General features: G+C 39.9%; 2 protein-coding genes across 6 annotated transcripts; both read right to left on the bottom strand.

The window, feature by feature from the left end:
• Nucleotides 1-123,020: 123,020 nt before the first annotated feature.
• Nucleotides 123,021-146,420, bottom strand: ALDH8A1 (aldehyde dehydrogenase 8 family member A1). 3 transcript variants are annotated; one of them, XM_039242053.1, is made up of 7 exons: nt 146,283-146,420; nt 142,209-142,356; nt 140,911-141,066; nt 138,849-138,998; nt 133,544-133,800; nt 129,581-129,742; nt 123,021-123,850 (listed from the first exon to the last, which is right to left on the bottom strand). In XM_039242053.1, the coding sequence occupies exons 1-7, from the start codon at nt 146,418-146,420 to the stop codon at nt 123,398-123,400; spliced, it is 1,464 nt and encodes a 487-aa protein (XP_039097984.1). In that variant the 3' UTR covers nt 123,021-123,397. The 3 variants fall into 3 exon arrangements, with proteins under 3 accessions (XP_039097984.1, XP_039097987.1, XP_039097985.1); XM_039242056.1 differs by lacking the exon at nt 129,581-129,742; XM_039242054.1 differs by lacking the exon at nt 138,849-138,998.
• A 10,292-nt stretch (nt 146,421-156,712) lies between these two features.
• HBS1L (HBS1 like translational GTPase) lies at nt 156,713-243,165 on the bottom strand. Of its 3 annotated transcripts, XM_039242057.1 has the most exons (18): nt 242,871-243,053; nt 239,059-239,124; nt 230,390-230,518; nt 229,477-229,671; nt 191,789-191,897; nt 187,007-187,266; nt 186,315-186,480; nt 183,749-183,866; nt 178,542-178,688; nt 176,411-176,485; nt 175,504-175,621; nt 175,040-175,108; nt 172,168-172,272; nt 168,666-168,756; nt 168,107-168,215; nt 161,307-161,407; nt 158,698-158,842; nt 156,713-157,380 (listed from the first exon to the last, which is right to left on the bottom strand). In XM_039242057.1, exons 1-18 carry the CDS (start codon nt 242,911-242,913, stop codon nt 157,369-157,371), a joined length of 2,058 nt encoding a protein of 685 aa, XP_039097988.1. In that variant the 5' UTR covers nt 242,914-243,053; the 3' UTR covers nt 156,713-157,368. The 3 variants fall into 3 exon arrangements, 2 of the variants coding, with proteins under 2 accessions (XP_039097988.1, XP_039097989.1); XM_039242058.1 differs by lacking the exons at nt 229,477-229,671; nt 230,390-230,518; nt 239,059-239,124; nt 242,871-243,053 and adding an exon at nt 224,366-226,696; XR_005530194.1 differs by lacking the exons at nt 156,713-157,380; nt 158,698-158,842; nt 161,307-161,407; ... (8 more) ...; nt 186,315-186,480; nt 187,007-187,266 and adding an exon at nt 224,366-228,185 and having other exon boundaries at nt 191,821-191,897; nt 242,871-243,165.
• Between the last annotated feature and the right edge of the window lie 13,623 nt (nt 243,166-256,788).

Here is a 256,788-nt window from a genome sequence, read left to right as displayed (position 1 = left end):
CATGGCAATGAGAAACAATGAAATCTGGCCATGTGTAGCAACATGGATGGACCTTGAGGGTGTTATGCTGAGCGAAATAAGTCAGGCAGAGAAGGACAAATATCATATGTTTGCACGTATAGGAGGATTAGGAGGAACTTGACGGAGGAACAAGGGGGAGAAGAAGGACGGAAATGGTGGGGGAAAGGGAGAGAGGCAAACCATGGGAGACTCTTGAATGCTGACAAAAACTGAGGACTGATGGATGTGGGGGGGTGGGGGGGATGGGCATGGAGGAGGGCACTTTGGGGATGAGCACTGAGTGTTATGTAGAAACTAATTTGACAATAAACTATTTGTAAAAAAAAAAAAAAAAAAAAAAAGAATCATTTGCCCTAAAATGATTAGAAAACAATAATTTCTGCCATTGATGACTTGATAGCATGATGGGTCATACATTTAAAAAAAAATTGGGGGGCACCTGGGTGACTCAGTCAGTAAAGCATCTGACTTCAGCTCAGGTCATGATCTTACAGTCCATGGGTTTGAGCCCCACATCAGGCTCTGTGCTGACAGCTAGCTCAGTGCCTGGAGCCTGTTTCGGATTCTGTGTCTCCCTCTCTCTCTGACCCTCCCCGGTTCACACTGTCTCTATTTCTCTCTCAAAAATAAATAAAACATTAAAAAATTTTTTTGAAAAAAAAATTGGTACATGAGTTCATTCAGCAAATGTCTATTGAACACCACAGAATATCAGGTACTGTTCTAAGCATTTGGCACATTTCAGAAAGCAAAATAGATAAAAAGCCCTTCCCTGAAAGAGCATACATTTCTGCCAATGATCAAATTATCTTAAATCAACTCTTTTAAAACCAACTTGACAATAAACTATTTGTAAATAAATAAATAAATAAATAAATAAAAATAAAATGTTTCTCTTGATTAAATATTTTAATAAAGAAGCTTTTCCTCCAACAGTTCAAATTTTATGCTCAGTATAATCTTTATCAAATGGCACTATCCACCACATTTCAACCTTCAAAGAGAAAACTTGCAAAATATGCATGCCTCTTGATTTTCTATAAAATCAGAGCTTTGGCTTAGGGTGGTAATAACCACTTATACTTCATAACCAAAAGGTCTTTAAAAGTGAGTGCTATTGTTGGCTCCCATAGGTGTTCTTTCCCATGACGATGCACCAGCGGCAAAAGCTGTCAAAGACATTGAAACAAGTTAGGAGTTTGGGAGATTAGTTATGTGTTTTCCTTATGGGCATTTCAAGAAGGAAGAAGATATTTCCCATTGTAACACTACTTTGCATATTACTATCAAACCTGCCAGGTCACATTTTAATGTGCTTAATTATTTCCTCATGTTCTCAATCATAAGAGGTAACATCCTGTACCAAGCTTGAGTATCTGTTCTCTTTCATATGGAAGGATTCAGATGAATGGTGGGTGAGTTCACTCACATGAAATTGGCTGTCTGGGAAGACTGGAATTTATAAAATTGCTCTTAACCTCAAACGCTATGTCCTCAGAGATATTTTGCCCTACTGCAAAGATCAAGAAAATGGTAGTCATTAACATGACAAATACCTTTGAATTGTGTACATGCTCTGCTGAAGCAAATTACTACTTAACTTTATTTTTATAAGTTAATACTAAGACTCATAAGCAATTGAATTTAGACAATGCATGTATATGTGTGTGTATACGTGCTTTCCTGGGGATTGTGGCAGAAAGTAGATACTGGAGGAAATAATGGTCAGAAGCAAAGGTTGAATAAAAATGCTATAATGTTAATAATACACACCAGTTATGAGGTCTACTGTATGGCAGGTACTTATTTATGCTATCTTGTTCAACCCTAAACATTTTTCTCACTTTTTAGATGAATAGACAGGAGAAAAGTTAAACCTCAGAGAAACTAAACAAGTCCTAGACTCTAGAGCATCTAGCTAATCATAGACAGGGCTGACATTTGAATCTTGCTCTGACACGATAGCCAATATACTTTGAAATATGCCACAAACACTCACATTGCAAGCTCATCTGAGCCAAGGTAAGTCCCATAGAAGAGAACACAAAGCTGGGCAATGGGCCATGGTTGCCTGAAGATACAGACTTTCGGTCAGACAAGGGGTACAGGGTAACGTCACTCTGTAAGACTGAGTAACAGGCAAACTTGCAAGCTGGTGGAGGAGGAATTGGATACTACCAAGTGTCCAAAGAGGAGACCCAGTGGGATAGAATAAACTAAAACTTGAGTCACTACTGCTATGGCATAACTCTTGGAACCTCTAACCTCCTTAAAAGAACATCCAACTCTCCCTTAGGAGGAAGCCACACACCTGCACTGCTCTGAACTTTAGGGGTTTCCCAGGGAGTCCACAGGTAAAACAGACCTTTCTTTTCATCTGAATTCCAACATTGTATGGGGAAACTAAACCTGCCAAACAGGTTCAGAACATGTAAAACGCCCAGCAACAAACAGCAAGGCAGTTGACCCCATTTTAAAAACCCTATTCAAAATAACCCTCATCCCTACCTCCCCCTTGACACTCAAGGTAAAAGGTAGCTGCAGAGCCTATACACGAGATAACTACCCTCAGATACCCAAGAGGACCAGATGAGCTCCCATATTGGAAGGCCAAGTTTTCTACAGATTCAGTAGAATTTAAAAGACCAATTAACCACCCTCCTCTCTCCACTAGGTTCGTAACAAACTGAGAAACATACACAAGATTTAAATGAAGGATCAGAAGGTCAGTCTTATTGCTGGTGGAGCTGGATTGAGAACAGTATTTGGACCCAATGCTGAAGGGGCTTACTCATACACAGCCTCACCATGTGCAATGACTTTCCAGACCTGGCTGTCATAGCACCCTGCCTTGACCAGCAGAAACCTCCCAGGAACTTTGACAGATGGAGAAGAAAACTTCCATCCTTTGGCAAGGTACCTGCAAGGGGAGAGGGTAAAAGAGGCAGCCACGTGCAATAAGTAGCCTCTGCCCCTGTAAGTTCTTTTGCAGGAGGATCATGGGTGAATAATCGCCAGATTCTTGCTACTTCACCAATTTGATAAATCCCTCTTCCTCCCAAAGGTGAAGTAAGTAGTACAGAAAAAGGCCAAAGGTTAGTACCTGGCTACTCAAAGTATATCCTTGGGCTAACATGATCACCTGAAAGCTTCTTGGAAATATAGAATCTCAGTCCCATCCCTACCAAATTACAATCTGTGTTTTAACAATTCCCTGGGGTGATTAATATACATACACATGACCCTTTGAGAACTAGTGCTTAACCGAAGTACTGTAACAAAAATCCCAGGACAGGGCAAGAGAATTTCTCAAATAATCTAAAGAGAGGTGGCCAGGGGACCAAAACCATCTCCAACATTTCATAGTGAGGCTTGGAATTTTAAACTAGAGCCATAGTTTCCATTGTCTCAAACTAAATGAATTGAATAAATTCCTGGTCTGCTGTTAGTTAGCCTATATTTAGCCAGAGACAAGGAAGCAATCAACAGAATATAATGATTACATTTCTTCACTTAAAAGGCCTCAGGTTCAAGGATTTCAAAGCCTGAAAATCACCATCAAATGGAAGGATCTAAATGACAAATCTTGCTTGGTGGCTTATAATGTGGAGAGTTCTCCTGGACAACTCCTGGCTTCAAGGAATCCATATCATGTCATCTTTATTTTAGAGGCATCTTAGAATTGGAAACACAAGTCGAAAAGTCTCTTAATGGCAAGTTTAGTGGTTAGCAGCAGATTTTGCCATATATATGTATATATTACATATATACATATACATATGTATATATATGTATACATATATTCATATACATATATATGAACCCCAATTATTTACTCAATTCTTCAATAATCCAAATAGTGCATTTAATTTTCTATCCCACAGCATGGTCAGAAATGCAATCTGTCTTGCAACTTTCACATCTAACATAACCAAAGTGTAATTTTAACCATGTTTATGGGTCTCTCCCTCAAATGCCAATGGAAAATTATTGCCAGCAAGAGGCTCACCCTTTGGTCATGATCTTCCCTGTTTGAAATATTTCAATCTAGGGGCGCCTGGGTGGCTTAGTCCTTTAAGCATCCGACTTTTGCTTAGGTCATGATCTTGCGGTTCGTGGGTTCGAGCCCCGCGTCGGGCTCTGTGCTGACTGCCAGCTCAGAGCCTGGAGCCTGTTTCAGAGTCTGTGATTCCCTCTCTCTCTGACCCTCCCCTGCTCATGCTGTCTCTCTCTCTCTCTCCCTCCTAGAAATAAAAAAAAAAAAAAACATTAAAAAAATTTGAAATATTTCAATCTAGGGTTGTGGGTTTTTTTTTTTATAACTCCTTTCAGGGCTTTTTGGAAGACACTCTGCTTTGCCAACAGCATGCTCCCCTCTCTTTCTTGAAGTCTGTACTACTGTGAGCTGTTAGTATTTCTTCAGGGCCATTGATAGCACAGGGTGATAGACAAGAGTATTAAATCTTCAGGCCTGGTATTGCCTGTTCAAGAGAGAGAGGTTGGAAAGAGTGTTTAGTTGATTAAAAGGAAATCTCTCTCTTGCTACCCAGAGCAGAACTGGTATAAACTGACACATGCAAAGAAGCTGCTTCGTTTATTTAACATTCTACTTGGTTCCCTGTTAAGTGTTCAAAACATTCTGATACTGCTTATGGCTCTTTCCTACACAGTCCAGTGAAAACTAGTAAATAGCAGGGTGTCAAATATTGTATGATATATAGCTTGTTTTGTAATAGTGTGTATTTACACAGAACCTGTCAGCATATTACCACAAGGCATTTTCACAATAAACTATTTTAGAAGCATACAGGAAAAAGAAGATGAATATGTAATTTTGATTTATTAAATGCTTTTTCTTCTTGATATGAAAATGTCAAAGGCCCAGATTCTTTGGGGGGGGATCATTTTCCATACTTACTATTCTCTCTCTATGAATTTTTCTCACTTCTGAAACAAATTTCACCTTTGAAGCTGTACCAGCAAAGCACAAAGAAAATTTTGTTATTTACTCACTAATTATCTGATTTATTAAATCAATACAGTCTGTTTGGATAACCCAAAGAGCCTTTTGAATGGTGATTTGAGTCAGTTACTCAGGAAACTCAAAGAATTCCATGAACTTGAGTAGGTAGGAATATGACATTAAATTATTTATATTAGTTGTCTGGCTTTCTCTGGGGAATGTATCCTTTTCCATTTCATCTCACATTGTATGAGGGAAGCAAACTCACCTGTGCCAGGTTTTTTAAAAGTTTGAAATGATTGCTTATAATATTGAGGTAATTTCATATACAGAGAAAACTATTTTTAGCAATAATAACCAAGCAGCTAATGGTCCATCTTCAAATACTTTGAGATAATGCATTTCACTTCCCTTTGAGCAGCTATTAGACTAAAGCTGCTACATAGTTTAGTGCCATTTCTTGCTGGCCTTTGTAAGCAAACGTCGTTATAATGGTTTAATTTAACTGCACATTGGCAAAAATACCCCACAAATAAAAAGCTATTCTTATTTTAGTCAAGTCCATTTACAATATACCAAACTATCATTGGTAATGTCAGAGGAATAATGCAGAATGGTAGATTTGAGCAGAATTTTATTATAGCTTCCTAAGTGGTCTACGTCCATTTTCTCACTGCTTTGCACAATAATTCTGTGAGAAAAGAAAGATGGGTAGCACTAATCCTATTTTTTTACTGTTTGAGAAAGAAGCTCAGAGAGGTGATAGAATCTGCCAGAAGTCATGCAGTTAATGAAGGATGTGGACACAAACCCAGGTCTTCTGGCTTCTTGTCCAAGCCTGTGGGCAAATCACAAAATGATTGCAAAAGCCCTTGATTAATTAAAACATTCTAGTCCTGCTTTGGAAAGCTCCTAACCAGATTACCACGGAATCTTCTTTAAGATAAAGTAAATGTGTCAAAAAAAAAAAAAAGAGGAAATTTAGTAAAAAAAAAAAAATAACTTATGTAAGCTTTTAACATATACACAAGATTCACTGTAACTTAGAAAAATAATACCTTAGACTTATGCAAGCTTTTTTATTTCACCAAGTAATTGCAGGCATGTTACCTCATTTCACGTTTATGGTAATCCTATTGTTTGATAGAGCAGATGGAGAAACTGAGTCTCAGCATGTTGAAGTCATTTGCCCAAGGTTTCCAGGTGGCCAGAGGTAAAGGCAGAACCCTGGTACTCTAATTTCCAAGATGATGTTATTTTTATTGTCACCTAACTTATCACCTTATGTAAGGTGAAGTCTAATAGAATTAATTAAGCTTACAGCCCTGTTCTGTGATTTTACTTATCCTCTCTACTCACATCTTTCTTGGGCCACCAGGCAACAATCAATAAACACTATGTAACAATTTGATGACATAAAAAGTTCACCAAGGGAAGATAATCTAGAGGTATCACTCCTATGGGAGTGGGCTACCAGCCCGATTTTTAGACCTCTTCTCTGAATAGTCATGACTTTCTACTCAAAGAAGTTCTTTCTTGAATCATACCACAACTCATTGTGCTGTACTGTGTTTGGAGACAGCCCAAATCTCATACTTCTCTGGTGGGGAGATTCAGAATCCTTAGAAATGTATTAAGAATTAATTTTCCCCTTTAAAAATGCCTGATTTGAAAAAAAATATATAGTAACTGAGAAAAATTATCCACTTCCAAGCTTCATTTCCTCATTTGTTTTTCTTTAGTCCTGAAATATGGACTGTGACAATGTAACAGTCTACAAAGTGACTGAGGACAATAACGGATTCAAAGTAGCTTGTACTTTTCTGGAAAAAAAAAATAACTTGTAATAACGCTGATTTAGACCATAAGGAAAAAATATTTGTATCTCAAGATATAGAAGGGAAAGTTTTCAGACATTATCTTATCCATATATAAGGATTTGAGGCAAACAAGGCATAACCAAAGAATGTGAAAGAGAATATGTTTCAAATGTCTTTTGTGGCACGTTTTCCAGTAGTCTCGGCATACAGAAAGAACTTCTACTCTACAGATCATAAATTTGTTACTCAGGTTCTTGCAGTAAAGCTTATCTGCATGCGTGCATTACTCATTCAAAAGGTTCTAATGTAGTAAACTTACATGCAAGTTTTACTTTCCCAATAATCTTAATTATCAATTAACTGCTATGTTTTTAACTGTCAGTATATAGTGCGGAAAAAAAAACTTTAAAAAAAATTGTAACTTTCTTGAGTTTTAAAGAATCAATAAACTTGAGAAAAATCTTGAATTTTATTATTAAATTTTCTCGAAATATTTCCCCCTTCTGAATGCTACCCATTAGCTTGGTCTCATGGTATTCACAATCAGCTTCAGATCACATTCAGAAGCAATTTGGTTACCAGATGACCTGGTGTGGTATGCTGCGGGCAGCTACCAGCCATACCTACACCAACAAAAGACCAAATTTGTGTATTTGGGGGAAAATTGTTAAAAGAAAGCATGTTGCTTCTTTTCATTTCTAGAACAGGTATTTTCAATTCCCTCAAAAGGTTCTTCCTTCAGTCATCTATTCAGTTATTAATCAAGCATTCTTTGAGCACCTCTGATGTGCCAGATTGGCCTCGGCTCAGGAGACACAATACTGAATTAACTGCAATTTTGCCTTCTAGACACTTCTTCCGATCTCACACAGATACACCATTTATGAAGAGCTCTCAGTTAAATGGAAGAGAAAACAATGAATTACAATGACATTTCATGAGCACAAATGGGGATATGAGTAGTAATAGGACTAGAGCAAATTTAAGTTGAATTTGCAATATGATCCTAGAATAACAGGCATATTCTATACCCAGAACATATAGAAACTTTATTTATATAATTTACAATATATATAGAATTCTAAATATATTCTAATATTCTAAATTACTCTAAATATAGAATATCTACATATATGTGTGTAGATATATGTAAATATATATACACACACATACCCCTCAGGAGTCCCAAAATGAAAGTTAAATTTTGTTCTATAACTCCCTCCAATTATCAGTTTCTCTACCACCACTATGAAGCTAATGTCTTTAAGGACTTCTCAGAAAAAGATGCTAGCAGAAATCATCTCGAATGATGCATAACAATATTTTTGTAACATTCTACCTGCAAAAATGTTTATTAATTTTATTTTTGATGCAGAAAATAGCCAAAAGCTAAAATCATCAGTTATTTTATTACATTTTCGGGTTTTTTAGAATGTTCAAAATTTCCTACATACAGTAAATTCTCTCCTTTTCCTAAAAAGTGAAGAAATTCTAATTTAAAATTAAAATTATGTCATCTAAATGTGTTTTGTAATAACTCGATCTTGTTTGAAGACTGGCATTCTTTGTTTTTATGGATTTTAATATGTGGTTAGAAATGACACCAAGTCTGTGTGTGGGAAATCTTATAAAAACAAGAAGGTTCGGGGCTCCTGGGTGGCTCAATCAGTTAAGAATCCACCTCTTGATTTCAGCTTAGATCATGATCTCAGATTTGTGGGTTGCAGCCCTGCCTGGGGCTCTGTGCTGACAGTGGATCCTACTTGGGATCCTTCTCTCTCCCTCTCTCTCTGCCCCTCCCCCATTCACACGTGTGTGTGTGTGTGTGTGTGTGTGTGTGTGTGTGTGTGTGTATCTGTGCTCACTCTCTCTCTCTCCCTCTCTTGCTCTTTCAGAATAAATAAATAAACATTAAAAAAAAAAACCCAAGAAGATGCATGGTGCCTTGTAATGCCTGGTCTAACCCAGTGCCATGAAGAACATACTTTCATTTGGGTAATAATCTGGGTTCATCCAAAGCTTAGGTAAAAGCCAGCCTTAGGCAATGCTTGGCTCTTTCAATCATCATCTTCTTCCTCATCTTTATTCTCTCCCTCGTCCTCTTCCTCATCACCTCCAGCAACAGCATTAACGTTTATCAAAACTTTGCTAAGTCCAGGCACTGTGCTGGATACCTGATACCTAATCTTCACATTAATCCTTCTAGGGAATTGATACTTAGAGAGAGGAAGTAGATTGCCTATGTATCTAGCTAGATGGACAGAGCTAGAATTGGAATGAAGCACATCTAAGTGCCAAGCCCTTCCTACTAGTTTCTTAGGGGAGGCCACGCTGCCCCCCATCTCAGCCCAGCTGCAGGACAGTCCACATGCAGGGCTACATCACAGCTTCCATTAATGCATTGGGCCAGCCAGCTCCACCCCACACCCCAGCACTCACAGAACCTCGGCCCTGTGACTGGCTTCTGCATCTGCTGAAACGATGTGAGAGAAGTCTGGGAGAGGAGGAGCGTGTCCTCAGAGAAGGTCATCTTTAATCCTTCAATGGCTTCTCTGTGCTTCTCTGCTGCAAAGACTGATTTTGCTTGAGCCCACACTTTCCCTCTAACTGATTCTTTCTTCCTCTTAACTCACTTTTTAAAAGGAAACTTAATTTTGCAGATCAGATGCTGTAATTTAATAGGAATCTAAGAGGTAACTGCAGATGGTCAGAAGGTGCCAAGAGTAGTTTCTACTGGCTCCTTTCCCTCCAATCCTGTAACAAACATTGCCACCTGTTATCAGGGGGTAGCTCAATAACAAATTCCATGATTGGAATTAAATTGCTTTAGCTTCAGGACAATTACTTCTTTTGTTGGGAAAAGTATATTCAAGTCATGCAGTTTATTGGATTTTTACCAATCTCTTCAACTCTTAGGTACTTTGGTAGAATGTGTGCTAGATAGAGGTAGGAGCTAGAGGGGAAAATGTGCTGTTTTTCAGTCCAGATTTTAACTCAGAAATTATTAGCAATGTATCTGTATGAAGAGTCTGTAAAATTTCATTAAGTATAAATCCAAGAAAAAAGAAACTTTGTAAGTTTCTTGATCAAGTCTTACATCCATTTTCAGATATACTGCCTAACTAGAATTAGACAACACATTCTAAATATTTACCATGGGCAAGATGATTCAATACTAATAAATATTCCTATAACCCAAAAAGTTACCAATTAGATGTATCTGCTGTGGAAAACAACTTCTACATTTAGCATACTGGCACTTTTTCCCAAAGGAAAATATTTAAGCTTTATAGATATTTAAACTTTATAAATTCTTTTTATTGCTACATAATTTTACATAGATTACTATATTTCTCAAAAATTGCTCTCAGGGAGGAAATGGGGATATTCAGTCTGATGGCTCACAGACATTTTAATCAAATTGTCTTTGTAACACTATTCCATGAAAGCTTGAAGCCAATCAACTGTGAGCTTTAATGCCCTTGAAAATATCAGCCACACCAGTGATTTCCAAATCAGTGATGGTTTCATCAATATGTAGAGCGTCACCGGCCATCTGTATTTTAAAGAATTCTGGCAATAAATTTCACCAGTTTAATCTCTAAACTGAAGAAAAATTACAACTTTTGTTAGAACTACCAGGCAGATCAGAAAAGTAAAGTATTAGGAAACTTAAAAAGTAAAATGTATTTGTTGTAGAAATAAGCAAAGGATAATAATAAAAATAATAATACTGGTAATAAATATGCAAAATTGAAATAAAGTTGTCAATGCTTTGTATTACTAGAAATTTCATGGAAGAATGTAAGAAACAAGATCTTTTCATTGATAATACTGTTATTTCCTTCCTCCTGAAATCCATTTATGCAAACATTTGTCAAGTACTTGGCAACATGTAAGTTTAGGTTCTAGGTATAAATAGAAAAAAAAAAACCATAGCACACGTCAGACCTATTCTACAATTATTTGGTTGTATCATGCTGAAGTTTCAGGGAAGGGGAGATATTTTTTTTTTAAAAGGAGGACAATTGGGGCACCTGGGTGATGCAGTCAGTTGAGCGTCTGACTTCAGCTCAGGTCATGATTTCACAGTTGTGAGTTTGAGCCCTGCATCAGGCTCACTGCTTGTATCCTTGGCCCCTCCTCACTCTCTGTCCCTACCCCACTCGTGCACGCTGTCTCTCAAATATAAAACATTTTTAAAAAGCAGGACAACAATAAATATTCTTAATATGTAACATCCACTGGATAATCTTAATGAGCTCTCAAGTAGGTTTCTGGATTACTTCCATTTTTCACATTCTCAAAAATAACTAACATACGGGATGTCTTGATGAAAATGAATTCTAGCCATCATCTCATGTTTGCCACACTTACTCAGGATTCCATATCACCCCAGAAGCTTCTGACTAGTTGAGCCCAGTGACGCTCTTGTACACCACCTTTCATGGGTAGACCTCTCAGCATGCTTAATAAGAAGTAGGGCATTGCCCCCACCAAGATTAATCCAATATAAAATATCGCCCAAATAGGGAGGGAGCTCCATTATCTAGACAGCCAAAAATGCAACAAATGATCGCCTCACTTTCTCACCTCTGGTTGTCCAATATCCTTATAGCTTTTATGCTTAAACCATTCCTTCAAAAATAATAAGTAAATAATAAATGCTTGTACTTAATATAATGCAACTTAGCCTCAGTGAATTTGCAGGATACAAAATCAGTATACAAAAGTAGTTGCATTTCTATACACTAAAATTGAGGTATCTGAAAAAGAAATAAAGAAAAGAACCCCATTCATAATAGCATCAAAACCAATAAAATACTTAGCAATACATTTATCAAAGGAGGTGAAATGTCTATACACTGAAAATATAAGACATTGATGAAAGAAGTGGAAAAGACATAAATAAATGAAAAGATAGCCTATGTTCATGGATTAGAAGAATTAATATTGTTAAAATATTGTTAAAATATCCATACTATCCAAAACCATCTATGGATTCCATGCAATTTCTATAAAAATCCCAATGAAATTTTTTACAGAAATAGGAAAAAAATTGTAAAATCTGTGTGGAACCACAAGAGACCCCAAACAACCAAACCAATCCTGAGAAAAAGAATGAAGCTGGATTTAATCACATGTTCTAATTTCAGACAGTACTACCTAGCTATAATAATCAAAAAAGTATGGTATTGGCATAAAAAAGACACATAGACCAATGGAATAGGACCCAGAGCCCAGAAATAAATGATGCACATGATCAACTAACATGTGATAAGCGAGCCAAAAATACTAAAATGGAACAAAGATGATCTCTTAAATAAATAGTGCTGGGAAAACTAGATATACACTTGCAAAAGAACCTTACACCACTCACAAAAATTAACTTGAAATGAATTAAAGACTTAAATATAAGACTCCAAGTCACAAAACTTGTAGAAAAAAAACATAAGGAAAATGCGTCTTGACATTGGTTTTTGCCAATGATCATTTGGATATGACACCTAAAGCACGAGCAACAAACACAAAGTTAAATAAGTAAGTGGGACTACATCAAACTAAAAATCTATGCAGCTACAAAACACTCAACAAAATGAAAAAGCAATCTACAGAATGAGACAAAATATTTGCAAATCAAAAATCTGATAATGGAGTCATATCCAAAATATATTAGAAGACCTGTACAACTCAGAAACAAAACAAACATTCTGATTAAAAAATGAGCAGAGAACCTGAATAGATATTTTTCCTAAGAAAATATACAAATGGTCCACAGCTAAATGCAAAGATGATCAATATCATTAATCATCAAGAAAATGCAAATCAAAACCACAATGAGATATGACCTCACACCTGTTAGATCAGCTATTCTCAAAAAAGACAAGAGACAACTAGTGTTGCTGCGAATGTAAAGAAAAGGAAAACTTTTTGCACTTTGGTGAATGTAAATTGGGCAGCCACTGTGGAAAACAGTAGTATGGAGGTCTCCAAAAAATTAAAAATAGAACTACCATATTATCCTGCAAACCCACTTCCGGGTATATAGCCAAAAGTAATGAAATCACTATTCTGAAGAAATAGCTGCACTTATGTTTATTAAAACATTATTTACAATAGCTGAGACATGAAAACAATCTAAATGTCTGTTGACAGATGACTGGATAAAGAAAATGTGATACACACACAGAGGAATATTATTCATCCATAAAAAAGAAATTCTGCTATTTGGACAACATGGGTGAACTTTGAGAACTTTATGCTAAGTGAAATATGTAAGACAAAGAACAACAAATAGAGTATGCTCTCACTTACATGTGGAATCTAAAAAGCTGAACTCATAGAAACAGAGAGTAGGTTGACAGTTGCCAGCGGTGGACGTGAGGGGAATATGGATGAAAGTGGTCAAAAGGTACCAACTTCCAATTACAAGAGAAGTTCTGGGGATTTAATGTAAAGTACAGTGACTATAGTTGCTAAGAAGTTAAATCTTTTTTTTTTTTAATGTTTTATTTATTTCTAGGAGAGAGAGAGAGACAGCGTGAGCAGGGGAGGGTCAGAGAGAGAGGGAGTGACAGACTGAAGCAGGCTCCAGGCTCTGAGCTGGCAGTCAGCACAGAGCCCGACGCGGGGCTCGAACCCACGAACCACGAGATCATGACCTAAGTGAAAGTCGGCCGCTTAACCAACTAAGCCACCCAGGTGCCCCTAAGAAGTTAAATCTTAAAAGTTCTCACTACAAACACACACACACAGAGACACACACACACACACACAAATAGTAGCTATATGAGGTGATAAAGGTGTTAACGAAACTTATTGAGGTAATCATTTTACAACATATAATCACTACATTGTACACCTTAAACTTACATAATGGTATATGTCAATTATAACTCAATAAAAGTGAAAAAAAACATGAAAAAAAAAAAAAGCCCAGATAGGCAGATGATACCCTCAGTTTTCAATTCAGTGGAAATACTATTGTGTTTCTGAATAGACACATACATCACTTAGGATTTGAAATCTCTAAATCAGGTGAGCCCAGAGTTACAGAGATTAGATGAAAGACCTTGTAGGTAGTATATCATTAAGAATATAATGTAAGGAACCACTTCAATTTACATCCCTATACATACATCTGTGTCTTCTGTTTCTAGAAGAATAATGTCATAGACTATTCACTGATTCATAGTATATGCTATATCAGGCAGGACAAATACTAACTCTGTGAGATAATATCTTCTATATGGTGTTTTAAGGTTTCAGTAAGCTTTTCCATAGTTCTCTGAGGCCAGGTTCCTCTGAAAGAATGGTACATGGAACTATGATCCTGATGGACATCTGCCTTCTATCTTTTCCTATCTAGTGAGGTCCTAGATCAAAAGCAATGAGTATGGGACACTAGGGATATATAGAAAACTTTTGGCAAATATATGGCAGAACTCTAAAAGGCAAAAAGGCAACACTAAATCCAGCATAGTTACCTATAAAAGTGAGGATAAATTGAAGGAGGATTCATCACAGCTGGTTAAGGAATGAAAAGAGAACTAAAAGTTAGTGGGCTGATAGCTAAGGGACAAATAAAACAGCTAGACTTGCTCTATTGCTAGGAAGTAAGCCTACCATCCACATCCATGTCCAAGAAAGTTGGCAACCTATGGATGATATACCAGTGCCAATTCTCAGGGGGCCGTTGGCCTGGCAGTTGGGCTACAGGAGGAGAGTCTCTTGCCAGAAACACATGCAGAAATGAAGCAGGAAGAAACATGGGAGTTCCAGGAACTTCCCCATTTGTTATGGAGCCTAGACTATAACTGAGAATTGGAGAAACATGACCATATCCTCAGGAAAGAGACTAGACCCTAACAAGGACTCAGGAGCTCAGAACAGAGCTCGGAGCCAGAATTATCTATGTACTCTGAAGAAATGTACCCCAATCTACTCAGCAAGTGACTGCAAATGACAAGACTTTTCCAGACCACACCTGTTGGTGAGGCCAGGGCTATTAAGGCAGAGCAGACCTGGGAAAAGCAAGGATTAACACCACTTTTATTTATAGCTCACTCCTGCTTATTAAATTCTCCCCCGTTGTGCCTTTTTCTTCCATTTCCTCCCCACTCTGTCCCACAGCATTTTCTGTAAGAGCACCCCACCCCTCTGTGCTCAAGCATGGATTAGGTCCTTAGCATTCATTTCCCAGCCTTGGTCATTTCTGCATCCGCAAAAGAGTTTAACGATGTAATTTGTCCATAAACTTACTGGACTATTCATTGAACAGTGTTTTTTTCATGGCAGTAAGAAAAAGTAACAAGGATTCACTTTCTAGAGCCACATGTAATCACTCTGATATAAAGTACTTTTGTAAAGGTTGACCATTTTGACATAAATATAACAGTGTGGACTCACTTGGATAGCATTTTATACATGGAGTGGTGTTACAATTGCTAAGGCAGCTGTATTCTTTCTGGAGAATAGCAAAGATTCTTTGAAGCATTCAAAAACATATAGTCACTGTTCATGTTAGCGTTGCCCTTGAAATAACAAAAGGCCTTTTGATAAGAGTTCTAAGCTACAAGTGTTTCTATGGATGCTTGAGGATAATGGGCACAGATTCACACTCCTGCATTTACTGTTGACTCATCTCTTTTGTGATCCTTCCCAGTGAACAAAGAAGAATGAAAGTAGACATGAAATGAACATATACTGAGTCACATGGGGGACATTTTTGCCTAGTTTTCAAAGAAGTGGTTTAGCGCACTAAGCTCTAATACAAGGAATAGTGGGAGTTGAGTGGGTTCAGAAAGTACCCATGGATGTATTCAGACCAAATTTGAGTCATGGAATCCAACAAAGCTCACGTTACACTTTTGCTTTCATTCAAAGAGAATCAAATTATAGCTTTGTAAATTTCTGATTAATTTACAAATTAAATGACCTACAAAAAAAAAGAGAGTTGAATAAATGCCAAAGTAAAATCTTTAAAAAAATGTTAACAGCAAGCAAACAAAAAAACTATTTCTGAGTCCCTACTAATCGCTTGTTAATCAAACCCTTTACCATGGCCTTTAAGTCTGTAGGATCTGGGCTTTGACCCACAACACCCCAGTCCCTTTCCTTCTGCCACACAGGCCACCTTCAGTTTCTCAACTTTGCTAAGTTTTTTTTATACTTTGAACCTTTGCACGTTGTTTTCTTTGCCCTAGAAAATTCTTTCTCCCCTCCCCTCCTTATATAACTGACTCCTTTTAATCCCTTAAGCCTCAGTTTAGCCATGACTTCCTAAGAGAGATCTTCCAAAAATTGTGATCCAAAGCAATCCCAACACCAGCAGCCGTTTTATGGAAATTGACAAGCTGACTGTGAAATGTATGTGGAGATGTAAAGACCCAAGAATAATCAAGAAAGAATCTTAAAGATGTTCAAAGCACTTAGCAATAAAAGAAAAGAGTGGTAGATTGAAATCTAATAAAAAAGATTTCCCTTCTTTTTTTTTTTTTATAAATTTATTTCTAGGAGAGAGAGAGAGACACAGCGCGAGCAGGGGAGGGTCAGAGAGAGAGGGAGTGACAGACTCTGAAACAGGCTCCAGGCTCTGAGCTGGCAGTCAGCACAGAGCCCGACGCGGGGGCCCGAACCCACGAACCGAGAGATCATGACCTAAGCGAAAGTCAGACGCTCAACCGACTAAGCCACCCAGGCGCCCCAAGATTTCCCTTCATTTAATGGTATCTGTGGAAAAGATTATGAAAAAGTATGAAAAAAGACTGTGAAAAAATAAGCCACGAATATGAATATGTGTTTGGGTAGTCTTTTGTCCAGAATTTACAAAAAAATTCTTTAAATCCGTAAGAAAAAGAAAACCCAGTAAAAAATGGGCAAAAGACTTGAACAAGCAGCCCATCGGACAAAATAAACAACGCATGAAAAGATGTTTAACCACATTAGTCATCAGGGAAATGCAAGTTAAAATCACAATAAGCAAAAAAATATGCAAATCTTTGAACATAACTAAAACTTAAAGCTCTGATAATATCAAATGTTAGAAAGTATGTGGAAACAACTGGAATTTTCATTAGTTGTTGGTAGGAGTATAACTGACACAAATCACTTTGAAAAACAAATTTGACACACCTACTAATGCTAAATATATACATATACTATAACCCAGCAATTTTTCTTCTAGGTATAGAAGCAAGAAAAAAGTATACATATGCTTCCCATACAGCATGTAAAAATGTGCCTAGCAACACTTTTCACAGTAGCCCAAAACTGGAAACAACCCAGATATCCATCAACAACAGAATGTTAAATAAAATGTGACATATGCCTACAATGGAATCCAAAGAGTAATTGAAAGGACCAAATCGCACTCAACAACATAGAGAAACGTCACAAGCATAATGCTGAGTGAAGTAAACCAGACACAAAAAGTATATATTGTATTATTTCATTTACATGAATTGAGAAGCAGGCAAACTAATCTATGGTGTTGGAGGTAAGAATGGTGGTTATATTAGGAGGGGGAATGAGCAGTCTTCCTGGGGCTAATGCAATAGTGGAGAAGTGTCTGCCCACATTTAGGAATTTTTGTAAGGCAGGGTTATAGAAACAATTGAAGAATTATTTCTCCCTTTGTACATTGTATTTCCATTTCTCTCTTTATTTCCGTGTGGTTATTAACCAGATTATTTACAGTTCAGAGCTTCCAGAGCAGTGCCAAGGACAAACTCTGGAGACATGCTGAGTTCTGGACATGGGTGAATATGTTTCCTAGTAAAAACTGAATTTTCTTGAAAGAATACGAGCAAATATTTAAAACAAACAAAAAAGGGGTGCCCGGGTGGCTTAGTCGGTTAAGTGTCCAACTGTCGCCCAGGTCATGATCTCGCGGTTCGTGGGTTCGAGCCCCATGTCAGGCTCTGTGCTGACTGCCAGCTCAGAGCCTGGGGCCTGTTTCGGAGTCTGTCACTCCCTCTCTCTCTGACCCTCCCCTGCTCATGCTGTCTCTCTCTCTCCTAGAAATAAATAAAACATTAAAAAATAAATAAATAAAACAAACAAAAAAAATGTGAACACACATAAACACTCATACACTCAAAAACATATGGAAAAATCACTAAACAGATAAGACAAATTTGCCACTAAATTACAGCTTTTTTTAAAAAATTTTTTAAATGTTTATTTTTGTGAGAGAGACAGACAGGGGTGAGCATCTGTTATATCTTGGGAATCTAACCCTCCCCCCCTTTCTTTCGAATAGCAGTACACATTTTTCCTAAAAGGAATATGGTTTATGTGGTTTTAGTGAGGCTGACCCTACCCATTCTTGATCTCCTGTAGGAGAGGCCAGAGTGAGCCTTCCCCTTTCCATTATGATTGATTCAGGAATAGACCTATGGCCCAACCAGGATCATCTAGAGTCTTCTCTGAGATTTCCTACATAGAAGTAGTATGAGAAAGAGTGTCCTCCCGTTAAGGTGGCACATTATAAGAGAAATGAAATCTGGGATGGTCTATAGCCATCTTTCTTAACCATAAAAAAAGAAGCCATCTTATGTATTTAGATCATAGATGAAAATAAAGCCACTATGTAAAAAAGAAGTCAAGAGAAGCAGGATGGAGATGGAGGTCTGAGAACAAACTTGGGACCCTGGATTCCTAACATTTATTTTTCTGCTTTCAAGTGTTTATATTGGGTTTCTATTATTTGCAGCTAAAAGTCTCTGACTATTATAGGCCAGAAAACAAATATACCAAAAATCACTCTGGGAAAATTAAAGATACCTGCCTGTGTATACAAGTTATATAGGTCTTAGGCAGATTTTAAAGATTTTCCAGATAGTTTTAGCAGACTTAACTACTTTCACAAATTATTTACATTAACTAGTTTTGTTGATGTCTGCCAAACGTTTCACACTCACTTCTTTCAGATAAACTCTAAGTTATTTATTAAAAAACAAAAACAAAAACAAAAACCATAGACTCTTTGCATGCCTACTAGAGTTCTTTTAAACATTTTACTGATCAATGGTATCATTAGGGAGCCTGGGTAGCTCAGTCAGTAAGCGGCAGACTTCCGCTCAGGTCATGATCTCGCTGTTCTTGAGTTAGAGCCCCAAGTTGAGCTCTATGCTGACAACCCGGAGCCTGTTTCAAGTTCTGCCCCTCCCCCATTTTCTCTCTCTCTCAAAAATAAATAAACATTTAAAAAGTAGTATCTTCATCAATAGAAATTTAGGGAATGAAGAGAGACAAAATTCAAACCAACCATTTCCATAATTTTTATTAACTTAAAAAATTTTCTTAATGTTTTATTTATTTTTCAGAGAGAGAGAAACACAAAGACAGGGCACAAGCTAGAGTGGAGCAGAGAGAGAGGAAGATACAGATCCTGAAGCAGGTTCCAGGCTCTGAGCTGTCAGCACAGACACCGACACAGGGCTCGAACCCACAAACAGTGAGATCATGACCTGATCCAGAGTCTCAATCAACTGAGCAACCCAAGTGCCCCTTATTAACTTTTTAAAACTATTTAAAATATCTTCAAGAGAAGATATTAAGAGTTAAAATGAGATTTCTGTATTATTTAGGGATGTTACTTATCCATATTAGACATGGTAAATTTTTTTTATTTAAAAATTTTTTTTACACTTATTTATTTTTGAGAGACAGATAGAAGCAGAGCAAAAGTGGGGGAAGGACAGAGAGAGAATGAGACACAGAATCCAAAGCAGGCTCCAGGCTCTGAGCTGTCAGCATAGAGCCCGACACGGGGCTCGAACCCATGAACCTGTGAGATCGTGTCCTGAGCGGAAGTCAGACACCTAACCAACTGAGCAACCCAGGTGCCCCAGACATAGTAAATTTTTTACATAACTTCATTTAGGTTACTTATCTTAGATTCTCAAATCAATGTATTCCTTCTGCATCACTAATATTTGAAAATGTCAGATATATTAAAACATCTTCTATGTTATGGGTTTTCCTAAGGAAAGTACATGTATTTCTGGTCATTTTAAAGGATCCTGCTAAAATTATCAGCATATGACTTCAGTTCCTTTGATATACAAGATTGATTTCTGCAATCCTATAACCTACCATTTGGTTTGTGAAGAGGTATCTCCTCAATGCATTATGAATAACTATCAAGCTAAAAGATAGTAATTGTTCCAGAGAACAGAGCCATGAGCAACACCACATCAGCAGTAAGTGTGCCTGGCTTGAAGTGTAAGTCTGGCCTCTACTAGAAAGAAGGAAAAGCAAGAGTGTGTGATGTTAAATTTAGAACCCAAGAAACATGGAATTCATTTTGTGTATCTAAAAGAGAAGGAAAAAAATCATAAAAATATCCTTAAATATTGAGAACAAACCTCTGTGATCTAAGCTAAAACTCAAGAAATAACTTTAAGAAATCTGAACTAAAAAATACTCACAGCATTAATGCTCACAATCACTGGGAATTTTTACCACTGTTCACTTGGACCAAAAAAGTGGAAACAAATGAGCAATATTTGAACTCATCCAACCTCCTGAGAAGCAACTCAAAATACATAAGCTGGGGGTGGCCATTCATGCACATTAATCATATTTGTCAAAAAAACAAACATATTTCTTATTAATCTACTCAAGACAAATAACCTACTTTACCTTATAACCGTAACCTTGGAAACTACAGCATTTCACCCGCCAAAGTCTTAATGTGTATATACATGTGTAGATATGTGTAATCTTTTACTATTAACCATTTAAAATTCATTTTTATTTTTTATTAAGGGTAAATGAGGGTTTTCAAAAATTAAGAAGAAAATGCAACACTCCCAGGAGCCACAGCGATCCATCTTCAAACAATATAAATTGAATAACACATGAGTCATTCACTGAGTGAGTCAGTCCGATCAGGGTCTAGGCTGAGCTGGTGATTCATCATTAAATTGAATTCATATTCATGTTTTTCTCATCACTTGAAGGCAAACACAAGACATTAAATTATTTCGTAAATGTATCTTCTTGACAAATACGGCAGACTCGCAAATAAAAATGTTAACTTCGTTTGATGCCAAGTTTCCCTGAAGTAAATCAAATGCCTCCGCACAGCACAGACTGAGCCATGTATTTAAGGAGCCATGGAGAGATGCCAGCCACGTAAGGAAACACAAGACAGAAACCTCAAATGCCAAGCCTTGGCCTTCTAACACCTCAGGAGCTTATCGGGGTGTTCCAAGTAAAGAGAAGGAAGCACTGAGTTCTTGTTATGTTCTTGTGCAATGTGGGCAAATCACTGTATTTCCCCAAACTCCGTCTTAAGCGCCATCAGATTAAATTGATGCAAATCAGCCTACATGTCCCATCAGGTTAGGGTGAAGATTGAACATATGCTTTGCTCTCTATCCCCCGCAAAGGGAAAAGAAAAAAGAAAAGCATCTCTACTCTGGCCCTGTCTCAGTGCCTCTAATTCCCACTTATTACTGCTTTTGAATTAAGGCATTCATTCTAAACCCAGCTTTGTGATAGAATCACCTGGGGAACTTTTTAAAATATCATTACCGGGACACCTGCCTAGCTCAGTAAGAAGAGTGTGTGACTCTCAATCTCAGGGTCGTGGGTTTGAGCCTCACATTAGGTGTAAAGATTGCTAAAAATAAATAAATGATTAAATAAATATATAAAAAAATAGCCTAAATAAATAAATAAATATCATTACCTGAGCCCCATCCCAAAACAACTAAATTATAATTTCTGGAGGTGGGGCTTAGGCACTTGTCAGGAAATTTTCAAAAGTTACCCAGGCAATTCTGGCTTGTAGTCAGGGTTGGGAGCCATAAGAACAGTGTGGATTCCACACCAGCAGCTTTTATATCACCTATGAACTTGTTAGTAATGAAATTCTTGGGCCCGACCTCATAAAGACTGAATCAGAGACTTTGGGGGGCCAGATTCAGCACTCTGAATGTCATTTTAACAAGCCCTCTAGGGGATACTAATGTAAGCTAAGCTTATAGAACACTGTAATGGAATAAGGTCCTAAAGATCCCAGTTATAAATCAATGATATCTAGAAAGGGTAACATGTTAAGTTACTGTACTCACACTAGCATTTTAGACGGAATTAACTTAGCATTTTAATATAATACTCATTTAACCTGCTCCTAAAAGAATGTGACAGAGAATATGTAGGCTGAGATGGAAAAGAAAAATAGAAAGGGGGATCTAATCACTACTGTCCAGTACAATATAATATGAGCCACAGATATGAGCCACAAATGCAAACCACTATGCAATGTGCAGTTCTGTAGCTTCTACGTTAAAAAAGAAAAGGAAACAGGTAAAATTGCATTAAATAATGTATTTATTTAACCTAACATCTCCAAAATGTTGTCATATCAGCATTAATCAATATAAAAATTATTGGCATTTTACATTCTGTTTTTATATTAAATCTTCAAAACTTGGTATATTTTTTACACTTACAGCACATCTCACTTTGGACTAGCTATGTTTCAAGGGTTTACTAACCACATGTGGCCAGTGACTATCAAATTGGATAGCACACCTCTAGATCAGTGCTTCTCAAATTTTTGTGTGTAGGTGAATTACCTAGAAATCTTGGAAGTCCACATTCTGATTTATATCTAGGATGGGACTGGAGATTCTATTTTCTTATAGTTCCCAGGCCCAGCCAACTACATAATTTATTGGGCCAACTGCAGAATGAAAATGACGAGCACCTTGCTATTATCAAAAACCAAAAGAATAACAAGTGTTGGCAAGGATGTAGAGGAAAAGGAACCCTTGTGCACTGCTGGTAAGAATGTAAATTCATGCAGCCACTATGGAAACAGTATGGAATTTCCTCCAAAAATTTAAAATAGAAATACCATGCAATCCAGCAATTCCACTTTCAGGTATTCATCCAAAGAAAATGAAAACACGAACTCAAAAAGGCATGCACCCATATCTTCATCACAGCATTATTTACAACAGCCAAGATACAGAAGCAACCTAAGTATCCAATGATAGATGAATGGATAAAGATTTGGTATATCTACCCAATGGAATATTACTTGGCCATAAAAAGAGTGAAATATTGTCATTTGCATTAATATGGATGGACCTAGAAGGTTTTGTGCTAAGGGAAATAAGTCAAACAGAGAAAGACAAATACCACATGACTTCACTTACAGGTAGAATCTAAAGAGCAAAACAAACAAAACAAAACAGGAACACACTCAAAGACACAGAGAACAAACTGGTACCCATTAGGGAGAAGCATGGGTATATAAATGACATAGGTGACTAGGATTAAGAGGTTCAGTCTTTCAGTCATAAAATAAATAAGACACAGGGACACAATGTACATCAAGGGAATATAGTCAATAATATTATAACAACTTTGTATGTTGACAGATGGTAACTAGACTTATCCTGGTGACCATTTTGTAATGTATATAAATATCAAGTCATTATGTTGTACGCTTGAAACTACAATATTGTATGCCAATTACTTTTCAATTTAAAAGAAAAAAGAAGAAGAAAATGCAGGGGTTCCTGTTTAAAAGGCAGAGAAAAAGTGCCTTCACAGGGGTTCTAAAATATAGAATTTTCTCCTTTTTCTGTGGTCCTGTTTGTACCTGTCATAGTTTTTTGTTTTGTTTTGTTTTGTTTTTCATTTAGAGTGAGAAAGGGCTGGGGAGAGAGACAGAGGTAAAGAGAGAGAGAATCCCAAACTCAACATGAAGCCCAGTGCAGGGCTCAATCCCACAATCCTGGGATCAGTACTCAAGCCAAAATCAAGAGTCAGATAGCCAACTAAATGAGCCACCCAGGTGCCCCCTGCTGTCATAGTATTTTTTTTTTTTTTTAAGTCACACTCCCTGGGGAATGGATAAAATAGGGCGGCGGGAAGGAATTCTCCAGGACTGAGCACAGACCTCCGCAGGGAAGGAGGGGATGCTGCGCTAGAATCTGTCACATGCAAATGTGCCACTTCATCGGGTACTTTTTGTTGCTGCTCTTTCTGTTGGCAAACCTGGAACTCCATGTACAGAAGTTGTGAAACTATGAAAATAACTCTGATCTTCCCGTCAGACAAAATATGGGTTTTTAATTAGGTTGATTGTAGAAATAGGAAAACAAAATGATTCTAAAACTTCCAACATTTTATGCCACAAAAGTTGGGGTCTTTTTGCTTCCATAGAGGAGATAAAGTGCCTCTTTCAAACCTCAGTCCCTTTACTTCCAAGAGAAGGCAGGACTCTGAGAATGTTGGCAGTTTGGCTCAGAGACAAATGAGCTGCCTTATATAGTGGGAGGGGTCAAGGGAAACCAACGTCAGACAGCTCAGACTTTTTTTCCCCAGCATCCTTTTCCTGACATGATGATCCAAAAATGCACAGGCCCTGACCATTTGTCAGAAATGGTGCAGAAAAGTGACCTATGAGAATGATAGGAACTTCTATTCTAGCTTTTTTGTTAACTGATAATCTTCCTTAAATCACAGAGGTTCTGAGGTGACCTAAAGGTAACATATGCCATAAAAAATTAAAAATAAACAACAAGAAAGATATAAAGCAGATTATATTGTTAGAATCAGAGGAAAACAATAGGACTCCAATTTATAGGCCAAGAGGTCCAACAGAGTAACAATAATTAGTTCTGAAGTGTTTCTGAGTTACTTGCCATTGAAAAGGTAAAGATGGAAATATTGTCAGTTACATCGTTTTCATGCATTGTCCATATGGAGAAAAACACCGATTTCCTAGACAGAGCAAAGCATATTCAGTACTTAAGTCTAAAAGAAATTACTCACTTGGATGCTAAGAATTATGATGGACAATATCCTCAATAATATCAGTCAGAGATGAGGGGAAGATGCCAAAACACTTTACTTTCACTATTCCTTGTGGCTTCTTTCAGTAATGGCAAAAACACAACTGAAAATATTAAAAAAAGATGTAGTATTTCTTACTACATCTAGGGGCACCTGGATGGCTCAGTCAATTAAACATCCTCTTCTTGATTTCTGTTCAAGTCATGATTTCACAGTTAATGAGATGGAGCCCTAGTCAAGCTCTGCACTGACAATGTGGAGTCTGCTTGGGATTCTTACCACCACCCTCTCTGCCTCTCTCAAAGTAAAGAAATAAACATTTTTTAAAAGGAATAATACATCTATACTCCTAGCCAATTTATTTCTCTGATCCAGTTTAATATTTGGTGATTAGCATATAGAACTACAGCGTATAGTAGATGTTTTCCCACAGCTGGGCTTGATAATTGGTAGGGACAGACAGCAGGTAGACACAGAAGTCAAGACATGTAAGTCTTTCTGATAAGCATCGTACAATCTCTTTGAAGAGAAAAGTCTACTCTTGATTGGTTATCTGACACTTTATCAAGCTACAACAGAAACAGAATTCATAGGCACAATCCATGATTAAAGGAACAGGATCTCGTGTGAAGATCAAATCCTTAAAGCTTGCTATTACTACTGATGCAGTTGGAAACCATCTTCACGTCCCACCTTCTAGAAAGAAAGTCATTCTTTTATACAAAGTGGAAGGTGAGTAATAGAGAGGACAGTGGATATTGCCAAATGTGCACCAGTGACAATAGCACTGGTACTCCTGAGAATGCCCAGACCTTCTGGATTTATGTGAATTATTCAGCCTATAAATAAAATATCATCCTGGGGTACCTGGGTGGCTCAGTCAGTTAAGCTTCCAACTTTAGATTTTGACTCAGGTCATGATCTCACAGTTCTTGAGTTCAAGCCCCACATCAGGCTCCACACTACTAGTGTGGAGCCTGCTTGGGATTCTCTCTCTCTCCTTCTCTCTGCCCCTTCCCAGCTGTTCTTTCTCTCTCTCTCTCTCCCTCTCTCTCTCTCTTTCTCTCTCTAAAAGTTAATAAATAAACTCTAAAACTTTATTTTATTTTTTTGTATGCTTTTTTTACACATTTATTTCTTTTTGAGAGACAGAACACAAGTGGGGGAGGGGCAGAGAGAGGAGGAGACACAGAATCTGAAGCAGGCTCCTGGCTCTGAGCTGTCAGCACAGGGCCCGACATGGGGCTGGAACCCACAGACTGAGATCATGATCTGAGCCGAAGTCGGACACTTAACCGACTGAGCCACCCAGGAGCCCCTAAAAATTTATTTTAAGAGATATTAAAAAACTGTCAGCCAGGCCAGCATAAAGTTACTAATGCTAAAGAAGTTATTAAATAGAACCCTGAGACATTACCAAAAACTCACTTTAACGTATGTAGCTATGGCTTAAGCCCTCATTTGAGCACTAAATCAATGCCTCTAATAAACATAATGTTATGAAGAACTAGAGGAAAATATCGGTAAAGGGTCCACCACTAAAATTAATTACAAATTCCTTTATTGTATTATTAGTTTGTAGACCCTTGAAATCAAGTTATACAGATTAGTGTGTAAAGTAACACAAGGACAGGTGAACAGTAGAAGGATGGTGGGCATGGACTTGGATAACAGGAGAAAGGGAAAGTGAAGTTTTTTCAACCTGAAGAGAAAAATTGACATGGGGAATGTACACATGATGAACTTAAAGCTCTAAAATCCTATGAGAATATGATCATAAAGGAAGTAATAGATTTTAGTCCTCAAATCAACTTTCTCATATTTGTTTTGGGGATGAAAATTTCTGCATGACCACTTCAACTTATAATACAGTTTATATATAAACTCTAGAATTTAAACAATATATCATCACTTTTATGTACTAAGAATGTATCCTTTTGCTATAAAATTGGAACTCTAATTTCCTGAGAATTTATGGAAGACGTTTTTAAAATCCCATGGAAGGGTTAAAATATGTGTGTATAGCCACTCATCTTTTAACTAGATTTTTTATAATTTTTTTTATTTGGGCTATTACAGTAGTTATTATTTTAATTAAATTTTTTACTGCTAGTGTTCATTTTAATGCATTGAATGTTATCCCTAATGAAAGGAAGGCAGTTTAATATCATCTGAAACTCAGCGGAGCCTTTGTAAAGTTAATTTTTCTCCAAGGATGGATCTTAAAAATGCCTCAGCCTCACAGACTTGGAGCCAAAGTTAGGTCGGTTTCACTTGGATGCTCAGTGAGCCATAAAGAGGCTTGCCACCAGCTTTATTGGGCAAAACAGTATTGCCCCGAGTCTAATAAAATTCTTACTGCCCATCCAAGTCTTTGGTGATTGAGTTCATCCTCACTCTTCTCTTTCCAACTTCAAACAGAAAGAATAACCTTTAGATGTAGGTTTCCATGGAGCCCACCCTGTCTGATTCAGGGCCTGACATTGCCATGAAATAATTCCCTGTTTCTCTACTCTCCAGGGAAATAGATGAGTGTGACACTTTCCCTCTGTTGCACATATGATGCTGTGTAATCATAGACCAGTCTAATTATTTAATCAATGTTTCCTCCAATCTGACCTATGTGCCAAAAGGGTGAGCAGAGTGTTTTATTTGCACACTGTTGCACCCTATGCTGGCCAAGCACTTACCAAGCACACTTACCAAGCACTTACCAAGCACACTGACTGAATGAATGAAAATTTAAGCTGGGAACCTTAGAGCATGCATCATGATGTCTGCCTTACTCTTAAGCCAAATGGGAGAAACTAAGAGAGAGTTGGTCCTGATACTTATAGTTCACTTAATTTTTTTAAATCATACTTTATATAATATTTTAGTTAAACTCATTTAGTTAGAAAAGTATGCTCTGATTTAGTAAGCACTTAGTGTGTTAACCACTAGTTGGTAAACAATGAATATGAGCAAGCCACTGCAAAGCTCTAAGAAGTATGTAAGCTAAAGATTAAACAAGGGGGGCCTGGGTGGCTCAGTCGGTTAAGTGTCTGACTCTTGATTTCAGCTCAGGTCATGATCTCACCATCGAGAGATCAAGCCCCACATTGGGGTCAGCACTGAGCTTGGAGTCTGCTTGGGATTCTCTCTCTCCCTCTTTCTCTGTCCCACCCCCATTTGTGTGTACACATGCACCTTCTCTCTCTCTCTCTCTCTCTCTCAAAAAAAATAAAAATTTTAAAAATAATAATAAAAACAAGGAAGTAGGACACAGAGCTCTGACCCAGGAGAGCCCAGAGACTTTATAGGACAATAGGCCTTACAACCAAACCCAATATTGGGAGAATGGCATTTTCATTCTGGGATTGTGTCCATCCTGGAGAATGCCACTGACATAGAGTCTCTGGTCTTTCTCATCTCCTCAATCTTCTCTCTCATTTTTTTGCCTCCTTATACCCAAAACTGGGGAGAGCTATGGGATAACAAGGGCTACCCCTTTCGATGAAGAACTCATATTTTCCTATTTCCTGTCTTTATCTCTTGACAGAGAACCTTGACATTTTCCCACTTTGGCTTCTTTTTCCAATACACATAAATGAGAAGAATCCCTCCTTCCTCAATCTTCAGTCACTTAAATGGTAGGTATTTTTTTCATGATTAGGCGGTCAAAGGGCTTTAGAATACTTTTCTCACTATAGGAGAACAAAAAATCCATGTAACTACTCAGACAACAATGTTCATTTAACCTTTCCTTATCTAAAGGAGAAAGGCACTTTGCAAAGGAAATTTCAAAGTACGATCACTCCTTCCTGAAGGGCAGCCATGTCCTCATGGGCCTCAGAAAATTCTCCTTCCCCCACGTTCTCACAGACACACTAGTGAACACAAGCACACTTGGCACATATACAGTCAAACTTGTGGTCTACAGTCAAACTTGTGGTCTACGGGCAAACTTGAAGGACTACGAGGAGGTTGGTGTGGATTCTGCTGAAGGAGAGGGTGAGGAAGAAGGTGACAATACAAAGTGTTGCTTTGCCAGGGAAGCCTGTTCTTTTCTAAACATTGGGAAGCTGTGGTCTGATTGGTTCCTTTGCACCCAGTGCTGTATGTATACTCTCCTATACAATTCCTGACTACGCTTCAAAATCCAACTCTTTGTTAGTGATTCAAAATGGCCCACATCTCTGATGGGTTTGAATACGATATACCTTGTCTTAAATGAGGGGAGGAGAAAAAGAAACAGAAAAAGCTCACTCCCTTCTGCCTGGCCCACATTCCCCTCTCAGTGCTCTTTGGCCAGGCTCCAGGGTACATCTGGCACTCAGTTCTGATGCTGATCACAGCACATTTGGCCTACTTAGCCCTGCACTTTTCATACGAAGAATTCCAGATTCCCAAGTCGCCTTTCCTTTCCCATTCACCCCTGCCCATTCTCTCTGTATCCAGATCTGAGATATCCAGCAAGCTGATGTACAGATGCAATAAGCTGATAAGAGCCAAAGGAGCCATCACTGAAAGTTTCTATTGCAAACCGGATGTCATGCCTTAAGCACAGAGAAACCACCATCCAAAGGTGACGAGTCAAGGAGTCTCAGGTAGGAAGGTGCCCTGAGTCAGTGAAGGTGGGAGGTTATTAGGGGCTGAAAATGGTGACTCTTGGATTGGGGGGGAAGCCACGATCCTTGAAAGACACAAATACATTGCCTCAGGTCAGTTCACTTAGTGGTACAGAAAGAAAGAAAGAAAGAAAGAAAGAAAGAAAGAAAGAAAGAAAGAAAGAAAGAAAGAAAGAAAGAAAGAAAGAAAGAAAGAAGAAAGAAAGANAAAGAAAGAAAGAAAGAAAGAAAGAAAGAAAGAGAGAGAGAGAGAAAGAAAAGAAAAAGAAAGAAAGAAAGAAAGAAAGAAAGAAAGAAAGAAAGAAAGAAAGAAAGAAAGAAAGAAAGAGAAAAGATAGGAAAAGAAAGGAAAAGAAAGAAATAGAAATAAGCATTTGGTAAATGCAGCCAAGGCAAGAAAATGAGAGCTGTGAATGGCTGGTGGCATTCCCTATGCTTCATATCAGGGGGTAAAAGGGTGCAGTCACCCCCAAATGAATACACCTTGTTCACATTCCAACAGCCAAGTACTCAACCCTTCAACCACAGTTCTCTTAAACTCAGTCACTGAAACCTTAAATTCCTCCTCAACTTATGCCTTTTCTGAAGACCCAGATCTCAGTGTAGGTGGTTTGAACTCTGTGCATTAACTTAAGCTACAGAGAAACTCCTTAATTTTCCATCCTCTGAGGACATGGTGACTTATTTTCCTTTTCCCTTTCTTCTATCCTCTGTGAATTTTCCCGGTAATGCTTGGGGAGAGGTAGGGATCACTTTAAAAAGCCTGAGAAGTACTTGAATTTTCATGTCTCAGTGATCTTTAGCCATCAAGTTAATCATTACGATTCAAGAAGGTCACCGTAACTTAGAATTGGCAATAGAACTAAACTTTTTTCTCCAAAGAACCTAAACCCTTCAAACCCAGCCAAGTTTTCAGCAACTGAAAAAGCTTTCCCTGAGTCAGCAGTGACAGGAATGGTCAGGCCCTGGTGAGGTCACAATGAGCTAGTTACAGGCCAAGCAGTATGGGGAAAACTCCGCACCATCATTATTCTAAGACAGTCCTCATTTGGTCTTATGGTGGCCTAGCAGCTTTTTATTCCCCTTTCGCCACAGCACCTCCATCTTACCTCTTCCTCTTCCTCAGCCTTTTCAGAAGAGAACATCAGTGATGAACTGTCACATGTCATCTTATTTTCAACACTTTAGTTTGTCAAACACAGATGCTGAGGCCAGTGTTACTTGTATCATATCCTTTCCCCTCTCTCCAGTTTGGTCTCTCTCCCACCCCAAAACTCTAACCCAGGCTCTCTCTCCATCCCATGCCCCTGTCTTCTCCCCTCCCCACCAGTGAGACTCACTTATGCAGCATCTTACCATCTAACCACCGTTGACCCAACCACCACTGATCCACCTAACCACTCATTTCTGAGAAGATTGGTCTCAGAGCCACATCAAAAAGTCAGTTTTGTTTCTATAACTTTTTTAAGTAGTTATTTATTTTTGAGAGGAGGGGGCATGAGCAGAGGAGGGGCAGATAGAGGAAGACACAGACTCTGAAGCAGGCTCCAGGCTCTGAGCTGTTAGCACAGAGCCCAATGTGAGGCTCGAACCCATGAACCACGAGATCATGACCTAAGCTGAAGTTGGACGCTTAATCAACTGAGCCACCCAGGAGCCCCTCAAAAAGTCAGTTTTTAATAAAGTTGCAGGAAGATTCCAAAATAAGACTGCTTGATGCAAATAGAAAGCAATTTTATATATAAATAGCCTATGGAGACAGAGAAGTCAGAAAGTTCCAGCATTAGGCATCTATGTGGGCAGAGAAATCCATCCCTGTAAGCAAATGGTCACTATAGTATTAATTGTTCACCTGTAGTTGTGATGTGCTCAAGAAAGAAGAAGTTATAGGATGCCTATGTAGCTCAGTGGGTTAAGCATCCAACTCTTAACTTTGGTTCAGGTCATGATCTCACAGTTCGTGAGTTCAAGCCCCGGATTGGGCTCTGTGCTGACAGCACAGAGCCTTGGGATTCTCTCTCCTTATTTGTCCTTTGTCCTTCTCCCCCTTCTCTCTCTTTCTCTCAAAATAAATAAATAAACTTAAAAAGAAAAAAGAAAGAAAGAGCAAGGATAGGAAAAGGGTTACCACCATAGCCACCTGTACACTTGGCTTTAATTCAATTCCATTCTACAAGTATCCAGAGCTGATCTTGTTTCCAACACTATGATGTACATCAAATAAGTAAGATATATCTGTTTCCTGTCCTCACAGAACTTGCTGTTTAAAGGGTAAGAGACACAATGTAATATGGCATGAAAAGCACTATGGCCAAGAAAAGAGTGATATCAGAATCCACAAGAAGATTCCTACCCAGATGCAGGGAAGATTTCTGGAAGACGTGACATCTCAGCTGAGGACTGAAGCCTGGCCAGGACAGTAGTTACTCAAACAGAACTGAGGATTGGGTGGGAAGGGAAGAGTTTAATCTTGACCAGAACCCTATGAAGTATGCGTGACTGGCTCTATGTTCCTAGTTAAGACAACCAAGCCTCACAGGCATTAAGCACTCCAGCTCTCAAGTTTAGTCAGTGGTGGGAGTGGGCTTGGTCCTTAGGACAGTCAAGCCCAAGGCTGGGCTGGTTCCTTGCATGACACCAGGCCTCTTGCCACACCTCACCTCTACCCGTTCCCAGCCCTCAGAGAAGCACCTGACAGGATGGAGAGTTCTGGCCAGATAGCAGGGCAGGACAATGCTGACCTGTGAGGATTTTATCTCTGAGCAGCAAGGGCTCAGCAGGGACATGTGGCCTTCAAATCACCTCAGAGCTCCTGCACAAGGATGACTTCTAGTGTCCAAGCAGCACACCGTGTGTAAACTCCTTCCTGAAAAAGTGCATGCAAAGGATTTTTAAAAGCAAAAGAGGCGCTTTATTTAGAACAGACCTGTCATGAGGACCTTTACAGCGAAGTCTTGTCAACACTCTACCATCTCCTTTCTCTTACAATGAGGCACACTTGGAACACTGGAGCTGGCTTTTCCTGTCACAGCGCATTCAGGAGATCAGAGGCTGTCAGAGGCTGTTGGGAAAAAACGACCTTGATAAAACGGTTGGCTTTCATTTCGGCCCGTTCATACTCCGAAAAGAAAATTAAGTGACTGACGCAAATGTCCATCACTAAGTATATTTATTTAAATGCTGAATGGCAAAAGACAAACACTGTAGATATTAATGAAGAAATAAAACAAACATTTGACTTTTTTTTCTTTACTCAATGATAATAACCTTGTTTGGAAGCCTGCCTTTCCAGATTTGAAGCTAACTTCTTTCAGGCCACACAATGGCTTCTCCACATGACGAAAATTTCCTTTTCACGGAAAAAGGATGCAGATAATATGTTCGAGATGCATCGATGGTGGGGAGACATCTCTACTGGAAGACTGTCTGGCTGTGCGGGTAACAAAAAGTAACACATCTAATGCTGTGCTTTTCCCTCAGAGCCCAGAATGTCGTCTTACTGCCCTGCTAGTCAGACAAGACAGTGGAGACTTCATAAGGTCCTGGCTCTGGTTGCAAAGGCATTCGTGTAAGGTGTGTAATGTGTGCAAGACTCGCACACCTGCTGACTGGCATGGATATTTCTGAAGCCACCAAAAATCTTTATTTTGGGGAGGCCACTTTTCTGTCTCGGATATTGAAGGAATCGTTTCTGGCTATGGTGCCATTAGCCACTAGCTGCTTGCCAAATGGGAGGTTCGCTCCAAACAAATCCCGGTTACCTGCTTGCTCTCCTTCCCAGAAAACACTGAAGGCATTTCTATTCCTACGGAAATGAGGATTACCTCGAGCCTCCCCAATGATTAGGTTCTTTGGAAACTTCTTTCTCAATGTCTTTAGAATCAACATATTCTTTAGTTCTGCAACAGCAATCCCTTCTGGATTCCCTTATGTTTCTGTTCTCAAAGAAATCTCTTCTGAGTTCATCCTGCTGTCAGTTCTCTCTCTTTCTCTCCCCCTGTCTGGCCACCAGCATACCACCCCCACCAGAGTGAATGCCAAGGTCAGAGGCCTCAACCAGTCTTGCTGCTTGTTAAATTGGAGGGCCCACGCGTGTATTATCATACCCCGGGGCTGACATCTGGCCTAAAGAACTTTGTTTTCTGCCTCTACCCTGTCGCCTGCTCCAGCCCCCAACATACTCACGTTAGAGCCTTTGACCAAAGAATAATGAGAATACCAGGTATCATCCTAGCTCTGACATTTTAACTTTAACTCACTTCTCATTTTTAACAAGGCAGCAATGGCCTCTCGAGATAAACCCAGACATGAGTGAAGGAGGATACTAACACATAATAACCACCCATTTTGTCTCTCGCAGCCTAGACTGGCGGTCAAGAGCACCGACTCTAGGTGCCCAAGTTCATACCCCAATAATGCGCTTTCCAGAACTGAGATCTTGGCCGCTTTACCTGGCCTCCGCACCTCTTGGTCCTCATCTATAACAGAGGGAAAGAAGCAGTGCCAATGTCGGAGGGGTGTCAGCAGGATTAAATAACTCAGTCTGTGTCAAGCACTTAGCACATTGTAATCCCCAGTAAACACTGGCTATTGTTACACCGGGGGGACAAGCAGCTAATCTCAGCCAGTACAGGTTGCTGTTTTCCAAATTAAAGAAAAGCAGAATTTAAGCAGTTCACCTTTTTTTAGTATTATTTTACATGCTTTCTTTTAGTTTGATGTTGCACTGAAGGCATGGAAAGCATTTTGAGGTTTGTGCTCTAGAAAAGATATGCATGGTTGAGAGACTTTTACAAAGTAAATATAAAGTTGGCTGGATCTTCCATCCATGGACGTGACGAGACTAGAAACCAGGCGGATTCTCCTGAGATTTCTTTGTGAGAAGATGAGTTATCCAGCCAGATCATAAGCCCTGGTAACCTATAAATAAATCTCTTTCTTCAAATCGCATCGTTGGAAGATAGCCTTTTATGTTGTAGTTTTACACAAAAATTAACTGATGTTGTTACATCTTTAAAATCCTTCATCCTTAGAAGAAAAGGCTTTGTCTACCACTTACCCTATGTTTACATCCTGTCCTGATCTTAATGGTATTACATGTCCACTCACAGGGTAAGAATCTGTGCAAATGCAATCTGCAGGTACAAGAAAGCACCCTGCCTGTTAGACGGTGAATGCTCAGATTAAATGTTGAATGAATTGCTGAATAAATGAGTGAATGAATAAATGAATGAAACAGTTCAACAGTAAAGCAATGAGCTGTTTTAGCAGAAAGCATATTTCACTTGGGAATAATAAGAGATGACTTTACAGACTATGTTTAACCTACGAGTTATTATTTCCACGGGTAAAGCCAGAAAGTAATGGAAACCCCTCCATGCCCCACAGTCACAGTCCAATATCACAGGCATTCACCGGCAATTTTATAGCAGACCCCTGAGCATAAAAGCACCCATGGCATCAATCTGCACTGAAAAGAGTTACATTAGGGACACCGGGGTGGCTCAGTCTGTTACGGATTGATTATGGCTCAGGTCATGATCTGACTACTGTTTGTGGGTTCAAGCCTCACACCCAGCTCCGTGTTGATGGCTCAGAGCCTGGAGCCTGCTTCGAATTCTGTGTCTCCCTCTCTCTCTGCTCCTCCCTTATTCATATTCTATCTCTTTAAAAAATAAATAAACATTAAAAACATTTTAATAAAAAAAAGAGTTACATTTGCAGCATTCCCAGTAGCTGCTCACTACAAGTGGTAGGATAATGACTTGTTTTGTTTTTTTTTAATGTTTGTTTATTTATTTTGAGAGAGCATGAGTGGAAGAGGGGCAGAGAGTGGGGGAGACACAGAATCCCAAGCAGGCTTCAGGCTCTGAGCTGTCAGCACAGAGCACGACACAGGGCTCAAACCCACAAAACGTGAGATCATGACCTGAGTCGAAGTCAGGTGCTTAACCTAGTGAGCCACCGAGGCGCCCTGGACATCCCCTTGTTTAATCAGTAATTCTGTTTTCTTTTTTTTTTTTTAATTAAGGAAATTAGGCCCTGACTTTTGGAAGCAAGTATCTAAAAGCATAACTCTAGGACCTGTTCTTAGATGTGATTTTTTTTCCTATCTCCAACCTATGCTGTCAATCTTTAGGATGTGGATAAGTTGTAAAGGTCCTAGCTTCACTGTATTTTATGTCCAAGCCTGACTTTGAGAAGCTCTCTGCTACTGCTCTTCCAGTTATTGGCCAGGTCAATAGTTCAGCTCAACAAACATTTTATTACTCTGTGATGGGCTCAGGTTTCCTCATGCTCTCTTCTTTGTACCCTCTGACTTTAACTCCTTTCCACCTAAAGACAAATGCCAGGCCTCCAGGTCAACAAAAGAACCCCACTCTTGACTCCACAAGGTCAAAGTCTTCAGTGATAATGCTTCTCTCTTTTGTTGGTGACACCCCAAATACTCTGCCTGAAATATGTACCATATATCTATATACCATACATAGACCCATTTCATCTCAGACCTTGCCTCACATTGATTGTTATCTTATTCTGACCTGAAAATTCCATCTTTGGCACCATCAGTAGCTATTATAATTCTTCTCTAGACTCTGGATCCTCATAACTTGTTTGACTCTTCTTAGAATCTAGAGGTGCTGTTTATCTTGCTTCTGTGGATTTAGAGAGGAAAAAAACTGCTTTAGTTCAGAGTCTTCTTACAAAGATCATATCTTCCTTTCTCTGTGTGTGATTTTCCCCCCATTTCTTTAAACAAAAACTCTCCTTTTACTCTTACATGCCAGCAGGAATGAACGGCCAGGAGATGAACCTGATGACATTTTTAATATCCATCAAAATTATTCTGTCATATCCATTATTACACATCTCATAAAAGATGGAGAAGTAACTTCTGAAATGCACACGAGATCCACTGAATAAAAATGGAAATTTCAAAATTCAAAACTATTTGAATTTTTGCAGCCAAATAATACTTAATTCTTAATCAATAATGAAACAGTATAATAGTCCATGTTCTGAGTATGCTTCTTGTTTGTTTTGTGTGGTCTTATGCACGAATGCATATATCTCAAGAGGCAGAGAAATCGCTTAAGAGAAACTTTGGAGCAGACAGGTGCTAACATTTGCCATTGGTGTGCATTGAAGGAAACTGAAATCAAATAGATTTTCTTGGAGTTTCAGATTCCTCAAGGTGTGCCTGAGATTATTTGGAAAGATACTAGATTCAGCAAATAAAAGACCAATTAAAGACTGATTCCCTGTCTTTAAGACCCAACCAGTTACAAATGAATTTTGTACTTCCCTCCTGTTTTTCACTATTTTCTTTCCAACTTTGAGACCTCTTAATACACAAGGGGCATTGTTGGAAGACCAATCACATGAAGATCCTAAGGAGGAAAGATCGGCCGTTCATTAATAATGGTGACTCATTAAAAGCCAGATGCTTACCTAAAACATTCCACAGAAATGCTATGGAGATCTCTTCTACATGCTACTCAAGGTTTAATACTTAACCACATTATGGTCCAGTGCCTTCAGCTCTGTCCTGCCCTGCGGCATGTACCCAAGCTTCTCATAAATTAATGGGTCATTCATCGCACTGGAGCTCACCCACCTCCCTAGAATTCAGGATTAGCTGCCAACATTCTCACTCTCCCACAAAATTAATACGGCACTGTTAGGACTTGGTGTACTCTGAAAACATCCAGCAATCATAATTCTACATTTAAGCCCTTGAATCCAAGAAATATTAATTAAAAAGGTAAAAGGTAGAACAAAAAGGACCACTCTGTAGAGTTATAATTCATCTATTTTAGCTATTCCTCATTTCCAAAAATATGGAGATAATAACTTAAAATAAATCAAGTATTAGAAGAGTAGGAAAGAAATGACCTTTTAATAAAGACTTGTTTATTCCATCAACCTTTCATAAGCTATCCAATATAATTCTCCCAAAGACCCTCCCAAAGGTAGGCATCATTATCCTTACTTTAGAAGCAATGAAACTTGGGGCACCTGGGTTACTCAGTCAGTTGAGCATCCATCTTTGGCTCAGATCGTGATCTCATGGCTCATGGGTTCAAGGCCCGCATCACACTCTGTTCTGACATCTTGGAACCTGGAGCCTACTTCAGATTCTGTGTCTCTCTCTGCCCCTCCACCACCCTCAAATTAATAAACATTAAAAAAAAATTTTTTTTGAAAGAAGCAATGAGGGGCGCCTGGGTGGCTTAGTCGGTTAAGCGTCCGACTTTCACTTAGGTCATGATCTCGCGGTTCGTGGGTTCAGGCCCCACGTCGGGCTCTGTGCTGACTGCCAGCTCGGAGCCTGGAGCCTGTTTCAGTCTGTGACTCCCTCTCTCTCTGACCCTCCCCTGCTCCTGCTGTCTCTCTCTCTCTCTCCTAGAAATAAATAAAACATTAAAAAAATTAAAAAAAAAAAAAGCAATGAAACAGAAACTCGGGAAAATTACCCAGCATACGTTTACTAAAAGGGTACATAAGCATTAAAAGCTGCATATAGAGTCAAGATTCACACTCAGGAACATCCAACCCCAGAACTTTTCCACTAAACACATATTGCCTTCCTAAAATCAATTGATAGTGCTATTATTAGAAACATCAACCAATATTTTTCCTCTCATGTGAATAATAAAGTTAAATATACATTATTGACAGTGCTCACTCTTAAAGGAGAAATTTTCCAAAACCAGTAGTTCCTCACCTGGCTAATCACCAGAATTACCTGGAAAGCATGTAAAATATTCCTAGGCCTTACCATAGAACTACTGAGTCAGAATTGCTGAAGATGGACCCAGGAGTCTCCCTAAATATAAAACTCTCAAGACAACTTTTATAATTAGCCAATTAGGGAGCCATTGGCTCTTACAACAGTAGAGACAAAAAAAGCAACACTACTACTTGGAGATATGGTGCATTATACATTTTCAGAGTATTATAACATCCTCTGTTTCATCTCATCCTCACAAATGTCTGCTGGGCAGGATGTGGGGCAGATATTTTTATCCTCCTTAGATACAAACAGAAACCAAGATCAATAAGGGAGGGAAACATGAATTCTCTTTTCCCAACTTTCTTAGGTAAAAATGGATCACCCAGGAAAACCAAACTGGGTTTGGATACACAACATTAAGAATGTAAATATCACAAGATTTCCCTTTATCTCCTTTCTCTGGGATAACTGGTTGCATGACATTAGAGGATGAATTGTATCCTCACAATATTCATATGTGGATTTCCTAAGCCCAGTACTTCAGATCATGACCTTGTTTAGATGTAGGGTTGTAGCAGATGTAATTAGTTAGGATGAGGTCATACTGGAGTAGGGTGGGCCCCTAGTCTGATATGACTAGTGCCCTTACAAGAAGGAAAAATTTGGACACACATGCACATACAGAGAATACCATATGAAGATGAAGGTAGAGATTGGGATGACTCTATACACCAAGAAAATGCTAGAGATCACTAGCAAACCAAGAGAACCAGGGGAGATGATGGAACAGATTCTCCTTCACAGCCTCAAAAATAACCAGTCTTGCTGACACCTTGACCTTAGACATCTAGCCTCCAGAACTGTGAGACGGTAAAATTTGTAGTTTAAACCATCCAGTTGCTGGGGTTTTGTTACAGCAGCCTTAGCAAACTAACAGATAGGAGATATGTCCCGTCTCCATGAACGGACTTCTAGTTAATAGGAAAAAAAATTCAATAAATAAGTTTACTTATCAAAGTTTACTTATCAAAGTAATGCTTAGCAAAATATTTCTGAAAGGTGATTGTGATCATCATAGGGATTCAAAGATGTAAGTATCTCTACAATGAATTAACTCAGAGAAATATCTTGCTCAGTGTATTTTTTTTTTTTTTGCTATTTTGAAGAACAATACTGCAAAAGAATGAAAAAGCGGAAAAATATATCCTTACACATCCTACCTTCATCATACTTCTCCCTGCTATTTAGTAGAAAAATGTTAATTTGTAGGTCTCTACTTGTGGTCAAGGAAGTTGTATACTAGAGATAATCATGAACCAAAGCTTCATTCCACGCACTCCCAATGGCACTCCCAGGCCTCTGGGATGAGGGAACTTCATATTTGTTCCCATCCCCCCCTTCTGGGGTGTAGAAGGAGTTACTCTTCGATTATATAGTAAACAGCATATGATGGGTCCCGAAGTCCATGTGGATGTTTCAGAAAAAAATTTACCTCAGGTACAAATTATTTAATGAAATAAACTGAACTTAGCATCTCTTTGTTCAAACAAAAATATTCCAGACTAAGAACTTGAGGTGTGGGTCAGACTTCTGCCAAATTCTTTCTCTCTCTCTCAGATAGCTCTGGATGGCATCTTTACAACCACAAGTTCTTTGGACTGATTTCTCTTCAAATGATAAACATAGGGGAGGCTGGGTGGCTCAATCAGTTAAACCTCCAACTTAGGTTCATGTCATGATCTCACAGTTAGTGGGTTCGAACCCCACGTCAGGCTCTGTGCTGCCAGCTCAGAGCCTGGAGCCTGCTTTGGATTCTGTGTCTCTCTTCTGCGCTCTCTGCCCCTCCCTGGCTTGTGCTCTCTCTCTCTCTCAAAAATAAATAAAATAAACATAAAAAATGATAAACATACTTTCCTAGTGTTTAATAAAATATCTTGTAAAACTGGCATTTTATGCATATTTGAAAATTCACATTATATAGCCTGTTTTGGAGATGCATCTTCTGAATGATTTTTATGATGTAAGTGGTTTTTATGATAAGCTATGTGACCAATTAATAACATCTAAAGTATACAAAGACTATGTTAATATAACTAGTGTTCCTTCAGTCAGTTATGTAACATTTCAAAATACCTGAATGTTTGGCAATAAGTTGACCAAATATACATGTGTATACTCTCTTAGTTTGATATATCATGGTCGTGTTGTATTTTAAAGGAACCCAACATGGATTACCAAATCAAAAACACATGTTTGATCTTAAATGATGGTGCAGCAGGGAGGCTGCATACAAGTCTAAGAACCTGGCTTGAAGTCCAAAGTCATTCCCATAATATCTCTTCAATCCAGAGTACATTAATGGTATTTCATGTCTTATACTTACCTGTATAATAACAGAGCAGGTCTAACCTAGGAGAGCATGTAGAGGAAAAAGCCAAAGAAATAATTTGGAATTTTGCCACAGATTTAACATGCAGTCCACTGAACAAAGTAAAACTTTCCCATGGAGGAACATAGTCTGTGTGTATACAAGTGCAGTTAAATCAAACAGAATTACATTTTTTGGTCCTGACTGATTCACTGCTGCTTATCTACAAAGCCACAGGATGGCAATAGAAAAATTCCTGTTGTGCAACTATTGTCCAAATGGTTTTATGGAAAAAATATTGGGTCCAAATGCTTTGGTTCTAGGCCAATGTGCCTGTAATCTGGTCATATTCAAGTCAAGCTTTGGAGAAGCCGTGCTCATGATGACCACAAGTACAGATAGTGCGGTTTTTCATGATCTGACTCTATTTTTTTAGCTTCCTCTCCCAGTCAGTAACCCTTCCCCACCTCCAATCTATGGTCTTTTTAAAATAAATAATTGGGGATCTACCAGGATACAGGAACTCTTCTATGTCCTGGAATTACATGAGAAATAAACAGCAAAGACGACTTCTCCATAGAGTTTCCATTATAATAAAGCAACACCGAACCTAGACAAGTAAATGTGGAGTGTGTGTGGTAGATGTGGCTTTTTGTCACCAGCATTTCCAGAGTGGAGTTGTCACTGGCAGGCAAAGGCCCTACCTCTACATCTCGCAGCCTCCCTTGGATCCAATAGTGTCCACAGCACTAACTTTTGCCCATGGGAAGTGAACAGAAGTGAAGGTGTGTCATTTCCAGGATTGGGTTTTTAAGAACGTGCTGTGTCTTCTCCATTTATTACTCTTTCCCCTGGCTCCTGCTGCATGCAGGAAACTCTGAGGTCCTGAAGACAGAGCCTCCAGATGGAGGGATCGGAGTGTCTGAATTCCAGGTGAGGGTGAGCCACCCACTAGTTAAAACATTAGTATTGAACTGTCAAGTGAGTCTGTAATCGACCTGAAATGTGTTAAATTATAGAAATGTTGGGATGAATATTTACAGGTTCTATCATTCATCTAACTAATATAGTATATCAGGTGCCATAATGCTATTGAAAATAATGCACATGTGGAGAATGAGGAATGCAGCAGGTAAAGAGTTGCTAATCTATAGAGTAGTTGAGTAAGACCTCAGTGATAAAGGCACATGAGCAGAGACTGGAAGTGAGGGAGTAAGTCAAGGGAAGCTCTTGGGAAAAGTCTTGCAGAAGGAAGGAGTAGTAAGAGCAAGGGTTGTGAGAGCAGAGCATGCCTGCTATGTCTAGGGAACGCCCAGGCCAGGATGCTGGAAGGAGATGGGGTTTCTGGTAGGAGTTGAGGTCCGAAAGTAAACAGGAGGACCAATCACATAAGACTTCACAGGCCATTATAGGATCTTTGGATGCTATTCTGAATGAGATGGAATGTTATTGGGAGATTTTGAGCAGGAGAGTGACAAGATATTATTTACATTGTGTAAGAATCACTCTGGATGTTGAGTTGAGATTATGTTGTATAGAGCTGAAAGAAACAAATGTGGAAGTAGTTAGGACGCTGTTGCAAAAATCCAGGTGAGAGACACTGATGGCTTAAACTTAGGGTCATGGCAGAGGAGGTGACAAGAAATGGTCAGATGTTTGGAGATGTGGACCAATCCGGGCACCTGGGTGGCTCAGTTGGTTGAGTATCTGACTTCAGCTCAGGTCATGATCTCACGGTTTATGAGTTCGATCCTCGTATTGGGCTCTGTGTTGACAGCCCAGAGCCTGGCGCCTGCTTCAGAATCTGTGTCTCCCCCTCTCTCTGCCCCTCCATGGTCATGCTCTGTCTCTGTCTCTCAATGATAAATAAACGTTAAAAATTTAAAGAGAGAGTTAATTTATTTTAAGATGGGAAGATACAATAATTTATTTCATGTTGATGGAGATGATTCAGTAGGGAAGAGGGAAATTAATGATAGAGTAAAGGAATAGAAGCATTGACAGAGCCATATCCCTGAAGAGGTGGAAGGACATGAGCATAGATAAGGGAGCTAGCTTTTGACAGAGCTGAGTTGACATCCATAGCAGTAGGAAGGAAACAAGCCTAGGGGCTCAGATCTCAGCTTGTGAGTAGATGTGATTTGGGAGCACTTGGGAGTCTCTTCTGATTGCTTCTATTTTCTCATTGAAACAAAAGGTCAGCCACTGAGAGTGAAGATAAAGGTGTGGTTATTTTGAAAAGAGAGTAGAAGGTGAACAATGGTCATTTGGGGGAGGGGGGAGGGGGGGAGTGTGGGCCGTGAACAGGCTAAGAAAATGTACAAAGATGGCATCGCTACACTGAGTACTCCCTTTAGTTCACTGACCCTGGATAAGACCAGAGTCCAAGGCCCTGAGGTTTTCTCCAGCCAAGGGCAGCTTCTCAAGCAGAAGACAGAGTAGGCAGAATTGGAGCTAACCAAGATTGAGGCCTGTTGAGTCTTTAAGACAAAGTCAGAGAAGGGCAGGGGAATTGAGTCTTTATACCAGGAAATGATGCTCATGATGGCTCATGGAATTTGGTTCGAGCAATTGAGGACACTGAGGAGTGAGGCACAGTGTGGAGGTTGATGGATTCTTGACCCTGGTATGATAAAAAAATTATTGAAGTCCAGATACTGAGGCAGCAATCTGGAAGCATCTGAGCTGGGCAGGAGGCAGTGTGGTTATTGGCAATAAGGCAGCCATATCAGACTGCTTACCATTCCTTGAAGTTTGGGGCATTTCAAACTGCTTTTAAATTTGCTCTTGTTATGCCTTCTCTTTGGAATAATTCTGAATCTCCTCCTTGGTTCTTATTCATTCTTCAGGGCCCAGATCAGATGTTACCCCCTCATGCAGCATCCTCTGATCCTCCAACTCAAAATTAATTGCCTTGTCCACTGTGTTCACATAATGGATTTTACTCACCTTTCATATGAGGCTCGTCATATTGCATCACTGGTATCTGTCTACAAGTCTGATGCCCACAGCTTGTGATCTCAAAGAGGACGGGATAATATTCTACTCACTCTCACACTCCCAACTGATGGCAGAGAGGCTGGCCTTAATAGTTTAATCACCAGGGGCCGCAGGCATGCTTGCCCTACTCGAGTCCATTTTCCAGATTCCAGTCAAAGTGATTTCCTTAAAAGTGTAAATCAGATCATGTTATCCCCCCTACTTAGAATGCTTAATAGACTTTCCAATTGCTCTTAAGATAAAGACCAAATTCTTTCCATGGTACACAGGGCCCTCCAGGATTCAGCTTGAGCTTACCTCTCCAGCTTCATTGCTCCCCATTTTCCCTCTGCCCTTTACACTCCAGCTACCCTGGCTATTCAGTACTTCCAAGAGACCATGTTTCTTCCTGGAATCAGGGACTTCTCATGCTCCCTTCCCTCCTTCTGGCACCTGAAATATTACCTTTCAAATATGAGTTCTAACATCACCTCTTCAGTCTTTCCTGATCCCTGGCTAGGTGGAGATGACTTTTACAGACTCACAAAATAGCCTCTGCTTTTTTCTAGCACTTGATATCATTTATAATTACATAGTCACATGGATGGTTTTCTCCCATTCTGGTCTGGAAGGCCTCTGAAGACAGTAATCTACCTGGCTTTGCTCTTTACTGTGTTCACAGCACCTACCACAGAGCCTGTCTCATAAAATTACTTCATAAATATTTCTTCACTAAATGAGTTTATTAAATTCCTAAATCAATGGTTCTGAAGTTTTTCTTAATATTCTGTAAAATATAACCAATTTGGTTCCCCAAGCACTTATATTTCCTGTAACAAAAGATACCACAATCAATGCACACATGTGCACGCACACACACACACACACACACACACACAACCAGTGTTAATGAGTTTTCATACAGATCTTTAAAATACATAACCAGGCATGAGAGGTCATAGTTTTAACTTATAAGCTATACATAATTATTAAAATGAAGATGATATGTATGCAGTTAAACCAAGGGCTATTCCCTCTTGAATAAGCTTTTCATGAAATCTTGCTGCACTGAATAGTTCAGAATGTACCCCAGGGTTAGAATCAATGCTTTCTAGAGTTTTCCTGCATGAGATAGCCACATAATGAAAGGCAAGTGTGTGTACTTTTGTGTGTATGTATTCAATTAAGAGCCATTTCCTAAGCCTATCGCATAAAATGGAAAGTGGACTCTAGTTGTTACTTTCCATACCTTAATGGAATTTTTCAGATTATAAGCATTAGTGTGGTAAGAAACAAAACATATAACGTCTTTAGGGAAAATCCTCATTTATTCACTTTCTTTCTCTTACACCCTAGAAATACAAATATAAGGTGCCAAATGGGCAAAATAACAGGCGTCTCTAACTAAATACATTTCTCTTCTTTTTATTTAAAATGTTTTTAATGTTTATTTATTTTTGAGAAAAAGAGACAAGTGTGAGCAGGGGAGGGGCAGAGAGAGAGGGAAACACAGAATTCAAAGCAGGCTCCAGGCTCTGAACCATCAGCACAGAGCCCGGCGCGGGGCTCGAACTCATAAGTTGTGAGATCATGACCTGAGCCAAAGTTGGACACTTAACCAATGGAGTCACCCAGGCACCCCTACATTTCTCTTTTTAAAGCTGATTTTCACTTAAGAAAACCAATGAACTTACAAGAATCCCTTAAATTATTTTTTTATTAAAAAAGTTTTCTAGGAACTACTTTGGAGAGCCATTTTAACTTTTATTATAGGAAAGTTTAAACAGTAAAGATAGTATAATGAACTCCCTTGATCTTCCACCAAGCTTCAATAATTGTCAATATTCTGCCACTATTTTTGTCTCTGAAAAAGTTTAAGGAAGGTGAAATACAGGTAAATTCAAAAAGTTGTTCAGCAGAATTGCCCCAAACATCTCCATGTTCTTCGTCTCCCCCACTAGCCCCTCTCTGACCCACCAGAGATGAGCTTTTTGTGAAGCAGGAAGAAGTGTGTGGCCACCATCATGGCAGATCGAAGAGGATTTTTCAGGGACCTGTTCAAGAGGATCCCCCAGTTAGCACACCTCCAAAATAATCCCACTCTTTAGCACAAGACTTATATCAGAAGCATCTCGAGATGACTCTGACAAGAACACATTCAAATTCAATTATAGGAATTGACGTGCTACTCACAGCCTGACACAGACATGCTCGTGACTCACAATTTCTTTCTGCATAGGCTGCTTCTCAAATCCATGCAAACTGTAGTTCACATGCAGCTGTTGAAATTTACAATTACACTTCCTTTTTATGATGCTGGGTTTGAACGTAAGTTGGTAATGTGACTCGTCTTTATGTTTAAGGAATGGTCTCATAATTTCTATACTCTGTTCTGTATTTTAGAAATTACTCTGAACCCTGGCTATCATACTGATTTTTTAAATAGCTTTTGGCCAAACACATGAACAATTTGGCTTGACTAGAGGAAGACAGACATGAAAACTTCGGCTTTAAAGAATTCAGGGAGTAAATATACTTTCTGCATTATTTCAAGGGAGAAGAGAGGTCATTACGCCTTATCTTAAACTTAGTCTAGTAACCTTGATCAAAATTGGTCCTGCTCTGACCTTGAAGTCCACACCAATGGTTGAGCTGTGCACCCTGAACTTCATCTCCTTAATGACTGAGCTCGCTGGCACGTGCTCAGTTTCTCTGCCACGAAGGCTAAAGGCTGAGACCCAGAACTCCACAGCTCCCTGATGCTTCCTTTAATTAAATGCATCTGTAGGGATGACCTGCACTGATTCTCACTTATATGTACCTCCATTTAGGGCTGTTACAAGCTCCAGCTCAAGGTATTCATGTCTTTACCCATTAGAAATTGCTGATTTGGTACTCACTTTCCTGAGCTGTTATTGAAAATTTCTTCTTATTTAAATCCCTACCACTACACACAACTCAGCCTTCAGCACATCTTGAAGTCTCCCCAGACATTGCAGATATAGCCCCAAGCACCTATGTCTTAGATAACGTGAGGCTCAGAAACTCCCAAGCCCTAGAGAGGGTCCGTCCAACCTCTGCTCATTTACTCATTCAATTCATGGTCATCTGTGCCAGGCACTAGGTGCTAACCATTCTCCATCCGACTTTTTAGCAGTGACATGTCCTCTTTGCCATAGTCCTACTTGTGGCCTTCTGAGGGAGGCCGAGGCAGTGCTACTTTGTCCAGCAGGTAACCTTTTGTACAGCTGGCTGGTCCCATTTCCACACATGTCCACCTAATCAGGTATAAACCTCCAGAAATGACACCTAATGTGACTGGTGAGCCCCCCAAGCATTCCCCAGGAATGTCAACCCTCCACCCACCCTGACTATGCAACCTCTCCTCTCAGAGGATCAAATTGTTCTTGGTCCTACTAGACTTGGCCACATTCTCAATTCCCTGAACCTCTGGAAATGAACGCATTTCTCAACATACACAGGAGGGCAGAGTGGGGTGAACGGGGCAGGCAGCACAGAGTGCCCAGCATTTCTGAGGTGCCATGAAGCTACCTTCCTTACAGTAACCCAGATTCTGGTGGGACAGGGCACAACCAAATATCAAGGGTGGGTTCTGAATATCCCTGGTCTTTATCTTTTCTCAAGACTACAAGGAACACAATAACCACACTAAACTTTGGATCTGGAGTGTGAGCTGAAGACCAGCCACAAAACCTTAGCTCCGTCTCCCTCTCCACCATACAAGTCCCTGTTCCAAAGCCTCTTGGTCTCTGTTGAGGGAAAGAAGCAGGCACTGATGCAGATTGCTGGTTTTCCAGAGCTCCTTGCTCACTGGCTGAAACAATCCTGTCACCTTAAGTGTTCCCTCTAGCTCACACACTTAGAAAAGCATTTGCCAAATACGTATAGATTTCTTGGATCATTTTCAATTACTAAGAGAAGGTACCAATTGTTAAAGAAAACTAAAAAATACCCAGAATGACTGTGAGATCTTTTCATTCCCCACTCTTGAGGTAATTTGTTCTGATTGCCACTATTTCAAAAGGCAAGATTACACACCAGGGATGCAGAAAGATAAAAAAGGGAAATCTGTTCCCTGCTGAGGCCCTATCAGAGCTCGACTAGTGTTTGGAAGCAAAGGCACATTTTTTTCCGCCCTAATGAAACCTTGTTAACTATGAACACTGCGGCTGAACTGATCTACTAAGACTACTTGCTGGGTCATTAGGAGGTCATTAGGGGTCACTGGTGCATTCAGAGGTCACTGCCATTCTTGGCTTTCTTCTTAAAACAAAAGAACTTATGTATTTACTAAAAATTGTCCTCATTGAGGTATAAAAAAGAAAGTGGGAGAACAAAATTGAAGTCCATCATCTTTTTCAGATAAAAATATGTATCACCAACATTTATAAGTTACATTTGTAATATGTGAGCTTTCAAACCTTGATTTTTCTTCCCCCAGTTTTGCCAATTCTCTCTAATAATCAGCAACGGTCTTCTCCATTTGGGAGAGTGTTTTAGCTATCTTTTATAGGTTCAGGATATGCTATTTTGTTTACGATGAATCGTTGTTACTATCACTGTAAGAAACAGCAGACAAATGAACTTCAACTTGCCAGGAAAAGTAGTGAGCCCTTCTGTGTGTTAAATTTATGTGGGCTTGGGGCACCTGGGTGGCTCAGTTGGTTAAGCATCTGACTTCGGTTCAGGCCATGATCTCACGGCTCATGAGTTCGAGCCCCATATTTGGCCTAGAGCCTGCTTCAGATTCTGTGTCTCCCTCTCTCTTTGCCCCTCCCCTTCGAGCTCTGTCTCTCTCTCTCTCAAAAATAAACATTAAAAATTAAAAGAAAAAATATCTGGGCTCCATTAATTGTAAGCAGGAGGCAGAGACATGGAGCTGAATACTTCCTCTGGGTTGGGGTAAGGAATGGACACAATTATAGCATTTGGTTTCCCACCATATTCTTGCCTAGGAGTTGAATTCCCACATAACTGAAAACATCTGAAGCAAACAGAGCAAAGCATGGTTCTATAGACCCCTGTTCCAAGAGTAGGCAAGAAAAATAGCTCAAACACAATAGCTAAGAGTTCCGTGTCATTCATTTATTCAATGACCCAGCACATTTTAACAGAGCTTTCAGAATTCATGTGTCATATATAATAGCCTGCATAAGAAAATGCAGTGCAGAGCTGAGCTGGAGGGTAAGTATGTAGTTCTAGAACTGTAGTCTCCATAAAGGAGTGATAAAAAAGAATAATAAGATTCCCCCTCCCCACCCCCAAGAAGCTTATGCTTAGATATTAAACAGGAAAAGTACAGCCTCTAAGATTCTCTCTAGCTCTACAATTCTTTGAGGACAGAAATAAGATTTAACATGAGATTGTTGTTTAGACCCAGAAAGTATACCAATATACACAAGTGTGCCATTGCACATTTGATATAGCGTGTGATTATCTAAATCCTGTTTGGTGAAATAAAAATTAATATTTTTGTAAAAAGGGTATGCCTACATGGAGAACATCTCTAAGGTTGGAATTTAAAAAATAAAAAACTTAATCCAAAATCCTCGAGGAGGCTTCTGGAATCACCCAGTCATGGATTGGTTTTACAAGTAAAGAGTCCCAGGAAAACCCAGGAGGTCCCTTTCCTCCAGGCCTCCTAGTGAGGGGCAGAGTGGAACCGGATCCCAGACCAAAGCAGGGCACTCTGGCCTCTATGGCCTGGGGCCTCCCGGGTACAAGCTACATTTGCCTACTGAGGAAACAGCGTCATCTAGTGGCCGTTTATCAGAGTCACCTAGATGAGTTTTGATTCAACCCTCACTGACACCACCATCTCACCCAATCATCCATTTCTGCTGTCCCTGACTGCCCAAGACAACACTTCTGGACATTTTTCCTTCCCTAGACTTTGCAAAGCCCAAGCATTTCTCACTGGGACACTCTCCTACAATCCCCTTTCCCATTTGCATTTTTCAGGCTTCTCATGCTAAACTTTGAACAGGCATCAGGAATCCTCCACCTCAGGAACCATACCTGTGGTGGCTGAGGTCCTTTGAGTGTTTCTTGATTCAAGTGTTCAGCAAAATAACACTCTTACCCATGATTTCAGGCCTTCTGTCAATTGATATGTTTTAATCAGAGAAATATCCTCCTTTGTCCTGAAGGTTATACATGTCATTCAGGCGTGCTAATAAAAACACTCGCTTTTCCCTCCTACTGACAGATAAGGACATTTTCCTTTGCCTTTGAAATAATTCTAGGTATTACCCAGGACAGTTCTGTGAATAAGCATGTGGGCTAGTTTCAGTCAGGTACATCTATTCTTTTGTCTTTCATGTTCTCAATGATTTACCCAGCTCGTAACATGTTCCAGAGGCCAGACGTGTACCCTGCTCTCAAGACCCTAACTTTGGAGGTGAAAAACAAAATACATCAACAAATAATTGCCTTATATGACAAATGTCCTGTTTTTAGTAAGCTTAAAGGGAAAGGGGAAATCTTTCTGCTGAGGCTAGCAAGGGGAACAGCAAGAGCAAAAGTGCAGAGTCAGGAAAGTACATGGTATGATAAAGGGTCAGCAAAGAGTCTACTATATTCACAAAAAAAGAGCCCAAGAAGACAAATGGGAAGTGATGTGGCAAAGTAAAGAATCAGAACAGAAAGATGCTTAGATGCTATCCTTGGGAACGTGGACTTTTTATGCAATGAGATACTATCACATTATAGGCACACACAGCCCCCAAAAAAGGCTGTGTTTTGATTTCTCCAGGAAAATAAGTACTTTATTTATTGCAGCCATTTTGAAGCTGTTTTCTTCCTAAAATGGTGCCCTCATTTCAGAGCTGGTGTAACTAAGACCCTGGATGTGAATTATTTGTATTAGAGCAAAAATTCAAACCTATTGAATCTCAATCCATTTCTTTATAATAAAGAACTAACCAAGAGCATGAAATACTTATTAGAAAAATAAAGTAATTTTAAATTAGAAAATTTCTGATGGTTTTTTCCTCCAATTTAGTTCTTGTATAAATCCTCTGAAAGTAATTTAAATATTCACGATGGTCCCTTCTAATCATATCAGCCTCATTCAACATGTGCTGGTTTTATAAATGAAAAAAATAATTTGATAGACATTCTTTTTAAAAGCACTCATAAGAGAAATAGAAACTTTTCAGACTAAAAGATGTGATAAAGGAGAATAAGGCAAATGTAAACCACCATGAGCTAAAGAATAAAGGAGCAAGAAAGGTCATCTTAAGCATCAGAAAAGCACTGCTGTGTAAAGATTTCTAGAAAAGTCTATTTCTCTTGGCTTTGTGAAGACATTAGTCCCATTGGTGTCAGAGGAAAAGATAGCTTGCTAGTAAGTGTCATTAAAAGACAATGGTGGCAATCAATTCTAAGGAGATGGAATTTTTTTCAAAGTCTATTTAATTATTTTGAGAGAGAGAACAAATGCATGCATAGAGGAGAGGCAGAGAGAGAGGGAGAGAGAGAGAATCCTAAGCAGGCTCGGCACTGTTGGCACACAGCCCAACGCAGGGCTAACACAAACCTAACCATGAGATCATGACTTGAGCTGAAATCAAGAGGACTATACTTAACCAACTGAGCCACCCAGGTGCCCCAGCAACCACGTCTAAATTGGTAATTAAGAGGTCATTTCTTTTCAAGAACTTTGTTTCTGAATGTGGGCCAGTGTTTTCTTTTTCTCTTTTGCTTATACAAATAGTCAGTCTATCTACTAAAATCTTGATTCAACCTGCTATTGTTTCTCTTAGTAACTATGCTCATTGAAGTGTCAGGTCTTACAAATCTCTACTTCATTTTCCATGGTTTTGCAATAGATAATAGGAGATATGTGTCTAAGCTGACATTTTTCTCCAAATGAATGCCAGACATTTCACAAAGAACTAAAAGCTAAAATCATATGATATAGTGCATTGGCCAACGCTGTTACCATAGTATTTTATGTTGAGGCTGACATTCCATTCATCAAGTGAACACCCAATGGGAAAGGGGACAAGATGGACTGTCATGCTTCCGAAGCTGCCAGACCACAAAGAGTAACTGGACTTACATAGCCCCTCCTCGGCCCAGCTCAAGAGTCAACTTGTAGATTTGGGTGTGTCATTTCTAAATTCTCCTCTCCAAAAAGTAGTAGCCAAGTGGACCAAAGGGAGGTGAGACTAGCCTGCAGCCAGGCTGCCTCCCTGTTTCCCATTTTACTAGAACCAGATCCCTTGGCACTCTGCCCCTCATAGAGTTGCCTCAGAGGCCTCAAGCCCAGAGCATGAAGACGCCGGCCTGTGGCCATGTTGGCTCACTTCTGTCAGTTTTAAATAGAGCCAGACGACAGAAGCCTCAGCTGGAAAACTTCTTCTCCATACTTGGCCTTCTGAGAGAGGGTGTCTGCTCTGTAGTTTTCACTGCCTAACAATAAGAAATGAAAACTCTAAGCATTCCAAAAAGAAGCTGGGACTGAGTGCAGTGAGATTCCCTGTCTTTTGAGAGCCCTAGATGATAGCACACTACAAGGCAGTGCCCCCAGACCTTAAGGGCAGCAGTAACAAGGTGCTAAGTAGAATAGTTCACATTCATTGGGACTGTCTTTTGTGAGAAGCAAGTGTGGCAAATCAGTTCAACTGGATAACTGTAAAAAAAAAAATTCAAAATGTAAATGGACGTCTACCGTGAACCTGGCACTGTGTTAGACAATGATCAACATCTCATTCTCATTGAACTAACAGGTGATACGTAGCAAAAAGACTTTGGTCTAGAATCTAAATCAGTAAAGGCTTCCCAGAGGGACTGGTATTCAAATGGACTAAGAGAAAGGACAGAAGGACTAAGAGAAAGGGGTGAATTCAGAGAGTATTAGATGTCTTTGACTGACCTAGGCTGGGTGGGCATTCTAGAACAGCTGACATTCTGCCTGTCTGCCATTATATGGCCTGCTTAACTGTACAAAGTATGGCCCCCAAGTTCTACTCAATCAGGTCTGACTGGCACATTTCTCAGGGACAGCCTGGAAGGGGATTGTAATATCTCAACTATCTGCAAATTATGGCTCACCATCCGATTTTGTAAATAAATTTTATAGGAATACAGCCACACCTACCATTTACATATTCTCTATGGCTGCTTTTTTCTTTTTTTTTTTTTAATTTTTTTTTTTAATGTTTTATTTATTTCTAGGAGAGAGAGAGAGAGACAGCGTGAGCAGGGGAGGGTCAGAGAGAGAAAGAGTCACAGACTGAAACAGGATCCAGGCTCTGAGCTGGCAGTCAGCACAGGGCCCGACGTGGGGCTGGAACCCACGAACTGCGAGATCATGACCCAAGCGAAAGTCGGACGCTTAACCGACTAAGCCACCCAGGCGCCCTATGGCTGCTTTTTTTCTACAACCTCAGAACTGAGTAATTGCAAGAAAGAAAGCATGGCCCATAAAGCCTAAGGTATCTATTATCTGGCTCTTTATAGGAAAAGTTTGCCAACCCCTGCAATGGTTAATAGAGACTATGTGAACGAAGTGTGTGTAATGTTAGGAAAGATTTCTCAAGTACATCATCGCCCTTCGGACCAGGAGGTCATATGCCAAGCATTAGGCATTGAAGACACTCAAAGGCAAGCCAGCTCACAAAAGATTGAGGGCATGATGAACCCCTTGTATGAGCTGGTACCCACATATTTGTGGAAGGCATCAATATCAGAGTCAGAGAGTATATCCACTTAGCAGAAAAAATATGCCATAGTACTGGTGTCATCTCATAATAGCACTTGGGACAACAGGTCAGTTTTTCTCCCTCTACTATGGGAAATTCCTTCCAGTGAGGGATGTGCTTGATTGGGCTCCCTGGCATGATGATTTTGGTGAGGGTGGAAGTTTCCTGGAGACAGAAGCATCACTGATGGTAGAGAGCAAGGATATGGTTCTCCACAGGTTAACTGGGTCACTGGAGGGATCAGACAAAAGCATGGGCAGCTTGTGATTAAAGTCTGCAGCAAAGTCTTCCCATAGTCCACTGGCTTCCTCAAGCAGAAGGTAATGGAGTCCATGCCTACCAACAGGTAGGAATAGTCCGACCAGACCTTGGTCAATGATGCCACCCAAGTCTATTACTTCAGCGCAATGGAACACATCTCTTCCTGAGACTAAGAACTGCGTTCTGACCAGAGCAGGAGCCAGGGAAGTGGGAGAACCTCTAAGAGCTAAGCAATGAAACAGGGCCCCTTACCAGTCAGAGACTGGCCATCCAGTATAGCAATGGGTCCCTACTGCAGGTGTCAAAAGGCTGTGGACACTAATAGCCAGAAAAAGAAACAAAAAAACAAAAACAAAAAAAACCTGTGAGAGGGGAAGGAGCAGGGAATCACCACACCAGGAGAGGGACAGGGGGTCAAGGAAAAGGAGTTATCCTGTTCTCATGATGTGAGCTTTGGAAAAGCTGGGAAGATTGGGGCAATGGGCCACTCTCTCCAAAGCTTTCAGTGGGTCTTCCCAGGGCTTTACTTGTGGTCCCAGTTTGCATTCTATCTTTATTTCAAGGCTTCATGCTGTGGTAGTGTATCTACACACCCCTGATGGAGCCTGTGGCTGGTATTCTTGGCCATCTCTTGCCAAGGTGAGCCATGGCGTCCCCTCACAAGAGGGTGGGGATCACAGTCTGGGTTTCTCTGAGCTTAGAGTACTCAGCTATGTACAGAACCAGCCAGGATTGAAGGTCGACCCCAGGCAGGGAATGCTACAGCAGCAGCCACAGCCCCAGGTGGTAAATTATGATAAATTCACACAACTGGTGATTCAGGGATTGATTGTCTAAACACCCTCCTAGACAAGCGAGAGTCCAGCTTGCCAGACACAGGCCATGTAGGGCCAGGAATGACTTGGTGCTAACCCATAAATCATAGAGCTGAGGCAGACCAGGGCCAACAAAAACATCAAGAAGGCAGTCCATGCAAAGCAGCAATTGAAATGGGCAAGGAAGAAATGTGATCCTTAAACATTCAAGGCAAGAGGTTAGAAATCAGATACCAGATGCTGGAAGATGGAGCTAGGAGAGCCTTCCAATCTCTGGGGCTTAACTTGTAGGCTTCTCTGTAGGTGAATGGACAGGCTATTAGAGGCACAGTAAGCCAGATATTTGGATGAACCATAATCTACTAATTCTACCTATTGTCCTGGGTGTTAATGAGTAGTAAACCCAGTTTCCAAGCAAGGCTGTTATGTGACTTCGAAGAAAGTTCTAGACTCTGAATTGGGGTATCTGAAATGTTTGCATACTTAACAGGGACTCTGCATGTCTCACTAAACAAACACCTTCTGAACTCAGTCTTCACGGTCTCTGATATAGAGATTCAGTCTCATGGGGAGGCTTCACAGAAGATGCAGCCAAGAGTATCTAAACGTCACCTGTTGTGAGCTGCTTAGAGACATGCTTTTTATTATTGAGCTGTTAGGTTTTATATATGCATGTAAGGTTCTGATTCTGATGGTGAAAGATTCAACATACTTTGAGTGTAAAAAGCTTTGCAGAAGGAGTCGGAAAACCTGACCGGCTATGCCACCGATTAGGTCCTCCAACTTCCAATCTGTAGTCTTTTCCAGAACTAATATTCTATAATTATTCATAAATCAAACTGTACATTACAATGAAGCATGCTGGCAAAAGACAGGCCCATATGGGCTTGTACAATTCCTCCCAAATCAATTATTAATGAAGTCTTTGGCTTGCAGATGTTGTATACAAGAATTGGTCTGGTGCCCACAATGTAATCTTCTGTTCCCATGAACGAATCAAGGCTATTGTGATCAATAAAGCCTTGTTAAACATTAGTAAGGGAGTGGGAAAATGGTGCAGAGTTAATAACCTATTACCCAGGCTATTGTTTTTCCCTTGATCCAGAATGTCTCTCTCTTCCTCTGCTGGATCATGCTTGCGGCGTATGCTCACACTAAACATACACTTACCTCTAAAATTAGGCACTATTTATTTATTTATTTATTTATGTTAAAATTCAAAGTTATTTCACACCTATTTCCTGAACAGCTTCCAGTTTTGTTATTGGAATAATAATTGGGAGTTTAGTCAGCATGAGAAAACTGGAAAACTTGATGTTTTTGTGGGACCTAGAAATGTTAACTAAACTGTTTATCGGCCCATTGTGAAAGCAATTAACTGAACAAGAGGATCATGCACTGCGGTATTTGTTTAGTCAGAAAAATCATTGTCTACAAATGGCAGAAAAAAAATTCTCTGGTTAGTCAGTCTGTATTCAGTTTCACAGGCTGCTGAGGATTAACTTGGACCAGCCTTCTTAGTAGACTTTCATTCATCAGGACTCTACAGTCTGAATGGGTGGTCCCTTGAATTTGGTTAAGATGCAGGGTAAACTCAGTAGATGCAAGTGCTCAGGTGATAATAAAAGCAGCTAAGCAATAGAGAGAGCTTCCTTGTGTCTGGCTCTGGTCTAACAGCTTTACATGCATCCTTGTTTAATCCTTACAACAACTCTCTGAGATACATGCTACTACCCCACGTTTTATACATGTGAAAATTGAGAAGTTCATGGTCTCATAAATAGTAAACACAGCCGGCCTAGTTCCAGAACCCCAGAACTTAGCCAATACCTTCCTCATGTATGTTTTCACTTTGTTTTTGTAAAGCACCTATTGTAGATGTACCTTCACATATTTATGGACACAGAGAATTTGTGTTACTTACCAGACTCAGACCGTCTTCATGCTGAAAGCTTCTAGAGAGACCATCCAGTCGAACCCCTACTGCAGACCCTCAAAGGGAGTAGCCCCCCTCTCTGCTCACCCCAGGGAAGGAGATTCACAAGGTCCTGTAGCATCCCCACTTCAGAGAGCTTGGACCTTGAGAAATGGCTTCGTTTCTTTAAGCTGAAATATTCTTTCCTTTCCTTAACCTTTCAAAAATTCTACCTGCTAGCCAGAAATCTGCTCTCTGAAGCCGTGGTGAAGACACGTAATCCCTGTCTCATAGTACTTTCCAAATCCTTACAAAAGCAGTTATGCACCATCCTAAATTATAGCCTTCCTGGCTCCCTGCTCATCACCCAAGTGCCCTAGTTTGAGATCCAATTGTCCTGGTCATTCTTCAGTGGGCTGTCTAAGTTTGGGGCAAATCTCATTTGACATGCAGCTCCTACAAACAAAGACAGTTGTCAGAAGGCCTGAGGTGTGCACAGGGATTGTCCACAACTGTAGGACACTTCCCTCAGTGGCCCCTGAGGCCAGCCCTGCAGAACGGATAGCCGCCCATACCGGCTCTCTCACATATGATGGCATATAACCCAACTCTAGTCCAGAGGGAATATTTTTTCATCTTAAACTGTCATCACATCAAACTCCCTCCACAGTATATTTTTTAAGTTGTCTTTTTAAACTCAAGTGTAGGATTTAATACATATCACTAATGAACGGACACTTCAAGCCCCACAGAGAGACAGAGATGGAGAGACAAAGACAGACAGATATTACTCTGTGTTCATTCCACCCCACAAATCTTTTCTAGAAACAGTAAAAAATTCAAATGGCCTGTTAATTAGTTCACAGATATAATGAGTTATTTTAGAAGGGAAAAGTGAAAAAAAAAAAAAGTAGTATTTGCACAGAGCTAAACTGGACCCTAAAGTTAAAATAAATAAATAAACAAACAAATAAATAAACAACCAACCAAAGCAAAGGCTCTGACAGCTTTCAGAGCCTGGGGCTACTTTCCTTTACTGGTTGCCTGGTGGAAAAGTGATCAATTAGATGCTATAATTTTAGACATTTGTTGACCCACGAGTCAGCCCAAATGTCGTAAAGGCCAACCGGAAGTTTGTGGTATATTGGGGTCATAGTTTTGACACATGTGACCCTATTTCTAAGAACAGCTGATTGAATGTGGGGAAACTGACTAACTGGTCTGCCCATTGGAGCCAAAATTCTAACCAAAAAGCGAGGCAGAAAACCAGGGGCATTAAATATTCTTCCAGGACAACAGCACTGATGAATTCACAACTCAAAAGGAAGAAAACAATGATTCTTATTTTAGACAATTGTTCTTTATGTTGCATAAATTTTATTTAAATAATTCATAGCTACATAATCAAGATCCCACACACAAACTACAATGGATTTTATCTGGGTATACCAAAGGGATTTAAAAAATTTGGAGTAGTGGATGCGGAGATGGTTCCCGCCCCCCAAGTCTTTTCATATTTTATTTAAAACAGATTTCAGATTTTAAGTTTAAAAATCAACAAAGAAAAACTGGAACAAAGATTTTAAATAATAATGAATAAACTGCCTAACATATAGAACAACAACCCCTATCCCCTTCCCTCTGGTTTTGTTTTGTTTTGTTTTGTTGTGTGTTTATTTTGCTGCAGGATAGAACTGGCTTGTTGCAAAGCTAAGTGCTAACATTAAATTATGCGGTTAGTGGTTTTTATGAGATATTTTGAACTTTAGTGAAACTGTGAAATGTGAAAGCTACATTATAGAAAAGATCTTACTATCATGTTGACCGTTCTCAGTATCAAAGGCATCTAGGCATCAGGTTAGCTTAGGTGCACTTAATTCCTACCATCCCCTGGCAAGAGGGAAACTGAGTCAAACACAATAGCATTTTCCAAGGACATTTAAGAGGTTTGTGGAGAAATTACAGTGTGAATCTATTATTTTCTGACATTGTCTTTCTTCAAGGGCATTTTGAAAAAGGAGTTAGTAAACCTCACCATTCCCTTGCTGTCATAATGAAAGGAAGGAGATCACAACCACTGCTGAGCTGATAATCAGGAATGAGTGGTGGGGCAGGAGAGAGGCAGCTTTTCCCACATGTCCCACAGTGATATTGACTAAGACATCAATCTCCTTGGCAAAGATGGACAACCTCTGTTTTCTGTGTCCCTGGGGCATGAAGGCATCGGTATCTATGCCATTCCATTTGGCAACAGTAATGAAAGAAAGAAAAACGAGATTAGTACTTAACACACATGATTTATTGTAATCAATTTTAATACAGTGCTCATAAATGTAGGTAGAAAAAAGAAAAACTATCTTGCTATTATCTAGAGAATTTAATGATTGTGACATGGAGAAAAAGGCACACTGAAAATTCATGGTATTTAACAAAAGGATAGAAGCAGAGAGCACTTTTCCCAGGAAAATTCTGTCCATGGGCAGGAAAGAAAGAAAGAAAAGAAGGAAGGAAGGAAGGAAGGAAGGAAGGAAGGAAGGAAGGAAGGAAGGAAGGAAGGAAGGAAGAGAGAGAGAGAGAGAGGCAGGGAAGGAGGAAGGAAGGAAGGGAGAAGGAATAGGGAGGGAGAGAGGGAGAAAGAGAGGAAAGAAGGAAGGAAGGAGGAAAGAAAGACAGGCTATATATACACATATATGTATTTATGTGTATATGTGTGTGTGTGTAGTTGGAATATATGTATAGAAAAGCAACATATAACAGAAAATATGCATACATAAACATAAATAGACACAAACATATATGTTTGTATATATGTTTATATACAGCATATATCATATCAGGAATGTATATATGTTTGTACTTTCTATTTAAGATTATCTAATTTTCTATCCTCTCTTATTCTATCAACCTTCCCTCAGCATCTATACCTACTAACTCCACAGGGGTGTGAGTTTCATGTAGATACATTTTGAGTATCTGAACACTGTCCTAAAGATACAAAACTAGAAGAAGATTAAAAATGCAGTTAGCAAAGTTCTTAATTCTAAAAAAATAAATTTGTGAATCCAAAAGCAGTAAAAAAAAAATATATGTGTATATATATATGTGTATATATATATATATATATACACACACACATATGCATGTGTACTAGTCATCTCCTCATATTTAACAAGCATATCTCCTTAAGATGAATGACCTATGAAAAGTTTTGTTTGCTGTCCAAATAATTTAGGGACCCAGGAAGGAATGCCTTGGGGGAGGTTTTGGCAGGGGTTTCTGAGTACAAAACACAAAAACACACAATGGGAGTTGGAAAATATTTGGAAAACTCAAAACAACAGCTTGTGTTAATTCTCAGCTGACTCGTGGCTAGCTTTTGCGCTTCACCTCATGGAGATGGACAGCAGAGGCCAGCGTGGTCAGTGGCCAGCTCTAGGTACACGTGGTTTCTTTGAATTCCACTGTGAAAAGAAACATGGACCATTGTGGGTGAGATGTCTGTTTATCAGGAAACAGAAATACGTGGCAATTAAAATGATCTTAACTGCAATTAAAAACCATCAAGTACAACATACCGGATTTATGAATGTGTCCCCTGACATGATCTATATTTTCCAAGAAAGAAACAAACAAAACTCAGAAAGAAACCAAACCACACAAAGAAACACCCTGTAATATAGAACTGCAGCCAAACACTTCCACGTAAGGAAACATACTGCATTCATTCCTGATATTTGGATTGGTGATTTCAGAGATACTAAGGCTCCAGAGCTCCTTCTGAAATCCACAGTGTAAGCCCAGTGTTGGAACAAATAAGGGTAGAGGTGCTGTGGCTGCCACAGCCAAGGGCTGGCCCAGAGCTCGGCCTGCTAACGCCTTTCTTGTTCCTAGTGGAGGCACTAGGGCCTTAAGACTGAGGAACGCGTCTTCAAAAAATGAGAACTAGAGCTACCCTACAACCCAGCAATTGCACTGCTAGGTATTTATCCAAAGAATACAAAAATGCTGATTTGAAGGGTTATATGCACCCCAATGTTTATAGCAGCACTATTGATAATAGCCAAAGTATGGGAAGGGCCCAAATGTCCACTGGCTGACAAATGGAGAAAGAAAATGGGATATATATAATTATATATATATATATATAGTAATATTATTCAGTGATGAAAAAGAATGAAATCTTGCCATTCGCAACAATGTGGAAGGAACTAGAGGGTATTACGCTAAGCGAAGTAAGTTAGTCAGAAAGACAAATATCATATGATTTCACTCATATGTGGAATTTAAGAAACAAAACAGATGAACATGGGGAAGGGAAGCAAAAATAAGATAAAAATAGAGAAGGAGTCAAGCCATAAGAGACTCTTAGACAACAGAGTTGCTGGAAGGGTGTTGAAGGGGGCACTTGTCGGGGTGAGTATTGGGTGTTATATGTAAGCAATGAATCACTAAATTCTATTCCTGAAATCATTATTACCCTATATGTTTACTAACTTGGTTTTAATTTAAAAAAATAAATAATTTTTTTTAAAAAACTGAGGGACCTGGGTCAAAGAGCCATTGATTTAGAGAGACTGACTTGGTCAAAAGGATTATTGAAACATATCCCTAATACCAGCGCATGTAAATATTTAAAATACAATATATGCAAAAAAAACCAAACCCTTTCAAATAAAAAAAAGTTTTCAAGGGAATGATTTTATTCAATTCAATGAACACTTTTCGAAAAAAATTATTTAGGGGTGCCTGGGTAGCTCAATCATTTGGGCACTGGACTCTTGATTTTGGCTCAGGTCATGATCCCAGGGTCATGGGAATGAGCCCCATGTGGGGCTTTGCCCTGACAGCATAGAGCCTGCTTGGGATTCTCTCTCTGTCTCTCTCTCTCTGTCTCTCTCTCTCTCAAAATAAATAAACATTTTTTTAAAGAATTCTTCAGCCTACGATTGTATCTGGATCATTATTACTCATAAAGAAATAAAAGCACATGTCTCAAGGTCAGTTAATGGCATCAGCCTTCACTTTTCTTCCTCATCCCTTTTCTGTGCTTGGCCCACATTTAGTCAGTTACCGTGTTCTGCTCACTCCACCCTGGAGCATCTCTAAGACCCATTCCTTCTTCTCCACTCACCCAACAGCTGCCCTCGCTCAGGCCCTCATCAACTCTCCACCTGGACCCTAAGGTGACCATTCTACAAGCCAACAGCCTGGATCACTCACTCACCTGCTCACAACCCACCTCTAGCGCTCCAGTGTTCAGAGTCAAGCCCACACTGCTGGGAGTACCCCTAATCCGTGTGCACCCTGACCCTGGCTGCCTCTCCAGTTCTCCCTCCACCTGGAGAGAACCCTCCCCTGAACTCCAGGAACCCATATACCTCCTGTCTCTGTATTTGTGTTCTTGCTGCCTTAAATGTCCCTTCATTCCAAGCATTTCGATGGCCAGGAAGTCATTTCACTACCTACACATCCTTCAAGACTCAGCTCCTACAGTTATAAATCCCTCCATGGTCTCCTCAAATGTAGTAGAAACTTCCTTCCTTATGTTATTTACACGTTACATAAAAACCCATTTGTTGCCTATACTTCCCCATCTTATAGCCACCTATTGACCAATGTTCTCTCCCCTGCATTGTAGCTCTTGAAGGGTAGGAATTCTTTTTCTTCACCTTTTCATCCAGAGACTTTAGTTGGGACTTAGTAGCAGTCAGTGCATGTTTAAAGGCTAAATGAATGAGGAAACAAATGAATACATATGCCTGAGAAATCCAGGGAGAGAGTTTACCAAGTAAAAGGTAAGACTTACATTAACTCACTTTAGTGAAGGTGATGGGTAAGTTCTGCCCTGAGCCGTTCCCACACTTGGTCTCTTCATTTCCGTACTCACTCACTGATTTAACAAGCATTTAACAAACAGAGCCTGCATGTTTCAGGTACTGTAGCAGACACAGGAGCTCCACAAATAATACAATATGCTTCCTGCTCTCAAGGTATTTATAGTGCAGACGTGGTCTCACTAGTGCAGACCTACAAGACATCAGCACCATAAAGAGCTGTTGGAGCTACAGTGGAGAAGAGGCTGCAAGTCTAAAGTCAAAGGAGGGCACAGTGTACCCCCCCTGGGGAGGCTCCCTTGTGGAAGTGTTGCCGGGGGAACATCCTGAAAAGTAACAAGGGGGCAAGTAGGAAGAAGGCACAGCCAACCAGCCAGACGGCTCGCGCAGCCGCCACGCAGGTGAAGAAGTGCACGACAGTGAAGTGAAATGGACATCATCAAAGACAAATCGTTTCACACCTGCGTTCGAGAAGTCAGGCCTATATTGAAATGTCAGCTCTCTACCCATGTGACCTTGGGAACACAACACCTGCTGTCAAACTGGAGGTAATAAGAGCAGCTCCCTGATAGGACCACTGTGCATGTGAAAGTTAAGTGCAAGTAAGTGAAAAGCAAGTGAAATAGTACTTGGAAGGTCCTTGGCACAATGTCTGGAACATGGGGACAACTGACTGCTGGAACTACAACACAAAAGCGTAGTATAAGACACGTCAAAACCGTCAGGTGTGGTACACCTGGAGGGCCGTCTTCTGCGTCATGTCGCAGAGTGTGGACTTTAATCTGCAGTCATTGATAGAAAGCCATAGAAGAATTTTAAGTAATAAAGTGCAGAATAATCAGATTTGCTCTTTAAGCTCTCATCCTGTGTGAAGGATGCATTTAAAAGTAGCACAGAATAATTGACAAGAGCTGGAGAGAGACAACAGCTGGGAGCTGGTGGGGAGGGGACAGACTACACAGACATTAAAGAAGTGGAACAGCAGGGGCGTCTGGGTGGCTCAGTCAGTTAAGCATCCAACTTCGGCTCAGGTCATGATCTTGCGGTTCTTGGGTTCGAGGCCCACATCAGGCTCTGTGCTGACAGCCCTGAGCCTGGAGCTTGCTTTGGATTCAGTGTCTCCCTCTCTCTCTGCCCCTCCCCCACATGTGCTCTGTCTCTATCTCTCAAAAATAAACAAGAGCTAAAAAGAAAATTTTTTTAAAAAGCAGAACAGCAGGACTAGGTCACCTGCAGCTGGTGGGGAAACGAAGGAGAGGGTTGAAGGTGACCCTTCGATTTCCAGCAGCAGTGACCGAAGAGAGGAAACCCTTAGCAAAGAAAGGAAACACAGGAAGTAGTACATATTGGAGGGGAAATAAGACTTTTGAGATGGAGAGTTTCTCGGGCTCTGGACTACCCAAGTAGCTGATAGCTGAATCTGGTGCAGGCGGCACTCACAGATGTGGGAAGCGACAGCATATTATTTATTATTACTTGAAGCTATAGAAATAGATCTGTTCATCTGGGAAAACAAATAAAGCCTGAAAAGAGGAGTAATGAAGGAAAACAAGAGGAACTTTTAAAGGATGAGCTAAGGAGAAAAGGGACAGAGAAATTAGTAGATCTTTAGGTGACTAAGTCATGGGGACAAATATCTTACAAATAAATCCTCTTATGAAGGGCCTTTGAGTCAATTTCAAAGACGACTAGAAGAAATACATTCTGCAGTTCTATAGCTAGTTCTACTGAGCAAAGACCTTAGAAGGATTATTGTTTTGGGGTCAGTTATAAAATGGTTTTCAAATTGTTGTAATAGCAGAGACTAGATCTGATTAAGGCAACTTTAAACCTTCCTTCTAAGAAGGAAAAGGAAGAAAGGCTTTACCTTTCTGTGTAAAGATTCTGAGCTAATTCTAGAAGGAAACAGAATGCCCTAAACTACATTATTAAGCATATTTCACTTAGCTAGTGATCACAGAAAGTGCTAGAGTATTGAAATCGTTCAAATAGGTAAAGTATATTAAGAATGCTGACCTCTAGAGTATTTTAAACAGATGATAACTATAAATATTCAAGTCATGGGGAACAGTGAAGAGGGGAAGTTGGGTTCATCAGGGGTAGATCAGAAGAAAGAAGGAAGTATACAAAGTATTCCAGAAATTATTTTTCGTATTCTCTCACATAGAAATTAATTATGACTAAGTTTCTATTCACATGTTCTGATATATTAAAGATGTCCAGGGCTAAAAACACACATTATAAGTAATAAGTTATGATATTTATTGCACATTTATGTGTTAGAATTATCTGGAGATTTTAATTCTGCCTTATGCTGGCCACGCACTTCTTCTATCCTACCTCCGCTATCATATTCTTTAATTTTATTATCTATTACCTTTACACATTTATGCTATATGAAGTTATCTTTCTTATTTATTTGTTTATATATTTCTTTTTCCCCTCCCATAAGAGTGAAAGCTCCATGAAATGGAGGGGATTTGTCCAGTTTGTCCACGATTATGTTCTCATCTGTCGACAAACTACCTAACACGAAGTAGGTACTCAATTAAAGATGTATTGAATGAAACACATAAGGTGGTTTTCTTTTAATTCAGTTGTTATGAAAGAGGACTTCTCTGACCACCCTATCTAACATATCACCCTTCAACACTCCTTGTATCTTTACCTACTTAATGTTTCTTTTATCGTTCATCATCTGATATATTTTGTATTTCTTTGATGGTTTTTGTGTGTCTCCCCTCCCTCCATTAGCTCACTGGCAGCAGGCGTTATGCTCACAAAGCAGAAACTCTGCATGTATCCCCAGTTTCAGAGCAGTGCCTAGCTTGGAGCCCACTCTCAAAAGAAATGTATAAATAAACAAATTTAAATTAAAATCTGGTTTATACGTTGTAGCTACGTCACACATCAAGTTCTTTCCATATATGGGACACATTAGTTTTCTCCTGCTTTAATTGTGATTAAAGTAATGTCATTATCATCTCCATTCCACTAATTCTATTACATATATGTCACCTTGGCATTGTAAGTCTGAGGCTTACAGTTGGTGACACTTGCTTTCAGTGAACTTTTCCCCTTGTTACATGTTCTGTCCTCTCCCTCACCCTCTCCGCTCCCTCCTCACACACTCATTCAGGCACCTTGGCCTTTGAGCTATCTTCAAGAGTTTCACATCCGGGTGGGGAGCCCCTACTCTGGATTTTGCATTCTTCTGTCATAATTTGCCTTTTCATTTCTCAGGATAATGACAGCTATTACAGGCAACTATGTGTTCCAGACACGAAAGTCATCACATAATTTAATCCTCATGACAACCCTATAGAGCAGCCTGTTAGCATCCATCCTCATTACAAGTAAGGAAACAAGCCCCAATCCAAGTAACTTGGATAATTTGTAGAGATAGTACAACTGTTTACAGGTCCGGTTTTGGGGACGCCTGGGTGGCTCAATCAGTTAAGCATCCGACTTAGGCCAAGGTCATGATCTCACAGTTGGTGAGTTCAAACCTAGCGTTGGGCTCTGCAGACAGCTCAGAGCCTGGAGCCTGCTTCAGATTCTGTGTCTCCCTCTCTCTGCCCCTTGCCCTCTCACACACTCTGTGTCTCTCACTCTCTCTGTCTCTCAAAAGTAAATAAGCATTAAAAAAAATTTTTTTAAGGTCCAGTTTTAGCCCAGGTAATCTCCGACCTATCTATATCCTTCCCATCAACCCAACTGCCAAGTGTCAAACACAAACTAAGGGGTCTATAGCTAGAGATGGCTTAACGTGTTCTATCTCTAGTGGGGGGGAGGGGTGGGAAATGCTCATTTTCGCAGGGCATTGTTGGTGACGCAATACCTGGATGCAGAGGAGTGTGTCTATAGCGGTGGGATTTGTGGGCACTTCGGCAAATTTGTGAGACACGCAGTCTTGAGCGGGGACACTTTTGAGGCAGCTTCCTTTTCATCTGTCTGTGTGAGAAGCCACCTGACATGCAACTTGATGGGCAGAAAATGGAGTAGACGGCACATGGTGAATGATGTTTGTCTCTACCTCCTCGGCAGAGTCAGAACACCATCCAGGCACAGGCGAGCCTGGTTAGCATAGACTGGCCAGTATGAGCCCTGAGTACTCCTCAAGTTATGAAATATTTCTATTGTGCTTTGTTTCTCTTAACTATTTTTCTCTACTCACCACAAAATGCGGATCTCTAAATATTAGAGCCAGGAAGAGGCATCAATGAGACCTTGCCCCACACTCTAAAGCCATCGATTCTACTTTTACTTTATTCATAGAAGGTCTGTTTTGTTGGAACATTGTTTGTCAATAAGGCCTAGTGAAGACTAAAGAAACAATCCAAATATCAGTGGGTACTGGACCTTGTTTGTTTCCTCTCAAATTAAGGCTCTGTCTGTACCATAATGTCATACCTGAAGTGTCCCTCTTTTTTGTTTTTTAAATTTTTTTAATGTTTATTTATCTTTGAGAGACAGAGCATGAGCAGGGGAGAGGCAGAGAGAGGGAGACAGAATCCAAAGCAGGCTCCAGGTTCCAAACTGTCAGCATAGAGCCTGAGGTGGGCTCGAACTCACAAACCGTGAGATCATGACCTGAGCCAAAGTCAGCCACTTAACCAACTGAGCCACCCAGGTGCTCCTGAAGTGTCCTTCTTAACCAACTCTTTAACATCGAATGGGGGTAAACTGCTTCCAAAAAAAATTAGACGTAACTTCTGGAATTGCATTATGCAAGAGCTGTATGATCGAAAGCTCTGTGAAATATCACGACGCTCTTATGAGATAGACTATTTTTTCTCAGTCCTTCATTTTACAGATGATGAAACTGAGCCCAAGGTCACACAGCTAATGGATGGCAAGGCCAAGATTTGAATCTAGGTAGTCTGATAACATTAAAATTCTAAATCCTAACCACTATACTTAACATTATACACATGTTATTAATGCTAATTGATTAGCAAACATTTTGCCTTCTGTTCATTATTCGTTTTACAGCTTTCATTCATCATTGCCCCATGCATGGGTTTTATTTTTTGGTGAGAATCCTAGGAAGATGGGAAGGGAGGAGACAGAATATGAAGCAACTAAGTAAATTTCCCAACTTGCCAGTTCTTGGATTTCAGATAAGAACTTGCACAATCCTCTGTGTTTCAAAACGCAGAGCATCTTATCACCTGAGCTGCTGGCTAGCCTACTTTTAAAATATGTTTGCTTTAAAGTGGCCACTGAAGAGGAAATCTGAATGAGATCAAGATAAAACTCAAGTTCATTCAGCTCTACAGAGACATAAGGTGGCTACACTGGGAACAGATTCAGAGGAAAATGGTCAGATGAATTCACACACTTTGAACAGGAAACACAGTTTAACGATGAGAGAGAGGATAGTCAGTTTTCTTCCATGGAGAGGCCTTGAATGGCATTCTAGGCTCAGCCCCATCCTGATGGCAAAGAATAAAATGTCCTTGGGAATATAAGAACATGAGCATCTGAAACTGATGGGGCTGGTTGACACTGACATGTGGCTTCAACCAGGCAGTGTCTTGGCACATCCTTCAGACCCCCTTCTAAGCACCCAGTGCTATGCTCAGAGTTGAAGTTTCCATGTTGAACAAAAACAGAAAAAGACTTTTCCTCCTACACTTTACCTTTTTGTGCTGTTAATAGAATTTAATCAAATAATCTCACACATGAATATATCGCTACGTTCCCAATGAGTACTATGAGGCAAAGAAACGGGACTATGAGAAAATGGAACAAAGGCCTTATGGAAAAAGTGATGCTTTACTAGAAACATGAGCAGATGTTGACCCAAGGGGAATGGACTTCCAGGCACAATGAATAGATTGTGCAAATGCCCAATGGTAGCAAGCCCATGACTGGCCCAGAAGCATCTTTGTGCAAATTAGAAAAAAATGTACCACTCTTCAAGACCTTTGGCTTCTTTCAAAAATTGTCCTAATTTGCTGATTTTGCTAGAACGAGATTTTTTAGTGTCACCTTCCAGAAAATCTGTTTATACATTTCTACATTGTCATTGTCCAGATTATCAATAGCACAACTACGCACTGACCAACATTATAGTGACTCATTACATTTGGCATCTGAGTACCTTCAATGTGGCTAGTCTAAGTCAAGACGTGCTCGAAGTTTAAAATACACTCTAGATTTCAAAGATTGAGTGTGAATAAATACAGAATACCTCAGTACATTTTATATTAATTGATTACATGTACCATTTAAATAGATTGGGTTAGGTAAAGTATTTCATTACTTTTGCTTGCTTCTTTTTATGTTCTTAATGGGTGGCAAAAAAATTTAAGTCGTGTTTGTGGCTCACGTGACATTGCTACTGGACAGTGTTGACACACCCCTGGGTGGAATGACCTGTGTGCTACACTACCTGGCAAACCGTATTGTGCACCCTGGGTGGCAGGAAAGGATATGAGAGCACAGGGCAATGAAAGCAGATCAGAGTCATTGTCCCACAGAGGCACAGAGGAAAGCAGTGTGAGATAGGACAGAAGCCAGGTCATACCAAGTCTTGGCTTCTAAGCCTGAAAAGTTCAAGAAGGTTCATCCTTCACTTCATGTTCGCAGATGCCTCCCATGCTTTGAAATTTGTCTGGGCGCACCTGGGTGGCTCAATCAGTTAAGCATCTGACTTCAGGTCAGGTCATGATCTCGTGGTTCATGACTTCTGGCCCCGAGTCAGGCTCTGTGCTGTCAGTACAGAGCCTGCTTCTGATCCTTCGTTTTCCTCCCTTTCTACCCTTCCCCTGCTCTCACATGCTCTCTCTGTCTCTCTCTCTCTCTTTCACTCTCTCTCAAAAACAAACATTTTTAAAATATGTGAAGTTTGCCTAATGAGTGATTTCTTTTAAGAGCATTTATTGAGCATCTACTGTGCGCTGCACACTGTGCTGAGAGCTATAGATGCAAAGGTGAAGAAAATCTCCACTGATAAGGAGTCTACCATCTATGGACATGCAGGCAAGTGAGAAGACCACTCAGTGGGGCATGTAAAGTCCTGACTGCTCTGAGCCCTGAATGCAAAACAATTGCATGCTGTTGATGATGAGCGGGTGGGCGATGGAATGTGGAGTTGTCAGACACCCGCACAGCCCTCCTGTGCCTTCCTGCCGGTGAGGTCTCCCTCCCAAGGGCAGCAGACTGGAGGTGTGTGGCCTGGGAAACAGGAGTATACGCCGGTACAGATCCCAGACGCCGCTCACCATCCTCATGTGGAGATTTTGTTTCAATAGCAGGCAAGCCCAGTTCTCTTCGCCATTCTATATCACTATGGTTTATGGCTCTTGTCACACCTTCTAATCAGGGAAGAAAACACACCAGTAACTTTTGGAATTCGGCAAAAAGGGGCAAGTGCAGTGTTCACTTGAAGCCACTGGGGACTGGTGTTGAGTAAACCAAAGAGGAGGAATCTTGGAGACCCAAACCCGAGAGATGTGGAGCCGGGAGCCAATCTCTTGTCCCACTGCCACTGACGAGTGTTCCCACTCATATTAAAATGAATCCAAAGAGCACTCCTGGATAACAATAATATCAACCACAGCAACTCTATCACAGACGCTGTGCCAAGTCACATACATATATTATCTAATTTTATCTTATGAAATGGGTGGATTCGTACCTGTTTTACAGGCAGGAAAACTGAATCTTATCACCAAATCTGCTAGTGGATGGCAGAAAAGGTGCCACAAGAGTGCCAGATACAGAAGACAAAGGCTCCTTTGTAGCCCTGGGGAGAAGGGTCGTTTATGCACCTGCTGCATGCATATGAACCTCTCAGGCCTTCCACAGCATCACAGGCAGACACCGCGTGCTTCCTGCAGCCCTTCCAGAGAGGCCGTGACAGCCGCAGGGGGAACAGGGAGGATGGGAATGAAGCTATTGCCTCATCCAAGTGAGTTCCCTTACCCACGAGAGGGAATTCGTTAAAATGAGACCAAACTTGGAACTAGAGCAATATGCTGGATTCTCAGGTTTTATACTTCCTTGTTTAGCAGTTTCAGTAAAGTCATACCAGCTCTCTGGAAATGTTTCCTAATCCATAAAATGCACAGTTAACACTGATCATCCTTAATGTCCCTACTACCCTGAACAATGTGTAATCCATGAACACGCATGACCTAACCAGGGCTTTCCCGAGAAGCTGTGATCCTAACAAGCTGTAGTTCTGGACACAGACTCTGTCTCTCAAACAATGCATCTGTTTTTCATCTTTAAATAGTCTTGACTTGGGGCGCCTGGGTAGCTCAGTCGGTTAAGCGTCTAACTTTGGCTTAGATCAGATCTCACGGTCCGTGGGTTCGAGCCTCGCATCGGGCTCTGTGCTGGCAGCACAGCTCAGATTGTTTGTTTCGGATTCTGTGTCTCCCTGTCTTTCTGCCCCTCCCCCATTCATGCTCTGTCTCTCTCTGTCTCAAAAATAAATAAACTATAAAAATAATTTAAATATTCTTGACTCTTTGAACACATCTTCCTTTTGTTAAACTTTCTCACTAAGAAATTAATGATAAATGATACAGAAAGATTCTTTTCAAAAATACACAAAACCGGTGTAAGAATAAGGAATATGGCACTCTGGACCCAGCTAAGACCCCGTGACCTTGAACAGACATTTGTCGCTTTTCCCTGTGTGTCAAATAGGAACCATATTAGAGTCCAATATGATAATGAAGGAAACATATTCTGAAGCACATGAGGGTTACGACAAATACATGAATTACTGTTGGGTTTTAAATGTTAATTCATCAGACTGACATATCCAGATTTAATATGAGAGGCACGGTACATGCCTTGTGCTAGTTCTTCTCTAAGGGCTTTGCACTTTGGATGCCATTTAAACGTCCTACCTCCACTATAGGGTAAGTGCTTTGCTGTCCCATCTGACACTCAGGGAATGGAAGCATAGAAAAGTTCAACAAACCTGTCCAAGGGCACATGGCTGCCAAGTGGTCAGCCAGAACTTCAAGCCCAGACAATGTGTTCCCACTCACTGCTTTATCTCATCTCTCAGCCACATGGCCTAAAGCTCCTGGTGTTACGTATGTAGCTATGTTTCACTTGTTAGGAAAAACAAAAACAAAAACAAGAGAGAGAGATTCTAAAAATAAATAAATTAGGATTCTGGAAATAATTTTAAGTATTCAATAAAATGCAAAATAGCTAGATCATTATTTCTTTTTTTTAATGTTTATTTATTTTTGGCAGAGAGAGAGCAAAGAGGTCAGAGAAAGGGAGAATCCTAAGAAGGCTCTGCTCTGTCAGCACAGAGCCCGACGCGGGCCTCGAGCCCACAAACCATAAGATCAAGACCTGAGCCAAAACCAAGGGTCAGAAGCTCAACTGAGAGACCTAGATGCCCCTAGATCATTATTTCTACGTATTACTGAGGATCGTTTTAAGATCTCCAAGGTGACTCATGTTTCTTTCCGTCAGAGATCAGTATGTCTGATTTTAAAAGCAGAAAGCAGCATGCAAAGTTGCTTTCAAGCTGATTTTTCACCGAAGATCTGAACTGGACAGTGTTGCGTGCACGCATTAACCCTCAAGGTCAAGCACACTGAGATAGCTGCTAGTATTGCATCAGAAATGAGCACCAAGCTACCTCTGTCCCACCCAGTGAAAGATATCAGGAGAGGCAGAGGTGTGTCCACACAGGCCAATCCACAGCCAGGGACGCCTGTGTGCCAGGCTCTGAACAAATAGTGGCCAGAGTGGGCTGATGTTAGCCGCAGAGTTGGCACGTCAGCCAGGTGGGCTAATCTGTTTGGGCAGATAACCTTGGCTGCAGGCCGAGCCTGTGCCAACATTTGAAGTAGGCCACCCTGCTCCTGAACTCACGTAGCCTTTCCAGAGTTTTGGGTTGGGTTGGGTTTTTTTTTTGGATTTTTTTTTTTTTTTTTTTTTTTTTTAGTGTCCTACAGTAACCTTGCTAGAATCCAGACAAACACAGCACGGGAAGCCAGATGTAGACCCTGGGGCCGGACTTCCTTGTAGAGAGCCTGGGTCTTCAATGCCCCAGCTCTGTGACCTTGACTATAGTCCCCAGCTCAGTGGGGTGTAGTGAGGATGGGATGGGGGAAGAACGCTGCCAGGGGCTCAGTAAGCTTTTGTTATCACCCAAAACCCGCTGCCCCCAGTGACACTTTTCAGGAGTCCACATCTTTTTTTTTTTTTTAATGTTTATTTATTTATTTTGAAGGAGAGAAAGTGCTCATGCTTAAGTGGGGGAGGGGCAGAGAGAGGGAGAGACAGAATCCCAAGGAGGCTTCACACTGGCAACGCAGAGCCAGACGCAGGGCTCCATCTCAGGAACTGGGATCACGACCTGAGCCGAGACCAAGAGTCAGACACATAACCACTGGGGCCACCCAGGCGTCCCATTCTGCATCTTAAGATGACACACTGTATATTAATTGTTTTTTATTGAGATAGAGTTTCCATAGCACAAAACTCACCTTTTCAAAGTAGATTTCCTTCTACTGCCTAATCTGCAGCCATTACCACTGCCTAATCCAGGGTGTTTCTATTCCCCCCAAAATCCTCCCCAATACTGGCCACTCTCCATCTCCTTTCCTGTCTTCCAGCACCAACGAATCCACTTGCTGGCTCTGAGGATTTGCCTACTCAGGACATTTCATATAAACAGAATCTTAAAATATGTGGCCTTTGGCAAAGATGATTTTATGAAAGAAGCCCTGATACTTCAGACGCCACCCCCGCCCCCCTCCAAAATACCAGCGTCAGCTGCATCTGCTGCAGGAAAGGCCTCTCGTCCAGCTGCGGCTGCCGGGAGGGCGCTCAGCTTGATCTGGGTTCTGAAATGGTTTAATCTCTAAGCCTATTTTCCCTCTCTCATCTCACAGCAGAGGCACAGGGCAGGAGCCCATCTGATCGCGCCATCCTCCTTCTTCCCTGGTCTGCCTGCACAGATGAACAGAGTTCCCCTGACAACCCCATCTCCTTACCCACCAATTCTCTCCCCTGGTGGGACATCTACTCCTCCAGACCTGACCTGTAGGAGCAGACTCATGATAGCTTCATGAGATGACAAACTGTTCCTCAAGCTCACGGAAGCCCCAGGCTGAGAACCCCTATGTGCTTAAACACACTCAGAGGTTCTTGTTTTAAAAATACACTGAGGCTACAGGGCGCCTGGGTGGCTCAGTCAGTTAAGCATCCAACTTTGGCTCAGGTTATGATCTCACAGTTCATGAGTCCGAGCCCGGAGTTGGGTTTTGTGCTGACAGCTCAGAGCCTGGAGGCTGCTTTGAATTCTGTGTCTCCCTCTCTCTCTGTCCCTCCCTTGCTCGCACTCTTTCTCTCTCTCTTCAAAATAAATAACAATTTTAAAAAAATTTGTAAATACACTGAGGACAAGGGGTACCTCAGTGGTCAGTTGGTTAAACATCTGACTTCAGCTCAGATCATGATCTCACAGGTTAGTGAGTTTGAGTCTCGTGTGCTCAGAGCCTGGAGTCTGCTTTGGATTCTGCGTCTCCCTCTGTCTCTGCCCCTCCCCTGCTCATTCTCTCTCTCTCTCTCTCTCTCAAAAACAAATAAACATTAAAAAAATTTTTTGTTAATATATTGAGGTCATCCGTGGGCCTGACAGGTGTCATTTCATTGCTTATAAGGAAGAAAACGCCAGCACTGCTCTTCAAGGGAAACATAATACAGAATAAAGGACACCCATACTCATTTCCAGTCTGAGAAGAAAACAAAGGTACATTTCATTTGTTTGTCAAATCCTTGAGGCCTTGTGGCAGAGAATCTCAGGACGGAGGGAGGACATGGATGGGCATATCCACCCATGGGTTCAGACAAGAAGCAGCATCAACTCTGGGCTTCCCCAGTCTAGCCAGGCTTGATGGGCTACTTGGGTTTCTTTGTCCTACACTTCTTCATATATAAAACCTGGATGACCCCAAAACCCCTCCAGCTCTAAGAATCAACCAAAGTTTCTCTCACTGACTCTGAAATGGGAGAACGTAACACCCATGTGAAGTCTCTCTGCTAAGCACTCTCACAAGTCAGAGCGAAGTGCAAGGAAGGAAAGGTTAGGTGGTGACCTCTAGTCTGCAGAGCTCCAGCCCATCAGATCGGGGTTTAAGAATTGAATAAAAGATTTCAGAATGCCACTGGCGTTCGGTCAAGTGAGAGTATGATTGAAAGGGAAAGTGTTTTTTAATGTCGACATGGGAATGAAGAACAAAGATGTTGTATCACCCTTGCTCTTTAATTGTTGTCTACGGGGTAGTGTTCTAACATCTCTTTAGGAAAACCAACCTCCTTCTGCAGGCTGTATGCTCCAAGCCCACTAATAGTCAAGCAGCAGAAAGGGGCCTAGAACACAAAGTAAGGAGCTCATCTTGAGTAACAGAGAGCTAATTATAGAATGGACCTAGTATTGGACCCATTGTCACAGGTCACTCACTGCCTTTCACTATTGGCTGACTTGGAACAGGTCGCTGTGTTACCTGAGCGGACTCTGTCTTTCGTGCCAGTGGCTAACAGCCCCACTGCCTGTGTGGTTTCTCTGATTACATGATTCCTCAGGCCGACTGTGATTTCTTTCTTCTGGATCAGCTCTTTTTACCAAAGGACCCAATGATGATCTCTGGACATTCATTCCTTTACAGCACCAAGGCTATCAATAGCAGTGAGGTCACATTACACTCTGGCCCAGGCTGAAAAGGGCTAAGACGCCTACTGTAGCTACTGTACCTCCTTCTAAGGCTGGGATATGCATTGGTTTATAACTTCTCCAGAACTGAGACTCCAAAGCACACTGTAAGAGTTCAGGAACAGATCTGAACTCATGTATATGTTTAAACTACCTTTTGGAATCAAATGTAGCTTGCATTTCCAGTTTATAAATGGTGACCTGTGTCGTTAGAACTCATGAACAAAAACCAACCCTGATCCAGGGCACCTGAATGGCTCAGTTGGTTAAGCGACCAACTCTTGATTTCAGCTCAACTCATGATCTCACAGTTAATGGGTTCAAACCCCGATGCAGAACTTGCTTAGGCTTTTCTCTCTCTTCCTCTCTCTCTGCACCTACCAGACTCGCGCTCCAGCTCTCTCTCCCTCTCAAAAATAGACAAATAAACATTTTTAAAAAAATAAAACAGGAGCACCTAGGCGGCTCAGTCAGTTAAGAATCTGACTCTTGGTTTTGGCTCAGGTCATGATTTTACATTTCATGAGTTCGAGCCCTGTGTCAGGCTTTGCACTGACAATGCAGAGCCTGGTTAGAGTTCTCTCTCTCTTCCTCTCTCTCTGCCCATCCCCAGCTTGTTCGCTCTCCTTCAAAATAAATAAACATTAAAAACAATAAAATAAAATATCCAAATAATCCTTTTGGGTCTCTTTTCTATCCCCAAGATTTTCACCTGGTTTTATTTCCCAATCTATTTGAGCAAAACAAGATAGATCAGCTTTCACTGTAGTCAAAATATTTTTCATGAGCTGACAAAAAATGCTCATCACGAGGCAGATAAGAGGGTATACATGATGTCCAAAACAAGGTCAAACAACCTTGAAGTTTAACAAATGGTTCTCAGTGGGCTGTTTAATTGTAAGACGCACACTTTTTAGCTTGCTAAGAATTGTTTTACCAAAAATGCTCAGATATGAAAATCTCACTCTCTCTGCTTATGTTCATAAGCTTATTTCTATTGGAGGAGCCCAGGTGGACTCCCGGAAAGTGTTGATCATTGCCAGAGTAAAAGGAATTAGAGGCAGAGAAGAATTCACCCCAGGTCTGAAGTCAGTCCGTCAACAATATTTATTGAACACCCACTGACTGACACCCAGTTTGCCATCTGTGGGGAGGCTGCTGCAGCGGCTGCTGGGATAAAAAAAAACAAAAAACAAAAAAAAACCCACAAAGGTTCTCCTTGAACCATGCAAGGACATGCCTTGTGGGTGGTTGTTGCTGTTGACACTGGAGCAGGTGGAGGAATTTTATGTAAACCGGTCTCCTTTTTTCAAGGAATCAGAGTAGTCATTTTTTTTGAGTATCAGATGAGAACTGTCAACAATCCTACAGAAAAGGTCAACAGAGGAAAAGTGTGAAGCTCCTAATTTGCTCTTTTGAAAATTTTGTGGTATTCATGACTCTGCTATTCTCACTAAATAGAAATTCCATAATCAATCTTACCTCTCTTGGGGGGGTGGGGGGGTGGGGGGAAGGGCCTCTGTTAATGTTACTTACAAGTACTGGAGTGATTTAATTTCATTACTTTAAGAGTACTTGCAAGAGGGGCAGCATCTATCATTTGAAGCTAAGCTAGATGCTTGCATGCAGGCTTTTCCGCGGAGAACACCCGTGTTGCCTTTTGTTTTTCAAAGCAAAGAATGCATTGAAAAATGGACAACCAGCCCCAACATCTAACACAAAATGAGACGTGATAGATCCATTTAAGCCAGGCTTTCTCAGCCTTGGAACTATTGTCATTCGGGGCCAGATAGTTCTTTGACAAGAGCTCCCCTGTGAACTGTGGGCTACTTAACATCATCCTGGCCTCTCTCTGCTAGATGCCAGTTGTGACCAACAGAGGTGTCTCCAGACATTGCCAAATATGCCCTGTGTTGACAACCACTGTTTGGGGATTTTCTTGTTGTCTGTTGGGAGGGAGGAGGGATGGTGTGGAAATTAAACCCTGTTAAAGGATCTGAAATCCATTTGTCATCATTAAAACAATGTCTTCACTTCTAGAAACAGAGGAATAGTGGGACTTTTACAGAAAGCTAGGAGCTTCCAACCCAGAGCCTCCGTGAGCCCATCACAGTCTTGCTCTCCTGGCTCCTGGGGCAGCAGTAGATTTCTCTGAAAGAAGGAAATAAATTGTACTTATCCTTTTCTAGGTTTCCTACACTCAACAATCATCTAAATAGTAATTAAAGCCAAATTCTAGACTAAATAATAAAGTTGGTCCAATTGGTATTCTAGAACATATTGCTGACAGAAATGAGAAAGACGAAATCATTAATATCTTGGGTTTCTGCTCTAATCGTCTTTCTCATTTCTGTCTCCTTCTCTCTGATCCTCCCCTGCTCACTCACTCTCTCTCTCTCTCTCTCTTTCTCAAAAATAAACATTAAAAACGTGTTTAAAAAATCAGTATACTAGGTAAAGCCAATTACCCTTCATAATGTGGGTGAGCCTCATCCAATCAGTGGAAAGCTCACTAGAACCAAAGTCTGACCCTCTTCCAAGTATGAGAGAATTCTCCTGCTTGATGGACTTTAAATTTGGACATCAGCTCTGTAGATTTTGAACTTGACATCCTTCATAATAGTGTAAGCCAATTCCCTATAATTAATTAGTTAATTAATTAATTAGAATATGAATATGAACTTGTTGGTCTGTTTCTCTGAGGAACTGTGAGTGATAAAGAGTCCACAATTATCACAGGGCCCCATGTGAGCATGATAGATAGGTCTGTTGCCTTAACCCAGTCCCTGAGAAAAAAGCAACAGAAACCAAACGTATGAGCAGCCTCGGCTTTTTAGCCCAGGAGAGACTGGCTATGTTACAGGAAGGAGATGACACACAAGCCTAGGGGTCACCATAGTCACAGGGGCAGAAATAGACTCAGTTTTGTGGAACTTGAAGCTCAGGCCATAGTGGAGAGCAGGGATACTTTTTTAAGAAAAAGAATATGAAATAACAAAATTCCTTCGAAATATATCAATTCAGGTGAACACATTATTTGGGGACCTTTCACCGTCTTGGAAAGAGTTCATCTAAGGGACAGGCCCTGAAGTTTAAGCTTCCTTTACTTCAAGGTAAATCCACTTCTGTATAGCCTTCATAATAGTGTACGTAGTGTACAGGAACGTTGAGCTGGTTGACCCAGAATCCTCTGCCTAAAGATTCTGGCGCAGTGCTTACCCAGCTTCAAAGTTGGGGAAGATGGAAAAACAGAAGGGAGAATGAGGGCCACTGACAAATTTTGACAACTAACTTTTGAAATTATTTCCAGACTTAAATGAAACAGCAGATGCCCTCCTAAAATAAAAACAAGTCACAAGTAAAAAAAGATATATGCATTTTTACAAAGAAAAAGATCCCCTAAATAAGTAAAATATGGTTAGTAGATACAAATGAAATGACAGCTGCTTACACTCCTGGCAGATTGTCAATTTCCAGTCAAATGAATGCTAGTGGGTATATATATATATATATATATATTTGAGACTTCATCTCAAATCTGAGACAAGGGTACTAAAATTGGCTCACTTCAAAGTTGCTCAAGCAAACATAACCATTCACAAGCTGTATGTGTTGATAAATGCAAGCTGTGGGGGTAAAGAATGCTGTTTTTAATGCTTGCAATTAAAGGAATGATTGGTTTTCTGGAAAGTCCTACAGGCTAATAAATTTTATGTGTATACGAATGAAAGATAGTTTTCAAGTTTGGTTTACCTGAGACTGGGCATTCATCTTGGTTAAAGCTGACCCTCCCTCTTCAAGAAACAGCATGCTTCCATCCAAATTTCTTCCAAATTTAACGCAGGGAAATAGCTATTCTTGTTTTTTACGATGGCCATGTAGCTTCTTGTAGATTCCATTTCTCAGTTTTGATCCTCAGAATCTTAATTTATGAATGAAGGATTCACAACTACCAAAACTAGTTACAGATCTTGCCTTTATTCCTTCCAAAAATAAGGTATTCTGGGGCAAGTAGAAATGACAAGTTGGCTGATTCCAAGGGACCTAGTGGCTAGCACAGAACTGAAGACTCTTTGACCAGCTCATCTGCATTGACCAGCACAACCACAATTACCAAAAGAAGAACAGGCAAGTCCTATGTGTCTCACTATGCTGAGAAAGGAATACTATTGAGGAGTGACATGTTTATCTTTGTTATAAACCTCCCCAGGATAAACCTGAACTATGGAAGCCTGGCCGTGCTTCTGTGCTTATTACACACATCGGGCATTTTTTCAATGTGTTCACCACAGCAGAGCCTAAGGGGAAAGAACAAGCACACAGAGCCAGAGCTTCAGGAGTAGGAAGGAAGGAGTGAAGGGAAATGAAAATGAAATTTATGGCAGTGATTACAAGGCCAATAGAAATGGTGCCACATCTCCCCTTAGAATCTTCCCTCACTTCAGGGTCATTCCAAGCCGCTTGTTTAAACCAGGACTTCCCTGGCCTGAGAATAATGTGCATGGTGGTCTTCGGAGGTAGTGAACTTGTTCCATATGCCCCACAGACTGTGTGTGTGTGTGTGTGTGTATACATGTGTGGATACATACATATGCATTAATGTATAAATACACGTACATACAAGCATATGCCATCGATTCTCATTATTCATGGTAATTATGTTCTATAAAGTCACTGTGACCACTGAATTCATGAACACGGATGCCCTGCTCCTGAGGAGAAATACAGGGTATATACAGGGGTAGGTTCCCGCAAGCCTCTGGCCATATTTTCATTAACCGATCAATAAACAACTTTGTTTTGTGTGTGTTTATCTGTTTAAAAGATATATTTAGGGGCGCCTGGGTGGCTCAGTTGGTTAAGCGTCCGACTTCGGCTCAGATCTCACGGTTCGTGGGTTCGAGCCCTGCTCTGTGCTGACAGCTAGCTCAGAGCCTGGAACCTGCTTCCGATTCTGTGTCTCCCTCTCTCTCTGACCCTCCCCTGCTCACGCTGTCTTTCTCTCTCTCTCTCTCTCTCTCTCCGAAATAAATAAAACATTTAAAAAAAAATTTTAAAGTGCCATATGTAATATGTATTACTTACTCATTAACATTGAACTCACAGGGGCACCTGGGTGGCTCAGTCAGTTGAGCATCCGACTTCGGCTCACGTCAAGATCTCGCGGTTCGTGGGTTCAAGCTTGGCATTGGGCTCTGTGCTGACAGCTAGCTCAGAGCCTGGAGCCTGTTTCCAATTCTATGTCTCTCTCTTTCTCTGACCCTCCCCTGCTCACGCTGTCTCTCTCTCTCAGAAATAAATCAAAAAATTAAAAATTAAAAAAAAAACATGAACTCACAGCCAACAGCAGCATAATTCATATGACTGAATAAAGCTTATTGAACACATGTATCATCTCTGAAAGTCACATCAACCTTCTTTTGCTTAGAAACATTAGACAGCACTTTAGCACGAAGTTTGGGGGCTTTTAAACAGTGAAATCATCCACAAAAAGCACAAAAATGTGGCAATAAGCAGAGCATTCAAAGGACTCTTGTTTATAGTATGAGCTGAAACAGAGGGAGGACACTGCCTTGTTCACCCTCAGCTGGAAGGTAAACAATGGGCAATTCAAAGGTGTCACCCATCCACACCTGTCCATAAATGACAGTCAAAGCACTGTGAGTGTTAATTGCAGGGTAACAAATAAATTTTAGCAAGCAGGTGAATTCACAAATACAGAATCTGCAAACAATGAGAATTACCTGTGTGTGTGTAGTCATAAAATTGGTGTCATTACTTTATAGTTTTATTATGATTCAATCAACATGTATTGATACTTAGTATTGGCTACAGGGTTTTGTGATGGGTGCTCAGAATGCAGAAAAAAATGTGTATTCACAACAGCTTTCTTCAAGGAGTATATAGATTATTGAGAATCAAAGCACTTATATATAAAGTGATAAAACCAAAAGAAAACCAGTGTTGACTGATGGAGATGATACATGTTATAAAATGTTGTACAGACTTTGTTCCTGTTAGGGATATTTCATTAATTATTTTTGATATAGTCTTTGTAAGGAAAAATAAGTTAAGAGTTTAGATCTGTGCTGTTCAATTATGGTAGATACTAACCGCATGTGGCTATTTATAGTAAAATTGAATTTAATTGAAAATTCAATTCTTTAGTCTCACTGGCCACATGTCAAGTGCTTAACAGTGACATGTGGCTAGTGGTCAGTGTACTGGGCTGTGTAGCTCCAGGATATTTTCACTAACACAGAAAGTTCTATTGGAAAGCACTCATTCAGATATTCTAATTTGTTTGTGTGGAAAACCAGTGAGAGAAAATCACCAAACATAGAAAATCTCCCAGCTGGAATTATTAAAACTATAAAAGATATAGAATATTTTAGGTTTTACCCTTACACAGTTTGAAAAGAAGTGTTTGGGATGCTAGGTGGCTCAGTTGGTTAAGTGTCAGACTTCGGCTCAGGTCATAATCTCACAATTCGTTGTTTGAGCTTGCTGAGCCTGCTTCAGATCCTCTGTCTCCCTCTCTGTCCCACCTCATGAGTGCTCTCTCTCTCTCTGTCTCAAAAGTAAATAAACATTAGGAAAGAAATAGAAAAGGAGAGTTGTAAGTTTATCATTTTTTGTACACCAGCAGTATTTTGTGGTAACAACCCAGAAACATCATGAACTTTCTACAAAGCCTTCAGATTAACAGTGACGTATCTATGATAAATAGACAACAATCTCGTGACACTGTGTATTCAATGAGGGCTTATTACATATCAGAAATAAGCATATTCCATTTTTCTGATGGTTTCTCCCTCATTTGCTAAGTAATTGTCTCAGAGAGGCACTGAAAGTTCAAATGTACTGTATGAGCCCTGGAGAATGAAGCAGAAGACACACGTTTAATCACAACTCTGTCACCTCCCCACTATGTAAACTTCATGACACAAGGATCAAGAACTGGGGATAGATCTGTGCTTTCATTCACTTCAAGGAAGCTGCCCAAAATTCTCTGGAAACTTCCCAGTGTTTTCCCGCACCCACACTGGATCTCCAGGAATATTGGTAGTTTCTCCAACACAGATTTCCCGGGCTACCAGCATGATCTCACAGTTTGTGGATTTGGGCCCCATATCTGGCTCAGCGCTAACAAGCATGGAGTCTGCTTGTGATTCTCTCTCTCTCTCTCTCTCTTTCTCTGTCTCTCTCTCTCTCAAAAATAAATAAACTTTGAGGCATCTGGGTGGCTCAGTCAGTTTAGCGTCCAGCTGTGGCTCAGGTCATGATCTCATGGCTCGTGGATTCAAGCTCCATGTCAGGCTCTGCACTGACAGCTCAGAGTCTAAGGCCTACTTCAGATTCTGTGTCTCCTTCTCTCTGTCCCTACCCCTTTTGTGCACGCTCTCTCTCAAAAATAAATAAGTAGACATTAAAAATAAAATACAGTTAAATTAACTTTAAAAAATAATAATAACTTGCTGTCTTTTCTCTCAAGTATAGTCCTGACAACTTCCCCTAATCTCCCAGCCCCAGTAGGGTATGGGTACAAGCAGAAAAGAGCATCCACATTGATTTCTCAAGTTCATTATCCCACCACAGACATCAAGCTGGAGTGTGAATGTTTCTTTTAACAGATTAGTTATCAGGGGCGCCTGGGTGGCTTAGTCGGTTAAGCGTCCGACTTTCACTTAGGTCATGATCTCGCAGTTCGTGGGTTCGAGCCCCGCATCGGGCTCTGTGCTGACTGCCAGCTCAGAGCCTGGAGCCTGTTTCAGTCTGTGACTCCCTCTCTCTCTGACCTTCCCCTGCTCACGCTGTCTCTCTCTCTCTTAGAAATAAAACATTAAAAAAAAAAAAAAAACAGATTAGTTATCAGTCTTACTTGAAGCAGGGTATCAGGTGATCCCATTACCTGAGCAATGTCCTGCCCCATTACCATCAGTAGCCATAAAAGATACAAAGAAGGAACTCATCTAGGGCCAGAAATGCATATTTGATCAGATCAGTATGACAAATATGTCTCGTAGTTCAACCGGGTACTTCTTTCATGCTACAATCTACATTATCTTTCTTTTTTAAAAATGACTTAGTTTAGCCCCAAACATCTAAATTTGCTCTCAGAGACTGCTCGTGGGAAGAAGCTAGAGAAACGAAGTTTATACTCCTGAAACTTACATGAAATATTGTCTTCTGCTTTAAAAAATATTCTGATACACCAAGAAGTTGAATTTTTTCCTTAATCTCCATTATTCAAGAGATGTTGCCAACCTCCAATAGACTTAGTTTTTAGAAAGAAATAATGCAGACTTCGTATGTGATTAAATTAAATCATAATAAGTTAGGGACTCGGGGAACCTGCCTCAACTAGTACTAGGAAGTTAACACACTGCCCTAGAAACAAATGCTCTTTAAAAAAAAGAATAAATAAAAATGTTTAAACTAAACCCCGAGCGTAAACATTCTGAGTATGCAATTTTTTTGTTCTGAAAAAATGCCCTTCAGCACAATTAGCATTTTTCCAGTAACTGAACACAGCTGTATAGTTGTGAGCCCTCACCTAGGACATGAAAAACATTTTTATTCAAAAATAGAAGATAGCAAATTGGGTAAGCAAATTTAAAATACGAAAGTAACAAAATCTTTACTTTACTGTTTTACTGGAAAGAGGATTCATTCCGAGGGTGAATTCTATCTCCAGGTATGATTTTGTGCAGGAAATAACAGATTGAGATGTGATCAGTAGCTTCAGTGATGAGATAGTCTGATTCCTCATAATACTTATTTGTAAATTACAGATGAGCAGAGTTCATTTCAGGTGACAATGCTGGCAAAGGAGGAAAAGATGCCATTTTATCAAATACAATTTTGTGTGTCCGTGGGTCAGTGCGCATGTGCGTGCGTGCATGGGTGCTGTTCAGCAGTTAGGACACTTCCTTTTCCTCTAAGCCGCTGCCCATGTAGCGTTTGGCTTACCATCTCTGAGGGGCTCTCAGGCTCGGAGCCTCAGTGACCCCTGTGTGCAGGAGAAGGAAGTCAGGTGTGCCCTGGTCTCTTCCTCCACAGGCTCCTGGGAACGAATATCATTTCTACTTCTGTGTTACTGGAGCCCATTATGCTTGGCATCCTTTAGCGTAGGATCTTAACGCCTACTATGGATGATTTTTTCTTAAAGAATATATAAACATTAGGGTGACAAGGCAGACATCATCCGGGGTGATTTTAAACAAGCGTCTCATATTTACCTAGCATATCTACCTAGCATAGATGCCTAGTGTATTCAACACCCCGACATAGCATTGCATAGCAGTGTTCACTCTCCTCTTCTGCATGACATTACTTTTAGTACAAATAGGAAATGAAATCAATAATCATTCTACTCAGAAAATAAATGCATTTCTTTTCTTTAACTTTGTATATATAATCATTCCCATATAAATTAGTGATTTTAATAAAGCTGAACCATCCACAGAAGTTAAAAACTTTTGCTTCTAAATCATACCATTAAAGTAATGTTTTATTTTCTTCATTTTCTGCTTGGTTTTAAACAATGAACAATAGGGTCACTGGGGTGGCTCAGTCTGGTTAAGCATCATCTGACTCTTGATTTCAGCTCACATTATGATCTCATGGTTCATGAGTTTGAGCCACAGGTCAGCTCTGCGCTGACAGCACGAAGCCTGCTTGACATTCTCCGTCTCCCCCTCTCTCCGATCCTCCCCTGCTCTCACTTGCTCGCTCTCTCTCAAAATAAATAACCTTTAATAAATAGGTAAGCAGTTAACAATTAAAAAGAAGAAAAAATTCTGTTTTAGAGCTATTAGTCAAATTCAGAAAACCATATCATGTCGGATGAAAATTGTACTAACCAAACAAAAATATTCTATCCTGCAGCCAGCATGGTTCCACTGTTTCTCATTTAAAACGCAAATAGAAATAAAGCTGTGACAAAGAATAATTGAAATAACTCAAGTTCTGTTTCTTCCTCTTTATAATCTCTCTACCACGTTGTTTATTTCAAATCTACTACTTAAATGCAAGGAGTATGTGGTACTGTGGGGTTGAAGGTACAAACTTTGTCAGGAGCGAGCTCCAACAAATTCAGACTATTGTGAACTTGGTTTAGAAAAAGCATGTGTGCTGAATCCACATATGTTGGGGGCCAGTGAGACAGTTGGAAATCCCCCAAATTAATTTCCATGTTCAATATGATGTTTATTAAAGGATGATAATAAATACGTGTAAATTTGGAGCTAATATATATATATATTATTAAAACTTAGTAGTAAGTATAAAAATGGTTTGGAACTTAAACCAACAACAGATTTTTTTCCCCCCAGGGAGCATTTCATCACTGATGTTATTTAGAATTGCTAGCACATGGTGATGATAAAAAGCAGGCTGACCTGTAGTCAGTTTTATCACTGTTTTTAAATTTTCTCTACACAATGCACTTCCGTCTCACTACACAGAGAGTTGACTGCTCCTGGCACCTACTCTCCAAGCACTGCTGGGTCCTACTACTGGATTTAAAATCACACGTGACTGCAGAAACTAGATTCGCACAGAAATTAAAAAATACTGGAGTCAATTCCCAATGGAATAAGCGGAATAAATTCCCATTGGATTTTTGACAGTTTCACTGAATGATGTAATATACACGGGATCATGGCTGGCACTGATTTTACTTCAAGTGGCTTGGAATTAACTTAAAATTTGACTAGTTTTCCATAATAAGTTATGGTACTCCTTTCATCCCAGAATTCCTCTGAAGGCTTTTGAAATTTACTTATATTTTCATCATGGCCCACATTAGGAGGTTATAAGTACTGTATCTTTAATACCTGCCATTTATTTACTATTTCTACTTACTGTTCTCTTCAGCCTGTATCCTCTCAAGCTTTGAGGTCTATCTTGTGGGTTCTGGATTCCATTATTTGGTTATACAGTCTTGGTCATGTTTCAGGAGGGTATTCAGAGAATGTCACGTGAAACCTCAGAGGTCCTTCTATCATTTTTAGATAATTTTTTCACTACACCTCACGTTGCTAGTTAGACATAAAACTGAGTGGAGAAAGGAGAAAGGCAACCCCCCCCAGCTGTAACTGAAGTTTTATTTGCAATAATACAGTAGCAGGTTCAATAGTTTAGAGACTGTGACAATGTACCAGGATCGCAGGGTCACAAGGCTGCCTCCAATTTGCACTTGAAACCTGGAAGGATTGAACAGCAGGTGTACCTTCACTGAAAACACAAACACACCTGTGCTTCCCATTTATGTTCACCTGCTAACTAATTAATACCCCCATTTTGTCACATAATGACTTTCCCAACAAACAACTTTACTATATATATTGTTTTAACGGATTATATTCCCTCTGTAGTACAAATGTGTTCATCCCAATCTGTCTATAGCTGGATCTAAACAGTGGGATGCTGGCGCCGGTGTGGACCAGCTCACAAGGGCTGATGCTTCGGGAGCATCTCTTCCCAATTTATTTTCACTGATGTCACACTGGTGGTTAGAAATTGGCCACGGTGGAAATTACACCACAGAAATGACAAATGCTACGAGTCAGGCTCCTCCCTCACCAAGAAAGCTAATTTTTACACACATGCCAGCATGCCCTTGGATATATATTTGTCTATTTGTTCTTGTTTTGTTTTGTTTTTTACATTTGTTGTTATGTCACGCAGGGAACCTCCTGTCCACTCCTTAGCCCGGATTACATGTGCCTGGTAAAGACCACAAGAACGAATATGTATAACAATTAAAAAGGTACAAGAACTCATTGACACTTGGGTAATGGGAACCTATGCTATATTCCCTTTTCATAAAGTAGCAGAAGGAGAGAGGATCCCAAAGTTTGCCAGAACACACGACAGTGATTTAGTTAGCTAGTATGAGAAAGCCGAGGTCCTCCAAGCCAGGAGTGGATTTAAATGAGGACCCCAGCATTGACATATTCAAAGGTTTAACTGAGAACAGTTCAATGAAAAGACTATTTGCAAAGTAGTGGGTAGCATTGAAGGAAATAACAAGGAATGGTAAAGCAAGAGGACATATGGGAGCAATTACTACTCCTGAGCCTGAGGGGAAAAGGGAAGAGGTATTCTTCCTGGAACCAACCACTAGGAGCTCTAACCATAAGCAGAGAAATTTCCAGAAGTGTGGCAAGGCATGCAGGCATGGGATGGGTAGGGGAAGGGGTAGAGAAATACCCGGACCTCTCTCTGTGCTTCTATCCTTCCCTACTCATGGCTCCTATTGGTCAGACCAACCAGAAAGCAGAGGGCAAGAGCTCAAGTCACAGTGCATTGAAGTCATGTCCCAGGGCCTAGAGCAGGGCTCCAGGAATGGAGGACAGAGCTGGGGAATAGATGCAAAGGCAGATAATCCGCCCAGGCCCCTAGGCTCTCCTTTCCTTCCTGCTGCGTTCCTCTTTCCACCTCCACGTAGCCCCCAAACAAGATTCAGGGAACTGAATCTCTCAGCTATACAGTTACATGTTGTTAAAAAAAAATGTAAAGATTTTTTCTATTATTCTGATGCAAAGGAGGCTCTGAGAGAGAAAGAAGGGGTTTGGAGGAGGCTACTGCTACGGCTGTCATTACAAACAGAGCTCTAATTGCAAGCATCTTCCTTGGTAGAGCCCCATATAGATTTAAAATTGCAGAAGAGGATGGTGTTGACGAAACCTAGAACCACCTTCAACAGGTAAAAGGAAGCTAAGACAGACCTTTCTTTGACACCAGCGGCAGCGTCGTTCCAACAGTTTTGCAGAGCCTGACAAATGAACTATCAAACCAGAATCTGAGTCGCTCTCATGTCCTCCTACCGGCACAGAGAGAAAGAAACTACATTTTAAAATCATAGAAATTGCTCCACTGTGCCAGCCCCAACACTCAATGAATGCTCCCAAGTCTTAACAGCAACCAAGTCTGGCCCTAAGAATCTCTACAGAATTAGCAGCTCTTTCACTCATGCCTTTGGGTAGAGTAGTAGTTCACTAGGACGACACACAAAGTACTACTGACAGTGGCTTCAACAACAGAACCGTATTTCCTCTCATTCCTGGAGGCAGAAAGTCCAAGATCAAGGTGTGAGCATGGGTTCTTCTGAGGCCTCTCTCCTTGGCTTGTAGATGGCTGCCTTCTCTCTGTGTCCTCACATGGTCTTCCCTCTGTGTGTATCTGTGTCCTAATCTCCTCTTCCTGTGAGGACACTACTCAGATTAGGTTAGAACCCACCCTAATAGCCTCCTTTCCACTTAGTCAGCTATTCAAAGACCCTGTCACCAAATACAGTTACGCTCTGAGGTGCTGAGGATTAAGACTTCAGCGTATGAATCTAGAGGGGGACATAATTCAGCCCATAACTATTAGCGTCTATTTCCCTTCTCCACCCATCAATGTCATCGTTTCCTCCATGGAGGACATTTTTGCCCTGGTCTTACTTCACCCACTCAAAATGCATTGTTTTTTTTTTTTTAATATTTTTATTATTTCTAGGAGAGAGAGAGAGACAGCGTGAGCAGGGGAGGGTCAGAGAGAGAGGGAGACACAGACTCCGAAATAGGCTCCAGGCTCTGAGCTGGCTGTCAGCACAGAGCCCGACGTGGGGCTCGAACCCACGAACCGCGAGATCATGACCTAAGTGAAAGTCTGACGCTTAACCGACTAAGCCACCCAGGCGCCCCTCAAAATGCATTGTTCTTGGTCCCTGCCTTTCAGGCCACACTTTCTACTTTCGAGTATTGTAGACAAGTTATCTGACAGGTTGGAAACTGCAATTTGATTTTTTCAGTCTGTAAGTATATTAATCTCCCAAGTAACAGAAACCTAAGGATAATGTCGTATAACTGAAAGAAAGAAAATCAACAACAACAACAACAACAACAACCAGGACTAGCATGGCAAGAATTTCAGGAATCTCTACAGCTGGAAATAGGAATGTGTGAGGGAAGGTGGAGATTTGCACTTGGCTCCAAATAAAGACATGCATGGAAGGTCCCAGTGCAGAGCCTTGTACATGGTGGGGTCTGAATCCTTATCACTTCTCTGCTACCCAGAGGCAGATGTCCATAGACCCAACAGCCACCCCTGTCCAGCCCACCACTGTCCTTCTGGACCACCACCGCCTCTCCATTTTCTTCATGACCCCCCACCCCCACCCCAACACTTGCTCTCCATACAGCCTCCAAAGTAATTTTATAAAATTCTGAATGAATCGATGTCACAAACACCTCTCCACATCCCCTTAAAGTCCTTCAGCAAATTCCAGTTGCTCTTAGGAAAAACGTCTACTTCTCATTATGTTCTTTGAGCAGGGGTCAGCAGACTACAGCCAATGAGCTAAAGTTGGCCCACTACCTGTTTTGCGTAGCCTGCAACAGAGAACGGATTTCCCATTTTTAAATGGTTGGAAAAACTCAAATAGAAGGTTTCATGACACCTGAGAATTACATGAAATTCAAATTACAGGGCTGAGAAATAAATTTATAGAAACATAACCACACTCATTTATTTATCCAGAGTCTTCAGCTGCTCCTCATTCAATAGCAGAGTTGAAGAGTTACCATGAGATAGTATGGCCCACAGAGCCTAAAATATTTAGGATCTCACTCTTCACAGAAAAAGTTTGCCTTAGAAAACCTAGGTCATGTGACACCTTCTACACTCCATCCTCACCCTGGGTGACTCTCCACCACTCACTGTGCATAGCAGCCATCCATCTGTTCCTCAGACGAGTTGAGCACATTTGCAACCCCAGGGCCTTTGAATGTGCTGTTGTCTCTGCCTAGAATGCTCTGGCTCAACTCTTTATTGGCTAGCTTTTATTTCTTAGGAGTCGGCAAAACTATTATTTCTTTCCAGAGGCTTTCCCTGAAGACACTCTTTAAAAGTAGCTCCCCATACCATCTTTTCTGTTTTATATGAAATTAAATAATTTACCCCATTTGCAAGGCATTAAACAAGTCTTAATTAATGTTTAGGTTATTGAATAATAAAATGGATTAGCCCTAATTGTCAGAAAAAATTTAAGCAAAATTAAGTCACAATATTTTAAAACTTGATTATGTCCTAAAAGTGATAGGTGCCTATTGCTGTGATTTTAAAAGCTATAGAAAAGTGTACAGAAGGAAATAAAAAACACTCCAGAATCCTACCACCTTTAGATTATTATCTTTAGTATTTGATATATATATTTCTTTGATTTTTTTTATACAGCTTTGCTTATTTAAACTCAAGTAATATACCCAGCCTGTGACTAGATTTGCCTAAGGCAACTCTAAAATATGCAGGTGTGTTTGGTGCTAATACATAGTAGAGAATAATAATAAATTAATTCATGAATTAAGATTCAGTTTATTCGCATTAGGGAAGGATCGTGGCTGGATGCGTATATGGTATCTAAACTGGATTCTGTATTATGAAATGTAAATGTTAATGCTTCTCCTCATGCTGAGAAATTCCAAAGGGAAATTAAGAGAGGTGGGGGGAAGGGAGAGAGGGAAGAAGGGAAGAAAGGGAGGAAGAAAGAAAGGAAAAGTGGAGGAGGAAGGCAGGATAGAAACAGAGCAGGAACAGAGCAGGAGGGAGGGAGGAGTTTTTTCTTCCTGAGCTTAATTATATCTTTACAGAAAATTGCATGCCCATCTCATTTCTATGTGTTCTCTTTAAAGACTTGTACTAATTAGCCTTTGAGCAAACATTTTGGAAACAATTGCATGCAAATTGCTAAGAGCCTTTGATCTGGCCTGTCAGAGGCCTTCAGATTTGCTTCTTACCAGCGCCAGCCCTGTTTCCTTTTGCTTGGTGGCAATTGCCAAACATGCTGGCAAATTCTCTGACACTCCTTCTACTGAGAGGTGTGGTCCACGCCCCTCTCCTTGATTCTGGGCAGGCCCGTGACTGCTGCAGCCAACCCATTATGGTGGAAATGCTGCTATATGATTTATGAGGTAAGGCCAGGAAAGGCCTGGAAGCTTCTTCTTGGTTCTCGGGATTTTGAGGGGGCAGGGCACAGACAACGATCATGTAAGAAATTTGACTGCTCTCAGACCACCACACTTAGGTTCTGGTCAACAGCCTGGCTGAGCTCCTAGCTGACAGCCAGCCTCAACTGCCAGCATGTGAGTGAACCATCTTAGACATTCAGCCCTGACTAGCTATTATGGGTTGAATAATAGACCCCAAGAAGATCTGTTCAAGTCCTCGAGTCTGGAATCTATGAGTGTGATGTCATTGGGAAATATGGACCCTGCAGGTATAATCAAGTTAAGATGAAGTCATACTATATTCATGTGGTCCCTAATCTAATGACCAGAATCCTTGTAAGAAGAGAGAAATTTGGACACCATGACACACACGAAGGGAAGATGACCCTGTGAAGGACAGAGAGAATGCCATGTGACAACAAGGCAGAGATTGATGGGAGCCATCTACAAGCCAAGAATTGCCAGCATCCACCAGAAGCTGGCAAGAGGCAAGCAATAACCCTACCCTAGAATCTTCAGAGAAAGCACGGACCTGACAACACCTTGATTTTGAACTTAAACCACCCAGTTTGTGGTACTTCATGATGGCAGCCCTAGAAAGTCAATATGCTAGTGCTTGAATCTTCGAATGCCTACAGCTTGGCCATCATCTAGCTGCAAACAGAAGAGACTCCAAATTAGAACAACACACCAACCTCCCCCCCCCCAATTTCCTGACCTCCCAGTTGTGAGCAAAAGGGGTTGGTTATTTTGAGACTCCAAGGTTTGAGATCATTTGTTTCATAGCGACAGTAACTGGAGCACCCAGATACTCCCATTCACCCTTAGAGTTTCCATTTAGCCATTGTCCTAGGGTGCCTTCTCTGACCTACTCAAACCCTCCTCTGAACTCCCACAGTGTCTCTTTTTATTTACTCTGCTTTTCACTCGGTGTTGTATGAACCCATGCTTCTCCAAAACAAGCTTTTCCTTTCACCGTATTCCAGCTATGATGCATGTTCACCTCAAGACATTAGCTTACCCTCTTTACCTCAAAGAATTCTGTGCATTGTTGATTTTACTAAAGCTTCTGCAGAGGAGATAGAAGAGTAAGATGACAATACACACTCACAGAGCAGATCACTAACACACTAGCCAGTAGACATTTTTTTTTTATTAGACCAAAGTCCTCTAGGGGCATCTTTACCACAGATATTCTTGGGACCCTTCATATGTCAATGACAGCTCATAAGGAAGAGGAGGTACTGAGTATTTCCCAAAATTACAAAATCACTGAAGTCTTTTATGGAATAGCTTCAATGGCTTGGGATTTTCCTGAATTTGATTTAACTACCAATACTCATCATCATTATAAATTCCTCTTTTTTATTAAATTTTTTTAATGTTTATTTATTTTTGAGAGAGACAGAGACAGAGCATGAGTGGGGGTGGGGCAGAGAGAGAGAGGGAGATACAGAATCCAAAGCAGACTCCAGGCTCTGAGCTGTCAGCACAGAGCCCAATGTGGGGCTTGAACATATGAACTGTGGGATCATAACCTGAGCAGAAGCCTGACGCTTAACTGACTGAGCCACCCAGGTACCCCTAAATTCCTTCTAAGTAAGAAAATGCAATCTTTCCCCCAAAGACCCTCTGAAAAAAGAGCAGGACCCTGGGCATTTCACCCCGGCCTCTTTATCATCATTAATAAGTCCTAGAAGGAGTTTCCAGACAGACTTAGAGAGTCTTCACTCTGACTCATGTTTATGCTTCTCATCCCAAGCACATCACAGAATAACTGAAAAGTTCCCACAAACTTTCCGACTGCCCAAAGCCAAATACAACACCATTTGGAGTGCACTGAATACTCAATATTTCTGCTCACTAATTCATTGTTTAGTTTCAGGCATAGTACTAGTTGACTATTAAAAAGCTGACAACTCCTATGTATGTGGCACAGAGAAGGTGGAAGCCAGAAGGAGGCCTTGTGGGAGCCGCAGACATCTTCATGCACAGTTCTATCTACCTCATAATGACCACCAGCCCTGAGTGCCTGCTAGGAATGCTGTAGGGTCTGCTAACAAGTTTTGTTTGTAGACGATGAAACAGGGGATGGTCATTTTCTGGCCACTGAGAAGTGTGAGGAAACCACGTGAGCCCGTTTCGGAGCCTTGCTCCAGTGCTGGGCGAAGGCCGCAGCAGCGCCGGGCTCCCAGAGGTCTCCATCACGTTTCCTGTTCCTCCAGGTCTGGGTTCTGTGTGCGCTCAGCTGTCCCATGGTCCTTATCCGTATGGTTTTCCTTACCCATAAGAGCTTCAATTGCAAGAAGCGCATATTTAACCTCCTCTGTGGTGAAGAGAAAAACAAGCATGGCCTTTTAATAATTGAAATTTTATGACTATGATAAAGATTGTGATGTTGTACTGTAATCCTGGTTGGTAACAGTGAGGTCTCCGAAGCTTGTATTTCTTTAGGCTCAAAGTCATTCATCCCTAAACTGAAATATACCATCCCTACTTGCCAACACATTCATATCTTCTTGTATACACACACACACACACACACACACACACACACACACACCATGTGTAACTCTGATTCCCCTTGTGACTACACGTTCTAGTACCCTTTATTCTACCTGCCTGATTTCCAAAATAAAACAGAAGTCACTCTGGATTCATTCCTCCCCCTCTCCATCGGCACTGGGCACCTACCACGTGCTGCATCTACCTCCTTTCCAACCCTGAACTCCATCCACTTCTCTCCCTACCTCCAGCACCCAGCACTATGCAATTTAATCACCAAAACCCCTGCCTGTCTCTTCCTTAAAGGTACCTGCCTTCAATTGACCTGCCTTCAATCGTCTTTGTGCCTTAGGCCCTGACAATATAGCGCCTGGCACCTAGCAGCTCTTCAATCATGTTTGCTAAATGGATGACTTTCTTATACAACCTCTTCGTGCATTTGCTAGAACATATGGCAGCCCAGGTAGTAGGGCTGGCAGGCAACCAAATGGAGTCCAGGAGCGGGTTAGACCCACCTCCCTCCCAACATGACAGAATGCCAGAAATCTCCCCTGGCAGAATAGACGTATCTCCTGAGCTGAAGCATTATGTTTCCAGGAGGCCTGTGCTTAAAAATCAAATGCGGCCCCTAAGACAAGGATTATCAAGTCATATCAACTTATTTGGTCAATTAGCAATTAGCAAGGTTCTGGATGGCACATAAGACAAATGAGTTTTGACAGGTGATTAGGTCAAGTGAGATCTGTGGCATGTTACCCCATGGAGGGACCCGATCTGAAAGAAAGTCACCGAAATAAAGACCAGCGTTTAGGCATTGCCTCTAGAATTAGATCAAAAGAGAGAAAAGCCAATCGTTCGTGTCTGAGTCAGAAATGGGAGAGCTGTACTTCCTGTCTCGGTTCATCGCCTAGATGCTCTGCTTCCACTTACAGCGATAATTCTCATTCTAGACATGAATCTAATAAAACCCTGTGTCTGGATTTCCTGGAATTTTTCTGACTCTGAATATGGGCTTGTTCCCAAAAATGTCCATGTCCCATCTGCCCGCAGGAATGGGGGGTTTCCATGATGTGAGCAGAGGGAAGGCAGGGAGATGCCTGATGCCCGCTCACTGCTGCCAGACTCGACAATAGTGCCCAGTGGACACTTATCCTCACCAAGAGAAGTGAGAGCTGAATTCGCCTTTTAATTTACTGCCTGAATCAAGATAGCCTGAAATGAGAGCTAATAAAATAATCCAGTTGGCTTGAAAGTGTTATCTTATTTCTAAGAGTGCTCTAAACCAGGTTGAAGCATCTCAGGATCTACCAGATGTCACTGGTGATGAGAGTTCCTGCGAGTTCACTGGGCTTCTACCCCCTTCACTCCCCTCCTCTCCTTCCCCTTTTCTTCCCTCTTCTTCTCCCTCCCTCTGCTCCTCCCCCTCCTTCTGCTCTTCCCCCTCCTGACCCTCCCTCCATCTCTACCTCTTTCTCTCTCTCTTCCTCCCTCCCTCTCCTCTTCCCTCTGTTTTCTTTCCCTTCCTTCCTTCCCTTCCTTTTCCCCCTTCCTCCCTTCCTTTGCTTCTGTTCCCCCTTCCCTCTCTTTCTTCATACTTTCTTTTTTTTCTTCATTTCCTTCCATCCTTGATTTAATCAACAAATTCTTGTTGAGAGCTTACCTCAGGTCAGATGCTACAAAGAAAAACGAGATAAGATAATTGTACCAAATCCCTGTTAACACACTCACTCACACTCACTCGCACACTCCTATTTGGGGACCGTCCCTGGCAATTTCTCTGATGGAAACCAGTGTTGGCAGTTAGTGGCCCTGTATGCCTGATGCTAAGACACAAAGCATGCTAAAGACTAGGACAGGACAGGGAGACCAGGTGGATTAGAGGACACCTGGGTTTGCCTCCTGACTCTGCCTGTGACTTCATGAACGACCTTGACCAGGGATTCAGCTATAAGATCCTCACTGAAGAAAGGAACGGTGGACCTAATGCCTATTCAAGTTTTCTCAGTCTCAACCAGCTATAAGATCTGAAAGATCAGCTCAGCATGGGGAGGTCTCAAAGATCATGAGGAACCAGGTCTTTCAAGGTCAGAAATGGGAAATTGAAAGCCATGAGAAAAATAAGTAAACAAAGACTTTGTTCTTCGAAATCCTTGTCTATCAAGGAATATATGACAAATGTAAGCAAGTCTTATTTCCACTAGCATATAATATTCAAGTTGTTTTTCTGGGTCAGGCCTTTGCAGGAGCAATTTGAAGGAAAGCGAAGCTAGTGCGAATCATGAAAAATTTCTGCAGAGAAGCAGCGCCACCTGCTGCCTTCAGTGGTGCTGCACTTAATAAATATACATCAGTACCAGTATCTAGTCTGGGGCTTTCCTGAATATGGAATCAAGAGCATCGGTTTTAGGGGCGCCTGGGTGGCTTAGTCGGTTAAGCGTCCGACTTTCGCTTGGGTCATGATCTCGCGGTTCGTGGGTTGGAGCCCCGCGTCGGGCTCTGTGCTGTCTGCCAGCTCAGAGCCTGGAGCCTGTTTCGGTCTGTGACTCCCTCTCTCTCTGGCCCTCCCCTGCTCACGCTCTCTCTCTCTCTCTCTCTCCTAGAAGTAAATAAAACATTAAAAAAAATTTAAAAAAAAAAAAAGAGCATCGGTTTTAATCAAAAGCTGAGCTTTTCAACTTTGACAAGATCATCAGCCTGTGGAAAGATTTCTCCACAGGTTAATTTTAGCCATGTTTTAGATTTACCTTTGCATCAAACTGTCCAGCCATGCCACATATCTTTCTTTATAAATCAGCTTCAATGATATGTGCTATTAAAAGCCATTTAGTCAAAATCTGTCATTCTGAGTAGGTGGCTAGGCTCAAAGGTCTAAAGTGTCCTTTAGTCCAGACTCCATTAATCAATCAGCCCGCCAATCAGATCTCCAAATCTCCCTCCAACTCTAAAATTCAGCCTCCTGGAGGAAAAGTGTTATCTGTTGAGTTCTATTGAACTTGGACATTTTATACACTGAGGGATAAAGAGAGACATAAAATGCATTCCTGACCTGTTGTGGTAGAGAATTGGTATGAAAATATACAAATAAAAATGGCAGTTATAAAAAGTAAATAAGCATTCTGATCCACAAAGAAAATATGTACCAGAATAGAATGGACCATAACTGCTTTGAGAACCAATGCTTCAGGCAGGCAGCCAGAGGGGCTTTTATAGAGGAAGAGTTTCTCGAGCTGCAGCTGCAGAGTTACTAGGATTTGGAAAACATTCAGGGATGATGGAAAAAAATGGAGCAAGCACAAAACGTGGAGGCAGAAAACATGTTCTAAGTTTTGGGCTAAAAAAAAAAATTGAAATGCACTGTGCTTGAGAAATACCAGGAAGATTAACTGAACCTGAGTAAGTCTTTTTAGAATAGTATGAGATAAGGCAGGAAAGGGAAATTGAGACATGATTAGATATTTCGTAAATGCAAGGATATGGAGTTTGAGTTTGTTCCTGTAAGTAATCTAAAAGTACTGAAGATTTCTGGGAAAGAAAATAAAATGATGAAGAGTATGTGTTAAGAAGACTCACCTGGCAATCAGATACAGAATGAAATGATTTTAAGATGTGGAAAGATGCGCTGAACGTGTAAAAAACACAGAGGTAAAGAAAGGAGGGTTATCAAGATCACAAGTGTATATGTCTAAACGCAGAAAGGGAATCTGGCTTTGTGATACTTTTCTGTATCAAGGAACATATAGTAACTTAAAACTATTCCTAATATCAAACCCAGAGGGTGCCCACTATGCAGTAAGGAACAAAAAAAGAGGGACACACACACACACACACACACACCAGAAAGGAACTACTGTAGACGAAAAAGGATACTGACCGAAGTCTGAGAAAAGCAGTAACAGTATTAAGGCCCCAGAAACATCAAGGAGGCTAAGAAATGGGAAAGCATTGTTTAGACATGTCTACACATTGTAGATAATGCATAAATAATGAATGAATTACCTGATTGGTTAACTGTGTAATACTTTTTCATTATACAGGTTTGGGCAAGAAGGAAACTTAGAAATTATCTCCCTCTTGATGCAGTAACAGTTTGTGCTACAGCCTCCCAAACAGCTTTCCAATGTCAGTGTTGTGTCCAGTGACGTGTGCTCATTCCCGCTCTAGGTGGACCATCTAGAGACTTCTGCCAGCACTCAGAGGCAGGCATCAGATCTTCCTCCCACACCTCCCAACGCCTGTTCTTTTCCCTAGATCACCACAATCATTCCAGACTCTCTATTTTGCCAATGTCTTTCTTGAACACTGAGCACACTGGTATAGAAATACCCCAGAAATCAGAGCTCTGAACAGGACAGTCATGTCACCCAGAGCCTGCAGTATGCTCAGTTTCGATCGGCACTGGACTCACGGCTGGGACTCTTCATTAGCTGCTCCTAGTGAGCAAGTTCACCTCAGTCCTGTATTTGAGTGCTTGATTGTGTTAAACCGTTGGCATATATTATGTTATTTCCTATAAATTTTTTTATTTAAAATTTTTAATGTTAATATATTTTTGAAAGAGAGAGAGCATGTGTGGGGAAGTGGCAGAAAGGGAGGGAGACACAGAATCCGAAACAGCCTCCAAGCTATGAGCTGTCAGCACAGAGCCCAAATGAGGGGCTTGAACTCATGAACCATGAGATCATGACCTGAGCAGAAGTTGGATGCTCAGCTTACTGTGCCACCCAGGCCCCCTCCCTCTTTTTTTCTGAAAACTTTTAATAAAGTTTTTTTTTCTTTTAGATAGCATTTCAGCTCAGATCTAGCACTAGAATTGGTACCTGGTAAATATTTAATAAATATTTAATGTTCCAATTTAGAACTTTAGGTTTCACTCTTTTGATACTCCACCTACAGCTAAACTTTTTCATTTCTTCCCCTTGTGCTCTAGTTCTATCTCCCCATTAAAATCTGAGTATGTGTAGGGCAATGATTATGTCTTATTATGCCCATTTCATCAAAACCTGGCACAACAATTGGCATGAGCTAATGAAATAATTTTAAAAATGATAGTGCAAATTATGGATGGATTAGTGTATTATAAAAATGAATGTTCAATTTTCATTAGAAATATTATATCAGAAAGATATTCTTATGGTGCTACTAAATTTTCAGCAGGTGGATTTTCTTCTTGTTTGTATCATTTATTGAAACTATACATGTACTTAAAAGACAATTTACTTGTACATCGACACAATGGAATATAATTCAGCAGTTAAAGAAAAAAGAAAAACAAACCACAGATATGTGCTGTATCACAGATGAACTCCAAAAATACTGTGCTCACTAAAAAGCCAGACAAAAGAGACCACGTGTTACGTGATTCTATATATACAAAATATGCAGAAAAGGCAAGAAGTAGATTCATTGTGGCTTTGTGGCTGGGAGGTTGGGGGGAGAGGGGTGCTGGACAATGAATATTAGCAGCAATGTACATATTAGAGGTGACAAAAATAGGCTAAAACAGATTGATGGCGAGGGCTACACAACTTGGTAAATTACTAAAAAAAATTTGAAGAGGGAGAATATTTGATATGCAAAATATGCCTTGATAATATTTTTTAAGTCATTTCAGGTCTCCAAAAGCTTTTCAACATTCTTAAGAAGGCTGCATCAAGTTCCAAGCACACATGACCCTCTTTCATGCACAAGGTAGTTTTTGAATACAGAGTGCAGAGAACCCCCTGAATAAATCATCAATGGACCCTCCGTTATACCTAGATTGAAATTTCCAACCAGCATCTGTAAATCTACAAAGGCATTGTCTCCACAAGACCCACTTAAAATGTGCTCTGGGCTTCTGCGTGTGCCACCCCCCCCACTCCATCCCCCACCACAGACCTTTCTGTGAGCACATCAAACGGATTCCCATCGTCAGATTTGCTAGTTAATGCGGTGGGTCCTAAGGAATGAGAGACATAGTGTTCTGACTAATTTTGATTAAAGATAACTGCAACATTTACAAAAAAAAAATAATAAACACTCTAAAAACAGATCTTTTACTCTGCCCAATGTGACTACCTCTTAGCATAATTCTTACTTGTTCCTCGTTAGTATGCTTAAAAGACTCCCTCTTCCCGCTTCGAGCTCCATTTACAAGGACTCCCTTCTATTATGCTTTGTGTGTGTACCACCTCTGGAGGGAAACAGACATGCTTCAGGAAGGGAAAACTGGAGAGGAAAACCCCAAATCATCACGCCACTGATGAAGAAAACGTAGGGTGTTCACGCTGCATTGTTGCTTTTTTCTTGTTTCTCATTACACCACAAACATCTTTCCTTGCTTGGATTAAAACTCATGTTTTGTTTTGCCAGTAGCTCTCCCGTCCAGAATTCACATCATTTTGCTATTCTGGTTGGAGAGGGGTGTGAGGTGCTTGGAGACCCCCACCCTCAGGCTGCCCAAGATCAATGCGTGAGACCCCTGGGCTCTGCGGAACACGGTTGAAAGGGTGAACATCAGGACATCCACATTCGTGGCTCAGGAGCATTCTGTTTATGGACGAACTGTGCCTTTTCAATATATTTCCTCTGTGGAACCTAGAGTTTATGTCCAGTTTTCATTATTTTAAATAAGACTGTAGTAGACAGTGTGTAACTAAATCAGTATGCTTATTTAGGATATTTTCTGAAATAAACTCTTAAAGGTGCTCCTGCTGGTTCAAATAGATGCATCTATGCATGGAGATCAAAAAACCACACTTTAAAAATTTTGTTCTGATGAACTCTTAGCAGAAGAATATGAGAGTGTTTGCTCTCTTAGCCATTGGATAATGCCCTTTTAAAACCTTTGTCAAAAAGTAAAATAAAAATAAAATAAAATCCCCGTCACCTTGAAAGATGGAAAATTATATTCATTGCTCAAATGTACAATTCTTTGAATACTCATGAGGCTGGATAATTTTTCTATATTTAGTGGCCATGTGTGTTGTTATGTTGTTCTGGCTTTCACTCGGGTTTTTAATTTTTTCTTCTCCAAATCTTTGAGAAGGAAGCTTTAGCTCACTTTCTGATCTCCTGGAGTTTGGGCTCAAAGTGGAGTTCAGAACCCAAGGACCAGCCGACAAAGGAGACAGAAGGGTGGTGTTTCAAGTCAGACACGGTTCTAGAACACCATCCATCACTTTCAAGCACTCGATCAACGCTTGAGGCACAATCAAATTTCTTGGATACAGATAGCCCTTGGACACATAATTTAATAGAAAACCTCAAAGAGTTCTCTGTGCCACTTCTGAGGAGAAAGACGGGCTCAGAGGTCTTAGAGGCGGTAATCAGATAAGTACCTCCCTACCAAACTAAGCATCAGGCTTTCAATAAATCTTTGCAAGATAAAGTTAAACCACAAAGAAGTCTTGTGTAAAGTTAAAGAGGAGTCTTGAGAAGGTCACAGCCTGGCTCACCTCTGAGCATCCTCAGGACTCTGTTATCATTGATTAGTCAGTTTCCTTCCTTCCTTCTCTTCCTTCCTTCCTTCCTTCCTTCCTTCCTTCCTTCCTTCCTTCCTTCCTTCCGTCCTTCTTTCCGTCCTTCCTTCCTACTTCCCTTCCTTCCTTCCTTCCTTCTCTTCCTTCCTTCCCTCCTTCTCTTCCTTCCCTCCTTCTCTTCCTTCCTTCCTTCCTTCCTTCCTTCCTTCCTTCCTTCCTTCCTTCCTTCCTTCTCTTCCTTCCTTCTTTACCTCCCTCCTTCCTTCTTTTCCCCTTCCTTTCTGCCTTCAGCCTCCTATTTGGAAATACTTGTACAAGGTATTGTGGGATTTCAAAAAAAGAAAGTAAGATAATAAGCTGTGTCCAAAAGTGTGCACAGGACACACGTTCAGAAAATAATTTGAAAAATAGACCTTTCCTGGAGCATCTGGGTGGCTCAGTGGGTTAAGCGTCCGACTTTGGCTCAAGTCATGATCTCATGGTCTGTGAGTTCAAGCCCTATGTCAGGCTCTGTGCTGACACCTCACAGCCTGGACCCTGCTTCAGATTCTGTGTCTCCCTCTGTCTCTGCCTGTGCTCATGCTCTGTCTCTCTCTCTCTCTCAAAAATAAATAAACATTTCAAAAAGTTAAAAAAAAAATAGATCTTTCCTTTTGAAAGAAAAATCTTTCAATGTTGTAATACCTGTACATTCTACAACCTAGTAAAAAGATGAACAAAGGTGAATGTTTAAATCTTTGTATACACAAAAGTAACAAAAGTTTGTTTTAAAAGCTTAAGCAATGTCAAAAAGTATTAAACAAAGAGTAAAAGTGGCCCCATGCGTGCACAGTAACATGGAAAAACAGTCACAGGTGCTCTATTCCCCCAGAGGAACAGCTGAGAGTGCCCTTGCAGACGTGTTCCCATGCACACACACAACGATAACATGTATGTCATGAAATGCCACATGAGTCTTCTCCTTCAGACTTGAAATCTTGGCTAAAGGTCCAGAGCTAGGATGAATCATAACAGAGACCTTGCAAATAGTGTCAAGCAGCTTCCCCAACTCCCTTCAGCCTCATAGAGTTAACCAAACTGGTCCTTCGACCCTCACCCCACTACTCCATCCACCCCCCAGAAGCACAAGGTCAGGCCCAAGAAAGGAAAAAAGGGAGTCACCCAGTGAGGCGCAAGCCTGGGAAAAGGTGCTTTGGGAGGAACAGGGGTGCTGGGCTCCAGCCCCCAGCCCCATCCATATAGGGAGGGTTCGGTGAGCACCCATCATAAGGAAAGAGAGTGTCAACCTGCATGTATACTCAGCCACAGGATCACATAAAAGAGCCTGCTCAGTGTCCCTCAGCCTATGAGCACACAAAGAAGGGAATCTGCTTTTCACTCTTCACCTACTGTTGCTGAGTGTTCACGGAGCAAGGGGAGAGGGCTGTGCCAGAGAGAGGGGCCCACCCACCGTCAGCTCAGCCGCGGTATGTGATGAGTCTCCAGTGATCAGCAAAGTACACATATTGAAACACCATTGTTGAATGGGTTGGCAAAAAAATTTTTAATTCAGAAAAACTTGTGTTAACAAGAGTAGGTCAGGAAAGGGCACTCTCGGACATCACATCTAGAACTGCAAATGTAAATCTCTTCTCTAGAGAAAAATCAGTAGGATCTATCAAAATGTTAGACTTAGTGCTTTTTCGCCTAGTAATTTCACAAAATTATTCTTCCAAGATTGTCAGGAGACTTTGAACACATCCGGCTAAGGACTTGGAACAAAGTGTGGTGGTGGGGATGAAGAGAAGGATGTGAGCAATAGAATTAACAGGATTTAGAGGCTGCCGTGGATTTAATTCTTTCTCATGTTTATTTATTTATTTTGAGAGTGAGAGAAAGAGAGAGAGAAGCAGGGGAGGGGCAGAGACAGAGAGAGACAATCCCAAGCAGGCTCCACACTGTCAGTACAGAGCCCCACACAGGCCTTGATCTCAAGAACCATGACATCATTGATCTGAGCTGAACTGGAGTCAAATGCTTAACAGACTGAGCCACCTAGGCGTCCAGGAATTTTGTCCCTCAAAAAGATATATTAAAGCCCCCCAGTACCCATGAATGTGACCTTATCTGGAAATAGTCTTACAGTAGATATAGTCATGTTTAGGTAAGGTCACACTAATTAGGGTGAGTCTCCAATCCGATATGACTGGTGTCCTCATAAGAGGAGAAGAGACAGGAAGAGAGGAAAACATCATGTGATGACAGAGACAGAGACTGGAACATTGTATCTACAAGCCAAGAAATGTCAAGATTATCAGAAAGTCAGAGAAGGGCATGGGACTGATTCTTCCCTAGAGCCTTCAGACAGAGCATGGCTCTGGTGACATCTTAATTCTGGACTTCTTCAGATCTGTAAAAGAATAAACTTTGTTGCTTTAAGGCACAAGTCTCTGATAATTTAAGGCAGCTCTAGGAAGCTAATACAGGGATCGATCAGTATAAGGGATCAAGAAGAAGGAGGAATCAAATATTATGATTGGAAAAGATAGGATTCGGTAGGCAGAAAGGGAAAGAGTAGGGCCTGAGGTCCCTGGATGGGGAAAAACACCTATTCTGGAACAATGCCAGGAGTGTCTGACCACAGCAAGCCCCCTCAGGCATAAGGTTCCTCTTAGAAATGTAACAGACCCCACCTACTCCCCCTCAGGTTTCCCCTTGGGAGTTTGACAAAAGACCTAAGTAGGCCATACAATGGCCCTCTGACAATGGAAACGAGCCAATCAGGAATGGACAACCCAGCGCCTAGAGCTACCAAGCCAAAAAGGGTAGACCCTGAGAAGGAACGAGGGGGAAGGGATTGGAGGAGGGCTGACCAGAACCTTGTAAAACTAGGACCCTTGCTTATACCCCTCAGGCATTCACTTTCCAGTGTCCCCTCTCTGTAAAGAGAACTTTCCCACAGTTCTTCCTTTGTGATCTTATATTCTAGTAAGCTTCTGCCTGCTGCTCATTTTGTGTTCACCTCTTCATTCTTCGAATCCCAGGTGTTGTGGTAAAAAAAAAAAAAAATCCTGCAACACTATGATTTAGATGTATCTGGCTTGGGCCACTGGGTAGATGTTAGTGCCATGGACTGTGAGAATAGATCTAGAAAACAGATAAGGAGGAACATCTGGGTCGGGGTGTAGCATGAGTGACGAGATCAGTGTCTGTCATGGCAAATCACAACCCCAAGGCCCACCTACTTGGATATGCCCAGTCTGCATTTATAAAGAGAAGCTAAGGAGATTAAAAATAGCCTGAAGGTCCAGGTGAGTGAATCTTGAGAGATGTCAAATTTGTTTGATAAACATCGGTATTCAGACTGAAAAGACTTCATTCACTCTAAGGTGATTGGGACTTTATTCAATGGCAGAGATAGTAGCGTCTTGGAAGATATACAGCCAAAACCAACATGGGGAGTTCTGGAAAACAGGTCCATTTCCCACCCAGTCTTGAGCTGACTCTCTAGAGCTGATGTGGGTCCACTGCGGCTCTCTGGGCCCACGTGGAAGCCAGACAACAGGCACCCCAGAGCATGTGGAACATCCTGCAGGAAGATCAGGTGGCAGAATGGGAGTGAGCTTATCCTTCATTAGGGAGACAGCCCCCGCCCCCAGGGTGCTTACAACTCAGAGCCTCCATTTCTCACTGTGAAGGAGCAGTGGGATGGTACATAAAGGAATGTGAGAGCCGAACTGATCTCAGTCAGTTCAAGCAGTTTTTATTTTACAGAGAAGGGAAATCAGACACAGAGAAGTTAAGTGATTTATTCCAGGTCATGAACAATTGGGTTTCAGAGCTAAAACTGGAAAGTGCTCTTTTCATTACAGCATTTCTAAGGTCTCTTTCAGCCTTTAGATCCTTTGCTTATAAAAGCAATTTATAAATAGAATGGGGTGATAGAAGTTTCTAAATAGCACCACACAGCAAACATTGCTATTTAAAGAGAGAACTAATTAGAATTTATCAATCTCACAATTCCAAGGTCCCACATTAATTTTGTGCATTGGAGCAAAACCTGTGTGGCAGATAATTTGAAATGCAGGAGGCCGGTCAGTCAGTTAGATTGTTTCTTCAGATCTTCAAGAACATTCAAGAACATGGTCAAAATCTTTTCATTACAAATGTTTTGCATGTTGGATTTTCACTGATGGCCCCTGTCACACAGCAAGTGGGTTGGCTGAAAACTTTCCCCAACATGCCCCCACCCCTGCCCCTGCTCAGAAAAGAAAACAAATGTAGCAATAGCAGCCTTGCCCTAAAGTGAAAGCTTAGAAATTGTGAAAAATAGCAATAGGTTGCTTTCTGTGGTGATGCATTCCCTGAAAATGAGCTGCCCTCAGGTCAAACTAAGGCAGGCTCCAGCATCTGAGCTGGACTTTGTGAGTGCCTGACAAAGAAAGAGAAGGGACTAGAGAGGACATGCCTGAGGGTGACGCACCTGCCAGCTGTCACCTCCAGATGTGATCATGGCTGGGAAGCTTCTGGAAGCTGCCAGCTGTAAGGCAGGAAGTTCATTTTTTCCAGAGAGAACAAGACAGAGGAAGGAAGGATTCTCCCCATCCCCACCCCTACTCCTTTTCCTCTCTTACTGTTTTATTTCTCTTAGACCATCCAATTTCCCCCTCCTTTGCCTTTTCTTGGTCTTCATTTTTATTCTTCCCTCTCTGCTCCTCTTTCCATCTCATTCATAGTTTTCCCTTTACCACACCTCTTTCCCCGAATCTTCAACCCGAGCTCTGGTCTATTATTGGACACATGGAAATGAAGTCACTTAAATCAATATCAGCCAATCATTTCAATGCCTTAAAAAAACTAGTCCCATGGTAATGAGTGGGGTCTGTCCTTTCCTTCTAACAGGCTGTAATGAATCTAAATGGTCATAAGCTGGCTGCTAGGAGATCAACAGAGCAAGGAGACACCAGGTTCCATTAAGGCAGCACCATCTTGGCTCTCCAGTCCATGGATGTCTAAGTATCAAAATCATCAGAGTTTTGTAATAGAAATTTCCAAATCCGTTCTCAGTTGAGATGGAAAACTGGGCATGTATAGGAAGTACCCCTTCTACTTCCAACACATAGTATATATGTATGTATACATATATACACTTATACATATACATATATCTCAACCAAATGCAAAAGAAGGAAATTCTTGAGAATGAGACCTTCAAGGACATAGCTGTGAAAAGGCACTGAAGCCAGCTAACACTCAGGTATGCTGGGAGGAGATATGTTCCTCAGGACTGAAGTTATATAAAGGTAAATCCCCAAGCCCCCTACTCAGCAGGTGGTTAGAACGAGGCTCCTTGCATACAGCCATGGGTGAAAAAGCCTACTGCCTGATAAGTGACCAGAACACTCTGCCCAAAAACTAGAAAAGCTACCACCATGTCTTCTAATAACCTTTAAAGTTGATCAAGTTATAACTCCAATGGATCCCCTCTGAAGGTTTTAATCTAGAGAAATGACAGAACCAGAGGAATCTTGCAAACAAATCTGCTTAATCTTATTTTTTGCATCTCATGGTAGCAAATAAGTAGTTGGCATAGAAATTGACGATTGGCTTCTAAAGCCAAATATTTGGAATTTTGCCTGAAATCATTCTTTCGTTTGCCCAAACCCTGTACCAGACACAGGTCATAAGTATCCAACAGGCACCCTTGCTGGTTCTTACGGACATCAATTAACAGCTCCACTCTTGTTAGGCCATTCAGAGACTCTCCTCTGGAAATACCAGCTGTTTCATTGGTTAAGGATATGTCTGAACCTTTCACTGAGGGCTGTGAAATCTTACTGGAGCAGCAGCACATAAGGGTGATTCAGACCCATTTCGATCCTGTAGCATGGACACGAATAGCTGTCTCCTATCCTGCTCATATTTTTATTCTATCCCTTGCCATCCACCTGGGAACACCATCTCCAGAACACTTACTAACCTAAGAAAGTGGTGGTCGCCACTTCTCATCCAGGCCACTGAAATACGACTTTGCAAAGGGCTTTTCATCCCTTCTGATAGTAATGCTGTCCTCTGTGTAGAGTTTTCTTTCTCAGGCTAACTGGTTCCTGTGTGATAGATAATGGGGCCAGGGTTTTTATCCACCAAAGAGAAAAAGAGGCTCAGGGAGGCTTGGTGACTCGCTCAGGGTTACAGAGAAGAACTGGGACTTGAGTCCAGGCTTCTGGCCCTACACCAGATGCCTCAATGGCCTTTTCTTCCAATGACCATGACCTTCCATTCTCCCTGCCTTGACACCGCTATCTTACACTCTTTTTATGTTATTGTGGCAAAATTTACAAACCATAAAATTGATTATTTTAACCATTTTAAGTGCACCATTCAGTAGCATTAACTATGTTCACATTGTTGTGTACATCACCACCATCCACTTACAGAGCTCTTCCCCATCCAAACTGAAACTGTCCCTATCAAACAAAATGCCATCATTTTCCCTCCCCCCATCCCGGGTCCTGCCAAACATTAATCTACTTTCTGTTTTTATGAATTAGACATAGGTACCTCATATAAGTAGAATCTCACACTATTTGCCCTTCTGCCTCTGGCTTAGGCCACTTAGCATGTTTTCAAGGTTCATCCACATCGTATCAGCATTTTAATCCTTTTAAGGCTGAATAATATTCCATTGTATGTATACACCACATTTTGTTCACTCGTTCATCTGTTGATACTTCTCTGGACTCTTACTTCGTTCTTTGGGGAAATAGCACTTTGATTTTCCTTTGAGAAATTTCCTCTTCCCCTTGAGTAAAGTCTACTAGAAGCTTTAAGATGTTCTGGACTGGGAACAGCCCAAGCACATGATCTCTCCTAGAAGTGAAACCCAAGCAACATGATAAATAGAATAAAAATGGGATGGCTTTTTAAAACACAGCTCTATGGGCACCTAGGTGGCTCAGTCGGTTAAGCATCTGATTCTTGATTTCACTTCAAGTCATGATCTCATGTTTCATAAGATGGAGCCCAGCATTGGGCTCTGCACTGACAGCACTGCTCTGCGTGGGATTCTCTCTCCCTCTCTCTCTTGCTTTCTCTCCCAAAATAAATAAATAAACATTTTAAAAAGTGAAACACCAAGCAAAACTAAGTAGTGATTTTGACTACATAGAAATGTTTCAATTCATACTTATTCCCAAGCCCAGGCTTTCAAGCTTTCTCTTTGGTTATATGACTTACACAACAGCCAATATTAGATTCTGCTACTAGAAATCAAAGACCTCTGACATTCATCAGAACCAAATGAAGGGTACCCCACTTCCACAAACTCCATTCTGGCTATGGGCATGAGTTATTTCCCCCTAAAAGAATGTGTTCAATGTTTATTTTTTAATATTATTTACTTACATAGATTTGTGCAGACAGGATACAGAGTAACGGGTAGGAAGGAAGGAAAACTAGGCTAGGAGTTTGCTGCCATGTATTTGCCCTATAGATGAACTTGAGTTTCCTTAAAGAATCTACTGATCTTCATTTTTGCTAATTTTTATGTCAAACCTGGGTCTATGGTACAAGGACTTAATCGTCAGTATCCAGAGGCTTTGTAACTCCCTCCAATCTGGTATTCCCAGATGCCTTGGGACGCAATGATATATATGTTTAGAGAATGATCTATTTTCATCAGTGCTCGACAATACCAAATATGAAAGTCATGCTCCTGTTTTGCCTACCAAAAAAAATCCTATTTCTCTCAAGATATTCATTCTTTCAACAAATACTCATTCAGTACCTGAAATATACCTGGCACTGGGCTGGGTTCTAGGCATCCAGCAGCAATAGGACATACATATTCTCTGTCCTTGTAAAACTCACCCTCTAGTGGGAGAGGGATCAAAGGTAATTAATTAGTTAAGCAAAACTATGTCAAACTCTCACTCAGCTAAGTGCTCTGAGAAACTTTGAAGGAGGATACCAGCTAGGCAGGGTTGCAGATAAAGTTTTCCTGAGGAAAGGGTGATTGAAAAGAGCTTCAGAAGACAAGTAGAATAAATAGGTGTTGCCTAAGTGGAACAGCAATGGGCTGAGGGTTTGCGCAGAACCAGCTGGAAATATTCTGGCATCTCTGTCCCAGGAAATTTCAGTTCTTTCAATTCTCACGTTACCTAATAGTTGAACACGGATTTCTGTTTCAGTGCTTTGACGAACGATATCTAATGTTGAACTCACAACAGCCATGTCTGACAGCTGTTGGCTGGGTCCCAGCTTCCGTAGCCCATTTCTCCATCCCCTTCCTTCCCTTCTTCCATACACGCACCATCTGCTGGTGCTTCATAAACAGGCCCAGCCAGACTGAGCATCCCCTGAGCTGAAAAATAAGAGATTAAAGGAGCTCCAGGCTCAGGTCCATGTGCCGGCTTCTTTGACCCTGACCTTGTGCCTCAGTTCTGATAACCAGGTCACTGAGATAAGACTATTTTGTTTGCAGGTGTAGTGACAGCTCCTGCTCTCGGTAACCTTCTTGGTGCTCCCAGCACTGTCTAGCAGTAGGGTTCTGTCTTGTTTTTTCCTATCGTCCTTTTGGGAATGAGACCCCACTTGTGAATTCCAGCGGGTGCTCTCTCTCTTTAAGGACATGTCCTGAGGCCACTCCCAGCTTGCCGGAGTTTGGGGAACTTCTATTATTTCCAAGTATAAAGTCTGTCCCTGGTAGGACTGGAGCTCTTTGGCTTCCAGCTGTTTGCAGTGACTGCCCCCTGGTGGTCATTGACACAGTGGGGCTCTCTCTTCTCAGTCCAGCTCTCCTGGGCATGGAGCCCTTCAGCACCTGACCCACTCCTTTTGAGGACATGCAGTGCAGGGACCTGGCTCTTTCTAGTCTTCTACAATTACCCAGGCCATCCCCAGTCATACGAGACCTCAGATTGAACCCCAGCAGGGCCACCATCCTACTGTTTAATCCAGAGGTCTTCCCACTCCATCCACGTCCTATAACTAGTAAATAAAACAAGTTATGTTGACTAGGATTTGTGAACTCTGAAATAACTTGTGATCAGAGAATGATTTTATTTTCATCACTTGAGGAGCTCTATTATCATCAGATGCATTTCCTTGGCTGGCCAAGAAGAATTCGTAATGAAGCCATCTTCAGACTGATGTCATTCACACTCTCTGCAGATTGACGGACACCGTGAACCATAAAGCAAGAGGCCAGGATCTCTGATGATTAGATCAGTGCGTATGAATAGATCCCAAATCTCACACACTTCCCTTCCAGTGGAGAAGGTTATAGATGGCTTCAATTCTCTGCTCAGAACTCAGGACACCTGTCTCCTGCAGTGGGCTCTCTCACCCCATGGCACTTAAGGCAGCAGGGAGGGAAAGAGCATCAATTCTTCCCCGTACAGAGCAGCCCTGTGGAAGGAAACATCTTGCTCAAAAGGAGCCCATATTTCCCCAACCATCGTAACGATCATTGTACCAGGAGAGCATTTCAGTGTTGATTAGCTCATACACCAGGTCAATGCGAAGGGTGACTAGCCAAGCTGGGATTTTCCTCTGTTCCTCTCCATGGCATGGTTTGAAGGGAAGACGAGTGTTTCCTAACATGTCCCCATTCCCCGCCACCTGACCAGAACCAAACCACTCAGCCATTTCTTTGAAAACTGCACAGGTGGTAGAGAAATCAAGCTCTGAAAATACACCAGGGAACATTAGTCGTCACCCCACCTCACATGATGTCTCAGAATCTGTAACCTAATACAAATCCCCATAATCTTAACACTTCATCTTACTTAGCAATACTCAGTGACAGAGATGCCTATACAGATCACCAGGGAGCCCGTGGTATGAACTGAGTACAGGCTGTTCCGACCATATCTGTGAAATACCTACGGGTGGAAGAGGTGGAGGGAAGTGGGGACTGTTTGATGATACAGATACTTAAAAAAAAAAAAAAATCCAGAGTTGGCACGGTAATAATACACACCAAAAAATAAAAAGAAGGAGTGGGGAGGAAAAGGAGGAGGGAAAAGAATGCAAATTTGACAAAGCAAGGAGCCCCCCATCCCTCTTCTGAGGTGAAGTACCCACGTGGGCGCTACATTCACCATGATGGTTGTCACTGCAAGCCATCTGGTTCCAAAGAGTTTAATAATGTTTTCTTTTTAAATAATCAACCCCCACCTGCTCAACTTTGGCAAGCAGATGTCAGCAGGACGGGGAAAGCTCTGGATGCAAAAATGGAGCTGTCTTTTCTGTCCCCCACCCTCATCCCCGATGGTTGCCCAGTGCAGTTCATTGATGTCCTTCTGACGGGGGAGGACTTGGGGCTGGGGAGAGCTAGTCCAACTCAGGATTGCATTTTCCCTTTAGCTTAAAGCCACTTGCCAGTTGCTTCAGCAGTGTCCAAACCTTGGTAAGGGAACTCCCACCACGGGCAGTCCCAGCCTCTCCATGGCAGCGCTTCTCATCGGCCAGAAGGCAACCAACGGGGAGCCCACTGTGTCTGCAAAGCCCGAATAAGACCAAACAGAATTTAGGCACGAAGTGTGTGCCCCCAAATCTGGCCAGTTCAGACATGTGCATCGTTCCACAGCTCGAATCGTGGGTGGTAGCTTTAGAAATATTTGCATTTTAAAATCTCATGCTGACGTTTGTAAAGTAAACTCTGCTGGAAAAATGTAACAGTTTGCAAATGTAGGCAATAAAGGATTTAAGACGTTGTTAATAGAAAGAAAGTTTCTCTTATAAAATATATGCTTTCTGGGATGTGATCATTTCATCCAGGAAAGCTACACTCAATCAAAACAGGTCAGAAATAAATACCTGAACGGGGAAAGTCCCTGCTGTAAAATAAATATCTAATAGGGCATCTAAAGGTTAACAGGAGATCAAAAATTCCTGGAGAAAGAAAATCAGGCTCTGAAATTCATCTGGATCCATAGCTCTATAAGAGAGTGAGTGTTCCAAGTTAAACAGAGACTCGCAGGACTAGATGAATTGCGTCAGTTACCCCATCTCAGTGCACTTGGCTTCTCAATGCTCCCAGCAACCTCGGGCTCCACAAAGAGACACAAGACGTATCTGTTTAGAAGCAGTTCTCTCTTGCAAGTGCCTGGAAAGTCACCTATTCCTGAAGAATGGAATTATGCTCCAGAAAAGGGTAACACAGGGACAATAATGTTTTTATTAGCATTGCTTCCATGCTCAGAAATACATTTCCTTCTCTAGAATCCCAGTCGGCCTCTTTCCCACCAGTCAGCTGAACCCTGTGCTTTTTCAGACCTTCCCGATGATTTCCCATGAGGGAAATACCAACCCATGACAATTCCCACCTCCCTTTCTATGTCATTTATTTATATGAGCTTGTGTTATTTAATTTTGCCTCCTTTCTTCAGTTATTCTTCTCATTCTCCCTCACTTAGAAGTTCTATGAAGCCACACACTCAGATCTGCTTTTTTTGTGCTCCATCGTATGATCCTACTAATGCAACCGGCATTGAAAATGCTCTCTCATTGAATGTTGTGCAGATTACACATTAAAAATGAAATGCTTGAGGGGCGCCTGGGTGGCTCAGTGGGTTAAGCGTCTGACTTGAGCTCAGGTCATGATCTTGAGGTTTGTGAGTTGAGCCCCGCATTGAGCTCTGTGCTGACAGCTCAGAGCCTGGAGCCTGCTTCAGATTCTGTGTCTCCCTGTCTGCCCCTCCCCTCCCCTCAAAAATAAATACACATTAAAAAATGAAAAAAGTGAAATACTTGAGAAGATCTTTGCTCTAAGTTATTATTGTAAAGATTCCTTTCAGATACAGAACCTAGAGGAAGGTATGAAAAATGCCCACTTGCATTCTACACTCATGACCTGAAATTCCTGTCCAGTTAATCCGAGTAAACTAAAAAAAAAGAGCTGGTAGACTCCTGGTGGGTTAGTTCAACTGCTATTCTACAGACCTTCTTAAAATGATAACAACACCCACTGGAACTTACCTTTTTCATTTCTTTTCTAGACTAATTCTGGAGCACCAAAGCGGGGAATTTATCCTAGTACTTGCATTTATCCTCATTCACGCTGCTCTGTGAGGGCAAGGAGTTGAAGATCGTCCCGAGGTTTAGAAACCCCAATTACCCACAGCATCTTATCACTTTTTCACTGGCTGTGTTTTCTCCCAGAAGATACTCACCCAAGCGCAACATCCAAATATTTCCTCACTTAGACTTTAGTGGTTACTGATTTTTTTTCTTCAAGAGGTGGGAAACAGGGCAGTGGAGGACATCAGGCTGTGCCACCCAAAAAACCACCACTCTGGAGGTTATGCAGGGTCCCTTCAGCTGCAGTCACCGGCATGCTTAGATTCAAGAAAGGAAACATAGACCTCCCAGTGGGCAGAGTTCTAAGAGGATCCCACTTATTTAATCAAACAGGAACCTAGGTACTGCTGTGAAGGGATTTTGGAGAAGAAATTAAGGTCTCTAATGTGTTGACCTTAAGATAGGCAGATCATCCATTGATAATCCAGAGTTTTCCCTGGTTGGTCCTAGAAGAGTGAGATCTCAAGCATGAGAAGATTTTGATACACCTTTGCTGGCTTGAAGGTGGAAGAGGGTATGTGACCAGGAATGTGACTGGCCTCTAGTTGCTGAAAGCCACCAAGGAAAGGGCAAAGTCAGTCCTCCAGCTGCAAAGAACTGAATTTTTCCAAGAACAAAAAGGGCTTGGAGACAGTTTCCCTGCCCCGCCCCCCCCGGCCATTCCAGAGTCTCCAGATGAGAGCTCAGCTGGACTGATACCTCGGTTTCAGTCTTGCCATACCTGCCACAGAGGACGCAGTCACACCTGCAGAGCCGGGAGCCCATACAGGGGTGCTGTTTTAAACTTCAAAAAGAATAGCACTTTGCTATAATAATTATTCTGAACTGAAAGCAACTAAGCAAAACCAGACACAGGAAGAACTCTCTGCCCTCCTCCTATCTATCTAAAAGCAGAGCATGAATTCCCCTTTTGAAGGTGTCCCCTGCCCTTTCCCATACCAGGAAGACAGTAGTGCTTATCACCGGAAGCAGACAGCACCTAGGTGAGTCTCCGTAAACAAACTCTACTAAATAACCCTTATCTAACATTCATCTTTCCAGAACGTTTACCTTCCCATAATTTATCACCCCTAGAAGCTCAAAGCACCTTTCCTTCATTTAGACACTTCTCCACAATATATTGCCTTTTATTTGAGTGCCATATAATCTCCCCAACCCCAAGTCTAACTGCTACTTTGGGTTTTCATTTGGGGGAGGGGCACCCCCATGCATGTAAAAGTAAAAATAAAATGTTATGCTTTTTCTCTTCTTAATCTGTCCTTTGTCAGTTTTCTTTACAGGCCCCGTGTACAAAACATGAGAAGGCAGAAGAAACATTTTTCTCCCTTAGAGAAATAAGATGAAAAACGTGTTCACCTAATTTGTATTTCTTGGGCATGGATCAAATTCAAAACTTTATATTTGTCATAATAACAGAATCAATGTAGGAGTAAAGAAAAATAGTGGGGGATGGCTTCAGAGGTTTTAAGAAGGAAAGGTGGAAAGTTGTGGATGACATGTCCAAGCACTGGCCCCAGAGACTTTCTTGGCGCATCATGTCACCTCCTCATTAACTGGCCAGATCATCCTACTAGAAGGCTTCATTTTCTAAGATATGAATTTATTGCTTTGGTGAGTTTAGTCCAAAACACTTGAGTCAGTACATTTCTGATTTTAAATTCCTATTAAAATGTTAGTTCATGTTCCCAGCTGACTTTTTCTTATTAGATTGATTTATTGGTACCTACTGTCTCTTTCAAGTTTTCATTTGCAAAGTGTTTTCTACCCCTTCAGATCCCAGGCATGCACTTTGGAGAGCATTACAGAAATTCTAGAATTTATTCCAGGACTCATAAGGCAGTGACACAGTTGTGGCCTTCCAGTCACACAGTGTGGCCTAGGTTTCCGGGGAGGGATGTTCAAGGGGGTCACATGTAATGGACTCTGAACACACTGGCACAGTGGGCAGCCAGGCCACACCTATCTGAGCAGTGGGCCGAGGACCCTCAGCCAAGAAACAAGAACTTGAAGTTAGACTTTGTACTGTCTGATGAGCCAGGACACCCGTCTTCTGTTTGCCTTTTTTTTTTTTTTAAGTTCTTATTTAAATTCCAGTTCATTAACATACAGTATAATATTAGATTCCGGTATACATTGTCTTCTTGTTTGTGGGCCGAATGTGCCTACTCAGAACTCAGTAGACTCACATAATTAATACCACTTGGTTTCGGCCTCCTCATATACAAGCGTGCTATTTCCCCAGGACACAAGACGGTTCCTATTATCATATAGTGGTTTTTATTTTTCCTAAGCTCAGAAGAGCAAACTTGTATTCAGTCGCCACTCTGTCTAAGGCACTGATCTACCCTAGGGATAAAAGAAATCTTGGCATGACTCATACGAAAAGCCAATCCCTAACTTCAAGGACCCGGAACTCCAAAGAATGGAAGAGCGTTGGAACTTATTTCCATGGCACTTTACGTGAGACATGGAGATAATGCTTATCCACGCTTCAAAGTATGTCAATCACTAAAAAAGAAAAAGAAGATGGGGCCGCCTAATACCCTTCAGAGCTTAAGAAGTAAATGTTGCTTATTGTATGGTTGACCTCTAAGGCAATCAAAATAGGATGTAAAAAGCTATCTATTCCTGCCAAGATTTAAATCATTTTTCCGAAATGGGTTTGCCAAGACAAAGGGAGGTGTTTTCTGCAGCAATGTGCTGAACAGTCCCAAGTAATCATTTTTTTAGGGGTTTTTTTTTTTTTTAGGTTTCTGTAGCTATCTGCCTCTCTGCTATGTAGGAAAGCATAACAAACAGTCAAAAGGCAGAAATAGCAACACTCACCTTATCATGCCAAGGGATGTCACATTCTTTCTATAAACAATACGGTGCAAAGGTTCAGGAAGAGTGAGAGATCTGACCTGCAGTGATTTTTCCACTCCTCATCATTTCGGATAGTTCCAAGAAATCAAGAGAAGGGATTTTCTTGTCTAATTATTTCTAACCTTAAGTTCAGGGAGTTAGTCTCTCTAAAGATTAGAACACACTAAACACATCCTGAGGAAAGGGCGCAGTACATTTTCTGCAAATACTGTTCGGGAGATGTGAACTTTCTCTCTCTTCATTTAGTATATGGGGTGGGGGGTGGGGGTGGGGAGGCAGGGGAGGGAAGCAGGTTTCATGAGCTCAGCTCAGGGGAAATGCTTCAGTAAGCGCTTTACCTTGCTTCCTGGGAAACAGGGCAATATCCACTCTGATGCTGGAAACTTGGTCTGACTGCAGACCGCTACTCACAGCCCAAGTCCGAGCAGCAGCCTCAGGGTCCCAGAGAGTTACAAATAACCCCTCAGAAGCGCTTTCTGGGGAGTTATTACTACAAACTGAGAGAGAGCATTTTCCCGAAGATACCTCACATTAAGGCGAAAAGGACTCAAGAAGCATGTATTGTGGTGCACTTCAGACATCAGAGAAATTGTTCCAACCTGCCCCCCCACCCCCGCAAAGAGATAAATAAGGCTGATCTTCAAGTTTTTACCTATCTTGATGGTTCTCACGTGCTTTCATTTCTCAAGGAGATTACATGAAAATCTGATTTCTCCTATTTAGAAATTTGTACACTCCTGAGGCTTATGTCTCAGTGGCAGACCTTGTGATCTAACACCTTGATGAGATGCCTCAGTGATGGCACTTGATGCGGGCACTAAAATCCCTCTCAGGCAATTGGCATGCGATACAGTGGAGCCCCCAACGAAGGTGACAAGGAATCAGTGGCTGCTCCCCCACACCCCCTCACGGGGGGCACCACCTGGGTTGGGAGTCCTCCAGAAAAGGGGTTTCCACTCGCTTCCACCATTCACTATTTCTGAGCCCAAAACATTAAAATAAAGCACTTCTAATTTTATATATAAAGTCAAATTGTAATTAAGACCCTTATTTTCCCTGTATCTTGTCCTCGGTGGATATAGAGGCCAGCTGCTTACTATCTGTGGGAAGGAAGTCCAAAATAGGTACTAGAATTTGCAATTATCTTTCATTGTCCTCAGAATACCCCTATCTCTTTGATGCTTGTATATTTCTGTACCTCCTGTTCCACTTAGAGGAACTACTTGCTGTAAGATTTTTGGGAAGCCAGTTCATCTCTTTGTGCCTCAGTTGTCCATCGGGAAGCAGGGAGTGACACAGGGTAACCTCAAGAGCCCTGGCAACTCTGATTTGCTATGATTCAGTGACCCCACCAGTCCTTAAGATTCCGAGGAATATTTTTCAGCGCGTTGTTGGAAATTGTTGAGTCACACTGGAATGGCAATTGTAAGATGAGGCTGGAGTAGAATGATACCTCCTGAGGTTAAGATTGGACTGAGGAATGTGGAGGAGGAATGACATGAGGTGTAGCATGGGAAAGTGCAACTGGAAGTGAAGAGATGACCAATTAAGTCTCCGATTACAGGCAAGATGAGGCAAATTCCCCATGCTTGATGAATGGCCAGCCTCAATCGGAAAGACCGCTCTTCCCAGAAAGGCTGCCTATCATTTCTTTGGCAGAACCATCAGAGTACTGACTGTGAGGCTTTGCACAGGCCCTCTGGTGAGTCAGCATTGATTGGAGTGCTGACTAGCATGGTGGCAGAGACTGACGGGGTGAGTGCTCGGACCTGGTAGACTAATGACCACGAAGACACATTGCAGAAGGCTTGTTTTAGACATCTATGAACAAAATGTCTTCCTAGAACTATGCCCTGAAACCCTCATCTGAAAAGCCTGAAGTGACGGTCTTGTCCCTGGGACATCTTAGGGATGTCTCCCCGTAATACGGGTCACAGGCAGCTGAAATAACCTCCAGAGAAAAGGATGTGGGAAATTCCCAGCAGAGAAGCAAATCCAAAGCTAAGAAGGACTGCAGGCTTTGGAGTTTTCTTTTTAAAGTCCCAGCTCAGGCTTAGGGGAACTAGAGTACGGATGGCCGGAGGCTGGTGAGTTATCCTGGACTGTCTCTTACCCTCGCCATGTGCAGGTGGAAGGGAAAGAATAGGTGCAATGGGAAAGAGGTTCTCCTGGCCTCTGACTCTCTGGAGCCCCCTGCTGAACAGACTGGCAAGGTTGGGGCTCCGCACAGGAAGTCTTCCTCCCCTCACCTGACCTGGGGCAGGCTTCCCAGGTTCTCTGCAATCAGGTGGTGTCTCCTAGACCCTGGGGGATCTCAGATCTCCTACGGCTACCAGGGATCAGAGGGCCGGAGGCTTAGAATATCCTGGAACATAGAGTACATTCTTCCCATTTACCACGTGCATAAAAACACATCGCTGGGAGAATTTTTAAATATATATGCTATTATTTATAAAAGACTGTTCATAACATGTCAAAAAAGAATAAACTCAGGGTCACCTGGGTGGCTCAGTCAGTTAATCATCTGACTTTGGCTCAGGTCATGATCTCACAGTTTGTGAGTTCAAGCCCCACATCAGGCTCTGTGCTGACAGCTCAGAGCCTGGAAGCTGCTTCAGATATTCTGTGTCTCCCTCTCTCTCTGCCCACCCTGGCTCACACTCTGTCTCTTTCTCTCTCTCAAATATAAACATCAAAAAAATAATAATAATAAAATAAACTCAAAGAGTACCTAATGATTTAAATGAAACTCTCTCTATTATGCTAAACACCCCCTTGCCTGTCTTTGTTCAACTGAGAAGCAACCATATTTAAACAGTTCTGGTTTTAGTTCTGTCTATACCACAGAACTAATCCCTAAATGTGTGCCTGTGTTTCTGGCCTTATCAACTTTGAACAATACATAATCTGCTTCCTACGGGGAAAGGTGTGTGCACTTAATACACTTTGTACTCTGAGTTCACCTGCATTCCACCTTCCAATTTTTATTAGTTTCATTAACATTTTGAGATCTTGAAAGGTTCCACGCATCTCTTTAAGTAATCTGCTTCAATCCTCATTTCTCAATTCATCAATTTCTGGTATCTTCGAACCACGCCTTGTTCTCTAAGAGGAGGAAAGTAGATCCCTGAGGTCTAGCCTCGGTCCCACCCTTTCCTCTTTGCAACTCGTCAACTGATTAATATCATCATCCAGGCTGGAACCTTTGTACTCTGCTCTGTTTTTAAGTTAGTTTTCTGCTTTGTCTACAGCTTGATTTAAAAATTGAAAACCAATGAGAGATATTTATAATGTTAAGATTATGTAAGCACTAATTGCAGAACCCAGCAGTATGTAAGGCCCATAAAGATGTAAATGCAATTTTACATTTACAAAAATGTCCATCCCCAAAATAAGGGAAAATAGATTCCCTTTCTCTACACCCTTTCTATTTTTCCAAGTCATGTCACACTTCAGGTCAGACCATCTTATCATCATTCCTAAATAGGTTTTATTTCCTTTATTCTAATGAAGAGAAGAGACATACATGGACCTTTGTACATATCTGAGATCTTCCAGCTTGTTACACATTTTGTAATCCGTGTTCATCAATCATCACCTCCTGTCTACTCTCATCTAATTTGGGCCCATTGCTTTCGAGGCCTGTTTTACTGCTGATAATTTGACATTTCTTTTCATTTTGTTCCTCAGCAGTTCTTCTGTTTGTTGGATTTGTTTTTGCTTCTCCTAAATTACCTCCCAGATCACACCCGGAAGAGTAAACAGGAGAAACTTTCTGAGTCATTAGCTTATTTTGCCTGGATTCTTAAGTAACAGGTTAGCTGGCTGAAACATTTAGGTTCAAAATTAATGATTCCTGAGAACTTTGAAATCTTGCTCTACTGTCTTCCAAAATTAAGGTTTTTTGTTTGTTTGTTTGGGGTTTTTTTTTTGTTATTTTTTGGTTTTGGGGTTTTTTTTTTTTTTTTTTTGAGAGACAGAGAGCATGAGTGGGAGAGGGACAGAGAGAGAGAGGGACAAAGGATCTGAAGTGGGCTCTGTGCTGACAGAAGAGAGCCCCATGTGGTACCTGAACTCATGAACTGTGAGATCAGGACCTGAGTCAAAGTCTGACGTTCACTTGACTGAGCCACCCAGGTGAACCCAAAGTCAGTACTATTAATGAAAAGTATATGATGACAATCCTATGCTTGTATTTTTGTTTTTGGGTTTTTTGTTTTTTTTTTCTTTCTGGTAGAGGGAAGTTTGTAGGTATCCTGGTAAGTCTCTCTGCAAACCTTATGCTAAGAATTTTTAAATTTCAAAAGAATAGTTCTTGGCACATGGTGAGTGTGTTTCATTGGAAAGTTATTCTTTCATTGTTTATTTGCTTCTCCACCTTTGTTCTCTCATCTTGGACTAATTGCATTATTAACAGCTTTCTAGATCTATGCTCCATTTCAACATCTTTCTTCTATTTTCCCTTGCTGTCATTCCTGAACTTCTGAGCTATTTTCTCAACTTTATCTTCTAGGTTAGTACGTTAGTTTTCAGCCAAACCAATGAATCAATACTATTGATTTTTCATTTTATTTCATTTTATAGCCAATGTGTAATTCATCAAGGCCTCTTTTGTGTCCGTTGCTTCTAAGCTGCTCCATAGCAGCCCACTACTGTGGACAAACATTCTGTGCTCTCAAATCTCTCTGAGACAAATTCAATGCTTAACATCCTCTTTCTTTTTTCTTTTATCTGTTTCTCCCATGGTTAGTTGCTCTTTTGCACATCTTAGTATTTCTCTTTAACCAAGTATCTGATGATCCTTGATTGACTGGTAATAGCTTTTAATAAATAGCATACTGATCATTATAGGTAGTCGACAAAGTTATTTTTTATGGTGTGGAAGAACAGTTAACCCCTAACACCTGTCACTGAATGGCGTTAACTAATCGGTGTTACTTAACTAACTCTACATTCTGTGTAAGTGGGTCAGAGACAGGCTTCTTTTCAGGCGGCGAAGACAGTTCCTTTGAAGTACTGTACCCGGGTGGTGAAATTCTTCAGTGGATTTCTCTCCCAGGTGTGGCCTTTCCTATACCTCCTCTGAGCTGAATGTGAAGGTCCTGAGTTATCTCAGGCTCCGTGCCAACAGCACGGTGGACGCCTTCCCCAGGAAGCTCTCCTCTGGTGTTTGAGCACCTCCCTTGTGTCCGGGAGGGGACAGGTCCAGGAGGCAGCTGCCCCGAGACCGGGGAGGGACACCTGGGAGGAGGCTTCCGAGCGGGAGCTTTTACGAAGTGCCCTCTGATTCTCTGACACTCAAAGTGCAATCAAAGTGCTACTGATTCTGAAGCTGAACCTGCCTCTAAACGAGGGACCTCAGTGACTCAGAAGCACAGCTAAGCACGCTCAGAAGCGTGGCTCCTCAAAGTCCTTGTTCCTGCCCCCTCATCTCCTGCTGTCGCCCAGGCCACCTCTGAGTGATCTAGGGCTCTACCAGGAGGAGTGGCTCTACGCCCTCCCACCTTCCTCCCTGTGTGCTCCACGCTGTCCTTCACTATGATCCACTTTTCCTTTTTGGTATGTATTTCCTATGTGTGAAATAGTGTAGCAAACACCCAAGCAGTCATCACCCAGCTCAGAAATAAAACTTAACAGATATCATTGAATACCGCCCCCCCCCTATACATCCCCTCTGTGCATCATGATCAGTTCTGAGGACAGCACAGCAGGGGAGCCGGCAGCCACGCAGCTGCGGGGTCACCCCTCTGGTGTGACTCTGCGGTGGTGCCGGCACAGACCCAAAGGGCGCCCCTAGCTAATGTGGGGGCTGAGAAGGTATGGGATGGCCTGGGAGGGGAAAGCCTTGGAGCTACACTCACCCATGGGCTACGCCAGAACGAATGAAAAAAGGCCCATGGGGTGCTAAGACGTCACAGCCTCAGGTGTTCACATCTGGGAACTGGGCTCGTGTTGGGGTGACGGAGAATAGCGTCTGCTCAAATATGCATTAACGAGACTGCCTCGTGAGCCCAGGAGAAGCTTCTACAGATCCAAAGAGACACAGAAACGGGGGGATGACTTCCAAAATGCCTGTCAGCAGGAGCAGTCCCTCCACAATACAGGACCCAGAGCCCTGACAAGATTTGGAATCAAGACAGGAGTTAGGTCTCAGAAATAAGGATGCGCGTGGGCTAGACCAGGTATAAGAACGAAACTGTGGGTTCTTAGAGACTGGAGCTGCTGAAATCCTTCCTGCTGATTCATGGAATTAGTCCTAGACTTAACTAATGGAGACGCCAGGGCCTGAGCTGGAGAACGGGGCAGGGGAGAAAAAGGAAGGGGAGGGGAGGTGGAAGCCAGGAACCAGACATGAACCCACACCATCGCTTGACCTCAAAGAGGCTTATGTTTTTCAGCGTTTGTGAAAAAGCCAACATATCCCAAAATCTACACAAAACTGTAAAGACTATTCTGTCCCCCGACCCTGACCCAACCCCCACTCCCATACACCATGAAACAAATAACCAGAGCACCAGGAAGACCTCACTGTATTCCTGGAAATTGTTTTGAGCACCTTCTGTGTGCCAGGCACTGTGCTGGGAATTGAAACCTCAGTGGGGAGTAGCACCTGCAAGAGCACCTGCCTGGGCTTGCAGCAATTCCTGTTCAGCAGCAGAACTGGGCGGTCAGATATGCAAAACAGATGGTTTCTGTCAGTGTGGGAAGGGCTGCGCTGGAGTTCCTGGATCGTGTGGCTGAGTGGGGGAGGGGCAGAGGGAGGGAGGCATGGAAAGGAGACACAACACGATGTAGTCCATGAGCCATAACTACGTGGCTGCTTCTGGAGCAGAACCCAAGACAAGTGTGAGATGGTCAGAGATCATGGCTTTAGAGACTGACAGCCCTGGGTTCAAATCCTCCCTCTGCCCCATACCATTTGTATGACCTTGAGCATGCTGCTTTAATCTCTGTAAACCTGTTTTCCCCTCTGATCATTAGGGGATCAGGAGAAAAGGCACTAGAAATACCTTGATTACTTTGTATAGAGTAATATAATACCCCTAAGAGGATGGGAAGAATAGAGGCCAAGTCAAGAAGAAAATATATGCCATACTGGCTACTAAAATTGCTTCACATTTATTCTTTCAGGATTAGTAGGTTGTAAGTCTCATGAGATACATACATGAAGAACTGTAATTGATTAGACTCCACAGTAGAAATGGATCGAACTATTTCCTCGTCTTGTTTCAAGCTTCCTCCCAAAGTAGTTGTTATGTTATTTTTCTTTGTCCTTGTATAGATGTATTTAGTGGGACCTCCCATATAGGTCTGCTCAGACAAGTTCCATATTATGTTTATCATCGACGTTGGCATCATCAGTATCAATATTGGTGCCTGGGTGGCTCATTGGCTGAGCATCTGACTTTTGATTTCAGCTCAAGTCATGACCCCAGGGCCATAGGATTGAGACCTGCACAAGGTTGTGGTAAACATGGAACCCGTTTAAGATTCTCTCTTTCTCTCTCTCCCTCTGGCCCTCTCCCCCACTTGTGCTCATTCTCTCTCTCTCTCTCTCTCAAATTAAAAAAAAAAGAAGCGAAAAAAAATGATTGTCTTTAAATTCCCAAGAATCCAATCAAAACAATGAAAAAAAAAATACAGTGAAGATACAACATAGAAGGAACTTGACAATTACTTGTCTCCCTTTTTGTGCCTTCCTGTTCAGAAGTCTTCTCTTCTTTGACTCCACAGTGAAAACAGACAGCATCTCTTCAACAGCAGGTAAAAATACTAACCACTGAGGATAAGGTGGAGAAAACCGACTAAGTCAAGAAGAGGCTAGAACTTATGCTGGTGCATCTGCTCCGCGCCCTTCAGGACTGGTTCCCTGCAGCCGAGCATTGACCCTGACAGCTTCTCCATTGGCCAAGGTCAGTGTTTAATGGTGATTGTTTTTATTTCAGTGAAAAATTCGTAAGAGTCTTTGGCTCCCTCTCTACCTATCCCAGAACTCTTCATCCCGCCGAAAGGGAGGTTCAGCTCTCTGATGAGCCAGCAGTTGGTCCAGACCAAGCCTGACTGCAGCTTCTTAGCCACTCGGTGGACACGGCCCACGTTGCTTGACCACACTGTGGCTGCCAGCCCGTATTTAACGTTATTAGCTCTTTGAATCACTTCCTCCTCACTATCAAAGGGGACGACACATGTCACGGGACCAAATATCTCTTCCTTCATGCAGCAGGATTCATCCTTAATGTCTGTTATCACTGTGGGAAGCATAAAATATCCTGCTTGATTCCTGGCAGGGAGATTCAGTGTATCCACGCCCTCACCACACAGAATCCGGGCCCCTTCAGCACGGGCTTTCTTGATGTAACTTCTGACCTAAGTGGGTAAAAACCATGATTAGCAACACCTTACCATTTGGTGGTACACAAGCAGCTTTGCTACACAAAACAGCAGAAAATCCACTATTTCTGAATCATCTAGGTAATATGTATAAGGTCATTGCTAAGAACTCTAAAGTTTATTATCTTACTGCTCAGCTGCTAAGCCTGAGGGCAAAATTGTTCTGACCATCATCTGGGCATTCAGCCCTCATATGTTAGAGGAGAGGAGTCATTTATTTAATGTCTAAGTGCCAGGCACATGGATAAGTGCTTTTCAGATTCTCACTTAATTCTTTCAAAACTCTATTAGCTATGTATTATTATCTTCTATTTGTTGATGATAAAATTGAGCCTCAGAAAGGGTAGATGGGTCATGCAATTAATAAACAGGAAAGCCAGAATTCATACTCAGGTATATTCAGTAGTTAATTATACAAAATGCTGACTTTGAGGAGGGGCTATGTCCATTACAGAATATGGGAAGTTGAATGGTGTATAAGATTTCATTAAAGGCCAGATGCCTTTCAATAGCTAGGCTTCCAGAACAAATAATTTCTAATTTCTAGTCTCATTACTGATTATATTCTGACAATCTATCTAGGTAATAAAGTATAGCTAACTATAATGGGAAATAGATTATGTAATAAGTAAATCCAGTGACTCGGAGACAATGACAGATGTTTATTAATAATGGTTGTAGAAATGACTCATTATAAAATGATATGTATGTTTATATATGCAAATGTCATTGTGGTCACAACATTATCCTACGCCTGAACGGTATTCTAGGCATAGGGGCAGTAGAGAAGCGATCCCCCAAATTAAAAGTGTAGAACAGCAGTAAGCAATACATCAAAGGCTGGGGACATTGAAATCATACTTTAGATTCTTATTTATCACTTATCTATCTGAGCATTCTGCCCCTGTATTAGATCAGTACTACATTGTCGAACTATACTCAATGTAGTGCTACGTGTTTGCTCTGTAAAGCTAAAAAGGTAATGTTGTTTTATTATTCATTTCGCTCTAGTTTATGGAACACTTATTAAGCTATCAAGTCAAACACTTTCAAAAAAAGAACATTTGGAACAGCTTTCCATTCTAGACTGCTACATAGTTTCCCCAGCCTGAGCAGTGATCTCAATGATCTTCCTGAAAAGCCCTCGGCTAGTTTGCGGGTGGAGACGAAATGAGGTCTGGACTTCTCTTTCCCCTATTCTCTTGTTCCTCTTGAAACAACCCACCCAGATTAATAAAAACATGCCAAAGGCAGCATCCTGTGTGAACAGCAGAAGTTGAGGCAAAGACCTCCAGAGGCCTCTGCTGGTCACAGGACCAGAACTTCCTTCAGTGATTCAAACTCAGAGTGTCCTGGCTTTAGACTGTCTCCTCTACACAGGATTTCATAATTATCTCTTAGAGGCTCTTGGCTAATAAAATGTGAAGGCCAGAGTCAGTTTTCAAATTGTGAACTTTTCAAAATACTTTATGTATAACATGACTCACACTAAACCAAATTTATTTTCTGGAGAGAGTATCACTGGATGATAGACTATCTATACTAGACTCAGGAACTGAGATTTTCAGTAAAATCTGAAAAAAGAGAACAACCTTGTGACTGGTAATAAGCCATAAAATGTAATAAAATATTATTATAAAACTTTTTCGAGAGCAGAGCATAGTTAGTACTTTGTAGCTTTGCACATAAAATCAGAGCACAGAGGTCAGACAGGTGAGCTGGGGAGCCCAAGTGTTCGAATCCCACGGCTTCCACTTACTCGGGGAGAGATTTTAAATGTTCTGTGCCTCGGTTTCCCCTCTGAAAAATAGATTACCATTCCCAGATTAGATCTATGAAATGAAGTATATGAAATATTTAGCATGACGCCTGGTAAGCAGTAAGTCTGATGAATGCCAGCTGCTATGTTGGTGGAGAAGGAGATGGGGTAACACACGATCTGATGCTTACTAGCTAGGAGACTTCACGGATGCTCCCACTCTGCATGTCAGATGCTTTTAAGCTGACAAAAGAAAACAGCAAACTGCCAAAGTGGACCTTTGTTAGCCCTAAAGCCTGGCCCTATTGGGGACGCACCTGCAAACGTCCCCTGCCCTTCCTCCAGCCTCACTGTCAACACCCAAAAAATTCCATCTCCAATTACCTGCATCTTTGGGGAGACTGGCATACAACCAAATTCTCCAGACAGTCAAGTGGAAAAGAATTCGAGGGGGTGAAAAGAAAAACAAAAGTAAAAACAAAAAGCAACCCCGTGCAATAGGCAGAGGGAGCCTTTTCTTCACTCTTCGAGGACAGTGGCCTGCAGTCACCTGTGCATCCCCTGGGTCTCTGGGAACCTGGCAAGTGACACACCCACTCAGGAGCAGGCTGTGTATCTGTGAGTTCTGAGTCCTTTGCTGTTATAGAACAACCTCAACATATTCTAACTGGATTCTTCTGTCCCTGAATCGCCATCTATAGCGACAGCCACCTAGAAATAAGATGGACGTAAAGACCCCAGACGTTGCAGGGCTAATTTGATTCAGAGAAGACATAGACAAGCTACAGAAGAGAAGTGGAATACAAAGATGGGAGCCAGACCATCCTTAGCACACAGCCCCCCCCGCCCCAGGCTTTCTGGTGAGAAGCGAGGATAGATGCCCTTCCCACCCCCAATGGGACATGTCTGCCGCCTCTTCGATCCCAGAGGGTTTGGCATGCTGAACTGAAAAGAGGCCCACTGGAAAGGCCACATTCACACTTCCCTAGCTACTTCCATTAGCTCCCGATCAAGGGCAGAGATTACTCAAGGCCTTCTCACAAGCAATGATGCAAAAGCACCCATCAGGGGTCCACCTGGTAGAGACTCAGAGAGGGATGCTGTGATTCCTTGCATCTGGGCACACTTGCTCTGGGTGGAGCAGCCTTGATGGCAGATGTCTGGGAACTGTCTGAGCCCCCGCAGGATTGCCCTGAGGCTTCGCATGGGGAGGACACGCAAGCCCACCTGAGGGGCGCTCTGTGCTAGGTAGGAGGGGTCTGATATGGAAGACCACAAACAAGAGAGACTCCATAGATAGCAGCAGGTTGATATGTGGTGGGGTAATGGGAATAACATCTTTAGTGTGCTTCCCTAGAAAAATCAAAATAAAATAACTTGGCCAACAATAAAAAGCTATTTAAAAATTTTTTTTAATGTTTACTTTTGAGATAGAGAGAGAGCATGAGCAGAGAAGAGGCAGAGAAAGAGAGGGAGACACAAAATCCCAAGCAGGCTCCAGGCTCTGAGCTGTCAGCACAGTGCCCGATGCGGGGCTCGAACCCATGAACTGAGAGATCATGACCTGAGCCAAAGTTGGATGCTTAACTGAGCCTCCTCAGGCGCCCCTATTTTAAAATTTTTTAACTCTGTGTGCAAAATCTTTCTCCTTAAAAGCAGTAGGGCCATGGAGCTTTCTGAGGTGAGTGCAAAGTAATTACCTGTATTTTATTTTAATACAAAAAGTGGCTGAGAAATTATTTTCTCTAAGGATCGAGGAGAAAATCAAGAGAAGTCGACTGAAAAGTCTGCAGCTTGGTTAACGGTAACGGGCTAATGTTGGCTTCTTGGTGTGGACAGTTGCAGCGTGGTCATGTAGACGGTAACAAAAAAGGAAAGCTGTGTGAGTAGATATAGAAACTATCTGCCCTCACTTCGAGATTTTTCTATAAATCTTAAGTTATTCAAAAAATAGAAAGCTTATTTTTTCCTTAGTTATTGGACTGAGATAGAAAACATTTATGATGGTAAAAATATTCAGGAGTGTTAAAAACATCTGTTTGAAAGATAAATATGTGCTATGTTTGAATGTGGTCAGGGAAAACTGGTAACTATACACTTTGCCATTTTCAGAGTTTCTCATGGAACTTCAGTAACTACGTGGAAATGACAGTAAGAAAATGAAATCTAATTGACATGTTAAATAAATACTTGTCCTTCTGGCATAATTTGGTTTCATAGAAGATAGCATCTCCGGGCAGCCATACTGGGCCTCAAACCTAGCCAGTGTTTCAAGTCTTAAAAAAAAATTAGACATCCCATATGGTTTAGATTAGGATTCTTGGCCTTGGTCCACAGCTTCTGTGGCTACAATGTTAGAGACCATTGGCATCTCTCCCAATGTCCTGTGGGACCATTTCATACCCTCTCCTCTCCTCACCCTACTTCCTTTTTCACTAGAGAAAATAGAAGAAGAGACGCTCAAGCTACTACACCTTCCACTATGAGCATCTCTGTTTCACAATACTGCAAAAAGTCAAAGTTAAAAACGGCAGTACAGGGGCGCCTGGGTGGCTTAGTCGGTTAAGCGTCCGACTTTCGCTTAGGTCATGATCTCGCGGTTCGTGGGTTCGAGCCCCGCGTCGGGCTCTGTGCTGACTGCCAGCTTGGAGCCTGGAGCCTGTTTCAGTCTGTGATTCCCTCTCTCTCTGACCCTCCCCTGCTCACGCTGTCTCTCTCTCTCTACTAGAAATAAATAAAAAAAACATAAAAAAAATAAAAAAATAAAAAAAAAAAAAACAAAAAAAAAAAACGGCAGTACATCAGCCACATCTGTGCAATGTCAAAGATTTCTAGAAACTCAAGTAAAGGCCCTGTCCCTCACAGGCTAACTGATGGGGGCATATTTTCCTTGGTGGGCCTCAGTCACCACAGCTGAAAAGAAGTCCTCTAGCTCCAAAATTCTATGACTTCTTTTGGGAGTCATATCAGGTAATAAATTAAAATAACATTAAAGACCTAAATTCCACAAACCACCCAAAGAGCATCGATGGCTTCTCCCACATGGAGCACCACTCACCTTACCAACTAAGGACCACCTAATTTTGGATCATGGATGCTGGCACTTCCAGAATTCCATCAGCTGTGGCCAGAGGCAGAATCCTTTCCCCTGGGAACTTTTATCTATGGAAACTCCTCCTTAGTCTACATCATTCTTATTAGTGACCCTTATGTTCTGAAATTCGTCTTCCTCATTCTTTTTTTAAAAATTTGTTGGGGCGCCTGGGTGGCTTAGTCAGTTAAGCATCTGACTTTCGCTTAGGTCATGATCTCGCGGTTCGTGGGTTCGAGCCCCGCGTCGGGCTCTGTGCTGACTGCCGGCTCAGAGCCTGGAGCCTGTTTCAGAGTCTGTGACTCCCTCTCTCTCTCTGACCCTCCCCTGCTCACGCTGTCTCTCTCTCTCTCTCCTAGAAATAAATAAAACATTAAAAAAATTTTTTTAAAAATTGTTAACATTTATTCATTTTTGAGAGACAGAGACAGAGTGTGAGTGGGGGAGGGACAGAGAGAGAGGGAGACCCACAGAATCTGAAGCAGACTCCAGGCTCTGAGCTGTCAGCACACAGAGCCTGATGCAGGGGCTCGAACCCATGAACTGTGAGATCATGACCTAAGCCAAAGCTGGATGCTTAACCGACTGAGCCACCCAGGCATCCCATTGTCTTCCTCACTCTTGATGCTGTCTCCATGCTGACTTCTCAGATTGATTCATCCTGTGTAGATGCTGCTTTAACCTGGACTACATTTGTGTTCATATCTAATATTTGTGGACTCTGTATCCAGAGACCATTTCTTATACAGATCAGGAATTTTAATAAGGTCATAATTAACAACATTTCAAAGCATGGATGTGTGCTGTGTCCTGCACTGAGCTTTTCCCCAAACTTCCATTGCACAGATGTACTTACTTTTTCCAAATGAGCTTTACTTATCAGAGCTCCCATGCTGGCCAATGGATCGGAGGGAATGCCAACTTTCCACATTCTGGTAGCTTCTACAAACTTCTTCAAAAATTCACTGTAGATGCTCCTCTGGACAAAGATTCTGCTGGTACAGAGGCAGATTTCACCCTGCCAAGAATGACATGTGAGGACAATGACAAGCCACACTCCTTCATGGACAGGTCACCCTGTACTTGTGAGCCCTTGCTAGTTGCCAGGCACTGGTCTAGGCATGTGCTAAGCCAGACAGAGCCCCTCCATGGGGAGCACACAGTCTTGTGGGGAAGACAGGCACAAGTAAATGAGCTCAATCGGTAACATCATTTCAGATCATGACCAAAGCAATACAAGACAATCCAGCAGAGGCTAGGAATAGAAATTAATGGGAAAGTACAGCTCTTTTACTCCCTTTTAGTAGAGGGAGTCCTAAAAGGCCCTTGTGAAGAGAGGGTATTTGAATTCACACTCAACTGGTGTGAAGGAGCTGGCTGGGCTGGATGGGGAGGAAGGCGGTTCCAGCAGCAAGTGTAGAGGGGCTGCTGGCTAGAGGAGCCAGCTTGCAGTGGTGTGGTGTGCGACAAGGCAAGACGGCGAGTGTGAGCGGGGCTGAGCGGGAGTGCAGGCAGAAATGGGGTCGGGGAGGGTAGGAAACGAGGGCAGGAGGTGAGGAGCAAGGCGGTAGCGCGCACAGTCTCACAGGCTCACAAGGACCTTGCACCTGGTTCCCGGCATCATGAAAAGAACGCAGAAGCCTTTAAGCAGCAGGATGGTGGGATGAGGTTCACGCCATGAAAGGATCCGGCAGCTGTGTGGGGAGTAGAATGGAAGGGAATGCGAGCGGGATCGGAGTAGTTTTAAGAGAGTGTTCCAGAAGTCCAGATAAGTGGACATAGCTCAGGCCCAGTGGACATGAGAGAAGTGGCAGGCATCCACTGATGTCCCCAGACTCGCAGAGGGACACGGGACCCCAAAAGTGCAAGGAAACTGGCATAGATGCTCTGCAGAATGGATGGGTTTCAGGGTATATCTTAATAATTGAGGGGCACCTGGGTGCCTCAGTTGGTTAAGCGTCCAACTTCAGCTCAGGTCATGATGTCTTGGTTCACGAATTCGAGCTCCATGTGGGGCTCTGTGCTGACAGCTCAGAGCCTGGAGTCTGCTTCAGATTCTGTGTCTCCCTCTCTCTCTGTCCCTCCCCCATTCACACTCTGTCTCTCTCTCAAAAATCAATCAATCAATCAATCAATCAATAAAAATAACTGAAGCAACGAGACTGGTTGATGGATTATTGAGATGGAAGGAAAAGGATGGGTAAGAACAAGCGTGTCCCCCAGGTTTTTTTTTTATGTTTTTTATTTATTTCTGAGAGGGAGAGAAACAGCATGAGCAGGGGAGGGTCAGAGAGAGAGGGAGACGCAGAATCTGAAACAGGCTCCAGGCTCTGAGCTAGCTGTCAGCACAGAGCCTGACGTGGGGGTCGAACCCACAGGCTGTGAGATCATGACCTGAGCCGAAGTCGGACACTTAACCGACTGAGCCACCCAGGCGCCACCCCCTCCCCCCCAGGTTTTTTATGGAGTCACAGAGAAGATTGTAGTGCTCTTCCTTGGGAAGGCGGGCCCAAGGCAGTAGAAAATCAACACTGCAGGGAAAGGAGAGAGGGAAATCCAAAGTTCTGCTTTGCACAGGTTAAGACTAAGGTGCCTAGGGGCGCCTGGGTGGCTCAGTCGGTTAAGCGTCCGACTTCAGCTCAGGTCATGACCTCACGGTTTGTGGGTTTGAGCCCCGCATCGGGCTCTGTGCTGACAGCTAGCTCAGAGCCTGGAGCCTGCTTCACTTTCTGTATCTCCCTCTCTCTCTGACCCTCCCCTGCTCAGGCTGCCTCTCTCTCTCTCTCTCAGAAACAAATAAAACATGAAAAAATTTTTAAAAAAATACTAAGGTGCCTAATAGACACCCCAGTAGAGGTACTGAGCATTCTGGGCTGAGGTGCTAACAGGTGCCTGAATGAAAAGTCATCCTTACTATCACTCGGATATAACATGCAATCATTTACAAACCCCATTCTAGACATAGCAAAGCATTACGTGTGTTTGACAAGGACACATGTGCATTAACGACTATTTTCGTCACATTTACATTTGATCGTCACAACAATCCTAACAATAGAATGTTCCTAATTACCTTGATAGCTATGCACAGATGCATTGTCCAAATTAAATACTCACTGTTTGGGAGCAATAAACTGTCTCTGCAAGCCAGAATCACAGTTAGAACCATCTGCATATCTGGCTTGGGAAATCTCCCACCACAAATGCCCCCTGCCATGTGCAGAGGGAGGGTGTGGTAAAGAGATTTGAAGGGTTAACCAATCAGGGTTTTCCTGACTACTCAGTGCCAGGAAAGCATAGGTGATACCAGCATCTCTAGTGGTATGACTTTAGAGGAAATGAGAAAAGGAAGATCTTAGTTATTGAGCACCCACTGTGTGGTGGATGCTTTCCTCATAATAATTCTGTGGTGTATTAGCTTTCCCAGTTTATAATTAGGAAATGAGTTTTGAATAAACACAAGCCCAAGGCCCCCAGGCACAGGAAGTTTCAACTTCAGTATGAGTGATGTTGAAGTCCACGTTCGTTTCTTCTGAGTCCCACAGTGTGTCTGAACGTGAGTGTGCCTTGCTCCAAAGGAGAGTGTACACTACGGAGATGTTTCAAAGGAGCCCGTTGTGTTCAGCTGAGGAGGAAGTGTCTACTATGTGGGACTCCTCTCTCAGCTAAGGAAAAATAAATCAGCGCCTCTATTTTGCCTAAAGTCTATTTGTTGTCTTGAATTACCAGTTGAGTTCATGTCCTCTTTCCCACTGACATTTAAAATACCCCCAAGCTGATGGTGGTGGGGGCGAGGGGAAGGGGGGTGATGGCCATGGAGGAAGGCATTTGTTGGGATGACCACAGGGAGTTATATGGAAACCAACTTGACAATAAACTATGAAAAGAAAAAAAAATTTTTAAATACCCCCCAAGAGGAAGGCTGTCTGAGCAATTTTACATTCTTGCACAAATCTGGTGGCCAAGAAGCTACAGTCCATCTGTGCACTCAGAGTGCATTTGCCATCATGCAGAGTCTACCTAACGCTTTCTCAACTATTTCTCAGTCCACAGTTTGTTCCCCTGCCCTGTTGTTGTCACTAAGTCACCCAAATGCTTGATTTCATTGTTCCTTCTGATTCTTGTATATTCTAATGATTAAAACAGCTGTATCATAAAATTGCAAGTCTATTCTCTAACATGTAAAATTTAAGTCTGTTCATCCAGAAAAACCCTATAGATACAGATCTATATGTATATAGAGGTATAGAGAGAGATACATGATCAAACCACTCTCTCTAATTTACAGAATTTCAGGAGATGCAAACCTGCCACCACTCCATGACATCCATGACTCCAACACAAGAAACATGCTCCAGGCTGGCTCAGGCATTTATCTCTAAGGGTGTGCTGCATTTAGGATGCTTTGTGGGGAGCAAAGGTTCACTGCAGATAGGACATCGACACAGCAAGAAAAGAATGGGGTGACTCTATGAATCAAAGGATGGAAAAGCTTGGAGAAGCAAAAAATCAATCATTTTGCCCATGGCTGGTACCTGACAAAAGTGGTGTGACTCAGGAAGAGGAGCTTGCTGAACAGAAGCTGTGATTCTACAAGAGCACAGATGGACATTGAGATAAAACAGACAGTCAGTAGAATAACACAACGTAACAATCTCCTTTTGCTGAAATAGCACCAGATTGACTTGCTCATTCCTGGCTTTGCCTTGTGATGAAACAGATACAGTCTGACAAGGTCACAGAGTTTAAAAACAAACAAACAAACAAAAACAACAAAACAAAACAATATAAAACAAACCAACCAACCTAGAGGACACACCTGGTTGGCAAAGCTGGACTTGACGGTTGTCGGAATGCACTCCTCCAGGTTGGCATCCTCAAAGATGATGGCGGGATTCTTGCCCCCCAGCTCCAGAGAGAGCTTCTTGCAGTGGGGAGCACTCAGCTGAGTGATCCGCTCGGCTGTGGGCTGGCTCCCCGTGAAGGAAATGAGGGGTACCTCTGGATGGGACACTAGGGCCTCACCTACCCTGGGCCCCGTCCCAAACACAATATTTACCACACCTGGTGGAACACCTGAATAGGAAACAGTAACAGTTACAATGATTCTTCTCAGTGTGTTGAGAACTTGGGTAACACAGAGATTCTCCTTGAAAGTCCAGTAGCTTGAATGGGTGGGAGAAAATGTCTATGGCTGTCTCTAGTTTAATAACAAAGCTCCATGTGCTTTGCCTTAGAAAAATGAAGCGTAGAACATTCTCTTCCTCTTTTTTGATGTTTATTTATTTATTTTGAGAGAGAGAGAGAGCCAGCCAGTATAGGGAGAGGCAGAGAGAGAGGAGAGAGAGAGAGAGAGAGAGAGAGAATCCCAAGCAGTCTCTGCACTGTCAGTACAGAACCCGATGCAGGGCTTGATCTCACAGACTGTGAAATCTTGACCTGAACTGAAATCAAGAGCTGGACGCCTAACTGACTGAGCCACACAGGCACCCTGAATATGAGAACATTCTAATTAATTCATTCCATAATATTGACTTGGCATCAGAGGCCGAGGACACAGAGATATCCTCAGGCAAGTCAAGCCCCCTATGGTAGAAAAGCCCTGCTCCTAGTTGGGCATCCAGAAGTCACAACTCAGTATGAAAATGTTAAGTAGATGCAAGAAGAGATTGACTATCTTGGCCCAGGGATGGAAGGGAGGCTCCTCCAGGAAGGTGGGTATTGAGTTAAAGTCCTGTGTCTCATAATATGGACATACCATTACACTCTTGGACTGACTTAAAGTACCAAGAACTCCCCAAAACAGGTACCCCAATCTTTCTATCATGAGACCCTACCTTCCTACATTTGCATGTATTTTTTTAATGTGTTTATGGCTTTAGTTGTTTATTACCTATCCAGCACTGGAAGGTACACTAAGGGCAGAAATGGTGTCTGTCATTCTCTGCACCATGGCCTGGTTTGCCATATAGATCAATACTATAAATGCTCACATTCATGCTGGGTCAGTCATTGCTGTAAGTGATTTACACCCTTCCAATCTCCCAACAACTGATGATGCAGGTAGGGTTAATATCCTCACCTCAGCCAAACTGAGGCAAAGTGGGATTAAACAGCAACCACTATGAGACAAAACCCTGTGTAGAAGATTAATAAATAGTTAAGTGGATGAATGAACAAGTAACTAGTGTACATTATACAAATCAGAAATGGTTCTTGATTTTAGAAGACTTTAAGTGTCCAGAAAGAAAATCTGTGTGCAATTGTGTTGTGTCCAGGAAGCTCTTAGGGTTTGCTTGGAGGTGGCTGAATTTATTGTCTATATTTCTTCAGCCTTGAAGTGCAATAGATGCAGAAAACCTCCAACGTGTAAGGTTTTTGAACTACTTCCTTGCTCCTAGGATCTTTTTCTGTCCAGGCTGGCCATCCTCTCCTTAATAGAAACATGCTCTATTGGGTTAAAACCATGTCTTCAAGAATATGCTTTTAAAGCATAAATAATAAGTTCTCATTGATGATCCATTATCATCCAGAACACCCTCCCATAGAGCCAGAGCCTTAGCCTGATCACCTGAGGGGACAAACAAGGCCCCAATGAGGTGAGCCTCAGTGACAGGTGTGAAGAATCAAAGTGGTATCTGACAAAGTGTCACCTCTAATGGTCCCACCTTTACATTCATGTGCATACTTATTGAAACCTCGCTTGGCTCAGTCCTGGATCACAGGTCACTGCCTCAGAGGGCAGGCCCAGGGTCAGACACCATGTGTACGCAGCTGAGCCCTGTGTTGCAGCAAAGAAGAGGCTCAGAAGAGGGGACCCCCCACGGTTGGTTGATGAGAGAGAAACAAGGACAGGTTCCCCACCATTTGAAAGAAGGAGTCTTGAATCTCCATCAATTATTGGGCATGCGAATATTTGCCAGATATTTTCTTTTTTTTTCTTTTGAAATGTTTATTTATTTTGAGTGAGAGACAAGAGAGCATGAGCTGAGAAGGGACAGAGAGAGAGGGACACGGAATGCGAAGCAGGATCCAGGCTCTGAGCTGTCAACACAGAGTCCGATGCGGGGCTCAAACCCATGAACGCGTGAAATCATGACCTGAACTGAATTCCGATGCTTAACTGACTGAGCTACCCAGGCATCCCTGCCCAATATTTTCTGATTGGAGTTTGGGGACAAGAGAAGGTAGACTGTTGTCCGGCTTTATGAATCCTGAAGGCAAAAATGGATCAAGTCACTCCTAATGTTTACAACAGAATTTTAATGAAGAGTGAAGAAAACTTAGAAACACCACATACTTATCACCCCAGGAAAATGAGCTATTTTCAACAGGCCAATTGTCTTCTATGCAGTGGCATTAACACTTTACATTTCCTTGAGCTCTGGCATTAAGATGTTTAGAGCTACCTACTGGCCATTATTTCTCGGTACCAATTTGCCATTTGATAGAGACAGTAATGTAATGAAATTTTTCTAGAGACATCTGCCCTCTATCTTTAAGATACTCTAGTTATCAAAGGAAGAAGGCACACAAGTTGGCAAATAATAGTTCAATAGGTGACAAGAAAGGGCACAAAGTCCCTCCCATGTGAGGATGTGGGAGAACAAAAATAGGAAGCACCAGAAATCCTCTTTTAGTAGACACTCCAAGAATGAGGGCAAACATTTGGTGCCGCAAGAAGAAGCCAATATTCTAGGACTTTCTTTTTTTTTTTTTTTTTTAATGTTTTATTTATTTCTAGGAGAGAGAGAGAGAGAGACAGCATGAGCAGGGGAGGGTCAGAGAGAGAGGGAGTCACAGACTGAAACAGGCTCCAGGCTCTGAGCTGGCAGTCAGCACAGAGCCCGATGCGGGGCTCGAACCCACGAACCGCGAGATCATGACCTAAGTGAAAGTCGGACGCTTAACCGACTAAGCCACCCAGGCGCCCCTAATATTCTAGGACTTTCAAAGAGTTACTTGGTGTATGCTTTTTGAAATGATTTCACTTCACAGGAAGGTTATCTGTCAAGTCAGTTTGAAGGCCCAGGACTAGAGGACTGGCTCTTTAAATATCAAGGATGCACCAGCAGGTCATTTCAGCCCTCTTTTTCTTACACCATTAAAAGTGTCTCTTACACAGTGTCAGTCTCAGTGGAGAAACTGAGGGCTTAAGATAGGTGCAATATGAGGGGAGCATGCCTGGGTGGCTCAGTCGGTTAAGCATCCAACTCTTGATTTAGGCTCAAGTCATGATTCCAGGGTCATGGGATCGAGCTCTGAGTTGGGCTCCATGCTGCACGTGGAGTCTGTTTAAGATTCTCTCTTTCTCTCCTTCTGCCCATTTCCCCAGTTTGTGCCTCCCCCCCACAAAGTAATTTTTTTAATAGGTGATATTTGAGCCTTATGCTCTCAGTGTTGGCCAAAGGAGGAAAATTTAGCAAAACCAGCCCAGGCTAGGAAGGAGAGAAGAACCACCTTGGTATAATCAGCTTATTTGTTCACAAGGAATAAGATCAATGCTGTGCAAATATATGGATACAAAAAACTCTCATGCACACCAAGTTGTGGGTGTATAGAAGGGGAGAGTGCTCAGGGAAAGGAATCATCCTACACCAAGATGTGGTTGGCTTCAAGAGAGAATGGTTCCAGGAACACAGCTCTGTGGCCCATTCCCCCTCCACGAGTCCCCTCCCCAACATGGATCACAGCAGAGCCTAGGTCCCACTTCTGTCCACTCTGGTGAAAAGGCAGGGAAGAAATGCCTTGGACCTCTGCAGACATTAAGCACTTCGTTTTGCAAAGAATGCCATTGGAACGTGATCCCTCATGTAAGAAAGGAATAACATGTGGGATGTGAGAGAGGTAGCCATCTTCCTATCATATACCTTCCAGAAGCCTAGGACATCCATAAATGTCATCCCAAAGACCGAGGCTGGAGGGCTTCATTCCTCTGCTCAATACAAGGGAAATGGGTAGCTGGATTCGGGTCATGAGGCCACAGTTTAACCTGCCATCTAAATCCTGAGTCAAGAACTGGCTCGACTTTCTTAGAAGCCAATATGTACGTTTTTGCTTGGAACGATGAAATATCCAGAAGAGGGAGGGATGGGCTCTTTCTAACCACCTACTTTGCAGATATGGGGGAGCTATGAGCAGAGACTGACAGACTGAAAGACAGCCTGTTTTCCACCACCGCCCCTCCCCACCCCATCATCCCAGCCCAGATTATGTATGGAGACCTGAGCTGAGGGACTTAATAGCGAGGAGCTTTCCTATGGGTTACAAGCTGGGGCCCCCAACGGCTACCCTCCAAATGTTACCCCAGGATGTAAGCAGGAACATACCTTGAATGTGGCCATTACACTGTTGACAAAAAGGGGACAAGGAGGGGGGCCTGGGTGGCTCAGTTGGTTGAGTGTCAGATTTTAGCTCAGGTCACGATCTAACAGTTCATGAGTTCAAGACCCATGTCTGACTCTCTGCTGACAGCTCAGAGCCTGGAGCCTGCTTGGGATTCTGGGTCTTCCTCTCTCTCTATCCCTCCTGCACTTGTATTCTCTCTCTCTCTCTCTCTCTCTCTTTATCTCAAAAAGAAATAAACAGTTAAAAATAAAAAGAGGACAAGGAACTATATTATATCAGCTTCCTCAAATGCTGGGAAAACTGAGGGATATATATTCAAATCTCTTGAAAATGGGCTATTTCGCACAGTTACTCTATAACCGTACAGAAAAATCCTCCCTTTTTTCATCAAGGTTGACATATAGTCCAACATAAGATTTAAACTGACCATTGAAAACACTCTGGAGGTGGCTGCTGTCGGATGTGATTGGGCTCTTCCAGCCCGCTGGGGCTCCAGGCTCCCAGACTGCACAAGTCATTGTACTGCCAGCCCACCCCCCTGCTGGCCGAAGGGTTTGACGGCAGCCGCAGCAGCATGGACAGGGACAAAGAGAGGAAGCAGCGTGATGAAGGGGATTTCTCGGAAAAGGATCAGAGAGACAAAAAGCAAAGATGTCAATGGAATCGATTTTGCTCTGTGCGGATTTCTATCCAAAATAAGTGTCAAATGTCAGTGACACGGAGATGGCTGCAGCCCACAAAACTTGCAGCCCCAAAGCCAATCCACAGCTAATTACCTGCTGTCTCCAGGAGTTTGCACATCATCCAGGCAGTCACTGACGTCAGCTCGCTAGGCTTAGCTATCACAGTGTTGCCGGCAGCAATGGCTGGAGCCACCTTCCAGGTCAGCAAGTAGAGTGGCAAATTCCAGGGGCTGATCAGACCAGCTAGAAGAGACCAGAAGCACCCCCAGCGACGGCATGCCCCTCGAAGCAGACTGGCCCAACTTGCTTTATTAATGTGAAGCGCCTCCCTCCTGCATAAAAGTTAAGCTGACTCTTCTAAAAATCCCAAATTTTGCTATTTGTAGCCAACTTTGGGAAAAGAATTCTAAAATGTGTTATATGCAACCGTGCCTCTTAAAACTATACATCTATACAATTTACTCTTTTCTTGATGTCAGAACAATTGTATTTATGAACAACAGCAGTATAAGTTCTAGGAAAAAGAGGCTGTCACCTGTCACTAAACAGTTCCAATTGTGATAAGTTTTGAGATTTATAGACCAATGTTTACATTTTTTTTAAACTCTCCTTCATTGTCAAACTGTCTAGCTATTATTTCTTTTAAGCTTTTCCATCACTGTTTCTAATCTGTTGTGGATTAAGACATAAAATCTCTAGCTTTTTAGAATTATTTGTAAAATAAGAGCAAATCAGTAATGAGTCTGCCCTGTGGGGCCCTCCTATTAGTAAAGCCAATGAATTTTGATGCATAGACTGTGAAATCCATTTTGGCTAGCTAGGGGATTTTTTAACAAAACATTCTCTCTCAGTTCTCACCTGTATCAGGAGCAGATAGGATTGTGGAACAGGTAATAGAACCAGCATCTAGAATTTGTTTCCATGCGATGCTAAAACCATGTGTAGGCTTATAACCATAACACACACACACACACACACACACACACACACACACATACAATCTACCTTATGAATAAGTAAATGGATTCATCTTATTTTATACTCTTCCCTCAAACCTGTGCTGTGAAAGTGAACATACAATTTATGTTATTATATTTCTCATTGGAAAATGTTTTAGGGGATAACAATAGTTTTTCAGCATTATATATCACCATACTTCTTAGAGGAAGGTTTGAGCTTTTTCTAAATGCCTTCAAAATATGATTTCCAAAGGGTTCAAATAATCAAAGTGGTAAAATGTCTCATTTTCTTTCTTTTTAACTTATTTTCTTTTATCCTTTCATAAAGTTAGTATAGGAGGTTGGTGGGTTTTTTCCCTCGGAGGAACAGTGACATCTAGTGGATATTTTGAGACATTGCTCATACTTATATGTCCTCTAAAAGAAAGCCGGAAGCAGCTAATTCAGTCAAGGCTCATATTTATCTGGAACTGTTCTAAGTGTCCTACACTTACTAATTGATTTAATCTACATTAAAATATACAAATATAAAACTAAACCATTCTTCCAGTTTTTCAGATAAGAATTTTGAAGTATACAAATGTTATGAAACTGGCCTTGCATGGGGCACCTGGGTGGCTTAGTCAGTTAAACGTCCGACTTTCGCTTGGGTCATGATCTCGCGGTTCGTGGGTTCGAGCCCCGCGTCGGGCTCTGTGCTGACTGCCAGCTCTGAGCCTGGAGCCTTTTTCTTATTCTGTGTCTCCCTCTCTCTCTGACCCTCCCCTGCTCACGCTGTCTCTCTCTCTCTCTCTCCTAGAAATAAATAAAAATATATATAAAAAAAAAAAAGAAAAGAAAAGAAAAGAAACTGGCCTTGCACATACCCAAAATCCATGCTCTTAACTACAAGACTCTCTGGAAAGAAACATTTTTTTAGTTGTATGGGGGGGGGGGAGGGGGAGGAAATCTTTGTATGCGAATTTCTTCTCAGTATTATTCTTTTCCTGGTAATTCCCCCAAGAACAATGTTTTTAGAATAAGTGGGGAATTTGACACAAAGAAAATAACCTCGAAATAGATTTTCGAGGCCAGTTAATTTTCGGCTCAAGTAGAAGAAATCAGCTCTTTCCTTTTTCTGGGTCTGCCCCCTTAGGTGAGTGCGACGGGCCTGCCCAGCACCCTCCCCCTGCGGGCTTCCCCTGAGCAGCACCTACCGACGCCCACGGGGGTGCGCACCGTGTAGTGCAGGCAGCCCATGTGGTCCATCTGCGTGCACTCCGATGTGTGGTGCAGGATGGAGGAGGCGAAGAACCGGAAGTTCTGCACAGACCGGGGAACGTCCATGGTTCTTGCCAACGTGATGGTTTTCCCTGGAGCAAGTCAACACAGAAGGCGCTGTCAGCGTGGTGGAGACGCCATCACACCTGCGTCCTAACTCACACTCATGGAGTCTTGGTGCCCCGCCCCGGCCCCGGCCCCCAGCCCTTGACTACGTGGGCGACTGATCATGGTTTCCTAAAGCTGTGAAATAACTGGGTACGATGTTTAGGATGAGGCGGGAGGCTTAAACCGGAGTCCAGTAATCTTTGTTTGGGGGGTTGAACATCTGACTTCGTCAGATGCTACCACTCTGCTCACATCAGCTCTTTGATTCAAAATCACCATGATTTGTGGAGGCTACAAAGTGGTTGGAGTGATGGCTGTTAGGACAGCTGTATCCACACATCACCAGGAGCCTAGCTCCTGGATTGAACAAAAAGAGATCCCGGACTGTTTCTTTATTATCTTCGGCAATTCTGGGGGACTCCCAAGGTCAGGAGCACCAGCGGGAAACATCTTCTTCTTAAGGGCTGAGACTCAGGCCTCTTCCTAACTTTAAACTGATGTACAGCACGCCTATCATTTTAAAAGATCTTGGGTTTTCCTAACAGACATCACTGCAAGGATCTATGGACATTCACTCCATTATCCACACCTCTGGGAAGGAGTTAAAAATTAGGTCGTTGTGTTGAGAGTGGAATGCTGACATAGCAGATTCTTTCTAAACAGCTTGACTGTAACTGCTCCTCAATTACCTGTGCTTTGAGACGGTCTGCCTAGAATCTGTGGAGGGTTGCATGACCAGCCCTCCTCTTCCTCTCTCCTGGTATCGGCGCCCTTTGCCAAGCATCTCTGCCGTGCCTTCCACCAAATGGACAAGATGGATTTACCCCCCTGCCCCAGAACCTGGGCTCAGCTCTGACTTGCTTTGGCCATCGGAATGGGGCAGAAGTGGCCCAGATACAAGACCCCAGGTGGTTTTGCTTTCCACCTCTACCTCTGCCATGAAAGCATCGTGCAGGCTAGCCTGATGGGTGCAGGAAGCCTAATGGGAAGAACGTGCCCTGAGTCCCATCCAGTGTGGTTAAGCGTCAAGAGGTTACCTGCCCAACCAGGAGGGGCTGAATCGCCAGCATCTGAGTAAGTGTACCGCGCTTTCCATAAAGCACTGCTAACAGGCAGCTGCGCTCACCTTGGTCTCTGGATTCCGCCTGGGCCAGGTCCTCCAGGGATTTTTCCAGCAGATCGGCCAGCCGGTGCAGCACCTGTGAGCGCTCCTGGGCGCTGCGGGCCGACCAGCCGGGAAAGGCTGCTCTGGCCGCCTCCACTGCGGCTTCGATCTGTGAAGAGCAACAGGGAGAGCATTACCTTGAGGATGTTGCTTCTGGAAGAATCCAGAAACCACAGCTCCACACATGCCTATTTTTTTTTTTTTTTGCCTCATTTCAAATATTCAACACTTGCTAGTGCTGAGTTACCTGCGAAGTGGTGTTTATGTGACTCGTGAATCATGGGCACCCCAAAAACAGAGAATGATCCATTTCGACCAAGGTATCCAGATGTGGCAATCAGATAATTAAAAAGAAGGTATTTGAGGGGCGCCTGGGTGGCTCAGTCGGTTAAGCGTCCGACTTCGGCTCAGGTCATGATCCTGCTGTTCATGAGTTCAAGCCCCACGTCGGGCTCTGTGCTGACAGCTCAGAGCCTGGAGCCTGCTTCAGATTCTGTCTCTCTCTCTCTCTCTCTCTCTGTCTCTCTGTCCCTCTCTGCCTGTGCTCTGTCTCTCTCTCTCAAAATTAAATAAATATTAAAAATAAAAGCTATTTAAATTTTAATAGATGCATGTTTTCATGTCAAAATACACTTTTTTTTTACTATCATAGAGGAAACTCATCTCGATGTGTAGAATCTCTAAGCTTTTAATCCAGCTCCAACACATCTGATAAAGTCTAAAATTTTGTTTGAAATCATATCTGCGGGCTGTTGTTTCCACTCAGAATGACTAATCATAATAGCCATTTACTAATTTTTATAAAATTTTTATAAATTATAATTTTTATACTTCCTTTCATAAAGGAATATGTTACACACACAAATTATTTCATCTAACTCTGTTTTAAACTTCTAAGCTATGGCCATGGCTATGCCCATTTTACAGATGAGGCAACTGAGGCACAGAGCGCTCATGTAAACTGGCAGAGGTCACACAGCTAATAAGTGGCGGCATTAGGACTCAAACCCAGATCTTTGTGGCCCCCGAGACCACAGCTGGCCCTCTATGGCATGGCCACAGTCCCTGCCCTTGCCTGGCTCTGCCCAGTGAAAGAGGCCTCTGTTGGAGAGGAGGATAGCTGTGTTTGAACAGATAGTTTGCAGACCTGGTTTAGGTGCCAAATCTAAAAATATACATGGGAAGGTATGGGCAAGGCCAATTTCGCGCAAAGTAAAATGGGTCTTCGGGTCGTCTGCTGCCTTTGTCCACTTCTAGCAAAGTCTAAGCAATGTCTCTTCCAGAGGTAGCAAGCCGGGTAGCCTGTGTCTCACCCCTCTCCCCTCCCACACACATGACAAGACTTTGTAACCACTCACAGCTTTCTTCTACACCTGGGCTCAGACCCAGCCTCAGACTCCTTTTCCACAGACTTCAGGCAACCTCGGGTATCTTCCTCTTTGCACATGATCTGACAATTCTACGGCCTTCTCCCCCAAAACCTGATGTACACCCCTCCTTCGTTTTCTTTATGCAAACAGAGTCACTTTCAGCGGGGCTGAATAAAGGATAAAGTGATTCTCATTTTAATTATAAGTTTCTGGAAAAAATGGCATTTTCATTTCAAAAGCCGAGCCTCTAGTAAGGCCCTCGGACAGGATGAAGGAAAAACCCAGGCTTTCCACCAGACGCGGCCACCTGCTGCGGTCAGCACAAAACCTCATCTTCCGGGGTTGTCAATGTAAAGGCTAAGCTTTCTGCTATGCAGAAAACTCAAGTCCAGTCCTATTTTCTAAGCTGTCTGACGTCCATGTAATCTAGAATACATATTATTATAACAGGAGCATAAGCTAATACTAGGAAAGCGTTTACTACGTCCTGAACACTGAGGGCTTTACGTATACCAGTCTGTTTCATCCTCAGAACAACACTATAAGGTGGGTATTATTCTTATCCCCATTTCACAGGGAAGGTGACTGAGGAACAAGGAAGTTCAGCTCTGAGTCAAGACCATAGATACTAAGTGATGCAACTGGTCTTCGAAGCTAGGTGGTCTGACCCCAGTCTGTGCTGCTGACTGCAAAGCTATCATGTAATTGCCACAAGTGCGTGTGTGTGTGTGTGTGTGTGGCCACTGATCTAAGCAGCAGAGATGAGAATGTTAGCTCACTGTCGTCTGTGGAATCAGAATGATGATAAAGTCTTATTTGTAGGCCATTACGACTCATGGGGGGGCGGGGCGTAATTCATGTTAAAGGGCTTGGTGAAGGCAGAGCACAGAGCAACCCCAATAAATGGGAACGGCTGTTGGCAACACAAGCAGCACTTTCTGTGAGTGACTTTATGTGAAACTGGGCATGTAGTTTGTATGTTGACCATACTTTTCAAGTCAGAAAAAGCTGGGGCTTATGGGATCAGAGAGAATATTTGCAGGGAAATCCTCTACTACCAGGTGCTTCCGTAGTGCATTCCGTCTTCTGAAAAAGCATGAACCATTAGCTGCAGAAAATATTTCAACCGAATTTGTCTATTTGTCATTTTTAACTTCATTTTGGAAAACACTTCGAGACCAGGGGGACCGGAAAACACAAGGCTGGGTTTCCCACGTCTATCCCAGTTCGTTTGAAACAAACAAAATTGTGGGTTACAGTTTAACCAACAGATTAGCCAATATTTGCAAACTTCAATCCACAAGTCTAAAGGTTTTTTTTTAATGTAAGACAGATTTAAAATATTATTAACAAAAAAGAAATAAATAAAATAGCTTAGTATAGATGAAGGCTTATTTATATATCTTTATTTATATATGAAGGTTACAATTGTATTTTAAATAATCTAGTTCTTTGTGCCTTAAAAAATAAAATCCATTAGGCATTAGATGAGATTATGTACATCAACCACATTGATCACCCTAGACAATTGACATTCTCAATATAATAATTATAACTAATCAAATGTATCTCCACCATTTTACAAAATTTCTCAAGTAAAATTAATGTGACATCAATAAAAAAAATTTTAATGTGTGTGCCATTAAGCACTTTGAGTCAGAAAACGGATGGTTTTAAATTTAAATTCAAAACTATATGGGAATTTGAGTTTGCATTTCATTATTCAAATGATCAGTTTTACTTTCCTAGATATTTTAAAGACATAAGAAATTATTAAAGGATAACCTAAAGTAAATCCATAGGATTTTACTTCTGTTTGTTTTGAGTGAAATAACGAGTTTTCTAGAAATCCATGAATATAGTGTCAAATTCAGGCAACACTTAGTAGACGAATGGAAACAGTAATACTGATCATTCTTAACAAGTAATACTTTTACTAGACACCTAATAAGGAATGTCTGAGAAATGGGGCTGTGTATTGAGCTGCCTAGGCTAATAACTTGCTACTGCACAGAGCTGGGCTCTGTTCCATGCATAGGTATCCCCCCTTTTTAAAGAATATTTTTAAAGTTTATTTATTTATTTATTGGGGGGGAAGGGCAGAGAAAGAGGGAGAGAGAGAATCCCAAACAGGCTCCGTGCTGTCAGCACAGAGCCCGATGTGGGGCTCGAACCCACGAACTGTGAGCTCAGCCTGACGTGAGGTTGGAGGCTTAACTGACTGAGCCACCCAGGCATCCCAGGTAGCCCCTTTTGAAAGTTCACATGACCCTAATTCACTTTTACATTAGCACCTGTTTTCACTAACCAAAAGAAATCCAAAGAGGATTTTCACTTTTATGAAAAGAGCCAGTACCATATTTACGTACTTCTTTCCCAAAAGCAAAGTGTCATGGCACAAACTTTCAGAATGTGGAGGATACTCTGCACTTTATGCCATTTCAAAAGGTGTCCTCAGAAGGCTCTCTTTTTGGATGGCAGGGAAAACCTACATCCTAGAAGTCCAATTACAAAGCAAACCTTCCCAGAATGAAAATTTTCCTTCTGCTAATGTTTAACAACAGGACACCTTTTCCCAACTCCCGTTGTTCCTAGAAAAGAAAATGACATGTAATTCATCAGCACACGGGGTACATTTCAGTTTTCTCTAAGTGAATGCACTCACCTCTTCTTTTCCACTGTTGGGCACCCTGCAGTATACTTCCCCCGTGGACGGATCATAAGAATCGATGTATGAGTCACAAGGTACAAACTTTCCATTAATGAAGTTTTCTAGTGTCAGAAGTGCCTTTGTCCCAGCCATGGTGGAGACGAGTGGTTAGGGAGTTTTCCCTACCCCGAAGTTTGCCTGTCCTCACCTCCTGACCCAATCTCATTGACCAATCAGGGAATGTGGGAGGTGTCCTGACACTCAGGAGGGGTCCAGTCTCCAAACTCTAAGTGAAGAGGGTTCTGGAATATTTCACAGACTTCTAGTACATTATGAAAAAGGGATACTAATATGGTAAAGGAACACTGCTTATGTGTTCATGGCCCTTTGAAATGTCAGAAGGTATTTGTGTGTCTCCTTTCATTGCGTTCACACGATAAACTTTATTGCTCAAACACTGAGGGTCAGACCCTGAAGCAAGTCCTTGACATAAATTTATTCGTTTATTCCACACAGCAACCCTATATAAAGTAAATGTCATTAAATCCCCTCTATTGTAGAAGAAACTGAGCAACGAAGTTAATTTGCCCAAAATCGCAGTTAGTAAAGAGTGAACATTAATCTGTTTTTCTCCTAATCATGTGTTTTTCCTCAACACATCGCTGCCCTCACCCCACGGAGGTGACTCGAGACAGACTCCCTCTTTCCATCTCTCATCTGTTTCTCTTTACCTTGGCTGCCTTCTCTCTGACCTGTCCCTCCGTCCCGAAGCCAGCAGCTCACCAGTCACATGTGCCATGGCAATATGACAAAAGTCAAGTGTATGCACGGTGTGTATGACACACAAGGGATTCACATCTATGAGCTGTGTAAGAATTTCTGTAAGTCGGTGAGGGAAATGAACAACCTGATTGAAAAAAATTAGCAAAGGCTATTAAAAAAAAAGCAATTCATAGCAGAGATGTGATAGGCAATTGACTACTGAACGTGTGAGAGGCGCTCTGACACATTGTTAATCAAAGGATGTGAATTACAAAGAGGTGCCCTGTCTCCCCAGTGAGACCGGAAAACATTTTCAAAGATCTGTCCTATCCACATCCTCTATGTGAAGATGTGGACAAGCATGTGCTCTCCTGCTCCTAACGTGGGACAGCTCGCAGGACAAGGGGGAGCGGGGGTGGGAGGCAACCAGGCAGTGTCAACATATTAAATGTGTCCACTTGGAGTCTGGGAAGCCCAGGAATCTCTCACAGAATTCTTGCTCTGGAGCAAGTAGGTAAGTCACAGGACATCTGTTTGTATGGTAATCGAAAAATTGTGAAAAACCATAGACATGTCTGCCAACTGATGAATATGATAATTTGTTGTGACACCCACAATAAGGGATATTATGTAGCCACTGAAAGGTGAAAAACAGAGGCGCGCCTGGGTAGGTCAGGCGGTTGAGCGTCTGACTTCAGCTCCGGTCATGATCTCAAGGTTTGTGAATCTGAGCCCTGCATCGGGCTCTGTGCTGACAGCTCAGAGTCTGGAGCCTGGAGCCTGTTTCAGATTCTGTGTCTCCCCCTCTCTCTGCCCCTCCCTGGCTCGCACTCAGTCTGTCTCTCCCAAAAAGAAATAAGCACTTTAAAAAAATTGAAAGGTGAAAAAAAAAGAGAAGTAGCGAGTAATATATACCATACGATCATCTTTGATACTTATTTGATTGAGGGGATCGAACGGCGGGGCAGGAGAGGAGTGAGGGTTTTTTCCTCATTTTACTTCATATAGTTTTAAATTTCTTGAATACTTTATGATGAACCTCTATCAATATGCCCCTTTTATAGTTAAATTTTCATGAAATGTGAGATATCAGTTTCCTAAATTCATTGGTCATTTGGGAGGTTTCCTGGCTGTGTGCATCCTTAGATCCTTAGGACCTCCCTGCCTCCACCTTGTTGGCCTCTAAATAATCTCCAAAATGCTGGCTAATCAGTGATGCAAAGCAAGAGGCTCTCCTTTCCTTCCCTGCGCTGCTAAGGTTCAGGCCTCGCTGCAAATCTAAACCTGACCTTCGATGACGACGGTAGAGTGAACAAAGGACCCGCCCCTGGTCTTCTCTCATTTGCAGCTCAAAGCCTCTGCAGAAACTCAGGAATTGCAATTCCTGTTAATTTAACTTAGCCATTTTCTCCAGGTTCCTTCTCCCCACCCTGAAAGAAGCAGGGATGAAATTTAAAGAGGAGCACTTTTCTTCTCTGCCTAAAATTCTTAACACTCCTTTCCCAGGTGTGGTGAGTCTCTGTTGGATACCTGGTTACATACGAATGGAAACACACATGCATGCACAAATGCAATACTAAGGGCCCCCAGCGTCTGTTTGGAAACCCAGAAACCAGGGTGGGTATTTCGAAGTCTAATGCAAGGAAATGGTTACACTGTGTGGGAAGGCCCCCCAGGGTGGGTATTTTGAAGTCTAATGCAGGGAAATGGTTACACTGTGTGGGAAGGCCCAGAGAGGGGCCGGTGGGCTGAGACACCCAGACAGTAGTTAACATCAAAGAGCAGCTGGGGAATCTGAGCGCTCAGAAGAGGAGGAGAGGTGAATAGCAGCAGCTTCTGCAGGGCTGCGGCGAGGCTGCAGCGGGCTGGGCCGAGGGCGGGGCTGCGGCTGCAGAGATGCTGCCCGGTCCTGGGGATGCAAGGGGGTGCCTCTTCCCTCCCCTCCTCCCAGTGCGTCCCGTCAGCAGGAAGCCAGCTGGCAAGGGATCTGAGCAATAGGGTCGGGGCCGCGGAAGGAGCCTGGAGCAGAGAGCCTGGGGGAAATGCCCAGACAGACAGACTTTTCTTAGCCTGTGGCCCTGGTTCTCCCACTCTCCTCTTCCAGGGTCTTCTTTGCGCCTTCTGAACCTCCTAGAATCCCACCCTTGTCCTAAGCACTTCATGCTCAAAAGCGTGCATCGCCCTCCCTTCCCCTCGCCCACTGCACTGAGAGTTCTCTCCCCAAGCTATGGAGAAAAAAATCCCATCACGTGACAGAAACAACGGAGACCTATGTGGACGTATTAATCAATGTTTTGGTCTTTTTGTAGAGTTGATAATAATCCAAAAGATTCCAATTAGAGGGCTACCTGAGGGAGATCTTTTAAGCAAAAGGGACTTTCCAAGGACCCCGTGGGGGTGGAGTTCTCTGACACATAAGAGCAGAATGGAGTGAGAAACTGGCCCCTGTGTTTGTAACTTCCCCTCACAGAAATAGGCCCCGCTTCGGAGCAGGCTTGGGGGTAGTTAAGTTATAGCCGCATCTTGTGCTGCTTGTCATTCAAGCTTGACCTGGCTCACTTTGGCGCAGGGCCGTGGCCCTTCACTTCCCTCTCCCTCTGGCCTGCCAGCCCCTTTCTGTCCACACTGCATGGATCCCCACGCGCAGGTCAGCCACAGACCTGACTCTGGAACCTGAGCTCAGATGAAGGGGGAGATGCTTGTGGATGACGCGGCATCCAGCTCCACTTTGACCTGAGTCCTAACCTGTCTTCAGGCCCTTCCCTTGAAACTCAGGACCAATCGTCTCTTGCCTGTTTCCCTGGGGTAGAGACTCTACTCCTTTGAGGTCCCACCTGCCTCACTGCACCCCTGCGTGTGACCTGCTCCCGAACTCTGTGGACTGATCCACCTGCTCTCCAGTGCCTGTCCCGCTGAGCCCAGGACCCTGGACTAGCATCCAAGTGTACTTCCATTAGCAGCAACCAGATCTGCGCGTGCACACACACACACACACACACGCACCCCAGCGGATGGATCTAGTGCAGAGCAGGCACAGTGAGAACAGAGGACTCAAGGCTTTATGTTCATCTGACAAAATCATAAACACGAGGTGTGGAGCATACTAATACTGTGAAGAGCCAATACTTCTAGAATAGTTCTGAGGACGATAGGGTATTTTCACCTCAGAGACAACAAATTATTCTTTATGGAATTATTCCCTGATTCTCTCGAGTGGCTTTGGAACTCAGGAAGGTGGCCTGAGTACCGGGAAGTACATGGTGTGTTTGTTATGTAAGCGTCTCCTATATCCCAGAAGCCATAGGGAAAGATATAGGTTACTTTCTAGTTCTCTCTCTCACCTTCATCTCTAGGGGAGATAGAGCACTAAACAAGTCACAACTAGTGGCGCGTGGGCACCCCGAAGGTGGCCACTGTGCTTGGCAGAAACCCAGGGCAGGGAACGGAGAGCTCCGTCTGAGTTCAGTGAAGGGATCAGAGGATAGGACTTTGGAGGTAGATAAGGAAGGACGGAGAGGCAGTTACAAGCAGACAAGAAGTGGGTAATTCCAGGCAGAGGAAATACCTGTTCAGGACCCCACCATCCTTCTGTCTCCACAAGAACCTTGACCAGCAGACAATTTCCTCTCTGACCCCTCCTCCTTCTCCTCTCTCCTGGTTCCTCAGCTTTTAATGGGCTCAAGTCTCTCTACTATAATATCATATCATGTGACTAGTGCGGAGAAAATAGGAGCTTCATAAGGTGAAGATATGTCTTCTCCAGCATGAGAACACTGTTCTGAGAATCACAAAATTAAACCCAGCTAATGGGGTACTGAATTGATATTACAAAGGCCACACACTACCTCATGCCCCTATATTCGAGGTAGAATTTAATTGACTTGTTTTGCTTTATACTATTATTTCTACCTATTTAAGTGGTTTCCATGTAGGAAAAAGTTGCTTATGAGAGCTAAAAGCTGGCTTGGCCATCATAGTTAGGCCATGGTGTTCTTCTCTCAAACATTAACAATTCCCAAATCTCTGACATCAGACAAGGTCACTCTGTGATCCTGAAGTGAGATCCTATGACCACAGCTGAGCGGCAAGCACTGTGCGAACCATAAAAATGACTAAACAGCGCCCTCTTGTGGCTAACTTGAGTGACTGCTGCTCCTTTACCTTGAGCCATTGCCCCTATCTCAAATGAGTACCCAGTTGCAGAATTACTTCCATTTTCTGACAGCACCAAATCCAGAAGAAATTCTTGCTCAAATGAGCCCCCCTCAAAATTACCTATGTGCGCCAAATTCTTTAACACACCCCTCCTTACCCCTTCTTACTGAGAAGCGCCTAGTCTCCATGGTGTATGGTCTCTCTCGCTGCAGCAAGCATCAGTTGTTCTGACTAGCTGTGCCCTGGTGGTCTATGACTGATGGCATCAACAAATGATGGGCACCAACATACGCTTGCTGCAGATTGTTCTACTAGGACTTTCCTGCAGTTTTGAACTGTATCTATGATCTGTGCATTTTATATCCTGCCCCCTCCCCCCCAAGGACATCTTACCTTCACCTCTGAGCACCACTGCTGAATAATGAACTAGTGGGTTACAACCCCTCTAAAAGTTTTATACATTTAGCTCCTGCGTCTCTTTGTCTTCTAAAATGCAGCGCTGCAGAAAAGACTGGGGTTAATTTTTCATTTCCTTGAAGATGATTTTTTTTGGGGAGGTTTGCTTTGTTCCCAAGCTTTGTTTTAATCTTAGAAAAGTAAAAGTTTTGACAGAAAAATATGGTTGTGTTCCCTTTGTGATGTTTTGCCTAAAAATGGCATGCTCTCTTCACGTGCAATCTTGGGGGTCTCTCTGTTCCTCATTTTCATCTATCTGTATTCTAGGAGTGGCTTCCAAGGAAAACTTAGAGATCACCAATTCATTTTCTACAATTTTCACCTTTTTTACAGTCTACAGTGAGTATTTGGATGTTGCTGTTATGATTTAGGTCGGTTCCTATACCATCTCTTTCAGCCTATCATGATTCTCTCCTCAACTCAGCAAAGTCTCCTACGTCTCAGAGACACCACGCAGCAGTTCTAGAAAATTTTTGTTTCCTATGGAACACCTGAAAGAAAGGTTTTTGCCTCCAGCTGCTCAGAACACTACATGTAGGGCTGCCTTTCCCACAGCCCTCTTACTGTTTCACAATCATCTGTAAAAGAAATCTATGGGAGCCCAGTGTTGGAAAGCAGGAAGGTATCACGTGCCCTCAGCCACCTCACAGTCCACTTGGGTGCTGGGCGAATCTCTGGCAGCCAGTTGATTTCCTGTCTGCATTCTGAAAGGCAAGCGCATTTGCATCTCCAAGGCTCGAGAGGCTCACCCAGTTCAGGAAAGACTCCAAAGTGGGGCCCTGGTTTAACAGACATGAGGACAGACAGACGCAGTGCTAGTTTGCTGTTCTTTCTTTTTCCTTCACTATAAAAATAGCCACCTGCACACCCAGCATTAGATTTTTTTTAAAGTTTTATTTATTTTTGAGAGAGAGACAGAGTGTGAGAAGGGCGGGGGCAGAGAGAGAGAGGGAGACAGAATCCGAAGCAGGCTCCAGGCTCTGAGCTGTCAGCACAGAGCCGGATGCCGGGCTCGAACCCACCAGTGGTGAGATCATGATCGGAGCCGAAGTTGTAAGCTCAACTGACTGAGTCACCCAGGCACCCCATACAAGGCATTAGAATAGAAATAAAAGCTTGTAGGGGAGCCTGGGTGGCTCAGTCGGTTAAGCGTCCAACTTCGGCTCAGGTCATGATCTCGCGGTCTGTGGGTTCGAGCCCCGTGTAGGGCTCTGTGCTGACAGCTCAGAGTCTGGAGCCTGGAGCCTGTTTCAGATTCTGTGTCTCCCTCTCTCTCTGCCCCTCCCCAGCTCGTGCTCTGCCTCTCTGTGTCTCAAAAATAAATAAATATAAAAAAAAAAAAAGAAAGAAAAGCTTGTGATTTTCGGTCACTACACACATAGGGAAATAAAAAGCGTTCATCTGCTGCCACCAGCATTCATTCTTTCACTCATTCGACACTTGTTTGTCCTGGAGACGGTTCCAATTGCTGAAAATAATGGTGCAAAACGGAAAAGGTCTCTTTCCTCTTGGGACTGACATCTCAATAGAAGGACAAAGTAATGAATTATACAGTGAATATGGAATTGCAGCCATGAAAGGGTTGTAAGCACACAGGCGAGGTCCATGAAAACACATAGTGACTGATCTACTGTAATCAGGGGCCAGAGCTTCCCTGGAAAGTGACAATGGGCTGGTACGCAGGAGCTGAACCTCATGTTACGTGTAGCCTTCCAATTAATCCTTATCATGTAGTTACATGCCTCATCTCATCCCTAATACTTATTTTTAAAATCTTGAATAGCTTTGGCTTTTTCAAAGAACCAGACTGTAACTTATTCGACCATTCTACGTTTTCTAAGACCCCTGATACAGAAGAGCTTTCAGTGGCTCCAACAAGGGTTTCCGTTGGGTTCTCTCATCCTTGGCCTCCTTGCTCATGTCAGCGTGTGGTTCTGTTGGTTTGTGCCAGCGCAGGTCCCACGGTTAAGATGCTCATTGGTGTGGCTCTTCTTACTGGAGATGGGAGGGTTCTAAGGAACAGTTTTCACTGTTCGTGGGATTTTAAAATGTTGCCAGTTTGGAGGCCAAAAGCTGCCCTCTTGGGTGATTTTGCCAAAGCAAAACCTGCCTCCCTCTCCGTCCCGCCCCCCCATCCCAACTAATTTTTAAATTTGCAGGAGGGAGACTGTGATTTCCAAGCTGAATTACTTTGACTCAAGAGAATCTGTTATATTTCAGCATGAACGGCTCCGCCTCCTCACCCAGTCCCTTCTGCGTTGTCCCGAAGGTACTTTCTCGCTAGACGCTTCCATGTTAATTCTCCTTGGTAGTCTGTGGTACGAAGAACCCCTCCAGGCTGGGCTGTCAGCCCTAGGAAAACCTGGGCTCCAGAGCTCCCTCCTGTGCCTAGAATATAGCGGCTCAGGTTGAGGAAGGAAGGAATGTTTTTCCATTCATGTATTTCTATGGATATTTTAGAGGAAAACTAGAAAGTGATGACCCAATAATTTTTATTGGGTCTTCTTATCTGGAAGGATTGTGTGTATGTGTTCTAGCCATGTAATCTTGACGAATTCCTATAGATCAGGAATGTGCTGGGGACACTCAAATAACTTTGTATTTTTACAACTTTTTTCTTTCTTTCTTTTTAAAGAGAGAGAGAAAGAGTAGAGGGAAGGGGCAGAGGGAGAAACAGAGAATCCTAAGCAAGCTCCACACTCAGCACAGACCCTAATTTGGGGCTCGACCCCACAACCCAGGGATCATGACCTGAGCTGAAATCAAAAGTTGGAAGGTCAAGCAACTCAGCCACCCAGGTGCCTCTTTACATCATTTATTAAAAGCTACTAACATTTCTGTTGAAAAATCTTGATTGCCCTATAAAATAAAAAGATCCTGAGTAATGATCAAAACTACATTAAAAAACAGGGGTGCAAACACACGCACTCTCTCTCAAAATAAATAAACTTTAAAAAGTACATGCTAGAGGCAGTAAAGGAATATATCAAAATATGAGCAGCAGCAATATTTAGGCAATAGAACTACATGTGAATTTTAGTCTTTTCTCCACTTTTCTGTATTTTGCAAATTTTATAAAGTGATGGGTTACACTTTAACAATGGTTAAAATTATTTTTCATCTACATACCTATGGGAGAAAAAAGATTATGTCTAGGAACTGTTCTCTAAAACACCTGTCAAAAACAGAGGGGCTCAAATACTGTCATAAATAACAAATGTATGAAAAAACACTAACGAGTCAAAACATGGATCTATCATGCTTCTAACCTGGTTATTCTGGAGGCAATTGAGCAGGAGAGACTCACAACAAAGCCACTTCTGTGCAGAAACAGAGAAACCATAAATAGGAAGAAGAGAAAGAGTATGGGAAGCAAAAGTGACCCCAGAATGGATGTACTATCAGCCGTACGGATGGAAGATTCCCCCGCAAGCCGAGCTTGCGGGAGCTTGATGTTCGTCACTTAACTCCAACGTCCCACTGCCAGCACACCTCTCCCAGCTAGGTGGGTCCCCTTAATGTCACCACCCCCTTTAACAAAAATCAGTTGAACACATAATAAAAATTGTACACACAAATAAAAAGACTGCACAGAAGTCTTTTTCATCGCCATTTAAGAAGGAAGAAATAAACTTACTCATTTCTACTACTGCGCTTCTGTTTTATGATGCTGAATTCTTATTTACAGTTAATTCTATTGGGGCGGTTAGGTATCCGACTTCAGCTCAGGTCATGGCCTCATGGTTTGTGGGTTCGAGCCCCGTGTCAGGCTCTGTGCTGACAGCTAGCTCAGAGCCTGGGGCCTGCTTTGGATTCTGTGTCGCCCTCTCTCTCTGACCCTCCCTTGCTCACGCTGTCTCTCTCTCTCTCTCTCAGAAATAAATAAAACACTAAAAAGAAAAAAAGAAAAATAATAAAGTTAATTCTATCAACGCCTTATCCAGCACTGAGTGGATGCCTCTTGTTCTGGCCCCACCCCGGCCCTGTCCCAATCCATCTCCCCTGCCTTAAAAGCACCCGGAATCTCCTCCCAATGCTCCCATGATTCTCAGCCTTGCGCTGGGCGTGACACCCATTCACACCCAACTACAAGGGTGCCCCAAGCAAAGAAATTAAACTCAATTCAAGTCAACGGTGAGCCGTTTCTAGAACTTCTGGGAAACAAATGCTCTTTAAACCTGCCCTTGACCTTTATGAACGCTCTGAGGGTCTAGGTGTGGGATGGCAGGGGCCTCTGTACAGACCCTGAGGGAAACCGACATGGGAGAAGGCAGAGCACAGATGAATGGGTCTTTGCTGACACTGTGAGCTGCTCCATCTACATGGAGCCCAAGTCCGGCTACTGCGAGTCTTCCTTTTTGGCTTCCGTCACTTTACGTTAGGGTTTTTGTCAGATCTATCTGTTCAATTCCTGCTTAATAGAATACAAAATTAAACACTTTCTTAGCTTAGCAAGTCCACACTGGAGTGACAACTACCCAAACACCCCCCAGTAAGGGTATGTGTCATACGGGTGTGTCAGCTCTGGGATCATTCACCGGGCAGCACGCCGACGCTCCGGATGGTTTAGCACATGGTTATGCTTCCACAGAATAAAAGAAATGCTGTTGTACAAGGTGAGCCATGAATATACAAATCACACCACTTCCCAGTGAAAGAGTTCATCATACAGTCCATCAAGTCAGAGGCCCAGCCCCAGCTGCGGGTGAATTCGACCCTAACGCAGCTTATACTCAGGAGGCGGCCCCGCAAACGCCTGGTACCTAAATCTACTTTGGAGTCTGCTGTTGCAACTTTAAAGAAAAACATGACTTTCCTCACAGGGGACTTACAGTCTAGAAAGTATGCAAGACAAAGTCAACATGTATGTGATTCTAAAACAGAGAACAAGAGAAACAAATGTATGATTAGAAATGGAGGAGCTGAAATTTGATCTATTGGGGAAAAAAACAAGAATGCATGTGAAAGAGTCAGGAAACTTAGGTGAAAAAGATCCCATAAAACCCCCAAGTCATTTATAGCAATAGTGGCAGAGAACCCCATAAACGGAATCTAAGAAACAAAACGTGATCTGCTGTTATGCTCAAACTAAGGCATTTTATTAGATGGCTTTACACCTTAAATAATATCTTGGTGACCAAAGGGACAGTTTCCAAATGAAGCTTTCAAAGTTCACTTGTTGGAGGGAGAACATTCTTATGCTCAACACAAAACAACTCTTATTATAACTTTCAGCAAATACTTTCTTAGCGTTAACTAAAAAAGACATTGTTCAGATCAAATATTAACTACAACAACCCAGTTTAATTATTTTTCATCAAAATGTGCACAGTAGAGTTGAAAATCAAAAGAGAACACTGTAAACATTTTGTGGTTTGGCTGGAAGTAGAGTTCGTTTCATGATGACTGAACATCTTCTATCTAATACATATTCCTGATAGTTTCCATAAACCTCTGCAAAGTAAATTCATTCACTAACATTTCAAAGGGAAAGTCGAACTTTTTAACTCAAAGTACAATATTAGCCTTTCTTTGCCATTCGGCAGCTTGAAATTTTTGCAGGAGTGCTGATTAATACTTCTTTCCAATTGATTATATCGTTTTAGGTTTCTCTCTCATTTAAAAAAATATCAATTGCACATTGTTCCTTTAACTGAACAACTGGATTCTTTAAAACAGAGGTTATGTATTCCACTGCATTTGGAAACATGGTAGAAATTCTGACTCATCATTCTTTTATCTGTAAGAGAAAAGACAAAAAAGGCGCTATCATTTATTCATTCACATTTTAAGAACAATACAAGGAAAATGGAACTGAAATAATCATTACATCAAGATGAAACTTCTCTTTTTTCCTGCAACTTCTCCCTTCCCTGGTCACACTATTCCTGAGATTTACTACAATCTCTCCACTATAATACTCTTTCAGAAAGAACGCTTTGACGGATTCCGTGTGATGGTGCTGACGTGCATTAGGTAACATTTACTGAGTGCCAATTACTGTGCTGAGCGTTTTGGGTAGACTTTCACCCCACGATGCAGGGAGGTGGGCTCCAGTACCCCGTTTGTACAGGGGAAAGAGCTGAAGGGGAAATGTGCTTGTGCTGCTGGGAACCAGTGGGGTGGTAACAAACTCGGGCAGCTGAACTCCAAGGCCTTTTGTGAGATACATGTATATATGAATTTGGATGCAACATAAAACCCTATGTTCAAAGTAGACACCCCATTCAATGAACGGAATAACTTTCATGTGGAAAATAATCACATGAAGTAATGAAGCCCCCTCTAAAAAATAATGTTCCTAAGAGTTCATCATAATTGTGTGGAAGAACATTTAAGTTACTGAAGTTCTCTGGTCCTCTTCTGGCTATTTCCTCTAGAACTCAACTGCACCTTACATTATACAATAGGTCTCTTTCAGAACATCAATTGAACTTTCTGAATGGATCATTTCAAATGACACTGAGAACCAGTTATTTAAAGAAGAAACAAGAATGAGGGCTCTTCTATTAAGTGAAATCACTTCCCCCAAATTCACTGGACTCTTAAAAATCTGTACTCTTGTAATCTGGATTGCATAGTTTCAAATCTATTTTTCAACAAATTTACTTTAATTTTTAAAAAATGTTTATTTTTGAGACAGATAGATAGACAGAGGAAGCGTGTGTGAGTGAAGGAAGGGCAGGGGGGCTGGAGAGAGAGAATCCCAAGCAGGCTCCTTGATGCCACCGTACAGCCCCCCAGTGGGGGCTAGGTTTTGCGAGCCCTGGGATCATGACCTGAGCCAAAATCAAGAATCGGATACTGAACTGACTGAGCCACCCGGGCGTCCCAAAAGTTACTCCGATAAACATGACTCGTGGGGAAGACAGTTTGGAAGTCTCACTGAAAAGTTCTAGAACCAAACATTTTCTTGCCTTCTTGTAAAAAATTTTTAATGCAAATTTTGTTCTAATACCATAACTGGGTTCCCCTTAAGCCATCAAGTCTCAGTAATCACTCCTCCAAAGCAGGTAGAGAAGACACACCACAGACCCGTAACGGCCCCTGCCGGTACCTCGGTGACCACGCCTGCGGCGACCGTGGAGCCGCCATAGCGCAGCATGAACCGCCCCAGCTCCTTGAAGTCCTTGTACAGCTCGAGCGCCACCGGCCGCTGCGTCTGCAGCTCCACCAAGGCATTCTGGCCTTTGGTCAACAGTCTGTCGAGAAAGGGGGGCGGGGGCGCAGGCACGGATATCCACAGAGGTGAATAATGCAGTAACAAACCGAAAAATAAATATTTCACATTTGACCAACTTTCAAAAACTTAAAAAAAGAAGCTTTTAAAAAATGAAAAGATATGCCTTTGAATTTTTCTGGGTCAGCTGAAAAAAGAAGAGGAATAATTCTCGATTTAAGAAATATTAGCTACATTGTGTGTGTGTGTATTTTTTTAGCCAATCTTCCAACTACAACTCTTGAAGGACCCTAGAACCTAAAATGCTCAAGGACCTCCTGCCAAATCCTCCCCTTCATTCACTCATGTAACTGAGAGGCTCAATATCTAATAAAGTAAGTAAAGAATTTTCACTTAAAAGATGAACATAATATAAAAGTCTAATTGGGCAGATGAAGTGTCAGAAAGTCATGTATAAAGAAGACAATGTCCTAGTGCCAAGAGACTACTCTAAACCTCTGTCGTCCCTTCCCTCCTCTCTCTCTTCTCACATAGGAATAGTAATTCTTTAACAAGGTCTCAAAATAAAATCACATGATTCTTCCACAATATGATGTCTGTAGGAAATGAACAGGGTGGGGGCACAAGCCTGTGTGGAAGCAGTTCCACACAAATACATAAACAAAAAATCCTTCTGCAATGGGCCCTCCCGAACTTACCAAAAGAGTAGATCCCAAAAGGGGACATTTTGAAAACATTCTCTAAATTAATTTTGATGTGATCTAGAAAGAAAACAGCAATAATAAGCTCTCCTTCTGAAATATTAGTTCAGGGAGAGACAGAATAAGCCAAAAAAGTTTTTAAAAAAAAGTATTCCAAAATTTCCAAATGCTGGCTTTGGACAATTTCAGTCCAGAGTCCCAACCTTAAGGAGGGAGAACATTTAATATATTCATCATTTGCACTTAATTTTGTTTCTAGAAAGCTTGATTCCATTCCATACGAAGCAACTGAGTCTATAATATGCCAGCAACGGAAATGAGGGAAGACCAAATGGTGCTTGTGTAAAATAAGCAAAAAGCTACAAATCAGGTGTCAGGGAAAATCGAGATGAGAATATATTAAAACCTAGCATCACTGAGCAGGGAGCAGAAGAAGGGAAGGGAAAATTCATGATGAGTCCATTTTAGATTGAGAATTCTCCAAATCACCTGTGCGGGTCAAACAACCTGGATCCTGCCAAAAAATAATATAATATATGTGAACCAGCTGATGAGGTTAAAATCCTGACTCTGCTCCCTTGCTGGCTCTGTGAACTTGAACACGTTACATAATTTCTCTAAGCCTCGGTTTCCTTATCTGAAAAATGGGTAAAATGGTATGTGCTTCATAAGGTTGCTGAGAATATAAACCATGTAAAAGCAACCCGGAGAGAGCCTAGAAAACAGCAGGACTTCAGGAAGGTCAGCCATTAGTTACAGTTCTCAGGAATTGTGAAATTATGGACTTTAAAGTCTCAGGTTAAACAGGAAGAAGGATCAGTGGCAACAGAGACTGCGGTGAGCACAGAACTGTCAAATCACTACGCTGTACACCTGAAACTAATATAACAAGAACTATTTAGGAACTAACTTCAAGAGAGAGATGAAGTAACACTTTCTCCCTAACTAATGGAAAAGCAGGCATGAGTATAGAGTAGTGTGCAGACTCTCTTCACCTATTAGCCCGGTAACCACCTCTGGCCTCTTACCAGGTGCAAATGAGGAGGAACACCCAAAGGCTGAAAAGAAGGGGATTTTGGGTGGGATTCCCCACAGGGCTGAAACGAGGAAAACCCCAAAGCTGAAGCAGCCAAGCCAAACTGTGGTTAGCTAGCCTTTAGCTGAATTAGGGTATGAAACTTAAGATTCTCAGGAAGCACTTCCTTTGAAAAATCCCAACCTTGTCCAAGCCAAAGGGAATTGTCCCCATTGAGGCCTGGATATTAATGATAATCAGAGGGAAACAACGTGGTGGCGATCACCTCAGCTTAAAGCTCCAAGAGGAGTCTGAGCAGAAAGAACATTTCTAGGTGGGGGGAACAAACTAGAAACTACAGAGTATGCAATAGTTTTTGCCTCGAGTATTGTTAGCATATGGAATGATTCCTATTAAGGAGATGACAAGAAAGTTAAGAGGACCACTCGGGGTAATTTGGAACTGGTGGCTAGGCATGATTGAAATTCATTCTTTAAAATGTAGAACTGGCTTTTTTCAGTGCCTTTATTTTTACATCTTCAATACCTAGGGCTTGACACATACATGCAAATGTACACTAACATCTCTATTCACAATCCACATCCCATACCTAGATGGAAGCTTAGATATGTGATTTGTGTTTATTTTAATCTAGTTTTTGAAAAGAAAGATTTCTGGAACAAGGAAAATTAGATTTCACTGATCACAAAGAGAAATACTATAAAAATGAATTAATGAGTGAAAAATTTGCTCAATTTTAAGACACTCACTTTGGCTTCTTCTTTGTGACTTCACCCGTGCTTTTGTTTAAGACGCTAATCAATCGTTTAATAACGGCAGGCTCACTGACAGTCTGGTAGTGTAACAGCACCTGAAACAAAAAACTGTCCTGTGAAAACTCTCTCTGCCGTACACCCGTGGCCTCTTCTTCCGGTGTCAAGTTCCATCGATTCACACACTCAGCACTCCTGCCGGGGGCTCTCAGAGTCTCCAGCTACTTCCTGAGTCCTACCATTCTGATCCGGGTGCTCCTTCACTGGCTAAGGGAAGAAGGTCACAGGAGCCAGTTCAAGTCTCTCCTCCACTACTTACTTGGGTTACCCAGTGACACCTTCCTTTACAGGATTGAGTAGGGAACCGAACAAGATCAGAGACTGTGCCTGGTGCAGTAGATGCTCAGCAGAGGCAAACTGCTCCACCACAAAAATGAGGGAAGGGGGATCATGTGATATTCAGCAGCAGTTAATGTATTCATTGTTGGATAATGAGAATAAAATATTACATGGTTGTTTAGACAGGCTTTGCACTCAGGACTAATTCTACACTTTCCAAGTCTGTAATTTGGGGCAAGTCTTTTTATTTAAAAAAAAATAATGTTTATTTTTTTTTGAGAGAGAAGGAGAAACAGAGACAGTGCAAATGGGTGAGAGGCAGATGAAGAAAGAGATGCAGAATCCAAAGCAGGCTCCAGGCTCTGAGCTGTCAGCATAGAGCCTGACGCTGGGCGTGAACTCCTGAACTATGAAATCGTAATCTAAGCTGAAGTCTGATGCTTACCGACTGAGTCACACAGGTGCCCCACAGGGGCAAGTCCTTTTAAAGCCCTTTATCCCCAACACCTCCAGCCTCAGGTTCCTTATCAATGAGGCAAATCGGATTACTGAAGTGGTGAATATTCAGTTAATTGGTGATCTTAGATAACAGCTATTACTGTTCATGTTTTATATGAAAGTAAGTTTAATATCAAAAAGGTTAAGCAACTTAACACGGCCATGTTGTAGGTTTCAAAGGTGAATTCTATATGCTGAGGTCAACTAGGGTAAGAGTTACACTGGCTATCCTCATTCAAATAATAAGCACTAAATGTGCAATCTGTCTATGGTTGGGTATAGTGGGAAGACCAAATATTCAGGAAGTTGCAGAGCTATCAAAGTTTAACTGGTCTGAAAAACCATTTTATGCTGTTGGCTTGGAAAAACAGACTTGTCTACTACTATGAAACTTCCTGGCTGGAACGGTGCATTCAGAAAAGAGAAATACGAGGGGAACTTGTGGATGCACAATCCTGGGCTCTGTAACTTTCTAGGAACCCTAGTCTTTCAATCAGCACTTTGCTCATTCTACTTCTGTCCAGGACAATGCTGCCCTCAGTTCAGGACAATCCTCTCTCATCTGAATTAAAATACAGGCTCCTTCCTGGTCTCTCGCCACCGTTCTTCTCTCTCCCTCGCCCGGTCTTCTAACGTCTACCAGACTGATTTTCTAAAAGATAAATTTAATAATACATCCTTGCTTTTTAAAACCATGGAAACTTTAATTCCACTAGAAGGCACCAAAGCCCTTCTCAACGTGACCCTCACTTACCTCTCCAGCCTCATCTCTTCTCTATCCTCTCTTCCATTCTCTGTTCCAGACATCTAGAGCTTCCACTCCCTACCGGTATCACGCCCTTTCTAACCTTTAGGCTTTTACATACACGGTGCCTCTGGCTAAGCCACAGCCTCTGTCCCCGCAGCTTCATTTGGCTAACTCCTACTCATGCTACTCCGCCTCTCCTAGAGTACAGCATCCCTTCCTGCAAGAAGCCTCACCCTGGTCTGGGCTGCATACCTTCCTCTGTGTCCTATAATCCACGACACAACCTCTCACTTTTATTGTAGCTGCTGTTTTAAGTGTCAGTCATCCCATGTAAATATGAACTCTATGAGAAAAGGAACTATGTATACCAGTGCCAGATATTTAAAAAAATTTTTTTTCTAATGTTTATTTATTTTTGGGAGACAGAGAGACAGAGTGCAAGCAGGGGAGGGGCAGAGAGAGAGGGAAACACAGAATCTAAAGCAGGCTCCAGGCTCTGAGCTTGTCAGCACAGAGCCCAACGCGGAGCTTGAACCCACAAGTGGTGAGATCATGACTCGAGCAGAAGTCGGCTGCTCAACCGACTGAGCCACCCAGGCACCCCGGGATATTTAATCAGCACTCAGTAGATATTTATGAAATCAATGTAAGAATGAAGAAATAAAAACACCTAAAACACATGGAGAAATCAGTCATGTGGTTTTGCTTCTTTGTTTCTTTTTTAAGGCACAACTGAACCTCCATTACTCTACAAAGGCAAATTAGTTTTTGTTTTGTTTTGTTTTTTTATCAATGACATTTGACCATTATAAACTGGAAACATTCCAGAAAAATTTAATGACCGACTCTTATGGGGAAAACCTTCCATAATGCACGGTAAAGTTATATTTGTGCCTCCAACACCGTCAGCCATCAAAGAGGACCAATGTGTAACGTAAATGTAGGTCTACAAATCTAAGAAACTATTTCTTTTGCAACAAACAGGTAAACAAGGAGAAATCCCCTTACTTGGTTCAGGTGTGACTTAAGAAATCAGTACTGGACTCCATCCAAGGCTCACCAAATTTGAAAGAACAAAAGGCACATGAACGTAGTTAAGTTTCTTCTAATTCTGGAGAGCTATGTGTCGGTTCCATCCAATTAGGTGGATGAAGAATGGGTGTAGCAGTTTGGGGTCGGTTTTGTGTGTGTATGTTTGTGTGTGTGTGTGTGTGTGTGTGTGTGCGCGCGCGCGTGTGTGTGTGTGTGTGTGTGTGTTATGTCTACAGCATCTTACAGGTAGTAGCTCAAACAAAACAAAACATCCTTTGGGGAACACGAGTAAAAAAATCTACATGCCAAGTAAGTGGAAAGTAACTGTATATCATCTAACATTTAATTTGCATTATATATAACCAAAGTCATCTATAATTCAAGCCAGTATTCAGCATAATATAAAAGGAGAAGGAAGTACTGGATCTCAAAGTGAAAAGTGCTGCGTATGAGTCCCGGCTTAATCACTTATTATTCAGACAGCCCCCACACCCGAGTCTCCAATTCCTCATCTTTAAGTGCAGACAACACTAACAGAAGTCTACAATCTTATCTGCAATTCAAAAATCCAAAAGACTGAAAACCTAAGTTTTTCTTGATTCTGCTATAACCCATTTAAGCGGTAAAAGAGGATTTGAAGTAGGCAATTTACAGTCCTTATTGATTTTACTTGGCATTAAGAAGCTGTGGTACAGAATTATTAGCAATGTTTGATTACAGGGTACTGCCCCATCATCTGTTAGGGGTTTTACCATACATGCATCATATCACCTTTCTATACTCGGAATATTTCTGAATTCTGAAACACACTAGCTTGAAGAGTTTCAGGTAAGGGTTGGGACTCTACTTCATGTGGGGTTGTGAAAATAAAATTATCTAGTGTTTTATAAACTGAAACGAGCTACATAATCTGTTAGGTGGTAACATAAGTCACATTATTATTTTCCTTACACTTGTAGGTGACCTATATTTTAAAATTATCAAGGCATATATGGTCAATTAGTTTGCAACAAGGAGGCTAAGATCACTCAATAGAGAAGGACAGTCTTTACAATAAATGGTGGTGGGAAAACTGGGTAATCCTCATGGAAAAGAATGAAGATGAAGCCTTACTTTACCCATGTACAAAAATTAATTCAAAATGGATCAAAGACTCAAACAAAAGAATGAAAACTATGAAACTCATAGAAGAAAACAGAGAGGGAAGTTTCCTTGATGTTGAATCTGGCAATGATTTCTTATATATAACACCAAAAGTATCAGCAACAAAAGATAAACAGGACCTCATCAATATTAAAAACTTTTGTACATCAAACAGCACTATTAAGAGATCAAAACGACAACCCACAGAATGGAAGAAAATATCTGCAAATCACACGTCTAACAAGGGATTAATACCCAAAATATAAAGTAGTGAGAAGATAGTCAACATCACTAACCATTAGGGAAATGCAAATCAAAACCATGATGAAATACCACTCACTTCACAACCATTAGTTTGTCTATCTGACTCTTGATTTTTGGCTTGTTAGGATCTCATGGTTTGTGAGTTCGAGCCCCACAACAGGCTTTGCACTGACAGCATCCACAGCCTGCTTGGATTCTCTCCTTCAAAATAAATAAACTTTAGAAACAGTGAAAAAAGCCGACAACAACAAAAATCACCCACACCCTCCCTCCCTCCTTCTCCCCCGCCCTATACACACACTAACAACTCTTGGTGAGGAAGTGGAGAAAAGAGAACACTTGTACACTGCTAGAATGAATGTAAAAATGGCACAGCCACTGTGGAAAACAGTTTGGTGGTTCTTCAACAAGTGAAACACTGAATTACCATGTGACCCAGCAATTCCACTCCTAGGTATACACTCAAAAAAACTGAAGGAAAAAAAAAAGGGGGCTCAAACAGATACTTGTATGCCAATGTTCAAAGAAGCATTATTCACAACTGCCAAAAGATGGAAACAACCTCAATGTCCATCAAAGCATGAATGGATAAACGATAGATACATGGCATACACATACAATAGAATGCTATTCAACCTTAAAAAGAAATGAAATTCTGACAATGTGTTATAATATTTATGAACTCAGAAAACATTATGCTAAATGAAGTAAGTCAGACACAAAAGGACAAAATTGTATGAATCCACTTACACGAGGGACTTGGGTAGGCAAATTCATAAAGAAAGAAAGTAGAACAGCGGTCACCAAGGAAAAGGGGAAGGGGTAGCAGGGAGTTATTGTCTAGTGGGTACAGAGGGTCAGTAAGGGATGAGGAAAAAGTTGTGGAGATGGTGGTGTTCAGGGCCGCACAATAACGTGAGTGTACTAAATGCCACTGAACTGCACACTTAAAAATGATTAAAATGGTAAATTTTATGTTACCAAATATTTTACAACAAAAAAAGCATGAATTTAGTTAGCATCTAGCCCATTCTTCTATTTTTCTTCTTAAATAGAGCTTACCATACAAACTAAGAGACACCAATACATTTATGTAGTGTTGAGAAGTGAGTCCCTAAATAGCAAAATTTTAATCACTTGGGAAGCCTTTTCTTGGTTTAAAACTAAAATAAATAAACCAACAAACAAAAACTGAAGGTTTCATCCCACAAGGGGTAGATTAAATGGCAAAACATGACTGTTTTCTTCTGAAACAAATTTCGTCCTCGTATTCGTGAATCAATATACGCGGGTGTAATCTCATAAAGGAACGCTGACAAACTTTCAATTCATACTTATTTTTAAGAAACTACAGTAGACAGGAAGACAGTATTACTATTCAAAGTAACTACTGACCTCTTGCCCTTTCTACCTCTCCAATGGCAACAATTACTGCTGCATGAGTAAAAACGCGCAGTCACCCACCGCTCCAGTTTCTCTCCACTGGACATACTGCTTTCTAAGAACGAGTGCCATTCATTCATAGCGATTAAGCTGTGGTTTCTTGCCTTTTAAAGAAGGATTCTGAATATTTAAAAATTAAATATTTTCAACTAAAAACGTTTTTTGGAGAGAAAATTGTATTCTTTTTTTAGCATCTGGGAGAAATGGAATATGATTAACGCTAAAATTCTTGAACAGTATCTTATACTTTTTATGTGACCAAATTTACATAGAAACAATTACAAAGAATTATAATCAAAGCACGTGGTTATTTCAAAGGTGTATAAGTATAAAATGAATTTAAATACGCTAATAAATTTATTCCCAACCTCTAAAACACGATCGCTAACTAAATTAAATTTAAAGGTCAATTACTACTACTGTCTTACTTTCACCTCAAAGGTGCATCAATTGCTGAAAAGGATCTGTTTATATTTTCAAAGGCAAGCCATTTAATTCCACTGAGAAATAGTTTTTATTGTCGTGCAAATCTGTACTATATGAGTTGACCAAGGGAAAAAAAAGTCTAACAGGGAAAACCTCATTTGTTAAGTGGCAAAAGCAAAGTATCAAACTCTAAACACAGGATGGCCCCAACATCTGAAACAAAAATTACACATAAAAGAAGAAACCCATGCGATTTACAGGCAGTGTATCTTGTGGCTAAGTAACACTGGAGCATAAGAATTCTTCTCCTTCTCATAAACGTGTGTATTCACATGATGCTGGCAAACGATAACCTACAAACTAACCTTACAGCCTGGAGGGTCTGAATGTGCTGCTTTAGCCCAATTAAAGCTAACCCTGTGTCACGCATCCCCAGAATATACTCATAAATATCAACGGCTGGACAACCTGCACACATAAAAATAAACTAAAATGTAAAATGTGGAGATATTTATGTATTATGCAATTACAGAGTACTCTTATTTTCTATGTGTTTTCCAAAGTTTTCTTTAACAATATATTACTTTAATAATCAGAAACACTATAAATAAGTGTATTAAAACCAGAACCCAAAGACATAATCTAAGATTAGTCAGGTAACCTTAGAACACAGTAAAATGTCTTCTTAATGCCTCTCTGAAAAAATCTCCAGGCTCAAGGACCAAAATGAAAAAATACAAATGACTGTCAAAGTCCAATTTCATGTCTTCCTGGATTAGGGTATTATTAGGTGGTTAGTTGAAAATAACTATAATAGCATTACTCGCTTGTAAATTAAGCTACACTTTTTAAGATGAAGTTACTTTGAATTTATGAAAACAGCAACAAACATTTTGAAACTTACAGGAAATCCTTTAGTGATAGGAATTTCAATATTAAAGATGAGGATCCGAGCTCTGAAACGAGTGCAAGCTTTGATGGGTTCTTTGGGGCCACAGAATATGCAGCCAACACTGCAACGGAACAGAGAGAGAGAGAGAGAGAGAGAGAGAGAGAGAGAGAGAGAGAGGAAGAGAAGGTACTTGAGGACAAATATATACACATCCAATAGGAGCTTCTCTAAAACCATTAACAAAGTAAAACAATCTAGTAAATTGGGGACTTTTTCTAAATACTCCCTTCTGGGTTAAGGCAAAGTTTTATACCATTACTAACCTTCCACCCTTTTCATACGTTACAGCTTTCACTTCAAGAACACGTCAAGTACACGTGCTGACATGTACTAACTTCAGTTTTAAACAGATTTTGCTCATCTTTCTTACATTTCTACAAGTGCCTATTTTTGGCCAAATGAAATTCGAAATTAATACTCATTCTTTCAGTTCAGGGCGTGAGTTGCAAAATTTATGTTTTGAGGTCCTACATCCAAAACAATGGTCGCTTAAACTCATTTTCTCACTTACTTGATCTTGATGATATCCATGCCAACCAGCGTAAGACTAACATGATCACCTGCTGCCGCCCAATCGACGGGTTCATCGTGCAGAGTGATTCCTGGAAATGAGTAAGAACCAAAGCATACAGTGAAACACCTCGATATCAAACCATAACAACCAAGAGGGCCTGGCTGATTTATGCCTCATCAGTCACTACTCATCATTTTCAATATGAATGGGATGAGAATGAGAAGTGTAACTGTGAGCGTTGAGGAAACACACTTCCTCTAGACTTGACTCTTCTAGAACACCACCCTAAACATAAGGTGACTTGTACTTGTCCAAAAAAAGGCTGATGTCTGCTTATTTAATCAAGTTAAAACTCATTTATACAACTGGTATAATCATTAAACATGCCCCATTCAATTCGTTCTCTTATATTAACAGATGCATGCATAATACTGTAGTTCAAATTACTTAATAACATAAAATATAAGACTAGGGAAGGTGTACAGTAGTATTTTATTCTCTGAGTAACCCTTGGGGCATCAGTGCTCAGTCAGATGGTGCTCCTGACAGGCCCCTTCACTACTCCTGGCTCACAAGAAATGCTTCCCAGAGAGCAGAGAGAGATACCCACAATGCTAACCGGTTACATGAAAAGTGTAAGGATATTTAATTTAAAAATGATCCCAGGGAGGGGCGCCTGGGTGGCTCGGTTGGTTAAGCGTCCGACTTCGGCTCAGGCCATGATCTCACGGTTGATGGGTTTGAGCCCTGCGCGTCAGGCTCTGTGCTGACAGCCAGCTCAAAGCCTGGAGACTGTTTCAGATTCTGTGCCTCCCTCTCTTTCTGACCCTCCCCTGCTCATGCTGTCTCTCTCTCTCTCAGAAATAAATAAAACATTAAAAAAAATTTTTAAAAATGATCCCAGGTGTCTCTATATACCTTACTACCTAGGGATAATCCTGGAGAACAATTACAAAGGACATCACTCAGTTACCTTATTCAAAAGCTATTAAAAGGTATCTCATATTTTCTGATTCTATGGGGCAAATTAATGGGCTAAGTTCCTTTCCACTAGAACTTGAACCTTCTGATGAAGACAGTTTGTAGTCTGCTATGAAAGTTCTTAATGGACATGTTTTTAGTCAATTATAACTCACCCATATCTTTCTCAAAATACTTATCTTTTCCCATGTAGCATACTCTTAAGAAACTCTGAAGTAAGTTTCTTTTAGACTTTTTATGAGTTCAAGGAGAACTTTAAGAGCTCTGAGACAACCTATAGTTATATTTAAAAGTTTATGTATGTATACATCTGCATTAATCTAAGAGGAGCCATAACTTTCATCACGGCATCAGAGGTTCTTGACTCCAAAAACTGTTAACAATTGTGGTATTCAGGAATGTTTGTTAAATTTTCAACTAATTAAATTTAGTTTTTAAATGCAAACAAAGTGGTCATATCTGATATTTGCTATAAAATGTGGAACTGAAGGAAGGAGCTGGCTACTTACATTCAACAGAGATTGCCTTTAGCATAAGATTTTGAAGAGTTTTATACTAGAAGTTCAATTAGCAATTTAAGATTTAGTAGGGGCAATCTATAATCTGATTTTCTTCCTCCGAATATGTTACACTGTACTATATATAATACTAATCTTCTTAAGGACCTTCTTCATTGGATAGACATCACACAAAGAAGTACTTTTTTAACACTCCATAAACTCGATGTGTTAATAAAATGAAAACCATTTCTTGGTAGCAGATTTAGTCACTTCTTTTAGGAGATGCTACTGGTTACTGATAGAATTGTTGAGATAGAAGGGTGCACTGAACAATTAACTAAATCAAGCAAAAGCAACAGAGTTAGACATTGAGGACTGAGAGGCGCCTGGGTAGCTCAGTCAGTTAAGCATCTGATTTCAGATCAGGTCATGATCTGATCTCACAGTTCCTGATTTCGAGCGCTGCATCGGACTCCGTGTTGACAGCTCGAGCCTGGAGCCTGCTTCGGATTCTGTGTCTCCCTCTCTCTCTGCCCCTCCCCTGCTTGCACTCTGTCTCTCTCTCAAAAATAAGTACTCAGGTACTTCTGATACAGCTTAAAAGATTAAGATTAAAGATAAAGAGCTTTTCTGGTGGGGAAGAGACAGGAAGAAGAGAGGGAAAGAATGTGGGACTTCCAGAGGTAAATTATGATACTAGAGGTCACAAAAGAGCCAGTCTGTTAGGTCCATGATAATTTTAGGACCATGGTTTTAGTTTCAAGTCATGTCTATTGATTATTTTAAAAATTCCTATTCTCTAAAAACCTCATTACCCTACAAAGAAATTAGTATTTCAAAAGCGTTGTTGCTTTTGATCACTTTGAAAAACAGTAAGAGGTCTGACCTCGCAAATAATAGATCAATGGAAAATGATTCATTTTTAAAAAGCATGCATTACTTTTTATCTAAACAGAATTTTCATGATCCCTAAGCCAGCAGAAAGAGAAAAGCAAAATGGAAATAACTTTGGCTTCATCTTTAAATTTGTTCTAAATTCTGTTTCCAAAACAGATATTCATTAATTACTTAGACTCTAAGAAATCTGCTTTTAAAGAAAGCAAATTAATTTTTTTAAATGTCCATTCAAATTTATCAACCAGTCAGGTATAACTGGATATAAACTATAAATAAGAGTAACAGAGGAAAAGTATTGAAATTTCAAAACTTGTAACATTCCCAGTATACTGTAGCTTAAAATTATTACAACTTGTTACTTTGAAGTATAAAACTGAACAGTGAGGTCTATGTTGAAGTTGGAAGCTTAGTTGGAAACTAGATTAAGGTTTAAGGTAAGTACAGAATTATAAACTTCTAAGCAGAATTCAGAACAACAAGTACACTTGTAAGGTCAAAAGATTAGAAAATAAAAATAGTTATTGGTCAGTATGAAAGGTCATATATTACATGTGGGAAGCAGTAATTCTGGCACGTTAGTTCAATTTCTCTTTTTAACATGAGGATTCTCTGCATTTGCATCTTATTTTCTTAGGTCTTTCTGCAAAAAACCTTTTTTTTTTGGTATAAACATGATTAAACTGTTAACTTATAGTAATTCTGAAATACATATTTCAAAACAACTCAGTATATAGCAAGCAGTCTGCTTTGTTACTGACTGTTTAGTGCCAGGATGGGGTTAGATTTAATTTCTGCCGGTGAATACTATTTTCAATGTATCTGTCAGGTGTCTATGCATCTGGTTAGATCCTAACCAGGCTTTTAGAATCAGTGTCAGAAAAAAAAAAAAAGAAATGCTACCACAGTTAGAATGTTCTATGTACATTTATACACACATAGTCACAACAGAAAAAATCGTTTAATGTTTTCACATTTTTATCTTCAACAGTTAGTATCATTTTGACAGTCAGTTACAATTTCACTAAGAGGTTATTTACTTAGGAGTTAATAACTAAACTACTTTAAAAAATCTGCTGTCTCAACTTAAAGGTTTTCAGCACAAGAATCTTGCAGAGGAATACCTTTTGCAGTACAAGTTTCATTAGGAGGCATTGCTAGTAGTCGGTCACCAGTCTGGATATAACCAGCTTCAATTTTACCAGTTACACAAAATCCAGATCCTTGATCTGCAAAATATGCCCAAATCTTACAATTCATGTAGCCACGTTATCTCACGATTCATGCTGTTAGCTATGTTCAGTTCCCTCGTAGTTATATAAAACTAATAGTTCAATGAACATTAAGCAATGATCATTCAGAACTTTTAACATATCTACTAAATATGGCATACCACATTCTACTCTAGATCTTCTTACAAATAAAAATATTCATGTTACAAAAAGGGAGATTCATTCCTCTTTCAAATATTTAGTTAGTGTTTACCAAGTACCAAGCCATGTGCTAACCTCTAGGAATAAAGAGATGAAAATATAAGCCCCTACCTGTAAAGTGGTTTACTCTAGTGAAGAGAAACACAAAAACAATTACACTGTCCAGAGACAAGTATAACTTAGAATGTACAATGAGAACAGAAAGAGGTACAACTGAAGAATTCATGATGAAGGGGAATGGCTGCCTTTAGCTGGGCACTCAGAAGGAGAAAGAACAAGAGTTCATAAGGTACTTGTGTATATGGGTAGGGGAAGAAGGAAAACACCGCTGACCCAGGATACTATATAAGCAAAGGCAGAGTCATAACCAAATGTGAGATGTGCGAAGACCCATGTGTCATTTACAGGGAATGTTTATGGGACCACATGGAATACAGAGAGGAAGGCAAGACATGAGGCAACGGGGGTAGGTGAAGGGCAAACATTAAAGAGGCCTTATAAATCATACTCAGGGCTTGAATTTCATCCTCAGTTAAGGAACAGGAAGCCAGTAAAGAAATGTGAACAGAGAAGTGACATGATGGTATTTCTGTGTTAGAGAGGAGGGGGGACTGACTACAGACTGGAAGCAAACTCAAGAATGTGGGAAGAAGTTATGCTAGATTTAAGGTGAGGAGGTAGATGAGGGATGATGGCAAAAAGGGGACGTCTAAGATGATGGTGAATTAAATGTGAGATGGGAAATTAAGGAACAAGGCCCATTTTAGCTTTGGTGGATTTGAAGTGCCTACTGGACATACAGCTGGAGTCGGGGGCATCCAGGGGCATCAATCACATCAAATCCCATGAGAATGGGACCCTGGGAGCACACGCCCTGTGGAGATGTCCAGCAGCAGTTAGCATACGTATCAGGAGAGTGAGAACAGGCTTGGGCTGGAGATACTGACTTGGGAAGCATCAAGACACAGGAGGTGGATGAGTCATGGATGTCTGTCTGAAAACAGCATGTCGAGTAAGAAAAAGGCTGAAGCAGAACACCAGTTAAGAGTCAGAAAAAGAGGAGCCCACAGAGAAGATACAGAGGTCAGAGAGGTCAGAGAAATGGACAGGACAGGAGGAGAAAGTGGGTCACAGAAACCAAGGGAGAAAAGTTTCAAGGCGGATATGGCTACCAGCTTCAGAAGTAATGCCAAATTCAAGTACGGTGATAGTAAGATAGGATTGAAAAATGTGTATGGACTGTGGCAACCAAAGGGTCATTTGGTGACCTCGGTGGGAACGTGCTGAGGGGGAGTAGTGTAGGCGGAAGCCAGGAAGCAGCCTGAGGAGAGAGAGAGAACAGGAGGTAAAAAGGTAGAGTTAGCAAACACTGTTATTCAAAACATTATTTTTGTATTTTGTATTTTAAAGAGTTAACAGGCATTTTAAAAAGCATGACTGTATTTCTTCTACTAGTAATAATAATGATTCATTTCAATTTCACTGAATGATTTTTTGGGAAGCACCTTCATTTATTCTTTTACTAAACAATTATTAAGCACGTATATGTGTCAGGCACTAGTGTGCACTGAGCTAGGTCCTGCAGATATAGAAGAGATAGTACCTGCCCTTAAGGACTTCACAATCTAGGTTCAGTAAAAATCACAGAAACAATTATAATACTGACCGAACAATGCACTGACAGAGGATACTGAGAACACAGAAGGACATCTTAAGGTACGTGACGGGTGAGCCCATCAGTTAGCAATTTATTGATGCTCAGCTCCACATCCACTGGGCAATGCCTGGTTCGTGCTAATGGAGGTTTGGGAGACCACTGACATCTTTACTGTATTGATTATTCCAAGAAATACGTTATAGCCTTTTATTTATTAACATCTTTTATTCCGTCTCTATTTTATAGTTTTCTAAACAGGGTTTTGTACACATTAAATTGGATGTACTCTTGGGTACGTATTTAATACAACACCGTCTCCCACATGGCTTTCTAAGTTTGTCCTTCCCTGCGTCCTCTTCCCTAGCCCTCTGCTGCCGTGTAGAGTTTCCTTACATCTTATAGTCACTCTTTTAGCATAATTCTTTATATTAAACTTCTCTTTTTAGCTATGTATGGTATCTTTCTCCTGACTGGACCTAGACTCTGGTACAGATGGGTACGAATGGGCAAGTAAAGAGAAAGACACAGTGGTAACAACGACTCTCCATCGGTTAAGAATTCGTGAACAATCTGGTTTGGTTGAAGGACACAGAAACTAAAAAGATCTAATGAGAGGAAAAAAAAACCATGGGACTAGAAAGATAAAGGATAAGGGGTTTACACCTGGAAGAGGATATGACCTGGGGAAATGATGTAAGCTGAAGTAAACTGAAGATACTTCTGGGGAGGGAAGTTAAATAACTAGAACTATGGACTTCAAGATTAATTGGGCTGTGATCCTTGCGTTGGCATAAAGAAGGGGGAATATGAAGACAAAACAGTGATTTCGTCTAAGAAAAGAGGTCAGGGGAAAATGGAAAAGCAGGATGGTACTGGAGAAGCACCGGGGAGGCAGCACTTACTTACCTTTGAAAACATCAGATACGCATAATCTAAAAGGCTTATCAACAGATCTCTGAGGAGGCTTGAAGGAATCTGGGAAAAAATGGCAAAAACCAAGCTTTAATTTAAAAGTAACTCTTGACTCAGGTCCAATCAGCCCATTATCATCCCATGTCACCCAGAAAATAATTTTCTTTTATACTTACTAATGGCAAATTGACTCTCATTCATATAATACTTTGTGGTTTATAAAATGTTTCCATACCCAATATCTCATTTAATGTCAATGGCAGTCTATGGGTTAGGTAGGCACGAGCCTCAGTAATTAAATAAGGGAAACAGAGTAGTAGTTTAAATACTGAAGAGGATTTCAAAACTACTACTCTAGCTCTTCTGACTATAAATTCTACGCTTTTTCACATTCATCACTGTCTCCCATCCAGAACTCTAAATAACAACATCAAGCTTATAACGCATTAAATTCTTACCAATTTGTTCTAATAAACATAGTCCTTTATACCATTTTGTGAGTTCACTTGATTGAGATCTTGTGATTAGATTTTCACCACTGAGACCACTTGTAGGGATAAAAGCTACATCACTCTCCTATTAAAAAAGATTGAATATATGAAACTTAATATAACACTGTTTTCAAAAAGTTAAAAGGTTTACCATTACCATGCTGCAACAAATTTGTAAAAGCAACAACGTACTTTTTAAAAAGTAACAGAGGGGCCAGTGAGTGGCTCAGTCAGTTAAATGTCTGACTCCTGACTTTGGCTCAGGTCTTATCTCTCGGTTTGTGGGGTGAAGCACTGCGATGGGCTCTGTGCTGACAGTGTGCAGCCTGCTTGGGATTCTTTCTCCCTCTCTCTCTGCCCCTCCCCTGCTTGCACTGGCTCTTTCTCTCTCAAAATAAACATTTAGTAATAGAAATCATAGAACTACTCCCTTGAAGTTATGGATCCAACAGTTTTCAACTTTTTTGATTTTTGTGGGAAACTTACAAATTTGTTCCAAAACAGTCAAGCACTTCTGTTGGACACACAGGTGTATTTCACGTTTTGCTAGAGAAATTCCTCTCTACTAGTTTCCACTGCAGTGGAAATGTGGTTTCTATTCATCTGAGACTCCCCCCCCAAACCTATCCACCTAATGTAATAGCTGGAGAAGTCTTTTACTTATGTCAAATCCAAGCCAATTTATAAAATATGTGCAATTTTCTAAGGTGAAGTAATCCTAAGAATATAAGATACATATGAAACCAGGCAGAAATAAAAACAAACATTAAAATTGAACATACTTAACAAGATAAGAACACCAAAGTATTAGTGTTTTCTCCTATATCTGTAAGATGAGACTTAAGGTAACCAAATAAATTTAAAATTATCTTACCTTAAAACCTGCTTGCTTAAGAAAGTGCCCAAGTTTTCCAGTAATCTCTTGAAACCTTTCTTGTTGCCAATTAACCTGATAAAGATTCAATTTTTTAAACTATGCTATAAATAAAATTTAAATTTCTGCAATAAAATATAAAAAAATTAAGACTATAAATTATAAATTTATAAAGTCTAAATTATAAATATGAAATCTATTAAATATGAACTCTATTAAAATTTAAACTTAGAGTATCAGATCTTACCATTAATACGATCTAAGAATAACTTTTCCTATAATAAAAAGCCTAGAGGGGCGCCTGGGTGGCTTAGTCGGTTAAGCGTCCGACTTTCGCTTAGGTCATGATCTCGTGGTTCGTGGGTTCGAGCCCCGCGTCAGGCTCTGTGCTGACTGCCAGCTCAGAGCCTGGAGCCTGTTTCAGCCTGTGACTCCCTCTCTCTCTGACCCTCCCCTGCTCACGCTGTCTCTCTCTCTCTCTCTCAGAAATAAAAAAAAAAAAAAAAAAAAAGCCTAGAAACAACCTGCAAGACATATATAATTTTTTGTATATGCTACAAGTGATTTCAAATTTGGGGAGACAGTGAATAATTTATTAAGTTATGCTCAGACCAACTGCTGATGTAAAATAAAATTACTGATGCACACCCCTCAAGCCAACTAGACTAAGAATGTGTATGTTATATGAACTTTATCTAACATTATGCATGCTATAGTATTTAGGGGTAAGTGTAACAACGTGTGTAACTTACTTGGAAATTCTTATCAAAATAAAATGAATTAATAGATGGACATGGGGTAGATAGACAAAGATGAGATCAAGTAAATAGAAGAATCTTAAGTAGTGGGTATAATATGGTATTTATTGTAAAACACTTTCCACTTTTACTGTTTCTTTTTCCTAATCTTAATATTTGAAAAATTTCATACTAAAACACTGGGGAAAAATAAAAAGTATGTGTAATAATAATACTGTAAAAGAGATATGTAGAAAATTGAAGGTGAATCAAGTATCTGACCCCAGGGCAAGAAAATACCTAAGCATTAAGAAAGAATACAAAATATATATTCACAAACTTGAATATATGTCAAATCAAAAAGGTACCATAAATAACTTGAAAAGGAAAATAACTGAGAAAAGTATCTAAGACAAGATAAAGGATTATTATCTTTAATAAGTAAATTATACTTAAAAACCAGTAAGAAAAAAGTTTCAAAAATAAGGAAATTATATAAACAATTCCCAAAATAAAAACATAAATGGTTAATAGATATACAAAATATGTTTAAATATTATTAACATTTACTGAAGAGTAAGTTAAGAAAACATGTCTGGCATATCAAATGGAAAACAATCATTTAGTAACAGCAGTGTTGATAAGAGTTTGGGATAATGACTACACCATACATGCCATGAGTAAACACTAGAGGTTGTCTTGAAGGCATTTTGATCATATATAGCAAGTCTTAAAAATGCACATGCCCTTAGGCCCAGAAATTTCCATAAAACAAACTATTTCTAAATACACTACACTACACGACACTAAATACACACAAACACACACACACACACACACACACACACAGAGGGAAATATTCAAACGTAGGAGATTATTTGAATAAGTTATAGTGTATTTTTAAAATAGACTAGAATAAAGCTATAAAAACAACCTCTTTATACAAAAATTACTTAGAAACATGCATAAGAACATTATCAGATTTTTTAAAATGTAGATAGCAAAATAGATTATAATACAATGTTACAAAGAAAAATATTTTCAACTACAAAAATAAACTAGATAGATGCACAAAACAAAAAGTTAAAAGATTTCAGGAAAAAAAAGAGTTAGAAATAGGGGTTGTTTTGGTTTTCTTTATACTAAACTGTCTATTATTTTAACCAAAAGTTAATTTTAAAAATTTAAGTTTTTAAAATTAATTCTGAAAATGAGAAGACATCTTCTTTCTTAAAAACTGCTAGCATCTCATTTATTTAGTATCAGGATCATGCATATTTTTAAAATATGGTAACCAGATTAATAAGATGTACACTAGCCACATCTGAGGTCACCAATCTGGCAGAATAACATTAGTTAACATCTAGAATGAATTCTCAATCGGCTTCCAATACCTGATCCATTTTGTTAACTGCAACCGCAAGCTGCGTTACGCCAAGAGAACGAACCAACAGCCCGTGTTCCCGTGTCTGTCCCCCGGTCTCAAATCCAGCTTCAAACTCTCCCCTGCTGGCGTCTACAACTAAAATGGCTACATCTGCCTAAGAAAGAAGAAATAACCAAAATTAAAAATAGGGTCATGGTATTTTAATTCAAAGGACACGTTAGTCAATTAGCTGTGGTCAGATTTCATTTTTATTTTAATTGTGGTCAGATTTTAATGGCAGATTCTAACCTGACACGAAGCCCTAAAGCAAATCAAACAAAAGGATTATGGATTAAAACTTAAATATTAAAAAAACACTAGCATGTGGCCAAAAATAATAACAAAAAATTTAAAAATTCCCACATTTGATTATATGACAATTAAAATATCTAGACAAAGGAGGAAAAACATAAACACAACTAAAACACAAGTAAACAGGGATAGATACTGGTAAAAATTATAATTAGTAATCCTTTACTAAAAAAGGAAGAAAAAAAGACACAGCTGTGAAAGCTCTGTAAAGAACTAGATAAAGGATACAAGCAATTTGCTCAAGAAATATAAATGGCCAAGAATCATTAAAAAACTCAAATTCAGGGGTGCCTGGGTGGCTTAGTTGGTCAAGCGTCCGACTTTCGCTTAGGTCATGATCTCGCGGTTCGTGGGTTCGGGCCCCGCGTCGGGCTCTGTGCTGACTGCCAGCTCAGAGCCTGGAGCCTGTTTTGGAGTCTGTGACTCCCTCTCTCTCTGACCCTCCCCTGCTCATGCTGTCTCTCTCTCTCTCTCCTAGAAATAAATAAAACATTAAAAAAAAATTAAAAAAAAAAACCCTCAAATTCACTAGAAACTTAAAAAAAAGACATTAAAAATACATCAATATATTCTTTCCTTCCATACTTCTAGAAATCACATTAAGCCAGATTTACAAGACAGAGCAAATTACTGTAGGCCAGGGTACAGTGACACAGGCCTTCCTACGCAGTGCCTGTGTAAGGACACAAACAATCTGAAGGGTGTTTTCACACCTAAGTATCAGGAGCCATAAAATTATACATATTTTGCTTTCTGTCAATTCCACTTATAGGAATTTATCCTAGAGAATTATGAATGTACAAAGATATTTATCAGAGTACTATTTATCATGATGAAAAACTGAATAAATGAATTATCCAAAAATAGCATATTCACCTTCTACGGCCAAGAAAAAGAACCTCCACTTGACACTTTCCTAACCTTTCTGGAGCATTCTGGGCATCAGGTAAAAGCCATTTTTTCCTCTCATACCCCATTTACACACAAAAAAAGAAGGGAAAAAGCTAACGTTTGCATTAGTTCCTTTTCCTCTTTAGCTTTAACACTAGTTTTACAGGTTCCCACTTCTTTTGTGGTGATGCTTCTTTCTGTGTCTCCACTTGCATCATATGGATGTAGTCACTGAAAATGTGCAGAAAAGTTTGTGCAGTCATAGCTGTCCCTCCATTTCCATTATCATCAATTATTTCTGTCGGTGCACTGTCGGGACATTCTTTAAAGGAATACTCTTTCATTTTTTCCTCTTTGCAGGCTTACCTGTTCTAACAGAAATCTGGCTTTGTCTAATCCAGGACAGACTGCCTAACTCTGGCAATCTCCTCCTGAGCTATCTCAGACAGGTACTTGATGATGGCTCTCTCGAGGGTCCTCTTATACTCCATCCACATGAAACACTCTGGCCTTTGGGTCAGAACAGCATCCACAATAGTGCTTCTCTTTGTTGTTTCCTCAGTGACACTTGATGTTTGTGCTACCCAGTTTTTAAAGAATTTCACATGCACTGCCATATAATCCTCACCACGTGAGAAATAAAATGGTTGTAAAGTAAGTAAAAAAATTATCAGATACTTTGCTCCAAACAGAACTTTATAATTTAAATTTTTTTTAAATGTTTTTTAACGTTTTTTATTTATTTCTAGGAGAGAGAGAGAGAGAGACAGCGTGAGCAGGGGAGGGTCAGAGAAAGAGGGAGTCACAGACTGAAACAGGCTGGCAGTCAGCACAGAGCCCGATGCGGGGCTCGAACCCACGAACCGCGAGATCATGACCTGAGCAAAAGTCGGACGCTTAACCGACTAAGCCACCCGGGCGCCCCTATAATTTAAAATTTTTTAATGTTTTATTTATTTCTGAGAGAGAAGGAGAGAGAGAGAGAGAGCGTGAGCAGGGGAGGGTCAGAGAGAGAAGGAGATACAGAATCTGAAGCAGGCTCCAGGCTCTGAGCTAGCTGTCAGCTAGCTGTCAGCACAGAGCCCAACATGGGATTTGAACCCACGAATCGTAAAATCATGACCTGAGCCAAAGTAGGACGCCTAACCGACTGAGCCACGCAGGCGCTCCTTTTTAAATATTTTTAAAAATGTTTTATTTATTTCTAATTTAAATTAGAAATATCATCTACACACTTTGGTGGGGATTATTCTTACTCAACTACTTCTGCCTTTCTTCTCCTCAGAAGTACAGCATTCATTTCTAACCCTTCATGACTTAAAATGTGGACCCGTAATTTCCTCAGTGCTTTGAACAAGGATTCTTGTTCAGGACCACAAACCAGAGCTATTTGTGTCAAACCAGCTCTTTCACTCATTTGTACTCATTAACAGGTCTCACCTCAGGCAAATATTATCTAATCTTGTCAGGGGTCAATTTACTTGTATTAAATGTTGAATCACTAAATTGTACACATGAAAATAATACTACACTGTATGTTAACTAACTGAAATGTAGATAAAAACTTTTAAAAAAGAAAAATAAAAACTCTACTTACTTCACAGAAACACTGAAGGGTAAGTGTAGCACCCAGCCCTGACCTTCCAAAGCCTAGGCTCAATAATTGTAAATCTCTTTCTAATTGGGTTTTGCCAATAACCATCAAGTTTTATTTGTTTTCTTAGGTTAAAATTTGAAATTCACTGAATTTGCATTAAGATATCTAAGGCAATAAGTATTCTTCCTAATTCACTCTATTACCATCTCCAAAAAATTTCAGGGCAATTCCCCTATTCTTTCATGCAGCAGCTTGTTTCAGGGAGCTCAAACACCCACATGTTTTCAAGGAAGCCTTTCCAGCACTAAAAAAAGATCTTTCCTTGTCATGTATACTGCTTATATTCTTCTTGTAATACATTTGTATTAGCCTTTTGCCTTTCCAAGTTTACCTTCCTACACTGTGATTTCCTCAAGGACAGGCAGTATACCCTGTATTTTTCTTTGTATCTTTAAAAGCCTATCCCAGGATTTTGCACACTAAGTTACCTAATATTTTGAGCCTATTTCTTCATTTGTCAGATAAGAGAATTCAGTTAGATAATTTCTGATGTCCCTTCCTATCTTAATTCTATTAGGAGGTTGGAATAAATGATCATTATGATTATTCTGGATTCTAAGGTTCTAGGACTCAAAGACATTTTACTGTAACTGCTTGTTTTGATGTCTCTTTCCCTTTTTAAACTATCAAAATGTGCTTTGCAGCCCATCATATCCCTATATTGCCTACCATAGTGCTTGGCACACAGTAGGCATTCAGTAAGTATTCATTAAAAGAAAACACGCGCGTGTGCAAACACACATAATGAAACAAAGAGAAAAATACACTGTATGCTTTAGTAAAGAGAAAAATATATCATATCCTTTGGTCATGATCTACACTACTGTCAAATAGGGATGGGATAACTGGCTGGCTCCCACGGGTAGAGCATACAACTCTTGGTCCCAGGACTGTGGTTTCAAGTACCATGGTGGGTATAGAGATTACTTAAAAATAAACTCTTTAAGGGGTGACTGGGTGGCTCAGTCAGTTAAGCATCTGATGGCCTCAGGTCATGATCTCACAGTTCATGAGTTCGAGCTGTGCATCGGGCTCTGTGCTGACAGCTCAGAGCCTGCTTCAGATTCCATGTTTCCCTCTCTCTCTGCCCCTCCCTCATTTGTATTTTGTCTCTCTCTCTCAAAAATAAACAAATATTTTTAAAAAATTAAATCTTTAAGAAAAACAGTAAAATAGGGAGAATGTGTACTTTTATTGCAAGGATTAAACTAAATGCATATAAAACACCTAATACAGTGTCTAGCCCATATATGGTATTCAATCCAGAGCGATAATTATTATTTTTCAATCTTCATTACTTTGTTCAGCCCATGGACCTTAAATTAATATTCTGAAATTATATCTCAACTTTCTAAAATAGAATATTTTCTCACTTATCTTCTAATATATTCGAATTTATTCATATAACATCCTTTTTAGATTGGCGAATGCTCACATGAACATTCCATTTAAACAACTGTTAAGAACTCAGAAAATGGCCAATTGCTTAAGTAACACTTTTTGTCCAGTAACACAGGCAAACTTCTGAACTCATTCATATTTTCCAATAATCATCTATTATTAAAAAATCAGTCCTCTATGTGCAGAGCTATTCCCATTGTTTTAATTATTTATTTAAAGATATTATCTTTGATTTTTTTTGGTATCCTTAAGAACCATGTAATTCTATAAATTGCAATTGTTGTTTAATGCTACAAAAAAGTAAATGGGGTGCCTGGGTGGCTCAGTCTCCTAACTGTCCAATTTTGGCTCAGGTCACGATCTCATGGTTCATGAGTTCGAGCCTCACATCTGGCTATCTGCTGTCAGCACAGAGCTCACTTCAAATCCTCTGTCCCACTCTCTGCCCGTCCCCTGTTCGTTCTCTCTCTCTCTCTTTCAAAATAAATAAGTAAACAAAAAAAAGTAAATAAACCACAGGGCAATACTCCCAAGCTTCATTACTTCTGCATGAATCAACTCTTTAAAAAGACACAGCCCTTCACTGTATCTTTACAGTAAAAAGGCAGATACTCAAATATTCACTCCAACTTATTAATATGATATAAAGCTATACCTCATTAAGCACTTTACCATTATTTTTACTGTAAGAAACCCACAGCTTTTATACCTTTGTTTCTACATAATAATTAAAAAGGTTTTACATAGTGCCAATAAGGTCATAAAAATACAGTGTGTCTTTTTTTTCAAAAATTTCCTAAAGTTAAAAATTTTTAACTTAGAGTATTTTAAAAATTATAATCGAGAATTATAACATCAGCATCAGGACATTTTATGTACAACCCATGTATTCTAATTCAGAAACTCTCTTGTACCTGGGCTGCTCCCGTAATCATATTTGGAATGAAATCCTTATGGCCTGGAGCGTCCATTAGTGTAATCACTTTGGTTGTGGTCTCAAACTTTGTCATACCAACATCCATTGTTACTCCCCTTAAAGAAAACAAGATGGTTAGAATACATTATAGAAATAATCAGTGCTATTCTGGATTAAATTATTTAATAACACAGGCTAAATGACAGACTAAATTCCTAAGTAACAATGGAAATTTTATTACTTAGTCTATTATTTTGACTAATTAAGGTATCAGTTGGGACTAGAATTTCTGCTATAATAGAATTACACTTGTATAGCTTTAAAATAAGGTTGTGGATGCAGCAAAATTTAATCAAAATGCTGGATATTTCCCATTCCCAGACCCCCTCCCCCTTTACTGGTAAGAGGCAAGGCAGACTGTGAACAAAGAAAGATAAATGGGGACATCTCTGGAAAATGAAACAATAAATACTGAAAAGGAGAAAAGATAAAGTTAAGAATGACCACTATCAGGAGGTAGGTTTCCTCATTTTCTAATGTAGATGATTCACTAATTGTAAATTTATAAAAATTTCAATTGCAAGGTAGGTAGGTCAGTATGGTACACATTTAGAAAAAAGAAAATATCAAAGATAGCAATTTTTTTAAGTATCGAGAGAGATAAATAGTAGTTTGCCTCACATCTCATTTCATCCTTCTTGGAAACCAACACAGTGCCTCTTCTTAGCTATGAAAAGGTAGGTTCAGATTATAAGAAAGCCCAGGGAGGGTCTATATAGGTACTGAGTCTTTCCAGATGTCAGGAAAGGGAAGTCAGGGGGGCAATAAACTGGGTAATCACTCATCCTGGTTTGCCCCAAATAGTTCAGAATAATGAATGAGCACTCCCTTTTATTACCAAGTGTTCTGACAATTATAATAAATTATGTGTCCACCCTAGTATAGCAGTAAGGTAACTGTAGGTCTCCTTGATCAGATCATTCTAGTCTAATCTGAAACCAGGGGCCATTTGACTTGGTAAAAAAAGATGCTCAGTTCTCTCTAATAATCCTCAAATAATTTCCTAGAATACTGATAAACCAAGACTTATTCTGAGCTCCTCCATAGATTGCTTTGAGCAGAATACACTCTTGAGCCAGCTCTGGTATGCATTTGTCACACTAAGGGTATAAAATTCATTTCTGTTCAACAGATGATCAGAACAGAAGATTTTTAAATATTTAACATGGTGGGATATGTAACACACTGTATTTTTGAAATACTTTTAAGGAATATACAGTGGTGAGTTAAAACTCTCATTATGTATCTAAAAGCATCTGCTATCTACATACAGAATGAAAGAATATTCTAAAACTGCATCATACAGGGCAACAGACAACTAAGGAGCTATATATTTTAATAATGTTTCATAAACTGATAGATAGGTGCAAATTACTTAGTCTTCTAACACTGACATCATACAAAAATTTCCCTGTTTTCCAATTTTTTCTTATTAGGTTGGAAAACAAGCTTGTGACCCTATATAGAATAAAAAAGATACCTACAAGGGAAAAAAACCCACCATAATATATATATATATATAGCTCAGAAGAGCTAAGGAATATTGTGACTCCCTTTATTACGAATTACCTTACATATTACAGTGTATACTATTCAAAACTCCAAAAAACTAAATACACTTTTTCAAAGTATGAAAATGCAAATATATTTTCTAATATTCAGAAGGAAGATAAGGAACATGTAATAATTTTTGTTGATTTAGGACCTTCAGAGGACTTCAAAGTCTTTAATCACTATTTTGACATAGTCGATATACCCGCCATTTCACTTAATTATTAGGTGTCCTCTTTCTTTCCTGACAAAGGTGCCATTGTGCCCTTTCATCCCTGGCAGCTGTAACCTGATAAATATCACTACTCTAAAAAGACTTGCTCAAAGAAGTACTCTGACCAGAGGTCTATGAGTACCTCCATCTCCTGTAGAATTAGCATTGAGCACAGTAACAAATATAGGAGTAACTGACTAGATTAGACCTATATAGAAGGAGATAGGTTTAATTACTTGTTTGTTAACTCTATCTCATAAAAACATAGAAAGTATAAAGATGAATTGAGTCCAGTAATTTAAATTTAGGGTCATTTTAATTCAAGACAGAAGACAGTGTACTACAAAAAGTTATCTTTCCTTAAAGTCACCTGATATAAAATTAAAAGTCTTATTCACAATTTTAATTCAAAATCAAGTCAATGTGACATACACTGAGGGAAGTGACAACTGAAACTTCTCTCACAGAGTAATTAGCTAAGAGTTTTTACTGAATTTTTCTGTGTTTGTTTTTTAAATTCTTTGATAAACATTCTCTTAAACTATTCTCATAGAATTTGGAAGAGTAGGAAATGTATATAGATACGATGAAAGCTATCATAAAAATACTTCCCTGATAACTAAAAGAGTTTCTAAAATATTTCATGGTCTGTTTCACACATATTCAACACATATTGCATACTTATTTAAAAGATTATATATATCATTTCAAACTGAAAATTTTGAAATATAGTGACTACCTTTCCCTTTCTTCGCCAGTCTCATCCAAGACCCATGCATATGCAAACGAAGCTTTGCCAGCCTTTTTAGACTCCTGTTCATATTTATGCATAGTTCTTTTGTTTACATTACCCAGAAGATAAAGCATATGGCCCATCAGAGTACTTTTCCCAGCATCAACATGACCTAAGGAAAATTGATTCAGGATTAATACTAGGTACATTTTCCAGATGTTGTTCACATAGAGGCATTGCATGAATATGTAATCCTATGTATGTATCTTTACATACATATGTATGTATGTATGTATCCATATGTATCCATATGTAATATGTTCATGAGTGTGTTTAGAGTTGTAAGTACCAATTTTTATCAAATGATAGTTAAAATAAATGGAGAGGGGAGAAAGAGCATCTCTTTAGAGAAGGGGGGAGTTTCCTTGACTTTGGAAATTAAAACTATCAATAAGACATGCCATGTTCAAAACGTTCACAAAATGAAAATGCCACAAGCAAGTCTAATGACCTCCTTGGTAATTTGGCATAATGTCACCTGGGGTGACAAGCAAGCATTACGATGCAATGCCTCCCTGCTTATGTCCAGTGACATCCATACAGAAACTCAGCCAGGGAGTGAGTCTGCACGCTGCCACCAGACAGCTGCTGGGCCAAAGCACAGGTGACCGACCGCCCAGAGGAGCAAAGGGCATTACCAATGACTACCAAGTTGAGGAGCTGCTTCCCTCCTTGCCGCTTCTCCAGTTCCGCCTTCACGTCTATTTGCTGCCTCAGCTTGCCAGCCTTTTTCACTGGTGTTGGTGCTGAACTCTGCTCTTCTGATGTTTGAATGGTGTGGGATGGAAGAACTGATTTAGAAACAGTGTCAAGAACATCAGAAGAAGCAATGCTGGTTTCTTCACTAAGATGTCCTTTTTGAGGTGTGTGGAAACTATGACCATTTTCTTCAGTTACTCTACAGAAAGCAGAGATAGAAAAAAAGTGTTTAAACCAACTCAACTGACATCCTAAAATGTCAGAAGGGCAGAGAAGCTGTTCTTATTCCTTACCCTTGGAGACCAAAAATGATCTCTGCTAAGTGGACAATCAATGAAGGTGGAAATGATAAGTAGCTAGACCCAAACCACACAAATACAGACCTGGAAGGTCCCAGGAGAAAAAGGGTCTACCAAAAACTGAGAAAAGAAGAAAATATCCTGTAAAATAACTGAATTCCAGCACACAGCCTTAACCATATAATCCTACCAAAACAGATGGCATAAAGGAGATATTTTGTAAAACTTGGCACCAAATGTGTTCCTAGAGATATAGTAGTATTAATAAAAAAAAGGTTTATCCCTAACTCATTCTTCCAAAAGGACAGAGACCATATGTTTTGATCAAATACTATCCTTAAAGGAGATGGCTCTGAATGTCTACATTTTCTTAATCTCTTCAGCAAAGAAGTTTTTAATTCATTAATTCAACAGATTCCTGATTTTCTAAAATCTACAACTCATACTCGGCATTGACGTTGAAAAGAAAAAGAAGATGCAGATGAGAAATTGATCTACTAGGGTGCCTGGGTGGCTTAGTCGGTTAAGCATCCGGCTTTCGCTTAGGTCATGATCTCGCGGTTCGTGGGTTCGAGCCCCGCGTCAGGCTCTGTGCTGACTGCCAGCTCAGAGCCTGGAGCCTGTTTCAGTCTGTGACTCCCTCTCTCTCTGACCCTCCCCTGCTCACGCTGTCTCTCTCTCTCTCTCTCCTAGAAATAAATTAAAAAAAAAAGAAATTGATCTACTAATCACAAAAGGTTACAATCTAGTGAGGGACTCAAAAACATAAGGTAGAAACAAAGCCTCCTAGCATAACTTATTCTCCCTTTGATAATGAGGATGCCTTCACAAGTAAACACTGACCTTAGTTCATTAGCTCTTGGATCATTATCTACAGCACTATGCCATGTTTATCTAGAAGCAATGTGATCTAATCAACCAAACTATGATCTACTTAACATTCCTTTCAATGACATAGATAAAAATAATTAGGACAAAGAACAAGTTAACTTGCAAGTTACTAAAAATGAAACCAATTCTATCCAACTCAATTTGGAACTGGCAAAAAATTATATACAGATAGCAGTTTATGTAAGAGTAGTAAATCTATTTTCTTCTTGCACACTGTGACAAAAAAGACTCATTTTTCCTTCTCAGGGCACTTGTATATGCTCAACACTGACCTTTCACCCTAGGCCTCAGGAAAGAATCACATTAGTTATACTTGCAACTTCACTAAAAACCTCACATTCACTCCTACTTTCTCTTGCTTTTGAAATCTCTACTAACAATTCTGGTGTTCATTTGTTAACACTGCTTAGAAAGATTAGCTTTATCTTGAACCACAGGGAAAAAGTTTAAGTTTGTGGAAAAAAGTCCAGTTCTTTTAAAGGATTCCAACAGGCTAAATTAAGGGAAATCTTAGACTATAATTTGCAAACATATGAATGACCACAGCTTCTGAAACCAAAACATGACAAGTGTGCATTTAGACAAGTTGTGAAAAAAAAAAAAAAAAAAAAAAAAAACCAACCCTACAAATTAGACTAAAAGTGTTCAATCAAAGGTAACTAGACATGGATTCTGGTTCTGATCAGACCTGAGAGAAATCACAATTTCTGGTTTCAAACCTCTGTAGTTACTGAAGCTTTCCTTCAAAGGGAAGCTTACATTACCTCCTGTACGGAGAAGAGATCCGAGAGGAATGGCTATGCCTGGCAGAGCTCAGTGGGCCCAGCACAGCAAGAGCTTCACAAAACATGTTCTGACTTCAACATTTCCTTTACAGTTCAGTAGCATGAAAGGTTTGCTTTTCTCTTGGTTTCACAAAAACATTCCCTTTCAAGTAAATCCTAGGTAAAATGTAAATCAGGTGACCGAATCATATAGTGTTAGAAGGAAGTGACCAAAATGATTAGAAAAGCATCCCAGGTAAGTCTGTGCTCAGGAAAACCTTCTGAAGGTTTATTATTATGAAGGAAAAGTCAGTCTTTTTAAGGTTTTGAAAAATCTCTAAGATGAGGCCTAAAAATGACCATTATGGGTGGTACCTGGATAGCTCAGTCGGTTATGCGTCTAACTCTTGATCTTGGCTCAGGTCATGATCTCACAGTTGACGGGAACTGAGCCCCGCTGTCAGCACAGAGCTTGCTTGGGATATTCTCTCTCTCTCCTTCTCTCTGCCTCTCCCCTGCTTGCTCTCTTTCTCTCAAAAATAAACGAATATATTTTTTTAAATGACTAATTTGGGTACAGGGCTGTAACTACTGACTGACATGAAAGAAAGAGTAAGCTGGTTGAATGTTTTTTTCAGGTGCTTTCTGACTTAATTTTGTAAATAATAATTATTTATTATTAAAAAATGATTACTCTGTTTTTTTCCCCCTAAACTCTCTTTCCAAAAGTGGGAATATTTCTATATGAATCTAGAGGCTTTCTTTCTTTTTGAGTTATTTAAATGAGACTGGGAGGTTATTAATTTCGATTTAAGGGTATGTGTTCTCTATGCAAGTTTCAAATCATTCATACTTAAATAAGTTTTGTCTAAAGAGGTATTTACCATCTTTAATATTAGTGAAGAAAAAGGTTGCTATTTCACTTTCTTCTAAGCAATGTGTTACCGTTTTTATTTTTTTTACAAGCTGCCACTAGAATCACACTATGTAGATATTTATGCTGCTGAAATCTTGACCCAGAAGTGTTTTGTTAACTTTTTTCTGTATTTTCTCAAGACCAAATCAGAATAAGAGTCTAAGTATTATCCCTAAAATGTCCTATATAAGTATTTGACATAAATATAGCTTGGTCCTTGAGCAACATTACATATTTCTGAGTAAACTGCTCTGTACCTACAGACCTTTCATGTTCTGCTAATGTTTCTTACAGAGCTTATATCAAAATATTGACTCACTGGCTGTTTTATCACCTTTACATATTTTCCAGTCTATTTTTAAAATAAAATGTTTTTCCCCAAAGATTCTGATGAATAAATATTTAAACAATAATTCTATGAAAGAAATAAGATGATGAACATCAATAGCCCTGCCCTCATGAAGCATATAGTCTTGTAAGATTCTGAAAGGCTTGCATCCCACTTGTAAAGTAGTACAGTTGGGTTGTCAAGAATTATTTACTTGTAATTTACTATTTTTCTCTTGATCATTCATTATCCATTATTTTTTCTAATTATTCCCATAGATAACTATGGATTTACTTCGAATGTGAATTTGGGCTTATTTACATGTTGCTTTCTAAGACTTCCAAAACATTTTGCATTAAGATTATTAAATCCTTAGACTAAGAATTGCATATTCTATTTTCCTTCTTCTCTCAATGAAAATAATACGATTAAATGTTCCCAGGATATAAGGATAAAAAAGAAATTTATGATTCCGACAACCCAACTCCAATTCAGAGAGAAAAGACATACATTAAGATTTTGGTAACTAAGTGAGGATTTAAAATTATTTTAAGTGGCTGAAGTTACCCAAATTAAAACATAACTTTTTCATTTATCCAGTGTCCTGGATATGGAGTTCTTCCTTTCAGTGAACTAGAATAAATTCATGAATTTATTATACAGTGAACAGTGAATAAAGTGTTGATTTTTTAAAACCAAAAAACTGAACTAAGTGATCTTTAAGATTCTTCACAACCGAGACTCATGAAACTTCCATTAATTTAGATAGAAGAATGTTGTAAGGGAGAAATATTGAAGCTGCTTAGTTTATGTTGAAATTTTTTAAAAAATCTTCTATTTTTTGCTTACATTTGATAACAGTGATTCTTATCTAAATGGCAGACGAAACAGACATAATATATAAGTAACAGATTTTAAAAAGTTTTAAAGAGGTCTAAAGTTAATGTTTTTAAACTGTGCTGTTAAGTCTCAGACAACCAACTTCCCTTGTTTACAAAACAAGAGACTGTGATAAGAACAAATGAGTACCACTAATATAGGATTTATCATTTCTCACTAGATTTGAAATTCTAGGTATGTTACATTTCATATTTTATGCCCTTGTTCTAGTGGTCCATTTTATTCAACTTGAAAATCTAAAAGAGTTTAAAGATCATAGTCAGAAAACCTTTTTAAAATAATGATTCTACGATTCACCCACCATATTTAATTCCCAAACACTGCTTACCTACGCCATCTAGTGGCCTAAGGATTTCCTATCTCAGTGCTAGATTTCACAAAATATGTTTATGTTAAAGTAGCTAAAAATTTGGTTTACATGAGGACACTGACAACGAGAGAGATTAAGTAATCTACATAATTTAGAATCAGCCCCTTTTCTTTGCACCATGCCATTCTGAGGACCCATGATACTTCAATGTTAATGACACATCACACAAAATTAAAATAGTTCCCTTTCTTACAGTCGAATAGAAGACAGTACCAATTTCAAGAAGAAAGGTGCAGGAGGGGTACAGGCTTACCCAGGCACTTCAAATCCCATAGTTTGCTTCTTTCCGGACACAGTCATTTTAGCAACTTTTGGCACAATTTCAGATTCACTTCGAGATGACTGGGAATCTACTGATTTTCCTAATTAAAGAGTAAAATGCACAAGGCTAATTAATTAAAGTTGATTTCTATATATGTTGCACATTACATATTATATAAATATATCACATGGTAGTTAAGTTTTATGTAATCTATATCTTTACACAGGTTCTTTTCTCTGAAATAATTTGGTGGAACATTAAAATGCTGAAATGCTTTTGTCACCCTACTTTCTGGGAAATCCCCTACCACTGGGACTATGCTATGCTTAACTTCCACCAAATCTCTTCCTAATTTTGAAGTGACTCTTAAGTTTCAGTATTAAGAGGTCACAAGGTGGTTTCTGCACGGAGCTTTGCTCTGACAGAACACCTAGACCCTAGACCACTCTCTCCTACCACGCCCTTTCACACTACTAAAATTGTCTGGTCAGTTAGCAGATGGCTAAGCTATTTTTAATCCCGTGATACCTATAAACTGATGAGCAAGATAAGAGTCTGCTGGGTTGTGCAGGACCCTGCATATATTTCACGTGGGCACAATACTAAGCTTAGTAAGATATTTGATCTCTGTCAAGAATATGGAGGAAGAGATCAATAGAGAAAGAATGAAGAACAAAATTAATTATGAATTAGATCAAAATAAGGCTTTTATGCATTTGATCCTTTAAAAAATATATAGGTAATTCATGGAATTCTTTACAGTGTATCTTTATAATTTTTAGTAATACTACCATCAGGATTGGGTCCACTTAAAACTGCAGAAACTGCACATGCTAAATGTATATACATAAACTACTTTTAAAATCAGAAATAAATTAATGTATAGAATGCATATAAAACATTTGTTATTTGCTTAGACGTCAAGCACCATGCTGGAAATATGATGGTGAACAAAAGCTGACATAATCCTTGTGCTGAAAGAGCTCACATCTAGTGGAGAAAGTACACTAACTGACCAAAAATAAAATTATTAGTGTTATAAGCATACATAGTGTCATAAGATTTGGTGATAGAGCACACAAATTAGACAGCCTCCACAAGAAAGTTACGAGTTGAGCAGTGATGCAAAAATGAGTAGGAATGACCTACCCCGAAGGAAGAGCACTGTGAACAGAGAGGGTAACTTGTACAGTGACTGCATTGTGGGAGGCAGCATAGAACCTCAGAGGAAGTAAAAGCAGAAGGGAAAAGGAGCAGAGTTAAATGGAGCTGAAGCAGGGACAGTGGCCGGGCCATGCAGAGCCTTTAGACCATGCCAAACATCGTAATATTTGTTCTAACAGAATTAGTGACCACCAAAATGATGTAAGTAAGTAGGGAGAAGAGGAAAGAGACAGAAGAGAAGGTAAAAAGTCAAGGTCAAGCAGAGTTCTCAGCTGGAGAATCTATTTGTGATTCATTAGCACAGAATTAGTAGAAAGCAGAGACATAAATGAGATCACAAGTGAGAGAACAGAGTGAGAAAAGAAGCGGTCCTAGGACAGAGCCTTGGAAGAAATCCAGCCTTTAATCACAAGATAGAGAACACTGAGCCTGCAAAAGGGTGACAGGGAAGAGCCAGGGAGGGGAGGTGGTCGAGGAAGCCAAGGGAAGAGTGTTTGATGGAGCTGGAGTCACCTGAGTCTGAGGACTGAAGACGTTCACTAGTGACATGATCTCTTCAGAAAAAGATCATTGGTAGAATTAGCAAGAGCCATCTGAGAGAAGTGAGAGAAGCCAGGATGGGTTAAAAAAAAAAAAATGAAGATGAGAAAACAGAGGCGGCAATACCTGTCCACAATCTATCTGTAATTCCAAAACCAGAAGCTCTGAAAAATTAAAGTTTTGTTTTGTTTTAATTTGGAAGCAAAACTTGACCCAGGACACCTGGGTGGCTCTGTCATTTAAGTGTCTGATTCTCAATTTCATTTCAGGGCATGATCTCATGGTTCCTGAGTTGGAGCCCCAAGTCAGGCTCTGTGCTGACAGTGCAGAGTCTGCTTGGGATTCCCTCTCCCCCTCTTTCTGCTCCTCCCCCATGCTCTTCTCTCTCCCTAAAAATAAATAAATAAACTTAAAAAAATCCTGACCTGGATTGACATGAAGCTATTTATAGTCCTTATTTATCCCACTTAAAGTGAAAAGCCATACATGTCAAGGTCAGAAACAAGGTGATGATTACAGGGTACTGCCCCACATCCCACTGAGGTTATTACCACCTCAGGTAGTACAGATTTTTCTAAATCTGAAAAATTCTGATTTCTGAGTCAAATCTGGTCCCGAAGGGTTTTAGACAAGAATATATGCAACTTAAAATATGACTCGTAAAAAGTTTGGCTGGAAAGGGAGGGTTATGGTAGAATGGTAGCAAAAGGGTCAGCTGACAAAAGATAAAACTTTTTTGAGATGGACTGGCTGGCAATATTAGGAAGAGAAAGGACCATATTTAGATATTTTAGAATTTCTGAGAAGGCAGAAAGGGATGGGATATGAAGCACAGGCAGAATTCAAGCTAAGATAGGTGAAAGGCTCTTTTTATTGTAACAGGAGGCAGATTTGTATGTTAAGGAGCTGGAAGATGAAAACCCCTAATGGTTAAATTCTCTTCTCTCCTTAACAAAGCAGCCAGTTACCTGGTGAGATGGGGAGTGAATGAGGAAAGTAAAAAAACTGTTGAAACAAAGAGTTTTCAATAATCATTGCAGGAAGGGCATTGTTGGATAGTACTGAAAGCACACTTAAGATTTGTGATAACACCTGAAACTAATGTAACATCATAGGTCAACTATACTCAAATAAAAACTTTTTAAAAAAAGATTTGTGAGGGGAGGCCCTGGGTGGCTCAGCTGGTTGAGCATCTAACTTCGGCTCAGGTCATGATCTCACAGCTCAGGAGTTCAAGCCCCGTGTCGGGTTCTGTGTTGACAGCTAGAGCTTGCTTTGAATTCTGTGTCTCCCTTTCTCTGCCCCTCTCCAACTTGTATGCTCTCTCTCTCTCAAAAATAAACATTAAAAAAACTTTTTTAAGAGTATTAAAAATAAAGAAAGAAAGAAAAGGAGTTATGAGGAGCATCTGGATGGCTTAGCCAGTAAAGTTTCTGACTCCTGATCTCAGCTTACGTTATGACATCAGGGTCATGAGTTTAAGCCCTGCAATGGGCTCCTCACTGGGCACAAAGCCTACTTAAAGAATAATAATTAATTAATTAAAAATCTGTGATAATAAATTTATAGGGGAATCAATTTGCCTTTCTTTGTGACTTTTTCTAGCAATGTCCAGCCATTTATGAACAGACACAGAGAAGACATTAACTGCTTCATCCAGGGTTAACTTTCTACCGAACAGGTACAAAGAGAAAGCAGAGAAACAAGGCAATTAAAGGTATTGGCAAAAAGGGGGGTTGGGGGGACTTATTGAAATTATAAATCATGAATTCTAAGTGGGATTAAAAAAATAAAATCTCAAAGGAAGAGTACTGCTACACTGGGAATAAAAGAGAGAGGTCCAAATGTCAAGAAAAGGTCATGATTTGAGAAGCACAACTAAGTGGTTGTGGTCAGAATAAGGACTGTGAATATGTGATTCTGGAGAAGTTGGATTATAGTGAATTGCTGGTGAGGTGAAAGTCACTGGAAGTCAAGTGGCCAATGAACTCAAAGTCCAGGTGTGGCATTTGCTGGTGTTTTTCCACAGCGATGCACAGGTAAGCTGTAATCATCGGGAGCTGAGGGTGAAGAAAAATTGTAAGCCAACTGCTAGTATTCAGGGAATAAGGAAAAGCGGCCATGAGGTTGTGCAGTAAGGACTAACCAACAGGTGGCTTAGGCAAAAGACAGGAATTCCAAAGGAGCAGAAACTTAAGAAAAAAAAAGGATGAAGGAATAATGATGTTGGAAAAGGCAGCAAAGGGAACAAAGCTGACATTCCAGACCCTGAGGTTTGAGAGAATATACGTGAAGTAAAGGCAAGGAGTGGGAAAACCATTAGGAAAATAGATTGTGGATTACAGAGGCATTTGATTTTTATGGGGAAAAAAAAAAACAAAAAACAAAACACAGTTCCAGATTATAGCAAAGTAGAGAGGAATGAGAGATGAGAGATGAGAGAGGGATAAGAAAGGAGGAAACCGAGAGCACTGACGATGATGGTGGGGATGGTGGGGATGGTGGGGGTGTGTGTGTAAGTAGGAAGGTGACCCTAAGACATAGAAAGAGGCATGGTGAATTTTGGCCTCTGTCAAATGAATGGGAAAAAGACCCATAAAGCACAGAAATGTCTCAATCCAGGCTATACAGGACTAATTTCCCCACTTCCATTAAAATAGATTTAAATAACTTCCAGCTGGTTTGTATGTAAAAAATGTTGGCCCCACTTGCACATTTAGTACAATGAAAAACTGTAATTTTGACTTTTTTAAAAAAATAGGTGGGTCATAAAATGGCATAGAAAGTCTTAAGCACAAAAATCACAATATGTTCCTATAATATTTCTGGGGATACAATAAATATATATTCTTTTCATTTTTGGTGATTCTTATCTATCAGACATCAAACCCAAGATGTAGTATTTAAACAATTTAGTCATTTAAGTGAAAGTCTTTTTTTAATAGGAAAATGAGTCTAGTATTATAGATTTGAATATCACTCATTAAACCAATAGTTCTGAAATCTTTTTATTTATATTACATACCCTTTGTTTTGTTTTGTTTTGTTTTTTTTTTAATGTTTTTATTTATTTCTAGGAGAGAGAGAGAGAGAGAGCGTGAGCAGGGGATGGTCAGAGAGAGAGGGAGACACAGACTCTGAAATAGGCTCCAGGCTCCGAGCTGGCAGTCAGCACAGAGCCCGACGCGGGGCTCGAACCCACGAACCGCGAGATCATGACCTAAGCGAAAGTCGGACGCTTAACCGACTAAGCCACCCAGGCGCCCCTATTTATATTACATACCCTTTGAAAAAAACTTGTGAAAACAATGGGACACACTTGACAGAAAAATGCACATTACACACAAAATTTTGCATGCTATTTCAACGAGTTTAATAATTCCAACTCTAGAACCTTACCTTTGAGAAATAAACTTGTCTTGGGCTATTTTGGAAATATGTTAATTTCAATTTGATGTTATCCACAGTCAAAGAAAAAGATACATTCAGTAAATTTTCCACTGAGCTGTTGTCAACAGCACTGTGATACACTTCCACTTATCCAACCACATTACAAAGTTCCCCTCATAATCTGCATCATGCTGATGGCAGACAAAACCTACTAATAGGTCAGAAGTGAACAAATAACTGAAATAACCAGTTATGGCTCACTAAGAGATAGGAGTATTCAAATCCATCACTGAGAAGCAGAAAATGTTTACTGTGCTCTCTGATCCTCCCCAACCAACTAGAAATTCATTCACTGTATAACAACCTCAAAAAACAGCATTAAATTTTTAGAAAGTCCAAAAAAATGTCAGCATGGAATGAATACTTACATAGAAAGAAAAGAAGCTAGGATTCTGGTTCCTGCTCTGCCACTATTCAGCTATTATCTACCTTACAGCTTACGCAGCTCCCTTGAGCAAGCTAGCTCGTTCCTTATCTACAGACCTTCCTCCATTTACCACGGGGCTATGTCCTGATAAACCAGCCCAAGCTGAAAAGATCATAAGCTGAAACTGTACTTAATACAACTAACCTACAGAACCCGATAGCTTAGCCTAAGCTATCTTAAATGTGCTCAGAACGTTGACATTAGCCTACAGTGGAAAAAAAAAAAATCATCTAACACAAAGCCTACTTTTTAGTAAAGTACTGAGTATCTCATGTAATTTACTGAATACTGTATTGAAAGTAAAAACAGACTGTATGGGTACAGAATGGTTGTAAGCACGTTGGCTGTTGCCCCCCCAATCAGGTGACTGATTGGAAGCTTCAGCTCATAGCCACTGCCCTACCATCGTGAGACAGGATCACACCACATTACTGCCTGGTGAGAGATCAAAACTCAACATGTGGTTTCTACTGAATGTGCATCACTTCAACACCACTGTTAAGACTGAAAAATCTAAGTAGACCCATTCACAGTAAGTGAGGGGCCATCTGCACACAATGAAATAAATTAAATGATTTCTAGTTCTGCATAGGTGTATGACTCCTAACCCACTAACACCATCTTTAAATCAAATAGCTCACTAGAAATGAAGATAAAATGTGCCATTCTAAAGGAAAATGATTACTGTCCTCTTCTCAAGTCATGTAAAACCCAGCGACCAAATCATGGTTACCAAAAAAATATGCATTTCGAAGATTCACATGTTAGTGACTAGTGCTCAGTCTCTAGTAGGGTGGAGGAGAATTGATCACCATTTTGATTTTTCATTCGGATGGAAATAACAGCTATCCAGTTGATCAGATGAGGAAGAGAGACAAGGAGTTAAGGGACTTCACCTGCAGCGGCAGGACCCATACCTAATCATCTTAACCTACCTGTCCAACTCACCGGTCTCATGCTCCTGCCCTAAAGCAAAGCCTCCTTTTTCCCTGCAGTTACTCCTTGATGCGCTGCTTCCTCCAGGGCTCCACTGTTTCCATTCTTGGCTAAGATCTAAATAGCTTCAAGATGAGAGAGACCTAGGTCTCTCTCATCTTGAAGCTCTTTTTCAATGTGTATGCCTTTGTAAAGGGTCCACACCTCAATCTCCCTAGCACCACCCAGCTGTCATTGTCTTGCTGAATTTAATGACAACCTAAGCTTGCATATCCACATGATTTACCCACCTCTGATTCATTTCTTCAGTCTTAAAGCACACTCAGTATTAGACTACTAGTTCCTGGAGGGTAGAAACCGCCTTACACATATGTTCACATACTCGACAGCACATGACACAGTGCTCTGCCCACAAGTATTCAATAGAGTTTAACGATTAGCCCTTAAGGGTTTACATTTTGAAAACATGAAATGGTCTCTTGTTTTTGAAGTTTTCCTCCACCTCTTCTTTGGACAATAACTTCACTTTACTCTCTACCTACGACTTGCACTTAATAGCAGCCTCCTAATGTTTCTGCATTCTAGAGAGCCATGTTGGCCCTTGCCACAGGCACTTCAGTATGGTCTCCTGGCAGGTGCTTTATAAGCTCTTCCTGCTTTGTAACAACCATGTAAAGTAGGAATAATTATACCTACTTTACTTTAGGAAAACTGAGGTCCAAATCTGTTGATTTGTCAAAGACTATACAACCTTGGCTTGTGACATAATTAGATTAAAAGAAAAAGATATGAATCACGTGGTTACTATTCTCAAAGAGTGTATATACTACGCTGAGAGATCATCATAAAGGTGGATAGAAGCAATAAGAAAATTCAAAGTATGCGTCTATTTAGAAAAAACTTAAATGAAAGGAGATTTGACATGACTCTGAAAGAGAAGGCAAAAATAACATGAGAAAAAACATATTTAAAGGACAACCAGGCAAAAATTCTGAAAAAGGCTGGGCCTAGTCACAGACAGACAGTAATACAAAAGTGTATCTTACTTTTAGCTTGAGCTCATTTTTTTTTGTTTGTTTGATTTTATTAATTTGCGTAAGTGTCATGCAAGTAAGCTACCAGAAGACATCACAACAACAGAAAGAATGATCTGGCAGTAAAAGTCCAAAGAGACTATTTTGGGGAGAAACATGCCACACTGACGTTGAAGTTCATCTGGAAGAGTAAATGTGAGAATGACCAAAAAAATTTTTAACTAATAATAGGGGACCCGAACTAGGAGATGTCAAGACCTCCTTTAAAGCTGGAGTAAATTAAAATGAGTATAATAGCTTGATGAATTAGAACAGGGCATCTGCAAATGAACCAATAGGATGTATTTATATTTGTTACACATAAGAATTGAAAAGAAAAAAGAATAAGAATTAGGTATATGGAAAATATATATGAATATACATACAGTTATACATAGAAATTCAGTATATGCAAAGTGATGCTTCAAATCAACAGGGGTATTCAATACTGTATACAGAATATTGGCCACTTCTTTGAGAGAAAGGTTCTATCCTAGGTCTAGGGTATATCATGTATAAATTCCTTATTGATAAGGAAATAAACACAAAGGAGAAAAATATAAAAATATATTTACAATCTTCAAGGTAGTCTGACAAATTTTATATAAAATGTTTAAATTTCTCCCTGATTAAAGGTACCGCAAACATAAAGTATGTGGGAAAATATATACAAGGGGTTAATCTATATACTAAAAGAGCTCCTACAGGGGCGCCTGGGTGGCTCGGTCGGCCAAGCGTCTGACTTTGAGTGTCTGACTCTGGGTTTCGGCTCAGGTCATGATCTCGGGAATTTGTGGATTTGATTCCCACATCAGGCTCCGTGCTGATGGTGCAGAGCCTGCTGGGAATTCTCTCTCCCTCTCTCTCTGCCCTCCCCCGCTCACACTGCCTCTGTCTCTGTCAAAATAAAAAACTTAAAAAAAAATTTTTAAAGAGCTCCTACAAATCAGTAAGAAAAAACCCAGAAAGAAAAAGATCAAACAAACAAACAAACCCAGGTCAAATTACACACGTGGAAGAAAGGTGTGGCAGAGCAAAGGGGAGACAGGAATGGGAGGGGGATGAAGGGGAAGGAGGGCTAAAAAAGGAGGTTGTGGAAGAGAAGGGACACAGGGGGAGAGGGGCAGGGGAAAAGATAGGGGTACTCCTTTTTTATTAGCATTTAGTGTTGCCAAAGGAAAGTGGGAAAAGAGTGCTATCTGACATTGGTGGCAAGGGCACAGCCTGGCTCAACTTTTGCTGGGGAGAAATGCGATAAAATGAAAATGCTATGTATGTTATACTTCTGGGAATGTGTTCCACAGAAATATTAACATCACTGTGCAACAGTATATGAACAAGACTGTTTAGTGTGGTGCTGCCTGTAGGGGAAACAAACAAAAAAATAAACGAACAAAAACCGTGGATGGATTTCAATAAGGGAATGGTAACAAATCATGAAGCATCTAGACAATGGAATAGTTCACTTCAGATATAACAGTAGTAAACCTACAGGCAAGAAAAGGAAGTCATTACATATTAAGTGGAAAAAGCACTGCAATATTATATAGCAAAGATGCTGTATCACTATATTATAGGCATTAAAAAGTCCACAAGAATGGAAGTGAACTTTTTAAAAGTGATTACACCTAGAAAGTGGTGTTAAGAAAAAAAATAATTTTCAAAATTTATATACTTCTATGCTATAACTATATTATTTTTATAATTAAACATGTTTATGCGAAAAGCATACATATTAAAACAAACACTTTAAAACACTAAAAACTTCTTTCTACATTATTCTTCAGAGATGCTCTTGATTTTTCTTAGAAGTTAATAAAGCAAAATCCTACTTGACAGTAACACTCAGAATCATCTTACCACAACCCAAAATCTTTCCATCAATGATCTTGAACACCACATACTACTGAAAGGTTCATGCTTGGAAACAAGAGTGCAAAGTTCATTCAATCAGTCATTCTATGACAACTTTATATTCCACGGGCTCTATGAAGCTGAAAGTAACAGTCTAAACAGCTTTGGTTTTCCTATTAAGCAACCGCCTTGTTTAAACTCTGAAACTCCTTGACAGCAAAGACCGCATGTGTTGGATTTCTCTATTTCTGCAACCTAAATATTTGATACATTGTACATCATTTATACATGATTGTTCAACTGAACAAATAAAATCATTTCCTGATAGGTCTTTCAATGCTCTAATAAATCGCTAAAGGAGTAAGGGTGAAAACCAAAACGGAATTATAAATGTGAACTTCTTTGAACAATGTCAAGGCAAAAATCTATCCTACCCACCTCATATTCTCAAGAGCACGATATCTCAGCCTTGGTACTACTGATGTTCTGAGCAGAGTATTTCTCTGCTGTGGGAGGCTGGACTCCCCATCGCAGGATGTTTAGTAGCATCCCCAAAGTGTCTACGAACACAACCAAATGTCCCCTTGTGGCCCTAAATCACCTCCAGTGGAGGACTGCTCTACAGTTATTAGAAAAAGCACTAAATACATATTACATACCCTATAATCACCACCTCAAATGTAAAGATCATCTCCTAATCCTCTTCCCCACAAAATGATCAATTGCCTTTTCTTGTCCAAACGTGAAATCCCAAAGTCATTGTTTTCTGATATCCCTTTTTCTCAAAACTTCTATATGTAATTAATACTGACTGTATTTACTTTTCCTCATAAACATTTCCTCAAATTTCTACTTTTCTTTCTTTTCCCATCTACTTAGGTCAAGCTCTTAGAATCTCATGCCTGATATACCTTTCAAGACTCATGTCTTCCCTACCATTCCCATAAACAGATTGGAATTCTCTGGCATACACACTCTTGTTTTCTCACATCCATAGCCATGGCCCATGCTCACTATTATTTTCATGAAATGCCATTATTTTCATGAAAATTATTAATACAAGGAAGTCAAGGCTTCTTGATAATTCATGAATCACAGAGGTCAACTTTAGCAGTGTATACTGTATGATCAAAGACTCTTAGATTCATTCTACAAAGATTTACTGACAGCCTATGAGGTATAAAGGTTCCCCCTCCCCCGACCTTTTAACTGGCAACAGAATAAAGTACCTGTAGATACACGTGCACATTTTCATGCTTCCACAGGTGAACTCCCCATAATCACTCCATGTCAAAATCCTCCAATTCACCCCTCAGAGTTTGGTAAAATAGGTAAAACCCAGGCTCTCCAACAAGATAGCCTTGGTGGAATCCAGGCCCTGCTACTGTGATTATCAAGTGAATTACTTAACTTCTTTCTGTGCCTAGGTTCTTCATCTATAAAATAACAGTAAGAGAACTTACCTAATAGGGATGTTAGGAGATTTAAATAGGGTCAATACATGTAAAGCGCTTAGAGCAATGCCTGACATATATTAGGTACTCAGAGCTCCACAGTAATGACAGAATGCAGCATAGTCGGTGAGTCTCTGAGACCGACTTCCTTTACCTCATTTGATACCAGGGAATCCAGAGATACAAATTACTCTCTGGCAATCACATATTCATTCACAATGGGGAGAAGAAAAATGTCAACTGTGTAACAACTGTGCTAAATACTAGGATAAACAGATCAAAAAATAAGACATAATTCCTATCCTCAAGAAACAGAAGTCGACTAGAGATAACACACATATTACAATGTGAACTACAATGATGTAGGCACAATGAGTGTATCAGAAAGGTCCTGACCCACCCACGCTGAAAGAATTAGGCAAAGCTTCCTTTAAAACATTTCTAATGAATCTTGAAGGAAAAAATAAGGAAAAGTGGATTGGGAAATAAGACACAATGCCTGAAACAATACAACTGCCAGTAGATCAGCATGGCTGGGATACAAAGAGGTTAAGTGGGTGAGACATAAGAATAGAAAAGCAGGCAATGCCTCTAGGGCCACATACAACATTAAGATATTTAACTTGATTTTGAAATATAAGAACCAATAACAGAATCAAAGCATTGGAGTAAAATATCAGAGCTTTTAAAACTCACTCTGACCACAGCATGGAAACTAGACTGTGAAGGCAAGACTAGAGGGAGAACAATTAGAAGACGGTTGTCCCAATGTGTGTAAGCAAGTCTACGGACTGACCTAAGGTAAGAACGACAGAGACAGAGAAAGGGATATCCAAGCTATCACAGGGTAAAATCAGGAATACATAATACCTAGATGTATGCAGGCAGGTCAGAGAAGTAATGGTTCCCAGATTCTCCAGCAAGGAAGAAAGAGCAGATGGTTATGTCATCACCAAACAGATAATACATTTCAGAAAACTAAGAGACATCTGCCCGTCAGCGTCTGGCTTCCTTGTATGGGCTCCTTCACCAAGTGCACAATTACAGCAGTGCATAGACAAGGATTGCCACCAAATTACTTTTTTAAACACTTGGATCTTTACAATCTTGGATCTTTACAGAGTTTTGTAAGTTAAATTATAACACGTGCTTGGCAATGGGGACACAAAGATGAATAAGAGTCTCTGTTTTCAGATAGCTTTCATTCTAGACGTAACAGACCTAGACAGACAAGACTGAAAGAAAATACAGGCAAGGAAATTAAGAGAATTTTCCAGGGAACAGTGCTAGGAGTACAGCTGAGCAAGAACTCAGCACAGGGAATAAGAAGAAACTGGCAGGAGAGGAAATACACTCCTACATCATGATGATGAATTAAATGTTACGGGAGGCAAAAAATAGAGATCTTAATCCCCAGGACTCTAAATTAGATATGGGTCTGAGATTCTTTCAAGGCAAAGAGAAACTGGATAGAAATTTGGATAATCATGTTTGCAGAGGAAAAGAAATGAGAGCATCATTAAAACAATGAAGTAACAACTTAAGACCTGGGAATGGATGAGGGAACTTAGAGAAAATGAAGTCTGAGAAGGCAGGCAATGGAGAAACTCAGATTAACATAGAGATAGGCAGAAAATAAGTATTCACATTCCTTGCAGAGTTCTTACATGGAATTTAGATTCATGGAGTCGTGCAATTTTGTGGGCTTTATTTTTAGAAGTCACTTGGTCCAATCCCTCATTTTACAGATGAAAACTTCAAGTAGATTTCTAAAGATCACAGGCTTAACTAATGGAAATTTTGCTTCTTTTGTCCAGGCTGCTTCCAAAGCACACTCCCCTTTCCACTCTGTTTCTGGCTGCATCTCCTCTAGACTTCGTGGGATTACTTTCCTCAAGATTACTGAACTAGGTTTACTTTGAAGTTAAATGTATACAAAAACTGCTCAATCAAGTGTCTCTATAAAATGTTAATGCTTTGTCAAGATCATGATTTTGTGATTTTAGTGAGGCTAATCATTTTAGTATCTATTCAGATACTTTTGACAAAAAGTAAAAAGTTAAAGTTAAAATCAGTAATTATGACTTCTTTTAATATATGCATTTCAAAATCTCCAAAGAATCTATTTGGTTAGAGTCCAGTAGTTACATCATTCTCTGCTTACCAAAGAAGTTTCTGTTTGACACAATTTTAATTTCCAATGGGAAACAGAAGGCTAGGCTAAGTTCCCCTAATAACAAACACATAAATACTAACTTCTTAACCTTTTTGCTCATGCTGATTTTAGGAGGGGAAAGTGACATTCAGACTCTAAAGCATGCATCATAGCATCAGGCTATCAATTTTAGGTCATAAATGATACTCCCAAATTCTTAACAAGGATAACTCCAGACCAAAATGATATGACTTGGAAGTCAAACACCTTTACTATATATCCTCATAAAGCATAAATTATTTTCTGACTATACTGTAAAATTTCAATATAAAGTATGTATCTTACCTCTCCAACTAACCTACATGCTCCAGAAGGGTATTTTTTGATGTTTTCCAAATCATCTCGTCCGGTGTCTGGTACATACTAGGCACTCAAATATTTTAAAATATTATATAATTTTATATATAGAAAAAAGTCAATGATTCTCAGCTTGGGAGGAGAGGTGGATGAAAAGAACAAGGCCATCCCTGCTTCTCTTCCTTTGAAAATATTTGTCACTGGAAGATACTGGTGCTGACAAAATGTTATATCCCTCAGATGTCCTGAGACAGAAAAATAACTCAAAATGACATATCTGGTATCGGGGCACCTGGGTAGCTCAGTCAGTTGAGCGCCCGACTTCAGCTCAGGTCATGATCTCAGGGTTCCTGAGTTCAAGCCCCGCGTCAGGCTCTGTGCTGTCAATTCAGAGCCTGGAGCCTGCTTTGGACTCTGTGTCTCCCTCTCTCTCTGTCCTCTCCCACTAGTGCTCTCCCTCTCTCAATCAAAAATAAACAAACATTAAAAAAAATGTTTTAATGACATAGCTAGTATAAAAACCTTTTTATAAATCAAAGAGTGAAGTTTGTCTAAGTTAAACAATTTGACCAACCCAGATTAACATTCTTTGCAAATTATAACCACCTCCTTCTTGCTGGCTGGTTTCAGGTTCATCACTAAAAAGATGTTTGAAGATCTGCCTCAAGTCAGATAATTAGTTCAGATGACCTTTTATGGTTCCTGCCCTCATAATCCTATTTTTAAAAATAACTGGTGAGCCTATTTAGTGAAAATCTCTTCCCCACATATATATCATTGCTTTCTAAATAACATCAACTATAAATTTTTTTTTAATGTTTTAACACTATCAGCCACATCAAATAGGGTACTAGTCAATGAAAACTGTTATCCAGGAAATAATACTCTTATATCCTATTAAAAATAACTAAAGTGTACTTGTTTTTTTCTATATAAAATGCATAACTAAATAGGAGAAATATTACAAGGGGCATGTTCAAAACATAGGCTTGTTTACCTAATGGCATTAAGTAATTTCAAATTTGAATAATACCTATAAAGATGTAAAAACTCTAATATAGAACACTAGTTTTTCTTTTAAATTAAAAATGATTTTCACAATAAGTAAAACAATTCAATGTTTTTAAAGCCCTCTCTGAAACAAACAGGGGATTCTACATGTAAAAATGTGTGCAGACAGATATAAAATATAAAGAAGAAAAATATAGGATACAAAATTGATTGTGTAATAACTGTATTTAAAAACCTTAAGATAAAGAATATGCATAAGAAAAAGTTGAAAAAATATGGCAAAACACAAAACTGTTGTCTTTGCATAAGATAATCATGAATGATTTTCCCCTTTTTCTACATTAAGAATATATTACTTTATTACTGAGGAAAATAGGTTAATAGGTGATTAGAAAGAAAAGGAGAAAATATTTATAAGGTTAAGATAGAAACCTTCAAAATAAATTTACAACAGACTCAATGTAAGACAGATTTACAATATAAGTCATTTGGATCAAAACACCTTAAGTTTAAAAAACATTTAAGGTTAGTTAGAAAGAAAAGGGAGTTCCAGGTAAGTATACTTTTTGCCATCAGTCATTATTGTTCGTAAAAATGTTTCAAATATGCCCAGTACCTATAGGTACTCACAAAAATAAGATTTTCAAAATTTCAAAGAAACCAGTGTTAAATTTTCAGTGAAAATCAACTACTTCAAATATGAAACCATTTCAGTGAATCTGACTTCATCTTTAAATTCTAGTTACCAGATGTACATTCAAAAAGTACACCAGCTAGGTTACAGAGAATAAACCACTTCCTTCAATATTACAGCTGCACTGTGATTTATTCAGTATGAATTATTATTTAAAACATCCTTTACGTAGACCATCAAATCCACCATGTACCACCACTTGCTATGACACAGAAGAAAAAGTTTTCACTGGGATCAGATTTCGAATTTTATAAACACTACTGAGCCAGAAATCTTTAAAAATTGAAAACTTCAGATGAACAGATTTCAACCTGTATATTACATTATATACCTTCAAGTAGTATCCACAAACTTTATAATCTAATATATTTAATGAATTTAAATTATGGTATTATAAACCTTCTACAGCAATAAAAATTCTTGCTACTTCAATAGTTAAGGAATAAAGGCAAACTACATTACTAATAATGTTCCTTAAGAAAAAAGCCATTTACATTCTGTTTGTTAATATTGCTGTGATAAAAAATTTTGTTAGACCAGAAATGGGATAAAACGTTTTTGTCTGATAGAATAAAGTTGTATATACCAAAACCCTTCAAAAAATGCATCGGTGTCCCTTACCATTCTTCCCTAGGCCTTCTGTTTCATTTATTCTAAACCCTCCCCGAAGAAATCGCATCTATATTCCTATCCTTGGGATTATCTACCCTTGGAAACTTCCTAACAAATTCTGTCAATACTTCATATCTTGTTTAGGCATGAATGTATGTTTGAGAAACACCTCCCCAACAATGCAGAATAACCTAAATTTAAGAGTTCCTACTGTGTGCAATGAAATGCCATAATGGCTTAACATGACTTCATTTAACATTACAGGTACCCTAAAAAATAAGAACTATTATTATCTTAATTTTGCAAATGAGGAATTTGCAACACACAATGTTGAGTAATTTGCTAAAGGCACACAGCTAACAGGTGGTTCAACTGGAATAGAAGTCCAAGCAATCTACACAAGTACCTGTGCTCTTCTCCAAATTACTCTGGACGCCAGCAGTGAGAATCTACTTCTAGTCACAAAATCAGAGAAACACCTAACATCTGGACAGAGGAAAAGGCACAGAGGAAAAGGCTCGGAGAATGCACATGAGCTGAAATAAGGAAAAAAGTTTACATGAACCTTGTTGAAAACGTCAAGAAAGGGTTCCAACTTTAGAAGAGATAAGTAAAAATTAAATTGTATTAATAATTTAAAAGGCATTAAGTTTCATTAATATTCTCATTATCTAGCTGTCATTTATACTTTCATTTTAGTGACTGCAAATACACACAAATGCACAAAGACAAAGGTCCACATAGGTTCAACTTAATCCTTATTTCTATCTAAACTCCAATTTCCTTCCTTAATTCTACCTTTGGGATCTTCAAGAACATGGCCTTAAAGACAGAAAGAAGCTACTGCATTGAATAATCCTAAGGGGAAAAAAATAAAGCTTTAAAAGGATATATAAAATGCCATATACTATCTGCACACATCATCTTGAATTCACATGTGGGACCAAGAGTCATTCCTAAGTGATTCACAAAGACCTGGTAATACTGAACATTATCCATATCCAGAAATAACTCCCTGATAACAAATGTAATAAACCTTAAAGCAATCAGTAAAAGGAAGAAAATAAGGGAAACCAACACGGTTTTAAGGGACTACTATACCATAAAATAAATCACAATACATTTTGAAGTAGATAGCATTATTGCCATTATAAAGAAGAAAAGAAGTCTCAAAAAAAAGTCCACTCATTTTAGCAAGCCCACGCAGATAACAAATGACAGAGCTAATTTGCAAAACAACACTGATCTCATTTGAGAGCCACCATCCCCTCCTCTGATACCACACACTACTGATACATACTAATACTGATACATACAAGCCCATGCACTGAAATTTTGGCAGAAAGTAAAGTTTGACTCTTCTTTACACACCACACAAAAGGAAATTTTAGAAGAATTAAAAGTCAGACATTTAAAAAAAGTAAAACATAAAAAATTCATATAATTCTCTCAAAAGAAAATTTACAACATGTATAACCTAGAGGTTGAGGTGTTTTGTTTTTTTAATCCAAGACTCGAACTTAGTTAAGTTAAAAAAAAAGATACAGTGGCATAAAGTTTTTAATTTTTCTATAGAAAAAAAGATCATAAATAAAGAAAAAGACTGGAAAACTATTTACAATGCATAGGACTAAAAAAAATTCTCTCTTGAACACTGGCCTTTGCAACATATTTATGGATATGACTCCTCAGACAAGGTAAACAAAAACGAACTATTAGGACTACACTAAAGTAACAGCGATGGAAACTATCAACTAAACGGAAAAGCAACCTACTGAGTAGGAGAAGATATTTACAAACTATATATCTGATAAGTGGTTAATGTCCAAAATATTAGGAACCCATTAACACCAATCTGATTAAAAACACAGAGAATCCAAACAGACATTTTTCCAAGGAATACATGCAAATTGCCAACAGACACATGTAAAGATGCTCAACATCACCCATCATCAGGGAAATGCAAATCAAAACCACAACGAGGCATCACCTCACACCTGTCAGAAGGCCTAATATCAAAAAGATAAGATATAACAAGTGTTGGCGAGGATGTGGAGAAAAGGAACCCTTGTGCAGTTACTGGGAATGGAAATTGGTGCAACCACTGTGGAAAACAGTATGGAGGCTCCTCAAAAACATTAAAAATAGAAATACCATATGAGACAGTAATTCCACCATTAGGTATGTACTCAAAGAAAACAAAAGCATTAATTTGAAAAGATTTACACCATTATTTACAATAGCCAAGACATGGAAACAACTCCAGTGTCCACCAGTAGATGAATGGATAAAGAAGATGTGACACACACACACACACGAAGAATGAAATCTTGCTATTTGCAACAATATGGATAGACCTAAAGAATGTTACACTAAGTGAACGAAGTTAGAGAAAAGACAAATACCACGTTTTCACTTACACGTGGAATCTTAAAAACAAATGAACAAACAAAAAAAAGACTCTTAAATACAAAGGCTTCCATAGGGAAGGTGGGTGGTGGATAGGTGAAAACAGGTGAACAGAATTAAGAGGTGCAAACTTCCAGTTATAAAATAAGTAAGTCATAGAGATGAAAAGTACAACACAGGGACTAAAGTTAATAACAATTATCACATGGTGACAGATGATGATGACACTTATCACGGTAAATACTGAGTAATGTATAGAATTGTTGATCATTACACTGTACACTTGAAGCTAATATACTGTATGTCAACTATACTTCAATAACAATTTTTTAATTAGTATCAATAATATAAAGACTTCAAATCAGTAAGGAAAAGACAGCCTATTTAAAAATGGGCAAAGGATACAATAAGCAATGCACAGAACAAGTTCAAATAGCTAATGAATATATGAACATACTCAACCTCATTAATAATCACAGAAATGCAAATTAAAACCGTAATGATACATTAGCTTCTCACTGGTCAGACTGTCCAAAATCAAGAAAAGTAGGCTGGAGAAGGGATGAGCCATAATTTTCATAAAGCACCGGCCATATAAAGCAAACAACACAACTTTCAACACAGTAATCCCACTACAGGAGAGCAATCTCATAAAATTAAAAGCCCTGGATTGTAAGGATATGTACACAGATGTTCTACAAGCAGTGCTGTTCATAAAAGCAAAAATTGGAAATAAAATGAATGTCCTTTAATATGGTAAATTTTTAATAAATTGTAGTATAGCCAGACCATGGAATACTACAGAACCACCAAAAAGAGTAAATTGGAAATATTCTAGGTGACAGGGATTATAAGGAATATGACATTATAGTATCTACTAATAAAACATTAATGAAAAATCCCTGTATGTGTATCCATTTTTATATACTATGTGAAAATAAAGAAATACATGGAAGAATCGAATCTAAAAATAACTAAGTGGGGAGAAGAGCCAAGAGACTTATATGAATACATCATGAATAACTAAAAAGAGGCCTAAAAAAGTCAGTGAAAGTCATTTAATAAGCACCCTAATGCATTACACTTCAATATAATCATGTTTTAGCTGCACCTGTTCCTTACTTTCTAGTAAAAGAGCACTTTATTTTTGAACTAAGTTCAGTTATCACTTGCTGAGCATTTTTTATGCCAACATCATCACCTGTGTTATTTTACTTCTTTATAGAAACTTCTAAGTTAGCTACCATTTTCTCATAAATAAGTGGTATTTTACACAATGCCAATCTCTGTAACAGCATGCACAACGCAGCACAGATACAATTTTCAATAATACAAAGGTGACTGTCATCTCAACAAGCCACCCAAAAATGACATAAAAAAGTCACCACCTTTGGGGTGCCTGGGTGGCTCAGGGCGTTAAGCATCTGACTTCAGCTCAAGTGATGATCTCATGGCTTGTGAGTTTGAGCCCCACATCAGGCACCTGGAGCCTGCTTGGAATTCTTTGTCTCCATCTGTCTCTCTCTGTCTCTGTCTCTCTGCCCCTTCCCTGCTCGTGCTTTCCAAATAAATAAACATTAAAAAAAAAGTCACCACCTTTGACACTTATCCATTCTATTAATGAATGAAAACTTCAATACAAATTTAAGAAGCAAATTAATACAATCTATCAGAAGGATAACTCCACAATATGTAGAAAAAGCATTAAAAATGCCCATACCTTTTAACCAGCTCCTCTATCCACTACTACTCTATAAATATCTATTTTTTTTAATTTTTTAATGTTTTATTCATTTCTGAGAGAGAGAGAGAGCGAGAGAGCAGGGGAGGGTCAGAGAGAGAGGGAGACACAGAATCCGAAGCAGACTCCAGGCTCTAAGCTAGGTGTCAGCACAGAGCCCGACGGGGTCTCGAACCCACGAACCATGAGATCATGACCTGAGCCGAAGTCGGATGCTTAACCGACTGAGCCACCCAGGTGCCCCTCTATAAATATCTTTTATAAAATAATTGAAAAAACACACAAATGTACAAAATATTTACTGTACTATTTTCTGTAACAATCAACTGAAAAACTTAAGTTCGTTCAGTGTCTGATTAAATAACAGTACTGTGTTAACAATGGCTGGCATACAATAAAGATCCATGGATAGTTGTTAGGGGCAGAATGGAGAGGTGTTGTGAGTAGAGTTTCAGTTTTGCAAGATAAAATAGTTCTGGAGATTGGCTGCAAAACACTGTGAATATACTTAACACTACTGAACTGTACACTTAAAAAATGGTCAACACAGTTGCTTCCATATCTTGGTTATTGTGGATAATGCTGCAATAAACAGGGGAGTGCAATAAAATAGTGGTCCATATGGTAAACTTCATATAATGTGTATTTTGCCACAATTAAAAATATAATTGAACAAATTTTTTAGAAATTTTTAAGTATGTAGTACATGATTAAGTTACAATTGACTAAAAAGTGATGTGTGGTCTCATTAAAAAAAAAAAGACTAATATTCTCCATATATAGACACAAGTACACAAACAATGTATGAAAGAAAGGAGGACATTGGTATTAGAGGTTATCTTATTCTGAATGCTGGTCTCACCATATACCAGTTTTGTGGCCTAGGGCAAGATGTTTAACCATTTTGGAACTTCAGATCCTCCAACTGTAAAACTAGGATAAAAATAATTCCTCCTCTTTATGATTATTGTGAATATTAAAGGAGATAACAGAGATTTTTAAAAGTTTAGTACAATATCTGGCATATAAGTGTTCATTAATTTTGTCTATTATTGCTTAAATGCATCAAAACGCTATCATTCTAAATTCTGAATAATGGGATTAAGGTACATGTTTTTTCTTCCACTGGCTCATTTGAATATTCTAGTTTTACTCAATAAACACAGTTACTTAAGCTTTTGCCTTAAAATGGTACCATGCTAGTAGCTATAAAAAAAATAAAATTTTTCAAGATTTAAAATCAAACAGAATTGTTGTTCAAGAAATGGAAGACCACAAAGTAGTTTCAAATTAAATAAACTAGAAAAGGACTTCATTTCTTAGGACTGCTCCTTTACAAGGACTTGGAAATTGATACCAATTCTCTATAGGTGAATGCCAAGTCTCTTGCCAAGTTAGTATTATAAAAAAAAAAAAAAAAAAAAAATGCTTGAAAGTAATTTTTGAATACCTCACTAATGCTAAAACTGGTTTTCCTGACAAGGGATTTAATTTTATCCTTAAGGTACTTATCAACAAATACCAAACAAGGTTAAGCTATTATAAAAGTTTACTGCAAGTACCAGGTAACAATGAAATGGGCACTGGAATTCAAAAGAACTCCATTTGAGTTACAATTTGCTTAACACCCATGTGAAGGAAGTCAAATTACTTATTCTATAGAAGTCTCAGTTTCTTCCATCTAACTCACAGATTCTCCCAATGATAAAATACAATACATACAAAGCCTGATAACAGTTTACATTTCAATAAATTCTATTCTCTATCATCTCTTGAGAGGTAGCAGCTCCCAGACAAAGCACTCCGTATAGCCAAGAAAAAGAAACAGGTGACATGTTCAGAGGAAAAGCGCCTGGCTACATCTGGTGTTCCCAGTAAATCACACTTAGCCCCTCAGGGGCTACTATAAAGCTCTGTAGGAAAGTCTGTAACCTCCTACTTGTAAGGCAATGGCAGTCTGTGCTCCACTGGCTACACATGTTTTTCTGATAAAAAGTGAATATGAAATAAATACTGGTTAAACTCAATGCTGTCATTTGCTTCCCCTCTATTCCTTGCTGAACTACCAACTATGCTTTGTATGTGCAGTAAGCACAAAACAATATACTAAAAGAGTTTATAACTCCCTTGGAATAAAACATAAAAGTGTATCTGTAATCAGATAATAATTTCTATGGTTAAAAGAAAAAAGCAAAGTAATTAGGCCTAAAAGAAAACTCTGTATTTAGCATTCATGCAATTCTTATACAGTACTAGCTCTATCAAGAAAAAGATTAAGCTGTTTTGAGAGGTTAAAGCAAATTATGTTTAAATTAAGCAATCAGTGTTTAAGTTTTTCCAGTGTAGGTGTACACACAAAGAGAATCTTAAGACCCATCTGAGAACATTCTGAACCAGATGAGTTTTTTCAGTGAAATAAACCACTTCCTTCCAAAAGCCCACATAATTTTAAAGCAGAAAGTCAATTATCTCTGAAGTTTTCTGTACAAGTATAAAATTCTTCTAACTGCTTGAATAAAATTACTCAGTGATAAATTAGTGAAAAAATTTTTTTCAAAGAAAAAGATATTTTAAAGGCGACATCAAAAATATTAAATATGCCTACTTGAAACTCCTTACAAAAAAGGATTAAAGTAAAATGAAATGTATTTTAAGCACATTACTAAAAGTTCATATAGGTTTAGAAGTGTTCATAACATTTCATATTAATAATTTTTCATTGTAATACAGACTTTTCAAATTAATAATGGGATCTGTTTCCAGGACAAGGAGAAAATCTCACAATACACTCTACCTGAGAAGAAAGAAGGGGCAGCATCTCCTCCTAAAAATCGCCTGTGATTTTCTCTTCCATTTCATTGGGTGATGTTTAAGGGACAAATACAACACAATAAAGAAATAGAAATGATCCTGTTGCAGGCATTTATTATTCTTTTATCATTTCTTTCCAATTCCCTACCATTAGGGAATTGAACAACCTACCATTAAGACTCAAGAATATGAAAATAATTAGGAGCATAAATGAATAATATTTTATATATTCAAACAGTAGAATACCGATATACTATATATATGAAGATTGCTTAATGGACTTCTTATTAAGAACATAATAAGACATAGAAAATCACTATATCCTCACTATGTAAAATTAGTCTACTTTCTTTTTTTATAATTTTTTTAATGTTTTATTTATTTCTGAGAGAGAGACAGCATTAGCAGGGGAGGGTCAGAGAAACAGGGAGATACAGAATCTGAAACAGGCTCCAAGCTCTGAGATGGCTGTCAGCAGAGCCTGACGCAGGGCTTGAACCCACAAACTGTGAGATCATGACCTGAGCTGAAGTCAGAAGCTTAACAAACTGAGCAACCCAGGTACCCCTGGAGTTTATTTTCTAAATGAAGGGAAAACAAGATGAAATTCAAAGGGAAAGGAAAATGAATAGGTTTCTAAACAGTATGAGCAAGCAAAATATTAAGACAAACCTTATCAAAAACAGCTCAACTATAAAGTATACTTTGGAATATATTTCTCCAGAGTCTCCAACACTTTTAAACAATGTTCTTTTTTTTTTTCTTCCAATGTTTATTTTTAAGAAAAAGAGAGACACAGAGTGCCAGCAGGGAAGGGGCAGAGAGAGAGAGAAACACAGAATCTGAAGCAGGCACCAGGCTCTGGGTTGTCAGCACAGAGCCTGATGCGGGGCTTGAACCCACGAGCTGTGAGATCATGACCTGATTGTGACTTGAGCCAAGTCAGACACTTAACCAACTGAGCCACCCACGTGCCCCTAGATAATCCGTTCTCTTAATGATCTGATTAATTTAAATAATTATTGGCTACTTTGCTTGTAAGACAATGGCAATATCAATTTTAAGAACTATAAAAAAATGTTAAATTTAAATTACAAATGATTCCTTTTCCATATTTGCAGACCATTTTTCTAAATGCTTACTTTATTTTAGGTCAACTATTTTTCAAGAAGAATCAAAATAAACCTAACAGCAATCAAGAATTAAACCTCACCTCACACAATAATATCCATTGTGTGGAAAATTATTTTTCTTCCAAGTAAAGGTTGACTAATACTCATACAACTGTAAACATAAATAGTAAGGCTTTTTCTGCCAACAACTTTCCTTTCAAACGATACTATATGCATTTCAGTTTCTGGATGTTTTTGTTTTTAAAAAAAGAGTCTGTGTTACTCAGTTTAGGGAGTGTTTTCTCCCTTGGTAGGTTAAAGGTGGCAAGGAAAACACCATCAGAAACATACAAGATTGTCCCAGGATTTTACTCCCTAAATATATGCTCTTTTAGCTGTCCACTCATGAATTCATAACAAAACTACATAACGCGTTTAAAGATTATTTGTATTTGCTACTGATTTTCCATTTTACATATGCTAACAAAATGAACTAAAATGTTATCTAAATTAAGGAGACACATCAACATTTAATGCACTATTTTAGACATCAGAGTTCTAGTTAATTACACCATAATAAAAGGCTAATATTCACATAGGTATTAAGCTCTCGTTCCAAAATTCTATAAGTACAAAAACAGTGAAAAATTCTCTAAATGAAAAATAGAAGAAATTTCTTTCTGCACTGTTCAGTGCTATGTCATGATCAAGTCAGGCTGATATGGATAGCGGAATCATTATACCTAAGCATTTAAACCTTTGCTACAAAGTCTGCCTTATTGACAAGCCTCTCAAATCAGTCTAGTTTTACAGTTGAAAAGGGATGTTTAATCTGATCAAGTGCTCTAAGAAAAAATTATCCAGTTTCTATCCTATTTTTCTCCTAAAACACAGACAGGAGTGGGGTGAGGATGGGGGGTAGAAAGAGAACTAATAATAACAGAGAAGATGATAAAAACACCAAGACAAAAAGTCAGAAAGTAAGCCAGCAGAACTTAAGAGAAACACAGGCCGGGGGTGGGGGGGTGGGAGGTTGGAAATCTAAAGAAATCAGAGTAGCATTAAAAGCAGCAGAATCAGACCAGCTAGCACCATACAATAACAGAGAGCAGTACAGCAAAGCCCTCCACAAAAGAAAGAGGGTCCTAAAACCATGATTTTTCCATTGGTCATGCAAATACAGGCCACAGAATCCCTTTCAAATATTCAACAATTTGGGAAATATTTCACACATGTATATTTTGCAAGGAGGGGACGGTGAGTGGTCAAACCAGATGTCAAAGTCAAATGAGACAAACAGAAGCCTAATCATGAAAATTCAATTTTAAAATGAACTATGGTTGTTTTGAAAGTAAGGAAGCTTTCAGTACAGAATAAAATTAAAATGCTATACATCTTGGCAATAAATAATACGACTAAAAATACAGATCAAAAAGAGAGAGGGGGCAAGTATAAGAAACTGTAACTTTGATGAGCTCAGCTTTTAAATTCAGGACTCATTAAATTAACTGTTTAAAGTTAATAGTTCAGTTAATAGAAATGTAAACATATTATAAAAGGTATAAGGGTAAATATCTAAAAACTTAAAATATCAACAAAAATTATGAGAAATAGGAAGGGGGTGAAGTATAAATTAATTTTTTCGTCTTTCATAATAAAAGATCAACCTTTTTTTTAGCACTGGCAAATTAAAGAAGTATGTTACTATGTTACAAGATAGTACAAATCTCCAAGTTACCAAAGAGTACACACCTTTGGTACTGATCATATATCACAGAAGGTATTATATCTATCCTATCATTTGTCTCTGATAAACGCAATTATATCTACAGGAAGCACAACTAAACCAAAGTGACTCAAAACATTGAAAGCAAAAGGATGAACAAATACAACTTAGAGAAAGTAATCATGACATCAAGCAAACTGAATTCTAGGTCAAAAAGCATAAAACAAATCAAAAAGAAACTTAACATTAATGAAAACTTCAATTCCACAGAAAGATCATGTATCTTTACATACCAAAAGGCTTAAGGTAAAATCTGTAAGTAATAAAATGAAATAAAATGCAAGGGTACTATGTTTTAACTTACCTCTCTCAGCCTACATTTAAGGAAACAGAATTTAAGTCAGACTATTTAACCCGGTAACAATTTAAAAAGTAACTGACAGAAATGCATCATATTTTGTATTCCTCAGACAGAATTCATATTCTTGGAAAGTGCCTATGAAACCATTCTAAAATTACACTGGGCCTCAAAGAAAGACCTCAATAAACTTCTAAGTAAAGGGCACAGACCACATTGTCTGATAACATTACAATGAAATCTGCAATCATAACAGAAATTACAGTACTCCCACAACACCTGAAAATGTTCAGACTCTTTCAGACTCTTGACTTAAAATGGAAATCAAAATCAAAATTGTGAATTACCCAAAAAATAATAGTAACTCTAAAAGAACCCAGAAAATAACGATGATTCTAAAAGAACCCATGAGCAAATACAGTATCCACAGGAAAAATATAACTACAGAGACATAAGTAAATAAGACAGAAAGTGAACAATGCGTATCAACTACAAGGTAGTGGTGAGAAATAAGGAAAAGGTGGAGCTAGGACTCCACAATTTATTTCTCACAAAAGAAAGAGATCTGCAACTAAATGGTGGGCCCATGAGTGTCTATTATTTTCTTGATTTTTCTGTTTGCAATCTCAAAAATTAAAATTAACTTCCAAGATAAAGAATTAAAAATGTCTTTAAGTTAAATTAAATATTCCCCTGAGAAAAGTAGGGGGAAGAAATGGAAACCAGATTAGGTAATAAACAGATAAACTAAAAAACTAATGAAAAAATACCAGTAGAACTAATTATTAATCCAGGAGCCATTTTTGGAGAATAAAACAAATTAAAATTTAAAAATCCAGAGAAAACAAAGCTGGCAGGGAAGAAGAAAGTAGAGGGGAGAAAACAAAATAAAAATGGAGGGGCGCCTGGGTAGCTCCATTGGTTGAGCCTCTGACTTTGCCTCAGGTCCTGATATCAGGGTTCATGAGTTTGAGCCCTACATCGGGCATGCTGGGGTCCACGTGGAGCCGGTTTCAGATCCTCTGTCTCCCTCTCTACCTGTCCTCTGCTAGTGCTCTCTCTCTCTCTCAAAAACAAACATTAAAAAAATTTTTTAATAAAAATGGAGATTGGGGCACCTGGGTGGTTTAGTCAGAAGAGCATCAACTCTTGATCTTGGGGTCGTAAGTTCCAGCCCCATGTAAGGTGCAGAGATCACGTAAATAAAACTTAAAAAAAAAAAGAAGAAGAAGAAGAAGGAGAAGAAGAAGAAGAAGAAGAAGAAGAAGAAGAAGAAGAAGAAGAAGAATGGAGATTTAACTAAATATAAAAGAATATAAAAAAAATAATGACAATGTTTGCTGTAGTGCTAAACAAATACACTTGTCAACCTGAATGAAATGGTTTTCTAAGAAAAATAAAACATTCAAATTGATCCTAGAACATTGAGAAAGATAAATCCTATGCTGAAACAAGTAATTTCAATGCTCTTTAAATTACTTAAGGATAAAGAAAAACTTTTCTCTAAGTATCACAAAGAGGGGCACCTGGGTGGCTCATTTGTTAAGTAACTGACTTAGGCAGAAGTCATGATCTCGCATTGGTGAGTTTGAGCCCAACATGGGGCTCTCTGCTGAGCACACCTTGGATCTTGTTTCCCTCTCTTTGCCCTCCCCTGCCCATGCTCACTTGCTCGCTCTCTCTCTCTCAAGAAAATAAACAAACATTTAAAGGAAACTTTAAAAAAAAAGAAGCATCACAAAGAGAAACCAAAATCCAAAAGAACACACACACACACACACACACACGAATAAATTAAATTTATGAATAGATGGAATAATCTTCAACAAAATATAAGCAAATAAAATCTATCATATTAAAAGAATAAACTACCATGATGAACTAGGATTGTTTCACAATATAAATCTAAAAAATCTATTAAAATTAAAATGTTTAATAATATAATGTCTAAAGCTTCTTGCTATTTATAAAGACAATATATTTTCTCCAAACATTTTTGAAAGCATTAAGTATCTCAATAAAAATTAGAACTGGATTTTTTTCCCCCAGATAATCTGACCAGCTTGTAAACTTCATGTGGGAAAAATCAAGCGAGGTAACTCAGGAAAACTATGAAAAAGGAAAGAACAAACAAGATAGCCTACAAAACATTAAAACCACATCAAAATTGTGTAATAATTACCACAGTCACCAACAATCTGGTACTGGCACAAAACTAGAGAAAGAAATGGAACAGCAAAGAGACCCAAAATATAGATAGATAGAAAGGAATTTAGTGCACATCAAAGATGGCAGTTCAAATCAGGTTACAGAAGAAAAGGGACATGTAATCAACAAAAGATACTGTGACAAATCCAGCTGTTGGAAAGACCAAAGATGCTAGTGAAGAAACTGGATTCCTAGCTTACTTCCTAACGGCAGCTGGATCAAAGATTAAAAGGTGTTAAGAAAAGAAAAGGAAAAAAAAAAAAAATAGAGGAAAGGAAAGGAAAGGAAAAAGAAAAAAGAATCTGTCAAATGTATTGAAAAAACTATTAATTTTTTAAAAAATTATCTTTTGGTGGAACAGAACTTTCAAACAAGAACCTTTAAAAGACTGATGTATTTCAAAACATTAAAATCAAAATTGTGTCTTATAAAAACAACAAGCTGCAAATTGGAAAAGTATTTTTCATGCATATAACAAAAGATTAATTTTTTTTTACTATTTAAGTACATGTACACTTATGTATACCATACATACATTGTATGTACACACACACACACACTAAAAGTCCTTTTGAAAGAAAATGAGCAGAAAAATGAGCAAAGATTAAAAGTAGACAGTTCCAAGAAAAAGAAATACAAATAGATTTAAATATACAATAAAGCAGTTAGCCTCATGAAAAAATTTTTTTCTAATTATCAGGTTGGTGTAATAACAGAAAGAGTAATAACCGTATCTGTGAGAATCTGCACAGCAACATTCAGAAACTTGTCAGAAGGAAATCAGTACAATCTCTGTTAAAACAATTAGGCAGTATCTATCAAAAAATTGCAGTGTATATTTTTTGGCCTAGAAATTTACCTTCTAAAAATGTAGAGTGTTCATTTTGGGGTCATTAGCAACAGCAACTGAAAACACTTAAAATGTTTATCAACAAGAGCTATTTAATGTACAACCACATTAAGAAATTCTACACAGCTTTCGAAAAGAATGAGATCGATTTCTGTATAAACGGTAAAGTCTGCAAAAGGCTTTGATAACTGATACAGATAATAGAAGTGTTATAGTATCTTCCCACGTGTCTAAATTATATATACGGAGGTTCACACAGTGATACGCAAGTAAAGTTTCTAGATGAATAATACAAAAGAAATGATTTGTTTACAGGTTTATTTACAGCTTCCTGTAGGGAACAAGACTGTTGTCTACATTATGTGCCAGACACATACTAAGCTGAAGAGACAGCAGTGAACACATAAAATCCCTGCCCCCACAGAAGCTGCATGGGGGCCATGGAGAGCAGTAGGGAGACAGATAATAAAAATAACTGTGTACACACACACAATGTCAGATGTAAGTGCTGTGAGGAACAATTACACAGGACTGCAAAGGAAAGGAACTATACATATGGCAGGGTCTAATTTTACATGGAGAGGTAAAAGGGATGCAGTGAACTAGGGTGCATATGAACTCCCAGGACTGGGAGTGAAGTGATATATAAACTACAATATGAAGGATGGTCAGCCAGGAGAAATGGGGGAGGGGGGAGTGGTAGGGAGAAAGTACTATATAGAAGCAGAGGCAACTCAGGTAGGTTTGTTCTTGGGGGGGGGAGGGGAGTCAGGGTGCATGTGAAGAGAAATCAATTCAGAAAAAGTCTTATAAAATAACTTAAAAGGTTTATACAGAGGATAGAATATTAGAGCTTTATTTTAGAAAAGTTACTCTGGTTGTAATGTGGAAAGTGTTTTGGGCAAAATAAAATGAGAAGTAAAGAAACCAGATAAACGTTTCAGTAATTCTGCTCAACACCAATGGCCTTTAAGCGGTAAAGTGGTAACAAGGATGGAGAGAGAATAGTGGGGTCAAAATATGCACAATCCATCCTCACTATTGATGGTTTCCATATTTGGAAATTCAGCTAGTCACTGAAGTTTATTAGTAGCCCCAAATCACTATTTATGGCACTTTTACAGACAAGTGCAGAGAGGCAAAAAATTTGAGTCACCCAACATGCACATTCCCACCTGGGTCAAAAGATGATACTCTGCCTTCTTGTTTTGGCTCTTCATCATAAACAAGTATCCTTTTTATGATCTATATTGTGTCACATTACACACTGTGACTTTTGTTGGTTATTTTGCTGCTTAAAAAAATGTTTGCTAAAGCACTGTCTAGCGTCCCGAAGTACAGGCAGCTGTGATGTACCTTATAAATAAAAGACGTGTGTTAGAAAAGCTTTGAGTTTTAGAAAGGCTGTGGTTTCAATGTTAATGAATTACTGACATATAAATAATACAATTTAAAGTGTCTTTTTAAAAATGTTTTTATTTATTTCTGAGAGAGAGAGAGACAGCATAAGCAGGGGAGGGGGAAAGAGAGAGAGGGAGACAGAATCTGAAGCAGGCTCCCCGTTCTGAGCTAGCTGTCAGCACAGAGCACAATGCGGGGCTCGAACCCACGAACCACAAGATCATGACCTGAGCCAAAGTAGGACGCTCAACCGACTGAGCCAACCAGGCGCCCCCAAATAAAAGTGTCTTTAAAGAAACACATAAAGTAAGGTTACATACTGACTGACAAAAATGTTGTGACCAGAAGATCAAAGGCACCTAAGCCTGTATTTCCTGTGAGAGCAATGCTTCAGCATTTGAGGAGTCAGTGTTGGCATACTGCACTCAAGTGTTCACTAATTTGTGACTTTATAAAATATAACTCCCACAAATAACAACAATCCACTGTATGTATACACACATACATTTACTTATTTGTAAAGCAGAAAAAATAGGACTGGTAATCAATTACAAGAAGTAAAGGAGGGAAAGAAATCAAGGATGATGCTAGCTAGGTTTCTGGCTCACGCAACTGGAAGACAGAGATACTACTAAGAAAAATGGGAAACAGAAGAGGAGGTGGCAGCTTAGATCAGGAAGGCAAAGATGTCAGCTTGGGGGAGTGTAATGTCATATATGCCACACTACAATCGATATAATTATGTGTTTAAGTACCCAGAGTCCCCTCCCATTTGAGGTTAACAATCATTTCTTTGTTCATCTTGGTGTATCTCCCGCAACTAAAATGATGTGATGTTTTCCGTTAAGTCATATAATATAAACCAGGCATGTCAACATCAGAAATGGGCACTTTGTCTATTCTTTTCCCTTCTACTTCCATCTTTGCAATTACAGTATCTGTATTCATTATAACCTATACTTTAATAGCATTTCTATGTTAAGTCCTCAAAAGTAAATACATAGACAATTTTACCTTTTGGAAAGCAAGAATTCGAAATGACAAATATCTTAGAAGAAATTCTTTACAATCAGGTAGGTTTTTTTTTTTTTTTTAATTTGTTTACAGGAACTTAAAGTAGGTACCTTCAGCACAAATTATTAAAATTCCATTCTGAAGGCTCAAGCTTATCCAAAAACTCCCTATAAATTGTTATGTTTTCTTACTTGATTTAGGAGAACCTCAGAATTATAATTTATTTCAATGTAGCTTTTACAAAAATGTATATATACACTCAAAATGACATCTTTTACTCCCTAAAAGTTAAAAATACTATGTACAATTGCATATACTGAGCCTTATAATTTTAAAAGAAAGCTAGTAAAGGAATTACTATCAATCTTTCCCTGTTTAGTCAACATTCTCTTTGTTTATACAAGTAATAGAAAACAATTTTTAGGCTACTACAAATCTGACTCTATAAGCAAATACCTACTTTGCAGGAACACAAGACAAAAAAATGTGTTGATACACAGTTCCTCCTCCATGTATAACTGTGCACTTGTTTGTTTGTAGTGCTCCACATATAAATTCAGGATCAACTCAAAAGGTAAATAATCACGTTAAGAACCCATTATTTTCTCTTAACTGTGTTTATCTTAACAGTGCCTCCTTTTACATACAAAGAAAAACACTGTACTGGTTTTATCTCTGATGTGACAATCTGTTTTATGACCTCCCACTGAACACTAAAAATGAAATATAACAACACACTTGGGCTACTTATTACTCCTTTTATGAGAATATAAAAGGGTGGAAGACAAGTTCAAGAAAGGAGGATTAAAAGCCAAAAGGAGGAAAGGAGGTTAGAATGCCAGCTATTAAACTGGAAATAGGAAAAAGGTAAAACAAAAAAGAAAAGTTAAGCAAAGTGTTCTGTACAGAAGTGAAACTCTAGTTCTTGGCAAATAATGGAAAGAAGAATCATAACCAAAAGAGCCAACCAAAGACTTTAGAATGCAAAAGCACAAAACATCCATAAATATTAGATCATTTAATGACAAAAAACATGACCAAAAATAGTAATTTTAAATGTCTTTTGTATTTTGTATCATTTAGAATATAATTACATTATATCTATTCCTAAAATAAAATTTTAATGTACTTGATCATAATGCAAATAAAAATGGCTTTGCACTGCAAAACTGTTATTGGAGTTGGAAAATAAACCAAAACACTTTGCATACCTGAGCTACCATGATAGTAGTCAGTCAAAAACAGGCAGTTGGTGCAGAATATGCATTTAGTGCAAGCAATCATCGTCACTGGGAGTATATCCATAAATAGGCACTGGTCGCTTTATCAAGGGACAAAGGCCAAGCGTGGAAGGGGCAAAGGATCTTCTTGGTTCCATTCTCTGAATCTCAGAGACTGTGACAATTCCTTAGTCAACAAAGCCACGTACATGTCATGTAGATCCCTGACAGACCAGTAGCCATGACAAGGGCATGGAGATGTATTTAAAAATTGTTGCTTTCCTATCATCCTGCAATATAGGTTTTCCCCTAAAGAGATAATCTTATAAATGGTAGTTACAATCCTAATCAGCCAACAAAGGGAAATCTAGTTCACTCCACAAAATCTACTCTGTAGCTTAAAAGTGTTGTATTTCCACTTGAAAATCTGTTATAAAAGAAGGTAAAAATAAATAGTCCCACTGTTCAACTTTAATATGAGTTACATAAATATTTGTGGATTCACATGCAAAGTGGATACACTTGCATTAATACTTAATCTATCAGGAATTTTTTCAGTTCCAAACTCACAGAATACAATTCACTTCTAAGTTGGAGAGGGCCCATATATAAATCTAGCTGATAAGTCATACACTAATTTTGCAAAAGTACTAAAATGTTTCATCAAGGTTTAAGACCAGGAAAACAAAAGCAGCAGTTGGGATAATTCAAACTTTAAAATTGATCATAAAATATAACCTAATTTATATCATATCCTAAGCATCAGTATGATGTACACTGAAATATGCAATTAAAAACAAAACCTGAAGACATCACACACAAAAAAAATGTTTGGTCAAGAATAAGGAAGACATAATTCTAGCTTAAGTTTTCCCACCAAAACAGTGGATATAAAAACACCATACACAGCTGAAAATATTGGAATGTCATTCTGAAAATAAACTGAAACAAGAAATACAAAAAAAATTGTAAAAAGCACTGTGAAGTAGCTGCCAGAGAAAAATATTTCTGCACTACAAAAAGGCCAGCTATTTTATTTTCATTAAGAAATAATATTTAGATACTATTATTTTCTGCAAAAAATACTAATGATATAATATCAGCATCCTCTTATGCAAGATTATAATTCCTAAATAGCAAGTTCCCTTGGTATTTCTGATTACTAGAAACTATAAAGTATAAATTCACATTGGTCGGGTGTTATTCCTAGCATTAGTAATTCCTTCCATTCTATTGACTTCTTCCCCTAAGGCAATAGTTCTCAAGTGAAAGTAACACAACAAAATCACCTGGGGACTAGTTTAAAAATATACATTCTCAAACGTCATCCCTCAGAGACTAATTGACCGTGTCTGGATTGAAGCCACGGTATCTGTTTTGAAAAAAAAATTGCCCTAGCAATTCTGATCGCTAGTTGAGGACCCAGACTGCTTTAAGGGATGAATCACGTACTTGTTCTACTGACTAGACAAGCTCTTATTTGGTCTGATGCTGCTGACACTTGGTCACGGTAGCACACACAGCTGTCAGTATCAAAGAGGAAAACTCCACATTTCATTACTTACAGTAAGAAAAAGTTAAAGAGATCTGATAAAATTACCTATTCAAACAGCATGCAACCCTACTTGAAAACACTTGCTATGTATTTAAAGTGTGCATTGAGGACAAATGGTTTCAAAAATGTATAAAAATAATTTATGTATTAATCCAACTTTAATATGTACATGGTCCCTTAAAGGATTTTCATTTTGTTATCATCAAAAATGTATTTCAACAACCTCCACAGTATTCTTAAAAGTCAGGAATTTTAAAATGTTCTAATAGAAAAATTTTATCCACCTACAGAAAAATAATGAATGGGAATATCACTAATATTTTAAAATATAATTATATCTCATCTATGCTCTGCCACATATCATAAGAAAAATCTTTATCTCGAAACTAGAATAATCCCAAGTGGCATTTTCATTTAAGAATGAAGCACAAAAATAGTTTACAAAAGAAAAGATCTCACTGTAAAAACTTACAAAGTTGAGTGCTTCAAACAAAAATATCTGAGGTCTGATTTCACAATATCAAGTTTCCATACACACTTTGTAAACATACACCCATTTTAGGCTATCAACTTAAATAAAGCCAGTTATCACTAAAAGAAAATATAGTTAAAAAAATTTTTTTTCAGTGCAAAAATACGTATCAATTAAAGTTATCAACTGACTTAAGACAATTTTAATATAAAAATCACAACTTGCATCCCATAATATACGGTAGTCCTATAAAGACTTTAAATTAATTGAAAACAAGAGCTCTACAACAGTTATCAAGTTTTCCTTCTGTTACTATTCTCTACTGAAAGCTTTCTTTTGATTGGCTTTTACAATGTCATCAGGAGATGCTGATTTGAAGTCAAATGGTGTTATTGCTATAAGAGGACTTATTTCTTTGTCCTTTATGTCTTGAACTTGTCTGCTATAAAGGAAAGTCTTATAGAGGTCAAGGGTGCGTCGCTTGCAGCTTTTCAATGGGTAACGAAGACACAGTGTAGAAGCAAAAGCTGAAGGTCTAGCAGCAAGAGCCTTGGTCCAAGAGAGAGAGAAAGGTGGTCTCCTAGTCAAAGAGCCTTTACTGGTTCTCTTATTATCCTTAGCAGAATTGAAATTTTTCCCTACCTTCGAATTTAAAACTTTAGTTCCTGATGTTGGAGCAACTGATTGGTCTACTACATGTTTTGGAACAAAATCAGGAGTTTTTATAAGGACACTAAGATCAATATTTGAATCTATTCCAGGTGACCTCATTTCAGATAAACTGAGCTTAATGGAATCCTTCTTAATCTGAGAGTTGTCTATATCAATTGTTTCTGCAATCAAATCAGAAAGTGACAAATTCTCAAGGTCTCTTGTAGGAGAAGCTTTACAAAATGCCAAAGATGACAGAGATCCTGTTAACTCTGATATTCCAGTCGAAGATGGATACCGATTTGCTAGCCTTGACAAGGGAGAGTTTCCCAAACTGAGATCTGTAAAACTGGCAGACGACTGAGTACAAAGATCAGATAAAGTAAAGCACCGGCTTGGATGATTTTCCTTGTGTTCCTGAAACAGTTCAGCTAGGGATGGACTTTCACACCGGGCAAACTGCAGATGGTCATTTTTTAAAATACAATTCTTGGCACTCTGTTCACCTGAAGAAACACTTCCGACTTCAGTCATTTTACTACTATTTAAGTTATCATGAGCTGTATTTTCCAATGAGCTAGGTAAGAGTGAAGGACTAATTACATTTCCTAAGCTGTTTTGTACTGGAATGTTATGCAAATCAGGTAGTGAATTATGCTGAATACATAAAGAGTTACTATGCGTTGTGTTCTTTATCATTAAGGATTTTAAATCTGGTATTTCTTTGAATGCAGAATCATCTTTGGAAACAAATTCCGATTCATGAGATCTAAGCAGATCAGCACCTAGATTCTTTGAAAACAGACTTTCCTGACTATCTGTGGATGATAATCTGACTGATGGCTGAGTTTTACAAGAATCTCTTGGCGTATCATCAATGAGGTCAGCTAGTGACAGCTCTTTTGTTAACTTACATGATTCTAGCTTCTTTTCACTTTTAGGTCTGTCAAGTTTCTTTCTTTTATGGAATAAATAGTGACTTGGTGCAACTGAGGAATTATGATATAATCCATATTTTGCTACGGGGTCAAAAAAATCAAAGGGTTTGCTACTACAATCCAAATGATTTGTGGATTGAGGGCAAGAGCTTTGAACAGTATCAGCTGAAACTTCAGAGGAAGATAATAAGACTCCTTACCTTACAAAAGCCATTAATTTTCAGATGAATAGGTTGACATATGCAGAAGACAGTCACGGCAACCAAAAGGAAACATGAAACGAGGCATTTAATTACTAAATGTTTCTTCTGATTATAGCATGAATAAAGTGATCAAATATTTGATCATTATTTAATAAGTGAACACTCTAAAAAAACAATAATAAAGGAATTTTACCTTCCTTTAACCATCTAAAGTGACCTTCATATTTTGTTCACTAATATATACAAATATAAATATTAAGTTAGTCAATATTCTAATTTTCACAAATTTTATAATGTGAGGTTTTAACATACTTAAATTATAGCCAGGACTGTCTCAAATTCAAAACAACTAAAAGACCAGTGAAAAGAACTAGGTTTATCTTCTCCTATATTTTTAATGTGTTAAAAACAAACAAACAAATAACATCATGTCACTTCTGGAATACACTATAAATAAAGATAAAATAATACTCATTTTCATATGGTCAGTTATAATTGCCTTCCCATCAAAAAAATTTTTTTTAATTTAAATGGATTATAAAATCCATCCTTATTTCATGGCAACAGATTGCAGATGACTTTGATGTGGTAAAAATCTAGTCCTCCGGTTACAGGAACTACCAGCCCAGTTTAATAAATCACCATGCTTCTACTACCAGCCCAGTTTAATAAATCACCATGCTCCTACTGGCAGATACCATACCAATTATTACAAAGGTACTCGGTTCCCTTCTTATGCCAATTAAATTTCCAAGTTTAACCCCCAATTCTATAAATTTAAAATTAAAGATCTGATTTTGAAATCAAAGAGTATACTTATGATGTTTCAATAAAACTAATATATTTATAAATGCTATAAACATAAAGGAATTTCTGTAATTAATCGTCTGGCTATTAATGTCCATCTCTTGACCCATTAGAGTTAGAAAAACAACAATAATTAAAAAGCTCTCTAAGCTACTGACAAGAAGCAACAAGTGCTTTGTCTTGTTTTTGTCTGATTTTATTTCCCCTATATACTGCTAGTTACAAAACAAAGCAGGGAAATCACGAAAAAACAAGCTGTCACAGAGGGAAGAGAACAAAGCACTCAGCTTAAACATTCACAAACTGGAAAATCAACTGATGATAATCAGGATTACTGTAACATGCAAAATGTTCTGCCTAGGATTACTGTAACGTGCAAAATGTTATGCCCATTTTTCTTAACAGCCCCAGCAAATCAATGGCTCTTTTAAAGCACTAGCTGTGAAACAACTAAAGGAGAACCAGGAAAAGCATACCTTTTGCTGTCTTCCCTGTGAACGCTGCTCCCTCACTCTTGACCTTCAAATTCTGCATTTTATCTTGTTCCAGAACCGCTGACAAGGCCTTCTGCACGTCAAACTTGTTCTTCAGGACTGCCTCGACCAGTGTGTCATCTGGTACAGCATCTCCAAGGACCTCTCTCATGTGATCAAGGCATGAATAAAGACGAGCTAGGACAGAAAACAATTAAAAGACTGTATTTAAATGGCGACATGAAAGAACACTCCATCTTGAAAACTAAAAAAAAAAGGGGCACCTGGGTGGCTCAGTCGGCTAAGTGGCCAACTTCAGCTCAGGTCATGCATGATCTCACGGTTCTCGGGTTCGACCCGTGTCGGGTTCTGTGCTGAAAGCTCAGAGCTTGGAACCTGCTTCGGATTCTGTGTCTCCCTCTCTCTCTCTCTGACCCTCCCCTGCTCACACCCTGTGTCTCTCTCTCACTCAAAACTAAACTTTAAAAAAATTATCTGAAACTATATTAGGATGTACAACTCTCCTCTTTCCTTCGCAAAAATTATTTATAATGATTATATTTTTACCCACAACAGATCTTTTTCCCTATTAGGGCTTATGAAATAATAAATATTGCTACAAGAAAACAAATCACTGAAGTTTCTCTCCTGAAGACAGAAAACGAAGATCTCTGTCAAAAATTCCAGTTACCAAATAATAGCCACACAACCAATTTTTCAGCCACATGGTTAACCATACACTCCTCAAAAATATACTTAACAAAATGCCAATTTCCCTTGACGATACAAAATATATATGTATCATTCACACCCACAATCACTATCATGAACAATCACAATAAAACTGATAAATTCTGGTGTATTGATTACCATCATTTTCAAACATGAAGCACAGATAAACTACTTTTTACTATACCTTGATCAATTCCACATAGCTGATGGTTCAAAACAGAACTGGATGACTCTTTATGATCTTCGTAATCATATTCTTCTACAGGCTCCACAAGAGAAGGTGTGTCACGTCGTGAGTAAATAAACTGAGCAGCTAGAATAGAAAATGATGGAAGAATGCTGTAGCACAGCCACTTCCCAGTGAGTCTTTTTTTTTTTAACAAAAAAATTAAAATAAAGACAAAAGATGCTGACCTGCCACCTAAAGCCATTTACCCACATTCTGTAAACATGGATAAAAACAAAACAAAGACAAAACACACCATACTCCAAATCCTGCTCAGACGTCCGTACTAACTACTCACTGGCCTCTACAATCACCCTCCTCCTGTTTATCTCCAAAACCTGCACCAAGCTGACTTGCCATGGTTTTCAAACACTGCCTTTCCTAACACCTCATCCCTGCCTCCCACCCCAACTTGCCTATACCATATTCTCTTCTTTGGAACAAATATGTCAAACCAATTACCAAACTTGCTTATTGGCACAATTAAGAAAACACTAAAAACAAGTTAATTTTCACTTTCTGAGAATTGCTAATTTTGTATGAATCCAAGAGTTGATCAAAATCATAGGCCTTAACTTTTGAAAAACTCTTACTATCACGCACTGTCTACCCTTTATATGAGTGTCACACACCTAACTCTGATTTTCAGACATTAGTCTGTGCCAACCTACACAGACGGTCATCCCTCAACATGTAACTGGTATTGTATATTTCATTAAAAGGAGGAAAGACAAAAAAAAGTGCCAATATATGCTTGTGTATCATCAACCAAATATAAGTGAGCAAAGAAAAATCATCACACACGCCCCCACGGTTGACTCTTCCACCTCAGATACCCATTGACTTCACTTCCTGCAGCTTGTGTTCAATCGTGAAGAAAATACAATTAAAGAATAAGTTAAGAAAGATAGAAATACAGGGGCGCCTGGGTGGCTCAGTCAGTTAAGCGTCCGACTTCGGCTCAGGTCATGATCTTATGGTTCGTGGGTTTGAGTCCCGCTGACAGCTAGCTCAGAGCCTAGAGCCTGTTTCAGATTCTGTGTCTCCTTCTCTCTCTGACCCTGCCCTGTTCATGCTGTCTCTCTCTCTCTCAGAAATAAATAAAACATAAAAAAAAATTAAAAAAGAAAAAAGAAAGATAGAAATACAGTATTCTACAGGCAAAGTGTTACCATAGATTTTATATTATTTAGCTTTCTGGAAGAGCACATAACAAACACGTAAGTCTACTGCTTAGTGTTCCCACATTTAACCTTTGTGCCTGTTTTCAGGAAGGCATAACCTATGAAAGAAAGAGAAACTAACTACAAAGTCTATAACTAATGTATATAAATAATGCACATATAGACCCTAGATAATACTATGGTTTACGTGTAATATCCATAGTCAGAAGGCTGTGGCATAAGTGTTATCTATTCACAGAATATATAAACAATGGCCTCAGAGATTAGTAGTAAAAGCAAAGGAAAAAAACATAATGATACATTTTAAAAACCAAATGAATAGTACAGATGAGTACTACAGAGGCACAGAAGACTAAGTAATCACCGACGAATGGTGCAGTTACACAAAATAAGCTGAGAACATCAGAAAAACTGAGGACGAGGTGGAAGACATCTTGGACAAAGAGAACAAATAAGAGAGATAGCAGCTGAGAGAATTCTATCTATTCTATAATGCATGTTTCCTTAACACAATCTACTCACACCAAATGGTACACAGGAGAATGAGGAGAGTAAAACATTCATGTTGCTTTGGTTATGAGATTTTGCCCTAACACTTCAAGGTTTTGCATCATCACCTAAAAGCAGCAGGTAAGAAGTATCGTCTAACACAGACTGCACTGTGACTATAATGGTACCATAAAGCCAGAGAATGCCACATTCCTCCTCTGGGCTCAGCTGGGAGGACCTGTGACTTATTTTGTGCACACCTACTACTTGGCTCTCCAAGATCTGTGAGCATTTTGCCTTTGAACATTACTTGTTTAATTCTTTCTCACATTTCTATTAAGCTTTTACCTTTCTTAAAAATGTAAAGTTCGATAGTTAATGAAATAGTTCTTTATTAGAAAGTTAAGGTATCTTTTCAAATGTGCAAGCATTTTTATTAAATACTGTTTTGCTATACAGGTTGAGTGATCTGTCATAAACCTATTTCTTCCCAGTTCTGCTATTTTTTGTATACAGCTCAGAAGACTTAAGGCTTTTAGAAAACACACATATTCTGGAGGCGCCTGGGTGGCTCAGTTGGTTAAGCCTCTGACTTCAGACTTCAGCTCAGGTCATGATCTCACAGTCTGTGAGTTTGAGCCCCACATCAGGCTCTGTGCTGACAGCTCAGAGCCTGGAGCCTACTTCAGATTCTCTCTCCCTCTCTCTCTCTCTCTCTCTCTCTCTCCAAAATAAATAAACATTTAAGAAATTTTTAAATAATACACATATTATGATGTATATATGTCCCTATTTATCTCCCTCTAATACAAGGAGAATAGAGCATTGCTATTATAATGAAATGGGGTGGGGCACCAGAGTGGCTCAATTGGTTAAGCATCCAACTCTCAGTTTTGGCTCAGGTCATGATCTCAGTCTATGAGTTCAAGCCCCGCATCAGGCTCTGCACTGACAGCATGGAGCCTATTTGGGATCCTCTGTCTCCCTCTCTCTCTGTCCCTCCCTGACTCTCTCAAAATTAAACATTAAAAAAAATAATAATAGTAATAATCAAATGGGGTAGTACTAAAAAATGTAAACTGGACTTTGTGCCTGGTGATTTATAAATTATTTTCCTAACTGTTTTCCTAACCTCTCATAGCTTTCAACTGTGAGGAAAACCCTAAGAAAAACCAAAAATTAAGTAAGGAAAAAATCGGGTAATTCAACGATTTTCATTTAGGAAATACTGACAGGGAAATGGGAAGTTGTCAATATTCAGGCTCCTACTCAACTTCAGAGGAACTGTTTTTTTCTTGGGCAGGGGGGGGGGCGGTTCTTACCCCCAGTCCACACACAACTCTAACTCAGAAACTTATGCTGTGGCCACTGTTTTGGAAATAGTGTTGTCTGAATTTGCTGGGAATTGGGGAGGGAAGGAAGGTAGACCAATTCCCCAGGGAAAATAGCTACTAGTGGGGGAAAAAACAGTCCAAATCTTTGAAGCTGAAATGAGAACCCAAAAGGCAAGTAATACAATAAAAAGAGTAAGAAAGAGAAGAGAAGGATAAATAAAAAATACTATTCTAAATTTAAGTCACAAACTTTGATGGAAATGCTTTCTGAAAAATTGGGACATAATGACTTTTAAAACTTAAGGAATTTAAACATATATAAAATTTCAAAGAATTCAAAACGTGACTCCTAAACTGCTTCAAACTGTTCCCTAAACACCGTAAACTAAATATCATGTAAGAGGCACTCATTAATGATACAACTGCCGGGACTTCTTCCTCTGGAGGTTCTGATTCCATGATACTGGAAATGGGACCGGGAATCTGCGGTGTTGTTTTTTTTTTTTTTTTTTTAATGTCTTACTTCTTTTTGAGAGCGAGCGAGACAAAGTATGAGTAGGGGAGGAGTAGAGAGAGAGACACAGAATCCGCGAAGCAGGCTCTAGGCTCCAAAATGTCAACACAGAGCCCGATGTGGGGCCGGAACTCATGAATCATGCAATCATGACCTGAACCAAACTGTGACTTTTAACCAACTGAGACACCCAGGTGCCCCTGGGAATCTGTATTTTTAAAATTATTCCCAGCTGACTCATATCAGAGAAGATCAGGAAAAACTGGCCAACAAATCCCCCTGCAGTCCACTTTGTAGACGGTCATCAGTTCCTTTCTTAAAATACTACCTTCTTCAAAAACCTCTGATAAGCTGACATGACACACCTAAAATTAAAAACTGCCTTCCCAAATTTGCCTTTTTCCATTCCTAGCCCTCTTCCCTGCTGCAAATGCATTAACTGTGTGAGTGCTCTCAAGTAAGCCTCACAGAGAGGCCACTGCCCAAGCACCGCTGTTTCCTGTCTAGGATGCCATGCTTCCTCCCACGTGTCCCAGTCCTTCCAGAAGACTTCCCGGATCCACGCAGGACTAATGCTCCACTCACCATACCACTCTGGTACACCTGAAGAGGACTTTTAACATGCTTCTTTATACCAAATTAATTCATAAACTTACTAGAATGGGGTTAACTGATGCTCAATAAAGATTCTGAGTTGGAATGGAATGAATAAGGATCGCTACTGTTTAAGCTATCATTGGAGGCCTTTTGACTGAGGTGGCTCCAATGCCTTGATAACAAGTGGGAAACTAAGCCAGTCAATTCCTATAAATGCCTAAGGATTAAGAAGAATAACCAAGCAGGGGCACCTCAGTGGCTCAGTCAGTTAAGCTTCAGACTTGGGCTCAAGTCATGATCTCAGGACTCAACTCATGAGTTTGAGCCCCACATCAGGCTCTGTGCTGACAGCTTGGAGCCTAGAGCCTGCTTCGGATTCTGTGTCTCCATCTCTCTCTGCCCCACCCCCATCTCGCACTGTCTGTCAAATCTCTCTGTCTCTCTCAAAAATAAACATTAAAAAAATTTTTTTAAAAAAGAACCACCAATCACAAAAATCCAACTAGGCTTTCCCAAATAATGCAACCTTTAAGCTACAACCAATCAAATAATTTCTTTGCTCTGTTTCCTATCTTCTCTATAAAAACCCTGTCCCTTGCTCAGTCTGGTGGAGTGCCCCTAACCACTTCCAGTTTGGAGCTGCCTGATTCAAACTGACGTTTGCTCGAATAAATTCCTAAAAATTGCAATATGCCTCAGTGTATCCTTTAACGTTTCTAATTACAGTAGGCGAAACAAAACCCACAACTGTTCAAATAAAGTTGTATATACAGGCTCTTTCTGCCATCCTCAATTCCTTGACTTATATTCAGTATACAATATCAAAGTCAACCTTTCTAAAGGAAAAAAAGCTGTAACACTTAGAAATTCCCTTTCCATTAGGAAAACTGCCTACCAGAGTTCAAAAGAATACATGTGCTGATGAATTTTAGAAAAATTCCTATTAATTGATATAAATCAGTCAATTATCAGAATTCATAAGACCATGAATACAATCAGCTCTTCAATGAACTGGCTTCTTTTTTAAGAACAGAGTATCCTTCTAAAACTGTTCATTTTTCATTGAAAATCACTTGGAAGATATATCCCTAAAAAAGAAAATTTCTGATCTAATACCAATACTATTTTATCCACGTTTTGAAAAATTAAAAAATCCCAAACCACATGCTTTTGTTAAAAATACAGTTTGTCATAGAAAAAACACAAAATCATTTACTGTATCTCCTGCTTCAATAATGTCACTGACTTCTTGGTGTGTACAGAAGTAACTCAAAGAGTAAAACTATCCTGAATATGAACCACACACACGACACACCATCAAGGACCTATGAGAGACGAGGGGATAAGCTCTGACCTCAAGAAAGCTGGGCCATGGATGCAAATCTCAAAAAAACACCCTCTGAATCCCGGACCTGGTGTACTGATGCGTTCCTTACGCAAGATCAAGAATAGTTTATCCAGATAAACCTAGATAAATGAATGTGTTAACCTGCAAGATTAAGATGCCTTTCAGGAGTCTCTCTCTCGATAAAGGTTTCCATCCTGTGCAAGGCAGATTCAACCAACTTCCAAATCCTGTAGCCCTTAGCTCCTATAATTTATCTCTTGAATCTATCTCCAAATCTAATGCTACCACCCTTGTCCTAAACTTTGACTCTCAAAGCAAGCAGGAACATACAATGGAAAGCTTATTAAATAAAACAGCAGCTGTGCCCCACTCTGAACAGGGCCAAGAATTACTTTTCTAATAAATTCTCAAGTGATGCTGATGGTACCTGGACCACACTAAGAGAATACTGTCCTCAAATATCATCTCTAGATTAATATGATAGTCTCCAAACTAATTTATGTACATTCATTCATGTACTACCTCCAATCCAGTCTCTACTATGTAGAAGAGATTCTTTTAAAAACTCCAATCTAAGGGCACCAGGGTGGTTCAGTTGGTTGAGCGTCCAACTCTTGATTTCAGCTCAGATCATGATCCCAGGGTCCTGGAATCAAGCCCCTGCTTAAGATTCTCTCTCTCTCTAAATAAAATAAAATACTCCAATCTAATTATCACCCTCACATCATCTTCTCAGTTTCATAAACATGCCATGCTCTCCACTGCGCTTACAATATGAGTTATGAAGTTAATGCTACCAGATACCACTTTATCACCTAGTCAACTATGACAGTATATTATAGGAGCCCCAAAGGGGTAACCCATGAATTTTTTTTTAACACTGCAAATGGCAAGTGCTGGGAGGTTCTTTGGAAAAAATGAAATCTCTTTTATCTCTCATCCCTACAAAATGAGGACTTGAATCCCTGCATAAGGAGCTCTAAAGGAAAATGATGATTAAACCATCTCTCATCTTCTAACCCAGCCTTCTTTACTCTGCTTTGTGATACTGCGGTTGCAGTCTCTAGGAAGCTCATTTCTTTGACAGCTGGCTCCCTTTTAGGATCAGCCAATGGGGAGATGCTAGAGGGAGGCTGGCAGGTCAGAAGAGGAAGACATGTGTTTGCTTCGTGTCCAGCCCCCATCACCCCAGCAACACTGCACATGCAGTAACGGCAGTTCTGCCAGTTAGCAGTTTTCCCAAAACTCCCAGAACCAGCTTCAGTGTGGCCCTGCCCATATCCCTCAGACCCCCTAACCAGACAGCTGGCTAGAACTCCCTGTTCAAAAAGGCTGAATCCAAGCTTCAAAAGGTCCTTTCGCAGACACCTGTACCAGCCATGCAGTGTCCTCCTCCTCAGAGGACAGAGTCCCCGGTTCACAGCCCCTCCTCTGAACTTGAGAGGCGAAACAGCAAAGCAACACCCTCCTGGCCCAGGTCTAAGTTCCAGCTCCAAGAAGCACCTCTACGAGCCTCTAAAGGTTGGGTCTGACCTCACCCACGTGCTCCTGTAGGAACTCGGAACTGTAAATGCTTCCTGAAGTTATCACCTCCCTGATACTCTGCTTGCCCTTTTTGTATTTCTGTGTTCTCTAAAACCTAGTTAACAATTTTTTGTATTAAATTCTTTCTGGCAAAATGACTGGTGCAATTTCTATCTCCTAACAGGATCCTGACTGGTAACAGTGTAACACTAGAGCAAGAGAGGAAAAGGCCCAATTAGTAAGGCTAAATGAGGAAGCACAAATCAGGAGCTAGATGCCTTTCAGAGGAACAAGTAACAGGATAGGGAGAGGTGCTAAGACGAGTTGGGGAGCACCTCTGCTGTGTAAAGAAAGAGGAATTCTAAACAGTCAGAAGGGACACAGTTGGTCTTCAGAGACTGAATGAGATTAAAACAGGTACAGGTGTACAGGACAGCTTCACAGACTATTCGGTATTAAAGACAAAGTGGATTTTGATAGAATGTTAATTATATTAAGCCCTTCAACTTGTAGAGAATGAGTGCTGTGGATTACATTTATGTTGTACTGCACTATATTTAATTTTACCCTCTCATGGCATAGTAAAATTTAGTGGGGCATTTTAACTAACTGTTTACAGAACAGGCTGAAATTTGAAAACAAATACATTTTGAGAAAAGGTCTGGTCAAACACTATGCATTTGCTGAAAAGAACATATGAAAGTTTCAGGTTTTCTTTATACAGTGGCAAAGAAGAATTCTTTCAACAGATAGGCCAGAAATACAACTCTGATGCCCAGTCCCACGGGAAAATGAGCTCTAATCACTCTCTGGCTCTATCAGAAGTCTGAACAACATATATTTGGTTTACTTAACAGTAGATAAACTGAAGTACTGTATGAAACATAGTCTATGTATAACACCTCAATGTTTCTAATATTCAAAAGATTATTGAGTATATAAAATTAATTGTTATCTGCTTTCAAAAAGTCTTAGATTTTCATTATTGGCTAAACTACCATTTCAGTACAATTTAGATTAACTGCATGTTACAAAGAATTTTGGGAAAAACACAGTTTTCAAAGTTTTCTTCCAATTGTTGAAAGCTAAACGATGAAATCAATACTTTAAATTCTTTTCTTGAATGAAATCTGGCCATTTGCAGCAATGTGAACGGAACTGGAGGGTATTATGCTAAGTGAAGTAAGTCAGAGAAAGACATGTACCATATGTTTTCACTCATATGTGTATCTTGAGAAACTTAGCAGAAGACCATGGCGGAGGGAAAGGGGAAAAATAAAAAGTTACAGAGAGGGAAGGAGGCAAACCATTAAGAGACTCTTAAATACTGAGAACAAACTGAGGGTTGATGGGGGTGGGGGAGAGGGGAAAGTGAGTGATGGGCATCAAGGAGGGTACTTGTTGGGATGAGCACTGGGTGTTATATGGAAACCAATTTGACAATAAACTATATTAAAAAGTTCTTTTCTTAGGTAAAGAAATGATTTTATAGACCTTTAAAAGTTAACATACAATTATCTTTTAAACATTACATAATATTATAGCCTTATGTAACACCTGAGTCCTAGAATGACAATACTTACTTAACATTTTTAAAACCCCAAATAATAGAAATCAAATTATTTTTCAAAAGTTACCTGTTGATGGCGAAATACAATAATCATCCTCTACAGACTGGCCATAGAGATCATCATCTTCAAAATCTATAATAAAAACACACAAAAAAATTTATTTTCAAGTTCTTTTTATATTCTTAGTTATTAACAAGAAAGCATCAGAATTCTCTCCAAACTAAACTGCCCCTCAAGATTAAAGGAACATGGAATGCCTGCTTTTCCAAAAACTTCCAAAAATTTTACCCACAAAATAGATGCTCACTGACTTTCTACATGCATAAAGACATACACAGTTCTTTGGTTTTTAAGCTAACTGGGCTTTATTAAAAATTTCCCAAGTTTTCACTTCATGTGATCAAAAAATCATACCACTACAGGCCGCACACTTGAATCGTCTCTCTGGTGTTAAAATCTGAAACAAGCCATCCATTCATTTTGTTCACCAAGTGCTCTCTATAACCAAAGCATTTATTTCCCATACAACTGACTAGCATGTGGTAAACAATCAGACCATGAAAACAAATTTTCTTCATGTCAAGCTAGTTAAGTTCTATAAAAACCATCTTATCTTAAACTCCCTTGTGCTCTCCATTCACCCTAACTGGACTCTTTTCCCTGCTGACCAGAATATGCACTTTGCCCAGATTTCCTCAAGCTGCTTCTTTCTCCTAGGTAATGTTCCAGCTCAAATGTCACCTATTTGCACACATCTTCCCTGACCACTAGCTTCCCTGACCATTCCGGTAGAGCAGCAAGCCCCCCCCCCCCCAACTTTTACTCTCTAGCACACTTCTCCAACTGCCTGTCTTCAAAGCACTATACATCTGTTTCATTCCAAGAGACTGTAAGCTCCATCAGGACAAGGCTCTTTCTTAGCCAACTACCTAGCACATGTTTGGAGCTAAATTAATTTTTGTTTTATTATAAATTAATGAATCAATCAATTTAAAACTAAAATCTCCAAGAAACATAAATATATTTACACAAATGTATTTATTCATTTGATAAACAGACTCAGCCAGGGACTAAGAAAGATATGTGAGGGGCAACAGTGAGTGAAAGGCACATTTCCAGATCTCTATGAACCTAAAATCTAACAGGAACCAGACACAAAAAACAGGCAATTACAAAATTACATGACAAGTGTCTGAGACATGAGAAATATACAGTGATTTGGGAACACACACATGAACAACAAAAACAGAACTGGAAGGGGGGTGGCTAGAGAATGATCCTCGGGAAAGTAATATTTAAACAAATTCCAAAGGATAGGTACCTAGTTTCTGAGGGTATTCATGTATCAGGAAGAACACATTCGAAGGCTGAGACTAAATGTTTATGGTAAAGAAAAATTAGATAAATACAACTATTGGATAAAAATATGTAACAGTCAATAAATTATTAGATCACAATCCCAAATTAGCCATTTATTAGCAAATAAATGAGTCATTTACAAAAAATATAAAAATAAACCTTTTTAGATATTAAAGACAGAATTTTTTTTACCAGGTCAGTTTTCCCACTGAAAGTGACCCTAATAGTGTCACAATATAAAAAGATGAAGAGAAGGGTGGCTGGGTGGCTCAGTGGGTTGAGCCTCCAACTCTAGATTTCTGACTTCACCTCAGGTCAAGGTCTCACAGTTGTGAGATGGAGACTTGAATCCAGCTCTGAGCTGGGGGGTGGAGCCTGCTTAGGATTCATTCATTCTCTCCCTTTCTCTCCCCCTCTGCCCCTCCCCTGCTAGGACTCTCTTTTCTTCTCAATAAATAAATAAAGATGGAGGGAATTCTTTCCTAAGATTTTTGTAAAGTGGTTCTTTTCCTTAACAAAATTTTGTAATATTAACTGTACAGAAAGCATTTTACCAGCTACTGGAGTAAATGTAACAACAGAGTAAATAGAACAATAAGGGACAGACTATGCCCTCCTGGACTTTTAAATTAGGAGCTAATTGAGCATTAGCTAAAGGCAGTCATGTAAGGTACTATCCAAATGACAGAGAAGTACAAAGTGAGAGTTAAATTGAGGAACCAATAGGTTTTAAAGCACATACTCTAATAAAGTTATATTACTTTTGAGAAATTTCAAATTATTATTTGAAAATAATACAAAGGAAGCATTAACTGGGGGAAAAAAAAGAGAAATAAACTGGACCCTTAAAATGAGTAGAACTTTTATAAGCAGAAAATGGGGGTGAACCTCCGATGCTACAGGAATAGCTTGTTTATGATGTCATCAGCTGTTCCAAAGTAACATGACCAAAACGACAACCTGATTGGGGATTGCCCAGGTGAAAAGTTATTTAGCACTCACTCCCACCGGCCAAGGACCGTCCAGGAAGCCTTCCTTCACATAGAAATCCCGCTTAAACTCCTCCAATCCAGTCTGAATAAGGTGTTCTCACTTAGGTAACTCCCACAGCACCTTGGGAGTACTTTTTGTAGCATGTCATACTCGAATCATCTGTTACTTGTGCATTTCTCCCTTTAGAGTCATTCACACATCTTACTCTTGGTCCCCAAAGCTTACAGCAGTATTCTAGAGCACTCAATTAATGAAGAATAAGCACTCGAATAATGCTGGTTGAGGAAATTATCTGTACTTATTGAAGACAAGAGTACGTTGCAATTAGGCCTATCCATATCTTTTATGTTATAACTACACAACTATCTCTCAAGGTAAAGTCGTTTCTCAGATAGCAGCGATCCACATGTAATACATCCACTGCAGCACTTAAAACGACCTCCAATCTGAAGTGAACACCAGGAACCTAACATGTAACAGGCTGACTAAGTGAGACTCCAAATGCACAGGGTGTCAGCTACCCTCCACTATGGTTAGGGCATACCGATGTTCTAGAATAATTTGTTGACGGTGCCAATAACAACCACTAACATATTAAGCACACTTTAAAAAGCAACTGGTCTTTGCTACTCCTTTGCACTCATTCTTTTTGTTTATAATGTTAGTTTGTATGATGCTTGGTGATGCCTAGAACTATCGACTACAATGAGATGATGCACTTTCCTAAACGTTTCTAACTCCTTTTAAACTCCTAGAGAACATACATATGCACATTTTTTAATTTCATTTTCAAAAATCAGTAAGTACTTTCTGGGGGCCCCTTGCTTCTAGTGCTGCTTTTTTTCCCCCGTTCCAAAAAACATGTATATTGAGCATTATCAACCAAGAACTGAGAATACACCTCAAGATCATCTGATCCACTTATTAATTAGGCCTTTGTCATTATCTTTTTTCATCGTCTCCCAAATTTCCAACTGAACTTGAAACTCATAGAAAATAAGTTCAGTTAGCTCAAGCCAGGTTCTACGCAAAAATGTGTGTATGAACAAACACAAAAGAATCACCATGTACATCTGATAGTTACAGCCTAAGAATGGAATGTAAGCATGAAATCAATCCGTCTGTTACAAATGAGCATCGTTTCGTGGGCTTTTTTGAAAGTGGGGTCGGAAGAGAGTACCTGGAAGTAGGCAACGGTGTACCAACCTGGGAGGAAACAATGGGAGGTAGAGGTGACGTGCACAAATACCACCGAATCCCAACCTTCCCAAATGTGCTCCCCATGTGACGGCGTGCGGCACCTCTCCTGCCCTAAAATAAAATCAATCCCAGAGGGCAGAAATCACGACTGAAAACGACGCCATTCGCTGGCCTTCAGATGTACTGTTGTTTTCTCCAACTGAGCCTACTCTGAGTTCCAGCCTGTCACCACTAACGAGAAATTCACAGATCAAAGTGTATGCCAACGGGCTGGGATCCCAGCTGGAACCGCGAAAATGACGTCCCGGCACGACCCTGCCACATACCTTCATCGTAGTTATAGCCTCGGACATTCCGATGCCGGGCCATGGCGGCAGAAAGGGCGTTTGCCACAGCCCCTTACAAAACAGACGGCTTAGATACTGATAAGGCGCCAACTGCGGCCTGGACAACACACACACGCCATCTTGGCTTCCGGCAGGCCTCTGCGCAGAGCTCCTGCGCACGCGCGACGTCTTAAGCTGCGCCTGCACGACAACAACTCAGGGTCACCCTCCCTCCCTGGGTCGCATGCGCAGTTATGCTCACGGAAACAGCTTTTGGGCGTGCCCCGCCCACAGAGAGGTTGACTGACAGGGGCTTCAAAGGGGCGGGATCCCAGCCCCTATTTGTCGGTTTGGAACAAAAGTTTGGAAGGGTGAGTTCTTGGCCTACGCGCACGTTCCAGGTTATTTCCCAAACCTGATTTCTGCTAGTGAAGCCGACTGTGTGCCCGGTAAAAGCAGGAAACATATGTAGCTTTCATCTTTGAGACCCAGTTAGGGACATAATAGACACTCACAAACTTTTACACGTTTGGCTTAAGAATTAGTCCAAGATTTAGAGGGCAGAAAAAGTACTGTTTAAATGGATTTATATGGTTAAATTGACAACTTGGCTACAATAGGTCACCGTGCATTCTTGTGTGTAATTTACTGTTTCACGTATGTGCTTCTTCCTGTATTAATATCTCTTGTAAACAGCTGTCTGCCCTTAGCGATGCAGAGGATTATAATCAGCATCATAAAGAATTCTTTGAGCATTCATTGAACACATAATCACGTGTAGCATGCTAAGAGTATTAAATATAGCTTTTTAGACAGAGCACTGGCTTTAGGTATCCTCATTTCCAAGAACACAAAGTGAATAAGGCCATGTAAAAAATCTAATAGCATTATCATACTGAACAAACTACATTTGTTATAGCCTGTTTTTGAAACGGTGATACTTTACATCAAATTCTAGAAATGAATTGAAAGCTTACTCAACTTTATTATACATAATAAAAAGACAATAATACAAGTGCAACTCATATTTGTAAGTGGCTTGAAATATAATTTATACATGCATTTGAATGTATTTAACTGCCAAATGTTTGTTAACTATCGTTGATGTTTCATGTAGCTCCAAGACAAAATTATACACAAAATAGTTGCTAATTTTATATGGCTTAAGGGTTTTCTTTACTTTACACTTGTAGATAATTTTTATGTTGCAGTCTGTTTCTTTGTAAAATGGAGATAGTAATAGTATCTAAGTCACAGAACTGTAAATAATAAAGTATCTTTTTAAGAGGATTTCACACAGATCTCAAGAGGTGCTTTAAAATATTAGACATTATTAAAACACAAATAGCAGCTTAATTGTCAATTACAAGCTTCAGTATAACTCACTGAGATATGAAGTGGATGAGTTATAAATTGACCACATAAACAGCACTACAGAAGCAATGAGGAAGAAAACATTACTTGTTCCACAGGAATAGTATATAATTTACCTTTGGTTTGTCAATAATACATTCTCTGAACATTCTAAATACTTGAGAGCCATGACTACCTCTCAAGTAATAGGGCTTCTTCAATAGCAAAGCCTTCACTGACTTCCTCAGTAAGTGTTAGGATTTTATTCTCTGCCCTCAGATCTCTCTCTTTTTATTTTAATGTTTACTTATTTTTGAGACAGAGAGACAGAGCATGAGCAGAGGAGGAGTAGAGAGAGGGAGACACAGAATCTGAAGCAGGCTGAATCTGAAGCAGGCTCAGATTCTGTGGGGCTGGAACCCACAAACTATGAGAACATGACCTGAGCTGAAGTCGGATGCTTAACCAACTGAGCCACCCACATGGCCCCCTCCCCAAACTCTTTACTTGTGATTTTTGTATTGTAGTTTGATGGAAAGTACCATAACTTTGGAGTCAGTCAAACCTGGATTTCAGGGCCAGTTCTGCCACTTTTTTTTAGCTTAATTTCTTCATCTGTAAAACGGGTATAAAATGATATGCCTTCTGTCTTATGAAAAGTAAATGAAGTGATGGATATAAAAACAGTAGGTGTTACATAATACGTTCTGTAAGGGAGGATAAATTACCCTCTTTGGGTCTCACTTAAGCTAGCATAAGACAGAATAATAGGAGAAAGCATCCAAGTTGTTCTAAATTCTGACATATATATGGGGGCCTTTACAAGAGAATGAATATCTTAAGTGACCAGAGCAGAATCCTCTATACCTTTTAAACAAAGAAACAATCAACTTGTCTAGAATTTTTAAGAAAAAAAACAAGGGTAGGGGCTATGGGTAGTAAATTGTGGGGAAGTAAATAGGAAATGCAGGATAGGAGCTAGAGGATACAAAACAAGTGGAAAATAAGGATTATTTCACTAAGTTTCAGCATCATTCCAGCATCAATTCCCAGTCACTGATGATAAGGATTCTTTCTCTTCCTGGTATAGGGCTGGGACAAATGAATAAGCAGATGAAAAGCAGAATCAGACGTGTAAATACAGAGAACAAACTGATAGTTTCCAGACGGGAAGGGAGGGTGGGCAAATGGGTGAAGGGGAGTCGGACATACAGGCTTCCAGTTATAGAATGAAAAGGTCACCAGAATAAAAGGCACAGGCAGTATGGAGAATACAGGCAGTGATATTGTAATAGTGTTGTATGGTGACACATGGTAGCCACACTCTGTTGGCAGCACAACATAATGTTTAGGGAAGCTGAGTCACTGTGCCGTAAACCTGAAATTAATGTAACATTGTGTCAACTATACTCAAATAAAAAAATTTTTTTTAAATCCATAGTCTCTTGGGGCAGCTGGGTGGCTCAGTCAGTTAAGTGTCCAACTCTTGATTTCTGCTCAGGTGGGTGAGTTCTAGCTCTGGGTGGGGCTCTGCACTGGAAGCATGGAGTCTGCTTGGGATTCTCTCTCCCTCTTTCTCTGCTCCTCTCCTGCTCCTGTTCTCTCTCTCACTCTCTCTATCTCCTCTCTCTCTTTCTCAAAAATAAGTACACATTAAAAAATTTTAAAAAGAAAGTTATACATGAAAATAGCATAAATATATTACTGAAAAGTTTTTAACACCTTTATTGAAGAATCCTTGACAATAAATTACACATGTTTAAAGTATACAATTTGATGTATTTTGATATATGTATTTACCAGTGAACCCATTAACCCAAACAAGGTAATGAACATCTTTAGATTCCCAAACGTTTCCTCAGGTACCTTTATAATCTCTCCCCTGCCCCTCTCTGCCTCCTCACCCTGGCCCCAGGCAACAACTGATCATCTTTCTGTCGCTATAGATTAGTTTTTATTTTCTAAAATTTTATATAAAAGAAATAATATAATATGTACTCTTTTTATAGGTCCTCATTGTCTCAGCATAATAATTTTGAGATTCATCTGTATAGGTGCTTTAATCAATAATTGATTCCTTTTGGTTGCAGAGGGGGATTCCATTGTATGGATATAACACAATTTGTTTTTCTGTTCACCTGTTGATAGCTATTTGGGTCATTTTCAATTTTGGCTACTACAGATAGGGCTGCTACGATTATCCATGCACAGCCCTTTGTATGGAATAAACTTTGATTTCTCCTACATTAATAAATACCAAGAGTGGAATGGCTGGATGATATGACAGGTTATCCCTAGCTTTTTAAGAAACTGCCACCAATTTCCCAAGTGGTGGTAACATTTTATGTTCCCTCCATCTGCGCAGTTCTATTTTCTCCACATCCTTGCTCATCACTTGTTATGGTCTAAAGGTGTGCTTATATGACATTTTTATAGCCTCTCTGGTGAAAGATCTGTTTGAATCTTTTTGTCTATTTTTAATGAGGTGTTTGTTTTCTTATTTGTTACTTTAGAGAGTTGTTTTTATATTCTGGATACAACCTCTCCATCTGATACAATTTGGAAATATTTCTCCCAGTTTGTAACTGGTCTTTTCATTCTCTTAACAGTGTCTTTTGAATAGCAGAAGTTTTTAGGTTTGATGAAGCTCAATTCATCAATGTTTTAACTAATGGATTTTCCTATGGATGTTGTATCTAAGAAATCTTTGCCTAACTAACCCAAAGTCACAAAAATTTTCTCTTATTTTTTTAATAAGTTTAACAGTGTGGCAGTCTACATATATTTTTTTAAAATCCATTTTCAGTTGATTTTTGTGTATGGTGTAAGGTTTGGCTCAAAGTTCAGTTTTTGCATATATATATATATTAAATTGTTCCAGCACCATTGTTGAAAAGAATGAATTTCATCTGTGTCTTTATTAAAAATCAGTTGTCCATATATGTGATCTATTTCTGGATTCTCCATCCTTTTGATCTAGCTTGACACCAATGCCGTGTTATCATAATTATTGTAGCTTCATAAATCTTAAAATTATATAGTGTTAATCCTCCAGCTGTCTTCTTATTTTTCAGTTTTCTTAGCTAGTCTAGGTCCTCGGCATTTCTATATGATTTTTTTTCCCTTTTTTGAGCATGAGCGGGGGAGAGGCAGAGAGAGAGGTGGACAGAGGACCCAAAGCTGGCTCTGTGCTGACATCAGCTAGCTGAAAGTGGAGATTGAACCCATGAATCATGAGATCATGATCTGAGCCCAAGTCAGACACTCAACCAGCTGAGCCACCCAGGTGCCCTATATGAATTTTTAAATGAGGCGATCAGTTACTAAAATATTCCTGCTGGGAGTTACTAAAATATTCCTGCTGGGAGTTTGGCTGATATTTTACTGAATCTACTGATCAATTTGGAGAAAATTGATATTTTAACATTGCTAAAAATATGTACTCTTTCAACACATGCACATCATATGTCTCTCCATTTACATAGATCTTTAATTTCCCTCAATAATGCTTGCTATTAAGGGGCACCTGGGGGGCTCCATCAGTTAAGCATCCGACGGTTGATTTTCAGCTCAGGTCATAATCTCATGCTGTGAATAGAGCCACATGTTGAGCTCCCCTCCACCCCCACCCCACCCCGCATCGAGCCCTGAGTTGGGCTCCACTGGGAATGCAGCCTGCTTAAGATTCTCTTCTTACCCCTCTAGCCTTCCCCTGCTTGCTCTTTCTCTCCCCCCAAAAAAGAAAATATAATAATTTAAAAAATAATAATGCTTGCCAGTTTGCAGTGACTAGTCTTGCACAATTTTTGATAATTTTATTCTACTTATTCTGTGTATATTTATTCTATCAAAGGTAATAATTTAAAAAATTTCAAGGTAGAGGTACATAATTACACTATTAAAATTAATATGTTAATAGTGTCATAGACACGGCAAAACCTGTACTTATATGTGATACAAAGTAGAAAAATAAAAATTAAAAGCAAATTACATTAGCATAAAAATATCCTCAATACCTATGATAAATATAAGGAAACATGTATAAGGCCTAACCTGAAACTAGAAAACATTGCCTAGAGTAATAAAGGAAATCATCCTAAATGGAGAAATATGCCATATCATGTTAACTGGAAGAGATGTCAAATCCCCGCAAACAAATTTATATTCAATATTATCCCAGTTAGGTCCTAGCAGTTCTGTGCTAGAAGTTCACAATCAGATTCTGTTGTTTAAACAGAGCTGCAGAGAGTTTGAAATATTTAAGACAATCTCAAAAAAGAACATCCTTCTCAAGTTGAACATCTTGCACTCTCACTAAAACTTTCTTGAATGGTCACAGTGGAAGACACTGTGATATTGGTCCAAGGATAGACAAAGACACCATGGAAGCACTAATGACAGTCTGGAAACAGGCTCACACACATGATCATCCAATTTACAACTAAGGCACCACTGCAACTCACAAGGAGAGAATGGTCTTGTCAATAAAAAGTTTGATCACAATTCTAGGAAAAAAAGAAAAAATATAGGAAAATACCTATATGACCATGAGATGGGCAAAGATTCTCAATCAAGGTACAGAAAACACTCACCACAGAAGAAAATATTCATAAATTGAACTTCACTCAAATTAAGAACTTCTGTTCATCGAAACACAATATCAAGAAAATAAAAAGACAGGGGCACCTGGGTGGCTCAGTTGGTTAAGCGTTCCACTTCAGCTCAGTCATGATCTCGTGGTTCATGAATTCAAGCCCAGTGTCTGGCTCTGTGCTGACAGCTCAGAACCTGGGACCTACTTCAGGTTCTGTGTCTCCATCTCTTTCTGCCCCACCCAACTCACACTCTGTCTCTGTCTCTCTCTCTCAAAAGTAAATAAACATTAGAAAAAAATCTTTAAAGGAAAGAAAAAGGCAACTTGCAATCGAGGAGGAGATATTTACCGCACATGTATCTCACCAAGAAGTCATATCTAGAACATAAAGAAAACCTATGCACCCCTTCAAAATATTTACCCCTCTCCCAAATTAAAAATGGGTAAGCCCCAAATAGGCACTTCACAAAAAAGAATAACCATTAGGCTCTGAGCATTTGAAAAGGTCCCCAACACATTAATCATCAAAAATAAAATGCAAATAAAACCATAATGAGTATATATCCCTACGAGGATGACTAAACTTATTAGTATGTTTGGCAAGGATATGGAGCAACTGGAAGTCTACTAAATAACTAGAGGATGTGCAAATTGGGACAACCACTTTGAAAAACTTTTTGCAGTATTGCTAAATACTAAACATATATATGCCTTATAACCTAGAAATTCCACTCCTAAGTATAGGCTCAATAAAAATGAGTGCTTGTGTATAAGAATGTTTGTAGTGGGGCGCCTGGGTGACTTAGTCAGTTAAGCGTCCGACTTTCACCTAGGTCATGATCTCACAGTTGTGGGTTTGAGCCCCGCGTCAGAGTCTATGCTGACTGCCAGTTCAGAGCCTGGAGCCTGTTTCAGAGTCTGTGACTCCCTCTCTCTCTGACCCTCCCCTGCTCACGCTGTCTCTCTCTCTGTCTCTCCTAGAAATAAATAAAATATTTAAAAAGAAAAAAAGGTTTGTAGTAATTTTATTCATAATAGTCCAAAAATGTAAACAAACCAAATATTTATGAACAGTGGAAGAGATTCATCAGTTGTGACATATCCATTTAATAGGAAACTACACAGCACTGAAAAAGAGCAAGGGAGGTTTTACGCATACGTACATTTTTTGTGCTGTATATTTAAGATTTATGCAGCTTGTACTGCATGAGTTATACCTTAATAAAAATACTAAAAAGAAAAATGGGAAAAATCCATGGAATTTTCAAGATTACCTTTGATATGGAATAAAACAATACATACAGAATTTTCAAATGTTTCCTTTAAGAAGACTTCATAATGTCCTACTTTAAGAATATAAATAAAAACTAAAATCTTTTATATATCTGGCTTAGAATTCACTCAGCAATGTATCAATATTTCCTGCAGTGTGGTCTGTTTTCCATTTTCTATTCTAAACTGGACAATTACTGATCCATTTGGACTTCAATTTTTTGTTGCTGCTGAAATAGCACTACTTTTGGCAATACTCAACTATTCGGGAGTTTTGGTCAATAAATTATGGTGATGTCTGCAGTCCACATTCTTAAAAAGAAATGAAGAAATTGGTCTTAATCACTAAAAAAGGAAGAGGGAAGGCAAACAGTTGTAATTGTGATATTAGACACAGTATATAAGAAAAATTCTGGAATTTTCTAATTAAATACCTAAGAAAATGTGGCCTAGGGGTGCCTGGGTGGCTTAGTCGGTTAAGCGTCCTACTTTCACTTAGGTCATGATCTCGCGGTTCGTGGGTTCGAGCCCCGCATTGGGCTCTGTGCTGACTGCCAGCTCAGAGCCTGGAGCCTGTTTCAGTCTGTGACTCCCTCTCTCTCTGACCCTCTCCTGCTCACGCTGTCTCTCTCTCTCTCCTTTAAAAAAAAAAATTAAAAAAAAAAGAAAATGTGGCCTATACTACAAACTATAAAATGACATTGATATCTAGCAGGATACTTTTGGGATCCTTCGCAGTTCTATGAATGTGATCATAAACTAATAATATAAATTTTTTCATCTTTATTGTTATTACCAAATATCTGTAACATCTATAAAGAGATTATTTAATTTTTCTCCTGACCTTCCAGACTAGTTCTAGAATCCTGTCTGACCAAATGATATTCTTAGCCTCTTCTATGGAATTTCCCCTGACTTCCCTCTTATATTATTCTATTTTCATTTTTTCTTCTTTTATTTTGAAGGCATAAAGTTAGTTAAGTGAAAATTGGCAAGATCTAGTGAATAGTTACTTGCTCAGGACGACGGTTTGCCCCCAAAGAGCTTGAGGCCTTCCCAGGATTCCATGTTTGACAGAAGCATTGACAGAATAACTAAACAAACAAGACGGTATTCAGAGAAGCTGAAACAGATCTTCAAAGAAGAATCAGTGGTTGATTTTTAATTTCTGTGTGGTATTATAGAGCTTAATGCAGAACATATCAAAACCTTGGAAAGGCAATGGTGGGATCATGAACTTCATAAGGCAGAATAATTTCCTACAGGAACGAAAAGAAGTCAAAGAAGTCTATATTTAGATATGAACTACTAAATGGGAGAATGCCAGCAAAACAATAATGCCTGGGCAAAACCTTCTTCTTCCATAGGTAAGTTCTTTCAACCACCAGTCCTGGGCTGTCTGGGTGCCAAGAATTTTATCATGAAATATAATAATAAATGTGGTTCAGGAGTTCTTTATAGGGGTGCCTGGGTGGCTCAGTCAGTTAATCATCTGACTTCGGCTCAGGTCATGATCTTGCAGTTCGTGGGTTCGAGCCCCTCATCTGGCTCTGTGCTGACAGCCAGCTCGGAGCCTGGAAACTGTTTCAGATTCTGTGACCCACAGAATCTCTCTCTCTCTCTCTCTCTCTGACCCACCCCACTTGTGTGCTCTCTCTCTCTCTCTCTCATTCTCTCTCTCTCTCAGAAATAAATAAAACATAAAAAAATAGAGTCTGACTGGATTTCAGTTCAGGTCATGTTCTCACAGTTCGTGAGATTGAGCCCCACGTCTGGCTCTGCTCTGTCAGCATGGAGCCTGCTTAAGAGTCTCACTTCTCTCTCCCTCTCTGCCCCTATCCCGCTTGCACTCTCTCACTTTCTAAAATGTAAATAAACTTAAAAAAAAAATTAAAATCTTGGAGTTTAAAATCAGTGGAGCCACATTACTTACAAAATAAGTCCAGATCCTTAGAAAGATACAGGAATCCATTTGTGATTTCACTGTTGCCTGGCTTCCCACCTTATCTGCCATCCGTCCACCACCCTACCTGAGGTATCCTATGCCACATCTCCTACCCTTAGGAGTTCAAGTCCAGCCATGTTCTTTCTGCCCAACGACAATTACACATGCTATTCCTTCTGCCTAGAACGCCCTTCTGTCTTCATGCCTTCTCACATATTGTTCAAGGAGAGCCTCAATAGCATCACAATTCTATTCTAACCTTCCTCTACTCTAACAGAATAAGTGCTCCTACTCTGCTCTCAAAGGACCCTTTTTAGTCTCAGCTATAAAATATATTAATAATATTCTAATTGTCATTTTGCCTCTAACCTTCTCCACCTCCCTAACCAGATATAAATTCCTTAAAAGCAGGACACTCTTTAGTTTATTTTGTATCATCAGCATCCAAAATAGTGGCTAGCACAAAGCTTGAATAAATAAAAGATATTTTGAGTGATTGTTGAATAAATTTATTATATGTAAAATATATATGTAAGGTAGAAGAATTTCATGACTTTGCAGACCTCATTATCAACAGGATTCTGAAGAAATTGTTTGCAAGGAATGAGAGAGAGAGTGGGTAATATAGAAAGACAGGAAGTGCATAGAAATTTCTAAACTCTAAGGGTCTCTTTCATATAACTCAAAAGAAATGAAACATATGTTCACACAAAAATTTGTACACAAATGTTCATAGCAGCGTTTTCCATGACAATCAAAAGGTAGGACAAATGAAATGCCCATTAACTGGTAAATGAATATACAAAATGTGGTATACCCGTAAAGTGGAACATGATTTGACAATAAAAAGGCACAAAGTATTGATAATATGCTACAACATGGATGAACCTTGAAAACATTACATTAACTGAAACAAGCCAGTCAGACACACACAAAACACATATACTGCATGATTCCATTTATACGAAATGGCAGCATCGACAAACCTATAGAGACAGAAAGTACATTAGTGGTTGCCTAAGACTAAGGAAGCAGGGGACAAATGAGGACTGACTGCTGATGGGCAGGGGGTATCTTCTGAGGATTATGGAAAGGTCCTAAAATGTATGTGGTAATGGTTACACAACTCTGAGAAGATACCAAAACCACTTTTTAAATTATATACTTTAAATGTGTGAATTGTATGATATGTTAATTATATATCAATAAGGCTATTGTTTCTGTTGTTTTTTTTTTTTTAAAAAGAGGCTCTTTTGGTGAAATTCTATCTCTTTTAAATATTCTGTCAATTTGAAGGGACAGAGCCCATCTGGCCCTTGAATGCTATGTTGGTCCCCAGTGAGATGGCGGTGGCCTGGTTTTGTGCCTTGGTGCTGACATCCACCACCGACACTTTTCAACTTTACCACTGCCTCCAATGGTAAGCCCCCATGAGGCCTTCCCATCTTTACTTCAGTCTTCTTGGTCCATTGGAACTTTTGGAACTGGTCCTTTGGCAGGCCTAATGACTCTTACATGTAAGTGGGACTCAGTAAGTCTGTCTTCAGTCGTGGCTCTCAGCCCCCATCAAGGTAGTACTGCACCATTCCCTACCCAACTTTGAACACTGGTTCAGAACCATGTCTAGGAAGCTTTCTTGAGGGACTTTCAGCCTCTCCAAACTATCTTCAAAAAAATCAAAGCACAGCTCCTAATTGAAGAGAACAATCCTTTCTGGTTTTAAATTTAAATTTATATTCATTGTTCTTTCAAACTGTCATATGAAAAATTTAGTGAAGATTACTATACTAATGTTTTGATTATCTATGTGTATGGACAAAATTTGAAAGGACACATGAGAATATAAAGATAGCAAGGAAGTTGGAGGTATTCTGAATGTGTTTTTTGTTCTATGATAGAATTATTGTTTTAATCATCCGTGAAATAAATATAGGTATCATTTATTTAACACCTGCCATATTTTATGCATTACAACCTGTGCTTTAAAAGCACCACTTATGTAGGAGAAAATATAGGCAGTAATCTCCTTGACATCAGTCTTGGTGATGACTTTGGGTTTGACCCCAAAAGCAAAGGCAGCAAAAGCAAAAATTTTTAAAGTGGGACTACATCAAACTTTGCTGTGATAACACAACAAAGGAAGCCATCAACAAAATGAAAAGACAACCTACCAAATGGGAGAAAATATTTGCAAAAGTATATACCACTTTCCTCTGCTATCGAAAAGTAGTGTTGCTATGAAAGCTTTTGTAAGCTTTCCATTTATATGGAATTTTTTTCTTGAAAATTTTCATACCCCAAAAACTTCCTTTAAGCTTTTCTGATACCTTAGGACACACCTTGCTAATGGGTACATAAATTAAGATAAAGCACAGATATTCACACACATAATTCAAAACTATGGTGGCTTGTATAGTATAGTTCCTGGGGATAGTTCCTGGGGAAGCAGCTTGGTGGTCACTCTCCTTGCTAAGGGTGTGCTCTGCCTCTCTAGTGGCTTGTTGCAAAATACTGAACACTATTTTTGCATTTCACCTTTTTTCATGAAGATAAAAATCCTCTTCTCATTTCTTTCAGTTAATGGAATAGGTACTAATGTAAGTCTTTCATAAAAGAAAAGCAGCATAATAAGAACTTTCAAAAAGTGGGCATACCTGTATCTGATAGAGGATTAATATTCAAAACATATAAAGAACACATATAACTTAAGAGCAAAAAAAAAAAAAAAAGATTACAAATGGTCAGAAGATCTCCATAGACATTTTTCCAAACAAGACATATAGATGGTGCCTGAAAAGGTATTCAACATCACTAATCAGCAGAGAAACACAAATCAACACCACAATGAGATACCACCTCACATCTATTAGAATGGCTATTATCTAAAAGACAAGTTTCAACAAGTGATACTGAGAATGTGGAGATAAGGGAACTAGTGGCGGGAAGCCACTATAGAAAATAAGTGGGGATTTCCTGAAAAGATTTAAAATGGAACTACTATATGATCCAGCAATTCCACTGTTGGGTATTTACCCAAAGGAAATGAAAATACTAACTCAAATAGCTATATGCATCCCCATGTTCATTGCAGCATTATTTACAACTGCCAAGACATGGAAGCTACCTACCTGTCCTTCAATTTTAAAATGTGGTCTATCTATACATTGGAATATTATTCAAACACAAAAAAGAATGAAATCTTGCCATTTGCAACAACATGGATGACCTTGAGGGCACTAGGCTAAGTGAAATAAGTCAGAGAAGGACAATACCATATGACCCCACTTACAGGTAGGATCATTAAAATAAAAACAAAAATAAAAGGAAATCAAGCTCATAGGCACAGAGAACACATTGGTAGTTACAGAGGGAAGACAGGGTGGAATGAACAAAGGTAGTTAAAATGTACAAACTTCCAGTTATAAAATATAAAGGATCTGGAGATGTTATGTACAGCATGGTGACCATAGTTAATAATACTGTATTGCATATTTGGAAGTTGCTAAAAGAATATTAAAATTGTCATCACAAGAAAATAAATTTTGCAACAATGTGTGGTGACCAATGTTAACTAGGTTTATTGTAGTGATCATTTCACAATATATGCACATTTTGAATAATTATAAAATATATTGTACAGCTGGAAATAATGTACACACAAGTTGAACTGCATGGGTCCACCTAAATGTGGATTTTTTCAATAAATACAGTACAGAACTATAAATGTATTTTCTCTTCCTTATGACTTAAAAAATTTTTTTAATGTTTTATTTTAATTTTTTTCTTTTGAGACATAGAGAAAGAGAGAGAGAGCAAACATGAACACAGGAGGGACAGAGAGAGAGAGGGAGACACAGAATCCAAAGCAGGCTCTAGGCTCTAAGCTGTCAGTACACAGCTCTACACGGGGCTCAAACTCATGAAGACCATGACCTGAGCCGAAGTTGGAAGCTTAACCAACTGAGCCACCCAAGCTCCCCTTCCTTATGATTTCTTAATAACACTTTCTTTTCTCTAGCTTACTTTATGGTAAGCATACAGTGTATAATACATATAAACATACAAAATATGTGTTAATCAACTCTTTATGTTACTGGGAAGGCTTTCAGTCAACAGTAGGCCTTTAGTAGCTAAGTTTTGGGGGAGTCAAGAGTTATACATGAATTTACAGCTGCGTGGGGTATCAGCACTCCTTACCTCCACATTGTCCAAGGGTCAACTGTGATGTTGTATATCGATTATTCCCAGAAAAAAATAGTTCCTTTACCTGTCTTCCGTTCACTGTGTTTCTATACAATGTCATTGTTTTTTTTTTTTTTTTGGCTTTGACATTTTATTTTTTATTTTTTATTTTTTCCTTTCTTTTTTTTTTTTTACAAATAGTTTATTGTCAAATTAGTTTCCACATAACACTCAGTGCTCATCCCCACAAGTGTCCTCCTCCATGCCCATCCCCCCTCCCCCCCACATCCATCAGTCCTCAGTTTTTGTCAGCATTCAAGAGTCTCTCATGGTTTGCCTCTCTCCCTTTCCCCCACCATTTCCGCCCTTCTTCTCCCCCTTGTTCCTCCGTCAAGTTCTTCCTAATCCTCCTATACGTGCAAACATATGATATTTGTCCTTCTCTGCCTGACTTATTTCGCTCAGCATAAGACCCTCAAGGTCCATCCATGTTGCTACACATGGCCAGATTTCATTGTTTCTCATTGCCATGTAGTATTCCATGGTATAGATAAACCACATCTTCTTGATCC

This window comes from Hyaena hyaena, unplaced genomic scaffold (genome assembly GCF_003009895.1).
Source record: "Hyaena hyaena isolate Hyena2069 unplaced genomic scaffold, ASM300989v1 scaffold_204, whole genome shotgun sequence".
Lineage (NCBI taxonomy): Eukaryota > Metazoa > Chordata > Mammalia > Carnivora > Hyaenidae > Hyaena > Hyaena hyaena.
This window is presented reverse-complemented; position numbering and strand designations above follow the sequence as displayed.

What these genes read in the sequence shown, in the direction of transcription:
- HBS1L (XM_039242057.1), bottom strand. Translation starts at nt 242,913, where the DNA reads ATGGCCCGGCATCGGAATGTCCGAGGCTATAACTACGATGAAG. An exon ending in GCTATGTGGAATTGATCAAG is followed by an intron (nt 229,672 to 230,389) that starts GTATAGTAAAAA and finishes TTTCTGTCCTAG; the next exon opens with CTCGTCTTTATTCATGCCTT. An exon ending in CACAGGGAAGACAGCAAAAG is followed by an intron (nt 191,898 to 229,476) that starts GTATGCTTTTCC and finishes CTCTTTAATTAG; the next exon opens with GAAAATCAGTAGATTCCCAG.
- ALDH8A1 (XM_039242053.1), bottom strand. Translation starts at nt 146,420, where the DNA reads ATGGCTGGGACAAAGGCACTTCTGACACTAGAAAACTTCATTAATGGA. An exon ending in GCGCACCCCCGTGGGCGTCG is followed by an intron (nt 138,999 to 140,910) that starts GTAGGTGCTGCT and finishes GGTCTCTTCTAG; the next exon opens with CTGGTCTGATCAGCCCCTGG. An exon ending in CAAACTCCTGGAGACAGCAG is followed by an intron (nt 133,801 to 138,848) that starts GTAATTAGCTGT and finishes TTTCCTATTCAG; the next exon opens with GTGTTCCACCAGGTGTGGTA.